Raw genomic sequence first — 288,358 nt, forward strand, 5'->3', positions numbered from 1 at the left:
TTTCCATTTTTTGTTCAGATAGAGTGGGAGGGAGAGAGAGGAACGGAGAGAGAGAGAGAAACATCGATGTGAAAGGAACACATCGAGTGGCTGCCACCCACATGACCGACCAGGGCCGGGGACAAACTGCAACCGAGGTACGCGCCCCTAGGGGGAACTGAACCCGGGTCTCTCAGGACCGCAGGCCAACGCTCTAACTGCTGAGCCAAACCGGCCAGGGCTTATTGTGAATTTTAAAATTAGTCTTACATTAACCATTCAATTCTGATTGGTATTCAGATTTTATATTTTATTTTTACCCTCACCCAAGGACACTTTTGCATTCATCTTCAGTTAGAGCAAGAGGGAGAGAGGGAGGAAGAGAGAGAGAGAAACATCCATGTGAAAGACACACATCAACTGGCTGCCACCCACACAGCCCCAACTGGGGCCAGGGACAAATTGCAACCAAGGTACGTGCCCTTAGCAGGAACCAAACGCGGGGTCTCTGAGGACCATGGGCCGATGCTCTAACTGCTGAGCCAAACCGGCCAGGGCAGATTTTATATTTCTTAATTCATTTTGACATAGTACAAAGATTTATAATACCTTAAGAAAAGTTGTTCCAGAAGGATTATCACATATATCAAGTTTCTTTTGATTTAAAAAATTGTTGATTATTTTAGAGGCTATTCAGTATTTTCCAATGTTGTCAAATGTGTTATGCATAGTAGTCTAAACTTTTTGTGTAAAATGATGAAATACTCATTAAGCAAATCCAGTATAAAAGTACAAGAATTACAAAAAATTAAGAGAAAAGAGAATGTGAGAATGACAAATAATGAATTCCTAATATCCTTAATCCTTTCTGGCCTTGAAATTTGAAATAATAACATAATAAGCCTGAAAGACATCTAAGAAAAATATAAAGCGTTTAAACATGCTTTTCTTTTTATTACTAAGGATTTTAAGAAATATCTAGACAATTCATTTAAATGCAAAAATTATGTAGTGCTCTGATACATATGTACTCTGTCATGCTTTCTGGCTTCCTGACATACTTTCTATTGTTGCATCACTTTGACATTTCCCCACTCGGTAATTTAATTTTGAGGTATAAAAAATTGTTCAAGGTTAGGTGGTTATTTAAGTATGTACTAATTTTCTGACATCTGTATTTTCTGACTGAATAAAATTGTTCTGCTTCATAGTATAGTATACTTGATTACAAACATGATTATAACAGCTGTAAGTAATGGCAGCTAAAAGGGGATTACAAAGTCTTAATTTTTATTCCCATTCTTTTTAGTATTTTGCATTCTTTCCAATCTGAATTCTGTGTAGCGCGCACACACACACACAAAGTATTCTTAATATTAATGTAATTCAATGGTAATTTACTTTAAAGGTTAAATGTTATTGCTCACTGAGTTCTGGAAGTGTCAGGAATCTGTACAGAGAGTGCATAACTAAAAATCAAAGGCATATGCAAGCTTATGATGGATAGGAACTTAGCTTTTGCTTTCAGGTAGCAGAGATGTTTCTCATCTGTCTACAAATGCTGTGGAATTGATTAAAGACTAGTAACAGGCATACATACCTGTATTTGATATCTTTGGTTGGAATTTCCACATTAGAAGAAGCGTGACAAAGGTAGAATATCTACTAAAACCAATTTGTTTACAGGAACTGGGTACATTCCTCTGTGTTATTGAAGTTGTGTGTTTGAATAAAAGCTTTTTTCCTATTTTAAAAAAGGGGGATTCTCATACTAAATGTCAGCTTATTTTATTTTTAATCCTCACCTGAGGACATTTTCGCATTTATCTTCAGATATAGTGGGAGGGAGAGAGGGGGAAGAGAGAGAGAGAGACATGGATGTGAGAGAGACACATCGCTAAATGTCAGCTTCTATAATTGTATTTCCCTTGGCTATAATTATTCCTTACTGTGGGATTGCTTTTATTTATTCATTGATTGATTGATTGATAGTTGATATACAATAGTATATTAGTTATATTAGTTTCAAGTGTACTATATAGTGATTCTACGTTTTTACACCTTACAATGTGATCACCTTGCTAGTTCTAGTAATTATGTCTCACCATGCAAACTTACCACAATATTATTGACCGTATTCCCTTTTACATTTTTCACCTATCCCCCTACCCACTCTCCTCTGGCAACTATCCCTTTGGCCTCCATTTCTTGGAGTCTGTTTTGGTTTTATTTGTTCACTTGTTTTGTATGATGTTTTTGTTTTAGATTTCATATAGAGGTGAAACCATAAAGTGTTTTTCTTTCTCTGTCTAATTTATTTTACTTACATAATACCCTCTAGTTCCATCCATGTTGTCGCAAGTGGCATGATATCATTCTTTTTATTTCTGCATAATATTCAATTCCATATATGTACCACATCTTGTCTATCCATTCATCTATGGATGGACACCTAGGTAGCTTCCATATCTTGACTATTGTAAATAATGCTGCAATGAACATAGGAGTGCATATACCTTTTTGAATTAGTGTTTTTATTTTCTTTGAATAAATACTGAGAGATGGAATTGCTGGGTCATATAGTAGATCTATGTTTAGTTTTTGAGGGATCTCCATACTGTTTTCCCTAGTGACTGCACCAATTTGTAGTTCCAGCAACAGTGCACAGTGTTTCCCATTTCTCCACATTTTCACTAAAACGTTATTTGTTGACATTTTGATAATAGCCATTCTGACTGGTGTGAGGTGCTATATCTTTTAGAGAGTGCCAGTGAAATGTTGAGGATATCAAGGATTTGAAGAATACACCTAAAATAATACAGCCCTTTAAGAAAAAGAAATGGAAAAAAAAGAAAGAAAAAGAAATGGAATGACAGGATTATTTTAATTCACATTTAGGGGCAAGAACAGGCACCTAACAATATCTTTAAAGTGGCAAAGAATAGTGGTAAAGTGTCATGATGTCTAGAGAGATTGAAAGATTTAAAAATTTCAAATTGAAATTAGAGAGTTTTCTTACTATTAGAATAATAACAGCAATAAAGATAAGGGTAACAATAGGAAAACAAAGTATTGAGAAGTAGCTATGAGGATTTACTCAAATAAACATAAACTACAGGATAGGAATTAAAATGGAAAAATGTCCACTTTATAAGTACCCAGAATAAAAACAGAAATAAGATTGGAAAATATTGTCTTAAATTTATTTTTTATTTTTTATCCTCACCCAAGGACATTTTTTTTTTTTGCACTTATCTTCAGATAGAGTGGAAGGGAGAGAGGGATAGAGAGAGAGAGAGAGAGAGAGAGAGAGAGAGAGAGAGAGAGAGAGAGAGAGAGATATCAAGTGGTTGCCACCCACATGACCCCAGCAGGGGCGGGGACAAACTGCAACCCAGGTACATGCCCTTAGCGCGAACCAAGCCTGAAACTCAAAACTCTGGTCCTCCCACTGACGCTCTAACTGCTGAGCCAAACAGGCCAGGGCTTGTCTTAAATTTAGAAAGGATAGTTGAAAAACCAGGGTTCTTGGTGAAAAACTCTAAAAGTCATATGCATAGATGCATATAATCTGCTGAACCTGGTACTTGATTTTCTAGATAGGCCCAAGAAAGCACATTTCCAAAGTGAGGAGGCTAGAAAATAGGTATGAAACATGAAATAATTCACTGATGTTTGCTATAATTATATGGACTAACTGGTCAGCAAATAATGAGACCACGTAAAAATAGAAAACTATAGTATATCTTATATATTATAATAATTATAACTATGTAGTTTAGTTCATCTCATAACCAGGGAAATGAGATCAAGAAGTTTACTGATGCCACTCAGACTAAAAAGTCAAATGAGCCATATCAGTAAGCCTGTTTATTTTCTAACTCGCTGCACAATCTAATATAACTTGGGGAAGTCATTTTATTGGAATCACCTCATATTGGTAACTGCTGTGGGGGCCTGCTTTATTTAGTTGAACAAACATGATTTCAAATTTCATATTATGATAACACATAGCATACAGAATAAAAAAGAAAAAAAAAAAACCTCTGAGTGCCCAAACTTCAAGAGACCCTTAAGATACTCTAATTTAGCCAGTTGCTTATATAATTCAGTGGCCATCACATCCATAATATGGTCAGTAATCTTGTATGACAACAAAACAAAACAAAACTCTGGTCAGTAGTTTTTCATCATTTAATATCCTTGGTAGCCATCTAGTTCTTTCTTCATTTTGTACAATACAGGTTCATTGTTAAAATGGGGATAAAAAAGGGTAGGAAAATAATTCAAGTTGTAGGTTTTCCTGTAGCTCAGCTAATTCAGGATTATGGCATTGTGTGTGTGTGTGTGTGTGTGTGTGTGTGTGTGTAAATATATAATCTGTCTTCCTCATATTAGAGACTATATTTCTTCTGTCAACCAGGAACATGGTTTCAAATTATTTTCTTAATTTTTATCACATTTCTCATTAAAATTATTTTTCTCCAGCCCTGGCTAGATAGCTCAGCTGGTTAGAGCATTGTCCCAATATGCCAAAGTTGTGGGTTCAATCCCTGGTTAGGGCACATGCAAGAGTCAACCAAAGAATGCACAAATAAATATAGTAACAAAAATTGAGATTTCTCTCCCTCCCTCCCTCCCTCCCTCCCTCCCTCCCTCCCTCCCTCCCTCCCTCTCTGTTTCTCTTAAATCAATAAATAAAAAATTTTTGTCCATTGTCCAGCACATTGGTGATCTAGGCACCTAACCACATGGTAAAAGCTCCGTAATGGAAGGAACCCATGTCTGTTTTGTCCACCACTCTATAACAAGTATATAGTATCATGCTTGGCAAGTAGAAGACACTCAATTAATATCTTGAACAGATAATGGAATTTATGGCTAACTGCAATCTGATTTTCTCTTCCACTTCACCAAAATTGATATTTATTATTATTGTTATTTATTTAATTTCCAAGTTTGATGAACATTTTTTAAATGTGTTCTATTACTAAATAACACGATTTCACTTCATATTGTTTATTGCATTTTTCTCTTTGAAACTTTCCACTTTATAGCCTCTTAAACAGTTTTATTGGCTCTCATTGTACATATTTAACTGTACTTTCTCTGTGAATTTCATGGACTCCTCTCCACCCTCTAAATGTAGATGTTCCCAGGATTCTGTTATGCAACTTTTTTTTCTGCTTTTATTCTCTCTCCTTGGGTGAACTAATTTATATTTTATCATCTATTACCTATGTGATGATGACTAGCAAATGTATATGTCTACCTAACATTTCTCTCACTTGAGCTTCAAACCCTATTATCCAACTCTTGCAAGATATTTCTGTCTCACAACACAGGAAAAATAGATCTCATTATTTTTCCCACATAAGAACTCTTCATTCAGTATTTTGAATTTCATTTAGTGGCGCCATTTTCCACCCACTCACTAAAACCAGGATTTGTCTTTTACTTCCTATCCTTTATATTTCACATTTTATCAGTCACTAAGACCTGCTGATTTGATATAAATATCTTTTGAATATTTTTCTTTCTACTACTACTACCATAATCATACTTCAGACTCTTACTATCTTTTGTCTGGACTACTACAGCTTCATTCATTCAGTTATTTTATTCAACAAAATGTTTTCCTTACCTCTATCCTTATTCCTTTCAAATCCATCTAATATACAGCTACCATAAAACTCTATTTAAAGCAGAAGTCTGATTATGCCATACCTCAGCTTAAAGCCCTAAATGTTGCCCCTATATTTGTAGCATAAGACTCAAGATCTTTAACATGGTCACATAAGGTCCTTCATGATTAGACCTCTTTCTATCTCTTTTATTCTGCAATTGTTTGATTTATACATTATTGTACAACAATCCAAAGCTTTGTCTCCAAGTCCATCTGATGCTAGTTATCACCTCTTTGGCTTTGCCTTGGGTATCATTCAACCTGGAATTCCATTTTCTCTTAAATGCCACTAATTCCTATTCTTCATTTAAGATTTGGCTCAGATGTCATCCATAAGAAACTTTTTTTTTTTGCCACCTCCCTACCTCCCTGTATAATTATGTCATTTTTGTACTGGCAGATTGTGTTTATAATTTTCAGTTCGTGTTTCTCACTATATTGAACTTTTTAAAGGTAGATAGTCAATGTATCTTTTATCATCTGTCCCTGTCATAGTGCCTGACACCTAGTAGGTACTTCAAAAATATTTCTTGTAATCAGTTGATTTAAATTGTATGTATATCTTGACCAAAGCTATAAACCTTTGAGCAGTAATTCCCTAAAGAATCAAGAGCTCTCAACTTTTTAGTATTTGGTGTAGGACTGGATGTAGGGCTTGGGAGAAAGAACAGGAGTCCCTTGAGGATGACTTCTTATTTTTGGCCTGTGAACTGAAGGGTTGGAATTTGGACTTGCTGAAATGCAGAAGAGTTTTATAATGAGGGGTATAGGGTTGGGTTTAAAACTAAAGGCCTGGCTGGGGAGCAGGAGCAGGGTGGAGGGGGTCAATGGGGGAATAAGAGGGGGACATCTGTAATACTCTTAACAATAAAGATAATTAAAATGAAAAAAATCAAGAGCTCTGAGTTATTGCAGGTGATCCACATTTTGGAATTGACTGTAATTTAAATAAAATCCTCAAACAATAATTATTTAAAAGTGTTATTGAATTTATCAAAGTTACTGTCATATAGTTATTTAGTCAGTGACACTGAACAGGACTACTGTCATGTGGAGTTCTAGGAATCTTTTGGGTATTAAAATGAGGTCTTCTCACTCAGAAAGCTTAAGAACCATTACCTTATACTGTAAATCATGGAAAGCAGGTACTTATTTTTTCTGTTAACCTTTGTTTTCTTAGAACTCTGGTAACTGGCACTAGTGAAAGATAATAATTAAACAGTATAGCTATGTTATTTCAGTCCGTGTTGATTGAGCTCTTCTTTTTTGCCAGACCACTAGGTGCTGTGAAGGGAACCCAGAGAAATAAAAGGTATGTAGACTTACTCTTGTTTATACACCTAGTAATGATTTTTGCTTCAGTTATCTGATAATATCAGGAAGTGATTTGAGGGCTTGGATTGTTCAAATAGTATCCTATTTTACTTTAATACTATTTCACTTTGTTAGACACATCATAGTCAAGAACCTTAAAAGGGAAGTTTTTCATGATCATTAACATTGTTCATTCTTTATCATAACTAAAAGGAAAGATGTTTCATAGCAAATACAAATGTTCTCAGATATTCAAAATAAAAATACAAATGTTCTCAGATATTCAAAATAAAAATTTAAGGAGAATTCTTAGTATTAAGAATTGTACTTAGATTTTATTTTTTTCTGATAAAACAACATTTTATGTCTAAAATTAAAGGGATTTTGAAAATACATCAGCAAAATATCATGAAAGAAATATGATAAACCCTCTAACATTTGAAATAATGTTATCTAGCATTTAGAAGGTAATTTATATGCCAATTAATAAATTCTAAAGAAAATGGTTTGTGAATACTGGTTTTCCTTAGCAACTAGCATTATGGTTACCTAGAGTACTTTCTCCATAAACATTTATTTAAAATGAAGAATTATTGAATAAAATTAAAATTTAGAAGCAAATAAAAGCTCTTCAAAATTATTTGCATTCAGCTCTGACATGATATATTACAAGTAAAGCTTGAGTTGATGATGAAATTATTATATACTTTTTATTCATTTAAAATACTTTTCTGTTTATAAATGTATATATATACTATATGTTTATGTTATAAAATTTTTAAATGCCAAAAAGTTTTTAAAAATAAAAATATTATCACCAAAAGATAACCTGTTATATTTTATTATTATGTATATCATATTTTTATTATCTGGATCAAAGTACATAAAATTTTGTATCCAATTTTAATATCTTGAACATTTTCTAATACTATTAATTATTTTTAAATTATTTTAAATGTATGCTTAATAGTCTATTACTTCTATTGTATCTCACCTTTACTTTAGATAAAATGTGCCCCAGCTTCTAGAACTTGAGGGTCTAATGAAAGAGGCAGACATGAAAGCAAATGATATGACAATACAATATGAAATGTTAACAATGTGAATATATACATATATATACACATATATTTCTATATATGTATATTATATATAGAAAGTGCTATGGGAACCAGAAGAAGAAGCAACTATAACTCTATATGGAACCAGGTATATAATTCTGGATTGCATTTTCATCAGTGTTAGCATTACCTGGGAAGTTACAAATTATCTGACTGCACTCTAACCTTCACAGTTGGAAATTCTGGGGGTGGGGTCATCAGTCTGCATTTTAAGAAACTTTCCAGGTGATTCTGATGTAGGCTAAACCACTGTTCTAAATAAAACAATTTCTACCACTAGTGCTATCATTCTCCTAGTTACCCGAGCTTGAAATTTCAAAGTCATCAAATCATGGAATTATTTGGATTTGGACTGAACTCTAGAGAATATTCTCATTATAATAGATAAGAACACTGAGGCACAGAAGGTTAAATGATTCAACCAAAGCCACATATCTAGTCCTGTTGGTTAGTCCTTCTCTCCTGATCTCTCATATATATTCATCATCAACTGTGAAATGTTCTCAAGTTATATTTGGCATCTCCCATTCTTCTTTCTGTTTTCCCATTGCTGTTATCATGCTCCCTGGCTTTTGCCTCTTACCCAATTTAATTCACTTTATGTACTGTTTCTCGATTAATCTTCACAAAAATCATCATTTTTTAACATGTTTCTTTAATACTCAGTTTATTGTTTCCCTATGGCCCAATAAACCAATGTTTTACTCTTTGCTTCCCATGTTCATGCCTTGTATATTTAATTTCTTTCCCTTTGTTACTGTTGTCTTTCACATTCTATTTCCACTTTTATTTTTATAGATTTTCTTTCCTAGAATATTCACTTTATCCCTGTTCCTTGTTTGTCAGAATCCTACCAATATTTCAAAATAAAACTTAAGGTCCATACCTAGAAGCCATTTTTCTCATCACATCCAGTCTTTCCCTTTTCTGAATTCTTCTGTTCATTTTTATGTGCAGTTCATTGGGTACTTAATTATACATACAGTTTGCCTTGCTAGTTGACTTTCCAGATGTATATATCTTGTTTTCCTTGCTAAGTTGTAATTTTTTTTATTTTTATTAATCCTCACCTGAGGATATTTTTCCGTTGATTTTTTTAGAGTGGAAGGGAGGGAGAGAGGGAGAGAGAAACATCGATGCAAGAAAGACACATCGATAGTTGCCTACTGCATGGCTCCCACCAGGGCCAGGGATTGAACCTGCATCCCAGGTATGTACCCTTGACTGGGAATCGAACCCAAGACTCTTCAATCCACAGGCCAATGCTCTAACCACTTAGCAACTGGTCAGGGTTAAGTTGTAAATTTTTTTGTAGGGAAGGATGGTGCTTTATATTTTCTTGTGGTCCCTAAAGTGCCTTAATGTAATAGGTGCTCAATTAAGCTGATGATTTGTGATATTTCAGAAATGATAAATTGATAACTTTATAAGTTTTGCTTCATTGAAAAATTTCTAATTGTGCACCAGTTTATAACTATATTTTATACAATTTGTACATGTATATTTTCAGTAACTTTAATTCCAGTGACCTTTTCACCCATTTGTTTTATGATTATATTTATTTTCTACCTCCTTTCTATTTGTTTTCTACTTCCTCTGCACTCATTTCTGCAAGACAAGAGAACACTCTGTGGCCCTGGCCAGTGTGGTTCAGTTGGTCAGAGCATCTTCCTGTACACCAAAAGATTGTGGGTTCGGTTCCCAGTTTGTGGGTTCAATCCCTGGCCCTAGTCGGGGTACATGTGGGAGGCAATGTGGGAGGTAACCAAAAGGAGGTAACCAATCATTGTTTCATTCTCACATCGATGTCTTTGTCTGTCTGTCTGTCTGTCTGTCTGTCTCTCTCTCTAAAAGCAATAAAAGCATGTCCTTGGATGAGGATTAAAAAATGAAGAAAAGAAAGCACTCTGAGAAAAACAGGGTTTTTATGATGTTAGTATATATCATGCTAAGTTTTAGTGAAAACTTATGTGGTAATTCAAGCATAGTATTTCTGAAAAGTAGAAATATTTAATGACAAACAATGTTAAAACTCAAATCTCTAGCTTACAGAGTTCTGACAAAACAGCCCTATTTGTAGAGTACTGGTTTTATTTTTTATTCTCTTAAGAATTTCACTTCCTATTTGCTGATGTTTTGGGTAAAATAGAATACCTGATTGCAATAAAGAAGGCAGCAAATATTATGTGCCATATGTTGCTTACTTCTTATTTGGTAGAAACAGATTTTTATGTCTCTAGATGGTAAATTGAATAACACAACAGTTTTCTGAAATGTTTGCACTGTTGGGCTAGATAACAAATTTGAATATTAATTCCTGGGGTGCAATATATGATAGATCTCTAAGAGAGTTTCATATTTTCCTACTTTAATGATTAAAATTTATAACCTAATTGCTTATCCCATTGGATTTTAAGTTTCCTTTGTTGAAAGAACAAGAGGTAAACAATCTACTCACTGTATTGTAAATCCTATTTTTTGTTAATCTCCATTCATAAGATCAATAAATTGCTGAAAAGTTTCTTGTACCTTTATAGTGTTGGAGTTTTCTCTCTCTCATAATTAGAAAATAGTTGATGCAACAAAAATACATCTGCTAGAAATTAATACAGTCACAGAGTCATTTCTTGTATTTAAACATTAATGGCTGAAATGTATCTTTTTGTTCAACAATTCACCCTTCTTTTTGCATTTTAGTAAGTTTTCATTCTCTTTTTCCAGTTACTCCTGTTTTATCCATCTTTAAGTCAAACATTCTTTTCAGACTGAAAATGTGCAATAGGTTCATGTGTCTCTAAAACCCTATTTTGAAATTAACCATTATCATTGTAGTAAGGTCTCAAGTTTTCGTGTATTGGTTATTTTATGGACAAACTTTCCAGATTTTCACTTTCCCCATCTGTCACCATGTTATCATGTAGGTTTCCCTTCCTGTAGGTATGGCTATCATGTAGGTAGCCAATATGTGCATGCGTATTCAAAAAATATAAATTTATCTTATTATTTTTCCTAATCAGAAGCTTACTTAAACAGGTGAATTTGGTATTAAAATCTATAATACATTATAAGGTCAAACATAGTATTTATTGGGATTATCCATAGTTTTTAATGACCTGTGTCTTTTCACTGTCACTCTAGCACTCATAATCAATAGTTAACAGTTAACTTCCTAGGTAATAACACAAAGGTAATTATAATGGGAAATTCAAGACATGTTAAGAATATAATAAGCAACTATGTCAAGGAGAAGGCACCATTAGTCGGGCTGAAGACCATCATAGGGATTGCTGTGTCCGCTCTGTTTATTTCCCCGGTTTCTCTAAGGGTCAAAACTAGGTATTAGCAAGGATGTTAAAAAGAATATCTTGGCTCTCCAAAGATACTGAATAAATTAATGCCTTTTTTTCCATCATAGCTAAGAAATTGTTTCTTGTCAATAATTGTTTTTTCCTTTATCTGATTTAGTAGAGAACCTGACTTTATCAGCCATGGCTCCAAATAGCATAAAACATTTTTCTCTTTAGCTGTTTCTCCAAGCACAAATACTTATATTTATGTAAAATACATTCCAAAAATTAGTCCCAATACTTTTTTTAAGCTTTATTGAATAATCTATCCCAGCTGTTTGACCTTAAGCAACAAGTTATTTAACTTTCTGAACCTCTTTCTCTGATGTAAATTGAAAAGACTGCCTATTTTTGTACACATATCCATGCCTGCTTTTACACACACACACAAACACACACGCATACACACACAGCTAATGCGATGTTCCAGGGACTATTCTAAAACTATATATATATAACTCGTATAATCCTCAAAATAACCCATAAAGTGCAAATATTGTTCCACTATTTTACAGATATTGAAACTTAATCAGAGGGATGCAAAATAACTACCCTAAGGCCAGACAGCTAGTAAGTGGTAGAACCTGGAAGCAAATCTAATTAGTCAGACTCCACACCCACTTTTACTACTGTGTTACACTACCTCTTCAAAGTTAACTCCACATTTTAAACTTTACATTTGCCATGTATTCTCCCTATCTTTCCTTCCCCTCTTCCTTTCCCTCTCTTTCCTTATTCTCTCTAATCCCCTCTCCTTCACAGGTCTTGCTTTTTCATCTTCTATCTGTAATGTCATCCCCTTTTCTTTTTTTTATCCTCACTAGAGGACATTTTTTTGCATTTATCTTCAGATAGAGCAGGAAGGAAAGAGGGGCTAAGAGAGAGAGAGAGAGAGACATTGATGTGAGAGAGACACATCGACTGGCTGCCACCCACACAACCCCAACCGGGGCCGGGGACAAACTGCAACCGAGGTACGTGCCCTTAGCGGGAACCCAACCCCGGACTCTCTGGTCCGCAGGCCGACATTCTTACTGCTGAGCCAAACTGGCCAGGGCTGTCATCCCCTTTTCTGTCCTTTTATTTGGGTTTCTCACTCCATATAACGCTGGTGTAAAATTCCCATTTTCTAGGAAGTATTCCCTGATGAACATCACCTTATTCTAAACATTCCTTCATGAATATTTATATACTGTTTTAGTACTTTATTACTTGGTTCATTTTTGTTGTTGTTTTTAAATTAGATTTACATCATTGCCAGATGTATTTTTGTCTCATTTGCAATGCACGGTCTTTACTTTCACAAATGTGAAAATAACATTTAGTTAAATTATAATTTAAGTTTACAAAGAAATTCACTAAAGAAACACAATGGGAGAACATTTTCTAATATAATCAACCAATAACTTATTGATTTTTGTAGACATTTGGTTACTTCAGGAAGAGCCAAATTGTATATCATTTGTACCATATTTTGTGTATACAGATATATAAACAGTATTTGGATTCAACTTATGGATTTTTTTTTCTAAAATATAAGTTGTGCTTTTAGTTGGATTTCATATGTTTCATATCTTTTTTGAAGGCAAGTAATAGTCTATTTTTCTCACAAACCATTGGGCATAGAAAATAGGATTAACGCATATAGTAATGGTTCTCACTCTTGGCTGAATATTTGAATCAACTGAGAGCCTTTAGAATTCTCAGTGACCAGGCCGATTTCATCAGAATCTTTTCTGTGGCACTCCAGCATCAGTATATTTTTAACTCCTTAGGGGCTTGTTGCAGCAGTTGCTTAGTGAAAGCTGCTAACAAAGATAACTAGGGTGAAAAGAATAGATTATTATAATCATCAAGAACATTGATATTTGTGTTACCAGGTACTTAGGTTAAATTCCTGGTCTCTATCATTAACTAACTGTTGTCTAGTCAAGTTACTTTTCTGAGTCTTGGTTTGTTCATTGTAAAATTGAAATAGTAGTAGTATCTATTTCATGAGGTTGCTGTTAGATAAATGAGACAATATATGTAAAACACTTAGAATAGTGCCTGCAAATAATAGCTATTCAATACTAAGTTTCTTTTAACGCATAGATGTTTACTTAATGTTAAAAATGAAGTTGGTGCTATCATAATGCTGCTATTAATATCATCATTTTGATGTATTACAAAACACAAGCTGAAGGTAATCTAAGGACAGGATGCCTCATAGATCACGATTGAATCATAGCTGACTGTGTATCATTGAATTATCATACTGTAACTATTTGATTGATAAAGGATTTCATTTTACATATTTGCCAATATATAATCTTTAACACACAGGGCCCAATTCATTGCTGTTTTAAAAACAGAAAATATCTGATCAAACCCAAGGCAAATCTCTTTTCTTAATAACTTTATACAACATCTTGATGCTTATGTGTTGTCAGTATTTGGTGGGCCATATCTTATTACCTCAGGGTCTTCATTTCAGGGTTAGGCTGTAGCATTTGTAGAGCCCTGCTATACAAAGACAAAAACAAACAAACAAAAAAGCCCTGAAAATAATGCATGCATTAAAATTGTTTTGTGAACACTTAAATTATTTCTCCAAAGATATTAAGATAACTATAAATATTTGTTTGAAAAAATCCAGGATGTGTCTTTGAGGAGAACTATTAAAGCTAATTAACTAACTTGTACTCTTTCTGTTTATAAAAGTGGCATCTACTATGTCCTTGTCTTATACAACTGACTCATAAGTAGTTTATATCACAATAAGGACCAGAGTATGAACTAAAGTCAAAGTGAGAAACACAATGACACACTTGTGAGATATATTAATCTCTTTTTGTTCTCAGATTAAATTAACTAGAGTTGTAACTTTTCTGTTCAGAGGGAGATATTTTCTAACAATAAGATCTGATTTCTGGTTTCCTTTTCCTTCTCTAATAGTGACATGGCAATGACCACACATTATGTAAGTGGATGAAGAAAATACACATTTTGGTCATGACCAAATATATTTTACATGGAAATTGGAAACTTGAGGATTGGCTGACTATATTTAATTTATATGTAGTAAATCTTATGGGCAGTGAGATTATTTGTTTTAGTTAATGAAATATGGTGGTTAACTTTAACTTGCCACAGGTACAATTTATGGCTTATCATTTCTTGTAGAAATCAGTTATAATAGAATAGATTTAGCACCATCACTGTTCTAAAATTAATCTTGTATAATTCATAAGACATATGAGAATTTCACAGGATCTCAGTATCATCATTAATGATGGGGTTTAGAATATTTAGCTGAAGCTATACTAACCCTATAACAAACAGATGTTCGCTTTTCTCAGTAAGTCCCCGATATAAAAGTTTTTTGTCATAAACTCACTAGCCTTTCATGAAACAGAATGTACAAAACAGTAATTTCAGTTGCTTTTAAAGATTCTCAATGAGTAGAGCTATACAGATTTTCTTTTTTCTCATCCTAAATACCTTCTATCATTCATCTTATTTATTCACAACATCATATTACCCTTTTAGGGGGATTTTTCCTTATTTTTTATTGAATTTATTGGAGTGACATTGGGCCACAAAACCATACAGGTTTCTAGAGTACAACTCAAAAAATAAACAATCAATAGACCCAGAGACATAGAAAGCAGTAGGGTTCAGACTGACATACCTCAGAGGAGGGAAGAGATAAATCAAATAACTTATATGCATATCTGCATAACCAATGGGCATAAACAATGCTGTGAGGGGTGGTGGATCTGAAAAAGGGTGTCTAGGGGCAAAAAGGAGAAACATCTGTAACAAAAATAAATTAATTAATATTTTTTTAAAAGCCTCTGCACCCCACAATGAGCACCTGTTGCCCCCAAGCAAAGCATCTTTCAGTCCCCATTATCCTTCCCTTTGGCTACTTCCAGCTCCCACCCCTTTCCCTCTGCCTATGACCATGCTGTTGTCTGTGTTTGTGTTATGCATATATGTTCTTTGGCTAATCCATTTAACTTCTTTCATCCAGTCACCCTCTGACAGCTGTCAGTCTGTCCTCTGTATCTATGCTTCTGTTTCTATTTGTTTGTTAAATTATTTTGCTCATTACATATAAATGAGATCATTTGGTATTTGTCTTTCTCTGACTGGTTTATTTCACTTAGAATAATAATCTCCAGGTCCATCCATGCTGTCACAAAAGATAAGATTTACATCTTTTGTATGACCATAGTTTTCCATTGTATAAATGTACCACAGATTTTTTATCCACTCATCTACTCATGAGAACTTGGGCTGTTTCCAGATTTTAGTTATTGTAAATAGTGCTGCTATGAACATGGGGGTACATATATTCTGTCTGATTGGTGTTTCAGGCTTCTTAGGGTATATTCCTAGAAGTGGGATCACTGGGTCAAATGGCAATTCCATTTTTAATTTTTTTAGGAAATACCATACTGTTTTCTGTAGTGGCTGCACCAGTCTGCATTCCCACCAGCAGTGTACTAGAGTCCCCTTTTCTCCACACCCTTGCCAACACTTGTTGTTTGATGATTTGTTGATGGTGGCCATTCTGAAAGGTGTGAGGTGACACCTCATTGTTTTATTTATTTATTTATTTATTTTGCATCTTTTTATTATTAATTAATTAAATTATTTTTGTTACAGATGTTTCTCCTTCTTTCCCACGGATTCCCCCCACCCCCTCCAACCCTGCCCTGACCCCAGCTATGTTGTCCATGTCCGCTGTTTATGCATACATGCATGTAAGTTCTGTGGTTTATCTGTCTCCCATCACCCCCTCTTCTGGGGAGTATCAGTCTGTACCCCTCTTCCAGGTCTCTGGGACTATCCCATTCCTCAGACTGATATGTTCATTATATTCCACAAATAAATGAGATCATATGATACTTGTCTTTCTCTGTTTGGCTTGTTTCGCTTAGGATAATACTTTCCAGTTCCCTCCATTTCATCTCAAAAGATAAGAGATCTTTCTTTCTTACAGCTGCATAGTACTCCATTGTGTATATGTACCACCACTTTTTTATCCATTCATCTACTGATGGGCATTTGAGCTGTTTCCAGATCTTAGCTATTGTAAATAGTGCTGCTTCAAACATGGGTGTAGATATATTCTTTCTGATTGGTGTTTCAGGTTTCTTAGGATATATTCCTAGAAGTGGGATCATTGGGTCAAATGGATGTCAATTTTTAATTTTTTGAAGTAACACCATTTGAAGTTTTCCATAGTGGCTGCACCAGTCTGCATTCCCACCAGCAATGTACTAGAGTCTCCTTTTCTCCACAACCTGGCCAACACTTGTTGTTTGATGATTTGTTGATGGCGGCCATTCTGACAGGTGTGAGGTGATACCTCACTGTTGTTTTAATTTGGACCTCTTTGATGATTAGTGATGTTGAGCATTTGTTCATATGTCTCTTAGCCATTTGTATGTCCTGATTGGAGAAGTCTTTATTTAGCTCCTCTGCCCATTTTTTAATTGGGTTCATTGTCTTCCTTTTGTTGAATTGTATAAGCACTCTATATATATTGGAAATTAACCCTGTATTTGATATATCATTGGCAATTATGCTCTCTCATACACTGGGTTGCCTTTCCATATTGTATCGTTTGCTGTGCAGAAGCTTTTGAGTTTGATGTAGTCCCATGTATTCAATTTCTCCTTGGTTTCTGTTGCCATAGGTGATGTATCAGTGAAAATTCTGTTGCATATGATGTCTGAAATTTTGCTGCCTACATTTTATTCTAGGATTTTTATGGATTCATGAGTCACATTTAAGTCTTTTATCCATTTTGAGTTTATTCTTGTGTAGGGTGTAAATTGATGGTCTAGTTTCATTTTTTTGCATGTAGCTGTCCAATTTTCCCAACACCATTTATTAAAAAGGCTGTCTTTACTCCACTGTATGCTCTTGCCACCTTTGTCAAATATTAATTGAGCAAATGACCTTGGGTCCATTTCTGGGTTCTCTGTTGCGTTCCACTGGTCTATATGCCTGTTCTCATGCCAGTACCAGGCTGTTTTGATTACAGTCGCTTTGTAGTATAACCTGAAATCTGGTAATGTGATCCCTCTTACTTTGTTCTTTTTCAAGATTGCTGTGGCTATTCAAGGTCTTTTTTGGTTCCATGTGAACTTTTGAAGTATTTGTTCTAGTTCTGTGAAGTATGTCATTGGTATTGTGATGCGGATTGCACTGAATCAATAGAGTTCTTTGTGTAGTATGGACATTCTAATGATGATAATTCTTCCAATGCATGAACAAGGTATGTGCTTCCACTTTTTCATATCTTCCTCTATTTCTTTTTTCAATGACCTGTAGTTTTCTGCGAATAGGTCCTTTATTTCTTTGGTTAAGTTTATTCCTAGGTATATTAATTTTTTTTTTCTGCAATGGTAAATGGGATTGTTTTTAGTTTCTCTTTCTGTGAGTTCATAAATGGTGTATAAGAATGCCATGGGCCCTGGCCGGTTTGGCTCAGCGGTTAGAGCGTCGGCCTGCGGTCCTGAGAGACCCGGGTTCGGTTCCCGCTAAGGGCATGTACCTTGGTTGCAGTTTGTCCCCGGCCCTGGTTGGTTGTGCGGGTGGCAGCCACTCGATGTGTTCCTTTCACATCAATGTTTCTCTCTCTCTGTTCCTCTCTCCCCCTCCCACTCTACCTGAACAAAAAATGGAAAAATGTCCTCGGGTGAGCATAAAAAATAATAATAATAAATAAAAAAAAGAATGCCATGGATTTCTTGACGTTAATTTGTATCCTGCTACTTTGCCAAATTCATTTATTAAGTCTAGTAAATTTTTGATGGAATCTTTGGGGTTTTCTACGTGTACTATCATGTCATCTACGAATAATGACAGTTTCACTTCCTCCTTTCCCATTTGGAACCCTTTTATTTCTTCTTCCTGTCTGATTGCTGTGGCTAAGACTTCCAGTACTATGTTAAATAAGAGTGGAGAAAGTGAACATCCCTGTCTTGTTCCTGTTCTTAAGGGAAATGCTTTTAATATTTTCCCATTGAGTATGATGTTAGCTGTAGGTCTTTCATATACGGCCTTTATTATGTCAAGATATGATCCCTCTATTCCCAGATTGCTGAGCATTTTTATCAGAAATGGGTGCTGTATTTTGTCGAATGCTTTTTCAGCGTCTATTAATATGATCATATGATTTTTATCTTTCATTTTGTTTATGTGGTGTATCACATTTATTGATTTGCGAATATTGTACCAGCCTTGCATCCCTGGGATGAATCCCACTTGGTCATGGTGAATAATTTTTTAAATGTATTGCTGGATTCGATTTGATAATATTTTGTTCAGGATTTTGGCATCTATGTTCATCAGGGATATTGGCCTGTAGTTTTCTTTCTTTGTTGTGTCTTTTTCTGGTTTTGGAATTAGAATTATACTGGCCTGAAAAAAACTACTTTGGAAGTCTTCCTTCTTCTTGAATTTTTTGGAATAGTTTGAGGAGAATGGGTATTAGTTCTTCTTTGACTGTTTGGTAAAATTCCTCCATGAAGCCTTCCAGGCCTGGGCTTTTGTTTGCTGGGAATCTTCATTACGTCTTCAATTTCTTCTGTTGTTATTGGTCTGTTCAAGTTTGCTATCTCTTCCTGGTTTAGTTTTGGGAGACTATGTGTTTCTAGAAATGTGTCCATTTCGCTTAGATTGTCTAATTTGTTGCCATATAATTGTTCATAATATTTGTTAACAATCCTTTGTATTTCTGTGGTGTCAGTTATTATTTCTCCTCTTTCATTTCTGATTTTGTGTATTTGGGTTCTCTCTCTTTGTTTCTTGGTGAGTCTAGCTAAGGGTCCATCAATCTTGTTAATCTTTTCAAAGAACCAGCTCTTTGTTTCATTGATCCTTTAAATTATGTTTTTGGTCTCCATGTCATTTATTTCTGCTCTAATCTTTACTATTTCCTTCCTTCTACTTGCTCTGTGGTTTTCTTTTTGTTTGCTTTCTAGTTCTTTAAGTTGGGAGGTTAGATAGTCTACTAGAGATTTTTCTTGCTTCTTGAGGTAGGCCTGTAGTGCTACGAACTTCCCTCTCAGAACTACTTTCGCTGCATCCCATAGATTTTGTGTTGTTGTGTGTTCATTTTCATTGGTTTCCAGGAAGTTTAAAATTTCTTCCTTGATCTACATGGTAACCCATTCATTGTTCAATAACACGCTTTTAGCCTCCATGTTTTCAAATGTCTTTGCATGTTCTTGTTGCAATTGATTTCTAGTGTCATGCCATTGTGATCTGAGAAGATGCTTGATATGATTTCATTCTTCTTGATCTTGTAGAGACTTAGTTTGTGCACTAACACATGGTCTGTCTTTGAGAATGTCCCATGTGCACTTGAGAAGAATGTCAATTCTGCTGTTTTGGGGTGTAATTCTCTGTAGATATCTATTTTTTTTTTTTTACATTTTTAAAAATTAATTAATTAATTTTTGTTACAGAAGTTTCTCCTTTTCCCCCCACTGATTCCCTGCTTCCCCTCCCTCCCTGCCCTGTCCCCAGCGTTGTTGTCCATGTCCATTGTTCATGCATGCATGCATATAAGTTCTGTGGTTTATCTCTCCCCCATACCCCTTCTTCTGGGGATTGTCAGTCTGTACCCCACTTCCACGTCTTTGAAACTACCCTATTCCTCAGACTGTTATGTTCATTATATTTCACCAATAAGTGAGATCATATGATACTTGTCTTTCTCTGTTTGGCTTGTTTCACTTAGGATAATACTTTCCAGGTCCCTCCATGTCATCTCAAAGGATAAGAGATCTTTCTTTCTTACAGTTGCATAGTACTCCATTGTGCATATGTACCACAGCTTTTTTATTCATTCGTCTACTGATGGACGCTTGGGCTGTTTCCAGATCTTAGCTATTGTAAATAGTGCTGCTACAAACATGGGGGTACATATATTCTTTCTAATTGGTGTTTCAGGCTTCTTAGGGTATATTCCTAAATCCATTTGATCTAGCCCTTCATTTAGTCTGTGTTTCCCTGTTACATTTTTATCTAGAAAATCTATCCAGTGATGTGAGCGGTGTATTGAAGCCCCTTGCTATGATTGTATTGCTGTTGATTTCTCCTTTGAAGTCCTCCAGAAGATTGTTAATATATGTTGGTGCTCCTATATTGGGTGCATATATGTTTCCCAAGGTTATATCTTCCTGTTGGATAGATCCTTTCAATATTATGTAGTGGCCTTCTTTGTTTCTAGTTATGGTCTTCATTTTGAAATCTACTTTATCAGATATGAGTATTGCTACCCCAGCTTTTTTTTTTTTTTGCTTTTCGTTTGCTTGAAAGATCTTTTTGCATCCCTTCACTTTCAAACTATGTGCGTCTTTTGTTGTGAGGTGGGTTTCCTGTAAACAACATATATGTGACTCATGCTTTCTTATCCAGTCAGCTACTCTGTGTCTTTCTATCAAGCATTCAAACCACTCACATTTAAGGTGATAATTGATATTTACTTATTTATTGCCATTTTTGTTTAGTTTGGTTCTATTTTTCTTCCTATTTCTTCTACTAATTACAGCAGTCCCTTTAGCATATCTTGCAGTGCTGGTTTGGTGTTAATATATTCCCTTAGCCTTTTTTTTTGTCTGGAAAGCTCTTTATTTGACCTTTTATTTTGAATGATAGCCTTGCTGGATAGAGTAGTCTTGGATTCAGATCCTTGTTTTTCATGACCTTGATGACTTCATGCCACTCCCTTCTGGCCTGTAGTGTTTCTGTTTAGAAGTCAGCTGAGAGCCTTATGGGGTTTCCTTTGTAGGTAACCTGTTGCTTATCTCTTGCTGCTTTTAGGATTCTCTGTTTGTCTTTAATTTTTGGCATTTTAATTACTATGTGTCTTGGTGTGGGTCTGTTTGGGTTCTTCTTACTTGGGGCTCTCTGTGCTTCTTGAACTTGAATGCCTTCTTTCTTCACCAAGTTAGGGAAGTTTTCTGTCACTGTTACTTCAAATATATTCTCTAACCCTTGCCCATTTTCTTCCTCTTCAGGGACTCCTATGATGTGAATGTTATTATGTTTTTAGTGGTCCCACAGTTCTCTAAAGCTATCTGCCTGTTTTTTAATTGTTTTTTCCTTTTAGTTTTCTGATTGATTGATTTTTTCTACCCCGTCTTCTAATTCACTTATCCGGTCCTCAGCTTCCTCTACTCTGCTGGTTAGTCCTTCCAGTGTGTTCTTTATTTCTGCCATGTCATTCTTCATTTCCACTTGGTTGGTTTTCAATATTTCTATATCTTTACTCATGGTGCTGATGTCCTTACTCATGCTGTTGAGCTTCCTCAAGATCATGGCTCTGAACTCTACCTCTGATAATTTGCTTAGCTGCATTTCATTAATCTCATCTTTGATGGAATTCTCTTGTTCTTTCATTTGAGATTTGTTTCTTTGTTTCACCATTTTGCCTATCTCAGTTGGTTTTGGAGCCTGCCAAGTTTTCCCTGTGGGTGTTGGTGTTGTGCTGTTTGTGGCTCCCTCTACTGGGTTTGGATGAGCCTGGGTAGGTCCACGTTGAACACCACTGTCAAGTCTTACTTTCCTGGGTAGATTTGCAAGCCAGGAAAGGTTCAGTTATCCTCTAGCTTTTTCCTGGTGGCTAGTAATCTAAGTTACTCAGTGCCTTGGAATGTAGCTCTGGTGTTCTGCATAAGAGGATTTCCAGAGGGTGGGATAGATGCTGGTTGTTAATGAGCCTCGATTTGCATTTCTTTGCCTCACCTGGGAAAGGCTCAATTTCCCAGGTCGGGTAGCTGCTGCTTTTCCCCACAGCTCTGGGAAGGAGCACACTAGCCACCGTCCTTTGTGGCCACAACTCAGCAAAAACTTGAGTGCCCTCCAAATCCCGGGTGTCCCCACAGAGTTCCAGTCCAGTCTGCCCTCCCTCTGCTGTAGCCCTCAGGTGAGTGGCTCTGGCTATTTTAGTGCTCTGTCCGGGCTCTCTGCTCTGTGGAGCGGGCTTGGTCTTTATTCCCCAATGGCGCTGCTCACAGCTAAGACTGCTGCTATCCCTGGGCTTCCAGCCCGCCACCCTCTCTTTCCTCCACAGATCCTATCAGTATCCCTGGTTATATGGTCCTGTCCTGCTGCTTTTCTGTTGCTTTTTTCCAAGGATTTGTCTTTATTTTAGTTGTAATTCCCGTTTGGTCCTGGGAGATCGTCTGTGTAGCTTCTGTTCACTCCACCTCCATTTTCACATCCTCTAAGCCTATCTTGTGCACAGCTGGGTCACACAGGCCTTTCTGGTGCCCCCGCACCCTGCAGGTCCTGCGGGTAACTGGGTGGCACAGTCCCTGCTGGGTAGCACAGGCCTCTCTGGTGCTTCAGCACCCCACAGGTCCTGTGGGTTATTAGATGGCACAGTCCCTGCTGGATTGCACAGGCCTCTCTGGTGCCCCCTCACCCTGAAGTTCCTGCAGGTGGGCAGCTGGATCATACCAGTCTCTCTAGGGCTCTGGCTTCCCACTGCTCTTGTGGGCTACTGGACTATACAGTCCTCTGTGGAGCCCCAGGTCCAGCAGCTGGCGGCTGGGGCGTGCTGCTGCTCAGTGGGGGCTCAACTCCTGCTCAGCTTTTGCTGTAGTTTTGGGGGATGGGTCTCAGCTGCTGGTCTGTGCTTCTGTTGCCTGGGGATGGATGTCTGCTCACCAGCCTCTGTTGCTGGGGGTATATTTCGACTCTGATAGGGCTTCTACTATGGGGGATGGTGCTGAGCTTCCAGTTGTCTGTGGCTTCTGAGACTGGCAAGTTAGGAGCTCCAGCACTGTGCACAGGTCTGTGTTGACACAGAGTGTCCACTGGTCCAATGGTGCCAGGTGCACAGGTGGGCTAGGTTGCTGGGCCCTAGCCACTCCCACTACCTCCTCCCAGGGAACACCAAGGATCTTCTACAATGTTGGGATCTCCAAGCAGCACAGGGAGAAGTGCCGTGATGGGCCACTTACCTGGGTAGCCAGCTGCTCCAGTCCACAGAATAGGAACCTTCTGCTCCATGGCTCTGCACAGCTCGGGTTTGGTCGTCTACCTTCAAGTCCACTCACACTCTCTCACACACTCACCCTCCCTCTGGTCCTGCCCACCGCCATCTTCGGGCTATTATCCCCTTTAAATTATTCTTCAAATTTTTTATTTTTAGAGAGCAAACGAGGAGAGGGAGAGAGAAAAACATTAATTTGTTGTTCCACTTTTTTATGCATTCATTGGTTGACTCTTGTACGTGCCCTGACCAAAGATTTTTATCTTATAAAAATAAAATTTATTTAAAGTTATCTTTTATAATCTTATAGTTTTTTGTTTATTTATTTTACATTATCATCATACACTGTGAGCTATGATTTTATATTTACTAAATATTTCTGTTCATTTTTTCCCCTCTCTTATAATATGACTTTGCTGCATCCAAGAGACAGTGGTGCGTTATATGGCTCAGAAGTGTAGATGAATTTGGGAATAGAAAATAACTATTAGATTGCAGTACTTCTTTTCTCATAAGAGCAATAACAAAAAAAATTCTATTCAATAAAAGCATTTAATGTTTCTGGTAATGATGGTGGAGTAGGTAAATGCTGTGTTTGCCTCCTCCCAAGATCACTTCAAAATTATCACTGAACTACAGAACAACCATCACTGAGAACTGCCTGAAGTCTAGCTGAACAGAAGGTCAATAACTAAGGATACACAGAGGAAGCCATATCTAGAGTGGTAGGAGAGACAGAGATGTGGAACTGACAAGCCCCACACACACATGTCGTGGTTAAAATTGGGAGGGATATCTTGGCTTTGGAGGTCCCCTTTGAGAAGTGAAAGATTATAGTCCCACAACAGGCTCCCCAGCCCAGGGTTCCAGTGCCAGGAAGAGAAGTTCCCATAACTTCTGGCAGTAAAAACCAGTGGGGCCCTGGCTGGTTTGGCTCAGCGGTTAGAGTGTCGGCCTGCGGTCCAGAGAGACCCGGGTTCGGTTCCCGCTAAGGGCACGTACTTCGGTTGCAGTTTGTCCCCGGCCCTGGTTGGTTGTGCCGGTGGCAGCCACTCGATGTGTCCCTTTCACATCGATGTTTCCCTCTCTCTTCCTCTCTCTCCCTCCCACTCTATCTGTACAAAAAATGGAAAAATGTCCTCGGGTGAGGATAAAAAAAAAAAAAAAAAAACAGTGGGAATTTAAGCTGATTGAGAAAGAGGTCTTTTGGAATCCCAGGCATTCCTTTTAAAGCATTCCCACATAGCTGCACTTGCTGACAGACTTACTCACTGAGGCAGCAGTTCAAAAGTCACCAGGGACATATGGGGAGGAACTGAATTATCTGGTTTCAGCTAGGGCTGAAAGGACAGCTTTCTTCCACATAGAAGCCATTGCTCATTTATTGAGCCCTACCCCCACCCATCCTGCACACACACAGGCAGACACCATATCTTAATTTCCATAAACCTAGCTAACACTGTTCACCCAGCCCTGGTGAATCCCTGAGGCCCTGTCCCACCCAACTTGTGGGTCCACCCAAGCCACTTCCTATGGCTTTTTCATACAAATGGCCTGTTTTTGCTCATGCTGCAGACTTTCCTAAAATCTCTCAAAGGTGCATGAACCAAAAACAAGCAGCATCTGGCCTTGGAGGCCCTATACCTCTTGCTAAGCAGCCCCCAGGCCAGCACAAGGGTCAACTATATTCCTCATACCAAGTATGATGGTTGTCTCCAGGAAAAGTACGTACAAGATTATTTATTTTATGTTATTTTTCTATTACAGTTTACAGTCAGTATTATTTTGTATTAGTTACATATAAGATTGTTTTAATTATAAGTCTTTCCTGGTTGCTTTTCTTCATTGGAAACCATCTTTATTTGAAAGAACTACTGACAAACTATGGTCATTCTAACTTAGGTATTTGGCAAAATTTTTTTTTCAAAAATAAATGAAGTGGCCTGGCTGGTTTTGCTCAGTGGTTAGAGCATCGGCCTGCGGTCCAGAGAGACCCGGGTTTGGTTCCCGCTAAGGACACGTACCTCGGTTGCAGTTTGTCCCCGGGCCTGGTTAGGTCGTGGGGGTAGCAACCACTTGATGTGTCTCTTTCACGTCAATGTTTCTCTCTCTCTCTCTCTTCCTCCCACTCTATCTGAACAAAAAATGGAAAAATGTCCTCCGGTGAGGATTAAAGGAAAAAATTAAAAAATAAATAAAAAATAAATGAAGTGAGTCTCTAACTTCAAGGAATACAATTGACAATATTTATTGCCAATAACAAAATATAACCTTTCTACTGAAAATCAGAACTTGTGGTTTTTATTTTTAAAAATGATCAGTTTTTATTTCTAATGGATAAATATTGATAAATATAAGCCACAGAAACAAAATCACTTGGGTTTTTCAATTCTTAAGAATGTACAAATGTCATGAAGACAAAATGTTTGAGTACTGCTGGTTTACTGCATTAACTACCTTAAGAAGCAGCCAATTTGCCCTTGCCAGTGTGGCTCATTTGGTTGAGTGTTGTCCCATGGACCGAAAGAATCAGCCAATTAAGTATATTTCATAATTGTTTGTTATTTATTTTTCACCTACCACCTCTTATTTTATATTAATCTTGAGCTGTTCATTAAGTACAACTCAGCCAGCTTAGCTGGATTTGCAGACTTACAGGTCCCAGTATCTTTACTTTCTTTCTGTATTTTTTCTCTCTTGAAATACACCTTTAACAGCTTGATATTTTCTTTTGTTTCCTTTTTTGTAAACTAAACACTTTAATTTTCATCACACTTCTGTTTATTAAGCCATTTACACTGCTAACCTAATATATTTTATTATCTTTATCAATGTGTAACATTTTCTAGATGCCTCACAAACTGTTAGAAAGTGGAGCTTTTGGCAATTAGGAGTTTTAAGTTATAAAATTTAATTAAGGCACAACATCCACAGATATAACTTGCTTTACCTTACAAATTAGCAACTATAATTTGTCATCTTATTTGTTTACATTTTTTCCAGTAGCTTTTTCTTAAATATTTTTCACCAATTGAGCACTTTTTCTTTCTTTTTTTTATTCTCACCCGAGGACATTTTTTTTTTTTTTTCATTTTTTGTTCAGATAGAGCGGGAGGGAGAGAGAGAGAAACATCGACGTGAAAGGTACACATCGAGTGGTTGCCACCCGCACGACCCAACCAGGGCCGGGGACAAACTGCAACCGAAGTACATGCCCTTAGCGGGAACCGAACCTGGGCCTCTCTGGACTGTAGGCCGACGCTCTAACCGCTGAGCCAAACTGGTCAGGGCAAGCACTTTTTTTAAATTAGAAGACAGTGGTTACCAACAAGGTCATTATATATAGTCAGATATATAATCAGTATGTTAAAGAGATTTAAAACCAAGAATTGTTAGAGGAAGTAGGATATTTATGTGCCTAGAGGAAAGACAACTCGTGGGAGACTTAACCACTGCCTTCAAATATTTGAAGAACATTCATGGTAATGAAAGATTAAGTTGTTCTCTACCCACTTAAGCAGTAGAACTAGAGCCAATGGGTAAAAGTAACAGGAAGACAGATTTCAGTTCAGTATAAGAACTTTCTGACAGAGCTATCCAAAGCTGGAATGGCATGCTTTAGATAATTGGACTGGATGGATTTTCAGGCTGTTTATATCTCTTAGATTCTATGATTAATTACTTTTCATTTTTATTTCTGAGTCTAGTTTGTTTTAGAAGATAAAACTTAGCAATGAGATATAGCTTGTGGCAAAATTGAAGCATGATGAGGAGCATTGTAGTCTTTAATAATGAGAAGCAGGAGTACTAAATAGTACTGCCTTGTATATGTCTGTACTGTCAAAACTAATTAGAAAATTAATGAATCAGTGTTCTGGTTACATTTTTGTTGCCAGTTTAATTAAATGTGTCTCAAAAGCCAGACACAAACCTGTGTCTTTAAATAAAAGAAGGCATCTCTGGGAGACCATGCACTGGGTACAAAGCACTAAGCACACAGGTGAACCTCCCTTAACCATTTCTTTACAACTTTCTCTCTGGCCTACCCACAATGTTTTGTTTCTTCTATACAATCTGCATTCAGTACTAATCAGTTATACTTGTCGTGCACTACTAAAAGACCCTAATAAAAGAACATTGAACAATGGATGAATAACTGCCGTTTATCCTTATGAATCTATTTCTTCATCTGTGAAATTATGCCATAATGTCTGCCCTTCCTGTTATTCAGACTTATGAACTATATAAACATAGTTTGTAAACACTAAAGAGTTGTTGAAATGTAAGGAATTATAATCAAGATAAGTTAGAGTGATTGATTATAGTCTGAGGTAAAATTTCAACATAATGTGTTGACTGTACATGGGTCCCAACAGTAAAATTCAAATGTAATGAAAACATTCCAATAAATATCTACTTTTGGGCATTTATAGATATAGTCACATAGAAATTGTAAACAAAATTCTGGCTTTGGATAATAGATGTATAAATAGGATTGACTTCCTTAACTGTTTTTCCCTTAGCTAGAGATATTCCCAGTGTTAAATCAATCTTCATATACAGAAACACAGTCCTTATCCACAATTGAAAAAAAAAAAACTTTTAAACCTCTTAAAATAAAAAATGTTTTCATACTTTTAGTGGCAAAACCTGACCTAACATTGGATTGAAGGCAAAGCTAGGAATGTAAGGTGCTAATTATTTTATTTATTTATCCCATTTAGTGTGAACAATCATGTTTCACTGCAGAGAGAGTAATATGTTTGATTACAGGGTGATACCGCAGATCTCAATGGAGGTGTTATGTAATATATACCATATGTCCCCATATTACCTTTTTGAAATATCTTTTTTATTATTCAATTATATTTACATTCAATATTATTTTGTATTAGTTTCAGGTGTATAACATAGTGGTTAGATAATCATAGACTTTACAAAGTGTTTCCCCTTATGTTTCCAGCACCCAACTGGTACCATACATTATTATTACAATATTAACCATATTGCTGTCTTTAAATCTGAAAAATTCTGAAATTCAGAAAGTATCTGCCCTGCTACCCCCAAGCATTTCAGAAGTGTTATAGTAACATTTACATAGTCCTCATCTTTCTCTGCACTCCCAGTGAATATCTAGCTGTTTTAAAAATTAGTAAAGACTATTTTGCTATACAAAGAAATATTAAAGTATAAGGACAAAGCTTTGTACCATATCCAATAACTTTATGTTGTTTTAAAAAAAAAACTAATTTCTTACCAAAGATCTTTTGGTAACTTCAGTTTGTTCTTACTCATTTCTTTTGTCAAACTGATAGTAAATGGATATTGATGTCTAGAGTTTTTATATTAAATTTGCTAAGCAAATGTAATACTTGAGCTTGTTCCACTGAGTATCAGTTTTTAAGGACCAGCCAAATCTGAATCAATGAAACAAAATGGCAAATATATAGATATAGATATAGATAGATATATAGATATAGATAGATATATAGATATAGATATATAGATATAGATATATATGTTTATATACAAATCATACTAAAATTGCCACTCTTGCCCTGGCCAGTTTGGCTCAGTGGTTAGAGCGTCGACCTGTGGTCCAGAGAGACCCGGGTTCGGTTCCCGCTAAGGGCATGTACCTCGGTTGCAGTTTGTCCCCGGCCCTGGTTGGTCGTGCGGGTGGCAGCCACTCGATGTGTCCCTTTCACATCGATGTTTCTCTCTCTCTGTTCCTCTCTCTCCCTCCCACTCTACCTGAACAAAAAAATGGGAAAATGTCCTCGTGTGAGGATAAAAAATAAATAAAAAATAAAAAAAAAGAAATAAAATTGCCACTCTAAAATATAGTATAGCTTTTAAAAATTAGCAACATTTCCACTGGCCAGGTACCTCAGTTGGTTGGAGCATCATCCTGCATACACCAAAAAAGGTGGGGATTTGATTCCTGGTTAAGGCACATTCCCAGGTTGTGGATTCGATCCCTGGTCAGGCCACATACAGTAAGCAACTGATTGATGTTTCTCACATCAATGTTTCTTTTTCTCTCTCAATAAAGAAAATCAATTAAAAAATATATCCTCGGGTGAGGATTAAAAATAAATAAATAAAATAAAATATAGCAAAATATAGCAACATTTTACTGGTAAAATAAAGTGAAAAATCCTAGGCAAACTAATATTTATACTGATAAGTCCATCAGGAGGTAGATGTTAGTGCTGTTTATCTGACTAGCTCATTGCTGATGACAAACCGTTTTCGTTCAAGAGAGATGTCATTGGTCAAGTATGTAGCCATCTATGTACTTCAAATAGTGAGTCAGTTCCATTACTAGCAGTTTATTTTCAGAAACCCATTCAAGGATGCTTTTGCACTGTCTACACCATATTCAGAGTCCATTACCCTAATTTCTGGTCTTCTGGCTCTTCAGAGAACAATTCCTCTAGTACTTTTCTCAGGAGCTCAGTGAAGGATTTGAGTATGTTAGCCTAAAATGGGACAATTTACTCCGCAATTTTTAATATCATTCTTGTCTGAAAAAAAATATCTTTAATGATTTTTTTTTTATCCTCACCTGAGGACATTTTTCCATTTTTTGTTCAGATAGAGTGGGAGGGAGAGAGAAGAAGAGAGAGAGAAACATTGACGTGAAAGGGACACATCGAGTGGCTGCCACCCGCACAACCAACCAGGGCTGGGGACAAACTGCAACCGAGGTACGTGTCCTTAGTGGGAACCGAACCCGGGTCTCTCTGGACCACAGGTCGATGCTCTGACCACTGAGCAAAACCGGCCAGGGCTCTTTAATGATTTTTTTTTTTTTTATCCTCACCCGAGGATATTTTTCCATTTTTTGTACAGATAGAGAGGGAGGGAGAGAGAGAGAGAAACATCGAAGTGAAGGGACACATCGAGTGGCTGCCACCCGCACGACCAACCAGGGCTGGGGACAAACCGCAACCGAAGTACGCGCCCCCAGCGGGAACCGAACCCGGGTCTCTCCAGACCGCAGGCCGACGCTCCAACCACTGAGCCAAACTGGCCAGGGCTCTTTAATGATTTTTTTAAACATTTATCATTTGAGTCTTATATCTCTTTTGAGTTTATTCTTGTGTATGGTATAAGTTGAGAGTCTAGTTTTATTTTTGGCATGTACCTGTTCCCAAGATTATTTTTGAAGAGATTGTCTTGACTCCATTGTGTATTCTTTCCTCCTTTGTCAAATATTAATTGATCATAAAGGTGTGGGTTGATTTCTGGGCTCTCTGTTCCATTGATCTATCTGCCTGTTCTTGTGCCAGTACCAGGCTGTTTTGATTACAGTGCATTTGTAGTATAATCTGACATGTAGTATTGTGATCCCTCCAATTTTGTTCTTCTTTTTTAAGATTGCTGTGGTTATTCGGGGTCTTTTTTGGTTCCATATAAATTTTTGGAATATTTGTTCTAGATCTGTTAAATATGCCATTGGTATTTTAGTAGGGATTAAATTCAATCTATAAATTGCTTTGGGTAGTATGGACATTTTAATGATGTTAAGTCTTCCAATCCGTGAACACAGTATATGCTTCCACTTCTTTGTCTTTTCCTCTATTTCTTTTTTTTTTAATTTATTGATTTTAGAGAGAGAGGAAGGGAGAGGGAGAGATAGAAACATTGATGAGGGAGAACATTGATTTGCTGCCTCCTGCATAGTCCCCACTGGGGATCAGGCCCACAACCTGGGCATGTGCCCAGACCAGGAATCGAACCGGAGACCTCTTGGTGCATAGGTTAACACTCAACCACTGAGTCACACCGGCTGGGCCCTCTGTTTCTTTTTTCAATGTCCTATAGTTTTCTGAGTACAGCTCTTTTACCTCCATGGTTAAATTTATTCCCTGGTACCTTATTTTATCTTTGTTGTAATGGTAAATTGGATTGTTTTCTTAGTTTCTCTGTCTGAGAGTTCATTATTTTTGTATAAAAATGCCACTGATTTCTGAATATTAATTTTGTATTCTACTACTTTGCCAAATTCATATATTAAATCTAGCAGATTTTTGATGTAGTCTTTAGGATTTTCTGTGTGCAATATCATGTCAACTGCAAATAATGACAGTTTTACTTTCCCTTTTCCAATTTGGGTGTCTTTTATTGTTTCTTCTTGTCTTATCGCTGTGGCTAGGACTTCCAGTACTATGTTAAATAGTAGTGAAAGCAGACATAAAAATGAAACCATAAAAATCCTAGAAGAAAAGATAGGCAGTAAAATTTCAGACATCTCAGGTAGTAGTGTTTTTGTCAATACATATCTCAGGGCAAGGGAAACAAAGGAAAAATAACCAAATTGGACTACATCAAACTAAAAAGCTTCTTCACAGCAAAAGAAATCATCAACAAAATGTAAAGGGAACCCACTGTATGAGAGAACATATTTGCCAATGATACATTTGATTAGGGGTGAATTTCAAAAATATATGAAGAACTTATACAGCTCAACACCAGAAAGACAAACAATCCAATTAAAAAATGGGCAAAGGACCTGAATAGACACTTCTCCAAAAGGAGATACACAGATAGGCAATAGACATAGGAAAAAATGCTGAAGGTCACTAATCATCAAAGAGATGCAAATTAAAACTATAATTTGCCAGAATGGCTACCATTAATAAATAAACAAATAAGGGCTGGTGAGGATGTGGAGAAAAGGGAACCCTAGTGCACTGTTGGTGGGAATGCAGACTGGTGCAGCCACTGGTGAAAACAGTGTGGATTTTCCTCAAAAAATTAAAAATGGATGCCTGGCCAGTTTGGCTCAGTGGTTAGAGCATGGGCCTGCAGACCAGAGAGTCCCAGGTTCGGTTCCCGCTAAGGACACATGCCTCGGTTGCAGTTTGTCCCCACCCTGGTTGGGGTCGCGTGGGTGGCAACCAGTCGATGTATCTCTCTCACATCGATGTTTTTCTCTCTCTCTTTCCCCCTCTCTCCCTCCTGCTCTATCTGAAGATAAATGCAAAAAAATGTCCTTGGGTGAGGATTAAAAAAAAATTAAAAATGGAACTACCTTTTGACCCAGCAATCCCACTTCTGGGAATACATTCTAAGAATCCCAAAACATGAATCAGAAAGAATATATGCACTCCTGTGTTCGTAGAAGCATTATTTACAATAGCCAACATCTGGAAACAACCCAAGTGCCTATCAGAAGATGCTTGGATAAAAAAGCTGGTATGTTTTCACAATGGAATGTTATGTGGCTGTAAAAAAGAAGGATCTCTTACCCTTTGCTACAGCATGGATGAACCTGGAGATTATTATTCTAAGTAAAATAAGCCAGTCAGAGAAAGACAAGTATTATATGATCTCATTTATATGTGGAATCTAATGAACAAAATAAACTGACAAACAAAATAGGTCCAGAGGCATGGATGCATGGAACAGACTGATAGATCTCAGAGGGGAGGTGGGTAGGGGGGATGGGAATAGATTAACCAAAGAACTTATATGCATATAGGCATAGCCAATGGACACTGACAATAGTGTAGCCTGGTGGAGGTCTGGGTAGAGGGGAGCAGGGGAGGGGTAGGGGGCATCTGTAACAGTGTCAATTATATATGCATATGTATCATATATATATATATATATATATATATATATATATATATGCATCAAACTGAGTCAAAAGAGATATGGCATTACTAATCAAATTGGGAATTATGACCTTTGGAATGGATGGGGCTGAAATCAGGCATTTGAATCACTAAATAGCTACTTAGTAATAGTTGTCTTTCAACATCTGTTTTTTCTTTTTATTCTCCCAAGACTCCTTTCTGTCTTCTTCCTCACTCTTTCAGGTACTGTCTTTATTTTCTTAGTACATTGTTTTAACTTTTTAAATTCTACTTAAGACCCCTCCCCAACCCTTGGTCTACCTGCCACTTAGTTAATCCTGTGCTATTTTATCTATTCATCTACTCATTATTTGTATAACTTGCTCTTTATTTTTCTCACCTGAATCTTGGACCCTTCTGATTTTCTTTACATTATTTTGAGTAAGAATTAACTTAGTTAATTAAAGAACTTAGTACTTGACACATAATAAGCATTATGTAAGTTTTAGTGTTACCTTTAATTGAATATTTTAAAATTATACACACAACAAATAAAATAAAAAGATCCATATTCAATATTATAATATTATAAAATGTTATGTAATTTATAAGTTTTTATTTTAGAAACGGTACAAGAATATTTTTGTTTTCCAATTAAACTGATTTAACATTCTCTTTTCTATATACATGATTTATACACTTAGATGTTATTCAAAATTATTTATTATTTCTTTCACATATATTATAGTGCCAAAAAATTATTGAGCAGGTATCTTGTTTCATCTTGGCCCTTCCAAAATATACTTAGTGTCTTCTACATTTTTCTGCAGAAGTATATGCACATGGGCTATCTGAAACATATCCCATGGATCATTAACTTTGATAAATAATTTACTGCTTATATCTATTTGCTTGACTATCTTCTCAATTTTTATTAAAAACAGTTATTGGATGATTTCTATAAATTGGACATACTGTAACAAGACATAATATTGGGAAAAGCTCTGTCTTTTAAACTGGTTTTATATTAATTTTGGCATTAAAAACAATTATCAAATGCTAATCAACCACAATACTTTTTAACTGTATAAGGATTTTTAAAAGTGTTAATTTGTGGGATAAAAATTAAATAAATAATATTTCCTCAAAATCTGTATTTCAAATACTACAACTAATTTTGATTTGAATCATAGTTAAAATAAAAATAAATAAATAAAATGAAATAAAATAAATATTTATCTATGTACATTTATATGGATTATGTATGTATCTTTACCATTTTTTATTATAGTCAAAGTAACTTGAGGACTAAATTTTTAATCTTTCATATGTGCAATGTAGCATTGTTTTTCTAGAGATTTGGAACTAGGAATTGCCTAATATAAATTTCTCTTTTTATTAAAGATACTCTTTTTTATTAAATTAATTGGGGTGACATTGGTTAATAAGATTATATAGGTTTCAAGTGTACAATTCTATGATACATAATCTGTATATTGTATTGTGTACCCACCACCCAAAGTAAGATCATCTTCCGTCACCATATATTTGACCCCCTTTACCCTTTAATACCACCACTTACCCCCTTTTCTTTGGTAACCACATTACTTTTGTCTGTGAGTTTTTGTTTATTTGTTTTTCTTGTTTGTTTACTTGTTGCTTTCAGTTTTATATCCCACATATGAGTGAAATCATATGGTTCCTAACTTTTCCTGTCTGACTTTTAATATCCTCAAAGTCCACCCATGTTGTCATAAATGACAGCATTTTATTTTTCTTATGGCTGAGTGGTATTCCACTGTATGTGTGTGTATATATATATATACATACATACATATATATATATATATATATATAAATATATATATATATATATATATATATATCTCACATATTCTTTATCCAGTATTCTGTCAAAGGACACTTGGATTGCTTCCATATCTTGGCCACTTTAAATAATATTGTAATAAACACAGGGGTATCTTTGCAAATAAATGTTTCCAAGTTTTGGGGGTAGATACTCAGAAGAGGGGTTGCTGGGTCATATGGTAACTCCAATCTTAATTTCTTGAGGAGTCTTCATACTGTTCAGGTCCTCTGCCCATTTTTAATTGGATGTTTATTTGTTTGGTGTTGAGTTATGAGTTCTTTATATATTTTGAATATTAACCCCTTGTTGGAGCTGTTGTTTGCAACTATCTTCTCCCATTTAGTTGGTTGCGTTATTTTATTGGCAGTTTCTTTTGCTATGCAGAAGCTTTTTGCCTTGATATCGTTCCATTCATTTATTTCTGCCTTTACTTCCCATGCCTTTATGGTCAAATTTATATCTTCTCTAAGATCAAGGTCCATAAGTTTAGTACCTATGTTTTCTTTTATTTAATTTATTGCTTCAGGTCTTGTATTTGGGTCTTTGATTCTTTTATTTCATTGGAGAGAGAGAGAGAGGGGGAGAGAGAGAGAGGAGAGAGAGAGAGAGAGAGAGAGAGAGAGAGAGAGAGAGAGAAACATCCATCAGTTGCTTCCCACACATACCCTAACTGGGCATTAAACCGGCAACCTGGGTATGTACCCTGACCAGGAATCAAACTCAACACCTTTTGGTGCATGGGACAACACTCCATATAACTGACCCACACTGGCCAGGGCTGATCCATTTTGAGTTAATTTTTGTGCATGGAAAAGTTACAAGATTCAAAATCAATGTACAAAAATCCCACTTCATTTCTATATACTAACAAAATTTTGGAAGAAGAAATGAAATTAACATTTTCTTTTGCAATTGCAAAAAAATAATGAAATACCTAGGACTAAACTTAACAAATAATGTGAAGAATGTATATGTTAAAAACTACAAAATATTATTAATAAAGACTAAAAAAGGCACAATATAATGGAAAGATATTCTGTGATCATAGATTGGAAGAATCAACATACTTTAAATGTCTCTATTACCCACCTGGCCGGTGTAGCTCAGTGATTTGAGCATTGTCCCATGGACTGAGAGATCCCAGTTCAATTCTAAGTTCAGGGCACATGCCCAGGTTGTGGGCTCGATCGCCAGTAGGGGCATGCAGGAGGCAGCTGATTGATGTCTCTCTCATTGATGTTTCTCTCTCTCTCTCTCAAAATAAATAAATAAATAAAAACATGTAAAAATAAATCAATAAATGTCTCTATTACTCAAAGCATTATAGAGATTTAATGCAATACCTACCAAAATCCTAATTAAATTTTTTATTAAAAAAATAGAACAAAAAAAAAAAAAGAATCAGTTTTATATGGAACCACAAAAGACCCCAAATAGCCAAAGCAATCTTGAGAAAAAATAACAAAGTGGGAGGTATCATACTCTCTGACTTCAAATTATACTACACAGCAACAATAATCAAAACAGCATGATATTAGCAGAAAAACAGACACACTGACCAATGGAACAGAATTGAGAGTCCAGAAATAAACCCACATGAATATGGGCAAATAATTTTCGAAAAGGGATCCAAAAATATGCAATTTAAATACTTTTTAACAGCATTAATGATGCAACAATATATTCTTGGTCTCCTGGCAACAGTATCCTTGGTATTGTGGCAAGTGAAGTGCAGAGATTGTGGGACGATCAGTTAATGGGGAACTCTGAAGGCAGTTAGTCTTAAGAGTAGAAATGCTGTTAAATTTAACTGTGATACCAAAAGACACGGTGAGAAATCCCATTGAAAGGGAGTTTTGATACTTTTTCTTTTAGTTTCAACTATGAATAGACATAGAAATTGAGATTGAAATTTTATATTATTAGAAACTTATTTTGTTCAACTAAAATGTATATAATGAATTTCTTATAGTTATTCCATTAATAATTGTGTCTATAATTATGATTGTGGTAAAACTGAACTCAGTTAATGTGCTAAAATGCATCAGAAGTTATTGCAGTCAGGGAGAGAATGCCTCATGATTGAGTTAAGGAAAAAAGACACTAGGAAAATAAGCTATTTGTTTCATATAAAACTGCCTGGGAATGAATTTAAGTTATGTTTATGTTGACAGTGATTGAAGTAGCATGGGAAGGAGGAGTTGTGTGTGAGTGTGTGTGGTGGGGGGAGAGCAGTTGGATGGGTTGGTGTTAAGAAAGACACAGGCCAGATAGTATTTATGGGGATGAGAGGAAATTTGTTTTCTTTGTGAGAAGGGAGGGAAGGTAGTATTCACTAGAGGAAAAAAATACTTTAGTGCAGCACTAAAGAGAAAGGAAAGTAATGGAAAGATTGTCCACCTTGCGTAGGTGGAACCCTTATGACTCAATACTATGGACCACTTTAAATTGTATGGTCAGGTTGCCATGGAAATGATTTATACTACAAAGAGGTGGGCCTGGGAGGAAGGGAAGTCTGTGGAGTCGGTGAATGGGACTAAAGAGGTGTGTTGGGGGAAGTCATTTCAGCACCCAGTTGCCTTTGGACAGCTGCAACTTGGCAGCCTTGGCAGCCTCTGTTGCAAGCATTTGCTCTTTGTGTTCTTTTCCTTTCTTCTCCCCTTTTTCTTTCTTTTTATTTTAATTTATTCATGTTTCTTTCTTTCTCTCTCTTTGACCAACCTCTTTGTTTTCTGTGTACATACCAGATGGCTCCCCCCAGAACCTCACTGTAGCAATACATTCTGCCCCCTTCCAGGTTGTTCCTTGCCTGGAGAGATTCAAAGAGCAGCAGTTGGTAAAGTGATTTCTTATGGCTGAGGGGATTCGGTGAGGGAGTGGGGAAGAGACGCTAACAGCTTAGTGGCTGTTCAATTCCAATAGCTATCAACCTCTACCAGCCACTGTAAGGAGCAGAGGGAAAAAGGAAGGAGGCAGTGATGCTAAGAGCTCACACATTCAGTGCACCCTTTAAACACTTAAAATCAACAAACAACTTGCCCAGCAACACATACAGAAAAACAAAATCAAACACAAGAAAGTATATGTATGTGGGTTGGTGCAGAATGGGAATAAAGTGATAAGATTTCTCTGTAATTAGGGGCTGAAGCTTAGTCTGGGGAAGGCAATTCCTTTTAAGCTTCTGAGCAGCACACTTTTAAACCAAACCTGTTCCTCTTTGAGAAATTTGTATTCTTTTCTCTAGGTGCCTGGTATATTTTTCTTAATTGTTTCAATGCACATTTCACTTGAGTTTTTCAGCCAAAAAATTTTCCTTTAGCATGGCTCTACCCACATATGTATAATAATTTCACAAGCAAGTTATTTCCCTACTCATCAATGACAAGAAACTGGAAATTCATGTCAGTTCTCAGTCAATAAGAACACTGGCTCTTAGAATTGGAAATGTAGCCCTGGCCGGTTTGGCTCAGTGGTTAGAGCGTCGGCCTGCGGTCCGGAGAGACCAGGGTTCGGTTCCCGCTAAGGGCATGTACCTCGGTTGCAGTTTGTCCCCGGCCCTGGTTGGGTCGTGCGGGTGGCAGCCACTCGATGTGTCCCTTTCACATCGATGTTTCTCTCTCTCTCTCTCTTCCTCCCACTCTATCTGTGCAAAAAATGGAAAAATGTCCTCGGGTGAGGATTAAAAAAAAAAAAAAAAAAGAATTGGCAATGTAGTTAACCAGAGTATTAGAAAAGAGATGGTTATAAGTGGAGAGACTGACAAGCCAGGATGTGAAAAACACTGAAATAGAAACCATATGCTTGCCTTTTTGTGGGTCTAAATAGAAACTTCAAACAATTCTCCCATCTTTTGTTACAGGAGAAATTGATGTTCTACTTCCCCTCCCTCCACTGGACCAAGCCTAATTATAATAAGCCCAATAACATATCTGAGCACTTTGCCACTTCTAGTAATTAAAAATAAAACTATTATACTTTAACATAATTAAAAATATTATTTTTAAAATGTTTCCTTATTGATCTTAGAGAGAAGAAGTGAGAGGGAGAAAGAGATAGAAACATCGATGAGAGAGAACATCCATTAGCCGCCTCCTGCATGGCCCCCACTGGGGATCGGGCCCACAACCTGAGCATGTGTCCTGACCAGGAATCTAACTAGTGACCTCTTGGTACATGGATCGATGCTAAACCGCTGAGCCACACCAGCCAGACTATTTTTAAAATTAGAAAAAATTAAAATTAAGCACCCTTTTCTCAAGCTTCACAATTATATAATGTACATTTGTAAGAGGCTATAAATTTGCAAAATAAGCCCATTTGTTTCACTAATAGAATCCTGAACAAGTGAATCTTTGCAATTTAAAAAGTTTTGTGAATTGGCCTAAATTGGAACTTTTATAGCATCAATAGTGATGTGACTCATTCTTCAAAACCAAATTTGAAAATGACTAATGCTAAAAGTGAAATGGTATTGAGAATTCCCTGCAGAGACTTTAAATGCTATAGACTTGTAATAGAAAAATGCATTATGGCATAAGTGATATAGTGTTTTCTGATATAAGTATTGTTCTAGAATGCACTGTGGGGTTAATCATATAATAATTATAAGCAAACACTAATGAAAATTTCACATACACATTCAAATAGCTTATTCTTCCTGTGACTTCCTCATGCTCTTTCAAATGTTAAAATAGCACACATTATTATAATTATGAATTCAAAAATATATAAACAAAATAGCTATTGGAATTTTTACCTAATTTGGAAATGTACAGTTTCTCTTTTAAATGTTTATACTTTTTTATTTAAAACATTCATCTTTTGCCATATTTTAAACTGAAATATATTTTAAGATTACTTTTGAATGTAATGGGCTAACAAAAGTTTACAAGGAGCAATAGACAAATACTTTATTTATAGTCAGCAACATTTACTCAAGATATTAATTTTGGACAAATTATAAAATAGCTGCCTATTTAGAACAACTGATAACACATTGTGATAATGGTGTTTATAAAAAAAATCTTACTATAAGTTGTCCACAGAGCTTAATGTTAAAACTAGTTCTCATAGAGAATTAATTTCCTTTAAAATATTTTGCATTTAGCCCTGGCCGGTTTGGCTCAGCGGTTAGAGCATCGGCCTGTGGTCCAGAGAGACCTGGGTTCGGTTTCTGCCAAGGGCACGTACCTTGGTTGCAGCTTGTCCCCGGCCCTGGTTGGGTCATGTGGGTGGCAGCCACTCGATGTGTCCCTTTCACATCGATGTTTTTCTCTCTCTCTCTCTCCCTCCCACTCTAGTCTGAACAAAAAATGGAAAAATGTCCTCGGGTGAGGATTAAAAAAAGAACTAATGAATCTAATTGAAAGTGGAAAATATGGTTCTTTAGACATTTTCAACTTCCATTTTAACTTATGCACATTTTTAAAACTTCAGACATCTCAATTTCAAATTGTCAGCTATAACAGGCATAATTTAGTGTGGCAGATATAGAAAAAGAGTCTGTCTCAAGATGTTGCAACTGAGAATCTTCATTCAAAGATAGATTAGACTACATGAGGTCAATTTAAGTATATATATAAACATCCTGCTACTAGTTTCACCTGACATGTAATCTAAAATAATCTATGGAGTCATCTCTATCTCTTTGAAGGAATATATATTCTGATTTGATGGGCATTCTAAGCATTGTTTTAGGGTTATGTAGGTCGATGTAGTAGACATTCAGAAAAAAATGCATAATTACTGTGGACTCAAGATATCTGAGATATATAGGTAAATTGTTGATGTGTAAAAATAATTGCAAAATACCCATGGCTTTCAAGGCAAAGTGAGTTAAAAGTGCATTAATATTCAGTTCTGGTCACGTCAATATAATGACTATGAGAAACAGACTTCCACTTTAATTTTGCTTCTCTGTAATCAGGCAACTAAAGCAGTCGTACAGAGATTACTTTTATCCCATTTAAAGCAACTCACTTGCTTTGCCTTTCACTGCTTTCATTATCTCTGACTAAAATTCTTGTTCTTTGTGTTAGCACAGTAAAAAAGCAAGAAAAAAGTTTTCTGCAGTGTTGAAAATTTAAAAAAAAATCAAACCTGTTAAGATAATTTGGTTAAAAAGCTTCTTTATGTCTACATTGCTATTACAATACTTGATTCCTTGTACAGCTAGCCCTCTACTCCCCAGCAATTATTAAATTAAAAGATTATGGTTTGCATAACCAATAATTTGATTGACATCACAACTTCACTTTTGAAAGGAAAAACAACCAAGCAATAGACATCTTAGATTTTTTTAATCACAGAGTCAGATACAGAGCGGTGACTATCATCGGGAGAGGATTTTTTCTGATCTTGGCCTGGTTTATGAGTATATAAGTTCTCTAATTATCCTTAATTTTATCAACTGTTCTTTCATATTTGAGTGAATCAAATATCGTAGGAAGTTTCTCTTAATTCACTCATTGCTTTTGACAAGGTGAAAACATTGAAATACATTTCTGTAAGATTATAACTTTTGTTTCATAGATAGTATTTTTCTTTTTCTTTGGTGCATTGTAATATTAATGTCAGCAAGGGTATTCTAGTGTCTTATTGAATACTACACGGAAACATCATAGAAATATAATTTAGTCATGATAATATTTTCCTCTTGATATAAAAACACTACTTTTTAAAAAAATGGATATCTATATTTTTAAAGGGATGATGATTTGTTGTGAGTAAATCATAGCTTAAGTAAATATTGCATTGTCATTTCTTACCATCTCACAGACATTAACATTTTCTTGGAAACAAATGCAGTATACCAGATAAAATATCCAGTACCTCCCAGTAGGCAAATAAAATTTCATAATTCTTTGGATTAGAAGAATACATTGTGATCAAAATCTGTTTTTGTTGTTGTTGTTTATATGTGAGTATATGTGTGTATGTATATATATATATATATATATATATATATATACACACACACACACACAATCATTTATTATAGATAGTGGTACTAGTTACACTAGTTATATTAGAATCATAATATAAAGTTTTGTTCAGAATACTTGATTTATTTATTTTTATTGTTAAAGTATTAGAGATGCACCCTCTTTTTCCCCCATTGACCCCCTCCTCCCCACTCCTACCCTCCTCCTGCTTTCCCCAAATGATTGTCTGTGTCCATTGGTTGTGCATATATGCATATAAGTTCTTTGGTTTATCTCTTCCCAACCCCCCACCCCTCTTCCTTCTGAGGTTTGTCAGTCTGTTCCCTATTTCCATATCTCTGGATCTATTTTGATTGACAGCTTATTTTGTTCTGTAAGTAAGTGAGATCACATGGTACTTGTCTTTCTCTGACTGGCTTATTTTGCTCAGCATAATACTCTACAGGTCCCTCAATGACATCTCAAAGGGTAAGAGATCTTTCTTTCTTAAAGCTGCATAGTATTCCATTGTGTAAATGTACCACAGCTTTTTTATCCACTCTTCTACTGATGGACACTTGGGTTGTTTCCAGATCTTAGCTATTATAAATAGTGCTGCTATGAGCATATGGGTGCATATATTTCTGATTGGTGTTTCAGGCTTCTTAGGATATATTCCTAGAAGTAGAATCACTGGATCAAATGGCAATTCCATTTTTAATTTTTTGAGGAAACATCATATTGTTTTCCATAGTGACTGCACCAGTCTGTGTTCCCACCAGAAGTATACTAGAGTACCCTTTTCTCTACATCCTTGCTAGCACTTATTGTTTGAAGATTTGTTGATGGCAGGTGTGCAGTGATATCACATAGTAATTTTAATTTTTATCTCTCTGATGATTTAGTGATGTTGAGCATTTTTTCCATATGTCTCCTGGCCACTTGTATGTCCTGTTTGGAGAAGTGTCTATTCAGGTCCTCTGCCCATTTTTAATTTGATTGTTTGTCTTCCTTTTGTTGAGTTGTATGAGTACTCTATATATTTTGGGTATTATCCCCTTATCCAGTGTATCATTGGCAAATATGTTCTCCCAGAGAGTGGGTTCCCTTTTCATTTTGATGCTGATTTCTTTTGCAGTGCAGAAGCTTTTTAGTTTGGTGTAGTCCCATTTATTAAATTTTTCCTTTGTTTATCTTGCATAGATAGTGTATCAGTGAAAATTCCTCTACATGTGATGTCTGAGATTTTTCTGCCGATATTTTCTTTTAGGATTTTTATGGTTTCATGAGCTATATTTAAGTCTTTTATCCATTTTGAGTTTATTCTTGTGTATGATGTAAGCTGGTGGTCTAGTTTCTTTTTTTTTTTTTCTTTTGCATGTACCTGTCCCATTTTCCCAGCACCATTTATTGAAGAGACTTTTTTTCTCTATTGTATGCTCTTGCCCACTTTGTCAAATATTAATTGCACATAATGTCTTGGGTCGATTTCTGGGTTCTCTGTTCTGTTCCATTTATCTATAAGTCTGTTCTTGTGCCAGTACCAGGCTGTTTTGATTCTGATATCTTTGTAGTATAATTTGATATCTGGTATTGTGATCCCTCCCAATTTATTCTTCTTTTTCAAGATTGCTGTGGCTATTCGGGGTCTTTTTTGGTTTGTTTGTTCCATATAAAGTTTTGGAGTATTTATTCTAGATCTGTGAAATATGCTGTTGGTACTTTAATAGGGATTGCACTGAATCTTTAGATTGCTTTGGGTAGTATGGACATTTTAATGATATTGATTCTTCCAATCCATGAACATAATATATGTTTTCATTTTTTTATATCTTACTCTATTTTTTTTTTTTTAATGTCCTGTAACTTTCTGGGAACAAGTCTTTTACCTCCTTGGTTAAGTTTATTCCTAGGTATCTTATTTTTTTTGTTGTTGCAGTGGTAAATGGGATTTTTTTTTTTTTTTTTTTTAGTTTCCCTTTCTGGCTGTTCATTACCTAATATAAACTTTATAGACTTTCTATTAGCTTTAATTTTTAGTGGAGAAAATAATATTGGACTGTTAAAATGTAAAGAAGAAACATTCACTTTGGTTAAAATTATCTGCATTAGTCAATGTAATACTTTAAATTAAATAGAAATAGCCAAATTATGAGGGACTAGGTGATGCTATTGGGGCTATTGTTTCTTTTCTTTCTCGGTTTTTTTTTTTTTAGATTAGTGATTCTTAAAGTGTGGTTCCCTAACTAGCATTATCAGCACCACCTGTGAAGTTGGTATAAGTGCAGATATTCAGGCCCACCTCTGACCTGAATGAGAAGCTCTGGAGGCAGCACCTAAAAATCTGCGTGTTTGCAAGCTTTCTATGCAATCCTGATGTACATTAATATGATTTCTTAATAACATTACATATTAATGTACATTAATATGCACATTAATGATGTGCATTAATATATATTTCTTCCCCCCACCCCTCTCTCTTTCTCTTTGTCTCTTCCCCCCCCCCCCTGTATAATTTGTAGGACTACTGGCCAGGGCTCATCAGCTTACTTGTATATGTGTATATAGTATTTATCAAAGAACTCTGTCGTTGCTTTTTTGCTCCCTGCAGTGTTCCTGGTTGATTTATTATTTTATTTAGTGATAAGAAGAAAATTCTGATCTTCACTGAAGGATTCACTGAAGGATCCACTGAATCATCTCACTAAATCAACTACATCATATCCGTGAAAATAATCCCTCCAATGTAAGTAGTCTTTCTCATTCTCTTTGAAAATACCATTCTAATAGTAATAGAAATATGAAAACAGTAGCTAACTTTTCTTTTTTCTCCCATACTCAGAAGGACTACAGGGTCATAGTAGGGAGAACAATTATACCTTATCATACAAACATCTATTTGCAGTGCTTTGTGAAATCTTGGCAACTCTCTTGTTTTGCCTTGTGTTCCCAATGAATTTATCCAGTTGAATAATGGAAACCACTATGTTTTGATTTCAGTGTTTACTATAGTCACATATATTATAGGCACACTAATATTAGTTAAGCTAGATGGAAAAAATGATAGCTTTAAGGATAAATTGGGAGAAGGCAGGGGGTCAGAACAAGATTTATATGCTCTGCCAAATACTGAACTATTGCTGATGTCTGCCCTGAATTTCAGCTTTCAGTCCATAAAAATATAGCTTCACCCAGCAGGTGTGGCTCAGTGGATTGAGTCATCCTATAAACGAGAAGTCCCAGTTCGATTCCTGATCAGGGCACATGCCTGGGTTGCAGGTTCAATCCCCAGTAGGGGGCGTGCAAGAGGCAGCCAATCAATGCTTTTCTCTCACAAAGATATTTCTATCTCTCTCTTCTCTCTCTAGAAAATCAATAAAAAATATTAAAATATAGCTTCATCCTCAATAAATATATTTTCAGTAACTAAGAACTGTACCATACCAAGATAGAAACATAAGCAATGTGGATGAATTTATTGGAGTCCTCCCACTTTTAATAGGTCATCCAAAGTTTATATTCAGCCATGTTTTTTGGTTCAGCAATTCTTATTAAATTTCTTCATAAGTTTTGTAATTTTTTGTGTTTCATATAGTATGCATTTGATTTGACTTTATGAGGTATAAATTGACCCATAATCCACATATGAAGACAAATCTTATTATTTTAGTTTATTATTATTTTTATTGTTGACATCAATACAGATGTTCTCCATTTCCCCCTCTTTGCCCCCTCCACCCAGATCCTGCCCTCCCCTCCCTCTGGCCCTAACCACATTGTTATCTGTGTCCATGGGCTATACATCTATGTTCTTTGGCTGTTCTCTTCACCTTCTTTCATCCCGTCCACCCCACCTATCTCCTCTCTGGCATCTGTCAGTCTGTACCATCTATCCATGTTTCTGCTTCTGTTTTATTGGTCAACTTAATTTGTTCATTAGATTCCATATATAAGTGAGATATGGTATTCGTCTGTCTCTGACAGGTTTATTTTGCTTAGCATTATAATCTCCAGGTTCATCCATGCTATTGCAAAAGGTAGAGAGTTCCTTCCTTTTTATAGCTGTATAGTATTCCATTGTTTAAATGTACCACAGCTTTTTTAAAATTAAATTTATTGGGGGTGATGTTGCTTCATAGGATCATATGGGTTTCATGTGCAGATTTTGGTGATACAAGAACTGTATATTGCTCTGTGTGCCCACCATCCAAAATCAAATCATTGTCTATCACCATATAGTAGGCCCCCTTCACCCTTGACCCCGCAAACCCTTTCTATCTGGCAACCAACACACTCTTGTTTGTATCTACGAGTTTCAGTTTTATATCCCACATTTGAGTGAAATCATATGTTCTCAGCTTTTTCTGACTGACTTATTTTAGCATAATATTCTCAAGGTCCATCCATCTTGTTGCAAATGGTTGTATTTCATATTTTCTTATGGCTGAGTGGTATTCCATTATGTATATGTGCCACATCTTCTTTATCCAACTCTCTGTCACAGGACACTTTGGTTGTCTCCATGTCCTGGCCACCGTGAATAAAGCTGACCACAGTGGTGCATATATTTTTGCAAATACATGTTATTTAGTTTTTCTGGTATATACCCAGGAGAGGGATTGCTGGCTTATATGGTAACTCTATTCTTAATTTTTTGAGAAATCTACAGACTATTTTCCATAGTGGCTGTACCAGTCTACATCTCCACCAGCAGTGAATGAGGGTTCCCTTTTCTCCACAACCTCTCCAACACTTGTTATTACTTGTCTTGTTGATAATAGCCATTCTAACAGGTGTAAGGTGATATCTCATTGTAGTTATGATTTGCATTTCCCTAACTGCTGGTGAGGTTGAACATCTTTTCATATACTTGTTGGCCACTTGTGTATCTTCTTGGGAGAGGTGTTCAGATCCTCTGCCCATTTTTTAATTGGGTTGTTTGTTGGGTTTTGAGTTTTATGAGTTCTTTATATATTTTGGTAATATCCTTTGTCAGAGCTATTGGTTGCAAATATGGATCATATCCCATTTAGTCAGCTGCCTCGTAGTTTTGTTGGCAGATTCTGTTGCTGTACAGAAGCTTTTTAGTTCTATATAGTCCCATTCATTTATTTTTGCCTTTACTTCCCTTGCCTTTGGGGTCAAGTTCATAAAATTCTGTATGACCAAGATCCATAAGTTTAGTACTTATGTTTTCTTTTATGTAATTATTATTTCAGGTTTTATATGTAGGCCTTTGATCCATTTTGAATTAATTTTTATACATGTGGACAAACTTAAATCTAGTGTCATTCTTTTGCCTGTGGCTTTCCCATTTTCCCAGCACCAATTACTGAAGAGGCTTTCTTTACTTCATGTGTGTTTCTGGCTCCTTTATTGAAAATTATCTGCCCATATACATCTGGTTTTATATCTGGGTTCTCAGTTCTGTTCCATTGATCTGTGTGTCTGTTTTTCTGCCAATACCATGTTGCTTGAATTATCATACCTCTGTGGTATAGTTTGAAGTCAGGTAGTGTGATACCTCTGGCTTCGTTCTTTTTTCTCAGGATTATTTTGGCTATTCAGGGTTTTGTGGTTTCATACAAATCTGATTATTTTGTGTTCTATTTCTTTACAAAACGACATTGGGATTTTAATGGGGATTGCATTAAATCTGTACATTGCTTGGTTATTTTAATTATGTTGATTCTTCCAATCCATGAACACAGGATATATTTTCCATTTTGTTGTGTCTTTTACAATCTCTTTTCATAATGCTTTTTAGTTTTCAGTATATAGGTCTTTCACATCCTTTGTTAAATTTGTTTCTAGGTATTTTATTCTTTTGATTGCATTTACAAAAGGAATTGTGTTTGGTTGTTTTGGGTTTTTTTTCATTTCTTTTTCTGAAATATTGTTGTTAGAATACAGGATGGCAGTGGATTTTTGTATGCTGATTTTGTAGCCTGCAACTTGACTGTGTTTGCTTATTGTTTATTGTTTCTAAAAGTTTTTTGGTGGAGTCCTTAGGGTTTTCTACATATAGAAAAATGTCATCTGCAAAAAGTGACACTTTTACTTCATTGCCAATTTGGATGCCTTTTATTTCTTTCTCTGGCATGATTGCTCTGGCTACAACTTCCAGTACTACGTTGAATAAAAGAGTAGAGAGAATGGATATTCTTTTTCTTCATCCTGATCTTAGAGAAAAAACTTTCAGCTTTTTACCCTTCAGTATGATATTAGCTGAGGGTTTATCATATATGGCCTTTGTTATGTATTTATTTTCTTCTATACCCATTTTATTGAGTGTTTTAATTATAAATGGTTTTTCTGCATCTATTGATAAGATCATATGATTCTTATCATTTCTTTTGTTAATGTGGTATATTATATTAATTTGCATATGTTGAACCATCCTTGTGCCCCTGCAATGGAACCCACCTGATCATGATTTTTTTTTTTAATGTACTGTACTCTATTTGCCGATATTTTGTTTAGGAATTTTGCATCTGTATTCCTCAGAGATATTGGTCTGTAGTTTTCTTTTTCTGTGTTTGTCTTGCCACCTTTTGGTATCAGGATTATATTGGCCTCATAAAATGTGTAAGAAAGTATTGCTTCTTCTTCAATTTTTTGGAAAAGTTTGAGAAGGGTAGGTTTTAAATCTTTGAATGTTTAATAGAATTCACTGGTAAAGCCAAGAATTAATTCACTGGTGAAGCCATCTGGTTTAGGACTGTTATTTTTAGGGAGGATTTTGATGGTTGTTTCAATTTCCTCACTGCTGATAGGTCTATTTAGATTTTCTAATTATTCATGATTTAGTCTAGGAAGCTTATATATTTCTAGGAACTTATCCATATCTTCTAGGTTATTGAAGTTGATGGAAAATAGTCTTTCACAATATTCTGGTATGATCCTTTGTCTATCTATCATGTCCATGGTGACTTCTCTTGCATTTCAGATTGTGTTTATGTTGGTCTTTTCTCTTTTTTCTTTAATGAGTCTAGCCAGGAGTTTGTCAATTTTATTACTCTTTTCAAAGAACCAGCTCTTTTTTGTATTAATTTTTGTTCTCTAATTAAATTCTGCTCTAATTTTTATTATCTCTTTTTTTTCTGCTGACTTTCGGTTGTTTTTGTTAGATGCAATGTTAGGTTGCTTACTAGGTATTTCTCTTGTTTCTTGAGATAGGTCTGTAATGATATAACTTCCTCTTAGTACTTCTTTCACTGCATCACAGAAGTTTTGGTGTGTTGTATTGTCATTCTCAGTTGTCACTATATATTTTTTTATCTCACCTTTTATTTTTTAATTTAATTTAATTTTATATCTTTATTGTTGAATATATTACAGATGTCCCTCATTTATCCCCCACTGACCCCCTCCTCCCCACTCCCACCCCTCTCCCACCTTTTCCCACACTGTTGTTCGTGTCCATTGGTTATGCATATAAGTTCTTTGGTTTGTTTCTTCCCACCCCCTAACTCCCTTCTCTTTGAGGTTTGTCAGTCTAGCAACCAATTTGTTCTTCTTAATCCCTTCACCTTTTTCACCCATTACCCCAACCCACCTCCTATCTGGCAACCAACAAAATGTTCTCTGTATCTATGAGAATGTTTTTGTTCTGCCTGTTCATTTTGTTTGTAGATTCCATCTTCAATAGATATGTATTCATTGCCATTTTGTTTGTTCATATATTTTATCTTTTCTTCAAAAAGACCCTTCAACATTTCATATAGTAACGGTTTGGTGGTGATGAACTCCTTTAACTTTTTCTTGTCTGGGAAACTCTTTATATGACCATCAGTTCTAAATGACAGCTTTGCAGGACAGAGTAATCTTGGTTGTAGGTTCTTGCTTTTCATCACTCAATATTTCTTGCCAGTCCCTTCTGGCCTGCAAAGTTTCTTTTGAGAAATCAGCTGACAGTCTTATGGGAACTCCCTTGTAGGTAACTAACTGCTTTTCTCTTGCTGCTTTTAAGATTCTCTCTTTGTCTTGAACCTTTTGCATTTTGATGATGATGTGTCTTGGTGTGGGACTCTTGGGGTTCATCTTGTTTGGGACTCTCTGTGCTTCCTGGACTTGTATGTCTGTTTCCTTCAACAAGTTAGAGAAGTTTTCTATCATTATTGTTTCAAGTAGGTTTTCGATTTCTTGTTCTCTCTCTTCTCCTTCTGGCACCTCCAAGATGAGAATGTTGGCACGCTTGAAGTTGTCCCGGAGGCTCCTTACACTATCCTCATTTTTTATTATTATTCTTTTTTCTCTTTGCTGTTCTGATTGGGTGTTTTTTGCTTCCTTAGATTCCAAATCAATATTTTGCTTCTTGGCTTTACCTACTCTACTATTGAATCTGTGTAAATTATTGTTTATTTCAGTTAGTGCCTCCTTCATTTCTGACTGTGCATCCTTCATTTCTGACTGGTTCTTTTTAATGTTCTTGAGGCCCTCACTAAGTTCATTGAGCATCCTTATAAGCAGTATTTTGAACTCAGCATCTGTTAGGTTGCTTATCTCTATTTTGCTTAGTTCTTTTCCTGGAGTTTTGTTCTGTTCTTTCATTTGGGATCTGTTTCTTTGTCTCCTCATTTTGGTTACCTCTCTGTGTTTGTTTCTGTGTATTACTTAACAAGAGGTATGGGGCAATCTGAGAGCAGATGCTGCTTGTTTGAAAGAATTTAGGAAAACCTGAAGCAGGATCCAAGACAGGCCAATCCTATGGTTAAGCAACTGGCAACAGCTTGGGTGGGCCTGAAAATTGGGTGGGGCAGGGCCTCAGGGAATTACCAGGGCAGGGCAACCAGTGTGAGCCAGGTTGCTGGAGTCCCAGATATGGCGACTGTCTGCCGCCCCAGGGATGGGCTCACGAAAGGAACAAAGGCCTCTGACAGCACGTTTGTCCAGGAGAAAGCCCCCTCTCCAGCCCTCGCTCCAGTGCCAAACAGCTCAGTTCTCCCCTGTATGTCTCTGGCGCCCCTTGAGCTGCCTCCCCTCCAAGCTTAGAGGGAGAGAGTCCAATAAGTCCATGTGCTGGCCCTTTAAGAGGAGCTGCCTGGGGCTCCAGCCACCTCAGCCTCCCTGAGCCTCAGTTCCCGCTGGCTTTTCAAGCTAGACATTATGGGGACTTTTCTTCCTTGTACTGGAACCCTGAGCTGGGTGCCTGGTGTGGGACAGGGACCCCTCAGTTCTCAGGGAGGACCTTCCCAGCCAAGGTGTCCTCCTGATTTTTGTCCACCACACATGGGTGTGGGACCAGCCCCTCCACCTTCGCCCCTCCTACTAGTCTCCATGTGGCTGCTGCTTTAATTCCGTAGTTGTAGGACTTCCATTCAGCTTGATTTTAGGCGGTTTTGAATAATGTGTTCTGTAGTTTCGTTGTAATTTTGATGTGGTTGTGGGAGGATGCGACACTGCTTTTACCTACCCACCATCTTGACCGGAAGTTCCTTATCTCACCTTTTATTTCTTCTTTGACCCACTCATTTTTAAGTAGTATGTTCTTTAGTCTCCACATATTTGTGGGTTTCTTTATTTTCTTTTTGAATTTGATTTCTAATTTTAAGACATTGTGGTGAGAGAATATGCTTGGTATAATTTTAATCTTCTTAAATTTGTTAAGGCTAGCTTTGTGACCCAACATATTGTCTAACCATGAGAATGTTCCATGTGAACTGGAGAAGAATGTATAATCTGTTGCTCTGGGACAAAAGGCTCCATAAATGTAAATTATGTCCATTTGGTCTAGTGTGTCATTTAAGTTTGATATTTCTTTCTCTTTTTTTATCCTCACCCAAGGACATCTTTTGATATTTTGTTCAGATAGAGTGCGAAGGAGAGAAAAAGAGTGAGAAACATTGACATGAAGGGGACACATAGAGTAGCTGCCACCCACATGACTCAACCAGGGCCGGGGACAAACTGCAACCAAGTCAAGTGCCCTCAGCGGGAACCAAACCTGGGTCTCTCCAGACCAAAGGCCAACCCTCTTACCGCTGAGCCAAACAGGCCAGGCCTGATATTTCTTTCTTTTTAAAAATAATCTTCTTTATTGATTTTAGAGAGAGACAGGAAGGGATAGGGAGAGAAACAGAAACATCGATGAGAGAGAACATCTACTGGCTACCTCCTGCATGGCCCCACTGTGGATTGGGCCCACAACCTGGGCATGTGCCCTGACTGGGAATTGAACCTGAGACCTCTTGGTGCATAGGTCCACGCTCAACCACTGAGCCACACTGGCTGTGCCCTTTGCCCATTTTTTAATTGGACTGTTTGTCTTCCTGGTGTTGAGTTGTATAAATTCTTTATATATTTTGGAAATTAACCCCTTATCAGACATATCATTGGTGAATATGTTCTCCCATACAGTTGGTTCTCTTTTCATTTTATTTATGGTTTCTTTTGCTGTACAGAAGCTATTTAGCTTGATGTAGTCCTGTTTGTTTATCTTTTCCTGAGCTTCCCTTGCCCTCAGAGACATATCAGCAAAAATATTGCTGCAAGAGATGTCTGAGATTTTACTGCCTATTTTCTTTGATTTTTATGTTTTGTTATTTTATTTTATTTTATTTTTTTTACTTACATTGAAGTATTTTATCCATTTCGAGTTCAGTCTTATGTATGGTGTAAGTTGGTGGTATGTGACTGTCCAATTTTCCCAGCACCATTTATTAAAGAGACTCTCTTTACTCCATTGTATGTTCTTGTCTCCTTTGTCAAATATTAATTGACCATAGAGGTGTGGGTTGATTTCTGGGCTCTCTGTTGTGTTCCATTGGTCTATATGCCTGTTCCTATGTCAGCACCAGGCTGTTTTGATTACAATGGCCTTGTAGTATAATTTGATATCAGTAGTGCTATCCCCCCAACTTTTTTCTTCTTTCTCAAGATTGCTATGGCTCTTCATGGCGTTTTTTGGTTTCATATAAATTTTTGGAATATTTGTTCTTGTTCTGTGAAATATGCCATTTGATATTTTAATAGGAATTGCATTGAATCTATAGATTAGTTTAGGTAGTATGGACATTTAAATGATGTTAATTCTTCCAATTCACGAACATGGTATATGCTTTCACTTATTTGTTTCTTCCTTAATTTCTTTCTTCAGTGGCATATAGTTCTCCAAGTAAAAGTCTTCTATCTGCTTAGTTAAATTTATTCCTAGGTACTTTAATTTTTTTGTTGCAATAGTAAATGAGGTTGTTTTCTTAGTTCCTCTTTCTGATTGTTCATTTTTAGTGTACGAAAATGCCATCAATTTCTGGGTGTTGACTTTGTTTCCTGCAATTTAGCCAAATAGATCTATTAGTTTTTTCGGTGAAGGCTTTAGTGTTTTCTATTTATAATATCATGCCATATGCTAATAATGACAATTTTACTTCCTCTTTTCCGATTTGGATGCCTTTTATTTCTTCTTCTTGTCTGATTGCTATGGCTAGGATTTACAGTACTATGTTGAATAAGAGTGTTGAAAGCAGACATCCTTGTCTTGTTCTTGATCTTAAGGGAAACACTTTTAGTTTTTGCCCGTTTAGTACGATGTTGGCTGTAGGTTTGTCACTTTTGTCCTTTATTATGTTGAGGTATGATCCCTCTATTCCCACTTTGTTTTTTTTATTTTATTTTTATCCTCATCTGAGGACATTTTTCCATTTTTTATTCAGATAGAGTGGGAGGGAGAGAGAGAGAGAGAAACATTGATGTGAAAGGGACACATCGAGTGGCTGCCACTCGCACGACCCAAGCAGAGCCCGGGACAAACTGCAACCCAAGTACATGCCCTTAGCGGGCACCGAACCCGGGTCTCTTGAGACCGCAGACCGACGCTCTAACTGCTGAGCCAAACCGGCCAGAGCTCTATTCCCACTTTGCTGAGAGATTTTTTATTATAACTGGGTGCTGGATTTTATCAAATGCTTTTTCTGCATCTATTGGTATGATCATGTGATTTTCATTTTTGTTTTTGTGATGTATCATGTTTATTGATTTGCAAACATTGTACCAACCCTGCATCTCCCAAATAAATCCCACTTGATCATGGTGTATGGCTTTTTTAATGTATTGCTGCATCCAATTTCCTAATATCTTTTCGAGGATTTTGGCATCTACGTTCATCAGAGATACTGGCATATGCTTTTCTTTCTTTATTGTGTCTTTATCTGGTTCTGGTATTAGGATGATGTTGGTCTCATAAAAAGAACATGGAAGTCGTTCCTGCTCTTGAATTTTTTGAAACAGTTTGAAGAGCATAGTTGTTTGTTCTTCTTTGATGTTTTATAAAATTTGCCTGTGAAGCCATCTGGTCCAGGGCTTTTGTTTGCTGGAAGTTTTTAAATTGCTGCTTCAGTTTCATTCATTCTTATTGGTCTATTCAGGTGTTCTGATTTTTCCTGATTTAGTTTTGGAAGATTGTATGTTTTTAGGAATTTGTCCATTTAACCCAGGTTGTCTATTTTGTTGGCTTATTGTTATTCATAATATTTTCTTATAATCATTTGCATTTCTTTGTTATCAATTTTTACCTCTCCCCTTTCATTTTTTATTATATGTATTTGGATCCGTTCTCTTTGTTTCTTGATGAGTCTGGGTAAAGGTTCAGCAATCTTGTTTATCCTTTTGAGGAGCCAGCTTCTGGTTTCACTGATCTTTTATACTGTTTTTTTGTTTGTTTGTTTTTTTAAGTTTCTATGTCATTTATTTCTGCTCTGATATTTATTTATTTCCTTCCTTCTACTTACTCTGGGATTTTCCTGCTATTCTTTTTCCAATTCTTTTTGGTGTAAGGTTAGATTTTTTACTAGAGATTCTTCTTGCTTCTTGACGTAGGCCTGTAACGGTATGAACTTCCCTCTCAGGACTGCTTTTGCTGTGTCCCATAAACTTTGTGTGGTTGTGTGTTCACTTTCATTTGTTTCCAGGAAATTTTTTATTTCTTCCTCGATCTAATTGGTAATCCATGCATTGTCCAACAGCATGCTATTTAGCCTCCATGTGTTTGAATATTTTTTTTATCTTGGTTGATTTCTAGTTTAATGCTGTTGTTGTCAGAAAAGATGCTTGATATGATTTCATTCTTCTTAAATTTATTGAAACTTATTTTGTGTCCTAACATGTGGTCTCTCTTTGAGAATATTTCATGTGCACTTGAGAAGAATGTATATTCTGCTGCTCTTGGATGAAATGATCTGTAGATATCAATTAAATCCATCTGATCTAGTGTAGCATTTAGGTCGCTGTTTCCTTGTTGATATGTTGTCTAGAAGATTTATCCATTGATGACAGTGGGGTGTGAAAGTTCCCTGTTATGACTGTATTGAATACTCTATCTGATAAATTGCTTACCTCCATTTTGTTTAGCTCTTTTTCTGGAGTTTCCTCCTGTTCCTTTCTTTGTGGCCTGTTTTTTGTCTCCCATTTTGGCTGTCTCTTTGTGTTTGTTTCTTTGTTTTAGATAGGACTGCTATGACTCCCAGTCTCGTGGAGGTGGTTTTCTATAGTAGGTGTTTCATGGTTCCCAGTGATGCAGTCTCCTTGATCTCCTGAGCTGTGTGCTCTAGGAATATCTCTTGTGTGAGTTGTTTGGATCCTCCTGTTGTAACTGGGTCTTGACTACTGATGGCCCTTTTATGGTTGGGATCAAACATCAGCCTGGTTGACTATGAGGCTCAACCCCACCCTGATGTGTAAACTGCTATGCAGGTGCAGCCTCAAGTTGTCTTGATGGACTCAATGGCACAATCATTAACCCCTCAGGCTATGTGTAGATAGAGATAAACCTTTATTGCCATGTATGATACACTGTTCAGGGGCTCCCTCCTAAGGTGGAGTTGTTTTCAGCAAGGTCTAGAGCCTGCTGGGGTCCACCTTTGGGTATACCATTTGTCTAGTTGGGTCAAGCTCTGGTGTGGTCTGAGGCCACTACCACTCATTGTTATGGTTCTGGGTCTTTTTGGGTTCTTTTGTGTGGATTTCAGATACAGATCACTGTCAGGCATTGTGTTTATCTGGCTTTGGGTTACCTGTGTGTAGACACCATTCTGTTTGTGCCTGCATCTGATAGACATGTTTTTTCATGGGAGGGACCAATCTGTGTAAATGGGTCATCTTCTTTTAGCTTAGAGCTGGAGACAGATTTATGGTTGGACCGAGGCTCCCTGAGGTCTTCCTCCACTTGTCAGCTACTCCACCTCCCCCCGAGGTTGTCTGGTCTTCCTCCAGAACCTTCCAAAGAGTCTTTAGAGTGGACCCAGGCTAGCATAGCTCAGGCTAGTGGTCCCCCTGCTTAGAAGTTACACAGTCAGGTACTCAATGAGAGGAAATTAGTCTTTGTTTCAATGTTGAACACCTCAGTCTCTACCAGAGACTCTATCTCTAGTTTTCCATCAGGGATTTGCTGCAGGTTCAGGTTGGGTATAGCCTGCAGTCTTCTCTGCAGGAGCTGGTTCAGCTGCCCTGGGTTCAGTGGGATTGATTTTTTTTAAAAAGGTCTCAGATTGAGAATATTTGTGGCCCAGCCCTCAAGAGGGGGCTAAACACTTCCCCCTGGTCCCAGACAGTATCCTCTGAGGGTGTCACACTTGGGATGTTCTGCTCTGAGTCGCTCTTCCATCCCCTACAGAACTGCACCCAGTGAGGGTATCGGGACTTCACAGAGTTGAACCAGTCTCCTGTTGGGTGTGGTGTTGCCAGCCTGTGGGAGAAGGAGACGGGCTCTACCTCTCCTCCGCTGCCTGGGTGAACTCACAGGAAGTTTGGGTCAGCCTCTCTGCAATGCAGTCACAAAACCCAGCATTCACTCATCTGTCTCCCTGATAGAAGCCTTCTTGGGGAGTATAGTCCAAAAATCCCAGCTGTGTGCATAAATGGCACCCTCATGCCACAGGTCCAAGCAGGAGGGGTTACAGAATCAGCCGTGTGCAGGACTCAGATCTGTCCACATGCTGGTCTCAGCAAAGTGGGTCCAAAATTCCCAGCTCCACTCTAACACAGATAATGTGTGTATCAAATATTTATTTTCATAATTATGCTTTTTTCTAAGGCTATTTTTAATCTAATTTTCACTTTCTGTGTAACATATAATGAATTATCCACTGCTTTTGGATTAAAGACATTATAGATTTCTTTTGAACATTATGCTATTCAGTTGGGTCTAACACACAGACATGCTATCTTGATCTCACTTTGAATTCATGAAAATTGACAATTAACCTCAATGATATATTATGATTATCTCATGAACAAAATTTATTACACCAAACAAATACAATCATAATATTTACATGAATAAAAATTGAGAAAGGCCACCATTTTACATGAAAAATAATTATAATTCTAGCAATCCATGAAAATGCCTGTTTGCATGCACTAACAGTTCTAACAGTTTTGGCATAATTAAAATTGGTTTTATTTCCATTATAGATTTAACCACAATTAGATACATTGATAATTTACTTCCTAGTATTAGTTTGATTTATTTTGAGAGCAAGTCTGTTTTTAACTTTTTGATATACTTTTGGTATAACACTGATTTCAAGATGTTAACATTTCCTCTCAATATTTTGCTTGTTTTCTAGTTGACCTACTAACTTCAAAATGTCTGAAATTGGATTCAGCAGTCTCACTTGGGATCAAGTTATAATACTGGACCAAGTGTTAGATGAAGTAATTCCAATTCATGGAAGGGGGAATTTCCCCACACTGGAGGTAAAACCAAAAGATATCATTAATATTGTAAAAGGTCAACTAATAGAGCAAGGAATTATTGTTAAAGATACCCGACTGAATGGTTCCACTGCAAGTTACATACTTGCAAGCCACAATGGAATCAGCTATAAGGATCTGGATGTTATTTTTGGTGTTGAACTACCAAATGATCAAGGATTTCAGATTGTTAGGGATGTAGTTCTAGGTTGTCTACTTGACTTTTTACCAAAAGGTGTAAAAAAAGAAAAGATCACCCTAAAGATCATGAAAGAGGCTTATGTACAGAAAATGGTCAAAGTTTGCAATGAGCACGATCGATGGAGTCTCATCTCTCTTTCAAATAACACTGGGAAGAATGTAGAGCTAAAATTTGTGAATTCACTCAAACGGCAGTTTGAATTCAGTGTAGATTCTTTTCAAATTATTTTGGATCCCATGTTAGAATTCTACAATGATAAAAATGCTAAGCTAACCCAAGAATCCTATCCTGTTGTGGTAGCTGAAAGCCTGTATGGAGACTTTCAAGAAGCAATGACACATTTGCAACACAAGCTTATATCTACCAGAAAACCTGAAGAGATCAGAGGTGGTGGCCTTCTGAAGTACAGCAACTTACTGGTTCACGACTTTAAGCCAGTTTGTGAAGAAGAAATCAAGACCCTGGAACGTTACATGTGTTCTAGATTTTTCATTGATTTTCCTGATGTAGTAGAACAGCAAAAGAAGATTGAATCGTACCTCCAGAACCATTTCATAGGTGAAGAAAAGAGCAAGTATGACTACCTTATGACCTTGCGTGGAATTGTGAGTGAAAGCACGGTTTGCCTCATGGGTCGTGAAAGAAGGCAGACAATCAACATGATTACATTTATGGCTTTAAAAGTACTGGGAGAACATCATGTTCTACCAAATACAGACAGTGTAACTTGCTTTTATCAGCCTACCCCATACTTTGTTTCTGAGGGATGGTACCCTCCTTGTTATATAACTGGACCACCTCCACCACCACCTATTTTCTTTCAGCCATACCACCCAGGGCACTATCATGTGCCAAATGGTATGGTTTAAAAAACACATACAACAGAAACTTTGCTTTAATTAAACACCTCTTAAAAGCAAGTTTCCAAATTCCATAAAATTTAAAATCTGTTTTTATTTGCATGGAGTCACCAATAATTTTTCATCGATTATAACATCAGTGTAAAAATATCATCTGTGAACTGACTACTTCAAATGACTTTCAAATATTGTTGATTCGCTATAATACCTTTCAAATGCAGTGAAACCACTTAAAATGATTTTCAAATCTTACCACTTATGACTTTCAAATTTTCTGTGACAAATACATTAGAGATGCCTGTATCTTTGGCTAAAATATAAAAGAACAGACTCATGATTTAAAATCCAGAGATAAAGACAAATGCCAACATTCAATTAATTCCTTTGTTACAGTCACTTCAGTTTTTTCTAGTGAATGTTATCATCAGTGGATTTTCAATACTTAACAGAAATGACTAATTTCAAAGAGAACAGATGTAGAAGACATTAAAACCCTGGACTTTGCAAACATTTATTTTGTTTCTCAATTAAATTGTGTTAGATACAAAATCTTACTATACTTTGAAGGAATACTGAAAGAACAATACTGGGAAACACTGGGCATTAGTAATCTATCAACTAAGTCAATTTGTGGATTTGAAGAATAATATCATATGGCTGTACAACCAATAATGTGACAAGTTATATAGGTTTCTTCATTTTTCCCCCAAATATGTTGAAAACGATGAAAATGACCAACTCTAAATTTGAACATTTATCATCTATTAAAAAGAGACTTTAAATGACTAACAGCAAAAACCAAGCAGAGAGTTTTAGTTACGGCATTTATCATTTTTATGACCTACCTGAGAAGCATCTTAATATAGCTGAAGACATTCAGTGTTAATAAGTGAAAATATTTTTAATACAACTAAATGAAGCTTTTATTATTTTGCCTTTACCAAAGATCAGTTTCTAACATGCCACTCAAGTGCCTCCATTATGAGTTCTTCCATAACACTAATTCACTCAACAATTGCATATATTTATCAGATACCTGAATATCTACTCAGTACATCAAATATACTGCTATCAAATCTACCAGTGGGAGTAAAACAGTATTTTTTTGTATAATGAAGAAAATGATCCTGGACAAATATTATTTGCTATGACATAATGGGAGCTGTCCTGAATGAATATAGATAAGGCCATCAGAAAACTTCAATATTTTTATTTGCTTCTGATTTCTTTACGAATTTCCTTGTCAGTTTTAATTAGCCATTCTACGTTTTTCCATCACAACAGGCTCTAACAGGCGTATTCTAAGAATCTGTTACTTATAGACTGTGCTTAATCTGTCTTCTCTGTATTACAGTATTGGACACAAGAAGTACACCAAATATGGCACTTTCAAATAACCAATAATTTTCAAATATTTTATAACACAGCACCACTGGCTATCAGTATATTTTTAAAGAATTATATTTTACGGTGTGTGCATATACACACCCATATAAATATATATATATATGTCACACAATGCTGAGGCTTTAAAACATATGGATTTATCTTCTTGCTTGGGACAAATAAAGAATTAATAAATGCTTTATGAAAGAGAAAATTCTGTAATCTATTGACATAGTGTATCAGCTGAAAATGAGTGATCTTTCTGCCCTAACTATACTCTTTAGTGTTTAGTTTGTGAGAGTGCACATACCTAAAACTGAAGGAATGTATGCTATATTGACAGAACCAAAAATTATAGGAAAAATATTTAAGAATAAAATAACTATGGTAGTAATAAGTTATGGGTAAACATTCTATATTTTCCATAGTAGCATTTTATGCTAAATAGCACAATTCTGAAACTTTTGGAAACATCTCATCCTCTATGTGCACCCTTAGTTTCCTTTGGTCCGATGGAGAATTTTTAAAGCTCTTTTAAATTTAATTTTATTTAATTTTATTATGTTTTTCTATCATCATTTATACCCTCTATACCCTCTTCTACCTCCACCGCCACCACCTCACAATCACCAGCACTGTTGTTCATGGTCCTATTGAGAATTTGAACTCCTTTCCTAAAAAGCAAATTCCCTGTGGTATCCCCCTAAAGCTTTAAGTCCTGTTTGGAGAATGGCCTGCTTCCTCCTAAAATTTTAGGAGGAAGCACTGTTGATTAGCGCATGTGTTTCCATTATAATAAAAAAAAAACTTACAATTGGCATGTAAGATTTTCTCAAGAGAAAGAATTCAAACCTGTTGAATGGGAATGGTATTACTAAAGAGGAAGCTATAGCTTTATCTCTCATGGCTTTCTTTGTGTAGATACTATTACTAAGCTAGGTTGTCCTTTGCTCCCAACCAAGCAAGAGGAAAATAAAACCTTTTATATATAGAACATGGCTTCAATCCCAAATTGCAAAGTAATTATTTCTAACATATTTTTTAAATAAAAACTGGTATTGGATAGCTATTAACATTTACAATTTGTTTTAATTTTTTTTTACAAATGTTTACCTCCCTCCAGTAAAATTTGTTAACCCAAACATATATTAGTAGATATTTGAATTAAGAGGTTAGAAAATGATGTTCTTTAAGCCTTATATATGACCTCCATAAACAAAATGATTTCTACATAATTATTTTATGGTTTGGGGAGTTTTGTTAGAGTAGTTTTGAGATACGGTATTAAATGCCTTCAAAAAGCAATTGTTGCTTAGGCAGTGAACTCCAAATAACTGCTGTCTTATTGCAACTCCTCCAGATTTATTATCAGGTAAAATGCTTTCAGGTAGTGCCAGCTAGTTAGGAAGGAGGGAAGGAAGGAAGGAGGGAAGGAAGGAAGGAAGGAGGGAAGGAAGGAAGGAAGGAAGGAAGGAAGGAAGGAAGGAAGGAAGGAAGGAAGGAAGGAAGGAAGGAAGGAAGGAAGGAAGGAAGGAAGGAGAGAGGGAGGGAGGAAATTATAACAGTTTTTAAGGTTGAAAATCTACTTCTTTTAAAAGCACCTAAATACATCTTTAAAGCGAAAGGCATCTCCTTCTTCTAGTTAAACAGTATATATCCTGAAACAGAAACAATGTCATAGAGGTTATCTGCTTTAGAAATATAGAGGACTATATTTAATATGCTGCCAAGATATTTACATGAAATTCAGTGCCTGTTTACTAAGTCAAGGAGTATATCTCTGTAAAAAGGGCATACAAAATGTAATTCTGACAGTTTACAAAAAGAGGGTCAGGTAATTCATTTTTCTAAAAAGCAAATTTTTAATTTCTCCTTTATTTCTTCTCCCTTTTTCTTGTTTGCTAAAATGATACCTCTCTGCTCACAGTGATCAGAGGCAAGAAAGAAATGAAGTCTGGTGACAATGTATTATGGCTTATATTACCAAAAGATAAAATGACACTTTTCCAACTTTAGTTTCTAGTGAAGGGAGAATCTGGCCATGTCAGAATTATTGACTCAGATAATTGTTATCATAGATGGCCCCATTCTAGAGAATAAAGCTTTCATGTATGCATTGTGGCTAATCCAATTTAGGGCCTCTGACTTTTCAAGGTTTCTCTTAACTGGAATACACTAAGAAAACTTTAATTCAAAGGCTATGATTCTAGAGATAAACATTATGTTTTCCATTTTTTAACCCTGAAATTCTAGGCAACTAAATGTGAAATTACTTACATGGCTCACTGTATCACCCGGAGTTCAGACTGGTGTAAAGTATAAGCTAACTTTTTCTTAGTAAGAAATAGAATCACTTTTAAGCATTGTTACGTGATTTGGTATAATTCTTGGAAATTTTTTAAAGTTAGATAAGAAGTTACATTTCAATTTTAATTAGTATATATAAAAAGTTATAAGCCAAACCAATTTGTTTTAAAAAACAAAAGCCACATATCAGTTTAGATTTAATACCTAAAATTATATGTCAAAGTATACAAACTTACACATTTTTAATTTCTATAGAATTAATATCTCATATTTATAATATAAATTACATTGCATTAATATTACAATATAAAACTATTAATATATTATTTACCTTCATTATTTATAATGCAGTATCACATTTATCAAACATTTTTAGTATATTTCACTTAAAAATAGCCTGTAGGAAATAACCTATTAGATTATCTGAATTTTGCAGATCTCAATCCATTCTGATTGCATGATATTGTCCTATGGCTATTTTTTTCAGTTTGTCTTTAAGATATTTAGGTTCCCTATTTACAAATGACTAATGATAAAACATAAAGTGACATAGCAAACTCTTAATTGATCTCTAAATAAACATATTCTGCTGTCTTAAACAAATCTCATATATCTGAACAACACATCTGCTTTATATTCAATCGCTGTTATTAGATTTAATTGAAAAGTAAAGTTCACTTTGACAGCTTGTGGCTAATTGTTTCATTTTACATAATCTCCATTTAGATTGAGTGAAATCAGTGTTTGTAACTTCCTTCTAGTTTATAAAGCATTCTAGAAAGTTCTTTCTTTAAAGTTCTTCTGTATGTTAGATGGAAGACTCAACCTGTAAGGCAAAGAAATAAAGCAATTATTCAAATCATTCTGGCCAGAAATATGTCACTAAGTAATGAAAAAGGAAATGTGAATTTAAATTATTTATGGTCCAAGTCACTGACCATATATATAGGCCAGACCAAAAGTAACTACTGAATATGAAAAAAGTCCTACAATACTATTTTACTAGATATAAAACAATTCATCCAATAAAAATAAATTTAGTTTGAAGATCTGAATTCAAAGCTTAGCAAACAAAACCATAAGTTTTTATCTTAAAAATGTGTTTCAAGTTTTAGTTCATTCAAATCCAATTCTTTAGCATTAAAGAAAATATCGGTAAAAATAATTACAGTCACTGAGTGGGAAATTAAATAGAAACACCTAAATGTAGTTGCCTAGTACCCAGTGAAATTGCTGATATGATTTCCAACACTAAGTCAAGTAGACAGGTCTATGTGCTAACATTAAACAATTCAGTATTTTAGGAAATCTGTGAATATAAATATAGCTTCATAAATGTTTTAGTGCCTTTTTAGGCCTTATAGTTCACATTACCAGTTTTAATCTTTTACTGTGAAATTTTGAAATGTTCTTAAGAACTTACTGTGTTTCTATAAATGAAAACTTTATAAGAGTATTAACGGAGTATCTAAGAGGTGACTAAAATGTCCAGAGTTGAGTGAGATGTGTATCTTTGCTTTAATGTTGCTATATGTGAAACCAGGTAATTGTTCATTATATAGTTTTGAGACATGTATGTACTATTTTAAAAAAATATATTTTACTGTTGACAAAAAAAATGTTATATGAACAGTTTTTTTTGGTGGAAACTATTTTAAAATGGATGATAATGGTACTCTTGTACCTCTTTCATTTGCTTTCTCTCATGCTTTTGTGCACTGTGTGGAAAAAGCATTACAGAGAGACTGTTATTAAATACATTTTTGAAATAAAATCACTGTGAAACTTGCAGCTTTGTGCCAACTGCAAAATGGGTAAATGTCTATTATTTCAAATACCATCAAATTGTTTTCAGTGTGTTCAAAAAGTACTTGTAAAGGAACTACCCTGGAATTTGCACAGAATCCCCACTGAAAATCAATGACAAGGGACTGACTTCCATATTATGGCTCTATATAATTGACTTTTACTATTTATAATAGATTAATCAACATATAACCCATTTGCATAGCCTAATTATATAAATAGTTTGTATTTATTCATTTATTTCCCAAACTTCATTTGATTTTACTTTGGTAAACTTTACTTATTTATCTTCTCCTCTCTCTCAAATAAATGGTGCCTACAATAATTGATGGTGAAATATATAAAGTGGCATTATCACTCAAGTGAGTCAAATGAGTCAAAATGATGAGTCTTGTATTTTCGATCATTGCTCACATTACATGTTGTCCTTCCCAGTTATTTATGTTAATCTCATATCCTGTGTTGTTACATAATCTCCATTTCAAAAATCACAATTAGTTGCCATGGAAAGAATTACATTAAAATGATCATTTGAATAGTATGATCAAAAAACAAATTAGACAAACAAAAAAACTCATAGAAACAGGCAACAGTATGGTGGTTACCAGAGGTAAGGGGGTTGGGGGAGGTAGAAATAGTAAAGGGTGTCAAATGTATGGTAATGGAAGGAGATTGGACTTTGGGTAGTGGGCACACTGTGCAATATACAGATCATGTATCATAGAAATGTAGACTTCAAACCTATGTAATCTTATTAACCAATGTCACACAATACATTTAATAAAAATAATTAAAATACTGAAGAATAAAGGTTCTAACAGAAAAAAAAAACAGCAAAATAAATTGGGTCTCCTCTAGGTATACATATACCTGCTGAATTGACTCCACATTTATTTCAGCTCTTTTTCAGAGCCTCCGTCCCACCACATTCACACATACAATGATACACAAAGGTAGCAGGTACCTAATATACATGTCATGGAGGAAAAATCACCTCTCCAGTTTCAAAGGGAGACTGAAAACTGATACAAATGACAACGGCACCAGGTTCTAGAAAAATATTTGGTTGAGCCCTGGCCAGCTTTGCTCAGTGGTTAGAGCATAGGCCCACAGACCAGAAAAAAAATATGTAGTTGAAATTTATCTTTTTTTTTAAGAATACAAGAGATAGGAATAAAACATTGAGAGACATTAATAACTAACATTAAAAAAAAATTGTTAAAAAAAAGTGCCCTGGGAGTAGCTCTATGGGAAGATAATTATCATATTCTTGTAGGTTTATGATGCCTTCATAGATTATAAAGGAGAATAAAAACTCACCTGAACAACTATTGTCTGGGTATCTTCTTTCAATACTCAAAGACCACGGTCTGGAGTGGTGATTTCCTTAATCTGCCACAATGCCTAAATGAAATAACTTTGAACATCTGTATTGGGGAAGCCCTAAAGGCAATTGTGAGGTATGGCTTTGTTACCACCTTTCAAAGATTCAGGACCCTGTGCATTTGACTGCATCCTAGCACTTCCCTCATCACTTCATCCAGATCATACATGTGTACATTCTGATGTGATGTCCCTTTCATGGGCTGTACTCTATGTCCTTCCATAAAAATGTTAATGCCCGCCCTGGCCGGTTTGGCTCAGCGGTTAGAGCATCGGCCTGCGGTCCGAAAAAGACCCGGGTTCGGTTCCCGCTAAGGGCACGTACTTCGGTTGCAGTTTGTCCCCGGCCCTGGTTGGGTCGTGCGGGTGGCAGCCACTCGATGTGTCCCTTTCACGTCGATGTTTCTCTCTCTCTCTCTTCCTCTCTCTCCATCCCACTCTATCTGAACAAAGAATGGAAAAATGTCCTCGGGTGAGGATGATTAAAAAAAAAAAAAGGTGCAGAAAAATGTTAATGCCCCATGGTATTATTCTCTCTTGCCAAGCGAGTTAATTGTTTTAAATTGTCCTATATCATGTAACATGTCCAGGGTGAGGTCAATAAAAGTGGTGAAGTAAGGAGTTCCAAAAATTCAGTTATTGATAAAATCAATAAAAAATGCAAAATTTGCCAGAATTAACTTTTTCAGAACCCTGGAAATTATCCAGAGGCTTTCAGCAATGTAGGGAGAAAATGGCTGAATCTTAGTAAGAACAGAAGCTTTATGCCTTTTTTTTTTTAATTCTTAATTTTTAGGTTCACTGAAAAATGGAGTAGAAAGTGCAGAAAGCTCCCACATAGCCCCTGCCGTTACATATGCCCAGCCTGCCCCAGCATTAACATCTCGTTCCAGAGTGATACATTTGTTAAACTCAATGTTCCTACATTGGCACATCATCATTACCTAAAGTCATAGTTTATATTAGAGTTCAATATTGATGATGTACATCTATGTGTTTGGAAAAAATTTAAATGACATGTTTCTACCATTATAGTGTCATATATAACAGTTTCACTGCCCTAAAAAAAAAAATCCTCTTTATTCTGCCTATTCATCCATCCCTCTCCCATTCTTTTTACTGTCCATAGTTCTGCCTTTTCCAGAGGGTAATATAGTTGGGATTTTGCAGTATATAGCCTTTTCAAATTGGCTTCTTTCACTTAGTAGTATGTATTCCTTTGTGACTAGATAGCTCATTTCTTATTAACTCTGAGTAATAATATTCCACTGTCTGCATGTGGCACAGTTTACCCTAGTAGAGGACATATCGGTTGCTTCCAGATGTTGGCAGCTATGAATAAAACTGCAATAAACATCTGTGTAGACATACATTTTCAATATATTTGGATAAATACTAAGGGGTGTGTTTGCTTGATTATTTAGGGTTTTTGTTTGTTTGTTTTTAGAAACTGCTACTCAGTCTTCCAAAGTGGCTGTACAGCCCTGGCCGGTTTGGCTCAGCGGTTAGAGCGTCAGCCTGCGGTCCGGAGAGACCCGGGTTTGGTTCCCGCTAAGGGCACGTACCTCGGTTGCAGTTTGTCCCCGGCCCTGGTTGGTCGTGTGGGTGGCAGCCACTCGATGTGTCCCTTCACATCAATGTTTCTCTCTCTCTCTCCCTTCCTCTCTCTCCCTCCCACTCTATCTGTACAAAAAATGGAAAAATATCCTCCGGTGAGGATAAAAAACAAACAAAACAAAAACAAAGTGGCTGTACCATTTTGCATTCCCATCAGCAATGACCGAGAGTTCCTATTGCTTCACATCCTCACCAGCATTTGATGTTGTCAGTCTTTTAGAATTTAGCCATTCTAATTGTTGGGCAATGGAAGCTCATTGTTTTAATTTGAAATTCCCTAATAACATATGATATTGAGTATCTTTTCATTATGGTCAGAAAAAATATTTGATATGATTTCAGTCTTCTTACAATTGTTAACACTTGTTTTGTGATCTGTCCTGAAAAATGTTCTGTATGCATTTGAAAATGTGTGTTTTTCTGCTATTGAATGGAATGTTCTATATATATCTGTTTGGTCCATTTGGCCTAAAGTACATTATTTCTTATTGAGATGTAGTTATTATTTTAGCCTTTTTAAAATCTTCATTAAAATGTAATTTATATACCATACAATTCACCTATTTAAAATGTATAGTTCAATGCTTTTGTTATATTCAGGGTTTTGCAACTATCACCACAAATTATTTTAGAACATTTTCATTATTTTCCAAAGAAATCCAGTATTAATAGTCACTCCCCATTTCATCCCAACCCACTCTCATGAAACCCTACCAGGCCTAGATAAATTCTCGTATGTATAGATTTGCTTATTCTGGACAACTCACGTAAATGGAATCATATAAAATGTGAAGTTTTGTTTCTGGCTTCTTTCATTAACATAATGTTTTCAAGATGCTGTCATGCTGTAGGCAAGCAGCAGTACTTTATCTCTTTTTATTGTCTAATAATATCTCATTTTATATATATGACCACATTTTATTTATCCATTCATTAGATGATAGACATTTGGGTTGTTACCACTTTTGGACTATAATGAATAATGCTGTTATGAACATTCATGTACAAGTTTTGTTAGAACACCTGTTTTTAATATCCTTGGCTATATTCCTAGGAGTAGAATTGCTGGATCATACAGTAACCTTTTGAGGAACTGCCAGCCTACCCACAGCAGTTGCAGTATTTCAAATTTCCAACAGTGATGTGTGAGGATTCCAATTTACTCAGAACCTCACCAACACTTTATTACCTATTTTTTTTTAATTATAGCCATACTAGTGTGTGAAGTGATATCTTCAGATATAACAATCTTCAAATATAACATATTAATCCTGAGACAAATTATGCCATGTATATACCAAGAATACAGTTAGACTATACCAAGAAAATATTGAGAATATCCATATATTTTTGTCACTTTAATTGGCATTTCCCTGATGGATGATAAGGTTAAACATCTTATCATTACTGTTATATCTTTTTTGAAGAAATGTCTATTAAGATCTGTCCAGTTTTTAATTGGGTATTTGTATTGTTATTCTTGACATTAGGAGTTCTTTTATTATTCTAGATACAAGTCTTTTTTCAGATACATGATTTGTCACAATGATCCCTCAATGTGTAAGGTTTTAAAATTATTGATGGAATTCTTTGAGGAACAAAATACTTTAATTTTCCTGATGTCCAATTGATTTATTTTTTTCTTTTGTTGCTTGTGTTTTGGTGTCAGATCTATAAAAACAAAAATAACATTGCCTTGAAGGTCTTGAAGATTTATACCTAAGTTTTCTTCTAAGAGTTTACTAGTTTATATCTTACATTTAGGTTTTTGTTCCATTTTGAGTTAATTTTGTGTATAGGTGTTCAAATTTATTCTTTTGCATGTGTGTACCCATTTCACCCAGCACCAGTTTTTGAAAACAACAGAACAAGCTTATTTTTTCTCCATTCAGTTGCCTTGGCATCCTTGTTGAAAATCAATTGGCTATAAATGTAAGGTTTATTTCTAGATTCTGAGTTCTATATGATTGATCTATGTGCTTACCTTTATAAGAAAACTACATTGTCTTGATTAATTTTTTTTTTATCCTCACCTGAGGACACTTTTGCATTTATTGTCAGACAGAGTGGGAGGGAGAGAGGGAGGAAGAGAGAGAGAGAAACCTTGATGTGAGAGAGACACATTGACTGGTCGCCACCCACACGACCCCAACCAGGACAGGGGACAAATTGCAACCAAGGTACATGCCCTTAACGGGATCCGAACCCGTGACTCTCTGGTCTGCAGGCCGACGCTCTAACCACTGAGCAAAACCGGCTAGGGCTGTTTTTTTTGTTTGTTTGTTTTTTATTAAGTTTTGAACTTTGAAACTGTGAGTATTCCAACTTTCTTATTCATTTTCAAGATCATTTTGGCCATTCTGAGTACATTGAACCTCTGTATAAATTTTAAGACTAGCTTCACAGTTTCTTAGAAGAAGCCAGCAAAGATTTTGAGAGTGATTGTGATGAATCTGTCATCAATTTGGGGAGTATTGCCGTCTAAATGATCTTATTAGTCTAATACTTTTTAGTGGATTCTATAGAACTATCTACATACAAGATTATGTCATCTGCCTTTCCATTCTGGACTCATTTTATTTCATTTTCTTGCCTAATTGCTCTGGCTAGAATGTTCAGTATATGGGCAAATAGAAATGATTAGAGTAGACATTCTTATTTTGTTCTTGAACTAAGGGAGAAAGTATTTGCTCTTTTATCATTAAGTATAATTGAAACTGTACCTTTTTCACAGAGGTCCTTAATCATATTGAGAAAATTTTATTCTGTTTATTGTTTTTGTCATGATGAGGTATTGAATTGTCAAATGCTTTTTCTACATCTATTTAGATTATAATGTGGTTTTTGTCTTTTATTATATTGACAGTGTGCATTACATGATGTGGTGTATGACATATATACATGTATAACCAAATTTGCTTCCTGGTTTAGGTTTGCTAGTGTTTTTTGGGTTTTTTTAAGGTTATTTGCATGTATGTTTGTAAGATACTGTATATTGGTTTGCACTTTTATGTTTTTGTAACATCCTTTGCCTGTGTTGGTATCAAGGTAGAACTGGCCTCACACAGTGAGTTGAAACATATTTCTTCCTTTCTGGTTTTGAAAGAATTTGGGAAAAACTAGTGCTAGTTGTTCTTTTTAAAAATATTTATTTATTTATTTATTTATTTATTTATTTATTTATTTATTTTAAACTTATCTTTATTGTTGAATGTATTACAGATGTCCCTCCTTTTTCCCCCATTGAGACCCTCCTCCTCACTCCCACCCCCCTCCTGCCTTCTTCACACTATTGTCTGTGTCCATTGGTTATGCATATATGCATATAAATTCTTTGGTTTATGTTGTCCCAAACCCCCATCCCCTTCCATTTGAGGTTTGTCAGTCTGACAGCCAATTTGTCCTTTTTAATCCCTTCACCTTTTTCACCCATCCCCTCAATCCTCCCCCATGTGGCAACCAACAAAAAGTTCTCTGTATCTGTGAATCTGTTTCTGTTCTGCTTGTTCATTTTGTTTCTAAGACCAAAGTCCATAAGTTTAGTTCTTATGTTTCCTTCTTGTAATTTATTTTTGCTGGTCTTATATTTAAGTCTTTGATTTATTTTGAGTTAATTTCTGTAGATGGGGACAAACTGTAGTCTAGTTCCAGTCTTTTGCATGTGGCTTTCCGATTTTTCCAGCACCATTTATTAAAGGGGCTTTCTTTTCTCCTTGGTGTGTTTTTGGCTCCTTTTTCTAAAAGTATTTGCCCTTATACATGTGGGTATATTTCTCAGCTTATAATTTCATTCCATTGGTCCACTTAACACTGATTATTAGAAAATACATAACTATTTTCATCAAACCAAAAATATTAAACTAATCTCATTTGCCAAAGATGTACGTAAATTATGTGAACCTGAATTCTTAAAACATTTCTGTGTTTATTCCTATAAGTTTGCTTTTTATTTAATGCATTGAAAATATTGGAAATTCGATGTCCTTATTTTCTGGGAATTTGGGGAATATTTCTTTTATATAAGCACTTATTTATCTCTAAACTACTCAGACTAGATCTTTAAGATTGTTTACAACCTAATTTGGTAATAACATCTAGAGGTAGAAAAATATTACACCCTTAAAACAATGAGAGGTAAAAGCCTTTCTGAATTACAGACACAGAAACAATTACACACAAAGATAAAAACCATATAACTTCAATTCCATTTTAGCCCTGAGTCAAGAGTAAACATGACATTACAATACTTATCAATCTTCATCAAAAGCCATTCTCTTCTCAGTGGGTAAGAGTCTGTAATTGACTTGAGTTCAAAATAGATGAAGAAAAGGGGCCAGATTGGGAGGAGGGTGTCAATGGCGGAAAAGGGAGAAACATCTGTAACAAAAATAAATAAATTAATAAAAAAACATTGATAAAGAACTCTGGCCAGTGTGGCTCAGTTGGTTGAGCATAATCCCATGCACCAAAGGATCACGGGTTCCATTCCCACTCTGGGCTTAGACCCGGGTTTCAATTTTGTTCCTCAATTGGGATGCATGTGGGAGGCAGCTGATCAATATTTCTCACATTGATGTTTGTCTCTCTTTCTCTCCCTCTCCCTTCCTCTCTCTCTAAAAAAGAATCATAAAAATATATTTTTAAAAAATAGGTAAAGAGAAAAGACTAACAAACCAGGTCCCCTGCCATCTTTCACTCAACAGAAATAAGATCACCATTAATCAGTAATCCATTTACAGAGATCAATGAATGGTCTAAAAAATAAAACCAAAAAGTGGCCCAGCCGGTGTGGCTCAGTGGTTGAGCGTCAATCCATGCACCAAGAGGTCACCGGTTCGATTCCTGGTCAGGGCACATGCCCGAATTGTGAGTTCAATCCCCAGCAGGAGGTGAGTGTTCAGAAACAATCAAATACTTACTGAGTTATCAGTGGAAAAGAGTCAGGAACACAGGACCAAGAACTGGACTTGACATACCCAATCACCAGTCGGGAATAGAGCACACAAGGACTCTGAGATGCCTGGTTACCAAGGTGGAATAAACAAGGATCTCTTCTGAGTTAAAGACACTATGCACGCCCTGGCCAGTTTGGCTCAGCGGTTAGAGCGCCGGCCTGTGGTCCGGAGAGACCCGGGTTCGGTTCCCGCTAAGGGCACGTACTTCGGTTGCAGTTTGTCCCCGGCCCTGGATGGTCGTGCGGGTGGCAGCCACTCGATGTGTCCCTTCACGTCGATGTTTCTCTCTCTCTCTCCCTCCCACTCTATCTGTACAAAAAATGGAAAAATATCCTCGGGTGAGGATGATAAAAAAAAAAAAAAAAAAAAAAAAAAAAAAAAAAAAAAAAAAAAAGACACTATGCACTGGACAATTCAGGACATAATATTATTCAGGCTATTGCAATGGGGAGAATATCTCAAAGAAAAGGAAGGGCAGGCTGAGATTTACAGAGCAGATAGAAAAAGGAGACATGAAGAGAGTGGATAGTGAGGCTTAACTGAAGGGTGGAAGCAGTTAGTTCTCAGAAAATACCAAGGTAGAGTGATCCTTCATGGTGAGTTGTTTGGAACACAAAAGGGTGGGATACTTCTCAACTGTCCCTGCTTTCTGGAAGCACCGCGCTTAGATAAAGTTCAACATTGCCACATGACATGTCATCTTTCTCCTTTTTAAAGTGAGGAGAAAAGGCAGTTCAATTTCACAATGCGAGAGAGAGAGAGAGAGAGAGAGAGAGAGAGAGAGAGAGATTCAAAAACAAAAACAAACTTTATATACCCAGCAATGCCAAAGAAACAGGAGGAACTATTTCAATTTTTCAAAATGTGTTACTAATATGTCTTTTCGAAACAACTTCCAGAATTACCTCATAACCTGGAGTGAATGTAAATTTAATTAAAAAATGAAACTTGACAATCATTTTCTCACTCATGCCTCCTCATTTTCTAGGGAATTCACTAGTAAGTCTATAGCCTCTAACTAAGCACATGAATTTCATTATATTTCCTTCAATTAAACCTAACAATGTTCTCTCAAACAGCCAATATGTCATACAACCTTAAAGAATGTAACTAGCTCCAAAGAAAAATGAAGACATTTTTAGTTGATGGCAAATTGTCAATCACACTTCTCAGCTCTGTGCATATGTTTATGCGATCCTCCCATAACATAGTGTGATAACTGGATCCCTTACATTGTCCAAATATCTGTAGGGTAATTAAATTTGTTGAAACAAAATATATAAAAATTTAAACATTTCCCCCAGGCTGGAAGAATTCCCAGAGCATATGACAAAAGAATGTGGACATACAAGAAATTAAACAGATATAATCATTACTTTGGCTTTAAATTCTCTTCTTTTCTTTTTTTTAAAGAACAGTTTTATTTTCATCTCAAATGTGAAACATCATAAAAATAGATCCGGAATGAATGGAAAACATTCGCTCATATGGTTGTATGCCTTGAAAAATCTTGTGGTTTTTTTGGTAACAACAAAAACAGAGAAAAGGAGCAGAGTGCTTTCATAAAGAATACCATTTTATAAACAAAAGCCATATGTAGTCTTTGAGGCATATCAAAATCTGTTTCTTAAAATTTCTACCTTGTATCGTGGCTAGAACAATGCATATACTGTTATGTAGCTGCCTTGTCTTTTTCCCACCAATGCCAGTGCCTTCTACCAGAGTGATCTTTCCTAGACAAGGTAGTTTCACAGAGACTTCAGAAGGATACAAGAGCCTAGAATCTCAGGTCCGGAAATCCTAACCGAACTTTGATTAAAATTTGCCTAACCTTACCAGCTCTTTGACCTACATGCTCTGAGCTAGGTTTAGCATCAAAGAACTTAGGCACAGCAGGTGAATCCCTATTTTTTCCCCCCAGAAAGTGTATTTGTTGACAGAGCCAAATGGTTAAAGAAAAGAAGTTTATGCTAAGCCTTGGACATCATTACACACTAAAGTATTGGCTTGATACAACATAAAGATATATAAATCAGTATAAATAATTGGATTTAGAGCAGCCAGAGCATATTTAATTGTGCTTTGCTGTAAGAGATGATACTGCTCAATATATGGAGAGGAGAAAATCCATATCAAGTGTAGATTCCAATCAGGTAATGATACTTCTCACCCAATAGAGAAGAATAAATGAAATATATAACAATCCCACTTGATTCCAGAATCTCCATCCCCACAGCATTTTATTTATTTATTTATTTATTTTTAAAAATATGTTTTTATAGATTTTTTAGAGAGAGAGGAGGGAGAGAGAGATGTGAGAGAGAAACATCGATTGGCTGGCTCCTGCATGCCCCCTACTGGGGATCAGCCTGCAACCTAGGCATGTGCCCTGACAGGGAATCCAACCCAGACTTTTCAGTCCATGGGGCGACGCTCAGTCCACTAAGCCACGCTGGCCGGGCTCCCCAGAGCATTTTAATAGCAGAGACAAAAGAACACTGAGAGGAACATAAGAAGAGCTACTCATGTTAGAGAGTCTCAGAACCAACAAAGACATGAGCTATATCCTTGATTAACAAAGAAAGGAAGTAAAGATTTTGCAGGAGATAGTAAAAGAAACAAATCTCTTGTGGAAGCCTAGTAATATGAAAACATATGCATAAAGGAAACTTTTAGAAGTTATCTGAGCAGTCTGAAAATAAATTTTAAATTATCTAAGCAACTCTAACACAAATCTTTGAAAAACATGAAATTCAGGGACATAGAAAAGGTTCAGGAACATCAGGGTGAAAAAGATTCCAGACAAGACCAAACAGGTCTTATTCTCTTTGTTATACAGGCTTAGATTTTTACTAGATCCTTAGCCTATCTCAGAACTCCACTCAGTATCTTTATAGTGCATATAATTATACCTATTTAGTCTAATTAGAATAATTGTATCTAATTCTCACTCAAGAGAAAGTTTAAGGCATTCTCTGAATTCTTATTTTGTCTTCATAAAATCCCAAATTGAAAAAAAAAAAAAATCCATCAAGTATTACCATATGTAGGCTCCTACTTAATTATACTACAGTAAAAATTATAGTGCTCAGAATGGACAAAAGCAGGTAACTTAGTCCCTGCTTAGTCATACCCAATGACTATCCACTCTTTCAGAATACACTTTTAAAGGGGCCAATTTCTTGCTACATGTGCTCTGATTGCCCAGGCAGTCTTTATGCTGTGAACATCCTGCTCATAATTTGTTTTCTTACACATTGCTTTCTCCTCTCTCATCATTCAGATTCTGTTTTTGTAAAGTAGTAGTGCGACTCTACTAATGTAGTACACTTGTGAAGAACACTTTCTTTTATGCATGTTCTTTCTCTCCAAAATGAGTCTATGGCCATACCACCCTGAATGCGCCCGATCTCATCTTTCTCTTCAAAATGATCATACACACATTTCACATCTTCTTTTCCCTCTATCTTTAACCTCACGCTTTGATTAACTCCATTTTTTGCCAATACCTGCCCACTTGTTCATATGTTATTGGCTAAATGGCACCAGAATGTTACCAGTGATTGGAACTCAGTTTAGCAACCTCAGAACTTGAGTTCTAGCTAAGAAATAATTCAGAGTCAAGACTCAAATACAAACAAAAGTTTATTAGAAAGTCACAGAGGTAGAAGAAGTGAGCTGGGAAAGAAATGAGCCCGCTGGGCTGCATGGGCTCAGGAAACAAGTAGAGAGACAAACGAAGGGCACTTGGAGCTTAGGAGAAAAAAAGCAAAGAGACACACCTAAAGGAAGAGAGCTCAGGTGGAGAGAGAGACACTAGGTCTTCCATTTTGAGGGTTATTATCCCACTTTCTAAAGGCAGGGACCTTAGGGGAAGTCCCAAGTAATGATCTCAATAGAATATTCATTAGCTTTTACAGGTGTGTCCTTTCAGGGTCATGGTCTTTACTGATTGATTGGCACCAGGGCAGGGGGTCACTGGTCAGTGGTAGGATAGGGGGGTCATTAGTCATCAAAGCTGACCCTGAGGTCAGCTGTGGCATGGCTCCATGAGGCCTTGCTGCTTTTCTCTGCCTAGATCTGAAACAACTGAAGCCTAGGTGTTATCACTTGTTTGACCAAAACTCTCTCTGTGGTCAACAGACCCAAGGCTTTGTCCCTAAGATTATTTGATGAGGGTCAGAAACTCATTCTCCTGAGGGTTGTGCAAGGGCTTATATGGGAGTCTTATGGAGCTATTCTCCAGCTCCCTTATTCCTCCTCTAAGAGACTATCACATGACTAGTGAAATGAGAGGGGAGAAAAGGTCAGGAGAGGGTCTGGAACTGCATGACCAGCAATGTGCTAAGAAAGGAAAGGTCATCCTGTTAGGCAAGATTCTTGTTTTCCCAGTTTTGCCCATTGCTAGGCACCTGGGGCTTTCCACCCTGATGACCTACTGTACCAGGCCCGTCATTCTTACTCTGCTCATGACTAACTAACTCCTACACATGTGAATCCCTTTTATCCACCTAGCATGGTCATAGAGTGGGTGCTTAATAACGTAGCTTCTCTCCCCTTTCTTTCTCTTTTCCAAATTGTTCCACTTACTGTGTTAAGACCATCTTTTTCTCTCTCCCCTTTCCATTGTACTCAGATTTTTAAAAAGACCTGAATAAGAAAAATACAAATTCGTGAGTTTTATAAGTAATGCATAAAGAAAATCTATACATTTTGAAATATAAATAGACATCATGCTTTATTATAAGGCACCTGCAAGTGACTAGAATTTATAAAATAAATTCTATAATTTATATTGTAGAATCTCAACAATAGTATCTCAGGTCTCATGCTCTTCTAATTAAATCTGCTTTTCTTCAACTACCAAAGTTCAAGTTGCCTTTTTTTTTTTTTTTTTTTTTTTTTTTTTTTTTGAGGGGGAAGGAGGTCATAGAGAGGGAGTTTACTGTATACTCTGAGAATTTTGGTTTATATTATTTTTTATTACAAATAACTGTTATTTCAGGTATTTAATGTGATATATCAGCTTTATGGGCTAACAGAAACCTCATCATTATTTGGAACATTATTTCTATAAGGAAATGCATTCCAAAAATATTTAAAGAGCTACTTGAAAGTGAACTTTTTGTAAATTACAGAAGATTAGAATATGCCACCTCAAAATATGCCATTTAGGCATGAGGATTATTTTGCATTGAAGGCAATTCTTTCTTTGCAAAGAAAGAACAAACACAGGAGGAGGTCTTTGCCCTAACCTTATCTACCTAAAAGCAAGGCATAAATTTCCCTTTGTAAAGGTGACATAAATTTCCATTCGTAAATGTGTTTCCCTCTCTCTTATTGTTAGCTACAAAGAACAAAACAAAACAAAATGGCACCAGGTGTTAACCTTGGTTCAGCAAACTCAGTCCTTGAGTTTCGGCTGAGAGAAAAGTTCAAACTATAAGAGAAAGTTTATTTAGAAAGTCACAGAGATAAAAGAAGTGAGGTGTAGAAGAAATGGACTCACGAAACAAGTCCAGAGGCAAAAAGAGGAGACTTGGAGCCTAGGAAAGAGAGAGAGAGAGAGAGAGAGAGAAAGAGAGAGAGAGAGAGAGAGACGCCTTGAGAAACCAAAGAATGAGAGAGGTTTGGGCCTGCTGCAGGGATGCAGGGATGGGGAAAGAATGAGAGTCCTGCCCTGGGGAAAGAGCAGAGTGGGAAAAGGCATGGGCTTTTATCTGATGTCTCAGGGAAGGATCTCAATAGAATATTCATCAGATTTCCTGGCGTGTCTCCTCAGGGTCATGGTCTCCATTGATTGGTCGGTACCAGGGGAGAGGGATTATTAATCATTGCAGCTGGTCCTGATAGCAGCTAGGGCATTGCTTCATCCATGGTGTTGCTCTGGGCCTGGGGCTGAAACACAGCTTAAGTTTAGATGTCATCTCCAAGGTTTCATGCTTAAGGGAGCGGTTGTGCAAGGGCTTGCAGTTTTGCCCATTGCTCGGAGCCTGGGGCTCTCTCTGCTCTGGTGACCCTCAGTACCTGACCTATCATTCCTGTTCTGCTCATGCCTATCTAACTCCCTACTGCATTATCAGGAAGAGAACAACTCTTATCAAAAACAAGTCACTTGAGTCTACATAACAAACCTTACTGAAGAACCCTTATCTACTATACATTTCATAGTTAACTTCTCACAATTTACCACGTTTATAAACCTAAACACCCTTTTTCTTTTGTCTAGTCATTCCTCCACAATTTATCATCCTTTGTTAAAATGATGTATAAGCCCCTGGGTATAACTGCCTCTTGGGTTTTCACTTTTTTTCCCCTTCCATACCCCACCTCCAACCACTCTGCATGCCCCCAGCATGAAAATTGAAAACATTAATAAGCCTTTCTATTGTTAATCTGGGCAGTTTAATCTGCAGATTTCAGATATACACATAGGAGGGTAGAGAAAAAAAATGTTTCTTTCAATATAGTTCAATGGGCTAGCAATTTGCAAATCTACAGGCCCTTGTATAAACCCTCTCTTAAGCATTAATCCCTGGAGATGACATCTAGACCTCAGCTGTATTTCAGCTCCAGACCCAGAGAAGCAGTAAAATCATATGGAGTGATGCAGTGGCTGACATCAGGACCAGTTGCATTGACTCATGACCCCTGCCCTGGCACTGACCAATCGGTGGAGACCATGATCCTAAAAGGTCTCACCTGGAAAGCTGATGAATATTCTATTGATATCCTCCCTTGAGACATCCAGATAAAAGTCCTTAAGGCAGGGACACTGGATGTGCTCTCTTTCTCTCTCTTTATCTGGAGCATGACCTCACCTTTTCTGCCTCTTTCATCTCTCAAGGAGTGTATCTTTCTCTCCTGAGCTTCAAGGGCCCTTCTTTTGCCTCTGTAACTCTTTTTCAGAGCCCATTTCTTCTATAGCTCATTCCTCCTACTTCTGTGACTTTGTAAATAAACGTTCTCTTATAGTTTGAGTCTTGTTTCTGAATTATTTCTTAGCCAGAACTCAAGTACCAAGGTTGCTGAACTGAGGTCTAATACTTGGTGCTGTTTCACCTCCAACATATGGTGCAGTGACTCAAATTGTTCTTTTCACCATTCTTGGTAAGTTGCTTGCTAAAGCACAACTGCACTTTCCTTCTCCAGGAGTGCATTATTCCATTCTTTTCTCAAGCTCTAAGGATCCCCTTGAGACTTGCAACCAGGGAAGCAGTAGGCTGAAGAAGTTTGCCCAGACCAAACCCCTAAGGACTCTCCCTTTGCTTCTGTAACTTGCTTCCAGAGTCCATGACACCCAGTGTGGCTCACTCCTGCCTCCTTATGCTCTCAGTCTCCTTTCTCAGGACCTACAACCAGGGAAGCAGTGAATAGCAGCAGTTCATTAATTTCCTTCTGATAGCCTGAAAAAAAACCTTTCACTTCATGAATGAGAGCCTGAATTTGTTTGACTCCAAAGATACAGGGCACTTTCTCCCTCCAGCTTGAATCTCAGGTATTCTTAGGAAACTAAGAATTTCTGTGGAGGGGTCAGGGGGCATCCTTCACAACAGGCAGGATCCCCATATGGAATTCCAACTCAACTGTAATTAAATAATTGACTCCTCCGGGGACATGCACATAAAGGTTGGTTACCTGGCGCTCCAAGTTCTCATCGCTGTATTATGTAGGGCGAAAAACTGAGACATGTAAGAGGGTTGAGGTGACTCGAGAGGTGACAGCCCCTTGGACTTTAATCCATAAGAAGATACTTCAACCCACTACACAATATTCTTAGAAATTTTGTTCAGACTCTACAGATCTTAAACTAACACTAAAATTAATACAGGAAAGTTTGCCTCCTAAGCTGAAATTTTGCACTAGCTCTCTGATTCTGTCCCTTTTTTATCTGCCATTCTTTTCTGCATGTCCCGGACAATCAACCTTTGGGATCAGGATAAATGCTTGCTACTTTCTCTTTGCACACCTCCAGGCTTCCTCTGACAGTATGAACTTTGGATTCTCCTTGCCTTGTCTGTATCCAGGTATCTTACTATATCTGCTTCACCTCTAGGTACTGCCAACCCCTCACAGCGTCTCCCATGGTCAGGCCCACACCTTCTACTACTCGACCTCCTGAGACCAGTTTTGGCCTACCAGTCTTTTTCTATACCTCGTAGCCTTCAGTTGTCCTCTAAGTGTAGAAGCCCCTGTCTTGGAGCTACCAGTAAGCTGTAATGAGGCAGAGGGAGAGCACAAAGATGGTATGTACCAGCCTACACTCCCTGAGAACACATCTATAAATCTCTGGAAATGTGCCAAACTTGAAGCCTATCCCTCAGGCCAAAGCTACAGGACAAACAGGTCTCTTTCAGAAACACTGGGGGTGGGGTGTATTTTACTCTATTTTCTGTGCAGTGCCCTCAGGGGTGGTATTCTGCAGAGAACTATCTCTATGATTGTTATAGTCTAATGGGACCTAGGAACACAAGTCCCTCCCCCTGGCCACCAGATCCAGGTAATTCAGGGACATTCTCTGGACAACAGCCACAAAATCAGAGCACCAGAACTAAAAACAGCGGCACCAGACATGTGTAAATCTTTTTCACAGGAGGTACGGGTACTTTGGAGCACAACAGAAGGAGAATACAAAGATAACATCTGTTCTCTGATGCTTCTTGGAAAGATTACAATCAGCGCTTGTATGTGTGTTTGATAGAAGGTTGCCCCTCAGGCTGCAGCTATGAAGATAAATTAATAGGCTTCTTGCAAGAGAAGACCTGAGCTCCTGTGTCTGTTGCCTTTTGTGACAACATGGATGGATCTTGAGAATATCACGCTAAGTGAAATAAGTCAGACAGAAAAGTCAAGAACCATATGATTTTACTCATATGTGACGTATAAAATTGAAAGCAACAAATGAATAAACAAAACTAATAAACAAAACCTCATAGACACAGACAATAGTATGGCAGTTACCAGAGAGAAGGGGATGGGGGTAGTAATAATAAAAGGTGTCAAATACATGGTGGTGGAAGATTTTATCTTGGGTGGTAGGCATACAATGCAATATACGCACGATGTGTCAGAATTGTACACTTGAAACCTATATAATCTTATTAACCGCTGTTACCCTAAATAATTTAATAAAACTACTTTCCTCCAGATTTGCTTTTTACTCTGTGTTCCAGAATACATTTCTAACCTGGGCCCACTTTAGCTCCTTTTTTGAGTAGGTGCCATAGCTTCAAATTCAGCTCCCAAGTTTGATGCTAACCCAAAATTAGTCTCCTGATCCATTTAAATGTTGATAATGACTTTTGCCCTCATATTTAAGCCATCTTTCTGCTTGCTTGTGCTATCTGCTCTGGTTTCTACTTATCCTCATTTTAGATTGCAGGGAGGGTGTCTCAAAAACGTCTATTATTTTCTAAGTCCAGCAATACATTAAATGTCTGTTTTATTAAGGATCTAATTGATTTATTGTGAGAAAGCCTCTCAATATATCTAGTCCACTATACTACTGGAAATTAGTTTCCCATTCTTTCTTCAATTGGTTGGAATCTGGCTCTCTGCTCTTACTCTTTAAGTGAAATTGCCATCACTAAGATCAGGTAAGAGATTCATAAAGCCAAATACAACAGATACTTTTTCCTTGTCCCCACTTGACCTTCTATCCACGATTGACTCTCTCTTAGTTTCCTTTGTAAATTCTTCTTACATCACTCATCCATTAACTGTTTATGTTTCTTGGGGTTTTTACTTTAATCCTTTCCTTTTAAACCCACAAGCTTTCTATGCTCAATCTGAAACATTTTTGGGTGATTCCAGCTGTCACATTTATATTGATGACCTCCAACACTGTGTCTCCATCCCAGACAAAACCTATATATCCAACGACCTGCTCTACTTGAATGTCCGTAGTTATATTATAGTCAACATATTTTTAAAATATATTTTTATTGATTTTTAGAGAGAGGGAGAGAGAGATAGAAACATCAATGAGAGAGAAACATTGATCGGCTGCCTCCTGCACACCCCCTACTGTGGATTGATCCTACAACCTGGGCATATGCCCCGACCAGGAATTAAACAAGGACTTCTCAGTCCATGGAACAATGCTCAATCCACTGAGCTACACCTGCTGGGCATATTCAACATATTAAAAACTAAATTTATTATCTTGCTTTTAGAGTCTGAACTACATTGTTCTTCTGCATTCTCTGTCCAAGCTGCACAAGTCAGAAAGTAGGCCATCTTTCACAGTGATTCCCTCTCTCAAAGGTTTCACGTTCAGAGAATCACCAAGCCTGACTGTTTCTACATCTCTGGAGCCATCTACTTTTCTCTAGCTTTATTGACACTGTTCTAGCACAAACAACTCATCTCTTGCTTGGAATATGGTGACAGTCTCTTAACTCATTTCTCTGTCTAACCTCTTGAATTCTCATCTCCCCATCACACAATCCAGCCTCCATACTGTAGTGAGTAATCTTTCTAAAATCTTATCGTGCATTATTTTGCTTTAGCAGTGATTAGGTATTGACTACAGGATACAGTTCAAAATCTTCCAAAGTCTTTTCACATATGGTCTCTGCCTATTGTCCAGGCTCATCTTTCTGCCACACTACATTCCCCTTCCGTGGCTGCCACAATACGTGAGGAATATTGAATTACTTGCATTTTCTAAAAGATGTTCTGTTAACAGAAGTGCCTTTGTACTTTCCTTCTCTCTCTACAGTCCCTTTACTTGCTTTCTCCCATTGCTTGGGTAAGGTGCTTCCATAACACCAAGTGTTTATCTTTAGTAGTTTATATCTTATTGCACTGTACATATCTTCTCTCTTCTTCATTAGTGTGAGCTCCTTGAATATGGCCTATATTTTACTTATCACAAGACTTAAACATACGAGGGATTCAACAATGTTTGCAGGAAGAAAACAGAACAAATCTATCCTGCGGCCTTAGCTTTATTTGTAACATTCTATTGCAAACTGTATTGAGAAAGGGGAAAAGTAAAACAATGTGCAAGCAGTTCAAAGCCCTCTCGCCAACTGTTAACTCTATTTCCAACCTAAATACATAATTTATGTGGTATATATTAATCTCAGTCCATTGATCCTTTCCAACTAGCTACAGAGAGTTCAATTAACCTCTTCCTGGTGTTCCAAGAATAGTAAAAATAGGAGCTATAGACATCATCCAACTTTTATCAGTATTGGAAAGTAGCAGTGTCCCAGAAACTGCTTACTTCAGGGGTTCTGGTCGTGTCTTTTAGTTTCTACTTTAATTTGTTTCTTCTGATTATAAAAGAGAGAGGGGTTATTAAAATAAAATTGCTTAAATGTGAATTTTTACACCTAAAATTTAACCAAATGAATTTGCTAATAATGAATATTGATTTGTTGTGAAGGCAAGGTGATCATTTATACCACGAGGGAAAAAAGGGTCGCCAGTCCCTCCACCCGCTTTCCCCGCTGCTTTTCAATCTTTGTGCTGCTGCCATCTAGTGTTCTATCTGTACTGTTTGCATTTGCTTTTTAGCATTAACTGATATCCCTCTGTATCCCTAAAGACCACTGCAGGAAGGGATGTGGATGTTTGAAGACTTCTCTGTCCAATGTTCTTTCTACTTCACCACATTTGTGAACAAGTGAGATATAATCAGCACAACTGTAGCTCCCATTTGTGATCGTCTTTGAAGTTTACACAGTTCTGTCTCATGCATATCAGCCCACATTGCTCCTAATAGCAGCATTTCAATGATCCAGATATTACAAATTCTCTAAGGCAAATAATCACAGAACGTCACAACTGCAAAGGCTATGACAGCATGGCTAGCCCGGTGGTTTCCAAACCATGTTATTCTCTGTCCTAGGGTTCCTGGGAAGTGATTTGGAGGTAGGGGTCGGAATAATTGGACATCCTCCTCCCACCCTACCCCCACAAGATGCAATTACCTGTTTTATATATAGCCTGTTTGATTGATTTTATATGTTTTATCCTATTTGAGTTATATGTAAGATTTTTTTTCTGTCTGATATTTCTTCCACAGCAAGGATTCTGCTCTTAAAAGTTCAAAATTCACTTTATAGATGAGAAAGTTGAAGCTCAGAGAGGTTCAGTCATGAGTCAAAGATCACATAGCTGTAATTAACAGTAAGAGCAAGGTCTGCCTGATTCCAAGGCCCAACCTGGCTTCTCAGACTATGAAGTTGTTTATGATAAAAGATTAAATCCAGGTAGTTTAAAAAATAAAAGATCAGACAAGAAAACAGAGGGCTTTTAAAAAATTCTAGTAAAAAATGCATAATATAAAATTTATGCCCTAGCTGGTTTGGCTCAGCAGTTAGAACGTGGGCCCATGGACCAAAGAGTTGCGGGTTTGATTCTGGTCAAGGGCACGGACCTTGGTTGCAGTTTGGTCCCTGGCCCTGGTTGGGGTCGTGTAGGAGGCAACAAATCAATGTGTCTATCTCTCCCTCCCTCCCTCTCACTCTGTCTGAAAATAAATGGAAAAATATTCTCGGGTGAGGATTTAAAAAATAAATAAATAAAATAAAATTTACAATGTTAACCACTGAAGTATTCAATTCAGTGTCATTAAATACATTTACAATGTGCATCTACATTGTATTCACTACTGCCTATTTCCAGAACTTCTTTATCATCTCAAAGAGAAACTCTATTCATTAAACCCTACCTCCCTGTTCTCCCCTCTATTCAGTCCCTGGAAACCAATATTTATTCTCTGTGTCTATAAATTTGACTGCTCTAGGTACATCATATAAGTGGAATCATATAATATCTGTCATTTTGTGACTGGCATATTTCACTTAGCATAATGTCTTAAGGTCCATCCTTTCTTTTTAAAGCTGAATAATATCACATTTTGTTTATTCATCCACCAATGAACATTGGGTCATTCCCACCTTTTGACTATTATCAATAATGCTGTTATGAATGTTGGTGTACAAATATCTTTGAATCCCTGCTTTCAATTCTTTTGGGTATTTACCTCACACTGGAACCGCCGAATCATATGACATTTCCATTTCACTCTTTGAGGAACTATCAAACGGCTTTCCACATTGAACTCTTTCTAAAGCACCGAATTATAAATTCAGACAATAGGCTTTCCAGATAATTTATTTGCCATTACCAAAAAAGATGTTCCTTCTATGTTAAAATGCTCTTTTTCATAGATCATTGCTGTCTATAATCAAGAACATCTTACGAGATTTTATCACTGCTTATATTGAAGATTCTATTGCTCTCCATTTCCTTATAATGAGTTGACGTTCTTACTGACAGTTCATGCTGAGACTGTGTTCTCTATTCCAAACGCACATTTCTTTGGAATCTCTTCCTTTTTATTGACGTTTTCTAACTAATTTTGACAAGGCCCTATTCTAATAGTGATTCTAACATTTAAGTACATTTGCTCCCAAGAGGTGGAAGAAGACTAATTTATCATGCTGTTTTCTTTTTTCTTTTTTTATCCTCACCCGAGGACATTTTTCCATTTTTTGTTCAGGTAGAGTGGGAGGGAGAGAGAGGAATAGAGAGAGAGAGAAACATTGACGTGAAAAGGACACATCGAGTGGCTGCCACCCGCACAACCGACCAGGGCCGGGGACAAACTGCAACCGAAGTACGCGCCCTTAGCGGGAACCGAACCCGGGTCTCTCTGGGCCACAGGCCGACGCTCTAACCGCTGAGCCAAACTGGCCAGGGCCATGCTGTTTTCTTGAAGTTGTCCTCTTCTCAGTGTTAAGTCCTCAGCTTTCCCAAAGCAAGATTTTCAATATTTAATTTTTTTCACTTAATTAATTAATACATTGAACTGAATGGTCAAAGTATATTATCATGTCACAATGTCTCTTTTACCTGAAAGACCCTGTAATACAGATAAAATGTCATCTTTATTTTTACCTCCAGCACAGAATGTGAAAAGGATCCAACTGATACATAACATGAAATCAAGGTGACTATGACTGTTCTTTAATTATTGCTTATATCAGTGAGTGTGACCAAAATAAATGTGCTTGAAGGAAGTATTCTTAGATGTATTGGCTTCTAAAACACAATGTTACCAACACATTAACATTTTCAATTTAATTAACCAAATATTACCTGCCAACCTTCTATATACCAACTAATCTTCTGGCTTAATGAGGAAGATCTGTTATTTTCGTGGTGCTATGAGATAAACAAAATACACATAAGCAAAAATTATTTCAAATAATGATGAGTAGTACATGGAAAAGGCTATTCTTTAGATATGGTGGCTAGGAAGGCTCTTCTGACAAAATTATATTTGAGGTGACACCTGAGTGACAAGTAGGAGGCAGCCACATAAAATATGATCCAGGCAGCCCTGGCCAGTTTGGCTCAGTGGTTAGAGCGTCGGCCTGCGGTCCGGAGAGACCCCGGTTTGGTTCCCGCTAAGGGCACGTACTTCGGTTGCAGTTTGTCCCCGGCCCTGGTTGGTCGTGCGGGTGGCAGCCACTCGATGTGTCCCTTTCACGTCGATGTTTCTCTCTCTCTCTCCCTTCCTCTCTCTCCCTCCCACTCTATCTGTACAAAAAATGGAAAAATATCCTCTGGTGAGGATTAAAAAAAAAAAAAAATGATCCAGGCAGAGGGAAAAGAAAGTATAAAAGCATGAAGTAAAAGCGGAGAGGTACTCATATACCAGATGATGTAGAGGTTTGTAAATCACGGTAAAAAGTTTAGATTTTGTCCTTAGCCTAATTTATATCAATACGGTTAATGCACCATGTATAAAGAGTATTAAAGATCAGAGAGATGCAAATTAAAACAACAATGAGGTGTCACCTCACACCTGTCAGAATGGCCGCCATCAACAAATCATCAAACAACAAGCGTTGGCGAGGGTGTGGAGAAAAGGGGACTCTAGTACACTGTTGGTGGGAATGCAGACTGGTGCAGCCACTATGGAAAACAATATGGTGTTACCTCAAAAAATTAAAAATGGAACTTGCATTTAAATCACGGTAAAAAGTTTAGATTTTGTCCTTAGCCTAATTTATATCAATACGGTTAATGCACCATGTATAAAGAGTATTAAAGATCAGAGAGATGCAAATTAAAACAACAATGAGGTGTCACCTCACACCTGTCAGAATGGCCGCCATCAACAAATCATCAAACAACAAGCGTTGGCGAGGGTGTGGAGAAAAGGGGACTCTAGTACACTGTTGGTGGGAATGCAGACTGGTGCAGCCACTATGGAAAACAATATGGTGTTACCTCAAAAAATTAAAAATGGAACTTGCATTTGACCCAGTGATCCCACTTCTAGGAATATACGCTAAGAAGCCTGAAACACCAATCAGAAAGAATATATGTACCCCCATGTTCATAGCATTTACAATAGCTAAGATGTGGAAACAGCCCAAATGTCCATCAGTAGACAAATGGATAACAAAGCTGTGGTACATATACACAATGGAGTACTATGCAGCGGTAAGAAAGAACGATCTCTTATCCTTTGAGACGACATGGAGGGATCTGAAAAGTATTATTCTAAGCGAAACAAGCCAAGCAGAGAAAGACAAATATCACATGGTCTCACTTATTTGTGGAATATAATGAACATAACAGTCTGAGGAATGGGGTAGTCCCAGAGAAGTGGAAGTGAGGTACAGACTGACAATCCCCAGAAGAGGGGGTGGTGGGGGAGAGATAAACCACAGAACTTATATTCATGTGTGCATGAACAATGGACATGGACAACAAAGCTGGGGACAGGTCGGGGAGGGAGGGGGAGGGGGCAATCAGTAGGGGAAAAAGGAGAAACATCTGTAACAAAAATAAATAAATTAAATTTAAAAAAAAAGATTCTAAATCTTGATTCAGAATTTTATAGAATTAAGTAACAAGTCCTTCATTCCTGTAATGGACGACAAGCCATTGGAAGTAAATCTTATTACAAGTCCAATAAGTGATCATAGCTCAGCGCCTTTTTTTTTTTAATCCTCACCTGAGGACATTTTTCAATTTTAATTCAGATAGAGTGGGAGGGAGAGAGAGGAAGAGAGAGAGAACGTGCAAGGAACACATTGACTGGTTGCCTCGTGCACAACCAGGGCCAGGGACAAACCACAACCGAGGTACGTGCCCTTGACCAGAATCGAACCCGAAACTCACTGGTCCGTGGGCTGACGCTCTAACCGCTGAGCAAAACCAGTCAGGGCACTCAGGGCCTTTTTCACTACAATTTTATGGTTGGAATACCTCAGACACTACTGATAAAAAGGAGGGAAAATGGTTCAGTGGTATTCTTGCACTTTTGTGATGCTTTCAAGTGAAGTATGTTGCAATAGCAGAAAACAGGAAATTTGATTTTTAAGAATTTTAAAACCATATGTTTTGTGGTTTTAGGGGTCAAGCCTGAGACATCTTGGGCCAAGGGGAGGTTGTAAACCATTGATGAATTGCAATCCAAACCTAAAGGCCTCACCATGTTCCAGCTAATCCTCATAATTTGGTACAAATAAGGTTTGAAGAAACGGAGTCTGGACAGTCACTGCGGTCTTGTTATTTCTATGGCCACTTCTCAACCCTTCCACCTAAGTCAGCTTCCTGTACTGCTATAGGAGGAAGGATGGAACAATGAGTGTTTGTAGGTCAAAATGCGACCTTAGAAAGGGGCCAGAATTCCTAATAACCAGAGGGATTATGGACGTGTGAAAGGCATGAAGAAATGCCACTTTATCTGCTTTAAGAGGTGCACTAGAAACCTCACATTGCCATATTACATGATGAATAAGGGACCCCTCCCTCAATATTTCCAAAGGGTGGGACACAGGAACGACCCATATAAGGGCTTGGTGCTGTGGCAGGTGATGTCCCTGTTGTATTTCCCAAGGAGGAAGAGATGGAAAGGGTTCTTTTCACCACTCAGGATAACCTCCCACTCACAAGACTAGGCCTGCATCGAACAATTAAATGACGATATCCTTGGGCTAATACCAAACTTTTAGTCATTTTGGCCTGAATTTGAACATGCAGGAATAAGTATCTTTCAGCAGATCATTCGCAGTATCCATGGACTCATTACTATTTTCCACACACTTATTATCTCTGGATACTGCTCTTATTTCTTTCACATTACTGGTGGTTGCCCGGCTAGTGTGGCTCAGTGGATTGAGTGTCCCTACTGGGGATCGAGCCTGCATGAAAACCCGGGTATGTGCCCTGACTGAGGATTGAACTGTGACCTCGCAGTCCACGGGATGATGCTCAGTCCACTGAGTTACACTGATCAGGGTGATTCTATTTTTTTTCAAGTTTAATTTTATTGTTGACATTATTACCAATGCCCCTTATTCCCCCCCACTTTCCTGATCCACCCAGCCCCCACCTCACCCTAGGCTTGGATCACACTATTGTCTGTGTCCTTGGGCTTTGCATATATGCATATAAATTCTTTGGTTAATCTCTTCCTGTTCTCCCCACCTCCCTCCTGAAATCTGTTGGTCTGTTCCATGCATCCATTCCTCTGGACCTGTTTTGTTCGTCAGTTTGTTCTGTTGATTAGATTCTACATATAAGTGAGATCATATGATATTTGTCTTTATCTGACTGGCTTATTTCACTTAGCATAATGGTCTCCAGGTCCATCCATGAAGTAGCAAAGGGTAAGAGATCCTTATCTTTCATTGCCGCATAGTACTCCATTGTGTAAATGTACCAAGCTTTTATTATCCACTCATCTACTAATGGACACTTGGGCTGTTTCCAGATCTTACTATTGTAAATAACACTGCTATGAACGTAGGGGTGCAAATATTCTTTCTTGTTGGTGTTTTGGAATTCTACTATATATTCCCAGAAGTGGGATTACAGGGTCAGATAACAGTTTGATTTTTAATTTTCAGGAAACTCCACCCTGTTTTCTACAGCAATTGACCAGTCTGCATTCCCACCAGCAATGTACTAGGGTTCCTTTCTCTCCACATCCTCACCAGCACTTGTTTGACAATTTATTCATTTGTAAGTAAATCTCACTTTCTTTTTTTAAAAAAAAAAATTATTGTTGAAAGTATTACGAATTACAGATGACACTTTCCCCCCACTCCACTGACCCGGTCCTCCCTGCTCCCCCGACTCCTGGCATCACCACACTACTGTCTGTGTCCACTGGTAATGTGTATGTGCATATAAGTTTGTTGATTTATTGATGGTAGTGATTCTGGCAGGTGTCAGGTGCTACCTCATTGTAACTTTAATTTGTATCTCTCTGATAATTAGTGACATTGAGCATTTTTTCATATGTCTCTTAGCCATTTGTATGTCTTGTTTAGAGAAGTGTCTATTCAGGTCCTCTGCCCATTTTTTAATTGGATTGTCTGTCTTTCTTTTGTTGAGTTGTATGAGTACCTTATATATTTTGGATATTAACCTCTTATTTAATGTATCATTGGCAAATATGTTCTCCCAGAGAGTGGGTTCCCTTTTCATGCTGATGCTGGTTTCTTTTGCTGTGCAGAAGCTTTTTAGTTTGATATAGTCCCATTTGTTTATCTTTTTCCCTTTATTTCTCTTTCCCTTTGCAATGTATTGGTGAAAATTCTGCTATGTGAGATGTCTGAGATTTTGCTGCCTATGTTTTCTTCTAGGATTTTTATGATTTCATGACACATTTAAGTCTTTCATCTATTTTGAGTTTATTCTTGTATATGGTGTAAGTTGGTAGTCTAGTTTCTTTTGGCATGTAACTGTCAAGTTTTCCCAACACCATTTATTGAAGAGACTGTCTTTACTCCTTAATATGCTCAATTCCTTTGTCAAATATGAATTGAGCACACTGTGTTAGGTCAATTTCTGGGTTCTCTGTTCTGTTCCATTAATCTATATGTCTGTTCTTGTGCCAGGACCAGGCTCTTTTGATTACAGTGGCTTTGTAGTATAACCTGATATTTGGTAATGTGATCTCACCTACTTTGTTCTTCTTTTTCATGATTGCTGTGGCTATTCGGGATATTTTTGGTTCCATATAAAGTTTTTGGAATATTTGTATTCTTGTATGTGCCCTGACCAGAGATCAAATCTGCAACTGTGATGTATTGGGATGACACTTCAATCAACTGAGCTACCTGGCCAGGCCTAATTATCTTTTTTAAAATAGTTGTCATCAGTTCCATTGAGAAGTGAACTGGTAGAGATGCTCTCATGTTCTCGCTTGAAATCTAATTACTTTTTTACACTTCCTAAAGTGCATTCACTAAACCTTCCTTTATGAAAATTGAAACTTCCTAAAGTATTTCATATGGGATATTTATCTCCAAATGAATAACTTTAATAGCAGAATACAGGGCTTCTTGTTCTAAGAAAATTAAGCCTCCAATGGAAGTATATTTTAGAGATTCGGAAGATGAATAAAGAAATGATAAGAAATTTTAAAGAATAGAATCATAACTAGCACACAAATTATTTAGTGATCTATTTCAGCCTTTTACAGCTAAAGATAACTGAAACCAAGAGGGAAAGAACTTGGCCAAAGTCGCTTCCTCAAGTCTCTGACAGAGCTAGGACTAGAACTAGCCCAGTTGGGAAGTGGCATGATCTCAGTGTAAAAGCCCTGACATTTATTAGCAGTGTGATCTTGAGCAAGTTTGTTTTTCTATACCTTAGCTATCTCATCTGCGAAATGGGGCTAACAGTATCTTCCTAATAGGGTTGATCTCCCAAGGAAAATAGCCATTATTACTAATACAGCAAATCTGACATTAAAATCTCACCACCACCACCAATTCCTTGTAATTTCCCCTTTCCCTAAAAAGCAAAACTTTTATGGGCCTTTCCCTAACCTGTTTCTGAGGCTGTTGTGCGTGAAGGCACAACACCCAAGCTCTGGAAACTAGGGGATGTCATTCCTCATTAACTCTCCAAACCCCATTCCTCTCTGTCCTCTAGTTAAGATGTATCTTAGAAAGATCTTTAAGTTTCCCCTTAGCTTTCCTTTCTCCCTTTACCCTCCTCCATAACCACACTACCTTACTCCAGTTCAGGCTACTTCCATTTAAATAAAGATGGTCAAGCATACAGGCCAGACACAGAATGGTGTCCAACCACAGCACAAAGCTTCAGTCCATATTTCTAAGTTATATTTTCCAAATACAAACAAAGAGTAGTGTAGGTATAATCAGTTAGCCAAACCTGACTTACTATCTAGCTAGAAAAATAAACTCTTCTGTTTTAAAGGCCAAAATAAAGCAGAACTGATTTACTAGAAATTAGGTAGCAAGAGCAGAGAAAAAAATTATACTCTATTTTCTACTCTCTTTGTATTTGATTTTTACATCAAGAACTCAATAGTCTTATCTGTTAGAAACCAACATTTCTGTTCCTCGGATGATGATCAGAATGAGTGGAAGGTGATTAGAAGAGAAAATATGGCATTGTGAAATATGAATAAGATCAATGTAAGTGCCATGAACCAAATTCAACTTGGGCAGTCCTAATGGCTTTTCAAAGCCCGTCACAAAACCCCATTCTTTAAATAAGGAGAAATACACCTTGTAACAACACAGGAGCCTAGTTAAATTACTTGAAACTTTCCCCCCTAATATCCACATATATTGTAACAGAATTGTTATAAAATTCAAGTTACTAGGGATTCAAATTTTACTATATTTATAGACTTACTCAAACCCTACTAACTACCACACCACCCCAAAGTCTTAATTAGGAAAAAAAATCCAGATTACTAAAATGATACCAAAGAAGGACTGGCATATGAACGTTGAAACAGTAAGTGCTTTCTTTTTGAAGTGATCTTATTTTCCCTGGACATTTTGGATTTGGGGCAATTTTTAAAAATGAGGGTGCAAAAGGAAGAGTGAGAAATTAAATACCAAGTAAAACTAAGAGGTAGTTCAAAGAATGTTTTAAAACTCCCCAAAACAAGAACCCTAAGCTAAATTAAACCGATGGGTTAAGCCAGGAACCTTGCAGCATTCTCTGAGAACTGTACTCAAAACCCATTTAAACTCAGAAGGGAAAAAAAATTCTAGGTTTTGCAACTGGCAAGAGAGCATACATAGCATGTGGAATATACCAATAACTGATAAATTTTGTATCATGCACTGTAAAGCACACTTGTGTACACTTATTAGCAGAATTAATCCTCATAGTATGATAGGAGTAAATTCTCTACATTTTTCTTGGGCATTTACCTTTGTGTCAGTTTGCATTAGAAATATACTTTAAGAGCTCCATTCCTTTTTCTACTTCAAAACTGGATACCTCAAAAATTTCAGCCCCTGACTAGCACCTTCCTAAAGTACTAAGAGGCAAAAAGATCCACATCTCAATATCCTCTTTTTAAATAATCTTAGCCAGAATCAAAAGGAAATGTGATCTTCAAGATATGTATGCATGACTTTGGAGTCCCCATTTCATGGAGAAAGGAAGGTGGAAAATGGAACCAAACAGCATCCCATTAATAAGACATAAAAGCAAAGATGAGAAACCTAGAAGCAGCTATTCTTGATGAATCGAGGCTTTTCTATTTACTAGATGTGTGATATATGGCAAATGACTTGATTTCACTGAAACTCACTTTTCTCATGAAAAATTAAATTTACTGGTAGTATCATTCTGGTGATCTCAAGTATGTGGAGTTTGAGTAGGCCTATAAACTGTAAAGCTCTTTTTAAAATTACAGTGCTTGCCTGGCCGGTATGGCTCAGTGGTCGAGCATCGACCCATGCACCAAGGGGTCGCCGGTTCGATTCCTGGTCAGGGCACATGCCCAGGTTGTGGGCCCGATCCCAGTGAGGGGCATGTGGGAGGTGGCCAATCAATGTTCTCTCTCATCAATGTTTCTATCTGTCTCTTCCTCTCCCTTCCTCTCTCTCTAAAAATCAAGTAAGAAAAAAATTTTTTTTTAATTATAGTGCTTGTCACATAGAAGGGACTTATGTTTAATTGATGAATACACAAAAGTCTGGAAAGAAATAGTCTTCCTTTAGCCATCTCTTATCACTAATATAAAAAACATATATAGGCTACATATTCCTGCTGGAAAATATCTTCTTCTATGAAGGAGATCCCCATATGTATCTAGAAAAAGAACATGACTAATGATCTCAGATCATTCTCTGATAATTTTTGCTGGAGTAATTATAAGCAAAGCAAAAAATATTAGTATTTTTTGTGTTGAAAACTTGTCATTGTATTTACTAGTTTTATACTTTTAAGGCAATTGGAAAGAAAAAGTGTTCTTTAATTATTATTTTGCCTTAATAACCATTTTTCTTTCATGAGAACTACTAACCACAATTATATAAAAAAAAAATGACCAGCAGTCTCCAAAACTGAAAGGATTACTTGGTAATATGACTATAAGAATCTCAAGGGCATATTGTCTGCTCCATAGGATCAGACTGGACAAAATTAACATTTTTATATAAAAGGCTTGCTCTAATTTATAAATTAAAATTTAACAAATGGGAATAATTCAGGACCACCAGCACTTCATTATTAATATTTTAGATGAACAATACCTAAAGATAACAAAATATCCCCCTAAAAATGACCTAGTTTACAATGTGGGCTTCGAATCTCATTTTAACATGATATCCAACATTTTTTTAAAAAGCAAAACAAATACCTTAAGACATTTTTACTGGTGACGGAAGGAGACTTGACTTGGGGTAGTAAACACAAAATACAATACACAGATGATGTATTTTAGCTAACCAATGTCACCTCAATAAATTCAATTTAAAAAGACAGTTTTATTGCCTTAAATTACTTGACTACACAATATTCCTTACATAAATTAACATACTGCTATACAAATTCTACTTAGAACTGCAACATGACAAAAATCAGGTTTTTTGCTTAATTACTTCACCTTTGTCACCCCAATAAATTCAATAATTTTTTTTTTTTTAATTAGCCCTGGCTGATGTGGTTTGGTTGGTTGGGCGTCATCCTGTGCACTAAGGGGTTCCTGGTTGATTCCTGGTAGGGGGCGTGCAGGAGGTGGCCAATCAATGTTCCACTCTCACATTGATGTTTCTCTCTCTCTAAAAAAAAAATCAATCAAAATATTTTTTAAAAAATACAGACACATCCCTAAAATGAATAAATTCCACCAAATAATATCAGTAACCTAAATCAAGCAATTTACACTGTTAGATTTCTTCATATATTTACAAAACATTCTGTGAAGAGAATCATAAAGATGCTAAGGAGGCAAACTGACAATTTAAAGTTTACAAATTAATGAAAGGATAATAGCCTCAGAAAGCTGCTTTTAAAAATTCTCCAATGTCAAATCTGACTGTTAATAACTAATAACTTATTTTTATTTATTTTTGTTACAGAGGTTTCTCCTCCCCCCCCCACTGATTCCCGTCTCCCCATCCCTCCCTGCCCTGTCCCCAGCTTTGTTGTCCATGTCCACTGTTCATGCATACATGCATATAAGTTCTGTGTTTTATCTCACCCCCACCACCCCTCTTCTGGGGATTGTCCGTCTGTACCCTACTTCCACGTCTTTGGGACTATCCCATTCCTCAGACTGTTATGTTCATTATATTCCACAAATAAGTGAGATCATATGATACTTGTCTTTCTCTGTTCAGCATGTTTTGCTTAGGATAATACTTTCCAGGTCCCTCCATGTAGTCTCAAAGGATAAGAGATCTTTCTTTCTTACAGCTGCATAGTACTCCATTGTGTATATGTACCACAGATTTTTTATTCATTCATCTACTGATGGACACCTGGGCTGTTTCCAGATCTTAGCTATTGTAAATAGTGCTGCTATGAACATGGGGGTACATATATAGGAGAGCAAAATTGCCAATGATATATCAGATAAGGGGTTAATTTCCAATATATATAGAGTGCTCATGCAACTCAACAAAAGGAAGGCAAAGAACCCAATTAAAAAATGGGCAGAGGAACTAAATAGACACCTCTCCAAACATGACATACAAATGGCCAAGAGACATATGAAGAAATGCTCAACATCACTAATCATCAGAGAGATGCAAATTAAAACAACAATGAGGTATCACCTCACACCTGTCAGAATGGCCGCCATCAGCAAATCATCAAACAACAAGTGTTGGTGAGGGTGTGGAGAAAAGGGGACTCTAGTACACTGCTGGTGGGAATGCAGACTGGTGCAGCCGCTATGGAAAACAGTATTGTGTTACGTCAAAAAATTAAAAATCGAACTTCCATTTGACCCAGTGATCCCACTTCTAGGAATATACCCTAAGAAGCCTGAAACACCAATCAGGAAGAATATATGTACCCCCATGTTAGTAGCAGCACTATTAATAACTTAATTAAATTATCTATTAAATATTTGTAATTTCCTATTGAGAGATAACTTTACTAAGGCAATTGCCACAACTGGCAAAGGAAAACATACTAGTTACCAAAGAAAGGAAAGAAAAAAAATGTTTCCTGAAAACTTTGGGAAAACATTAACACCATAAAAAGTTCACTTTATTTAATATTATATTTAGTTTGCCAGTAATATGTAGCATAAGAAAAATCCTGTATTTATATAAAAGACCTGAGAGAGCAACGGTAAGTGTATGGGCTTCAATATTCCAAGAAAACTAACTCACAGGCTCAATATACTGGTTTCAATTTTTGTTGTGCATGTTTGGAAAGTAGCTGTAAATTGTCAGGGGCATGTAATTGACAACGAGAGTAGAGAGCACTTTGGTTTTGTTGTTGTTGTTGTTGTTGTTTTTGTGGTATGGTCCGCAGGCCAACACTCAACCACTGAGCCAAACTGGCCAGGGCTAGAGAGCACTTTGTTCTTGCCCTTCTCAGCTAGGTAAATAATGGATCTTCTGAATACTGTTCTAACATCTGTTACAGGAATTATTTACTCATTTTATTTAAAAAACCTAACAGATGAACTCAGAAAACATCAAAACCTTCCTAGAAAGAATTTTAATGTACCCTTTTATATCTTTAAATTTTTTGTCTTTATTGATTTGAAAGGTAAATGGAGAGGGAGAGATAAAAGCATTGGTGAGAGAACATTGACTGGCCGCCTCCTGCATGACCCCCACTGGGGATTGGGCCCACCACCTGGGCCTGGGCCCTGACCAGAAATTGAATGGGTGACCTCCCGGTGCATGGGTCAAGCTCAACCACTGAGCCACACCAGCCAGGCTCCCTTTTATATCTTTAAAGAGGGTTATGCTTAATCAATCACACATCTAACTGCACATACCAAACAGATCCCCACTTCAATCTCCAAATACTGTGAAAATTTGGGCTACTTTTCATAGTCAGAGGATATGCCATAAGACAAAGGTAGTATTTTTTTTCCTAAATACCCCCTTTTTTGGTTCTAAATACACAAAACAGACAATGTATATCTAACACATTGCAGCCCACTCTTTGGCCAATTTACTTACCTTCAACTGAGTGAAGTTCTTGCCATTGTATTCTGGGCAGTTATATAGGCACCTAAATAGGATGAATGTTTAGGGCTTTCAGTTCCTGGATCAAGTTACCTCTCACCTTACTTCTCTCCCTCCTCACTGACGTTCAAGTACCACTTATAAGATAGCTAAGCCTCTGTGGGCAATTATACTATAAATAAAAATGTGAGGGATACATAACTCAGCTGTTAAAACTTGTAAGCTATAAAGACATGAGAAATCTACTCATTTCAAAAAGCTCTACAAAACAAAATGGTGACTAAAGCTTTGAAAGTTATCATTTAATACACCAAGCAGCCCACATTGAAAAAATGTTAACATATTTATTACCTACATGTGACCCAAAATATTTGTAATGACAAAAGAAAAAAAAGGCTTATTTTTCTTTGATAGTAGGAAGTACTTAGTTTCACTTCTCAGATTAAAAAATACTAATAATAAAATATCACATGACAAAGAAACAAGAATGGACCCAAGAGTTACATGTTACAATCTCTGAAGCTGGATAATGAAAAGTTAACTCCGCATTTCTTTCTTCTTGTTAATTTATCTCCAGTACCTGAGTTAAGGCACAAAGCAGCAAGACTGCAACTGATTCCAAACAACTTGGAATTTTATTGTAAACATCCCATAAAGAATGGCAACAAATTAGTCCAGTTTTTTTTGTCTTTGAAGATAATTGCTTATAATGACTTATAACTGCCAAACAAAACATCTTTTATAAACCAAGCCAGTCTAGTTTACCTTTCTTTACTGAATTTTAGTTTAATGGACATTTTGCCCATATACAACATCACATCAACTATTAACTGAATGATTTTCCATCTTAAAACTTATGGATACTAAGAACAAACATAAGGTACAGTTTTGTTAATACTTTGTAAGGGATTACAAAAGACAAGGATGATAAGTTACAGGACAAAGAAATAAATTACTGATTGCCATCACCACAGTATTGTTTAAAGAACTAACATTTGTAGTACTGCCTAATGTGTATCTGGTGACATATGTAAAAACACATTTCCCAACTGGGTTTCTAAATATTTTTTTTTGTATGTGAATTTAAAAGTCAATTATCAATGGCGACTTTAATATGTATCAATAGTCTTATTTTTTAGAAAATACTTATCATGCTTTTATATGTCAAAGTCTCATACTCTAGACTTAATTAAGATAGAAATAACAAATGGGCATACATATAAATAAACAAACACACCTTAACTCTAAACTGCAGGGCCTTTCTACTGTACTTCTCCCATCAATGAATCATAAATTACCAGTCTTTTTGAAGTGTGCTAAATTAGGTAAAGTCTTCATTGAAAAAAGAGAAGTGAGGATAAAAGTAAGCAGGAGAGGAATGATGAAAAAGAAAATAATCAAGGATAAAGCTACATAACAAGAAATTGAGGGCAATCCACATTCCACAAAATACAGCACCATGAAAAAAATTAAACTTTATATTAGAATTTAATCAAAACTTGGTAAAGAAACTTCACTAAGAGGTGAAAAGCAAAAAAAAGCATGAAATATTTTCATACTAATTTTTAAAACAAGCCTTAAAAATGATCTTAGAATATTCTATTTTCAACAAAACTTTCACATAATCTCATGTACCACAAAAATGTTGGGGATGGGATTAACGCTTCATTCCTTTCCCCAGAACTAAAAGGCTAGACATTAAAACATACTGAAAATTATACAGGATTTATCTCCTTTTTATGAATGTGAAAATTCCAACTTTAAAGATAAGTACCAGTTGGTAAATGTGCATAAAATAACTTCCATGATATATAAGCGTGTTTAATATAAGGTGTTTAATTTTTCACTACATGATTATACAAATTTTGAAAAATGCTCAAAAAAGTTTTTATCAAAAAGTGAGAAGTGGCATTCACATCTTTCTCTTTAAATCACTGTTATTGTCTGATGACAACCTATAGGATTACAAAAAAAAAAAAAAAAAAAAAAAAAAACAGCAAGAAGATAAATCACTCAAATTTATTTCAAATTACTGGAAAGCTGAGTTAGATATCTGAGCACACAGTTGTACGAATAAAATTTATGAATTTTTACGCTGGGAGAAACAAAGTGCTATATGGAAGAATTCTAGCACAAGCCTGATCTCTGGTAAGGGAAATAAAAAAAAAAACAAGAAACAAATGAAGGAAGGGCAAATTAAAAGAAAAAATAGGACACACGTACAGAACAAAACCTAGATTGTTTATCTAGAAGGTATACTGAAATGAATGATCAAGCAGTATATATATTTACAGGCTAAGCGCTTTACAACAGAGGCAAAGAATTGGTAGGCAGTGAACACTTCTGTCTTCCATACAAAATATTCTCTTTTTTATGTCTGAGATAAAGTGTGCCAAGTTGGAAAAAAATCTACACACACGCGCGCGCACACACATACACACACGAACAAATTTAGTCACTAGACTAACAGGCTAGTGAATGTTTTGGAGAGCATCCAATTGCTGGAAGAGATACACACAGCAAGCCATAGGAAAAAAACACAATTCAGTTTTCATAAACATATACACATGCTAAGATCTTAAAGCTGGGAATTAAAACATTATTAGCATTCATGAGAAATATTACAGTTCACTGACTATTAATATCTAGCATAGGATTAGGCTTATACGTCTATCTGTATGCTCTCATGAACCTAAATATAACAGTGGTTTTTTTCTTCTTCTTAGCAATGCATTTAAAATTTAGACTTTTCTTCAACATTCTTAGCTCATCTTCTACTTGCTTTGCTATGGCTGAACTCAGATCTTATTTAGGTTTAAAGGGTCTCTAAAAAATTAAAGCGATAAAATATTCAATGTGATACAAATTACATCACATTCACAGGAGGCAGCGTTACAAAAAGAGCAAAGTATAAATGGGGGAGGGGAAGTCCAGATATAAAAGTAAAAATACATCTTCCAAACTTATTTTCACAATTATTAAAATAATTTGCACACAAACAGAAATCATCTGTTTGTCTTGTGATAAATGATAACTATGCTCATCTAACACACCCTGGTGACTAACTCTTTAAATCCTAATAACTGAAATCAACATTACAGCAAAATGCTGTCACTAGTATTTTCACAGTATTTCACTACATATAAAATATGCTTAAAATGTCTTTAGCCTTGTTATTCTAAGTATCTAAACCTAGAAAATCTTGACATTTGGGGGATAAATGTGGCATTTCTATTTTTCAAAATAAATTATAAATAAAGCTTCAGATAGCTAAAATCACAGATGGCAATTCTTCTATTTCAAGAGGTCAGCTCTTCATAGAAGAATGTCAACAAAGAATTTCACACTAAAACGATACACATGATGCTCATTTGGGTATATCCGTGAATTTAAGTAATTGTTACTTTGATTAGGGTATGCCAAAGTGTTACTGATTCCAGGAAAACACTGGCACAAATTTACTCGAAATGCCCAAGAGATGAATAACTAAAATAGCACTTCTTAGCAAAAATTAAATGTAGAGTTTCAAATATGAACATTTTTAAATCTACACTATGGTTAAAAGTGGCAGTCGAGTTACAACCAGAAGTAGTTTTGGTTTAGTGAGAGAGAAAAAATACTACAAACAACAACAAAAAACAGCTTGATCTACTCTCCAGCAACAGAATTTAGTGCCATTAACAACAATTCACAAGAATACTTTCTTAAAGCCTGAACATTTCTACTGCAAGTGAAAATTGCTTAAAGATGTTAGTCCAAGAATAACCCCCACCTGACCCAACCAAAAAAGCAAAGTTATGTGTGTACTCCTTCCTCTGCACTTAAGGATTTTTCAGATGCATGAAATGATTGAAAGCGTGAGACAAACACATTAGTTTAAATATCCTGGGATTACTAGGCGTACATTAAGAAGTTTCGTTTATCCCACAGATCTGATCTAAGCGCAACAAATCTGCTGTTACATAAACAGAGATCAATATATTCCCTCCCACCTCAAAAATCTAAGTATCTAACAAATTCACGAATTTGCAACTTCTCACATTTGAGGAATAAAACTGATCTTGGAACTCAAGCTCACTTATGGAACCATGTGCACTCTACTGCTGTAAACAAGACCATAAGGGTTAAACTTTTCTTTTTTCATCTATAAAATAATAACTCAAAATATCAGTGTGCAGTGCAATGAGGTTCTTTCCTGAAAGATTATGACAAAAGAACCTTTTGGAATGGTATGAATAGAACTTATGTATGTTGATTCAAATTATTAGCTAGCCAAAACATTCCAACTCAAACTAGGTGTTTTGTTACATTTTGAAATTCAAATGAAAACCAGTCACAGCTGTTAAATAGAAAGTGGTAGCAGAGCTATACAAGCGGTCGCCCAAGTCTACTTACATAAATATGTTCTAAGAAAAGTCTAATATAGAGCATACTATACTTATACAAGTTTGTTAATTACAACCATTAATTTGAGAGCCAATATGATTATTAACAACCTCTCAGCTTATAACTTATGAATATTTATTTCCACCAAGCTTGTTCTAGTTCTCTTTAGTCAGTAATGAATAACAGTATCTATTTTCCTTAATGTTTCCAGTAGTTGTAGTTAATAGAGGTAGCTGAGCTACTATTCAAAGAAGTTATTTTTTGTGGATGAGGATTTTTCAGATGTTTAAGTTATTCTTTAAGCTACACGAGTTCTATTAATGCAATAAAATATAATAGGAAAAAGAAAATGGATGCAAGAAACTTTTGCATTTGGCACCTTGTCTAGATTGATACCTCAAGTATTCTTTTTTAATAAAGTTAATGCACACATCAGAACACACCACAAAGATTTGCTACATATTTACAAGGCACCAACCCTTTCTCACCTTTAACATGAATTAAGCAAATCAATGAAAAGCATATCAAGATTCCCCCCACCCCCCAAAAAAACTGTAGTATAAATATATACTTCAGTTCAGTACAATTATTGAAAGTTTGGCCTGGGAAGAGTAAAATAATCCAGATCGTTCTTACAATATAGAAACTGTAAACATTTAATAGCTGCCTTTAGGATTGGTGTATTGTGCAAAAGTTATTATTATTGGGTACAGGAATCAAAATGGCAAAAACAAACTATATAAAACTCTGTAAGAAGGTGCTATACTTCTGTGATACAAAAGCAAAAGAGGGATATTATATTGAGATAAAAATGTCATGCTACTCTTAAGAAGCTGAACGCTCCTTTAATGTAGTAAATCTGTAGTGTGTCTGTGGTGTGTGTGTGTGTATGTGTGTGTGTGTATGTGTGTGTATGCAGATTTTTATTTTTTTTTTAAATTTAAGGCCTAATGAGTAAGGCTTGTTTGAACAAATGAACTATGGAGATCAAAAGTCTTGAAACAAATGTGTACTGGCATAATGGAAAAGCACCAATGTGAAAGGAAGCGTAAGTCCCCACACAACTTGCTTTGTAGATTTCCTGGTAAATTCCCTGCAGTAGAAGGCCATTGAATTTTTTTAAATTATTCTAAATTTCTTAACTGTTAATAATTCCATCCCATGAGATGGCTAACCCTGGCTTTTTCTGTCATTTTACGCACTCTGCCTGATCTGGATGTACCAAGATTCAGAGGATCTTCAGTGGACACAAAATTGTCATTATCTGAATCATCATTATATAAAACAGTCCTCCTGCCTTGGTTTCTTGTTTTAATTCGAGGCAGTCTACTGAAACGTCCTGAAAACATGGTATCAAATTCATCATCTGCAATACGTGCACGTTTGGCTCTGGTGGCTCCTCTAGAAGCACCTCGTCCTCCTCTCCCTCTCCCCCTCCCTCTGGTGCCACCTCCACCTCTTCCTCGACCCCCTCGGCCCCTGCCTCCTCTTCCTCTGCCTCCTCTACTCCATCTCCCCCATCTGCCCCATCTGCCCCTTCCTCCTGTGCCTCTCGTCTTCCAGTTTCTTTTGCCATTAGCATATTGCTTTCTGAGTTTTCTTTTAGGCCTGGTTTGTATGAACTTGCTATAGTCATGGTCTCCATCTACATAATCTTGATCTGTTCTGGAAGTTGATTCAGAATCAGAATCAGAACCGCAGGTACTTTCAGAACTTAAACTGGATCCTAACTCTCCACTCTCTGAGGAGGATAAATGTGATTTCTCTTTTGTTTCTTTTTTCTCTTTGTCTTCTCTTCCCACGCTTTCATCTTCTTCCGATGCACTAAGTAGTTTTCTCTTGATTCCTGTCCGGGGCTCTCTGCCATCACCATTTGTAAGGGGTCCATCAGGGGAGTGATCTAAATCAAGACGAATGATTATTTAAAGTTTGACATTGGCAAGATGGTTATTTAGGTTCAAAAGTAACATAAATAGTCAATAAAAATATATACACCCAAAGACAGATGGGGTAAAATCATAGGGAGTGTTGAAATATACATTTAAATCTGTTGGACATGGAAAAGACTAAAAGTTCTGATTTTGTCTCATTGCTTTTTTTGGGGGGGGGATGTAGAGGGATGATGGGTGGTGAGATAGTTGGGCAGAAATTTTAAGGGTTTGAACTCTAGAAAGAATTATCTGGGAACATGTATCAGAATAATTTAACTCATTCACTGAATAAATATTTACTGATTATCTACTATGGTCCAGGCACTGCTTGGAGCTTGAAATATGGCAATTATGAGACGAAGTCCTTGCTCTCTGAATTTATATTTTAGTGGGGGAAGCTTTCTAGACAATGAAGTGAAGAATGAAATAACATAATTTTAAGTAATAATATGTGCTATAAAAAAGAGGGTAAAAATAGAGTGTGGATATATGTTTGAGGGATATTTTATATAGAAAAGACTTTTCTGCAGAGGTAGTATCTAAGAAAAGAACTGAATGAAGTTCGGATCTGGGGAAAGAACATTCCATCAGAGGATATAGAAACCCAGTGTAACTAGAATGAGAGAGAAAAACAGAGTAGTAGGAGATAACCGCCAATGAATAGGTTTACAGCTGAAGAATGATAGGATCTGGTTTACATTTTAAAAGAGTGCTATGGGCCCTGGCCAGTGTGGCTGTTGGTTGGTTGGTTGCAGCATTGTCCTGTACATCAAAAAGGTGGTGGGTTTGATTCCTGGTCAGGGCATATACCCAGGTTGCGGGTTCAATCCCCAGTTGGGGCATGTGCAGGAGGCAACTGATTGCTATTTGTCTCTTATATGAATGCCTCTCTCTCTCCTCCCCCTTTACACACACTTCCACTTTCTCTAAAGTCAATAAAAATATATCCCCAGGTGAAGATTAAAAAAATAATAATGAAAGAGTACTATGGTTGCCACTATGAAAATCAGTATAAATTAAAAGGCCCCGGCTGGTGTGGCTCAGTGGTTGAGCATTGACCCATGCACCAAGAGGTCGCCGGTTCGATTCCCAGTCAGGGCACATGCCCAGGTTGTGGGCCTGATCCCCAGTGGGGGGCATGCAGGAGGTGGCCAATCAATGTTCTCTCTCATGGATGTTTCTGTCTCTCTCCCTTCCTCTCTAAAAATCAATAAAGAAAAAAATTAAAAAGAGAACTACCATATAATCCAGCAATTCCATTTCTGTGTATATATCTAAAGGAATTTAAATCAGGATCTTGAAAAAATCTGTACTCCTTTGTTCACTGCAGCATTATCCACAATAGCCAAGATATGGAAACAACATAAAATGAACTATTATGCAGCCTTTAAAAAGAAGAAAATCTTGCCATTTGTGTCAATATGGGTGGAGTTGGAAGACATTATGCTAACTAAGCAAAATAAGCAAGACACAGAGAAAGAACTATCGTATGATATCATTTATATGTGTAATCTAAAATACAGTCATGTGCTGTATAACAACGTTTAGTCAGTAACTGACTGCATATATGATGGTGGTCCCATAGGACTGTAATGGAGCTGAAAAATTATCTATTGGCTACTGACGTCGTAGCCATAGTAATGCCATAGTGCAACACATTACTCCCGTGTTTGTGGTGATGCTAGTGTAAGCAAACCTACTGTGCTGCCAGTCATATAAAAGTATAGCCCATACAAATTAAGTACAGTACATAATACTTGATAGTGATGAAAAATGACTGTTACTGGTTTGTGTACTTATCATACTATGCTTTTTATTGTTATTTTATTGTGTACTCTTTTTATTTAAAAAAAAAAGGTTGCTGTAAACCATATGCCATGTTAAGCCAGCAGTAGCCTTATATATCTCACGTTCACTGTGCCTCTTGATTGCATCATTTTCTCTTGTGTCTGATGTAATCTCATGCTGTTTTGTCTGGAAGCATGCCATACAGGCCTGTAGCCTATGCCACATAGCCTAGGTAGGTAGTAGGCTACTGTACCAAAGTTTGTGTAGGTAAACTCTGTGATGTCCACATGATAAAATCAGCTAAAGACACGTTCTAGTAACATATCCCTGTAGTTAAGCTCATAGAAGCAGAGCAGAGAGTAAAATGGTGGTTGCCAGGGGTTTGGGGGGTGGAAATGGGGAGATATTGGTCAAAGGGAATAAAGATTCAGTTATGCAGGATGAATAAGTCCCAGATATCTAATGTATAGCACAGTGACCATAGTTAATAATACTGTACTGCATAGTTGAAATTTGCTAGGAGGAGAGATCTTAAATCTTGTCAACACACAGACATAGAGCAATCATGTAGAGGTGACAAATATGTTAATTAGTTTGATTGTGGTGACCATTTCGCAGTGTATGCATATATTGAAACATCAAGTTGCACCCTTTAAATATGTACGTTTTTATGTCAATGATATTTCATTGAAGCTGCTAAAAATAAACACCTATTCCTTAAGCCACCTGGTCTGTAGTGTCTAATATACCAAGCTGATTAATATACTAGGTGATAGCAACAGAAACTGTAGATAAGTGATTTAAGTGGCATTAAAGACTTGTAGAATTCACAAACTTAGCAACTGACTGGCTATGAAGGGTGAAAGGAGAGTCAAAGAACACTGGCAAGTTTTTAATTGGATGACTAGGGAAGATGGTGGTGCCAGCAACTAAAACAGTGAGAGCAGAAAAAGAAGCAAACTTGAGAATGATCATGAGAAGCACTCAATGGAATTTTTTTTTAGGAAGGACTTGGAAATGAGATATTAGGGCTAGTTTTATGAATTTGGAGAGTCATCAGCATAAAGATGATTGATGTAGCAATTAGATTCTTTTATTTGTAGAAGACAAAAAATAGAAACAAAAAGAAACAGGAAATGTATAGGAGAAACAGAGATATAAGAGAAGCAGTACCACAGGAGCCAGCAGTAGAGTTCCAAAGCAGGCAGTCAATAGCATGCAATGACACAGATAGATCAAGGAGATAGGGATTAAGAAAAGGTTGGTGAAGAATCTGGAGAGGACAACTTTTGTAGAGTGGTGGGGGCAGAAGCTAGACTACAAAGGATAAAGGAATGTTTTGATGGAAAGAAAATGGAGGCAGGAAGTATAAGCTACACTTTCTAAAAGTTTGATAATGAAGGAAAGGGCAAAACGAGAAGAAAATAGCTTAAGTATGCAACATGCAGCTGGAGCAGAAGAGAGAAAAGATAAAAATTGGGGAAAATAAATGCAAGAACTGTCTTAAAGTAATCAGATATGTAACAGTATTTCTCATATAACCAATATAAAATATCTTTAGAAAGTCTGTTTTTGAGTTGACACTTCAATAACAATGGATAAGCTATTTAATCTTTCATTAATGCCCTGGCCAGTTTGGCTCAGCAGTTAGAGCATCGGCCCGCGGACTGGAAAGTCCCGGGTTCAGTTCCCGCTAAGGGCACATACCTCAGTTGCAATTTGTTCCCGGCCCCGATTGGGGTCGTGTGGGTGGCAACCAGTCGATGTTTCTCTCTCTCTCTCTCTCTCTCTCTCTCTCTCTCTCTCTCTCTCTCTCTCTCTCTCTCCCTCCCTCCCATTCTATCTGAAGATAAATGTAAAAATGTCCTTGGGTGAGGATAAAAAAAATTATATACAGTAAAAATGTAAACTCCAATAAAGATATTTATAAAAACATAGTAACTATTCTTCACAAACTTCAAATAGATGAACACATCAGAAGTTTCTTTGAACATGTTCAAGGTCCATAATATAGGGCTAAGTATATGAAGCAAATCTACATAACAACTTTAACAACTATAAATGATGCTCCCTGACATGGTACAAAAAATGCAACTGATAATGAATTATTAGGTAAGTGATTTCTTTTTTAATAATTTAATTTTTTCTACAAATAAAAGTTATATGGAAGCTTAATATGTAAATAATTTGCTCTGGTTGAAAGGAGAAAGATAACCCTGAGAATTCCTGAAGTAGCTCTGTGGATTACAGAGAAAAAGGCAGAAGAGATTCTAAAAACCACTTAATTATTGAGACCACAGACCTTGAGGGAAGAGAATATCTTAGTTATATATAAGTAGAAAACCAGAAATTGGTAGATGTACATGTTCACTAAAAGAAGGCTCATTTGTCAACCAAAACCCTTTTTGTTTTTTATCCTCACCCGAGGACACTTTTGCATTTATCTTCAGATAGAGCAGGAAGGAGAGAGGGAGGAAGAGAGAGAGAGAAACACCCATGTAAGAGAGACGCATCGACTGGTGCCACCCACACAACCCCAACCAGGGCTGGGGACAAACTGCAACTGACGTACATGCCCTTAGCGGGAACCGAACCTGGGACTCTCTGGTCCGCGGGCCGACACTCTAACCACTGAGCCAAAATGGCCAGGGCCAAAACTCTTTTTTAAAATTGGGGTAGGCTTTTAAAAAATGAGCTCTATTTAAAGATGATTTTGGAAAAATTTTTCCCTTTTTTTATTAATATGGTTTAATATATGAAAAATCCTAAATGTGTCTAACAGTCTGTTTTTTATGTGCTTGGGGAAAGAGCTCTTCATTTAGTTTTTCCTCCTTATTAATTTTACATTTAATTTTAAAAGACTAACATATGTTTGGAAATATTATTGGAAATCTGGTAATAGCCTTTTCCTAGTTGTGGATATGAAACCATGTCTGAGTCAAATTTGATAACATTAAAATACTCGTTAACTACAAGGACATGCTAATTTTTGCAAACTAAATACACCAGCTTTAAATAATTCATCTGCCATTATAAAGGAACAAAAAATAAATACCGTGCCGATATTTATTTCCTACCTTGTTTAATTGGCAAAACTCGATTTCGAAATGATTTGGCTTTCCCTGGGTCATGGCTATTTCCACTTCGGCTATATCCACTAAAGCTCGATGAAGAAAATGGTCCATCCACCTCATCATCAAGTAAATATAGTGAAAGCCCTTCAGCAGCATCTGAAACTTATATTTAGAAAGATTGTAATGTTAACATAATTACCATGTGTTCAGTAAAGTTTTAAGACAGGCTGTTTTTAAAACGATCTCCCTTCTTTATTCTATTCTAACATCAAAATTGTGCATTGTTTGAAGGAAATATGAATTATGACAACAAATGTTGTATCACATCATTAAGCTTTTAAGGATGGAATGTCAAAAAAATTTGTCCAAGGAAAACACTTCCACACATAACAAATCCTCTATTCTTACATTGGCAAATATATTATAGACAGTATTCTGAGTTATAAATCATAAAATCACAGAATTATTTTAAAACTGAGAAACTTTAAAATTCATCTAGTTTTAATAACATTTAAAATATAAAGACACTTAATTTTATGGCCTAATGTCCAATCTAGGATCACACAGCTAAAGAAAAGAATTGGGAATAAAACACAACTTTTCTATATCGAAATCCATTGCTCTTTGTACCACAAACTATGTTGCCTTTTCTATATCCTTAATATCAGTATTAAAATGAAATAGACAGCACCAAACTCAGAAGACATATTTACCAGGAGATGAGAAAGGAGAGCTGGTCCTTGCATAAGACACTGAGGTATTCTGGTCATTTTTAGGTTGCAACTTCATTTGTTTCTGTTTCCCTTTTGGACTATAAGTAAAAATATGAAACAATGAGATTTTTTTTTTTCTGTTAACATCATAATATGAGAAACAGTATGATATAAAATGCTTAGGTGGTCAAAAAAGAAATGACCGATATTTTTAAGAGAAAAAATACTTCAAACTGGTAAAGTAACAAGGTGAAATTTAAAGCATTAAAATAAAAAGGTTTTGGAATAACAATGTCCACACGAATAAAGCTTTCGGTTACCACCTCCATGTTTACACAGGTGCAAGATTTCTTATAAAAAAAAAATATATCTTGGGCCCTGGCCCTCAGTGGTTAGAGCATCGGCCTGCGGACCAGGGAGTTCCAGGTTTGATTCTGGCCAAGGGCACATACCTCAGTTGTGGTTCGTCCCCAGCCCCGGTTGGGGTCATGCGGGTGGCAGCCAATAGATGTGTCTCTTTCACATCGATGTTTCTCTCTCTCTCCCCCTCACGCTCTGTCTCAAGATAAATATAAAATATCCTTGGGTCTTGGGATTCCCCTCAGATTATTCAATAAACTTTTAAGAAATGAGGTAATATACAGAAAATGATTTGAAACCATAAAATACCACATCAGTGCAATATACCTAGGAGCTCTGCTACTTGATAATGAACTGCTGCTGCTTCTTAGACGTTTTCTGTACCGTGGCCTTCTCCTCTTCTGACTCTGGATTGCTGACTTATATTCAGAGATGATATTTTTAATATGACTTTCAAATAAGGCAGATAACCGCAGTGTCATACTATAGATCTGAAAAAGTAGAAACAAGTCTGTTTAACATCTACTTCAATTATATAAAACATAAAAGTTGTAAACATGCCTGAACCATTATCAGCATCGTCCTTTCATATAAAATATATGTGCTATTTCATACACTTGAAAAATTCTTCCTGAAGAATTAAAACAGTATACTGTTTAATAAATGTTTTAAAAATTAATAAAGGTTTTTAAAAGATAACATCAAATGTTGGGAATGGTAGAAAAAAAAAGATTCCAATACACTGCCAGTGGGTTTTTTAACTGGAACAATTCTAAAGGACAATCTGTAATAGGTATCAAAAATCTTAAAAGTATACACATCCTTTGGCTAATAATTTCACTTCTGGGAATTTATCCTAAGGAAATATCAGAGAATTACACACACAAAATAATTATGTTCAAAACTGTTAAAGATGTTAGCCAAAGCTTTATTCATGTAAAGTGAAAAACTAGAAATAACCTAAATCTCTAGCACTAGGACACTTGTGAAACAACATAAAAGCACCATATAATAAAATACTATGGAGACATTAAAACTTCTGTTTTCAAAGAGTAATAATGACATGGTAAAAGACTTAAAATATATGTTTTAGAAAGGTTTCAAAGTATAAAATCTGTTTTCTTTTAAATTAATTAATTTATTTTTGTTATAGATGTTTCTCCTTTTTCCCCACAAACACCCTCCTCCCGATCCCGCCCCTGCTCCCAGCATCGTTGTCTATGGCCCTTAGAATATGTAAACATTTGAAAGTGTAAGTGTAGGAGATATTTCAAATGTGAAAAATGTATGCCTATAGAAATCGGTGATAATTCATTTTATATGAGTTGAAAGTGGGCCAGTTATATACCTATTGTACAATTTATTTAAAAGTTAATTACATACCAGTGATCACACAACACAGAAATTATTATTACTACTTTTTTGTTCTTAAGATATTTAAGTTCTGACAAAACAAAGAGAAAGTACTAAATATAAGTATAAATAAACATCTATAACTTCCCAATATGGTTCGCTATTTGTCATAATAAAGGGAACATAAATATTCAGAGCTTATCCAAATATTTTATATCAATTAATACTGTTAACCACTTTTATTTATAAAATTATTTATTGGAAATATTAACGGTTACTTAAATTACGAGTTCTCCATCCCTTGCCCACTCTCTGACAGATATAAAATATTAATAAAGAGTACAGATGAGGCAGGTAGAAGAAAGAAAGAGGTGCTTAATTCCAGAACGACTATGCTAAACGTGTCGTTATGCATGCCGAATAAACTGTCAGAGAAATACTGAGAATCAAACTTCAGTAGCGATGTCAGAATTGCAGTATATACTTTTTTAGCAATTTTTAAAATGGTGAAAGAAAAATTTGTCTGATAATATATATATAACTAAATGCTAGGAGGATTAATCCATCTAATATAGGTTTTACATACCCTTGATTTTTTATTAGAGGTATAAGCTTTGGAATTGCTGAATATTTGGCGAACATCCTTATAAAATTCCAGAGGACTACCATAGTTTCCTGCTTCCAAAGTTTCTTTCACAGTGCTGAAGTCCATAGGAGTGTCTATAACACCTTGATAATCCTATAAAGAAGAATGTGTTATTAAATACATACTACATAATACAATGGCACTGAGATTTGCATCACCAGATCTCCATGAAATAAACAGACTAGTCACTTTTCAATTTGCTAACTGCCTCCCCCCAACGAGGATACATCTAACAGAGCTATTTTGTTGGCTCAGAAAAGCAGCAAGGGGGTATGGGAGGGTTATAACCCTCACAGGGCAATCCATAACCATATGACTCTCTCAAGAACCAAAAATGAAAACCCATAGCCACTGGCTTCATCCCTACAGAGTCCATAATATGAAATTTCATTTCTTCCTTAAAGGCTGAAATAACCCCAATTCCCTGGCAAACTGCTCAATGTAAGTAGAAGATTGGATAATTTGCATATAATTAAATAGTTGCATGTTACAAATGAGCTACATATTTCCAAGACATTCCTGGCTAGGAAGGCATTCTACTTAAGATGTCTTTAGTTAAAGGTCAAAGTCAAATTGGTCACATCTGTGCTTTCTCCTATCATTCTGATTTTAATAAATGTGATAGTTTTGCTTCATATAAGGTCTTCATTTTCATATATTTAGAATTAGTTTGATTTTGATTTAGAGGAAGATTTTATTTTAACCTAAATCTTTCAAATCCAGTAAAGATATTTCTAGGGTTATCCTATGGAAGTGCATCTGAAATGTATATATACCTATATGTACCACAGCCATCAATAAATGAACATATTTGAAAGTAAAAGCCATTGTCAGTGTTAGATCCCTCGTCCTATTTAGAAACATTGAGAATTAAAATCACCACATTTCTCCCGAATGAGCAAAGAACCACAACAAGAGGCAGAGGAAGAATACAAAAAGTGAAAACATGAGAAACCACAACTGCTCTTAGCCTGTCTTAAATTTTTTTTTTTTTTTTGCTTAAATCATAAAAATCAAAAGTATATTCCAACACAGCAGGGCTTATGGAAATAAAAATTTTCATAGAACAAAAATGTTGGAACTTTGTGTAGTATGATGAACCCCAGTGGGAATACTCAGCTGCAATACAGACATAATTATAGTGTGTAATTGATGTTTTCTACTATGCTCCAGTAGCTTTAGATCTATAGAAACAAATATCTACCATATATGCAGATGGTACAAAGGACACCCTCTTGAGAACATGTGCCGATTTAAAAAAAAAAAACAAAAAAAACGGAAAATAAACAACCAGAAAAATCAAACGAAGGTAAAAATGGAGTGAGCAGAGTTGGAAAACAACTTTACAAGTTATAAAACTTTTATTTATAATACGGAGCTTTTAAAAAGTGAAACAATATAAAGATAACCAGCATGGCCCTGGCTTGTGTTTCTCAGTGGTTAGAGTGTCGGACCGTGCACAGAAGGGTCTCGGGTTCAATTCCCAGTCAAGAACACTTACCTGGGCTGCAGGTTCAATCCCTGGCCCTGGTCAGGTGTGCAGGAGGTAACCAATCAATGTGTCTCTCACATTGAAGTTTCTCTCTCTCTCTCTCTCTCTCTCTCTCTCTCTCTCTCTCTCCCCCCCCTTCCTCTCTCTCTAAAAAATAAATGGACAATATCCTTGGGTGAGGATTAACAAATACAAAACAAAACAAAAACAGCACATATCTTTTAAGAGACTACTAGGCCTACCTCCGAAAGAGATGGATCTTGTTGTCTTTCCAGAACAATTGACCCTGAGGGTTCCCCCTCTTGCTCTTGATGGCCCTATTAGGGTAAAGACAATATATTGCATTTCTAGACCACCAAACAAAATATGAAGAATTGCAATACAATTATTACTCAAGGTTCAAAGATCCATAAATAGGAAGAATGTTTTTACTGACTATACTTTAAGATGAAGGAATTCTACAGTCATCATTCTCCTCTGCTATGAAAACAGAAGACTAATTTATTCCACCCAAACTCCCTACAAATGAACAGACAAGCTTTGTTAAACATAATCCTGTTTATTATTGGAATAGTTTGTCCCAACTTAAACCTGTGTAAGTAGAGAATACTAATGTTTACTAATTTCAGAGGATGGTCTGATGTATCTCTGAAAGTTTGTTGTACCTTTTCTCTGAATAAGTTAAAATAGATTAGGTATCTATATTAAAAGGTTATTCAATATATAAACAGATAACACTATTAGAATCCTATAATTGAAGTTCTCATGTTTATATCTTTGATTAAAAGTAATACAGCCCCGGATGGTTTTGCTCAGCGGTTAGAGTATCGGTCTGCGGTCCAGAGAGACCCGGGTTCGGTTCCTGCTAAGGGCATGTACCTCGGTTGCAGTTTGTTCCCGGCCCTGGTTGGTCGTGAGGGTGGCAGCCACTCGATGTGTCCCTTTCACGTCAATGTTTCTCTCTCTTCCTCTCTCTCTCTCCCACTCTATCTGAACAAAAAAGTGGAAAAATGTCCTCGGGTGAGGATAAAAAAAAAAAGTAATACAGTGTGTTGGTAAGTAATCACATTGGATAACAAAGTTAAATTATTAACATAAATCAAACATAAATTATTAACATTTAAGGCTGACGCATGTTACCAGGGGTCTGCCGTGTGTAGTGTGTATTAGAAGTTAGTGAAATATAGTAAACAAATATCCAAACTAAAAGCAGAAGATCTCGCAATGATATTTATTTTTTATTTTTTAATTAAATTTATTGGGATGACATTGGTTAACTATATAGGTGTCAAGTGTACAATTCTATAACACATCATTGGCAAAGATATTTAGATTCAAATTAGGTTTACAAATGTATTATTTACATATAAAGTAAATGACAGGCATTTTAACAAGTCATAAATAATTACACTACCCACTTTCACAATTCAAAGATTCACAAACAAGGAAGGAAGGAGAGAGGGGGAGAGAAGGTAGGAAGGAAGGGAAAAAGGCGCTCTTAACTAGATCTTAGCAGACATTTATGGAAAATTATATATTGGCAGTTATTTAAGCAACTGTACACTTACTGGGTAAGAAAGATGATCAGCTGGCTGTCGAAATGGCTCTGAGTCTTCACGTTCATAAATGAGGCTCAACAGTTCTTTGCATTGTTTTCTCCAAGCATCAGGATTACACTTTAAAGACTGTCTTCTGCCTCGGCATTTAACCTGTAGATTTTAATAGAATTATATCTAACAGCTCTTTCCTTCACTCTTCATTGATTTTCTCCTGTTTTTCGAATGTGAACATATCAATCTAAGATAGAACAGCTGCTATTTAAAAGTTTCTTAATTGAAGTTTTCGTGCTTATATCTTTGATGAAAAAAGTAAGCCTAAGTTTAGATTAGAAATCATTCTCCTTGGAAAAATATAAACAAATAAAAACTAGGTCTTATACTCATGAAAATACCAAGAATTCTACTATTATAAATTTTCATGTTAAGAAATCTGAACCTCAAATAAACACAGGGGAACAAATTATTTTTCTTTCACAAAGCTAAAAACTTTAATGCCTTAGTATCTGCTGGTAGTTAAGTGTACTTGACTATGGCACCATAATCCCATAATCTTCTCAAAATAACACTTGAACTACACACACACAAATAAATAAATCCTTTATGGTCATGATAAATGTTAGCCTTTACTATTTCATGCCTTTTTATATGAGCTCTTTCAGTATTTCAAAGGAAAATTTTCCCTCATTTAAACAAATATTTGTCTAATTATTATAGAGGGAAAGTTTGCAGTACAGAGTTAACATAACCGACCTGACGCTGCTATCTTTAGTATGGCTTGCTTGCAAGGTTGGCCGGTGACTGGCATCTAAGAACTTGGCACCTGAACTCTTTCCAAAATAATAAATGTGGTCTGCTCTATCTACACAGTTTCTACAAACAATGTGATCAGTGTTGAACACCTGGTTTCTGATGCTTTTCCTGTGCTTTCCTGCTTTCTGGGATTCTGGAATCTTGGCATGTGCTAGTCAGATGGTGTCTACACAATCAGCTCTCAATAAATTCTGTAGAGACTGAGTTTCTAATCACACACATGTTGTTACATTTTCAATTTGGGGGGAAGAGTGGGCTCTGTGTGGCCCCTCAAAGGAGGGAGAAAGCATAAAAAAGATTGCACATGGATTCTTTCAGACTTTGCCTGTGTCTTTTCTCCTGTGATTCAGCTGTGTATCTTTACTGAGTTGCTGTAATAAAACTCAGCAATGAATAACAACTATATATACTGAGCACATTGAGTCTGTCTAGAAACTTTTCAAATACATGAGTTGGTCTTAGGGATCCCTCACTCAAGAAGCCTGAAAATTTTTCTTATCATTTATGCACTCACCCTTCGTCCAGATGAAGTACCAGGGCCATCTGAATCTAAATCAACCATTTCTGTATCCTAAAATTAAAAAAGGAAGAGAGGGAGATGTGAAGTTATATTCAAAGTCTTATAAATTAGATGAACACTCACAAAGAAATGACAAGTACAATCACAATTAACTCCCTCATTGAAGCAGGCAGCAGAACAAAGGTTGGAGGGACATTCACTGCATATACTAACTGTATACAAGCTGGAAAATATACTGGGAGAAGAGTAAACAGGGTTTTACTTTCAATCAAAATGGGAAATAAGGGGAAAAGTATAGTGACTGGTATCTGAACATGTACCTAAATGTTAGTATCTAAACAAAACTTGCTTTATATGACATGCTAAATTAATATGAATTACTCATGATTGGTCATTTGATATGTCACGAAATACATTTGTCTTCAGCAGGGAAAATACGAATGTGCATTAAAACCTAAGATTCGGTTAAGTATCTCTCTGAAGGATAATTGTTTAGTACACAGAGGCAAGGCCCACACACCACTGTTCACCTGGTGATGGTAAATGCATAAGTAATGCCTAGAAGGAAAAAAAAAGTAGCACATGAGGTATTGGTAACCTCTTCCAATAAATAAAGTTGCTGAATTACATTTTACTTTAATTTTCTATCATAACTCAAGGAGTGCTCCTCTGAGGAGAGCAATATCCATTTATGATAAAAATTCTCAACAAACTAGGTATAGAGGAGGAAATGTACCTCAAAATAATAAAGGCCATATATAACAAGTCCTCAGCTAACATCATGGTCAACAGTGAAACGGTTAAAGCTTTTCCTCTTAGATCAGAAACACGATAAGGATGCCCACTCTAGACACTTTTATTTAATATAGTATTGGAAGTCCCAGCTAGAGCAATTATGCCAGAAAAGCAAAATGCATCCAAATCAGAAAAGAAAAAGTAAAACTGTCTCTATTAGCAGATGACATGATATTATATTATATAAACCCTAAAGACTATGCCAAGAAACTGTTAGAACTAATAAACAAAATCAGTCAAGATGCAGGATACAAAATTATACAAAGACAAGTTGTGTTTCTAGACACTAACAGCAAAATTAAAAAAACAAAACAATCCAACCTAAAATTTCATCAAAAATAAGAAAATACCTAAAAATAAACCGAAACCAAGATCTGTACACTGAAAAGTATAAAACACTGATGAAAGAAATTGTAAATGGAAAGATACTTTGTGCTCATGGATTATATGAAAAAATATTGTTAAAATGCCCACACTACCCAAAGTAATATGCAGATCCAATGCAACCCCTATGAAATTACAACGGCATTTTTTCACAGAAACAAGAAAAACAAGCACTTCTAAAATTTGTTTGGAACCACCAAAAATTACTCCTAATAGCCAAAGCAATCTTGAGACAGAAAAACAAAGGTGTAGGCGTCATACTTCCTGATTTCAAACTATACTACAAAGCTATAGTAATCAAAACAGTATTGTATTGGCAAAAGAAAAATAGACACATAGATCAGTGGAACAGAATAGAGAGCACAGAAATAAGCCCATGGACATATTATAACAAAGGAACAAAGACTATACAATGGGGAAAGAATAATTCCTTCAAGAAACGATGCTGAGAAAATTCAATATCCATATGCAAAATAACAAAATTAGACCTCTATCTTACACCATACATAAAACTCAACTCAAAATAAATTTAAAAACTTGGGTGTAAGACATAAAACCATAAAACTCCAGAAAGCACAGTGGGTAAAGCTCCTTGACAAAGATCTTGGAAATTATTTTTAGTATTTGACAAAAATCAAGAGGCAACCAAAGCAAGAAAGCAAAAGGACACAAAACGAAAAACAAACAAGTGGGACTACATTAAACTAAAACGTTTTTCAGCAAAGGAAACCATCAACAAAACAAAGAGATTCCAACATTGCTACAAAGGAGTGGAAGCTACACTCACCGTTCCTGGAGCCAAACCGGATTTACAGCTAAATTATAAACCAATGGACCTGAATGACCAACTGAAAGTTAGCTGAACTGAAATACAATAACCAACGATTTACATAAGAAGCCACACCGAAACTGTTAAGAGCAGAGATGTAGAAAGGGCTGGCCCCCACAACCATCTGTGGCAGCTGAGAAGCAGCTGGAGGGATATCACAGCTGTAAAACTCCCTACTCCCAGGAGCATGGGTTCTCAACCCCACACAGGGATACCCAACCCAGAACAACAAAGACAGGAAGATGGGCCTACATAGCATCTGGTGTTGAAAATCACTGTGGATTCAGACCACCTGGGAGAGAAGGGTGTCTGCTGGAGACCCAAGAGCTGCCTTCCCAGGGTCAAGCACTCCTCCTGTTACAGCACCACCCCAGGGAGTGCACTGCCGGTCCTCAAGCTACTGGCAACACCATTCTGCTGTGCTCCAACCCTGCAGAGGGAGTCTGTTGGTTACACGCAGCAAGGGCCTTTGGGGTGCTCGTTTCTGGGGAAGCTCTCGGCAGAGACTCAGACAGTAATTGTACTGTGTAGCTTTGGAAAGGGGACCATTCTTCTCCACCTTGAGCACACAGCCAGCCATCCCCACCCTGTCAAATCATTTGGCCTGCCCTTCAGTCACACAGGGGGATCAGACTACCATGCAGAGCTGAGACATTGGAACAAGTCTCTCAGGGAGGCTTTTTTCCATGAATCAGATGGGTGGGTGCTGCATTGTGTGGCTGTATCACAAAGGGGCCACTCTTATACACCCTGTGAGCTCAGCCTGTGCTATCCCAAGAAGAGGAAGAAGTGCCACCCCTTCTAAAGATTGTTTGGATCTGCCGTCCCAAGTACCACTTACCCGGCCCTGCTGAGTTCAGCTCCACAGGGGGAAAGGAGGGCTGCTTGCACCTGGGGCATTTGGAGTTTGTCTCCCTCGAAGACACACTGGGACCAGGACGGAGTGCTTAGCCCCATCCTGCAGTCCAGCAGAGCACCACCCTCAATGGGAGATACTTTTGTAGCTCCTACTAGTTGAGCTTGCTCCTCCAGAGGGGATGGCTGGGATGCACCAAACTTGAACCTGCAGCACACTCCTTCTGGGGGAGCTAGAGTTGGAGTCTCTGGCAGAGACTGAGTGGTTTGGCTCTGGAATAGGGGCCACTTTCCCCTAACTGACTACATGACTGCACAGCCCCCAAGTAGAGGACCCACTAGCCCCATCATCTGGACCCCGGTCTTTTGGCCCTACTGAGTATGAGTTCACAAGCCATGGAAGTGTCTGTGGGTCATGGCCAGCCTTGGCCCACTCTACAGCCTTTCTTCAGAAGGCTCTAGAGGAAGACCAGGCAACCTCGGGAGAAGGCGGAGGAGCTGACAGGTGAAGACCAACATTGGAGAGCCTCAGACATTTTACAGATCTGCTCCCAACTCTAAACTGGAGGAATCCGACACTTTTACACAGTATGCCTGCTCCCACGCACACACAGGCTCAGTAGATGCAGTCACAAACAATGAATAGTGGGGTAGTTCCAGACAGAGAGCATAAATCAGTCATATACAATAACTGACATCGACCTGTACCTGAACCCTCTCCAAGTGGACCCAGAACAAACAAGTGGTGGGCTTCAGACCATACTAGAGGTCAATCCAACTAGCCACAGAAGTAACACACCCAAAGGAGAATTCCAACAGGCACCAGACCCTGCTGGGAACAATTCTGCCTCAAGGAACAGTTCCTGCACGGTGACTCATACATAATTAGCAAGGTTTACCTTCAAGTAAGCCTGCCTAAAGGGTTCAATGCCAACCGCAAAAAGGCTAGCAGCATTGAAAAGTTAACTAGAACAGGAGCATGCAGTAACAGAAAAGAAATATGCCTGGAGCAAAGAGCCAAAATGACATGGAAGATTGTGCAATTCAGTCCAACACATCAATTTATCCTAAAGCCATCATAACAAGTTTGGCAGTCATAACAGATCTATCTACTACAGACAGACAAAATGGGGAAGACAAAGAAATATTCCCCAAGCAAAAGAACAAGAGAAGTTCTCAGAAAAAGATAAATGGAATGGAAGTAACCAAGATAACAGACGCAGAGATTAAACCAATGGTTATAAGAATGCCCAAGGAGCCCTGGCCAGTTTGGCTCAGAGGTTAGAGCGTCGGCCTGCGGTCCAGACAGAAAGAATGCCCAAGGACCTTAGGGTAAGAATGATCTCAGTGAGAACTAAAACAAAGAAATAGTAAGCATTAAAAAGGTTCTAGAATTCATTTTTAAAAACCATAAAAATTAAGAATAAAATATCTGAAATAAAGAATACACTAGTCCTGACTGGTTTGACTCAGCGGTTAGAGCTTTGGTCTGTAGAATAATGGGTCATGGGTTCAATTCCTGGTCAAGGGCATGTGCCTGGGTTGCAGGTTCGATCCCCGAACCCTCTGGGTCATGCAGGAGGCAACCAACTGATGTTTCTCTCTCCCTCTCCCTTTCTCCCTTCCACTCTATCTGGAAAAAAAAAAATCAATGTAAAACCTCCTTGTGTGAGGATTAACAACAACAAAAAAAAGAATACACTAGCCTGCCTGGTGTGGCTCAATGGATTGAGCATCGTCCCATGCACCGAGAGGTTGCCAGCTAAATTCCCAGTCAGGGCACATGCCCAGGTTGCAGGCTCGATTCCCAGTGAGAGGCATACAGGAGGTGGCCCATCAATGTTTCTGTCTCTCTCTCCCTCCCCCTTCCTCTGTAAAAAAAAAAAAATATGTGTGTGTGTGTGTGTGTATAAAGAATATAATAGAAGGGGTAAATGGCAGGTTAGATGAAGCAGAGGACTGAATCAGCAATTTGAAAGTCAAGGTAGCAGAAAACACATAAGCAGAGCAACAAAAAGAAAAAATAATTTAAAGAATGAGGAAAGCCTACAGGACCTCTGAGACAACATCAAGCATAACAACATTCACATCTTAGGGGTACCAAAATGAGAAGGGAGAAAGCAAGAAATCAAGAACACGCTTAAACAAATAATAAACTGATCTTTAAAAAAAAAAAGAGAAATGATAAGGAAACACTTTCTTAAAATGATAAGAAAAAAGACACACAAGTCCAGAAAACACAGAGAGTCCCAAAAAGATGAACCCAAAGAGGTTCACACCAACACATCATAATTAAAATGGCAAAGGTGAAAGATAAAGAGAGAATATTAAAAGCATCAAGAGAAAGACATATTTACCTACAAGGGAACTCCCATAAGACTGCCAGTTGATTACTCAACAAAAACATTTCAGGCCAGAAGGGATTGGCATGTAATATTCAAAGTGATGAAAAGCAAGGGCTTACAACCAAGACTACTTTACCTAGCAAGGCTATGATTTGAAACTGAAGGAGAAATATAAACCTTCACAGACAAGAAGAAAGCTAAAGGAGTTAACTCCCACCAAACCAGTTCTACAAAAAAATGTTAAAAGGTCTTCTTTAAGAAGAAAACAAAGAAAGAGGGGACCATAGAAATAAAGAATAAAATGCCAATAAATAAATACTTATCAATATAACCCTAGAGATTCACTGCAGCATTATTCACAATAGTCAAGATATGATAACAACCTAAGTGTATGGGAAGAGATGAATGGATAAAGAAGGTGTGATTGATATGTGTATACACACACATATACACACACACAATAGAATATTATTCAGCCTTGAGAAAGAAGGTAATCTTGCCATTTGTGACTACGTGAATGGACCTCAAGGACATTATTTATGCTAAGTGAAATAAGCCAGACAGAGAAAGAAATAGTGCTAAGTGTAGGATAGTAGGGGAAATAGGGAAAGGTTGCTAAAAGGGTGCAAACTTACAGCTATAAGATGAATAAGGTCTAAGACTAAGGATCTAAAATAAAACATGGTGACTATATGGATAACACTGTATTATATAATTAAAACTTGCTAAGACAAAACTTAAATGTTCTCATCAAAAGAATAAAGCTGTTTAATTATATTCTACTTTTATTTTCTATTTTAACCCAAGTGGTGCTTACTCTGAGGAGAAATTCTTGCTACATGAAATCCTGAGTCAAAATGCACTTATGAGAAAGATTAGAGAAAATATCAGGAATAAGAATGATACATTTTTCATTAGTTTTAGGAGGATAATACCTAATTTGCATATTTGTTTTTATTATGTAAATAACAATTAACTTTAATACATTTTCTAGTCAGACACGCTTTCGTTAAAGAGTAAAAAACAATGACAATTTACCATTGTGAAGATTAAGAGTAGAGACAATATAAAAAGGTGACATCTCTGTACAATAGCCACTACAATAGAATTTAACAAATTTGAGTCACTCATCCATGTGATGAATTGTCTTCCACTAAAGATTTCTGAATTATCATTCTCCATTATTGCTTCAGCCTCTTATCTTGGTTTTTGTTTCTCTATCATAGTCTCCAGTCACAAATGGCTTCATGTACATTAGGGACATGACTGGGTGGGGAAATCAGAAGTGAGGGTTTGCTGACAATATTAATTTCATTTCATTAAGAAAAACTGGTTTATGTTAGCAAATTTTCATAAATAAATCAAATAGCAACTCCATGAAACTACTAAAAATGTAGATTTTGAAACTTGAAATTTTAAAATACGTTAATATTTTACATATCTGTGTAGAAAATGAATCCCTATTAAATTTTTCCTCAACTAACCACTTTTAAAATATTTAGTGCTTTAGCTCTGGCCAGTTTGGCTCAGCAGTTAGAGCGTCAGCCCATGAACCAAAGGGTCACCAGTTCGATTCCGGTCAAGGGCATGTACCTCAGTTTTGGTTCGGTTCCTAGCCTGGTCGGGAGGCAATCAATCAGTGTGTCTCTCTCACATTGATGTTTCTGTTTCTCTCTCTCTCTCCGTCCCCCTGCCCACTCTATCTGAAAATAAATGGAAAAATATCCTCGGGCGAGGATAAAAAATGTATATATATTTAGTGCTTTGTCCTGTTTCTAAGGGGTCTAATATGAAGTCTTGATTTCTCATCACTGAAACCCACCAAGTCAACAGGATGACTGGACATCTGTCTCTGACTGAACATTGTAGCACTACTACCTTTTTGATATATGTTATCTAAATACAAATTAAATAGTTTAATATAAAATGATGTAAGTTTTTAGCCAGCTTTTAGCAATCAGCTTCAATGCTTATAAAACCCACATGTAATACTTACTGTACTTCAAATAACAGAAAAGGAATGCATGCCCACCAATGCTGCAATTCTTACCTCTTCTGCATCAGTACTGTTTAGTTCCTCTGCTTTAATTTTATTATAAGTATCCAGTATATCAGTACAGCTCTGGTCCCTAAGAAATATGATAAGTCAAAATACATTTCAATAAATTTTACAAAATCAGAAGTCTGTTCCTATAGAAAATAAAGCTGCTTCTTACCCAATAAATCGAAGTAAGACATCAGTTACAATTTTGGCTGCTTTTACTATAGGACTGTCTGGCTCATTGAAGGTCCTGGCATTATGTTCAATGTAGCGTACTTCCCACATTAATGCTGATATTCTCCTGTGAAATAAAAAATACCTTCTGTGACACGTGAAACTAACATAAAATAATACTGAATGAAAACTATAATTGAAAAAATAATTTAATTTAAAAATACCTTCAGTTGTTCTAGGAATATACAACATAGAACACCTAAGTACCTAATTATCATATGTCAAAGGAGTTCCAATACACACAACTCACATGTGTGTGATAGATATGTACTAATAAACATATACAGTTACAATATTTGAAGCACAGGGAAGAATTTAGAACTATTGGACTGTATATTAAAACTTTGAAAAGAACTGACCCAGGACATTATGGGTAAATAGTCATTTTACCAACTACAAATAAACAAAAACAAACTGTTGAGATAAAGTTAAAAGGCTGTTTAGTTTTCAGGAGAAGAGATAAAAAAAAGAAAGAAAAAAAACAGGTTTTAGAAAAGGACAGATTTTTATCTAGTATTTTTATGATATATATTATTGAATTAAATTATAGGTAATATTATAAAATACACCCAACTCGTTATAACCAGTTCATGAACAACTGTGGTTAGGACACAGAGAAATCTGGGGTGAGAGCGGTACCAAAAGCTTTCCCATAATTACTCCCTTCTGACTAAAACCAAAGGGAAAACAAACAACCAACCAAAAACCCACCTGGCTCTTTTTCTATACACATTTCAGAGCTGGTACTTAAATGTAATAAACTGCTGCTAAATTCCTCAACAGGGGTTTTACACATGCTCAAAGTCTCTGTAGCACCTTACTCATGATGAATCCACAAACCACTTAATCTGTCTTTGATAAACTCAAGTTAACTAGTTTTCATTTCACACATGATTAGTATTACTCATAATTTTCTCCCCATGCCTCATTCCCTTCATACCCCTTCTCACCCTGGAAGACTGAGAATCTACCGAATAAAGGGAAATTAGTGTTTGAAATTTTTAGAATAAATTGTGGAGTGGCTCTTTTGAATGATTATGTATACTATTAAAACACAGATCTCAGTATATCATTACGCAAAAAGAAAAGCAAGACATAAAGCTATGACTTTTATAGTAAATGATAAAACTAAACAGACCTGTAAAAGCGATTTTCAAGTCTCCGCCTGATGGTGTTGAGGTCAGTTGGATATGCAACTACAGTACAATACAAGGGATAGGCACTGAGATCCACTGGAACAGCAAAAGGGCTGGCAAAATCTACAATATTACCAAAATCAAGAAAGGCAGTATTAAAGATCATTAACATTTCATGTCAACAAAGCAAATTCATATATAAACAAGGAGGGGGGGCAAGATACTACACTTATAAAATGGCGGTTCCATTATGCAAATATTAGACCAATATTGTTATAATGTTATTATTTTTATTTGGGCATAGTATCTAAGACTCCTTGATAATATAGTGGTTCAAATCAGGTAAAATTAGACAAAATTAAAGGAGGACTGTGCTTAATTTCAAATTTGTTTTTTTTCTGGATAAATGCCGAATGTCTCAAATGATATGTTTTAGAAAATATAACTAGTTATGTGAGTAACATTGTCTTTATCAAAGAACCCAAAGTCAGGCTCATAAAAGAGCTAGAGAGTCAAATGACTCAAGAAAGTAAAACATACCTTTACCTGCCTTCACTATTATAAGCCACCAGAGAACTGACAGTTTTTCATTACCTTGGCCAAGCATATAAAAATGTTAAAACTAGAATCACTGTGCCTCTTGAGTTAGAAGTGTACAGTGAAAAAAATGCACTTCCTTTGGCAGAACCTAAAATTTTGCTGGTTTTCCCTCCCACCCTCCTAATATTCTTTCATATTCACCATACCTAGGGAAAGAAGGTGGTTGATGCCCTGAATAACCCGTTCACATTCCTCATCTCTGGAATGAGCCCCCCACTCTCCTTCCTGGGGTTTGTATAGCAAAGCAGTCAGTTCCTCCTGGGACACAGGAACACCAGCACCAACTTCATCGGGAAAGGCAGCTATGGATAAGAGGAAAGAGCAGAAACAATTAGTTTCCAGTATCATGCTATTGTCATTTTTCTTTTAGAAGAATTATAATTCATTTTAAAAGCATATTTACTTCCTTCTGGAATTGGCTCCATATCCCAGGGGCTCATCTTTTCTCTCTCATTATTGTCCCAGCTATTAAAAAATAACAAGATACAAGTCAAATTCACATGACACTTTTATATATAGCATAATTTGTATGACTTAATAAACCTCACATAGAGAAAACATGGTCTGCCAGTATGAAACTTAGATAACAGTAAGCTTATTCTTAGTTTTAATTGGCTTTTCTCATTTATTCCAGTCAAGGACATACTCAGTGTTAAGCCAGGATACAGAATAAAAAGCTATCTTTGGAAAATTCCTTTCATGTTAAAAAAAAAAGGGGGGGGGGGGATTCACTTATTTCTGTGAGATAATGTACTTTATCCTAATAGCTTAAGTACTACAACATCTCCAGAATTTTATTATTCCCTTTTGATCTGCAATATGGAGACAAAAGCCAATATTCACAGAATAAACATGTGTTCTTATCGTGCTTGACAAGAAAACTTCAGTAATTAGGAATATATCATGAAGAACTAAAGTAAATGTTGTAAATAAATAACACATCCAAACATAAGACAGTCATTTCCATCTACAATCCACACCATTAAATAAAAACCTACACACTAATATTCATTGCTATATTCCAGCTGTAACAATTACTTTAAACACTAAATTAATTTCAGTATTCCTCATGAAATAATAGTAATTCTTGTCTAAAACAGACTTACTTAAAAGAAAACATGAGCATAAGGGAGGTAGAAGTAAGCCTTCAGTTCCTGCTTTGTTTCAGCAGTAAAATTTACCTGCTTTATCATCAAATTCCTTCCTTATAGGTATCATGATTACTTTCTTACAGATAATAGGTCTGGTAAGACTAGATAAGTCAATAAAATGGTATTATTCCTGGCAGGGTTTATAGAAAGTCTATAGCACTTTAGCATTCTATCAGGCATAAAAGACCATAACTGTACTTACTGAACACTGTAACACTGGAAAGAACTATCAGGATATTCTGGTTGAAAAGGCTGCTGACTCTCCACAGTCCCAAACCACCAGGCATCATCTATTATACTGCGGAATCTATCACCTGTAATGTTTTTAGAAATTCTTACAATGGTGGTCTTAAGAATAATAGCTCTGTTCCCACTCTAAAATGTTATTTTTAAGGTTTTTTTTTAAATCTTCACCCAAAGACCTTTTAGAACTGATTTTAGAGGGATGGGGGGGAGAGAGAGAGAGAGAGAGAGAGAGAGAGAGAGAGAGAGAGAGAGAGACATATGTGTGTGAGACAAACATCAACTGGTTGCCTCCTGTAAGTGCCCTGAGCAGGGATTGAACCTGCAACCTGAGTATGTGTCCTGAATGGGAACTGAACCTGCCACCTTTCAGTGTATGGGACAACGCTCCAACTGAGCCATACTGGACAAGGCTAAATTGCTAATTTTTTTTTTTATTGAATACAGTAGTATTGTAACTAGCACTGTTAAAGGTTTAAATCTGAGTTTTCCAATAAGTGAATTTTATTTACCCTCTTTAAGGATTTTGATTTCTAGGTACTAGTTATCCTTTTGAAATAAATCACATATGTCCATGTTTTTTTAAACAAATGCAACTACATCTATTTTTATCAATTACCTGGAATCATCACTAGGCCTACCACTTCTTGCACTGTACCTATGTACACCATTTGTTTCTTCTCATTTTTGCTTTTTGCCTTTAAAATCACTTCATACAGGTCTTCTATTCTAAATGGCTAAGGATTACAAAACCAAATCACTGTGGACAAAAGCTTTTCTTCCAAATAAGAAAATATAATTTAAAAGTACCAACAGCATGTTTGTAGCAGCACTATTTACAATCGCTAAGATCTGGAAACAGCCCAAGTGTCCATCAGTAGACGAATGGATCAAAAAGCTGTGGTACAGATACACAATGGAGTACTACACAGCTGTAAGAAAGAAAGACCTCTTATCCTTTGAGACGACATGGAGGGACCTGGAAAGTATCATCCTAAGTAAAACAAGCCAAACAGAGAAAGACAAGTTTCATATGATCTCACTTATTTGTGGAATATAATGAACATAACAGTCTGAGGAAGGGGGTAGTCCCAGAGACGCGGAAATGGGATACAGACTGACAATCCCCTAAATAGGGGGGTGGTGGGGAAGAGATAAACCACAGAACTTATATGCATGTATGCATGAACAGTGGACATGGACAACAAACTGGGGAAAGGGTAGGGAGGGAGGGAGAGGGGGGAATCAGTGGGGGGAAAAGGAGAAACATCTGTAACAAAAATTAATTAATAAAAAAAAATGTGGAAAAAAAAAAAGTACCAACAGCAAACATTTGCATAGTGTTTACTCTGTGTCAGGTACCATTTTAAGTGCTTTCTATATATTCACTAATTTATTGCTCACATCAACCTTATAGATGTGGTGTCATGTGATTTCCATTTTAAAGATAATGGAAATGAGGCACAGAGAGATTAAAAGCTTGCCCAAGATCAAACAGCTAAGGAGGGGAAGGGAGGGAGTAGGAGAGGGGAAGAGGAGAAAAGAGGAAAGGGAGGGGTGAGGGAAGGAGGGAGAGAGAGAGAGAGAGAGACAGAGAGAGAGAGAGAAAGAAGACAAGCAAGTGAGCTGTTGTAGGGGGAAGAGAGAAAGAGAAAGAAAGAAAACCACAATCAGTAATGGTCTGTTTAAAAGTACAAATATTAAGTCTTCTATTTTAGGACAACTGACATTTTGATCATTTTCTTTTTAGTTCAGTTTAGTTTAGTTTTAGACTTGTATTCTAACAGATTAGATATTTGCAGAAGGTTTAGAGGTTATGTGACACATGCAATGTGTATAAAATCACCAAACATAACTGAAAAAAAAATTTGAATTTAATTTTCCAAACTGGCTAAGAGCTTTTTCCAGCTACATGTTAAATTAGTTTATTTCTTTTAAATCAGAATTAAAAAGTTACTCTAGCTTAAACTGAATAGCTATTACACGTGAGAATTCTATACTTACCAATCTGCCAGTTCCTTTCTTTGGCTTCATTATAAAACTGATGTAGCACAAGGAAGTCAATGACATCTGGCATGTCATGATACCTGTACAGAAAATTAAGCACCTATGAACCAATATACAGATATAATAGTATATGTCACCTGCTAAACATCCAGGGTATGTTTACAGCGTAGCCATTAAGCAAAACGTTGTAAAACTCAGGTCCCCACTAATGCCTTTACTTAAATTAAACTCCATCTACTTTGATTTGTTTGGGAGTACCCTGTCTACTGCTCTACCTCCTTCGATGATATAAACATGTCCAAGAAGGTTCATAAAGTTTAGTATGAGTTATTTTTACTACGGACTTTTTAAGAAAAGTATGAATTAATGTTATTTCATCTCGTTAGATTTCAAACTTAACTTTAAGAAATGTGCCATTGACTAATTATTCCTGTTTTTAACAAAAATAAAAGCAACTAGCATGTTTCAAGCATACTCTCAGGTACTTACAAAGGTTTTTCTTTTATTCCTCACAACAATCCTGAGGAAGATATTAAAATTTACATTTTTTTTTTGTTAATCTTCACCTGAGGATACTTTTCCCCACTGATTTTTAGAAAGAGTGGACGGGAGGGTGGGGGAAAGGGGGTGGGGGGAGAAACAGGCTGGTTGTGTCCTGCACATGCCCCAACTGGGGGCTGGGGATCAAACCTGCAACCCAAAAATATGAATGCTCCATGAATTTTCGTGTCATCCTTGCCCAGGGTCATGCTAATCTTCTCTGTATCATTCCGATTTTAGTATATGTACCGCCAAAGTGAGTATGACCTTTCCATTTTATAAATGAAGGCATAAATTCAGAAAAGTAACTTACTCATGAACATATATATATACACATACACACATTATGTTAAAATATACATTTCCTATATACACTCACTATAAGATATGGATATATATATATGGCTGTTACGTAAAAACACAAACCAAGAATTAAACATTAAACGTTGTATTTTAAAACTCTAAGCCTATAGTGCTCTAGTATTTTCTCTAATCAAGTCTTATACTCTGCAGAATACAAAATAAGGACTAATACACACACATACACACACACACACACATAGAGAGAGACAGACAGAGAGAGAGACTCACTTAATGGAAAAAGACTCTCCAGTCATTTTGCCTGAAATGGGGTCCAGAAATGCAAGCTTCAAGCAGCATAGTGTAGGTGGTCCAACTTCATATTTGATTCCTACAATCTTGACAAACTCTTGTTCCTATTTATGAGAATACCAATAAACTATTACTTTCAATATAAATAACTTTCTAACATTTACATATTATTTGCTTATTATTGGAACAATTTAAAAATTATCTGAATAAACACCAAATACTAGGAACTCCACTAAGTGTTAAAGGTAATAAGACATGGCTCTGGACCTTTAATAACAGGCTGTAGTTTAGTGTGGGGCTCTAAACCAAGGATACATAGCAAAATCCCCTTGGGAAACTTTTTAAAATTCGTGTTCCTAAATCCTAGTCCTATAGAATAGAATTCGGTAGATCTGGGGTACAGCTCAGTCATATATATATATATATATATATATATATATATATATATATATATATACACACATACATACATACATACATACATATATACTCCCCAGGGGACTATGATACTCTGCCAGGTTAAGAATCACTCCCTTACCAGAAATACAGTATGTAAGTACTGTAGGTGGACATGTACATGTATGTTTGGGGAAATGACACACATTTTTTAACACCTACAGTATTGTTTTACAATACCACCCTTATAGATTGATTATTAGTCACTCTTAGCAGTTGACAAAACAGCCTCATGGGTACAGTGATTTGCTTAAAGTTCTACACTATTAAACAGCAGAACTACGACTGAAATTCAGGTCTTATTCCAAAGCCTAAGCTTTTGCACCACACACATGCTGACTACGCATATAATTTCCTAGAACCACAAGGTTAGAATTTAAAATAAGAAATCGAGTTTTATTCATTCCCCTGATTCTAAAACAAACAACCAAAAAACTCAACTTTCACCTGATTCAGAATAGATGGTAGCATCCCTATCTCCCAGGAGATGATAAAGCTTACTCAATAAGATACTTCAGCATCTCACAACCTTAATACAATTTTTGTAAGTGTTTAAATCTTTATTTCAGTTAATGTGTAGTTTGTATCATTTCTGCTAAGCATCACCACACACCAATTTTTAATTTACCCGGAAAACCACTGTAAAATTGCTCTTTAGTCTCTTGTTTTCCAAGTTAAAAAAACAACAACCCAAAAGAACACCTGTATATAAACCTACACAGAAATGATGGTGTATGTATCCTTATGTCTATTTGTATGTATATATGTATAAATGAATGAACATGTCTTTATAGGCTGAAAATCCTTCTCTAAAATTATACTAAAAATATACATACCTATTTTACTCAATACAATGTAGCCACATATGTACTATATCAAAACAGGTAATCCATAAAGCACCACAAAGTTCTGAGCTTCTTGTGATTTGTGATATTTACTATATCCTAAAAGTGCCAGAACCCCCAGGGTATTTGTAGTCCACACATGTAGTCAGTTTATAAAGCCTCCAGAATGTACACAGCTTTTGAGGAAAATATCCACACCAGGGAACTGTTGCTTTGCTCTAATTATAGAATGGTAAAAATACTACAAGACATGAAGCTTCAAGGAAATTAGGTCAAATAATCAAGATAATAGGTGGCATATAAATTTTGGAACACAAAACATGACCCATAACACTCAGCTATATACGAGTATGATAATCATCTTACCTTGGACACAAAATAAAGTGAGATACACATGAAATTGAGAAAAAATCTACAGGCAAGTACCTTAATTCCAAAGCTATTTCAATTGCATAACTAATTAATTTGGCAAACTTACCCTGAGATCCATTTTATTCCATGGCTGTTTTTGTAAATTAACGCTGTATATTTTTGATTTCCTTACAGCTCGTACATAAGCTTCATGTCCTTGCCTAAAATAGATAAGCTAAAACAAAAAACATATATTAAACAGCGGTGTCCTATTTAACAGCTCTCTATATATCCCAATATATATTTCTACAAATGTCCTCTTCTATTTACAACAAACATAATTATAATTTTGAAAAATCTGTACAATAAATATACTTGTCACCATCAAATAATGTTCATTCAGTACTCATGCCCATGTAGGGTTCTCTACACAATAAAAACTGTACACACAGTCCCTTTCCCCCAGCAGCTTCATAAATTTCTGAACAAACACACTATGACAAATGTACACAAAACCCTTATTTGATTTTAAAATAGTTATTTTAACATTTATTCATATTTCATTTTATAATTTAAAGTACTATACAGTGGAACCTCGGTTCTTGAACTTAATTCATTCCAGAAGGCTGTTCAAGAAGCGGTTTGTTCAAAAATCGAATCATTTTTTACCATTACAAGTAATGTAAATTGAATTAATTCATTCCAGACCCCCAAATGATTCTGTTTTGACCTCTCTTTTATACACAGTGTATTTCTAATGTACTGTTTAATCTATACACAAACACTTCCTTTCTTAAATTTATCGAACCACCCCCACCTAGCCTTAATTTCAGGTCAGCATGCTGCATTTTTGCTTTTTCACATATCACTGCCTCTGAAATGCTGTCACTGGCTAACTGCTTTTTTAAATTTATCTTTATTGTTGAAAGTACTACAGATGTCCCTCGTTTCCCCCACCCTCCTCCCCACTCCTGCCCCCTCAGCCTTCATGGCACTGTCTGTGTCCACTGGTTATGCATATACGCATATAAGTTCTTTGGTTTATCTCTTCCCATCCCCACCCCCTTCCTTCTAAGGTTCGTCAGTCTGTTTCTTGTTTCCATGTCTCTGGATCTGTTTTGTTCATCAATTTAATTAATTCATTAGATTCCACATATAAGTCAAATCATGTGATATTTGTCTTTCTCTGACTAGCTTATTTCGCTTAGCATAATACTCTCCAAGTCTCTACATGTCATTTCAAAGGGTCTCAAAGGGTAAGAGATCTTTCTTTCTTACAGCTACATAGTATATGGAATACTATGCAGCTAACTGCTTTTTGTTTTTCCAAATCAACAACAGTTTTTTCTACCTCTTCACTTGCCTGTGATCATTGTTTCTTTCACACCCTTAGCAACATTAGCACTCCTAATGGCCTCTTTATGTTTTAAAATTGTGCTAATCATCCATTTTGATAGCAATGAAAGAAAAAAAGAAAAAACAAAAACAAAAACAAAACACAAAACAAAAATATTCACAGCACCATTTCCTGAGATGTTAACAACCTGGTAAACTGACTGGCATTCTCTCCTTTATGGCCTGAGAGATGCTTTTTGTCCTGCTGATGTATCAGCATGAAAGGGTCGTGTGTCCACAACCCAAGTTTGTTCAACAAGGGAGACATTTTGTTTCAGTGAACAACTTGGTCAAGAACTAAATTGTTAGTGATGGGAGACATTCAGAGAACCTAGGTTCTACTGTACTTCGAATTGTAATGGACATGCTATCAACATATGAATAGTCAGCCTACACATTTGAGAGGGGGGGGGAGATTGGAGAGGGAAGGGGAGAGAGAGAGACAGAGATTACTAGATAGAGTAATTTTGAGAAAAATTAAAATTTTTCTTTTACAAGAATTAACATCAGAACTGGCATTTAATGGAAGGAACATGAATCTAAGTACTTGGTAAGACCCTTCACATCCTAAGATAGCATTCACTACCGTATTCTGATTCATTAAAAAAAGTTTCTTTCCCATAATAATTTTAAAGAGGTGGTAAAGATAAATACATAGAACATAAAAAAAATCATACTATGAGTTTTCAAAACTACACTGACATACTCTACCAATCAACAATGTTTAAGTCATAATTTCTAACAGCTAAAAATACAAGTAGAAAACTAAAAAGATTTAAATATTAGTATATAAACATAACAGTAGGGGGTAAAAACTCAATAGTAAGCATGTTTTTCAGATATCCTTTATCATGTATTAATTCCTGTACTCAACAAATAGAAAGCAGTCTCAACAGATCATAGAGTATACAGATCCTTATCTTGTTCTATAAAGTCTTCTAAAATTAATTCAAAATTATCCCACCTAAGCCTCCATAAAACAGGCAACAAATACAATAAATCATGATTTTGGAAATGCCCCATGAAAAGCTCTTTAACTTTTTTTTTTTCACTACAGCATTCATCCAAGCACATTCTACTAAAATAACCACACAAACAAGCATTGCTCAAAAATCTAATGGTTACAAGACACACTTATGAAAAATATATTTTAATAGTACCAAAAGATAATTAGCAAGCAACTGCTTATTCATAACACTACTTGATGGCTATCTCTGGTGCAAGATATCAATAACAGGCAATGATAGGAAGATTTGGTTCAATTTCTATCGGTCCCAAGATTTTTAGAAACATATGTAAGATTTTGTTCCTTCTTTTGTTACAATAACATTATATTCCTACTATTAGTCTTAAGTTCAAAAGTGTGTGTAAGCATTTAATACTCAAAAATGATTAGTAAATATCAGACTATACAAGCCAACTAGAGTTCAAATATTATGTTACCATAATTTTCATAAGAAAATGAAAAATAAAATTTCACCAGATAAAATTTAACTCAATTTTTGATGACCAAATCATAAATATGGCTATATTATTCAATCATAGGCCTGGTAAGAAGGCCTTGTTTGTGAAATGATATCTCCCTAATCATCAAAAGGTGTTAATTTTTCTCTAGTATATTTTCTATCAGGTTGAGCATGGACTTCTCTTTAACAAAAAAACCCACAATATTACAACTTGAGTTAAGAGTCAAAACATCACTTAATTCTACTCAGTGGTAATTAAGATAAAAATAGACAATTATTTTCATGACTTCACAAACTAATTTATCTTAATGTTCACAGAGCATCCACTATACTGAAGACTCTGTGCCAGGTCCCACAAAAGATACAAAATTAAGATTCAGTCACTGCCCACAAGAAATATATAATTGAGAATATAAATGCCCTAAGACTGATTAAAGCGAATGCTCTTGAGGTTCTAAGAGAAAAGGGTTATAATAGATAATAACAATTACCTCATCTCCCATTTGTGGGACAAATGGAGATCGTCGTGGAATAGTATCCAAGATCCACTGAGGGGCAAACCATTCTTCATTGGGCTCACCTGCCATAGAAATCAGCCCTCCTTTCTAAAATATAGTTCACAAATATATAAACAATAAATATAGGAATAGTAGTATAAAAATTAACAAGTAGAGAATGTTCAAATATTCGGCTATAATAAAACCTAAAACACACATATTTTAAACATTTTCGTTTGCCAATTAATTATGCACAGCTTGCATACCAATCAAATAATCAAGTGAGATCTTAACATGTTGCTGAATTTTGTCTGACAGAAAATAATAAGACACTATATATTATATAAAAACCACCAATTTTTACTCTTCGTGTCTCTAGAATACCACATGAATTCAAATCAATTCACACAATAACTTTTTACCAATAAAATGGTGACAATCAAAAAGCTAATTCTGTCTACTAAAGGAATAGACTACAAAATGTGTGTATATAATAAACTTTTAAATTAATATTCAAAGAACTATGTATATTAAGTCTTTACATTATTCAAATGAAATTATAGTGGGGAAAAGAAATCATCACTGGGGTAAAATAAAGCCATATAAAAAATTGAAGAGCACAAGCCAGTGTGGCTCAGTTGGTTGGGTGACATCCTGTGCACTGAAAGGTTGCCAGTTTGATTCCAGGACAGGACACATGCCTTGGTTGCAGGCTCCATCCCCAGTAGGAGGTGAGCAGGAGGCAGCATTATCAATGTTTCCCTCTCACATTGGTGTTTCTTTCTGTCTCTGCCTCTCCCTTCCTCTCTCTCTAGAAATCAATACAAAAATGTTTAAAAAAAAATGAAGAGCCCTATAAATTTTATCATGCCCTTTAATTTCACAAGTCAAAAACGTATAGGAAAAAAACTGGTGACATGACAAGAATAAAACCTTTATACTATAGTGGCTTACTATTTAAAACTCTACTACATTTTAACAAATAATTGTGAATGTTTTCATTTAACAACAATTAAAATAATAATGAAGATATTCTAGCCTCTACTTTTTATAAGATATTTTTTTTTAATTCTTTCTATCTTAAACTAATTTAAAGTAATTTTCCTTACTTAGTTTCTCAGATGGAATGTTTTCTTTAGAGAAAAGTCAAGTGTTAATGCTAAATATTTAAGTACCAAAAGTAAAAACCAAAACAAAAACCCTGTAAACTTACAAACCTTCTTTCTAGTCTGCTTAGGTTTCTTTTGCCTTTCTTCTAGTGACTTCAAATTCTCTTCTTCAGAGCTGCTGCATATTTTCCGTGTTGCCTGTCTGGTTTGTCTTTTTGGAGGTTGCAAATTTATTCCAGCATCTGCTGTCCAGTCAGAATATTCACTTGATGAATCACTGTAAATAAATCAAAATTATGAATAAGTCTAGGAAAAAACAGATTTGCCTTAGACTTGAAAGATTATCATTTTATAACCAAACAGCATCATAAATTACTTAGTTTGATTCTGTTCTAACCGGAGAGAAAAAAATATCAATATAGAATTTTGATCGTGATCTTAGTGAAATGCTTCTTGAATAAAATATAATGCCTAGTTTCCCACAACAGAATTTAAACTTAAAAGTTCATGTCCAAACCACAAAAGCTCCTTTAAACAAAGATGCTTCTTTTTGCTGGAAATGATTAAACATACTTGTTTTAAAACTGAAATAAAATACATACAACCTGTCAAGATGTAGAATCTTGGATTTACAAAGGTTCTTATTTTACAGATGAGGGAACCAAAGCTCCTAGTGACATGTCCAAATGGACACTGGCAGAGCCAGGATAAAACAGCAGGTCTCTGGGCTTTCAACCCAGTACTGTACTTTTTCTACTATAAAATACTGTTTTAACTCTAGTTTTACCAAATTCCTACGAGAACATATTACAAGTTAAAATCATCAAATAATTTTGACCAAATCAAAATCCTTATAACTACCTGGAGGAACTTTCACTTTGCCATTCAATAACAGGGTCCTCTGCAGAAGCATCACTTGTGCCAACTGTTTCATCCTCCTGAAACAAACAGCCAGCGATTGAAGTATATGGTTTTTAAACAGCATATTATTAATTAGTACATGCTACCTGTTTTATAACAATTTTATATCCCCCTTAAAAATTTTCTAGTTAAAATATACATAATCATTTTCTGCATATATTTGTAACTTACAACTAAGCCTATTGGGCATTTAAAAATTTCTGGCATCTACTAGCTTAATGATATAAGACATCTTCCAGTATTTGAATAGACTACTTAAGACTGTCAAATATAACCCTCTTAAATGTAAAAACAATTAAAAAATATCTATACTCCTCCAAGTTAATATACTTACTCTCCATAAAAATTAATTTTTTATTATATAAATTTTCAAATTTGTCAGGGTAGAGGGATAGAAAATCCTTCTATACAGTCTGCAGGTTAGACAATAACTCACTGCCTATCTTATTTTATGTATATCCTCAGCAACTGCCTCATATCTCAGGGATTATTTTTAAGTGAATCTAGAGCAAAAAAGCATTTTAACTATAAATATTTATTAAGATTAGGATTCTTTTTAAAAACACAGGCACAATGCCCGGCCAATGTGACTCAGTGGATCGAGTGTCGTTCCATGGATTGAGAGGTACCAGTTCGAATCCTGGTCAGTGCACATGCCGGGATTTCAGGCTCCATCCCCAGAAGGGGCATGCAGGAGGCAGCCGATTGATATTTCTCTCTCACATCAATGTTTCTCTCTCTCTTTCCCTTCTTTTCTCTAAAAAAATCAATAAAAACCTATTTTAAAAAACGACAAGCACAATCGTATTAGTACATAAAAAGGTAACATCAGTTACTTTATATGTGATCATTCTTTTCAGATCATATTTTCATGGGTGGGAGAGAGAGGAACATCATTGATAAGAGTTAAAAAATTGCAAGTAGTGAGAAAAGAATGAGGTATCATACATTGCCAATGTATAATTAAACCATTATTTACTTAACAGCTATAGTTAAGAAAATAAAAAGGAAAGGACTGGAGAAGAGAATAATATGAAGAAAAGAAGTGCTATAGTCTTTATTCAATGAATAAGATAGGTCTGAGAAAAATTATAACTCACTAATGTCCATAATCAGTGAAGTCAACAACAACAGAAAATGTGTACATTCAGTTGATTACAGTCAACCAGTTCTGGGACTGTATAACTAGTATTCACTGTTTATATTCCTCTTCTTTCAATTTCTGGGCAGATTTTATGTCACCTTTTTTTCACTGTTCCAAAGCCAAACTTTTGCGGGCATGTTTGATACCCTCAACCAAGACAGCATCTTAGGTACAAATCAGAAAAGACAGCTAAAAGAATTCAACATAATCTTCAAATCTGCCTATAAAATGCCTTAATGATTAATAATCCTCTTATAAGAAAATTACTAAAATAATTTCATGTTAAAGAAGTGACCCTTCAAAGTAAACCCAAAGTGATGATACTAAAGAAAACAAAAAATTACATTGAGTAAATAATATCAGATATCTAACCTCTGAGGAGCTGTCTGAATCTTCCTGTACACCCGAATTTTGACACGGTGCTTGTGAATTATGCTCTATGTTGGACCGTGTTTGGTAAGTATGCTGACGCTTACGTTGTGTCCTTCGTAAAGACCGTCCACAGCTAGGCTGATAATCATTCTGTAAAGCAGAAGTAAAAGAGATTTTTTAAAAAATGAAAGTCTCAGTGAACATACATAGGTGGACATATATAAAGCAAATCAATTAGGTAGGGGCAGTGTGGGGATAAAGGGAGAGAAATAAATCGCCTAAAAAACCATAAGACATAACCCACCTTTTATTAATATTAATTACTTTCCTATTTTGAAAACGTTGTGATCAACAGTGCTTAAAATCTGAGCTGCAAGAAATTACCCAATCAAAATTTACATATACTATATTATTCACAATTTATTACAGGATGAAATAAGATATCAATGTCGTATCTATGTACAGATATTTTTAATATAATATGTACTTCTTTAGTTCTATAAAAAAACTACATTTAATAAACAGTTCAAATAAAGATTTAATTTTTAACAGGTAAAACGAAAAGTGAAAACTATTTTGTTCTGACCTTTACAACTATAAAATATTACTGATATACCATGTCAAAGCTACAACCCCATTTTGTGAACAGAAGTAAACAATTTTAACAGTCTTATAAATCACTATAAAAGGGCCAGTTTCTTATACTGAAATATTTCTTATTTCTTTTAAAAAATGCTTTAAAGACCCAGCTACCCTATTTATATTAGTCTCAGACAAGTCTGATGTTTTACAAATTAGCTTAGTAAGAAAAAAGAACCTAAATCACGAATCTAAGTCATTCCAAATCTCTAAGAAGATAATCTTATCAGAGAACATCAAATAAGCTAACGAAATCTCAACAGAAATTAAGAAATTGGGCATCAAAATGATCTGAGACTATTTAGAAATATTATCTTTAAATATGTTTTTATTGATTTTAGAGGGGGGGGAAACATTGATGAGAGAGAATATCAATCAGCTGCCTCCTGCATGCCCCCTACTGGGGATGGAGACCCCTGGCACATGCTCTGACCGGGAAGCAAACTAGCAAACTCCAGGTGCGTGGGGTGATGGTCAACCAACCGAGGCCCCTCAGCCAGGGCTAGAGACATTCTTATAATAGTTACCTAAAATTGCATTTATCAATATTGAAGAAAATACATTTAAAATTCACTGTCCATTGCCTAGATGTCTTTAATAAAATTAAAATCATCCTAGACTTCCAAAGCTACAATACTCTTTAGGAGTTATGGTTAGATCCAGGAACAAAACTGTTCTTCCTTATGCCACAAACTACTTCAACCTTGGAGTGCTAGGAAGGGGTACCATGTACCTAACAGAGTACAGGAGTCCTACTCCCTAGTTTACAGTTTTTACTGGGAATATGAATCTTCCCAATGTATAGATCATATTTTACTCCTGTATGATTAGGTAGGCCACCAGTGTGTGTAGGGCAGATGTTAGCAAACTTTTCTGTACAGGGCCAGAGTGTAAATATTTTTGGCTTTTATAAGTGACATGATCTCTGTTGCACCTACTTGACTTTTTATAGTGCAAAAGCAGCCACAGACAATATATAAATGATAAGTATGGCTGTGTTCCAATAAAACTGTATTAACAAGAATAGACAGTAGATCAAATTTAGCATGTGGGCAAGTCATTTGTCAACCTCTGGCCTAGGTAGTACCTGAGCATGTTTTATATTGTGATTAGTGATCAGACAATCATTTTAAGGTTCTTCTTTAACCATATGAAAATTGTACTTTAATACAAATAACCTACACCGCCCTGGCCAGTTTGACTCAGCGGTTAGAGCGTCCGCCTGCAGTCCGGAGAGGCCCGGGTTCGGTTCCCGCTAGGGGCATGTACCTCGGTTGCAGTTTGTCCCCGGCCCTGGTTGGTCGTGCGAGTGGCAGCCACTCGATGTGTCCCTTTCACATCGATGTTTCCCTCTCTCTCTCTTCCTCTCTCTCCCTCCCACTCTGTCTGTACAAAAAATGGAAAAATGTCCTTGGATGAGGATTAAAAAAAACACAAAAAACAAAAAACAAAACAAATAACCTATACCTGCAATGACTACATGTCGTAGATTTTGGGAGACAGTCCTGACTTTGTATAATTTTATATTTATTATAACCATATATCTTGATTTGGGATTCAAAAAATAGGTTATGTATATGCAGACATCTATCAAAACAGATCCTTAAAACATAACTGCACCTTTCAAAAACCTGGTATTTGCAAATATTTGCAAATAGTGTGTCCCAAAGTACTGTCAAACTAAACTCACCCTTTGGGTAGCATAAGATGGCTTTTTCTTCTTTTCAACTGTATAAAGGCTGATTTCTATGTCACCTTTCGCAGTTCTACATTCTTCCTGAACCCTAATAAAAATAAAAATAATTCAAAGGTGAAAATAACAGAAAATCATCTACAAGAAAACTGATAGTTAAAAAAGTCAGATAACAAAAATACTTCTACATGTAAATTCTGCCATTTTAACAATTGTTAGGTGTACAATTCAGTGGTGTTAACGAAATTTACAATGTTGTGTAACCATCAGCACTATTTCCAAAACTTTTTCATCACTCCAGACCTAAACTTTGTAACCATTAAGCAATAACTCTCTAACTTTTCCTTCCTACAGGCCTGTTAACCTCTAATCTACTTTATGTACCTATGAATTTGCCTGTGCTAGGTATTTCATCTAAGTTGAATCATATGCTGTTTGTCCTTTTACGTCTAGCTTATTTCACTTAGCATAATGTCTTCAATGTTGTAGCAGGTGTCAGAACTTCATTCCTTTTTATGGCTGAATAATATTCTACTGTATGTATACTATTACATTTTGCTTATCCATTCATCTGTTGATAGACACTTGAGTTATTTGCACCATTCAGCTATTGTGAATAAATGCTGCAATGAACACTGACATATGGTGTCTATTTGAGTCCCTGCTTTCAATTCCAGTTTTAACATTTTGAGCAAAGAATTATTTCAAATTGCTCTATTGCCAGAGGGTGGCATTCAGTTCATAAATTAGCTATGTCTCCTTTTTTCTTATTAATGCTGAAAAAAAGAAAAGACAAAACCCATTTAATTTTCCTACTTGTTGGCTGAGCTGATAAAAGGCTTGGTTAGGGAGCTAACATGATTAAAATAAATTTATATGTTCTCTGTCAATGTCCTTTCTCTTTTATAAATCTATTTTCAGTTGCTGTGGATTATCTGAAGTTGATATTAAAGCAAATATGTTAGGGTTCACACAATGGATAGATGTTCTTTTATTAAAATTTATATGCAGATTAGTGAAGCCACTGTGGAGAACAGTATAGAGTTTCCTCAGAAAATTAAAACGGAACTGCCTTTTGACCCAGCAATCCCACTTCTGAGAATACATCTGAAGAAACCAGAAACAAGAATATAGGGTGTCCCAAAAAAATGTATACACAACTTTCAATAATTACAAAGCCAGTGTTTATTACAATTTATGTCATGTAATAGAATCTACAAGCACCTTGTATACATTTTGGGGGGCACCCCGTATATGCATCCCTATGTTCACTGCAGCATTATTTACAACAGCCAAAATCTGGAAACAGCCCAACTGCCCATCAGTAGATGAGCTGATAAAAAAGCTATGGTACATATATACAATGGAATATTACTCAGCTGCAAAAAAGAATGAAATCTTACCTTTTGCAATAGCATGGGTGGACCTGGAGAGTATTGTGCTAAGTGAAATAAACTAGTTAGAGAAAGACAAGTACCATATGATTTCACTTACATGTGGAATCTAATGAATATAAAGGATAGGGATTCTAAGTTTGAAATGTATCCTAACAAAATCCTTTCATACTCCAAATAGGATTACTTAAGTAACATTTAAATATTCCCTAAGCACTGGAGTCTACTATATATCTATATTGCATTCCCAAACTATTCCAATATCAAGTTGATAGCCTTCTCAGAACCACTGTTGAATTTTGGATTCATGTATCACTGACACATTTATTCACATAAGGCCTCATGTTTTTACTTAACAGTATTTGTATTCTTATCTTCTAACCTAGACTATAATAAACACGTGGAAGACAAAGTTCTTGATTTTCATTTTTCAGTATTTAACAAAAAGCTAATAAAATTGAAGACAATCATTAAATAGTTGTTATGGAATGAACTAACTGAAATAAAGTGAAAAAACAAACTAATGCACAATTTAGGGAGATTTTAAAAAAATACTTCAGCTATTAGACTAACATAGAACATTTCGATTTACTTACAAAAAAACAAAGCTCTCAATTTTCTTATCACTGTTACCTTATTGACTCACCTACTAACCCCATGATTTAGTTCATTTACCACCACTCTCCTACTCCACGCCATGAGATCTCGTTCAGTGGCCATCTGACTACGAAGAGCATTGTTATGCATTTGTCGGACACCTTCAATTTGACCATTACGCCGGAGTCCAATATTTGGAGAAGAAGATATGTCCATATTTGGACTTCTCAGAGCTAAAAGAAAAACAAAGAAAGATACCACTTTCTGAGCAAAAGCACCAAACTTGTCCAGATCAGATCTCTAAATAAAATAGATTCAAAGTAGTAGTGCTAGACAACACTGATATCCCTTTGTTCTACATTTTCTGTACTGCCTTCATGGTTTTTATAGCATTATGAATGAAGCAGGCATTCAATAAATGTTTAAAGTTTCTACAGCCCTTTCAATTTTTCAAAGCACTTTTACTTCTCTCATCTACTAAATGCTCAGTAAATAGAAATAAAAAGTATATTTAACGTGATTTAGTAGATTCACAAATGTCTATTTGTAACCAGCTCAGAAAGCAGTTTTGTAATCTAAAGTCTATCCTTATTTAGGCCATGTAAAGGACTCTGACAAAGCTTCAAAAAGGCTTTCAAAAATACTAAGAGAAAAAGTATAAACTGAAAAAAAAAATTAATGTTAAAAATTTCATTTTCAAAATTGGTAAGCAATATAAAAGGGAAAAGGTAATAAAAATTTTGCATTTAAAAAAATCCCCTAGAAAGACCCTTGTTAATTTACTTTTGTTATATTTGCAAATAAACTAAAAATAGAAAATGAAATAGTCAACTGTTAAAATAAGCACCAGAAAAAAACTCAAAACAAATGAACACTGCAAACAGAACTAGATGGGGTCTCTTTGATTAATGGCATTTTAAATCTATTCAAATAAACCTAGTACAACAGGTTCCATCTTATTAGCAGTCTCATTTACCCATAGTTAACTGTGGCCTGAAAATATTAAATGGAAAATTCACAAATAAATAATGCATAAGTTTTTAATTGTACTCAATTCTTAGTAGTGTGATGAAATCCTGAACTGTTTGTTCCACTCTGTCCCCGTGGGACGGGAATCACTTTGTCCAATTTATTCATGCTGTATAGGCTATTTGTGACTGTCTAGGTTATTAAATCAGTTATTCAGAGAGAGAAGAAATCACAATCATGTAACTTTTATTATAATGTATAGTTATAATTATTCTATGTTATTATTAATTGTTATTACCAATCTCTTACTATGGCTAATTTATAAATTAAAATTATCATAGGGCCCTGGCCGGTTTGGCTCAGCGGTTAGAGCATTGGCCCATGGACCTGAGAGACCCGGGTTCAGTTCCCATTAAGGGCATGTGCCTCGGTTGCAGTTTGTCCCTGGTCCCGGTTGGGGTCGTGTGGGTGGCAACCAGTCAATGTGTCTCTCACATCAATGTTTCTCTCTCTTCCTCCCTCTCTCCCTCCCACTCTATCTGAAGATAAATGCAAAAATGTCCTTGGTTGAGGATAAAAAAAAAAATTTATCATAGGTCTGTGTGTTCGGTACTATCTGCAGTTTCAGGCATCCACTGGGGATCTTACAACCTATCTTATGCAGATAAGGGGTGGGGGAGTGACTAATGTATATTAAAATAAACCACTCGAATTTCTTAAAGTCATATGAGCCACAATGATAATGAGATTATGTCACTGTTGGTATATCTATTATTACAATTGTAAATTAATAAAAATGTTGTTTTTCTGTAACTAAAAAATATTGAAAATAGCCCCAGCTAGTATGGCTCAGTTAGTTGAGCGTCGTCCCATGCACCAAAAAGGTCACTGTCGATTCCCAGTCAGGGCACATATCCAGGTTGCAGGTTTCTCCCTGGTCAGGGTGTGTACAGGAGGCAACCGATCAATGTTTCTCTCCCACATCAATGTCTCTCTTTCACTCTAAAAAAATCAATAAAAACATATTAAAAATAAGTATCATCCGGCACACACACACTCACAAAACAAAATGTTGTTTTTATTTACAAACCTAAAATGTTTCTCACCTGTAATTACTTGGTATAAGTAAAATAATTAATACATATTTATCAAACATTTACAAAATATATATACACATACTTACCACCATTAGAATATGATCTATTAACTGGAAAATGTGGAACATCTCCTTCATTAATTAGTCTCAGATCTTGTTCTCTCTGTAGCTCCCTGATTATTCCATCAAGAATGCTCTCATCTTGGTCATTGGTTTGTTGCCCAATCACCTGTTCTACCACCTCACCATCACCTTAATGAGACCAAAGATATAAAGCCACTAAGTTACTTAAGTTTTAGTATACCCTAAACAGAGTAAAAACAAGCTTAATACACAAATTTCTAGATAAATAATAAAAAACAGGATTAAAAAGAAAATAAAGCATATATCAAACAAGACACTTTTAAAAGAACTTCAATTTTTTTTGGTCTGTCAACTTGACTTAACCAATATCCCGGACTTAGACATTATTTTGAAGGCTTTCTCATCATAATTAATAATTATTAAATTATTAATTTAAAAATGAATTCTCCCCATGGAATATTCTAAGCTAAAAGTTGGAAGTAGAGGTTTGAATAAGGTTTAAACAAACTCAAACACAGATACCTAAAATGTTTTGCATCTTTCTTTCATAACAATTTCCTTTCTGAAAGAAATCAAATTATGGTCGACACTTTCGAATGTTCTCTCTTTTGATAATACTTCAATATATTGATGAGTAGAGAAATTTTTATGATACACTGAAATTTAATGACTACTTCTGAATAAAAACATTGTTTCTATGATCTTTTTCTTTCTCAGCTACATCTTAGACCAGTTTTTCATCCTATCCTCTAGTCAGATTAAATGGTATCTAATAGAGTAGCCTAGTGATCAGGAAATCTTACAGAAAATCAAGTGTGATGAATTACAGATTATTTTATTCAGATGTGTTCATTTTACCTCCTACTTAATATTCATGCTTTCCCCCTTTGTTTAATAAATAGCATATAATCAAACTAACCATTAACGCATGATAACATCTTTTCATTGTTTTACAAATATTTATAAAGATCATAAAAGGATGTGCAACACTTCACTCTATCAAGGTCAATTCAAGTCTAAATTCCCTAGTAAGAAACCATTTGCAAGTCAGTAACTCACTAGCTCATACCTGGAAGAAAACCTACATGTAACAAAGATATGAAGGCATTCTGGTGTGGGGGTGGGGTGAAAGAGGCAGTGTACATAAGGGGAATGATTTCATGGAGAAAAGTTTATTTCAATGTCTTATTCTACTATCCTCCCATTATGCATCACCACTGTTTCAATATCCTGCAAGTCTGAGCATTACTTAAGCACTTACAATACCCCTCGCCAACATTATACTTTCTTGCTTTCCAAAATGAGTATATGTAAATACCCACTTCCTAGTTTGTGGTTTTTGAAGTGTACTCTTCTCAGCTCCATTAACTGTAGACTCTCAAATTAAAATACCAATACTATGAGCAGTGGAATTTCACCTATTATAAAAGCTTGGCACATTAAAGTTAGCACATGTAATCATTACTAGAAGTTAATCCTATAAACAACATGATCACATATGTGTTCAGGGCACTAAGAAAGCAGGTCATTCTTTGCTAGAGCATATTCTTGTTTGTCCTAATCCATTTATCGGTGTCCAGGTGAGATAAGCAATAGGGTAAGGTAAAAAGTACTATGCAACTGAAATTTAATAGAGGTAAAATATATTATAATCTGCCACAGAATTTCACAGGGGGCACATATCATAGAACAGCAGCAAGTATAACATTTTGCAAAATGTTTTAAATTTAATTTTAGAGTTAACATACCATTAGCCACATATCCCAGCTGTGGTATAAGTTGTTCATCTTTACAATTTTCCCGTCCTGGTACTAGCCTTTGGAATTTTGTGGGATGAGGATTTCCATCAACATCCACCAAGAATGGGGGAGGCATGAGGTGAGGAGCTTGTTGGGTTTGTTCATCTAATACATAGTTGTTGGCATCACGGATAAGAGGTCGATAATCCGTGTGGAAGAACATTTGATCTGGAATCTTTATGACAGATGTTTAGTATTTACGAGCACAGGGAATCTATAAATAAGCACTTATTTTCATTCCTACAGCACACACATTTTTCAAATCAGATTAATTTTTGCATTCTCTTACATTCCTCTATTACCATGTTTCCTCTAAGTAGAAGTGAATTACCTAGATTGTAATCCCATCTTTTCTCCACAAAATCCTGCAATCTGTATTACTTTCTGCCCCTATATCATATTTCTCCAATTAGGATAAGAAGAAGTAAAGCAACAACACAGTATATGAAAGTTGGTATTTTTAGTTAAGTTGCAAAAATCATACAAACCTTTATAACTTTTTTACTTGCTTATTTTTATTCAAATAAAGATAGATGGAGTGCAACATAAACAGTGAAGCAGGTAAATATTAATTGCCTAAAGATACTCAAAGGTGATACAAGTATTGAGATGAACTCAGTGATTCTGAATTCTCTTCCAACTCTAAGATTCTAAAATCTATTTCAAATTCACAGCTAATAAAATATAAGGAACTGATGAAGTCAGTTTCCAAAATATTTAAACAAGAGCAATAATAGGTAAAGTAGCCAAGCAAGAAAATAAACATTCGATCACCAGCTGCTTATCCCCAATTTATGATAAGTAGAGGATGCAATCTGGTAAAGTTGTTCTTCCCTATTATACCTGAACAGTTAGTACAGAGAACACGTTCTAAGTAAAGGGATTTTCTAAAGAATTTTTATATCTACATCACCTTGTATATATCTTAATCACTCTTAAGTCTTATATTCTGGCAGAGACAAAATTTTACCAAGAAAGTTGACTTTGTTATTTTATATCTATTAACACACAATGACCCTTATTAACTGAAGACTTCAAAGAAGTTACAAAAGATACAATCCAAAATTGCAGTCTACAACAAAAATTAAATAAACTAACCTTTTCGTAGTATTTACTGCATCCAAAACCAAAAAGCAGCAAATGCCCATGAGAATCTGTGCAGGCAAAATGGTTTCCATCTGGTGAAAATTTACAATCAAAAACCGCACCATGGCCTTGGCCTTCAATCTGAAATTTTAGAGGAATAATTTTGAATCGCCTTAAAAGTTAATTTTCAAATAGGTAGGCAACAGCTTCTGCTTGCTAATAACTTGAATTCTGTGAAGCATCAACATTCCAATGTATTCTCTGGCTTCTACAGCCAGAACCCTAATGGAACAGTAAGCTCAAAAAGAAATTAGGGAGAATAAAAACGCAATGGGTGGTATCAAACATTACTAGCAATGTCATATTTCAAAAAGTACTAAATGAGCGACTAAGGAGACTAAAAAATATCTAAACACAACCAAGTTGACAAAGTCGAAATATTATCTTCACATCTTAAATTGTAATGCAAGTAAGCCTTAAAATAACCATCCTAAAATTAAAGTACACAAATCAATTTTATTAACAAAAGACAGAGGGTATTATTAATGCTCTGAATCAGTATAAAGCCTATAAAAGGGAGCTCAAAGGACAACAATTTAGAAATGTTTAGTCACAACTCTTCTTCAGAGAGGGGGACTGAATATGTAGGATATGAGCAGTCCCCATCACCACAGGAAGGCGCTCTACTGGGAGAAGAAATAGCTCACCAGATTTTTACTTGATTTGTATGAAATATATATTAAGAGTATTCATACCTCCAATTCCACATTTACCAAACAACTCCCGATTACTAACTAAGCCATATGGGGTTCATCAGAGGCAGATAAAATACAGTCAACTGTTGAGATTCATAAATTAGGGTTATAGTTTAAACATTAGCTTTTTTGTAAGTTTGGTTAGTGTTAGCGCCAAAAGCTTATCAAATTTGAGTTTCTAGAGTTTAGGGTTGGGGATCAGAATTTAAAAAATGCTACCACCACAAAAACAGGGTCACCCTGAAAGGTATACTTCTCTACTGGCCTTATACTCATGTCTTGAGTCATTCTATTACTGTATGGATTTAAACACAGATCAGAAGATGTTCTTTGGCACTACGTATACTTTAATTACCAAGTGGTCATAAGAGAGAAGCCTGTTGTCATATGAACTGAGCACACTTTTTTCTTACCATGTTAAAATAATTCCGAATTTTGGTCCCCCGGTCAAGGTCCCAAATAAAAATGTTCCCATCATGGCCCGCTGAAAGTATGATCCTTTGATCAAAGGGATGTGCTTCCAAAACAAATACTTCATCATCATGTCCCTGTGATAAAGTCAATATTAAACATGAAAAGCAACCCCAAGCATCTAGTTTATTTGGTCAAAAGATTTCCGGAGTGTGCCATCAATCCAATTCAGATTAATTCATGCACACCAATTTAACAGCATTTACGACAGGGCCGCTACAATAACTACATAAGTAAGATTTCCTTGTATGTTTGTGCTGATTTTATAAAGTATTCAATAGAAAGAAGACCTGAAAAGTGTTTAAAACATAGTTCAAAACAGGTACAGCTCATTAATTAACCAAGGCCCTGAAGTGGAATTGGTATTTCTAGGACCCTGCTATTTAAAGGCACAGAAGCCCAGCCGGTGTGGCTCAATGGATTGAGCACTGTCCCATGGACTGAGAGGTCCCGGTTCAATTCCCCATTAGGGCACATGCCTGGGTTTCAGGCTCCATCCCTTGTAGGGGGTGTGCTGGAGGCATCTGATTGATGTTTCTCTCTCACAATGATGCTTCTCTCTTCCTTCCTCTCTAAGAAAATCAATAAGCCTGGCTCACTGGTTGAGCATCGACCCATGTGCCAAGAGGTCACTAGTTCAATTCCAGGTCAGGGCACATGCCCCGGTTATGGGTCCAGTCCCCAGTGGGGGGGCATGCAGGAGGCGGCCAATCGATGTTCTCTCTCGTAGATGTTTCTCTCTCTCTCTCCTTCTCCCTTCCTCTCTAAAATCAATAAAAAGAAAAATATTTACAAAAATTAAATAAAGACATATTTAAAAAATAAATGAAACAAATAAATAAAAGGCCACTGAAAATTTTACAAACAGCATTATTCATTAGGACCCAGTTATGCCATAGGAATAAAAGACAAACCATTGTTCTACATCCAGCAGTCTCTATCACTGGTATTCAAATTGTATTTTATGAGGCCCCAAGATACATTCAAACAACAAAGTATAGTGATCTGCCCTTTATCTACTTTATAGCTGAAGAAGTTTCATTTAATATGCTATCTGAAAAACGGATTGGCTTCTAAAAAAGTTTGAAAACCAATGCTCTATGTATACATTTCATTCTAATAAATCAATGATTATTAGTATATAGAGATCTTTTATCAGGGATCTGCAAACTATAACCTGTAGGCCAAATCCAGCTTCCAAACATTTTTGTACACACAGCCTGTGAGCTAAGAATGATTTTACATTTTTTAAAGTTTGTACAAAAACAGAATATGCAACAAGGATCCTATGTGGCCTGTAAAGCCTAAAATATTTACTACAGAGCCTCTTAAAGAAAAAAAAATTGCCAACATCTGATTTAGATCATTTCTGATTTTCCTTAATTCCTAGTTAGAGAGTACACAATTAAGAACAGGCTACAAATAAATAGAAAAGCATACAAGACATCCTGAAGTTGCGTTTCTCTTAATAAAATATCAGCATATTACACATCAAGAGCCTCTAGAAATGATCGTATTCTGAACCTAAAAAATACATCTTATCCCAAATAATTATATAAAAAACACAATAGAGTATCCTGCCATATTACCATTATGGACAAAAATATACCTTATTAAAAAATAACTGCAGATTGACTCAAAATGTGAAGTGTTAAGATGAGTAGGTAAAATCCCACTACAATAAATACTGTCACAACGGAAAATTTACCAAAACTCCTTTCCCACTGACTAAAATATTTTTCTATGTTATAACAAAAATTTCTTACTCAATAATCAAATCTGATATAGTAAATACTTTCACAGGATCCTAACAAGTAAACAATAAAATTACTTTGTTCAATTCTAATGATACAAGTACTTCAATGTATTATGGAAAAAAGAGGCTTTTAAATAGGGGAGTTTATATTTTGGTCATATGCCTTAGGATAGTTCATTAGTCACCAGATCTTGGGGAACCAAACCTAGTCAAATTCAGTAATGTCTTAAGATTTATCATCTGTCCTATTTTTATTTATTAAGTACACCTCTATTTCTACCACTGCCACACAAATCCAAATTATCATCATGGCCCACCCTACCTTCAACTCCTACAATATACCCAAAGGCATTCTTATCTCCATTCCAATCTATTCTCTCTACTCTGTCGCCAGAATTATACGGTATTTTTTCAAAAGCAATAATTAACATGTGATTCCTTTGCTTTTAAACTCTTTAATGAGTCCCTATTAGTCTTTGGGTAGATCTCACAAGACTTTCAATGGTCTGGCCCCTGTCCATTTATCCAGTCCTATCTAGTGACACTCTGTTTCTGCTTTCTGTGCTCTAGTCAAAAATTGGCTTTCTTTCAACTCCCTTCTACCTTAGGACCTTTGTACATGCTTTTCCCTATTCCCCTAAGGACCTTCCAACCTCTTCACATATGTAATTTATCAAATATTTATTGATCCCCTCCCATGTTGAGAAAGAAAATAAACAAGAAAATATAAGGTAGTGATAAACACTATGATGAAAATAAAGAAGATGAGACCACTCTAGATTGTTTGATCAGGGAAGGCCTTGTCAAGGTGACATTTAGGCTGAGACCTGGGTAATTTCTACCTACCTTTCAAATCTTAACTCAAACTTCACTTCCACAGGAAACTTTCTCTGACCCTCCCAGACCAGGTTTTATCACCCTATTGGAAACTTGCATTTTACTTTACATTTTTCTTTCTTAGTATTTATTTGATAATTTTTTTCTCCTAATATGCTGTAAACTCATTTGTTCCCAACACCTAACTCATTAGTGACTGGCCCACAGGAGATGCTCAATAAGTATTTGCTGAATGGAAGAACTTTATACCCCACTAAGACCCTGATATACAAAGTGCTAACAGAGAGATATAAGCTCTTTACCAAAACTAAGTAAATTTGACTGTTATAAGGACTGAAAGTAGTCTGTTCTAAAATTTCTGCAGGAAAATACACTAAAAGCAGATGACCTATGAGCCCATGAGAAGAGTATAAGTAAACATAACTCTAAATTAAGGTACTTATTAAGACAGAATTTTACATGGATTTGTAAAACCAATGGCTACAATATGGGCTTTGGAATTGTGATTTTTAGAGATATAGACTTGTGCTGTCTAATAATGTAGCTCTAGCCACATGTGGAGATTAAGCATTTGAAATGTGGTTGGTCTGAACTGAGATATTTTCTAAATGTGAAACACATAATAGATTTCAAAGAATTAGGGTGAAAAAAATGCAAAATATTTCATTCATAATTTTATATTAATCACATGTTGAAACACTACTAGTTTGAATATACTAGGTTAAATAAAATATATTATTAAAGTTAATTTCACTTGTACTTTACTTTTTTATTGTGGCTACTAGAAAAATTAATATTACATATGTGGCTCACTGTACTTCTATTAGAGCGTGCTGACACAGACAAACATTTCCTAAAAACAAATCAAACAAACAGTAAAGGATTTTGCACATATATTAACAGAAACTTATATTGGGGAATAGAGAGAGCCAGAACGAGGTAAACATTGGTTCACAGATACAAGGAAGAACTTAATATTCCACTAAACACGGTGTTAGAATTTTATTTAGGAAAGAGGACTTGGGAGGTGTGTGAAAGATAAACTGGAAATCCACCCAAAATTAAACAAATCTTTAGAAAGCTCATAGACGTTAGATAAGATTATCTCAAAAAGGAGCCAAATAAGTATTGAACCATAGTATGCTGCAAAGTAAACTGGGTCATGGGAATTGGTCTCTAGTCCCTCTCACTTGCTTCTGTATAAACCAGCAATGTTCAACCTTTTTCACCTCAAGGAACACATAAACTAATTACTAAAATGCTGTGGCACACCAAAAAAGATACTATATTTTTTTTGCCAATCTGAAAAAAAGGGCATAATTTTGATTCATTCACATCTGATGGCTATTGTTGCGTCGGTTGTTGTCATTTGTTTTATTTGACAATCTGAGGAAAAAGAGGTCAGGGACCCTGACTAAACAGACAGGTATTACATGGTTAAAAATTCTTGCGGCACCAGTGTGCTATGGCACATGGATTGAAAATCGCTGGTATAGCCCTGGCCGGTTTGGCTCAGCGGTTAGAGCGTCGGCCTGCGGTCCGGAGAGACCCGGGTTCGGTTCCCGCTAAGGGCACGTACCTCGGTTGCAGTTTGTCCCCGGCCCTGGTTGGTCGTGTGGGTGGCAGCCACTCGATGTGTCCCTTCACGTCGATGTTTCTCTCTCTCTCTCCCTTCCTCTCTCTCCCTCCCACTCTATCTGTACAAAAAATGGAAAAATATCCTCGGGTGAGGATAAAAAAAAAAAAAAAGAAAATCGCTGGTATAAACCATAGGGCAATCATTTGGCCCTTCCCTTTAAAGTACTTATGAATCAATAATTGAATTAACTTGAAGTCAACCTGTACTATCATAAACTGACAAGCACCAACCACACCATGTAATTTCAGTTATTATTCCTATCAACTTTCACACCACAAATATTGCAGCCTTTTGCTATGACAAATACATTTTTTAAAAGAGGAAGACACCTTTTTCTCCAACATCTTCCTCTTACTTCCACTTCTTGCATAAACAAGTCCATGAAGGAAGACTATAAAAGATACCCTTGTCAAAACAAAGTTAGTTCTACCACCAAAACAGTAACAACAAAAAGTCCCAATTCATGCCAAAAACAAAGTTAACTTATATATCCTTGACTGCATACAATGACATAACAGATAAATGAGTATCAGACCTGGAAAGGATGTTGAAAATTTTCATAACTGCTTTTAGCAGCTCTACCATGTGTCATCACATTTTTTCAGATATGTCAACAGGGGGACCCCGAATAGTTACTTTTCCAAGGGATAGTAAGTTATTAAAAAGTAAACTGGAACTTAAATTTCCTATCTTCTAGAATGCCCTTTGTGACCATTTTAATTATTCTAAAAATAGAATACTTACGGATAATGTATGAAGAAGTTGCCCTGTGACAGAATTCCAAACTTTCAAAAGGAAATTATTCACTGCAGTAATAATTGTGGTGTCATAGCGATCCCAGGCTACCATAGTCACCTTAAGTTTAGTGACCTTATCTTCTCCAGATGGCAAGTTATTCCTAAACAAAATAATTTGCAGTATTCACACACTATAAATTTTTAACAAAAGTGCAACTAAAATAGTAAATTATGTAAAAAACTTCTGCAGGATCATGCAAATATTTGCATATAAAAATCCTAAAATATACTTTTAAGCATTGATGAAATAAAATAATAAAAATGCCTACACAGGGCAGAACCAAGAGCTATTTTGGGGAGGAAGAAAAGAACACAAATGGCAAAAATTCTGCAGTTAGTGACACAAAACAAAACAAAAAGTGAAGTTAGAAAGAAATCTACAAATACCTTAAAAAATAAAACACAAGGTTATGATGGATACAAGAAAAAATGGAAAAAACATATACTGGATACTTTATTTCCTTAAATATTAAATTTTGTGAAACTAATAGGTCCTATACTAGGGCAGAGGATGTTTATGTGGGCATTAGTAGAGCACAGTAATCACAAGAGTCCAGAATTTTAAATGAATCAGCAACGTTTCTATCATCCAGTATGTCGGTCAACAAAGCAAAAGGTAATTTATTTAGAAACTAAGTACAGATGCAAATTTCACATCTATCAATTTACTCTAAACTAATCTGAAAATATATTTTACTTTCATTATTAAGTGTAATTCGATCATATAAGATACTATACCTTCTGAGAACCACTGAAATATCTAACATCAGTCTTACCCAGTCATTTTAGTAGCCATATCTAGCACTATACTCTTCCATTCCTGTTGCTGATATTGCCAAATTCTTGCTGTTCCGTCTCTGCTTCCACTAACAAATCTTAAACTGTAAAGAAACAGTAAAAATACCCTTATTACTTTCCTCCAAAAAGGAAATCACTTTTTTGCTAATTATAAAAGTAATATTTTCATCCACATATATGTTAGAAAACAGTTTGGCGGTTCCTGAAAAGGATAAACAGAGTCACCATATGACCTAGCAATTCCACTCCCAGGTATACGTCCAAAGAAAATGAAAACATACATAAGTCCACACAAAATCCTGTACATAAATCTTAATGGCATTATTCATAATAGGCCAGAAAGTGGTAACAACCCAAATGTCTATCAACTGACAAATGGATAAATTGTGGTATATCCATACATTCAAATAATATTCATCAATAGAAAGAGAAATAATGATACATGCTGCAACATGGATGAATATTGAAAACATTATGCTAAGTGAAAGAAATCAGTCAAAACAAGATTCCACTTATATGAAATGTCTAGAACGGGCAACTCTAGAGACAAAAAGTGAATAATGGTTGTTGCCCAGAGCTGAAGGTGGGGGTGTAAAAAGACTGTGGACTAAGAGCTAAAAGGTAAGAGATTTCCTTTTGAAGTGATGAAAATGTTCTAAAATTGACTGTGTTGAATGTTGCGCAACTCCATGAATATACTAAAAACCATTGAATTTTATGTTATGTGGATAATATCTCAATAAAATTGTTATAAAAATACACTCATTCAGCACTAATTGCATCATTGTTCATACTTTTCTATTCTTTCAGAACTTTATTAAAGACATACATATATAGTTATATATTTCCCCATACATATATAGTTATATATTTCCCCCACAGGAAATAAAATTATACTATATATAATGTTTTACAATGCTTTTCCCTAACTTACGTACATTTTTTAGATATATTTCTACATGTACAAAAATAAAATTACCATCATTTTTAACGTGTTCAACTATATGGATGTACCACAATGTACTGAATCAACACGCTAATGATGAGTATTTATATTATTTCCAGTCCAGTCTCCGTGATCATAAATAATGTAATGAACCTCAATATACATCTTTCTACAAATATATATATATATATATATATATATATATATATTGAATCAAAAGGTAGACACATTTGTAAAGCTTTTGAAACATACTGCCAAATTATGTCCCTGAAAAGCTTTTCTTAAAATAATTTATAACTTCATCAAAATTGTGGAAGAGTATCCCTTTTCCCTAAACCCTTGGCAATAATGAATGATATCATTCTTCATTATCTTGTTGTTTTTTTTATTGTTGAAAGTATTACAAATGTCCCTGCTTCCCCCCCACCATTGACCCTCTCCTCCCTGCTCCTATCCCCCTCCTGCTTTCCACAAACTGTCTGTGTCCATTGGTTGTGCATATATGCATACAAGTTGTTTAGTTTATCTCTTCCCACCCCCCCATCCCCTATCCCTCTGAGGTCTGTCAGTTTGCTCCCTACTTCCATGTCTCTGGGTCTATTTTGATCGACAGCTTATTTTGTTCTGGCTATTCCATAAATAAGTGAGATCATGTGGTACTTGTCTTCGAGTTATTTCATTCAGCATAATACTCTCCAAGTCACTCCATGTTATCACAAAGGGCAAGAGATCTTTCTTTCTTATGGCTGCATAGTAGTCCATTATGTAAATGTACCACGGCTTTTTTATCTACTCCTCTACTGATGGACACTTGGGTTGTTTCCAGATCTTAGCTATTGGAAATAGCGCTGCTATAAACATATGGGTGCATATATTCTTTCTGATTGGCATCTTAAATTGTAGTTCTTTGATTATTAGTAAAATTGTACATCTTTCAATGTATTTACTGACCACATAACTAATTAAGAGGGTTTCTCCTTTAAGAAAAGGGCAATGAATTTAAAAAAATGTAGATTATTCCAGCATGAAAAAGACAAACAAATCTTCAAGTGTGTAACTAAATGTAGTGCAATAAACCAACCTTAAAAATCATTTGTTTTTTTCATTGCTAATACTCTATAGATGTCATTCATGTAGACCACCATTATTTACTCTTGCATTTAACAAAGATGAACAACAAACATCATAGCAATCACATACTGTCCAAAAATAGTTAAAATAAAACGTGGCCACGCACATAAAGTCCATAGAGAAATATACTGATACAAGTTATGCTAAGCGGTTACATTTTTAATCTATTCTAGGTCCATTTTTATTCCAGGAAAGATCATCACCTTTCAGGATCAGATATTTGAGAGGGTACACAAATACCTCTATATAATTTCTGAGTTTTACAGACATTGAAAATACATATCATATGACTAGCAGATATAATCAGTGATACAGATGTTCAGTAGGAGACAAGGTAGCTAACACCTGGAGAAGTCAGGAAAAGTTTCAGGTAGGGCATGAACCTTAAAAGGAATACAAGACTTAGAAAAGAAGAGAGAAGAAGCAGAGGGAAAACAAGAGGTAAGGAGAACAAAAGGAAGGTGGAGGATAAAGGAGGGAAAGAGGAATGAAGTGGAGGTACATGATGACATTTCTGGGTAAGAATGGTGTGAGGTGAAGTATAAGCAAAAGAATGGATGAGAAGATCTATGTAGCATGTAATAAGAACAATGACTAAATGAATTAGGGTGAATTTAAAGATTTATATGGGAATAGGAGATGAATTAAGAATGTAGTCTAAATCCAGCTGTAGAGAGTTCTGAATGCCAGACTAAGACATGAATTCTATTCTGTAGACCAAGAAGTAACACTAAAATTTTCTAAACAGAGCAATGCAGATCTGGCAGAAATGGACAGGATGCATTTAGAAGAAAGAAGAAAACTGATGGTAATGGGTCAAATAATGGAATCCTGACTAAGGTGGGAGATAACATAAATGGGAAAAGCAAAATAAACAAAAAAGAAATAATTCAGAAAGAAAGCACTGATAGCCTATGATGACTACTGAATAGGAGTTTAGAGGGATGGGGTAAGGGTGTAATCAAGGATAGACAAGGGCTTTCAGCCTAAGTGACTGTACAGAAATAAATTATCTAGAGTAGAGGTAGCTACTTCTGAGGGAATGGAGATAAAATATGTCAAACATCTGTTTACAAAGATAGGTACTACATAGTTACCTGTCTCCATTATTACAGAACTGAACAGCAACAACTTTGTCCTAAAGACATAAAACAATATATTTTATTAGAATGAATTTATTTATAAAATGAATAAAACACTCTTCCCCTCAAATTCACATGCAAAAGCATCATGGAGTATATTTTTTAATGCTATAATTTTCTTAAAGAACTCAATTTTTCTTTAAAAGAGTAATGAAGGCTGAAACAATACATTAACTAAGGAGTAGTAATTTGAGACAAACCAGACATAAGCAAACCTGTTTCTAAACCATAATCTCAAAAGACAGATAGTTCTGAATAGGTATTAAGTTTATTATGCTTCTCATAAAACAGCACACTTATCTAAAATACCACCTTAAAAGAACTGATTTAATAGCTGTTGAGTGCAATTTCCCACTTAACTCTTTCAGAAATTTCAGAAAACAAATCAGTCATTTCCTGTTTCTCACATGGTTTATTACAATGGAGTTGTCTGACACTCTTCAGGTTTTATAGTTTAGATACTGCTATTTAAATCTTCTTTTAATATAATATGTACTGTACTGATGAGAAGATTAAAGTAAAAACCAAAACATTTGCCCTGGCCAGTCTGGCTCAGTGGTTAGAGCTTTGGCCTGCAGACCAGAGTCCCGGGTTCAGTTCCCGCTAAGAGCACGTACCTAGGTTGTGGGTGGTGATCAGTTGATGAAACACACAGATATTTCTCTCTCTTCCCCCTCTCTCCCTCCCACTCTATCTGAAGATAAACATAAAAATGTCCTCAGGTGAGGATAAAAAAAAAAAACATTCATTTTTCTTCTCTTTAATCTTTGATAATAAAGCTAAAATGTACCCTTAAATATTGTACACATTTTCAAAAACCACTCACTTGAACTTAATTTTTAAAAGCTCAGATAGTAAATATCTTTGTTATTAATTATTTTTCATTTTTAAAATTATTGGACTGTCTTTCTATGGTCAGATGCATCTATGATTCACACTGTTCCATGGCGTCACTGTAATATTTATCTGACAGAATCTGGATTCTCACTACTTGTTGCAATAATTGATCCAATGATAACAGCCACCACTGATGTCAACAGGGGATGTTTTAAGGTTTCTGACTTTTTCTGAGCTAGGCTCTTGCAAAAACAATTTTTCTTCTTCTTCCCCCCCTTGATTCTTTCTCATTCATTTACTACCTCCTTCCAACATTCTGAAAACAATCATACTAAGACCAATAAGCTTAATTCACTAAAAAGCATTTTTTCCTAAATCGTATTTAATATCTTTTAGTAAGTACATAGACATTAAAGGAACAAATATATAATTTGTTACATATAATTAAATATATCATTTGCTTATACAATTAATAAAATACAGCAGGTGAAAAGATGATTTTCATAAATTTTCACTGTAATATATGTATTTTTCTTTTTCCATATCGTCAAATAGAAATTATATTAAATATTATAACCATACTAAATCCAAAATTTCACTGATCTTCATTACTAAAGGGACATCTTACCATTTGGTTTCAGTACCGATCTATATTAAATTAGAGTAAAGACTAGAAAAGAAATAAAACCAACTCTCCAGGGTTGTTAAAAAAGAAAGCAACACAGTTATGCTTTTCTTTTTTTTTTCTTACCGTATGTGACTCTAACTCAGCAATTTTCTCAGGAATCTCAGAACCCAAATAATATATTCTAATCACATGGTCAGTGCTACCTGTTGTAATGAACATACCACCTGGAGGATTGAAAAACAAACATTGTACCAAAAAACTTAAAAAACCCTCTGGTTGTTTTCTTAGTTACATGCTAAATTAAATTAATGAAAAAGCTTCAAGAAACACAAGGTTATCTTCTAATGGCTACAGATATAGTAACATTTCAGAGAAAAATAAGTAAAATTCAAACAAAGAGAAATATTTAAAACACAACTATATCATTAATCCAATAAAAATCCATCAACTATACACTAAATACAGGACTTTGGATCATAAACACAGCCTCGAGAAATTCTTTATATTTATATTTAATGTAAACATAAAATTATTTATTAAATGACCTATATCTACAATTCTCGTTACAGTGGTGTTGAGTGCAAAAACTAAAACACTTTTCAGATGATGAAAAAATTCTGCAGATAGATGATGATGCACATGTATACAATATAATGTGAATATACTTAATGCCATAGAACTGTACATTTTAAAATGGTTATTAAATTGGTAAATTTTGTTATATTTTACCACCATGAGAAAAAGGTTAACTAGCGAGCAATTCTTAGCAGTAAAAAGCACTGTCTACATATTATAAATGTATCTTCTATATGGAGCCACAGTATATGTTTTCTGAAAAGTCAGGGCAGGATTTTAGTGTGGAATTAGAGGTGGAAAGGCTTTGTTTTTCCAACTAAATTCTGCATTATATAAGAACATATTACTTATAAATGAGAAAAAAACTCAAAAGGTATCACATGTTAGAGTCCGTAAAGGCCCGTCTGTTATAAAATACGGTTCATATTTTTGGCATGATTACATTAACACTTAAGCATATGTATTTTTTTCTCCATAAAATTGAAAAATATATCTTTCATAACTGAATCATTTAATATTTGGGGTATTCAAAACATTCAATTTTCACGCATACCAGAACTGAAAGATGAACAAGATATCTGAACTCCAGGTCTGGATCTCTCAGTAAATTTAACTGGGCGATCTCTAAGAGAAAAGAAAGATGTTTTTATTTTTCCTCATGTTCATTTAATGTGCAAGAACCTTAGCACAGTGGATATTGACTGACTTAGTATTAATATTATAGAAACCACAAAACTGAAGCAGTCAATAAGTACTAGTCTCATCATTCAGATTAAAAATGCACTTAACCTTATAAATATACTTTATGATATTAGTATTATTATTATAGCTTTACAAATTACCATGTTACTACTACCATTACAATTTCAAACTCTTACCAGAATAAGAAAGGAAAAAAATACCCATACACCAAAATTTTGTGTATAAATAAGTATTTTCAACATTAAATTCATAAAAATTTTATTCTAAAATCTCTAACATCTACTTGAAGTAGTATGAATGCATATACACACATGCACACATACATTTATATACTTAAATACATATACTACTAAGAAACTTTCAAGGTAGTAAAGAAAAATTAATGTACTTGACTTTTCACCAAATTTCTAACCCAATTGTAAACTTACCTAAACTTCATTGTTTTTACATGCCATTGCCAGAAACAGATTGTTCCATCAGCACCAGTAGAAGTGAGGTATCTGGTTGTGCCTTTAGTTGATGGACAAAACTAAAAAAAAAAATTCGAATTCAATTAGAAAGTTTTCATATTTAAACTTACTTTAAACATGCATGTTCTAAAATTATAATCACTTTAACAAATTCACTTAAGAATTTCAATTTCTATGTGTAAACAAGGACACAGACAATAATGCTGGGGGGGCAGGACTGGGAGAAGAGTGTCAATGGAGGAAGAAAAGAGAAACATCTGTAATAAAAATAAAGAATTTTTTTTTAAATTTCAATTTCAAGACATTATTTAAATATTTCAGATTAATCAATACCTTACAAAAATGTCAAAAAACTGAAGGAAAAAAATCAGTTATTGAATTTAGGATAAATTATTTTAGTCCTAAAAATAATTATTTTAAAATTATTCAATACCACTCTGTTTATTACTTCAATTCTTTCTTAGTCCTCACCCAAGGATGTATATTTTTCATTGATTTTAGTGAGAAAGAAAGAGAGAGAGAGAGAGAGAGAGAGAGAGAGAGAGACATTGATGTGATAGAGAAACATCAATTGATTGCCTCCTACATGCACCCGGACCTGGGATTGAAACTAAAACCTATGTACATGCCCTGACCAGGAATCGAACCCACAACCTTTAGTGTATGGGTCAACACTTCAACCAATTGACCCACTGGGCCAGGATTACTTCAATACTTTTATTGGAGTAAAAAACTCACAAAGTCATTGCTAGTTAAACTATTACAAATCTGCCAAATATATGCTTATATAGAAATAATTATGGAATGTTTAGTTCCATATGAATAGGGCATCAGAAATAAATCTATAATCAATAATTAGGTAACTAATATCTAAGCATTTGAGTTTTAATATTTTGCTTTAAACTATAACTTCAATGAAACACAGTATCAATGTAGTCCTTTTCGAATTTAAATCATTTCTATTTTAATGGATAATGCAAATTAGGTCAAATTTCTGTTCATATCATTGTGGAAAAAATAGATTAAAACAGTATATTTAAGTTGCCAATTTAAAGTATGATTTCTACCCTAGATGGACCCTGAATGACCTTTATCATGTAGGATTCTCAAGCTCTAATTCTCAGTATTTCACATGTCCTCAGAAAAAAATCAGAAAGAGATGAGCCACTGGGTGATGCCTGGGACAAAGGAAAAAAGGTACAAATCAAACCAGAGTCTCTAGCATACCTGTGAGTTTTTAAAATCTCAAATAGAGATAAATATATACCTTTCACTGAAATGAAGATTAAAGATCAAGATACACAGAATATAAATAAATTCTGAACTCAAATCAAAAGAAAATTACCATTATAGATATTAGAAGTCATATATTAAGCACAGAATTTCAAATGACTCTAGTTTAAACCAAACAAAAAATATCAATTAATATTATCCATTAATAGTTGATGTACAGTATAAGAAGCCAGTACTCAAGTAGTATGCTTATACCCTCACCTCTGAGATAGAGAAGCTTCCATTAAAAAGCTTAATCCACAGCGTATAGCAGGAGTCTACAAATTATAGCCCACACACCAAATCAAGCTTGCTGCCTGCTTCTGTAAATAAACTTTTATTGGAACACATCAACTTACACTGTCTGTGGCTGCTTTTGCACTGCAACAACAGTTAAGTAGTTGCAACAAAGATCATAGGGCGTCCAAAGCCTAAAATATTTACTAACTGGCCAATAAATTTGCTGATCTCTGATATATAGGAATAAGACAAGTAAATATTAAATAGTGTAATTTTATTAAGTTTGAAGAAATACTAAAAATGTTATTATTCCCATTATATTTAAACTGATTTATCACTCAAAAAGGGTGATATAGCTCATTAATGTACCTTAACTGGATTGCTTTTACATGAGAGATCATGTTAGAGATTATACAAATAAAACCCTTATATGTGCATTTCTGAATACAAATCAATACCAAGTTATTAAAGAAAATTTAAGAAATATAGAAAAACAGAATAAAAGCTACTTATTATAATCCCGCCACCCAGAATCAATCACTATTAACATCATACCATTTTATAAAAATTCTTTTTAAAGGAACAGGAACTATAATACACTGTAATGTTATTAAAGACAATTAGCAAAGAATAAATAAAGCATATAGAATGCATGCTAAATGGTGGTCATTAGTATGGACAAAAATTGAATTAAGGGGAGATACCAAATGCTGGTAAGGGGAATAATTTACAATTCTAGAGTAGTAAGGTGGTCAGAGAGGGTCGCACTGACAAAGTAACATTTGCACTAAGTCCTTAGAAATTGAGGGAATAAGCCATGTGAATATCCATGAAAGACTATTCCAGAGCCAAGAAACAGTAAAAGCAAAGGCAGGAATATAGCTAGAGTGGTCTTTAAAAAGCAGAGAAGGTAGCAGCTAAAGCAGAATGAGAAGAGGAAACAAGCAGAAAGAGGTTAGGTAGGGTAGACAGCCAGGGGCTGAGATGGTAAGGTCTTGTGTGTTACTATAAAGACTTTGGCTTTGTGCTTATAATAAAGATAGCAGCATAGTTCAATGTGATACTCACATTCTTCCACAACCACATCAAAATTACAAATAAACTACAAAACAACCATTATTCAGAATTGCCTGAAATCTATCTGAACGGAAGTCCTACAACTAAGGATATAAAGCAGCAGCCACATCAACACTGGTAGAAGGGGTGGAGATGAAGAACAGGCTGGTTCCACAATCATGTATGGTGGATAAAAATCAAGAGGGCCCAGCCGTATGGCTCAGTGGTTGAACATCAACCCATGCACCAAGAGGTCACCAGTTTGATTCCCGGTCAGGGCACATGCCCACGTTGTGGGCCCGATCCCCATTAGGGGGCATGGAGGAGGTGGCCAATCGATGTTCTCTCTCGTCGATGTTTCTATCTCTCTCTCCCTCTCCCTTCCTCTCTCTAAAATCAGTAAAGAAAAATTAAAAAAAAAAATCAAGAGCGATATCTCAGCTGCAGAGGTCCCCCTGAGGAGGAGGGATCTCAGCCACACACCAGGTGCCCCAGCTCAGGGTTCCAGTGCCAGGAAGAGAAGTACCCATAACTTCTGGCTAAAAAAATAAATTCATAGACACAGACAACATTACTGTGCTTACCAGAGGGAAAGGGGTGTGGGGGGAGGTAGAAGAGGGTAAAGGGGGATAAATGGTGATGTAAAGAAACTGGACTTGGGGTGGTAAACACACAATACAACATACAGATGATGTATTCTAGAACTGTATATCTGAAACCTATAATTTTATTAACCAATGTCATCCCAATAAATTCAATAAAAATAATTAAAACAAAAACAAAAATACAGTGTGGATTGTGGTTGAGTGTGAGGAAGGATTTCTGGAGTCGCAGGAAGTTCCTCTTAAAGGGCCCGAGCACAGACTTATTCAGACTCACTCCCTCTGAGCTCCAGCACTGGGCCAGCAGCTTGAAAGGCAGCAGAGACATACAGGAGGAACTGAAGCGTCTGGCATCAGGAGGAGAGCTGGGAGGATGGGGTCAGCGTTCTCCCAGACAGAAGTGCTAGTAGAGGTCATTGTTCCTTTTCTGAGCCCTCCCTCCACAGAGCCAGCAGGCAGCACCATATCTGAATCTCCATCAACCTGGCTATCACTGTCTGCCCCACCCTGGTGATTCCCTGATATCCAGCCCCACCCAACTTGCCAGCCTACTCAAGATGTTTCCAGTAGCTTTTCCATTTGAATAGCCTGCCTTGGCTCATGCTTCAGACTTCCCTAACGTCTCTCAAACAAGTAGCATCTGGCTTTTGCCTGCCCAGTACTTATAATAAAGATAGCAGCATACTGCTGAGTGACCCCAGGCCTAGCACTATCAACAGCAGCCAGCCTTGGTTTGCAGTATGGCCCATCCTGGGCACCTCCAAGTCCAGCACAGTAGCAGCCATCTGCAGATCACTTTGTAGCTCATGTCAAGTACCCCTGGGCAGAACACCTGTACCTGCTGGGATCCCCAGAGCCAGTGTACCTGGTAAACAGTTTTAGACCATGTCAAAGCTCCACCCAACCTCCTCCATAAGAGACATCTTCAAGGGGCAGAATCAGTGAGCACCAGAACCTTACTGATGTAAGTCCTTCTCCATAGGGTGAGACCCTGCCCAGCTGATCTCCAAAGTGGTTGCAGCCAATCCTTGTAGCCAATCAGCCTCATGGTAAATCTCTCCCATTGATGTACCAACAACAATCAAGGCTCAACTACAACTGAAGGGTGTATACAGCTCACTCAGCAGGGGGGTTGTCACACCTGGCATGCCCAGTTTGGGTGAACAGGAAGACTGTGACACTGGACCCTACAGACACCTACTACATCAAACCACTCTACCAAGCCCAAGAGACATAGAAGCTCTACCTAATACATAGAAACAAACACAGGGAGGCAGCCAAAATGAGGAGACAAAGAAACAGGTCCCAAATGAAAGAACAGAATAAAACTCCAGGAAAAGAACTAAACAAAATGGAGACAAGCAATTTACTAGATGCAGATTTCAAAAACTGGTTTAAGGATGTGCAATGAACTTAGGGGAAGATTAGGTGAACTTATTTAGTGAGAACGTCAACAGCATAAAAACAGGACATGGAAACCATAAAAAAGAACCAGTCAGAAATAAAGGATAAACTGAAATGAAGAAAAATCTACAGAGAATCAACAGTAGAGAAGATGAAGCCTAGAATCAAATCAGCAATTTGGTATATAGGTATATAAGGAAGCAAAAAAACACCCAATCAGAACAGCAAAAAAAAAAAAGAAAGAATAAAAAAAAAAAAATGAGGATAGTGTAAGGAGCTTCTGAGACAACTTCAAGTGTACCAACATTCACATTATGAGGGTGCCTGAAGAAGAGAGGGCAAGAAACTGAAAACCTATTTGGAAAAATAATGACAGAAAACTTCCCTAACCTGTTAAAGAAAAGAGTTCCCAACAAGATCAACCCAAACAGGCCCAGCCCAAGACACATCAAAATTAAAATGCAAAAGGTTAAAAACAAAGAGAGAATCTTAGAAACAGCACAAGAAGGGACTGGCAAGAAATATTCAAAGTGATGGAAAAAAAGAACCTATCACAAAGATTACTCTACCCAACAAAGCTATCATTTAGAATCAAAGGATATATCAAGAGCTCCCCAGATAAGAAATAGCTAAAGGAGTTTATCACCACCAAACCATTATTACATGAAATATTAAAGCGTCTTTCTTAAGAAAATAAAAAGATAAAAAATATGAACAATGAAATGACAATAAATACATATCTTTCAATAACCGAATCTAAAAAAACAAAATAAACAGTTGCCAGATGGGAGAGGGTTGAGGGAATGGGTGGAAAAGGTGAAGGAATTAAGCAGTATAAATTGGTAGTTATAGAATAGTCAGGGGGAAGTAAAATACAGCATAGAGGATATAATCAATAATATTTTAAAAACTATGTATGGTATCAGATGGGTATGAGATTTATTGGGATGATCACTTAGTAAGTTATGTAATGTCTAATCACTGGGGTGTACACCTGAAACTAATATAATATTGCATGCAAACTATAACTGAAAAACGAAAAATGATTTTAAAAACAGATTTTCTATGGCTTTAACTCTGAGTTTAAAAGCTATTGAGGGCCCTGGCCAGTTTGGCTCAGCGGTTAGAGCGTCGGCCTGCGGTCCGGAGAGACCCGGGTTCGGTTCCCGCTAAGGGCACGTACTTCGGTTGCAGTTTGTCCCCGGCCCTGGTTGGTCGTGCGGGTGGCAGCCACTCGATGTGTCCCTTCACGTCGATGTTTCTCTCTCTCCCCCTTCCTCTCTCTCCCTCCCACTCTATCTGTACAAAAAATGGAAAAATATCCTCGGGTGAGGATAAAAAAATAAAAAATAAAAATAAATAAATAAATAAAAGCTATTGAGGGTTCTGAACATCAGTCATATGATTTAACTTCCATTTTAAAATCACTCAGTCTAGCCCTGGCCAGTTTTGCTCAATGGTTAGAGCATCGGCCTAGGGACTAGAGTCACGGGTTTGATTCCAGTCAAGGGCACATATCACAGTTGCAGTTCGGTTCCTGGCCCTGGTTGGGGTCATGCAGGAGGCAACCAATCGATGTCTCTCACTCACATTGGTGTTTCTCTCTCTCTCTTTCTCTCTCTCTCTCCCTCCCTCTCTATCTGAAGATAAATGGAAAAATATCCTCGTGTGAGGATTTAAAAAATGAAATCACTCAGTCTAGCCCAGCCAGTGTGGCTCAGTGGCTTGAGCATCATCTCATGGACTGACAGGTCCTAGTTCGATTCTTGGTCAGGGCACATGCCCAGGTTGCTGGCTCGATCCCCAGTGAGGGGCGTGCAGAGGTAGCTGATCGATGTTTCTCTCTCACATTGATGTTTGTATCTCTCTCTCCCTTCCTCTCTCTAAAAAAATATCAATGAAAAACATATTTAAAAAAATAAAATAAATAAAATCACTCAGTCTATTATGCAGAAGCTAGATTGTGGTAAGAGAAAGGGAAGAGAAGAAGTAAGATCAGTGAGAAGTCTATTTCAATCATCTCATCACAGATGATTGAAATACAGTAGTATGATGGAGGTCATGAGAATTTGTCAGATTCTAGATATATTCAGAGGGTAGAGCCAACATGGTTTGCTAACAAGTTAGACGTGGCGTGTAAGAGAAAGAAAATGGTCTGGAATGACTACTCTGAGCAACTGGAAGGATTAAACTGCCATTTGTTTATATGTGGAAAGCTTTGGTAGGGTCAGATATGAAGAAGGAAGACAGAAGTTAATTTTAAATATGTTGACTTTGAGATGCATAGTAAACATTCATGTGATGATGCCAAGTGAGTAGTTGAATATACAAGTATGGAGCTAAATGACAGGTCCCAAGATGGAAATATAAGTTTAAGAGTCATCAGCCTACAGATGAAATTCAAAGCCATGAGACTTGACACAATCACTAAGGAAAAAACGTGATAGAGAAGGTCTCATAGATCTCCAGGGCACTCTCCCATGTAAACAAAATGAGATAGAAACTAGCAAATGAAACTATGAAGGTATCGAACAGTATCATAAACATTTTCAGTATAAACAGTCCTTTTTTTTGTATGTTACATGAGAGTACTTCCAAATTCCAGAAATAACATTCTCATATGGAATGGTGGGACCAAAAGTACCTGGTAATCTCTCAAAACAAAATCCAAGAAATAATTTCAACTGATCAAAAATTTGACATGATTTTTTTTTCTCAAATTCAACATACTACATTGAACCCAATCCTTGCTAGCTCCTCATAAACAGGTAATATATTATTTAAATAATACACCCACAAAATGACCGGTATACTTATAAGCAACTAAAGAACAAAGTAAATGGGAGTAATCATCTCATCCACAGAAGTGGTCTCCTTGACCAAACTATGAAAGACCTTTTCAGACGGATTCCTCTATTTTGCTCTCAACACAGGACAGGACAAAAGTTCAGCTTAGTCTGATTAAATAAAAGTTCTTTTGAGGTATCCAGGATTTCCCCTACCAACATCTGGTAAAAATATTATATGATCAAGTATTTTTAAAAAGTCAATGTACTGTATGTGAAATACCAAGCTGAAACTAAGAATAAAAATTTGCCTAACAAGAAACCTCTCTCTCTCTCTAAATCTGACTGAAAAACATCTGGGATTAAATGTTAACACAAAGTATGCCAATATTCAAGTTAGAACCTGTTAATATCCCGACTAACAGGTATTAGTACTGCTCCTTGAGGCATTTACAATCTTCCCCCTTCTTAATAAATGTGAGTGAAACAAACAAGATGTCTCACACTACATTTGAAAAATCTTTTTACTTATTTCTACAAGGAAGAGATTTATATGAAACAGGAACGTAAAAAAACTCCTGTTACAGGATAGGAACAAAGTTACGAGATCAACATTTTTCTGTTGGCCATTCTTTATAATATTATCAACACAATGAAACAAAAACAAGAGAACTCTCATCCTTATCGCATATGTTAAGGTTATCTTTTCATTGTTCTCACCTGTATGGAAGTAATAGAAGCTGAATGTCCCTGAAGGACTGCAACTGGAGCACAAGTTCGAAGACACCACACTCTTACAACCTTATCACAGCTGCCTGCAGCAATAAGAGTGTTTTCATAGTTAACAGCCATGTCAGAAATTTCAGCAGAGTGCCCTCGAAGTGTAGCAAGGAGGCGTCCATCATCTGTTGCCCAAATTTTCACCAAACAGTCATCTGAACCCTGATGAAAAGACAAGATTTACAATGAAGCAGAAATTTCCCCTTCCCCAAAAAGCCAGAGAGACAAAGGGAAGATTTTATTAAGTTATTTCTAAGCTTTTACTTTTCCGTCTCTTTTCTCCATATAATATGGATCCAGCAGTAAATATAAATGATGTTCAAATGATAGCACTGACAAAGTGTTGTCCAAATTGACAATGGTATTTGTGAAGAGCTCCTCAAAACTGCTACCAATCTCGACAATTAAAAAAAAAAAATTAGCGCCCTGGCCGGTTTGGCTCAGTGGTTAGAGTGTCGGCCTGCGGTCCAGAGAGACCCAGGTTCGGTTCCCGCTAAGGGCACGTACCTCGGTTGCAGTTTGTCCCCGGCCCTGGTTGGGTCGTGTGGGTGGCAGCCACTCGATGTGTCCCTTTCACGTCGATGTTTCTCTCTGTCTCTCTCCCTCCCACTCTATCTGAACAAAATATCAAAAAAAAAAAAAAAGTCTTCAGGTGAGGATTAAAAAAAAAAAATTAGCTCACTTGTGCGTGATTTTGCATTAAATATCTCTGCCATTCTTTCTTTCCTTAGGCCTAACAACCCTTATTTCTTAATTGCTTGAATATGTTTTCTACAAATACTTAAAAATTTAACCTAAAGTCTACATGCATTTCTTGGTAAGCATGGGGCTTTTTCTTGATAATCTGTGGTGTAAATATTTTGAACTTCCTATTGAGAATTTCAAAAGAACTTTAAAAATAGTAAAAAGCAATTCTCCATTATGAAAAATAAGTTATTTAATAATTATCTGTTTATAGCAAGATGCGAATCTTCCTCATTGTGATCATCAATAAACAAATACTTGTGTGATGCATTTGGAGTCAGTCATGAAAATGTCAATGGAAGAGTCTGTAATGAACTCCAAGGGGTTTTAACTTCTCAAAATACGAACCACTTCCTTAGTTGTAGCATGGAAATTTAAAAATAAGATTAGGCCATTATCTACACTTTTATGTTAACTTAGTACTGAAGTAATGAGACTTATAAACCTTTTCTTGGAAATATTAGTGTGCTACAATTTTGTACTCAAAATCACACAGTATGATCTGGTTAATGAAAACCCAATTTTCAAAATAACTACTACTAAAATCAAAGAAAGATATATGGAATAACTGTAATCATTACTAAGTGTGTAGTAGAGTTCAACTATTCGACCATAAGGATGATGTGATCATTAACTAAGCAGAACTGACACCAATTACACTAAGTGACAAATGGAAAATGCGTATTAATAAATGTTTGCTAAAATGTGAATGAAATTGACTAGATAAAACTTGTTTCACATAAATTTACCACCTCTAGATTATAAGCCCTTCTGAAAATTTATCAAACTAGATTTCCCTAAAGATAGAGGACATTATAGTTCACACTCATTTACTTATACAGAATGATAAAAGATTTTCAATTTCCATTCATCTTTCCTTATATTCATGTGTCCAAAAGGATAAATTGCAAAAAAAAAGCATGATTCAATGTCATGAAGTCTAGCTTCCATTGCTTCAATCCCTAATATGGCACAGTATTACAAATTTTAAACTCACTGTAAAAATTCTTCTCCCACTTCGGTCAAATGCTACACAGTAGACAGATGACAAGTGCCCCAGAATTCTCTTATGCATCTTAATGTGCTGGTAAGCAGATGAAGGAAAAATATGGCTGAAGCGACTGCATCCCGTTAATTGCCTGGCAGAGGTGATGTTCACTGGAAAACATAAAATAAGAGATTCATTTCTTAGAACCTAAAAGTGAAACCTACATCATGAAGTTAAACCATGAATACTAAGATGAGATAAAACAAGGTGCACATACCACAGCAATTCTACCTTGTGAGAAGTCTAAATTTCATTATATATTTCATGATTTTGTGAACTCACGTTCACTACCGCAAAGCATTAAGAATACTCTTCTCTTAAATCCCAGAAACCTGATTTCGTGTTTGTCTTACTATGGTTTCCCAAGTACATTCCCATTTTGCCTTTCATGGTACACAATAGCCGAAGAAATTGTCATTTTAAATATAAATGGTAAATCTTAGAAGAAATTTTAGAATAAAAACTATATTTGGTTAAGTATAATAAAGCTTAAAAACTATATAGAGAATTTTTCATGTCCTCACACCCATTCACCCCATCTACATCTTTCCCTAAAAATTCAACAGTAACATAAGAGGATTTATATAGTGAAAAGAGAAAGGAAGCTATGATACCATATAGTTTCTCAGTAACAAACAATTTTTTCTAGGCTTGTTTATAGGTCCTTGCCTTTTTGGTTTCTGAAACTGTAAGGTCTCCCTTTAGTTACCAATGAACTCTGAGGCTTCATCTTCTATGAGGTCATCTTAGATCCTGTCTCCATTTTGTTTGTTTTTTGCCTTGTAGTTAATTTTCTTAAGGAGCCAGAATAAAACACAAGTCTGCACAATTCTCTTTCAAATACCACCTATATTCTCTTCACTTCCCTCAAATGTTTCAATCCCCATGTAAGAATTTATAAGCACTCACTTGCTCTGATTCCTCCAGTATTCCCTTATACACTGAAAATATTTAACATCCGATACATTATACTTTATTTTTATTTATTTTATTTATGTATTTATTGTTAAGACCCCTGTAAGTTCAAAGTCACCTTGAAGAAAGGTGACATTTTGTCATAGTACATAAATAATATAGTACAAATGATAATAGCTTTATGTTGAAGACAAAATTAAGGCAAGAATTGAGTTGTAGCTGGATTAGTACCATCAGAACTATGCCACAATAAAAATATGAAACCTTTCAATGTCTCAATCTTAAGAGAAATGAAGTATTTTTCCAGGCAAAGGTAGATCCATTGGCCATTTTAAACTGACAAAATGACCCAAAAAATGAACGATAAATAAGAAAATCAACAAAACTTGGAATGTAAATCATAAGAATTAGAGATCTGAGTATTTATGTAACACTAAGAGGGGTAGGAAACCCATAAGCATCAGTACCAGGTAAAAGAATTTTTTTTTTTTTGATAGCTGGTCCCATCCCAAGCTCTAAAAATTTCCATAATTCTAAACTGGAAAGAGCATGCACCATAACTTTGGGACTTTATTAATCTTCCTTCTTCAATCAAACATGTCTTACTGCCTTGAGTTCCTTGAAACAATTAACCATTAATTACTTCTGCTTTGCTTTTCTCTATACATACTCGGCAAGTAGATAGAGGAAAAGACATGCTACTTTAACGCAGGGTTTCTCAACTTCAGACCTACTGGCACCTTGGGCCTGATGATTCTTCATGACCAAAAACTATCTCTCTATTTTAGTGTTCAGCAGCATCCCTGGCCTCAACCCAATAGTTGCAAGTAACAAACCACCACCACCAAGTTGTGACAAAGCAAGTGTATCTCCAGACATTGCCAAACGACTACTAGAGAGGAGAGGGAACTGTCTCTGGTTGAAAACCACTGCTTGAAGTATAAAAATAAAAACAACATCAACAGAAAAAAAAATTAAAAAGCAACTTTAAGAAGAGGAGCAGAGATAGAAAGAGAAAGAGAGGTAAATACCTACCAGAAATCCAGTCATTCATCCAATAAATACCCGAGTTTCTAAATGGCCAAATAAACACAATCATATAAACAAAATATACTTGACCCCATTAAGAGTTAATATCTCAGGCCCAAACTGTTAATTCAGAAACAGTTAGTAAAAATTTTATGTATCTTTATAGTATACAAAAATTAGATTTCAGTTTGTTCATTAAATTCCACATATGAGTGAAATCATATGCTAGCTGTGTTTTTCTGACTGGCTTATTTAAGTTAGAATAGGGTATAGGTGGATAAATGATGATGGAAAAATAAAATAAAGAGAAAAAATTAGACTTCACTTTTAAAGAATCCTTTAGAGAGAAAACTAATAATTACTTCAAAAGAAAAAATGGAAAAAATTTACAACAAATATGATAAAGTCTTAATATTTTAAAACACACATAAAACTAACCATCCATAAGAACACCATCAAGATCTAATAGATTAGTGGATTAAGGAAATTAACAAATAACTCAAAATATAGAAAATACAAATAATAAATTTAGTCACTGAAAACATTCAATTTAAAAATATTTGTATTGTTTTTTTAAGAGAGACTAAGGGAGAGGAAGAGAGAAGCATCGATGTGTGAGTATAACATAGATCAGCTACCTCCTGTACACCCCCTACCAGGGTTCAAGCCCACAACCCAGGTATGTGCCCTGACTGGGAATTGAACCCGCAACCTTTCAGTGCACGGGATGATGCCCAACCAACTGAACCACACTGACCAGGACAACATTCAATTTTTTGCCATGTATTAAAATAAATTTCAATGAAAATAGCAAGACACAATTTTAAAACTCAATAATCTGGCATTGTAAAATTCTAAAACCTTATGCCAGCAATCACTGCTTGAAACTGGTGTACACCTACATTTCTAGATGCACTAGAAAGTGACATGATCCATATGGAAAATAATGTTGGCAACAGACTTCAAGATTCATGAAAATGAGCATACCCATTGCCTGACTCCTAGGAATCTCTCTTAGGGACATGACTGATTAGCAAAAAAGACTTACATATACAAAGTGTTTAACAGAATGCTATTTTTTTTTAGAGAGATAGTAAGAGAAAGGGAGAGAGAGATAGAACCATCGATGAGAGAGAACATCAACTGGCTGCCTCCTTCATGCCTCTCACTGGGAATTGGGCCCACAACCCAGGCATGTGCCCTGACCAGGAATTAAATCGGTGACCTCTTGGTGCATGGGTCAATGCTCAACCGCTGAGCCACACCAGCAGGGCTAACAGAGTGCTATTTATAATTAAAACCTAAGTCCAACAACAGGGGAATGGCTAATTAAATTATAGAGTATGTGATGGACTACTCTGTAGGAATTATTAATTCAAATATAAAAACAAGAGCAGCAAAGAAAAATTAGGAACTGCAAAGCAAAAAAATAAAATACAAACTTGTAACTATACTTTGATATAAATTATGTAAAATATGCATGCATACATGAGTACAGACTAGAAAAAGAGAAATGAAACCAACTGTTTTGTGATAAAAGTATAGGTAGAGTTTTAAAATTTCACTTAATGCTCAACAATACATTTTTATCTTAAACACGTTTTTTTCAAAGTCCTTTCTAGTCATCACTAACAGCTATTCCAAAAAATTTTAATATAAGGTCATGTTGCATATTTGACAGCATAATCATCAAATATTCCTTCTTTCTCATCTCAGTGATTTATTGTTTATTTATCCAGCACATGAGGTGATAATACATTTTTCTTAGTCATTTGGTAATGTTAACAGGCCTAAGGCTCTATACACTAAGGAGTCTGTCAACACTGTCTTTTCCATGTATTCTCCATTTAGACACTATTTTTCAGTACTTCTCCTTCTTGCTTTTGTTACAAATCTACAGAGCACTTTATCAGGAACATTTTCCTCAGCTGTCAACGACTGATAACTGACTCTAAAGATACAATAAAAAAAAAAAAAAGTTCACATTTTACTAACCTTTGAGTATTTCACTAAAAAAAGTAGATATTGTTCTTCTCAAATAATTATTATATAGCTCCTTTGGGGGAGGGAAATGCTCAAATCATTCTTTTTCTCAAAAGTAACAATAAAATAAAGGGAAACACACAATTATCATTGTGTTGTATCTGAAAGTCTCTATCAAATGTACTATTTGATTGCATTTTTCTTCTATTATAAGCATAATGCAAGTTTAGAGATAACCAATGTACCTTTCACCCTAACAAAGTAGAATGAAGTATTAATGAGAAATAACAAATAAAATAACTACCACAATCCTATGCTGACATATCCACTATAATGTCATTATTGCATTGCCACTAGTAAGCCTTATAAAATTTAGAGTGCTTAAAAGGTATGTGATAAGTTTTAGTATATATAATTATCTTGATTAATTATATACTTAAGTATCAAAAAAAAACAACACTATAATAGGTAAGCAATGTTATCTCAGCCTCATTTACTAAGGAATTTAGCCCCACAAAGTCACAAAAAGTGAAATGGCACTACAACTCTCAAGACACCAGTTAAAACAGGGCAACCAATGAACATATTTTTAGTCACAACAAAATGCCTGCTTCTTTATTCACTGTGGTTAAGGACTTAACAACCTTGAAAAACAGTTATGACACCTTTCTATCTGGGGAGCTGAGATGGTCTGGTTCCAATAATCAATTATAGAACCTTTTCATTTAATATTGATGTGAACATGCCAACTTTGTCTTGAAATATTTTAAGAACTTTACTTTTGAGACAAAGATCTTTGATGTCATGATACACTAACTTTAGTATGTTAACTAATTCAACTAGTAGATAAATTAGTGAAATGTATATATGTACAAAATATATTTAATACAAAATATTCTATTCACAATCCATGTCTCATAAATATTTTTCTTTAAAATTTTGTAGGATAAGCTTCTACACTGTCCTCTAACAAAAGGTAAAAAATATTAAAAACTCAGCAATAGACCAAAATGCTTAAAGAATAAAGTAAAAACAGGATATAGCTTATTGTGTGGACTTTACAAATTTATTGTCATAGAGATCAATACACAGCTATCAGTAGAATAAATGACCACCCACTATGAGCTAATCACTGTCACTGTCACTGACACTGGAAATACAGCTTATAAACAAGTCAAACAAGATCTCCATCTTCATGGAATATACATTCCAAAGGGTAAAGCTTTCACCATTTACCCAATTGCAGAAATGATTAAGATACTTTAATGTGGAAAATAATCTACAGAAATATACACAGCTCTTAAAATGTGTTTTTCTAATAAGCTCTGCCGATGATCTTGATACAGTGCCAAGTTTGAGAACTATGGATTCTTGTCCAACCTTCCTTCCCCCCAAATCATCCTTTCTATGACTTACCTGGCAACAGGCCATTCAGCCTCTGCCTAAAGACTTCTAGTAAAGAGAAGATTATTATTTTTCAAAAATGGCGAATTCATATGTTGAGCTGCTCTAATTTTGGGTAGACTCTACTTTTAACTGGGCTAAATCTCTCCCTGTAACTTCCAGAGTCATATGGGTTCTGCCTTGGCAGCTACTAAAAACAAAACAAAACAAAACAAAACAAAACAAACAAACAAAAAACCACCACCAACAACAAAAAAACACAAACACACACACACAAAAAAAATCAGTCAAATCACTGTGCTATATGGTAACCCATGGAATATTTAAAGATAGTTATCATTTGTGCCTCAAATCTTCTCTCAACATGTGAGGTCCCCTCTATATTGCTCACAACTATAATTTACAAACACTTCTTTTCCCTACCATCCCCCATAGAAAAACACCCTTTCACCATAAACACTACTGTGGGTTGATTTTTTTTTTTTCTCTGTAAAGTCATTAGTTCACCAATGTCTGAGCCTCTTAAAATAACAAGAATTGAGAAAAATATTCCAATGGTCTGATCAAAACAGAGTATAGTGGATTATTTCCAGCTACATTTTTTCAGTGCAATTTAAGATTGCAAAGAATACATTAGTTTTCTAAAACAGCTGCCTTATATTACCCATTATATTATCTAAGAGAAAATAAAGTTTGTTGGCATTATTTCTTTGTAAACATATCCAAGTTCCCAGTGATCACCTCCTTCTTTTCTAAGAATACACAAAACACCTGTTCAATAAACCTGTCTAAACTTCTGCCTGGGGTTAAAGCTAAATTCACTAATCCATACTTTCTAGGATCTATTCTTTGTTCTCTTTTGTATACTTGTCATTGGGTTATTTTTCATTTCTCCTGTCCACTCTGATTTCAAAAAAATACCTCCCAGTGAGAACTATTTCAGTATACCAGGATTTAATTAATTTGGGCCTCTGTTAGCAGCAAGGTACTCTTGCATCTTGGGTTTTCTTTTCCTTGACCATACTTACTCCACCCTTTACAGTTCATTCTCTTTGAGAGAGAATAAAACAAAACATATTTATCTCTAGCTTTCACACTATAGCTATGAATTTATACCATCAATTCCTATTCAGTAAATCTATAGGTTCCTTTCCCATATGCTAATTAGAACTTCAAAGGTGTTTTTGAGTATTCCCGTATGGGTGGAAGCACATGAAATTGTTGACATTCGCCAATTTTCCACATACAAAACTAGTAACTTTAAATGCTTCAACATAATGGCTATAATGGGAATTAAGAAGGAATGGGGTTAATGGCAGGTTATTTTTTTTTTAATCAGAGTGGACAGGAAAAATGGAAATGATCCAATGGAAAAGTATACAAAAAGGATAGATTGCTGAACTTAGCTTTAACCCAGGCATTGATTTGATCTAGATATCCTGTTCTTTAGCTCTCGTTAGGAAAGCACCATCCATACTCTCCATTCTGGTGTATAATCCCATAGACGCTTCTCACTCCTTTTATCTTTACCTACTGTTTTTCATATTATAAACACATTTTGGTCTATGGATTTCTTTTTTTTTTTTTATCCTCACCCAAGGATATTTTTCCATTTTTTTGTACAGATAGAGTGGGAGGGAGAGAGAGAGAGAGAAACATCGACGTGAAGGGACACATCGAGTGGCTGCCACCCGCACGACCAACTAGGGCCGGGGACAAACTGCAACCGAGGTACGTGCCCTTAGCGGGAACCGAACCCGGGTCTCTCCGGATCGCAGGCCGACGCTCTAACCGCTGAGCCAAACTGGCCAGGGCTGGTCTATGGATTTCTAAATACATTTAATATTAACATGCACCATTACTCTCCTCGTGTTCCTATTAGTTTGATTTATTTAGGACCAACTATATCTACTCATCTCATTTTAAGCACTAAAATTTATTATACCTAATATTTATAAATATTCTGCCTAATCTAAATGTTTCCCCTTGTGAATTATTGGTCCCTTCCTCACTTATGGATTTCTCCCTATGTTATAAGTGCTATACTTCAGTATACCATTTTTTTTAAAGCTGGGTAATTTTACCAGTGTCTCTAACAAACAGTAAAATTAACTTATTTTCTTTAATTTCCCATGCTTTCTAGAAATCATTTAGAAGTGCTAAAGAACAACAAAAGGTAGAGAATATAAGGTCCCAGCTATCACATAAGAAGCCTCAAATGTTATCAAGAATATATTAAAGAATTAATGAAAGCTGAATAGAAAGGTTCTCCTAAGTTTTGTTATGGTTTTTAATAACATTTTAAATGCTACTGAATTACCCTCAGAAATCAAGAATAATTGGTCTTTGAAAAAAGGCATATAAAAGTATCAATTTTTCCTGGCCAGTGTGGCTCTGTCAGTTGGAGTGAACCATGCACTAAAGGTTTGCAGGTTTAATTCCTGGTCAGGGCACATACCCAGGTTGTGAGGTCCGATCCCCAGTGGGAGGCATGCAGGAGGCAGCCAATCGATGTTCTCTCTCATTGATATTTCTATCTCTCTCTCCCTCCCACTTCCTCTCTCTGAAATCAATAAAGAAAAAAAAATTTAGAAATATGTATTATAATATATGTTGGATATTAACATACCATTTCCATTACGCAAATTCTATTTTTCAAAATTACAATATCGGACACTCTAACCCAAATTACTAAAGTGCAAATTACTGTAGTTTTGTTCATATAGTCTCCAATAGCTTTGCCTTCATCACTCTGAATTTATTATAAGGATGTACGTATTTTCTTATGTTACTTCTTCATTATCCTCTCCATTAGTGATCCATCCCATCATTTTATAGAAAAGAAACTACCAATAATCTGCTAAAAATCCTAGTGTTAGAAAAGTGTCTTTGTTAAAAAATTTGTTAAGTATGGTACAAGATGTTTACTCTCTTGACTTAAAAGCTTAGTACTAGACCCTCAAATATAAAATGGTGATAAAACCTAAAAAAATATTCAAGACTCAATAACAAGAACACTTAACAATAAATTCAAATCAACAATGTATTACAGGGTTGTTGTACTAAGAAAACTATTAGTATATAAGCTTATTCCTGCAATATTTCAACACCAATCAGTTTGTTCCCATAAATTCAATCATAAAAAAACCTAGGTCAGTAAGCAACAAGAAATAGAAGGATCACCACAAATGCATAACTTCTGTGAAAAATACTTCAAAGCACATTCCCTTCTATTTTCTTCATACATAAAAGCTAGAACATTATTTGACAAAAAATATATATCTAAGGAAACCTATACTGAAACAAATGGAAACAATTACATAACTTTGAGAAGACAAAATTGTAAAGTAGTAAAGAATTTGAAAATTGGGGAAAGTAGAAAACCAGTAATAAGGTTTAAAATATTTGTTATTTTATACTAAATTTAAGGTTTTATACTTCATATGCTTAATAAAGAAAAAATTGAATTAGATTTCTAAAGTATTTTAATGCTCCTAGTTTGTTAATCTATTTGAAAGTGCTTCCATTTTAGAATTAAAATGAGTATTTCTTTTCGACTCTTATACTCCACATAATTTCTTGCTAGGACACAACCATCAACAGCAAAATCCAAATTTGAAGTGTATTGGGGGAGTGACATCAGTGTCATGGCGATGAGTCCTTTTTCTCATGTCTTTAATTAACAACAAAATAAACACAGCTAAACAAAAGTGAATCTGCACATTACAACAGGACATCTGTGAGGTTTCTACCCACCTGTACGTCCAAATGTGGGCAGATAGGACTTCAGTGGGGGCTTCAGATCCAAGGGAGAGAGTGAGCCAGCCCCACCTTACTCCCTGCGATGGTGGGGTAGGGGGTAAGGGATCCTTAGAGAGTGTAAAACTAAGTAGACACCCACAGTTAGTAGAAAATTTATGGAGGCCCAGCTTGCCTAAGGGGAGAATCCAGTATGCCATCAGAATGGGAAAGAGATGAATTTAGACTTAGAGGAAAGGGAGGAAGGAACCCATCAAGGCAGCACCACTCCCCAGGGCAACACTATAAGGGGCTGGGTTTTTGGAAGCTGCATCAGTGCCCTCATCAACAGAGAAAATGGAAAACAGAAACCTCTACCATGGAAGAAATATAAATCGAAAGTGTTGAATGCCTGCCTGGCTGCCCCAACTGTGCAGGATGTGGCTGGAGGGGACTGTTTCTCTTAAGCAGCATCCCGATTTCTGAGGATAGACCTCCTTCATTGAGAGAAGGGAGAGAAAAGGAAGGAGGCAGATAAAAATATCCAACAGCACTGAATGAACAGGAACAGGATTCCTGCTTTCTGCTTTGGAAATTCAGCAAGAGATCCACCCATAGATCTCTGGGAGTTCCCCACTAGAGGATCTCCCCACTGGCCAGTGGGTACCCCCGCCAAAGCCCCAAGTGCTAAGCCCACCCCGTACACTCTGCTGCCAGTTCCTTGTGCACACTCCCAGTGCATCTGGGAGAGCCAGCTCCAGAAGAAGAAACTACACATAAGAAACCATACTTGAGCTATTGTGCCACCTTTTGGAATACAAAAGGAAGGTTTCTAATAGCCAGCCTATTGAATCATAAGAACCAAAGATGACACAAAGCCTTAATAAAGAAGGTATCTGATACTTCTAATGCCTTCAAACACTAGGGAAAAATAAGGAAATATGGTTGCAAAAAATGATAATTCTCCAGTAACTGAACTCAAAGGCACAGGATACTGCAGTCAAACTGATAACTCAAAATTGCCGTTATTGCACTGGCCGGTTTGGCTTAGTGGTTAGAGCATCGGCCCGCAGACCAGAGAGACCCTGGTTCAGTTCCCGTTAAGGGCACGTACCTCAGTTGCAGTTTGTCCCTGACCCTGGACGGGATTGTGTGGGTGGCAACCAGTGGTTGTGTCTCTCTCACGTCGATGTTTCTCTCTCTTCCTCCCTCGCTCCCGCCCTCTCTATCTGAAAATAAAAATAAATAAATAAATAAAAATAGCCATTTTGAAGAAACTCAACAAGCTACAAAAACCATCAAGAAGATAATTCACTGGACTCAGGAATAAAATTAATGAATAGGAATAATTCTTTAACAAAGAGATAGAGATTATAAGAAAGAAACAATTTCTGGAGCTGAAAAATTAGATGAAGGAGATTGAAAAATGCAATAAAAGCACTGGTAACAGGACAGAGCAGATGAAGAAAGAATACATGACTTGGAGGATAGGAATATATAAATAATTCAATATAAAAGAAGAAAGAATTAAGAATTTAAAAGTGAAAAGACCCTAGCAGAGCTATTAAATTTGATCAGAAAGGCAAATATAAGAATAATTGGTGTACCAGAAGGAAAAGAGAGGAAAAAGGGGGTAGAGAGTTTATTTAAAGCCATAATGGCTGAGAACTTCCCAATCCCAGGAAAGGACTTGGACATACCAGTCCACAAAGCTAATAGAACATCTTATATCAATTCAAAAAGATCTGCTGCAAGACACAATATAACAAAAATGGCAAAAAAAAAAAAAAAAAAAAATGACAAAAGAAAGAACATTAAAGGCAGCAAAGAAAAAAAAGTAACCTACAAAGAAACCCCATTAGGCTACCAGCAGATTTCTCAGCAGAAACTCTCTATGCCAAGAGAGTATAGAGTGACATATAAAATGTGTTGGAAGATTTAAAAATTGCCAACCAAGAATACTTTATTCACCAAAATCATCCTTTAAATACAAAGGAAAAATAAGGCTTTTCCAGACAAACAAAAGCTGAGGGAGTTCACCATCACTAAACCTGCCTTACAAGAAATACTGGAAGTTCTTCAAGCTGAATTTAAAAGATCTTAATAAGCTACATAAAATATGAAAGTACACCACACCTTGGTAAAGGTGAAAACAGAGAATAAGGAAATTATAACTCAATGGTATTTTAACCTACAGTCTATACATTCAATACAATCCCTACTAAAATTCCAATGGCATAATTCACAGAAATAGAAAAAATAATCCTAAATTTGTATGGAACTAGAAAAGACAACAAATAGCCAAAACGATCCTGAGAAAGAACAAAGCCTGAGGTTATCATGCTTCCTGATTTTAAACTATAAAGCTCTAATAATAAAAACAGTATGGTACTGTATAAAGAGAGACACATAGGCCAAATAAAATATATTGATGGGTCTAAAGCTGTGAACTCCCCCCCCTTGTTTTTGTGGGCACCAAGTTGTTATTCGATACAAAAGGGTAAACCATGGGGACATGTGATTTGGTGGAGGGAGTGGGGACAAAAGACATAATACATAATAATCCTGAGTGAAAACCAGAGAGCCAGGCAAATAAATAGCTCAATAGGTGCTAGAAGAGTTGGCTCTGGCTTTACCAATTCCCCCTACTTTGACAAAATAACAATAAAAAGGCAACATAGCCCTGGCCGGTTTGGCTCAACAGTTAGAGCGTCGGCCTGCGGTCCGGAGAGACCCGGGTTCGGTTCCCGCTAAGGGCACGTACCTCGGTTGCAGTTTGTCCCCAGCCCTGGTTCGGTCGTGTGGGTGGCAACCACTCGATGTGTCGCTTTCACGTCGATGTTTCTCTCTCTCTCTCTCTCACTCTCACTCTATCTGAACAAAATATCGAAAAATGTCCTCAGGTGAGGATTAAAAAAAAAAAAAAAAGGCAACATAGTATTGAGGAAAAAAATGACCTAGCTTCTTCCTTATCTATAAAATCTATAAAATAGGCATAATACTCACTTGAGGATCAAGTGAAGTCAATTTTACAGATCATTTGGCACTGTAGCTTAGTTCCTGTGAAACTTAGTTCCTATTTCTCTTTCCTTTCCTCTCCTCTCTAGCATCTCAATACTCTTACATCCCAAAATGGGTGGGGTGAGGGAAAGGGAAAAAACTTTCATATTAAATTGGACTCTGATGGATACTGATCACTATGTTAAAGAAAATGATTAAACACAAATGGAAATATCGCATGCTTTGCTGACCAGAGTTGACAAAAAAATCCCTTGTTATATAATAAACCAACATTTATTTAACACTTTTTGTGCCAGGCACTGTGCTAACCACTTCATATGTTTAACTTATTTAATCCTATGAAGTGAGTATTATTAGTATCCCCTTTTTATAGACATGGAAACTGAGGCATAGAGGGGTTAAATAATTTATACAAGACCCCAAGCCAGTATTCAAGCCCAGACAATTTGGTTTCAGAAGCTAATCTCTTAACCAATATTCCAGAATAGCATTTCTCAAAATGAGAAAAATAAAAACTATAGAATGTCATCCCAATACACCAAGGTTGTGGGAGGTTGATCCACAGTCAGGGAACAAAGAAGCAGCCACCAATGAATGCATAAATAAGTGGAACAACAAATCGATGTTGTTTTCTTCTCTCTCTCTCTCCCTTCCCCTCTCTCTATAATCAATAAATAAAAATATATAATTCGTCTCAATAGGTAAACTACACTCTAGTGACTACAAGTTTCACCCCAATCCTTAAATGCTACTAGCCCATAACAACCCAGAACCTAATTAGATATGCCAAATCATCCAATTCCAAGACTATAATAAAAACAGGATGGAATATGTTTAAAAAAGAGGTTTAAAACTGCTAGAAATTATAGGTGAGCTCAGCAAGGTCACAGGAAATAAGATCAATATGCATAAATCAATTGCATCTGCATACACTAATAATGAACATGCAGAAACCAATATTAAAAATAATTGAATTCTTGGATATACACTTAACATATACAATATCTGTATGTTGTAATTATAAAATGCTGATGAAAGAAATCAAAGACCTCAATAAATGGAGATATACCATGTTCATGGATTAGAAGGCCTGACATAGTAAACATGTCAATTCTCCCAAATTGATTTATAGGCCCAATGAAAGTCCTTTCAAAAGGCTTTTGCAGACACTGACAAGCTTATTCTAAAATTTATATGAAAAGGAACTGGCCCTAGAAAACGGAAAACAATCTTGACAAAGAATAGAGTGGGAGGGATTGCTCTTACCAAAGTTAAGGCTTACTATGTAACTACAGTGTTCAAAACAATGTGGTACAGGTAAGGAGATAAACACAAAGATCAATTGAACAAAAGAGAGGAAATAATGAACCTCAAAAAACAATAATTAACCTCCACCTAAACTTCATATACTATATAGTTTAACTCAATATAGATCATAGAAATAAATATAAAACTAACAAGCTTTTAGAAAAAAAGGCACAGGAGAAAACCTTCAGGATCTGGGGCTAGGCAAAAAATTCTAAGGCTTCACAAAAAAAAAAAAGGGAAAACTGATATACTGGATGCTATCAAAATTAAAAACCTCTGTTTTGTGAAAGCCTAAAGAGAATGAAAAGACAAATCTCAGATGGGGAGAAAATATTTGCAAATGATATACCCAACAAAGGGATGGTATCGAAAATATATAAACAACTTTTAAAGCTCAACAATAAAATAATCTAATTAGAAAATGGGTGAAAGTGAACAGACATTTCATCAAAGAGGGTATACACATAGTAAAGATGATCAACTTAAGTAGCCATCAGGGAAATGCAAATTAAAACCACAATGATATATCATACTATACCCCTATGGAAAAAGCTAAAATAAAATACCATGACAATACAAACTGCTGGTGAAGATATAGAAAAACTGGATCACTTATACATTACTATGGGAATGTAAATGTTATAACCACTCTGGAAAAACAGTCTGGCAGTTTCTAAAAACAACTAAACATGCAATTACCATACAATCCACCATTGTACTCTTGAGCTTTCATCCTGCAGACATGAAAGCTTCTGTTCACACACACCAAGAAAAGGAGGGAGATGGAAAGGGAGAGGGAAGGGGAAAAGGGAGAAGGGAGAGGGAGGATGGTCAAACAAATTGTGGTATATCCTTACCATAGAATACCACTCAGCAATAAAAGGGAATTAATAATGATAAATGCAACAACTTAGATGAATGCCCAGTGAATTATGTTAAATGAAAAAAATATATATACTGTATGATTCCATTTATATAACATTCTCGATTATAGATTTGTGGTTGACAAGACTGGGGGTAGGTCAGGCAGGAGGTAATAGGGTGTGGTTATAAAAGGGCAACATGAGGAATCCTTGTGATAAAACTCTTCATTATCTTAACTGAGGACGTGGATATACAAATGGTAAAATTGTACAAAACCTAGTAACCACATATTCACACTCCAATGAGTAGCAGTAGAACTGAGAACATCTGATAAAACTATAGGCAATATCCTGTCTTATATTTAAACCAAACTTCTCTGTTTACCACACTGGAACCTTTGTTTATGCTATTCCTTTAGCTTTATGCCTACCTCTGACATTCCAGCCTACCACTATCTTTCTTATCTTTGAATGTATAGCCTAAAACCACCTCCTTTTCCACGAAATCTTTCTCAATCATTTGTCATAAAAGAACTATCCTGCTTGTCAAGGTCCTTTTATTCATTGTACATATCTCTGATCTAGGATTATAAACACTTTAAGGATAGAGCTTAGTGTCTAATGCATCATGCACCAACCCAGCTTAATCCCTTGGAAGCAAAAAATATTCAGGTATTTGTTTAATTAATCTGGCCCCACCTTTCCCAAAATATCCAGCCATAATTCTTACTCCCCCAAGGCCTAAATATCCTACTTGAAATAAGACAAGCCTTCTTTTCTGTCCTACGCAGATATCCTCTCACCTGGAATGTTCCACCCTTCAACTTATATTCAATCCTTAAAAGTTCATCTCAAAGGTTATTTAGTCCTTAAAATATTTCCTTGTTTCTCTTAATCAGTTTCATCTCTCCTTTCTGAATGTTCATTAAACTTTGTATTTCACTTAAATCACTTAGTTTATGTCTGTTACAGATTAAATGTTTGTGCCCACCCCTAATTTATATGTTGAAAACCTCATGCCCAATGTAATGGTATTAGCAGGTGGTGCCTTTGGGAAGTGATTAAGTTATGAGGGCAGAGAGCCCTCATGAATGGAATTAGTACCCTTATAAAAGAGGCCTGAGAAACTCCTTTGCCCCTTCCTCCATGTGAAATTGCAGCAAGAAGACACTATAAACCAGAAAGCATGCCCTCACCAACACCAAAGTTGCTGGGGCCTTTGACTTCTCAAGACCCCAGAACTGTGAAATAAATGTTTGTTGTTTATAATCCACCCAGTCTATGGTATTTTGTTACAGCAGCCCAAAACGACTGAGAGAATTCACTACACTATCATCATATTCCATCTGTCTAAACCGCCCCAGAAGAATAAAATCCTTGACAGCAAAATGCCTGAAGACTTGGAAAAGGCTTTGCATATATTTGATGTTCAAGTATTTGCTGAATTTAATAAAAGTTATTTCTAGAAAGTTAAGTAATTTGTATTGTATTGTATTGTATTCAACCTTTCAAAACCACGGAAAATATAAATTTCATAAAATTAGATTTTATAGTGAGTATTGATCAAATCTGAAAAATTGATCAAATTTTCTTATGATTTACAAGCTATCATTTCTGATTCATCCCTTGACTTTTTTTTTCAATGATTTAATAAACTATTTCTTGGAACAGTTTTAGGTTCATAGCAAAATGTGGCAGAAAGTAGAGTTACTATATAGCCAGCCTCTGTTCCCAACAAACAGAGCCTCCCCCATCATCAGCACCCATCATGCATTTGTTATAACATACACTGACATGTCATCATCACCTGAAGTCCACGCATGTTGTTGTATACGGTGGATTTCCATTATAGTATCATATAGAGTAGTTTCATTCCCCTAAAAATCTTCTGTGCTCCTCCCTGCCTTTCTGAACCTTGCCCTCTTAGGTTTTTATTTTTTCTACTCTGACTTACCCTTGATGGAATGCTGATAATTCATTCAAATTCTGTCCAGAGCTCTCTTCTCTGTCTTCATGCTATCCCTGCAATCTTACCTACCCACATATGAAATGTTGCCAATCTTTATCTCTAACCTTTTACCTTTTACTCACACTCATCATCTCCTGTTTACATATATAGTAATAGTATTTCCTCTGACTTCTCTGTGTGCCTCTTCCAGTCTCTCTCCTCTCTAATTTACTTACTTACACTTTGCAACCTGAGTTATCTTTCAAAATAAAAATTCAATTAAATAATTTTTCTATTCAAAAGCATCCAATGGCTTATACTAAACTCATTAGTATAGTATAAAACAGGGGTTAGAAAAGTAAAGTCCATGGGCCAAATTCAGCCCATCACATGTTTTTGTACATACATTTTTACTGGAAAACAACCATGCTCATTCATTTACATAATACCTGTGGATGCTTTTTCTTATTGAGTTTACCGGGGTGACATTAGTTCACAAAACCACACAGGTTTCAAGTATACAACTCAAGAAAACAACATCTGCACACAGTATCATGCACCCATCTCTGGCTGCTTTTATACTATCACAGAGTAGTTCCAACAGAGACCAAATGAGCCAGAAAGTCAAAAACTTTTACTATCTAATCATTCATCCAAAAAAATCCATACTGTTAGCCAGGAGGGTTCAGAATAATTGGTCTGCAACCTCCCTTTCCAGTCTTACCTGCTACCATAAACTCTGGGCTTTTATTATAGCAAACAGGTAATTCTCTTCTGAATAAAACCACTATTTATTTTTCAAGAGACTGTACTTGATACAGCTGGACCTCAAAGGATATTGAATAAAATAGCAGCTTTTACCAATTCCCACTTTATTATCTCACGTCTTATTTAAAACACACACAACAATGTGAAAACTATGATTCTAAACATAAGTCAGAGGCCGAAAACTATTTGGGAAAGTAATAGTAAATATGAGTATTATAAATACCCCCAGAGCACCTACAATGGCTAACAAAATGTTCTATTATGGCAAGTAGGAAATATATATTATTTAGTTTGCTGAGAACTTTGTGGGAGGAGCCCTGGATTTGAAGTCAAATGATAGATCTGAGACTTAAGTTTAGATATGCAACCTCAATGGCTGCATGTGAGTTATATAAACTTTTCATGATAACTCAAATACAAGATCTTTATGAGTCATTATCAGTATCTGTGACCCAATATCATACTTACAGATTACATTTGTGTAACATTTTAAAACTTATAAAGTAATTTCACAGACTTTTCATTTGAGTTTACAGTAATCCTGTGAGATCTGAAGGCAAGCGTTTTCTTCAATTTGTAAATGAAGAAATTAAGGTCCAGAGAAACTAAGTGTCTTGCCTAACATAATAGAGCCAATAAAGGGCAGAGCCTAGGTTGCATCTAGGTCTCCTGATTATTTCAAGTCTTCCCACTTCTCAATGCTGTCTAATTAATGACATTATAGAAAATACAATCTGTTAAGAGCCTGAAATAGTAAATAATTTTAAAAGCAAAAAAAATCTACACATATCCCTCCATCTTTCTTTTACCTGCAAGACATTGAACAAAGTCAGTAGAGACTCTGGGTTTTACTGCAAAGTTCACAAAGATTTAAAGAGTATTCTAAAATGGCCACATCTGAATTGTTAGACAACTAGTTTATTCCATTCATTCTCTATTTACAGTGGGGGGGGGGGGGATCTGTTTGCATCAGAAGTATTTTACTCTGGCCCAGCCAGTGTGGCTCAGTAGTTAAGTGTTGACCTATGCACCAAGAGGTCACCGGTTTGATTCCTAGTCAGGGCATATGCCCAGGTTGTGGGCAAAATCCCAATGGGGGGCATGCAGGACGTGGCCAATCGATGTTCTCTCTCATGGATGTTTCTATATCTCTCTCCCTCTCACTTCCTCTCTCTCTCTAAAAACCAATAAAGAAAAATAAAATAAATGTATTTTACTCTGGCATGGAACTTTGAACTGGTGTCAGAGAATGTTTCGAGGCTAAAATAAAACAGACTAAACATCCAGAAAAGCCCTTATATACAATTAATAACAAATTGCAGTATGTTAACCATGTGCTTTTAAAAGATTTATAAAACCACACGTTGAAAGAATCAAAATCTATCCGGGACTGAAATAGTGAATATCAGCCAGGACTGAAAAAGACAAAAAGCAGCCCAGCAATTAATCAGGCTGGGAGGACAGACAAGATAAAGCTAGCTCTAAAGTTAACGGGAAACACTGTTTTTCCCAAGGTCATGTAGCAGTTGTAAAATATCATAACTACAACTGTCTTTGAGTGATTACTGCTTTCTTACCAGCAATGCCCCCAGACTTGCTTTGCTATTTTCATTTATTACTGGAGGAAGATACCCAATTCCTAAACCTCTCTACTTCATACCAACACCCAATCTCTAGTTAAACCACACTTTTCTCAATCTGCTTCAGAAGCAACCAACAATTCAAAACGAATCCTGGCTTCTTTCAAACCCTCCTAGGAATTCTTCAGTGGGAAACTAAAACTTACACTGCTTTATCAAGAGGATGGACATTAAAAACAACAACGACAAATTTTCCCACCACTGCTGTATGAATATAATGCTCTAAAATTAGCAGAAAGTATAATTCAGAAATATGAATTAGTGGAACTTAACATAATCATTTGTCATGCGTGCTAATAATTATTTCTCTATATCTTAACTGAATGTCTTTCAATAAATATGAAGTTATCATTTAAAAAAAAAGACACTTCCCTCCTTCCTCTTATCCAGAGGCCTTCCAAGGTTCCTCAAGAGTGTACTCCCTCACTATGAGTCAATAAATCTGATTTTTGTCAGACTACAAGCTTATTCCTGGTGGTCTCTGCTTGATTAGGCTTTAACAAGGTAACTTATTTTAAATCACCCTATAGACCCAGCAGTTTAATACTGACAAAAGCCCCCTACCCCCAAAAAAGAAACAACCTCTGAGCCTAAACCATAAAATCACTAAACAAGTGACTTTCACTGCTAAGACAGATGAACAACTCACAGACGTCTACTGACTATATCACTGGAAACATCTGATCAATGATGTTAAAAGATATAGTATTTATGCCCTGGCTGGTTTGGCTCAGGGGTTAGAGCGTCCACCCATGGACCAATGAGTCGCAGGTTTGATTCCAGCCAAGGGCACATACCTCAGTTGTGGCAGTTCCCCAGCCCTGGGCAACCAGTCACTGTCTCCCTTTATCTCCCTCTCTCTCCCTCCTGCTCTATCTGAAGATAAACAGAAAAATATCCTTGGGTGAGGGTTAAAAATAATAAATAAATAAAAGATATAGTATTTAACCAAAGCCAGGGAACTACCACACTTGCGGGGAGAAAGATTATAACATCAACTTGCATCAAGCTCCAGATAAAATGAGAAGTGCACAAATTGGTGATATTATCTGATTTTTGATAAAAATAAACTCTTGAACAATTTAATCTGTTGCCTATAACCTAATTATATTCCATACATACATACTGTTCATGGAATCCTTGTGTAATTTTCCAACTTTTAATTTTTTAACTTTAATATAGATTATATAAAAGTAGAATAGTTCCAATTCTGTCCGGCCAGTGTGGCTCAGTAGTTGAGTGTCGACCCAAGCATCAAGAGGTCACCAACAATTCAAGAGGTCACCAGTTTGGCCCTGGCCAGTTTGGCTCAGCGGTTAGAGCGTCGGTCTGTGGTCCGGAGAGACCCGGGTTCGGTTCCCGCTAAGGGCACGTACTTCGGTTGCAGTTTGTCCCCGGCCCTGGTTGGTCATGTGGGTGGCAGCCACTCGATGTGTCCCTTCACGTCGATGTTTCTCACTCTCTCTCCCTTCCTCTCTCTCCCTCCCACCCTATCTGTAATCTGTACAAAAAAATGGAAAAAAAAAAATATCCTTGAGTGAGGATAAAAAAAAAAAAAAAAAAAAAAAGAGGTCACTGGTTCAATTCCCGGTCAGGGCACATGCCCAGGTTGTGGGCCCGATCCCCAGTGGGGGGAATGCAGGAGGTGGCCAATCGATGTTCTCTCTCATCAATGTTTCTATATCTCTCTCTCTTTCCCTTCCTCTCTCTCTGAAATCAATAAAGACAAAAAAAAATAATCCCAATTCTTCTGTAAATGGCATTGAAAGATAAAATGAATTGCAACCTCAACCCACTTGACTAGGCCAGCCTTATAAATGGAATGAAGGGCAAAGGGCCTTATTAGTAAAATCATGTTCCAATATGATGCCTATAGGATCAATAAGAAATGTTTTAAAATCCACTAAACAACTTCAAAATAATAAAATAAAGTTTTCAACTTCTAAGAAGCAGTAGCTAAACCCCTACCTTAAAGATAAACTTCGGAATGTGGGGGTAGGATGAAGAATGAAGCAGGAAGAGGAGTGCTTTCAGCCAGAGCTTAAGATTGAATCAAAAGTAGTATCAGGCCCTGGCCAGTTAGGCTCAGCGGTTAGAGCGTCAGCCTGCGGTCCAGAGAGACCCAGGTTCGGTTCCCGCTAAGGGCATGTACCTCGGTTGCAGTTTGTTCCCAGCTCTGGTTGGTCGTGTGGGTGGCAGCCACTTGATGTGTCCCTTTCACGTCGATGTTTCTCTCTCTCTCTCTCTGTTCCTCTCTCTTCCTCCCACTCTATCTGAACAAAAAAAAATGGAAAAATGTCCTCGGGTGAGGATGAAAAAAAAAAAAAGTAGTTGCTAACAAAATAACAGTCTTAAGGCTTTATACACACAAGGCAGAAAAGACTATTGTCCATGGATCGGGCTTCTTATACCACACCCATCATCATCAATATCATTTTCAAATACAAAGTTTTTCAGAAAACAAGCTGTATTTAAAGAGGGCTAAAATAATCTTGGATTAGTCTTTTCTCTTTTACAAAAAAGTCACTTCATCAACATTTACAGATTTTTTTTTTTTACTTTAAGCAGCAAATAGACTAGCATATATGCAAGCTTCTGATTCACTAAAATGCAGCTGTCCTGTAAGTAGAGGACAATAATAGACTAAGAAAATTCTCTGTCAAGAACACTAGAAAGTGATTCGTGAAATTCAGGGTCAATTTCAGATTTACAATGATTAGCAGTGTTTTCTGTGTCAAGCTTGGTTCAGGGTTTCCCAAAAAAAGTTCTAACAACTAAACAAATTAATATAAAGTCTTGAAAGAAGCCAGAAAGAGCAGAAATGCATTTTAATAAAACCTGAAAATTGTAATAAAAGCACAAGACAACAGAATTACTTATTTCATAGATTTGACTATTACGGATCAAAATATGTCTCTGAAACGGTAACTACACAGAGCAACAGTTTTACAGTGTATAAGAGGCTGATACCATTCCCACCCCATAACACCCATCCACAGTACAATTTAAGTTACAGTATTAAGTCCTACAGGCTACCGATATTCATAATCAATGAATGCCTTTTTGCTACGGATAATATTAAATAAGATGGCAAAAAACCCCACAATATTCCTAATTCCATTCAGCCTTTCAGGAAGGTTCACTTAATATAATTTGAGAATAAATATCCCAAATCTTTATTTTCCTATCATCTTCTGTCATTTAACTTGATTTGATTTGATTATTATACACATTTTAGATTGCCTTTCCTTACAACTAGACAAATCTAGAGCTGTTTCGCAGCTTCCTTTTGTAAACTGTAAATATAAACTTCTATTTCTATAAGATACAGAGTAAAATATATAGAACAAATACTAAAATATTCTTTTAGAATACTTTTGAGTATGTTTAAATCAAAAGCTAAAGGAATGACAAAGAATAATGAGGAAAGAGAAAATAATGTTCATAATAGGATTAAACAGAAATTCTTCATTATGTTTTACATGATGATACTGATTCATAATAAAATCAGTTTTCTTTAAAATTGATAAACTAAAATTATTAATCCTAACATTAATACAATATTGGTCACAGAAATAGGGGTTAGAAATTCATAAGCTGTATAAAACCATATAAATGCCTTTAAAAGGGATGCTTCGGCCCTGGCTAGTTTGCCCGGTGGTTAGAGTGTCAGCCCTAAGACCAAAGGGCCGCAGGTTCAATTCCCGGTCAAGGGCATGTACCTGGATTGCAAGTTCGATCCCCTGCCCAGGTTGGGGTCGTGCAGAAGGCAATCAATTGATGTGTGTGTCTCTCTCTCATTGATGTTTCTCTCTCTCTTTCCCGCTCCCTCCTTTCCACTACATCTAAAAATTAATGGAAAAATATCTTTGGGTGAGGATTACCAACAACAACAAAAAAGAGAGAGATACTTCAGTTTCCACATAGCAGCAATTATAGCACTTCCATTCATTTAATATTTAGTGAGCTCTCACAGTGTACCACATACAAAAGATTCTGAGTTTATATTCCAGTTCTAATTACTTGCAGGTGTGACAAGAATCCCTTGCTCCTCTACAAATACATAAAAGTAATGGCTGTAGATGCAACTTGTTTCATGAACAATTATGTGAATACAAAAAGGAGGAAGGTGGTAAGTAGAGGGAAGCAGGCAATACAAATTAAGCCCTTGAAACACTGTGATCCATGGGCAAAAGATAAGAACTACATAGAATTAGAGAGGGAGGATGACAAATAGTCCTGGAAAAAACCCAGTCACCTCAACCAAACACAAAGTTTAAATTAGATTACTTTTTTTTCAATTTGCATTTGCATACTAACAAGAGGCAGATTTCCCACCTCCAAGTGAATTCTGGATTTAAGTGTGATATATAACCACACAATGGTCAGTAAGCCAAGAGTCAATCAATGCTAAATGGAAGTTTACGGCAACAAATAAATATTAATTTGGCTACAGAGGCAATGCAAGCCTCCTAAGCAGTATACAGTGTTAATTATAGGCCTACAATGTAAATTACAGTACATTGCTATATGTCAAATATACTAAAGATATAGGGAAAACTTTATTTTATTTATTTATTTATTTTAACCTCACCTGAGGACATTTGTCCATTTTTTGTTCAGATAGAGTGGGAGGAAGAGAGAGGGAGGGGGAGAGAGAGAGAGAGAGAGAGAGAGAGAGAGAGAGAGAGAAACATCGACTGAAAGGGACACATCAAGTGGCTGCCACCCACACGACCCACCCAGGGCCGGGGACAAAAGGCAACTGAGGTACATGCCCTTAGCGGGAACCGAACCCAGGTCTGTCTGGACCGCAGACTGACACTCCAACCGCTGAGCCAAACCGGCCAGGGCGATACAGGGAAAACTTTAAAAACAGAGTCTTCTTATTAAGACTTGACTCAGTTTAGAAAAACAAGCGTGTACATTTGTTCCTTGGGTGTAATGTCAGTCCCAAACTAAAATGAACAAGCCATCATGCAGCCATTCCTTTAAATACTTTCATGAAAATTATTCAGAATATAATTAGGACACTTCTGTCATGATGGATAATAACTATAATACTAGTTCTTGCAAATATGCATTTTAAACAGACCTGAAACAGTTTGAAAATTACTTCTGTAGTAACAGACTAGCTCAGGAGAAGAGTCATGTCTGTGTGAAATTTTATTTTCAAATTGTACTGTAACTACTACAAAAATTCCAAAACAAATACTAATATTTAAAGGGATAAAGAAATAACAATACTTAGTGATTATACTGCAAGATCTCAAACAATACTACAAATATTAATTACACATGCTCCAGGATTTCTTTGAGTGGCATTAAGTATTAATACTGTTTTGAATTTAGTTCATTTTCTTCCTCTGATTTAATTTTGGCACGGTGCAAAACCAATTTGATTAGTCAAGCATACAGCTAATGAAATGGCATGACTGGAGCTTAGACCTGTAATAATGTTAATAGACATCTTTGCTCCTACCCTACAGGAATTTGGAAATTCAACCTTGAAAACCTTAAATACACATATATTTAAAGTATTACGGTAGTTGGTCTGAAGAATGTAATCTGGGAATTAACTCCCAAATTCCATCCCCATGCTCCCTCACCTCCATTTCATTAAATTGCTAAAAAACACTGTTAATTAACTGCACAAAGGATGGGAACATTTGAATAAATAGTCTAATATAGTGGAGAGTCCAGATAAGGTCAGAATTTTATCGTTTTTGACCAAAGGCAATTGTAAAACTTTCACTGGAAGGAGTGGCACAATGTGATCTCTAAAATGAGTTACAAAATCAAAATAGAAAAATCTAAAGGCTGTTTCTAAGTATAAAAATTAGAAACAGTCAAAGTTAAATTTGTAAAATGAATCATTAGTCAACAGATTATTACCAAATTAAACACCTATCCAAAAAGCTGCTTTCTGGTTCCTGTATTGTTCTAGATTTGCACTGTCCAGTACAGTACCCATTAACCATATGTGGTTACTGCATATCAAATTACTCAAACGTCCAAAAATTTTTAATTTAGTTCCTCAGCTACAATTGCCACATGTGGCTAGAGGCTACCGTTTTTTATGTCATATCAGAGGATATAACATCTCCATTATCACAAAGTTCTATTGGGTAGCACTATTCTACATAAAATACAGTTAAAATGAGCCCCAAGAAATAACTGGTATAATTCAAAATAGACAATAAATGAGACATATCTATTTATGTTTTACATAACTGATGCAAAGTAGGAATAGAAGGAAACATTCTCAAACTGACAAAGGACATCTAGAGTTATAATGAATGGTGAAAGACTGTCCGCTTTCCCCACAAGATCAGGAACAAGGCAAGGATGTCCAGTCTCACCACTTCAAATCACCATTGTAAAAAAAAAATCACCATTGTACTTGAGGCACTAGCACTTCAATAGTACAAGTATACTTGAAACCTATAGCCTCATTATCCAATGTCACTCCAATAAATTTAATAAAAAGAAAAACAATTAGGCCCCAGTCACCGATCGACTGCTGAGGATCAGCAACATCCCTCATGAGTCCCCGTCATTTCCCAGTGCTCTGTGCCCACAGCCTTCTGCAGGCCATTTCGGTCCAGGAAAAAGAATCAATGTATGTCCACTATCCACAACCTCCACTCTTTCGATCCCTCTGCTGATGCCAGTAAGGGTGATGACCGGCTTCCTGCTGGCACTGAGGATTACATATATCCATATAAGAATTCAACAGAAAAATGACAGGAAGACCATAAGACTGTGTGTAAGGTAAGCTGTATAACTTATGCCAGTCATGTATGTCTCTGAGCTTTGGGTTTTTCTGCTGTAAATAAGGGTTTACAACTCGGCTTCCCAAATCTGTGCCCCGAACTTTCAGAATGTTACAGGTATTCTTGGAAAAGGGTTTCCAAGTCAGGTTATGCTCCCCATAAGGTGCTTCACAATGCCATATTACCATATGAAAAGCTCTGAGCAGACCTACATACATATATCTTTTTAACTCAGTGTCTCCCACATTTATTTGACCAAGGAACCCTTTTATCAAGAAACAGTGTCCTTAAAGTTCTTTCAAGCTCTAAGATTCTTTGATAAACTTCTAAGATTTAGCTTCATGATTAAATTTTATTTACATTGGAAAACTATATGACTGACTGATTTTAAAGCAGCTGTGGAGAACTGTGCCCCACAATGAGAAAATTGTCTCAAATCAAAATATGAAAAGATTTCATATTTATCTTGCTAACTTTCTTAGTCAACTCCACTGAGTATTCATCATATTCTACACTCTGAATATCCTAAATTCAAGAATCTTGGCTAATACACAGTAGTCCCCCCTTCATCTGCAGTTTTGCTTTCTATGGGTTTATTACCTGCAATCAACCACGGTCTGAGAATACCGAATGGAAAATTCCAGAAAGAAACAATTCCCAAGTTTAAAATTGAGTGATGTTTGAGTAGCGTGATAAAATCTCTCACCATCCTGTCCCATCCTGCCCAGGACATGAATCATTGCATTGTCCAGTGTATATACACTGTATACGTTCCCTTGCCCCTTAGTCATTTAGTAGCCATCTAGGTTATCAGATCGACTGTCCTGGCATCACAGTACTCCTGTTCAAGTAACCCTTATTTTACTTAATAATGGTCCCAAAGCACAAGAGTTGTGATGCTAACAATTCAGATACGCCAAAGAGAAACCATAAAGTGCTTCCTTTAATTGAAAAACTATGTATAGAGGAAAAAACACAGTGTATATATAGGGTTCAATACTATCTGCAGTTCCAGGCTTTTATTGGAGTCTTGGAACATATCTCTCATGAACAATGGACTACTGAACTACATGAAAATACATCTTGAGTGAATTATCTCTATTGTAATAGCTCCTCCCCAAATAACATGGTACATTTAAGATTATAAAAGTATCAAGGCCAGGGACACTAAATTCCTTAGTGATTACTGCAGGAATAACAAAGTGACCTAAGTCAGAATGTAAAATGTTTACTCTATAAAACCAGAAGTTTGAATGTATATGAGTAGCTAAAAGAATTTTCAAAAAGGAAAGGAAAGAAAGAAGAAACATTGAAAGCCTAAGTAAAGGCTGCTCTTCAGTGCCTTATATGTGACCACTAAAGTAAATATAAAGCGTCACAAATAATGTTGATAGTGTAGCTAAAAATATAACTTTTTAACATAAATAACTGCATGAATAATAAAATATGTTCCAACTAAATTTAACCAATTAATTATGAATAAATATTTAAGGAAAAGTGAATACTGGAAAACAATGGAGGGTAAAAAAACTACCCCTGAAAATGGAAACAAAAAGTTTAATACACAATGTCCAATTATCCCTATCTGCCTGAAATTCCACCACTCATTTTAATTCCTTTGGGTCTTGCAACTTTTCAGGAGGCCTTGATTAAAATGCAAATACTTGTCTGAAAAAAAAAAAATTGGTCTAAATAAATTTTAAAATTATCTCTACCCTAATTTTATTTAATCTCTTAGGGTAAGTTCTACAAGCTGATACTTCTTTTAAAAAGTATTCTTATTTTTTTCAATTTTAATTTAAGGGATATTCTCTAGGCACTGTATAAAATAATTATTTTAAAAAGAGTGATAAAATAGCCTGGCCAGTATGGCTCAGTAGATTGAGTGCCGCCCCATGGGCTGAGAGGTCCCAGTTCGATTCCTGGTCAGGGCACATGCCCGGGTTGCGGGCTTGATCCCCAGTAGGGAGTGTGCAGACGGCAGCTGATAGATGTCTGACTCTCACATCAATGTTTTCATCTCTCTCTCTCCCTAAAAAAAAAAAATCAATAAAAACATTTTAAAAGTAAATAAATAAATGAGTGATAAAATAGAGTAGAAGAGTGAGTTACTCATCCAGCTGCTTAGTTTTACACATTCTTTAAGAGTCAACTTTATTATAAATGGTTCTGTAGCTAGATTTCTTTGGGAACCACTGCTAATATTTCTTCAGAGTAGTAACCAGAAAAAACTCAGAAATATTCCAAACAGGACATGTGAATTTCCGGAAAGTTTTGTTTCCTTCTGAACTGTATTTACAGATCCCAGTAAAATCTTTGAGCTCAGCACACAGATATGTAAATAGATATCCATATGGCTAAAAACACATGTAGTATATTAAAATGCTTCTGCTAAGAAGGAAGGAAGGAAAGAGGGAAGGAAGGAAACACAAGGTCATCTTTTACTATGATTAAATTTGCTAATTTGCTTTAGGTAAAAATGCTTTTAAAAATCTGAGCCCACCATGAAACACCTCAAGAATGTAAGCAGTTTGTTTATACTTCAAATTTAATTCTCGAAACTATTATTAGCTTTATAATGAGTTAAGGAAGGAACAAACCAAGAATATGTTTATAACTCACATGGACATTACTCACCCACATTTGGAGGTTTCACATAATTTACAGGTAGTTCTGGAGGTCTGCCTCTATGTAGAGCTGCAAAAGCAGACCCATTCCATAGTGTACTCTTACAGTCTATACAAAAAGATTAAAACATTAGTCAAGGAGTAGAACAGTGTTTTTTTTATTTGTTTGTTTGTAATGTCTAATTTCAATTTCATTTGTTTAAATACATTTTTAACTACTAAAACCACAATAAAAATAAAATGCATTTACCTAAACATGTTATAAACTACATACATCATGACTGGTAAACACCAATATCTTAATATATCATCAGAATATTTTAATTCTATGCTGTTCTAGAACTTAAAATTTTTATTATACATATATTTGAATCTCATGTAAATGTAATGGATTATTAAGGTTTTAAGTTTACATTGGTCCTTCTTGATCTTAGGCTTATACACATCTACTAACACAAAACTATATAAGCAAGGATACAACTACATACATGTATGGTAGATAAAATTCATAAATATTTATTCTCAGTGGATGCTCATGTTATGTAGTGTCTTCCAGTTGTGCCATAACAGGTAGCATTACATATCAGATGATAATTAATTATAAATCATTGTAGTTTTTTCTGCCTTTATGTTTATGTCAAAAGATTCAAGCACATAAGAAATATTCCTAATTCACTTTGAAACAAAAATATTCTACTACTCTCTTAAAAGCTTCCAAATTAACTGAATTGAATAATTTCCTTAAACTATAAAATAAGATGTTTAAGCACTGATATCATTTATGCAACTATTGATACTTGTCAATTAAGATTTTTAAAAACATTATGCTAATAAAAAACATAAAAAAAATTGGTTACTAGGCCTGAAGTATTTATTACACTAAGAGGAATCCTTGACACCTAATTTCACAATTCTATGTTCATAAAATAATATTTTAGTATTTTATATATTAGGGTTCCATGTAAAAATTTAGGAAGATTGAAAAACAGTAGAGGAGAGAAACTGTTATTGAATAGTTACTGATGGGTTTATATTTTTGTTTAAATATATTTTAAAAATATACTGCAATTTTTTCTGTCAAATTATTTTTTGGTTAATCCTCACCCAAGGTTATTCTTTTCCATTTACTATTTTTTTTAGAGAGTGGAAAGGAGGAAGGGAGGGAGAGAGAGAAACATCAATGAGAGAGAGACACATTGATTGGTTGCCTCCCAGATACTTGCCCATGGTGACTGAGAATCAAACTCCGCAACCCTTCAGTCTGTGGGCTGACACTCTAACCACTGGCCAGGGCAATATGTCAATTTTTTATACCTCAATAAAGCTGAGGAGTAAAAATGCTTAAACCCTCTAGCACTTTTGTGGTCATTTAAGCAATTACTAGCCCTGGCTAGGTAGCTCAGCTGGTTAGAGCATCATCTCAATTCGCCAAGATTGTGGGTTCGAGCTCAGTGGGTACATACAAGAATCAACCAATTGTTGTGCGGGAGGTTGCCGCTCGATGTGTCCCTTTCACATCGATGTTTCTCTCTCTCTCTCTTCCTCCCACTCTATCTGAACAAAAAATGAAAAAATGTCCTCGGGTGAGGATAAAAAAATAATCTATCAATGAATACATAAATAATTAGAACAATAAATTGATTTCCCCCCCCCATTTCCTCTCTTTTTCTAAAATCAATGAATATTATATTTGAAGTATATAGATATTTATCATCTCTGAGAAAATAAAAACAACCAAATATGAAAAAAATTGATGAGCAATTAACAAAACAAGGGACCTTCAGAAAAGAACCACTAAAACTCAAAAATAATTTTAAAAGCCTCCCTGGCCAGTGTGGTGGTGTGGCTTAGTTGGTTGGGCACTGTCCTGTGCACTGAAAGGCTGCCAGTTCAATTCCTGGTCAGGGCATATGCCAGGGCTCTATCTCCAGTAGGGGGTGGGCAGGAGGCTGCAGATTGAAGTTTCACTTTCACATTGGTGTTCCTCTCTCTCCCTCTCCCTTCTTCTCTAATTATCAATTAAAAATCTTTTTAAAAAGAGTAATTATTATTAAAAAATAAATATTTTATTATAATTTTACATATTATAATTTTCATTTTCTTGTGATAAAATATTCTATGTGATTAGGATGATATCAAGAATCATACAGATTAAGGCCCTGGCTGGTTTGGCTCAGCAGTTAGTGTTGGCCTGCGGACCAGAGAGACCTGGGTTCGGTTTCCGCTAAGGGCACATACCTCGGTTGCAGTTTGTCCTTGGCCCTGGTTGGGTTGTGCGAGAGGCAGCCATTCAATGTGTCCCTTTCATGTCGATCTTTCTCTCTCTCTCTCTCTCTCTCTCGCTCTCGCTCTCTCTCTCTTCCTCTCTCCCACTCCCACTCTATCTGAACAAAAACTGGAGAAATGTCCTCGGGTGAGGATGAAAAAAAAAGAATAATAAAGATTAAGAACATTAAAATGTAATTTATACTGTACTAATCAGAGCAGTAATCTTTTGAGATCTTTATTCCACAGGATTACAGAGATTTCATATCCTTTACCTCTATGATATTCATTGTTTTACAAAAAAGGACTCCTTTTAGGCCTCGAAAAATTTATTTGTACACTAAGAAAATGAAAACAAGATTGGCAAGATTTTAAAAAAACTAGAAAAAAACAGAATTTAGCAAAGCATAGGAGCATTTTTTACTTAACATAAAATATGCTGCTCTCCACTCATTCCTTGAAAAACGGAAAATCTTACCTTTGGCATCCCGCAACAGAGACTGCCGACCAACACCGAGCAATGTCTGTACCCCAGGAACACTCTGAGGGATCTCCTTATCAAGTAAGGGACCAATCCGCTCACAAATTTTAAGGAGGTAGTCTGGAGGAATGTGTGCATTGGCTGCCACCTAAAAAAATATAAATTAGACACAGGAAAACAAATTTTTTTAAAAAACATTACCAAACTGTTCCATCATGAAGCAAAGTAAATTTTTAAATATTTAAATACTTGAAATATTTTAAATACTTAATACATCAACCAAATTTAAGAAACAGCTACAAAAATTTAAATCATATAGCATATTTAAATATAACATTTAAAGGACATGGCACTCTAACTTATGTACCTTGATTAAATATTTTGCTTAGCTGTTAATCTTATGAAATCAGTTCTACAAAACAGCAAAAGTGAAGTATAAAGATGGGTAAAATCCACTAGAACTTGATTTATTCAGTAGTAATGAACTGATCAAGAATCACAGGATCTAGATTCTATCTAAATTATAAGAATGCAAACAAAAAGTATTACCTACACCAAACTTTTTGTTTTTTATCCTCACCCCAGGACATTTTTTGATATTTTGTTCAGATAGAGTGGGAGGGAGAGAGAAAGAGAGAGAAACATTGATGCAAAAGGGGCACATAGAGTGGTTGCCACCCACACGACCCAACCAGGGCCAGGGGAAAAACTGCAACCAAGGTAGGTGCCCTTAGCGGGAACCAAACCTGGTCTCTCCAGATTGCAGGCCAACGCTCTAACCACTGTGCAAAACCGGCCAGGGCTACACCAAACTCTTAAATTAATCTCTTTAGAATTAACAAAACACACTCCCTTAATAAAGCAGAACTTTTTTTTCTTAAAAAGCTAACTAGTTTCCAAAAGAGCATCCAATTAATGATTTTAAAAATACCATGCTCGGCCCTGGCCGGTTTGGCTCAGCGGTTGGAGCGTCGGCCTGCGGTCCAGAGGGACCCGGGTTCGGTTCCCACTAAGGGCGTGTACCTCGGTTGCAGTTTGTCCCCGGCCCTGGTTGGTCGTGCGGGCGGGTGGCAGCCACTCGATGTGTCCTTTTCACATCGATGTTTCTCTCTCCCTCTTCCTCTCTCTCCCTCCCAGTCTACCTGAACAAAAACTGAAAAATGTCCTGGGGTGAGGGAAAAAAAAAATCCCATGCTCGCCTGGCTGGTGTGGCTCAGTGTTTGAGCATCAACCCATGCACCAAGAAGTCATCAGTTCAATTCCCGGTAAGGGCACATGCCTCGGTTGTGGGCTCGATCCCCAGTATGGGACATGAAGGAGGCAGCCAATTGATGTTTTTCTCTCACATCAATGTTTCTATCTCTCTCTCTCCTTTTCCCTCTCTCTAAAAAAATCAATAAAAACATATTTAAAAAAATAAATAACATTAAATAAAATAAAATATTCTATGAAATTTATGGCTTAATATTATAAGCAACTCTTCTCTATTAAAGCTCAAATATTCTAATTTCAGTTATTTAATCACATTTCTCTCTCTGGCCTATAATGTACAACAAGTAACACAATAAGTGCTTTGAGATCTGCAGAAAAAACGAATTCTCTAAAAACAAAATTCAAGAGTAAAATACAAATGTCTGTATTATTTTGTAAAACAGCTCTAAGGAGTTAAATTACAGAATCTTTGAATTTGGAAGTATCCTTTTACATATCAAACTAACTCCACATCTTACAGTAGGAAAAACAGATCCAGAGAAGTGAAGTCCAATGGTCACAATGAGTGGACAGGACTCTGGTCTGCCTGCCTGCTGCTCTTTCTATCACTGTCCTATTAAGGCAGTTGAAAAATTATGAAGTAACACAAAGACTGTAAAAAATTAAAACTATAAATTTCAATAAACTAAAAGAAATTAAATGAAGCCTAAATTATAAACCTTGTAGGTAGGAAGATTGCCTGACCTAAAGAACATACCTAACAACTGAACTACGACCCTTCAGAAACATTATGACAACTGAGAAGAGCAGAGATCTCACTAAGATGATCCTCTTCATCATATTTAGTTAACAGGAATCCAGCTGGGCATTGAATAAATGCAAATGGTACCTATCTAATACCTGGGGGCCAGGCCTGTACCAAAAGCTGCACTTGAAATACTAATTTTCAGTTGGTAATGATATTTTATATCGGCTTTTAGAAATAATAGGATCAGACCAACAACTCTAAAAAACAAATAAAACAGAACTGTGTGTTTTATTTTCTAAGATCATGACTACACAGGTAAAATGAAGAATCTAATTGGGACCATATGCTGAAAAAAATAAAATGCAACATTCATCTGAGATTGTAATTCTGAGGGGGGTGTAGAAGAGGTAAAAATTAATCACATGCTTTTTTATATTTAGGAACAGAAAACAGAACAGATTTTGAAAAATACAGCAAGGCTTTAAATATATCAATAAAAGTACATTAGCATGGCACTTTGAAGTCTGAGAACCTGGATTATTCAGTTTCTAAAATGTACTAGCTGTTTTTCCTCCGGCACTGTGGTACAGTAGGAAGGACTCACTGAATTATTCCAGCATCCCCATTTCCTACTTATGTGACCTGTAAGATTACTCAGTCTCTGAGCTTGAGCTTCCTCATCTGTAAAACAGGGAGTAATGATGACCACCCTCACATAATCTGGTATAAACAAAAACAGAATCATTTACTCATGCACTCATTTATTCAGTCATTTAAAGCATAGGGATGCAAAGGAAAGATTCAACTGCTGCCCTAAGGGAACACACAGTCACAGTGGGGGAAACAAACTAGCAAATAGAAACAAATCAAAGTAACAAGTGCCCAGAAGTTAGCACCCAGGGCTAAGGAAGCAAAAAAGCACAGTGATAATTTTGGCCTAGGGGTAGGGGCTAGTTCAAGTCTAATTTCACAATTGAAGGCTAAGTAAATGTGTACAAGACAGACAAATGGAAGAGAGGGCATTTCAGGCATAAAAATGCACCCCCAACCAGTACACTCACTGAATGGTGACTAGCACATACTACCTCCTCAATGTTTTAGATGCTCTTCCACAATGTTAAGTTAAAAAAAATGCAAGACCCTGACCAGGTAGCTCAGTTGGTTAGAGTCGTACCCATATGCCAAGGTTTGCAGATTCAATCCCTGGTCAGGGTACATACAAGAAGCAAACAATGGCCCTGGATGGTTTGGCTCAGCGGTTGGCTCAGGCCTGTGGTTCAGAGAGACCCCGGTTCGGTTCCCACTAAGGGCATGTACCTCGATTACAGTTTGTCCCCGGCCCTGATTGGTTGTGCGGGTGGCAGCCACTCGATGTGTCCGATGTGTCCCTTTCACGTCAATGTTTCTCTCTCTCTCTCTTCCTCTTTCTCCCTCCCACTCTGTCTGAACAAAAAATGGAAAAATGTCCTCGGGTGAGGATTAAAAGAAAAAGAAGCAAACAATGAATGCATAAATAAATAAAACGACAAATCAATGTTTTTTTCTCTCTCCCTCTCCCTTCCTCTCTAAAATCAATAAATAAAAGAATTTTTAAAAAGCAATAAAAACTCTCTCCAGCAGCTCTCTTTATGGAGCACGCCCTCACCTTTCCCCATACCCTTCCCCAGGTGCCTTTTCCTTGCCTTTCTCTTTCTCCTAAGCTCCAAGTACCTCTGTAACTTGTTTCCTGAACCCATTTCTTCTACAACTCACTTTTTCTACCTCTGTGACTTTCTAAATAAACTTCCTCTGATAGTTTGAGTCTTGGCTCTGAATTCGTTCTTAGCCAAAACTCAAGTACCCAAGTTGCTGAAGCAAGGTCCAGTTAAATAACAAAAAAACAAAAACAAAACACCTCTGTCCAGAAGATCATCTGATTTTGATAATACTTGCACACACACACACACACACACAAAAACACACACACAGACTGGACGAAAACATTAAATAATATTTTCTTCTTGATTCTTTTCAGTCAAATATAAATATCTGCAACAATCTGATACTATATTTTTATAATATAAGTGTTGAGTTTTATTGTTGGCTGAATTTGAAGGAGGAGAGGGGAAATGGGTAGAAAAGGCAAGAAAACACCTAGGTCTTTCTATTATAGTGGTTAGCAGGGTGGGATACAAAGTGTTAAGATTTCCTATCACTTTCCTTTGAAAACGTTAATCATTGCCTACAGCACTTCTTATTCCTGTTAAGATATCCTCAGGAATGAGAACACCAGATCCATGACTAGGCTCAAGTATTCTCTGAGTTACAGGGCCTCAATAAAAAGCACTACAAGTCTGGCCTGTGTGGGCAAGTTAGCTGAGCGTCATCCCATGCACCAAGAGGTCATAGGTTCAATTCCCAGTCAGGGCACATGCCTGGGGTGCCGATTCAATTGCTGGTGTGGGGTATGCAGGAGGCAGTCAATTTCTCTCTTATTGATATTTCTATCTCTCTCTCCCTCTCCCTTCCTCTGTCTATAAAACAATCAATAAAAACATATTTTTAAACAGTATTTTAAAAAGCACTACAGGTACTTTAACCTAGCTAGCAGATTAGAAAAGCCTTAAAATACATGTGTGTGTGTGAGATGAAATGCTTCTTAAAAAAGTTAAGAAAACTGATCAAATAATAACAGAGGGCCAGTGAATTATATAAAACACCATAGTCAATACTAAAGGGCATGAAAAAAAATCTTCAACAATGTAATTTAAAATACAAGAAATTAATGATCAATAATGTATAGAAAGTAACAGGATAAAAAAGAGATCAATCAGAAGGACTGAAAATCCCTACCAAAAGACAATGGTAAGACATACCTCCCACTTCTTAAAAAAAAAAAGAGTGAATACTAGACCAATACTGAATCACTTTTCTAATTTGTAAAAACACAAATAACACTAAATATCTTTTGGCCTAATGGCAATTTCTTATTTAACACAGATGCACCTCAAAACACTCATCTGGGGTTCAGTTCTGACACTCACTTTTTAAATACTATTTTTAATGGCATGTTTTATATGTCCTTCACCTTATAAAAATATTAGGAAAATTAGATGGTAATAATTACCTAGCTAAAAAACATATATAAATTCCAGGGTCATAGTTCTCCAGATTTCTATGCTAGCAATTCAAACTCTCTGTCTTGTTTATAAAATGTAGTAACCAATTCATTTGTACAGTGTTTCCAATTAACAAAATGCATTCTTCCATATTTAACTCTTTTGGCTCGCACATGTAAAATAGGTATTGGTTTTTATTTTATAAATAAGAAAATTGAATCCCCAAGAGGTTAAATAACTTTCCTAGGATCATTCAGCAAGTAAAGGTTATCTTCCACACTAAATCTTATGATCTTTTCATCTTACCAACAAAATGATATGTGAGAAATGTCAAACAAGGTCATCTCTAAAATATGACACAAACAAAAAAATAAAATAAAATGACACTGTCACTAAATTGCCTTTAAATTACTATTTTTCTCTCTACTAAAATCATTTATTAATCAATCAGTAGTCAATATCAGTAAAACAAGAACAAAGACACACACACCATACTAATTTCAAATTTGGCACAGGTTCTTTAAGGACAAAATTTCATAAGGGAGCACTCCCCCTAACAGTAACTCTCATCACTTTCTTAATACCATCTCATTTGTACTGAGATACCAGTTTTCCTAAACCTAATGATAAATCTCCAAAAGGATTTTAATCATCCAAAGTATGTTACTAGAGCCCGCATGTGAAAAAAAGCCAAAGATGAATCCAGACAAATTGCTAAAGCCAACATATTACAGAAAGCAAGAATGAACATATGGCTCAAGTAAATCAGTAGTGAAGAATACTAGTTTTCAGACATTCATTGCTCTCTGCCACAATGTCTATGAGTTAGCATTATATCCACACTGGGGTTGAGTAGCACAAGCTTTCTGCTTTCCCAAGATGTACGTCCTAACCATAGCTGTGTGTCCATGCAGGAGTTAATAAATCACACATGCTTAAATTGTTTCCACACTGAAGGATTGCAATAACTATGCTACCAGCACTCAAAGGTACTTACTGTTCAAACAGACAATTTAAGCTATTACTAGTAATTAGAGAAAAAGAGCTGGGTAAGGTAAGAAAAAAATACAGGTATGTCCGGAATTCAAATGAGGTGTTTTAAAGTAGTTGGTGAGAATCAAATGAGATGTGAAAACACTTTTAAATTTGTATGTTATATGCAGATGCAAGTTCTTATAATGACATATCATCATAGATACATGAATTATTTTTAAAGATAGAGAACATACAGTCTTGATAAAAGATTTTTAAAGAGCATAAAATTGCTTCATGTCTTTTGTATATAAAATGAAATTAATTTAGCCCTGGCCAGGTAGCTCAGTTGGTTTGAGCATTGTACCAATATGCCAACGTTGAGGATTCGATCTTGGGTCAGGGCACATACAAGAATCAATCAATGAATGTATAAATAAGTGGAACAATAAATCAGTGTTTCTCTCTCTCTCTCCCTCTCTCCCTTCTTCTCTCTCTAAAATCAGTAAATAAAAAAAGGTAATACAATCGCTGTCATTCCAAATTTAAACATTAATTGGTGCTTTGAAATCTATGGATGGAAATATTCAATAAATGTAAAAATATATACCACACCTAAAGACAATTGCCTTGGGTTCAGTATTATATGAGTCCACTTAACATGATTCAAAAATGTTAAAATTGCCTTTGAAAAAGTTTCCAAGTCACCATTTCAATATATGAAATATGTACATTAACAAAAACTGCTCATTTAAACACACACTGACTGCCCCTTCATTACTATGTTCATGGTCCCCAGTACAGCCCCATGGAGGAAGCAATAAAATAGCCAACAATTCAAAAGGGTCACCACAAATGAAAGAACATCTGTAACTATTTGAATTACCTACCTTAATATGAATATAAGAAGCAAATCTAACTCTATTATGTTTTAAATAAGTCAAGAAGATATAAAAGAAAAAGGCACAGATCAAACTTCAGAAATAATCACCATCACTTCAAAATTCTCCCTCTATCATTACTTAACATTCTGAAAATTAATTTAGAAGGTTTTACTTTGAATGCCATATTCAAACACCGTACATTTCAACATAAACTGACAAACATTTCATGTACAGACATTTTTGTAAAGACACTTCAGATCTGGATATGTCAATACTTGCCTGCCAGTAGCTTTAACAAAAAAGCACCTACCATTATGATCCAAATTTTAATTAAAACATTAAATGAGATTTAAAAAATAAAAAGGAGGGATTTCTAGAATATGTAATAGTAACAGTAGTAATCAACTTCTTTATATTAATATTCTTCTGAATAAATCAAGTTAAGCAGTACAGACAATTTAAGCAAAAGTATACATAAGGACAGAACGGCAGGGTTTTTTCCCTAACCTACAGTATATACATGGCTATGCAACACCAATTCAGTATTTTGATTCTTCTGTTTATAGTCTTTTATCTCTTCATTATGCATTTGTATTATTTCCTTTTTATACCCCAGAATATATTAAATTTGAAGTGTTATATAATTAACATACCAGACTATACTACTTATTAATATAAATACATAAGATTATACTACTTTTTAATACTTTGCCCTAAATGCCAATCCAAAACATGTAGCTAAATCAAACATCACACTGTATAAAGCAGTGGTTCTCAACCTTACTACTGCCATGACCCTTTAATACAGTGCTCATGTTGTGGTTACCCCCAACCATAAAATTATTTTCGTTGCTACTTCATAACTGTAATTTTTCTACTGTTATGTCTTAGGCGACCCCTGTGAAAGGGTCGTTCGACCCCCAAAGGGTTCACGACCCACAGGTTGAGAACTGCTGGATAAAGCCACTGCTCTAATAGCACTTTAAAAAATACCTACCCCAAAGACCATGAGACCTTGCTTCCCAGCATACATTATCAGATTGGTTCAAATAAAAATTCTCAAAAAAAAGCCCACCCCCAAGGAAAAAATCCATCTCTTCTACAATGAAGCCACTCAAAATCAGAGGTCAAATGTGTAATAATTTAGATCAACAATACAACTGCTGAATCTAACACTGCCCACTCAGTTCTCAGCCACTACACTTCTTTTCCTCTTGTTCAAACTGCCACTCAGCTCTGTCCCCTTTCCCCTTACAAAGAAATCTATAGGTGGAGAGCAGACATTTGACTTAAAATAAGACCATACTATCAAAATGTAAGATCCCTAGAAAAACTGGATCCCAGTGTGCAAAAATAAAAACCTAAGTGTAAAGTATAAAAATTAAATTAAAACAAAAAAGACAGACTATCTAAACTTTAGATAATGTTCAAACAATAGAAATTGTGTATATATAAAAATAAAAATATATGTAAATTTATAAAAACAAATTAAAAAGATACAAGTGAAACTCAAGCATGTATAGGGGTAAACAAATGGATTAACAATATTAAAAATTAACTGGTTAAAGTTTAAGCTTCACTAACAATGGAAAAAAGAGCTAATTAAATCAACTGGGGACCACTATGACCAATTAAGGCCACCAAAAGATATAAAGAAATATTTAAAAACTCATTCTAAGTATCTAGGGATGGTGACACTATAAATTAGTACAATCTTCTGGAAAGCAAAATATACAACAATAACTATAAAACTAATGAGACTCTTTGACCTGATAACTCCACTTTAGGAATATAACCCATGAAAAGAAGTAAAAGAAAAAAACAGAAAGACTACTTAACTATGCAAAGACATTAATGAAAAACTTAAAGTAACTCATATGCTTTACTTGAAGTTCTAATCATAGTAGCTCAAATACAACTAAATCTTTTCTTACCGTTAAAATAACAGTGAATATTCAAATACAAATAAGCATATGTATAAGTGTTAAGTAAGAAAATATAAAGCATAAAATGGACATGGATTACAATTACTAAAAAACATGCCTTTACAATATGAGAAAAGGAAGCTTAGTTGGCTGCATCTTGTGTATGTGTGGTTAGGAGACTGTAGTTTTAATTATTTTGGTGTTCATTTACTTTGTATTTCTGTCAAGTTAAATGTTTAAACAGCTTTTTCCTTTTAAGTCTTTCCTACTTACTTAAAATGGTCCACTTAGTGACAAAAGTAAAAGAAAAACCTCAGTAAAAAGCTCTATCTTCAAATCCACACTAGTCATAAAGTATTAAAATATACATTGGTAGGCACTGTTGCTTTGCCCCTTTTTTTTGGTGGGACTTAAGTTCAACAAAATGTCTGCCTACTAATTAAATGAACTGATAATATATGCATTTTTCAAAAATAATTTTTATCCACCTGAGAATTCTTTACCATTAATGGTACAGGTGGTGGAGTTTATCCTTATCACAATCCTTAAAACATTTTCTGTGATTTGCAAAAAATAAGAAAAGTAGTAGACTTGGTGATAATTTATATGGCCTCATTATTGTAATTTAATACAAAGAGAAATATCAAATGAACACCAAAGCAATTTAAATATTCTTATTGCAAGCAATTTTTAAATCATTTTATTTATTTTTAGAGTCTACCATACCCCTCCAACTTTTTAAAACTTTGTCCGATTTTTCTCCATTTGGATTTTATTTCAAAGATGCCTCAATTTAGATTTTAGTAACATCAACCTTTCTTTTTTCATTTCCCTTCAATTCACTGTGCCAGTGGCTAATGCAACGGAACCGTCTTCCCAAAATAAAAAGGATCACTTTTTTGTGCGTATCAATGCTAAACAGAAGATACAGTTACACCATGAATTATATTTGTAGCAGAAACGACGGTCAATCTAATGCCTTTGGTCCTTCACTAAAGTACATTCTATTTTAGACTATGGCCATTGTTGTCTCCTTGTAAACCCCAAATCGTGTTTCATCAATTCTTAAAAAGGTCATAGTCCATAGTTGTTATTTAAGAATGTGCACAAATTCGATTTACTAATGATTTGATGAGCTATTTTCTAAAATCTGAGATATACAACGATCATGCTTTTATTCGGTACTCGAAATTTTGGAATTCGCTCGATGCTCCCTATTTTTAATTGTCGTTTTTCTCAATCCGGGTCCATCAACTCCCCTCCAGAGCTCCCTCCCTCGTCCCCCACCCCAAAAAAAGACTGAGCCTTGCCTCAGTTCCCGTATTTCAAGCCAGGACCAACCAGAAACCAGTTTTCTTCCACTAATCCGGAACTACGGGCTGTTACCAATGCTGCCATTGGCCAGCGTCAGTCCATGGTACGTGCCCCAAGATAACCCCCTGGTTTCTCTCCCTTTTCCTCCTACAATGGGTCTTTCCCGATGTTTGTAACATTCATTATCCACAATACGGCATCTCTGATAACCAACTCACATTCTTCAAAGTTTTCTGGTGGGAACAAGCGAGACCAAGGGGAGGGCACCGTACCCTTTCTCCGCTCGGGAGGGGGGAAGGGGCAAACGTTCTTCGCCTCAACACAGAGCTCAGGAGCCTCGTAGGCTGAGGGGTTGGGGAGGCGGGCTGGGGGAAACAAGGTGGGGAGGGAGCAGAGAAAGAGTTGGGGTAAGTTGAAATGAAAACTTTACTCACCAGATCCTCAAAGCTTCTTCGATGCTCCTTCCCCTCCCAGTCTAAGCGACGCGGAATCAGCTGGGGGCCGGAGAAAAGAGGGAGGTGGGGGAGGGCAAACGATAAAGGCCAAGCCCCTGCTCCCCGACAGCCCAAACCAGCCTGGGTCCCAGTCCTCGACCCTTTGGCGTCTTTATTTCTCAAGGCCCTGTAGCTGTTGCCCCAAAGCTAGAGACTGTTGGGGGGGGGGCGAAGGAGAGGAAATCCTGAAAAACCACCTCCCACAAGCAGAAAGAGGGGGCGAGTTGAGACCCCAGCGATATACGCCCCTTTTGAGGGAAGAAGCCGGTTCACCCCTGTGACAACAGCTGAGTGCCCAGATCCAAGCCTCCCTCCGGGCCTCAGCCCTTCGCCCCTGGCCGGCCCTCCCTCCCTCCCGTCTCACCCCAACCCTCCCCACCTCTTCCCGAGGGGGCTCCGTACCTGATGCTCCTCGAGCTCCTGTACTAGCACCTGAGCAAAAGGGAAACACGGTTATGAGAAGCTTGGGCCATCAACCCATTCCTCCCTCCTCACTTCGAACACAGCCGCTGACGGTAGGACTAGTCAAGGCCGGCCATTCCCTCGGCAGAACCGCGCACCCCGCTGCCTCGACTTCCCATTTAGGACCATTCCCCACGACTCCCGGACCTCCTTCTCCCTCTCACCTGAGCGGATTTGTTGCAGGGTCCGGACTGCAAGAATCTAGCGATCAGGTAATACAGCTCTAAGAAAGAGAGGTAAAAGAGGTTGAGAGGAGGCAAAGAAGAGAAATAGAAGCTTTTATAAAAGAAACTGACATCCGTCGCGCTAAAGCCCCATCCCCTTGGCCCCCAGACACAGCTACCCACCGGCTTCGATCTGGGTAGGTGCCGCCGCCATCCTTTTCACGAGGGGGTTTGGGGGCTTCGATCCGGAGGGGCTAGCGGCGGCGGGTGAGGGCGCTGCCTCTATTGTGGTGAAGCCCCCATGCCCTGGAGTCCCGCCGTTTCCGCCGCACTCCTCGTCCCAGTTTCGGTCTCTCTCGGATTCATCGCATCACGTTTCGACCCATAGATATTCTAGCCCTAGAGCTGAGGAGGCGGAGGAGGAAGGAGATGGAGCGAGAGAAGAAGAGGGAGGAGTCGAAGTGGCGGACGGGTGGGCGGGGGCAAAGGGGGTGGAGAGATGGGAAGGTAAAAACTGTGAGAGAGGCCTGCATTACTGGTTGTTGCCGCCAGAGGCACTACGGCTGCAGCCGGGCCTTCTACTCTCCCAGACGGTCAGATGGTTGCCTAGCTACTGCTCCCGGAAAAGGGGGGAGGTGCTATGCTAACTAGGGCCGACGCTCTGGCAGCTTCTGTGGAACTCGATGGTGGCGTTCTCGGCCACGGTCTCTATAGTCGGTTTTCCTTCCTGTGAGGGCTGTCAGACCCTTTCCGGTGGAGGTGCCGTCTCTCTGGCGTGATCGTGAGAAACTTGTGAGGCGCTGACTTGACTCAGCTCCTTTTTTCTTTTTCCTCCCGGAACTGATGAGGCTTTGTGTTTTGTTTGTTTGTTTGTTTTATTTTGTTTTGTCTCTTCTCCACGGAAAGGAGGCTAGCCACTAACGATCTTGTGAAAAGGAGCCCCTACTTTTGCCTCGTCATTTGGTTCTCTTAAAAACGATTTTTGTACCAGATGAAAATGCTGTATTTATCGGTCCAGGATGTAGGGCTCACATTGTTACAGAGGAAGACCTGTTCTGAAATGTCCCTCGATTCTAACAAATATTGCGGAAGGAGTTAGCTGTCAGACACGAAGTATTTAATTTTATCCCTTAATGAAAGTTTCACATGTGCTATCTCTCTCCCATTCCTATATAATTTTCAATTGTGTCTTCGAATACTGCCAGAGCATTTTACATTAACCATGGATTTTTATGTATGCAACGTTTGTTAATATATAACCCCAAACTCTTAGTGCAGTACCAACTTGAAGTGTTTGTTTTACTGAAATCTTAAAGTGATCGAAGGATTTGTACAGTAATTGGCGTACATAGTAAACTGGGTCCCCTTTCCTAGTTTCCCTTAATCTGTTCCCATCTCAAGCCTTGTCCAAAAGAAGTAATTAATAGAAGTTGAACCTGATGATACCAGAAATTCTGTTTAAGCTGCATATACTACTTACATTGAAATATTCAAATCTGACCATAGTGAATCTAGAATTGCATTGTGCTGACATAAACCTAACATAGGTGGATTAGTTCTCACTCTGGTCACGTTTTTAACCCTCAGAAAGAAATAACCACGCAAGGTAATTGTGATCTGATAAGTGTATATTTGGTCATTCTGCTTGATAAAATAAATGCCATCAACTGAAAAAATTAGATCTTGAAAAGATACAAAATCCCTAGACAATTCATTATAAGCAGTTTAGCAGCACACCAAACTGAACATTTTTTTACAGTTCAAGCGTAATATATATAACGTTTAAAATCAAGCCATGGCCGGTTAGGCTCAGCGGTTAGAGTGTGGCCTGCAGACCAATGAGTCATGGGTTCGATTCCGGTTAAGGACATGTGCCTCAGTTGCGATTCATCCTCAGCCCTGGTTGGGACACTCCATGTGTTCCTTTCCAGTCAACATTTCTCTCTCTCTTTCTCTCTCTCCCTCCCACTCTATCTGAACAAAAATGGGTGAGGATAAAAATATTTATAAATAAATAAAACAGTCATTTGAAAATATATCTAATAATATAAAACACGGTTTCTTTGGGCTTTAAAAAAATAAGATCAAGCCATTGCCATTTACTAAGCACTTTACATAGTTTAACTCATTCAGTCTTTATAATGACCCCAGGAGGTAGGTTCTATTGTTATTCCTCATCTATAAAATGTGAATTATACTACTTGCCATGCCTACTCCACAGGAATTGCTGTAAAAGTCATGTGAATATATTTGTGTCATATATCAGACTCTATAGGTCATTGTTATTCCAGGGATCACTTCAGTATCAGTCTGAGTGCAATCAAGAGAGAAAAGGCACACAGTAATTTGAATAGGGAAAGTTTAAGATACGGAATGATTAATGATAACAGGATATTGAAGTAATGAGGGATTACCTACTGAGGAGTAAAGAGAAGTCTAAAGAATACAGGAATAGCAGATATGATATGTGATATATAGCAGATATAATAACCACTACCGGTAGAACTGAGATATTCTCAGCTTCTACTCCCCACTCATGGCTAAGATCCAGACTTGGTTGGAGAGGGCAGAACCAGCTGAAATTCATTCAATGGTGAGAAAGATGCCTTGCTACTTTGAAGATAGAATGCTAGATCACTCCCCTCTGGAACTTTACAGAAACCTACCCTCTGGAATCAGACTTCTAGGGTGCCTGGGAAATATATTCACAGTACAGTTTTTCACCAGAGGAAGTTTGTTACAAAACCACCAGAGAGAGGGTGCTAGGGGAAGCTGCTAGGTTCTGACAAAACCAACCATGTACCACAGGAGCTGGGCACTAGAGACAGTGGCACATGCTGTATGAGCAGCCTACCCAGTAAGCACACCACAAGCAAGAAGCAAACCCTTTATTCCTGCACTGTCTTTCCTGTTACCTCTGCTGACAAAGTGTCAGTTCTAGATGACAAAAGAAAAAATATTTAATGACCCAGATCCATTTTTCATAGAGCAGTCAATAAGGAAGAATTTGGTGCTGATAAGCAACATCAATAAACTGGCACAACTTTCCTGCTGTTTTCTTGACTCTAATGACTAGGTTGATAAAAGAAAAGTTATTAAAATGTGTAAGTTGCCCTGGCCGGTTTGGCTCAGCGGTTAGAGCGTCGGCCTGCGGTCCTGAGAGACCCGGGTTCGGTTCCCGCTAAGGGCGCGTACCTCGGTTGCAGTTTGTCCCCGGCCCTGGTCGGTTGTGCGGGTGGCAACCACTCGATGTGTCCCTTCACATCGATGTTTCTCTCTCTCTGCTCCTCTCTCTCCCTCCCACTCTACCTGAACAAAAAATGGAAAAATGTCCTCGGGTGGGGATTAAAAAAAAAAAAAAAAAAAAAAAAAAAAAAATGTGTAAGTTAACATAAAAAGCATTCATTTGTTGTTCAGGATAAGCTTAATGCTTTGAATGAATTGTTTTGCTGCAACTGAAATCACCGGTCTTAATCCTGTGGCCAAGGGCTTAATTGGGAGAGGAAGAAAAATTCATAAAATAAAGCAAATATGGATTTACACAAAAAAAAAACTAGAATGTTTAACTGATAGGTATATTAGCTTCCTAGGACTACCATAACAAATTGCCACAAACTGGGTGACTTAAAACAACAGAAATTTGTTCTGTCACAGTTCTGGAGGCCAGAAGTCTGAAATCAAAATGTTGCCAGGGCCATACTCCCTCCAAAATCTCTAGTGGAGAATTCTTTATCTATTTCAGTTTCTGGTGGTTCCTGGCATTTTCTGGCTTCTGGTATCATGGCTCACATCTCTGCCTCTATTTTCACATGACCTTCTTCCTTGCGTGTCCCTGTGTTAAATCCTCTCTCCTTTTTCTTAGAAGGACACTAGTCATTGGATTTCAGGCCCACCCTAAATCCAGGACAATCTCATCTTGAGAACCTTAACTAGTTACATCTGCAAAGACCCTACATTCAAATAAGGTCATATTCACAGATACTATAGGATTAGGACATGAACGTATGTTTTGGAAAGGACACAAATCAAACCACTAAATCATTTATTTTATTCTGGCTTCTTTAAAATTACATTGTAGCCCAGCCGGTGTGGCTCAGTGGCTGAGCATCGACCCATGCACCAAGAGGTCACCGGTTCTATTCCTGATCAGGGCACATGCCCAGGTTGTGGGCCTGATCCCCAGTGGGAACCATGCAGGAGGCGGTCCATCAATGTTCTCTCTCATCGATGTTTCTATCTCTCTCTACGTCTCCCTTCCTATCTCTAAAATTAATAAAGAAAAAAATAAATAAATAAAATTACATTTTAATGCAAGATCAAGGTTGAAAATTTAACAGTTCTCCTTAAGTTGAGAAAAAAGAAAGAAAAAGTAGGGAATCCTGAAATGGAGGAACAGAAATGATAAATAAGATTAATATAACAAGTTGTATTAATAATTTATTTTCCTATTTCAGTTTCATAAGAAAAACAAAATTATATAATGTAATAAAATAATGTATTTATTGGTTTTAAACATATTACATAGATATGTCAAAATGTTTTAACATATTACATAGGTGTAATATGAATAACAAAAATTGGGAAAAACAAAGCAAGAGGGAATATAACTATACAGGAGTAATATTTAATATCTCACAATAACTAAGTTAGTATAAAAGTGAACTAGATCCTGTTAAGAGATAATATGGTAAATGCTAGAGGAACCACTAGAGGAATAAATAAAAACTAGTGAAAAAATTATTTTAAAAATGTAGAAGTTTCACTAGAAAATACTTAATGCAAAAGAAATCAAGAAAAGAGGAATAGAACAAAAAAGACATGAGATATATAGAAAACAAAATTAAAACGGCAGACATAAATCTGCATCAACAATAATATTACATGTGAATAAGTTCCACTTTCAGCATGACAGCAGGAAGAGCTTTATTTGACCAGCTCCCCAGTGAAACTAGTGAAAATTATAAAATAAAAACAACTGTTTAAAATTAGATGTGGAGCCCTGGCCGGTTTGGCTCAGCGGTTGGAGCGTCAGCCTGCGGTCCCGAGAGACCCGGGTTCGGTTATGTGCCTTGGTTGCAGTTTGTCCCCGGCCCTGGTCGGTTGTGCGGGTGGCAGCCACTCGATGTGTCCCTTTCACGTCGATGTTTCTCTCTCTCTCTCTCTTCCTCGCTCTCCCTCCCACTCTACCTGAACAAAAAATGTCCTCGGTGAGGAAAATAAAATATAAAATAAAATAAAATAATAAAATAAAATAAAATAATAAAATAAAATATTAAATAAAATTAAATAAAAAATATAAAATAAAATATAAATAAAATTAGATGTGGAGCCCTGGCCAGTTTGGCTCAGCGGTTGGAGCATCAGCCTGTGGACCAGAGAGTCCTGGGTTAGATTCCCGTTAGGGGCACGTACCAAAAACAAATAAATAAATAAATAAAGTCAGATGTGGAGAGGTAGGAGAGCATATAGGGGGGATAAATGGCGATGGACAGAGACTTGACTTGGGGTAGTGAACACACAACACAGTGTACAGATGACATGTACAGATGAAAGATGTATAATTTTGTTAACCACTGTCACCCCAATAAATTCTATAAAAAGGAAAAAATAAAGTCTCTGGAAATGGTCCTAATGGCATAAAACAAATGAAAAACAAACAAACAAACAAACACGTATTCAAGAAAATCTACTAAAACTTTAAGAAGAGTAAAAGGCTATGATATTTGAACCAAGACCCACCCCCACACTCCTCCCCCCACCTAAGCTTATCAATATAGAAACTGCAGTGCTGAATAGTATAACCAAGAATACAGGGTTCCCTCTTCCCCTAGTTCTCAGTTGAAAGGCTATCTTCTTGGGTGGGACAAGGGCGTGTTTCTCATACTTCCCTCAACTACCTATTCTGAGGCTGAGTTCTGATTCAGTGCAACTAAAGAGGTGGGAACTTCCTTTTTTCACCCAACTTCCACTTATAGGACAAGGCTAAATCTTAGACATGATGGCACTGGGAATACTGGAGCCTCGATCACCCTTATACCAGATTGAGGCACAGGAGAGACATACTAAGAGAAGTAAGGTAAAGAGACCTAGCCTGCTGTCCCACTCTTCACCAAGCACTCATCTGCAATATCAAAGATGTCAGAGAGGTGTTCCATTGTCCTGACCCACAATGCCAGAGCTGTAGCTCAGGGATTTTGCTCTAGAGGAGAGGCAGGGCTTAGAAGAGAGAGCTCTGAATCCCCAAAAGGAACTGACTTTATTTTCAACAGAGTGTGGAGAAATCTAAGCCTAAGAGCACTCTGAAAAACAATGAAGGTTGTGAGGAAAAGCTGTTAGAAGGACATTAGTACATTCATTGAAATTATAGGCTAAACCTTAGGTTGCTTAGTTTGCTGGAAGGAAACAGAAAAAAAGATAACTGAAAAGAGCCCTCCTGAGGTCAGAGAAAATCTCAAAAACGTGCCCCTAACTTCTCAAAGGAGTCGAAACTTGACTGGATAAAACTGTGAAACAATTATGTCCCATTGCATTTTTTAAAACGACAGAGCAAACAGCGGGCAACTGGTAAAACTTCAATGTTAAGAGTGGTCAAGGCCCTGGCCGGTTTGGCTCAGCAGTTAGAGCGTCGGCCTGCGGACCAGAGAGTCCTGAGTTCAGTTCCCCCTAAGGGCACATACCTGAGTTGCAGTTTGTTCCTGGCCCTGGTTGGGGTCATGTGGGTGACAACCAGTTGATGTGTCTCCCTCACATCAATGTTTCCCTCTCTTTCTTCCTCCCTCACTCCCTCTGGCTCTATCTGAAAGCTGAATGTAAAAAATGTCCTTGGGTGAGGATTTAAAAAAATAAATAAGAGTGTTCAAGAAAAGAGACAAACAGAGCCCTGCCAAAATTAGTGTCATCCCAGGGTGATTGTACATACTCAAGGCTGCACACTCTGAGGGGCAACATCAGGGGCTTCACATGGTGAAGTAAACAAGCACATAAGACTTGGAATAAGGGGCAACAAGTCTCCAAGGTTGCTAAAATATATTATCTAAAATGTCTGGCTTCCAACAAAAGTTGAAACATACAAAGAAGAGGGAATTATGAACCACACATCAAAAATGGGGGCAACAGAAACTGTGAAAAATGACCAAATGTTAGGTTTAATAGATGAAGGCTTCAAAGTTGCCATTATAAATATGTTCAAAGAACCAAAGGAAAGTATAATACCAATGTTACATCAAATAGGGAATATAAATAGAGAAAAATTATTTTTTAAAAAGAACCAAATGGAGATTCTTAGGTTCAAATGTACAGTAACTGAAGTTAAAGAAAAACTCCCTAGAGGGAACAAAATTAGATTTGAACTGGCAGAATAAAGAATTAACAAGCTAAAGTAAAAATAAGCAAGTGGGACCACATTAAACTATAAAAAGCTTGTACATGGCAAGAAACTATCAAAAACAAAAAATGAAAAGGCAACCTACTGAATGAAAGAAAATATTTGTAAATAACATCTGATAAGGGATTAATATCCAAAACACATAAAGAACTCATATAACTAAATAGCAAAAAAAAAAAAAAAATCAATTTTTAAATGGGCAGAGGATCTGAATAGACATTTTTCCAAAGAAGACATCCAGATGGCTGATAGGTACATGAAAAGATGTTCAACATCACTCATCAGGAAAATGTAAATCAAAACCACAATGTGCCCGGCCAGTGTGGCTCAGTGGTTGAGCATCGACCCATGCACCAAGAGGTCACCTGTTTGATTCCCGGTCAGGGCACATGTCCAGGTTGTTGGCCCAATCCCCAGTGGGGGGCATGCAGAAGGCGGCCAATCAATGTTCTTTCTCATCAATGCTTCTGTCTCTCTCTCCCTCTTCCTTCCTCTCTCTCTGGAATCAATAAAGAAGGAAAAAAACACAATGAGTTATAACCTCAGAACTGTCAGAATGGCTATTATCAAAAAGGTAAAAAATAACAGGTGTTGGCAAGAATGTGGAGAAAAGTGAACCCTTATGCATTCTTGGTGGCGTTGTAAATTGGTACAGTCACTATGGAAAACATTATGGAGGTTCCAAAAAAAAAAAAAATTAAATAGCCCTGGCTGGTGTTGCTCAGTTGCTTGAGCATCGGCATGTGCACCAAAGGGTTGCCAGTTTGGTTCCTGGTCAGGGCACATGCCAGAGTTTCTGTCTCAGAACCTGGTAGGGGGCCTACAGGGGGCAGCCAATGCTCACATTGATGTTTCTCTCTCCCTCTCTCTTCCTCTCAAAAAATCAATAAAAATATATTTTTAAAACATTTTTAAATAGTCCATGACCAGGTAGCTCAGTTGATTAGAGCATCATTCTGATACATCAAAGTTGTGGTGTATCAATCCCCAGTCAGGGCACATTCAAGAAACAACCAATGCATGCACAAATAAGTAGAACAACAAATCAATGTTTCTCTCTCTTCCTTCTTCTCTCTCTAAAATTAATAAATAAATAAAATTTTAATTAAGAATAGAACTTCTCTTTGATCTAGAAATCTCACTTATTGATATTTATCCAAAGAAAACTAAAAAAAAAAAAGTAATTCAAAAAGGTATCTGCACTCCCATGTTCATTGCAGCGTTAATTATAATAACCAAGACATGGAAACAACCTAAGTGTCCACCAATGGAAGAATTGATAAAGAAAATATGTTGTATGCTTTTTTGATGGTGTATTATTCAGCCATTAAAAGTGAAATATTGCCACTTGTGACAAGATAGATGGACCTTGAGGACATTATGCTAAGGAAAATAAATCAGGCAAAGAAAGACAAATATCATATGATCTCACTTATATGTGGAACCTAAAAAATAATAAAACAAAAAAATCAGCTCATCAGTGTAGAGAATAGATTGTGGGGTTGCCAGAAGTGGGGGCTGCAGAATGGGTAAAATGGGTGACGGGGGTCAAAAGGTACAAAGTTCCAGTTATAAAATAACTAAGTCATGGGGATATAATGTATAGCATATTTACCATAGTTATACTGTATTACATATATAAAAGTGGCTAAGAGAGTAAATCTTAAAACCTCTCATCAGAAGAAAAAAATTGTTTCCATGTATGGTTATGGCTATTCACTACACTTTTTTTTTTTCTTTATATTTTACATTGTACAATTTCCTTTGCTATGACTTTGAGGTCATTAGTCTTTTATTTTCTATTCTATATAGTGTAGTTCTTTTGTGTTTGTTTGTTGTGTTTGTGCTTCATTATATTTTCTACTTATTGACTGAGACATTCTATATCTCCATTCATTTCAAGAGGGTTTCCCTTATTTCTTTCATTGAGACAAGTTAGTAAGTCAGGACAAGTGGAATAAAGAAAGATAGTTAAATGGCAAAGCAGTTTACAACCATCTAGTAAACTGCTCTTCACTACACTTATGAGGTGATCATTTCACAATGTGCACAAATATGGAGTCATTACATAGTACACATGAAATAAATATAATGTATGTCAATTATACCTCAACTTAAAAAAATTAACAAACTTGAAAAACTGAGAGAAATTATTAACTCTGAAGAACAAAGAAAAATAATGAAGAAAACCTCAGAGAAATGTGGGACAATATTAAGAGTACCAATATCTTTGTAATGGGGTTATTAGAAGGAAGGAAGAGTGAGAAAGGAGAGCAGGAAAAAATATTAGAAGAAATGATAGCTAAAAACTTCCCAAATTTATTGAAAAACATTAAATATGCAGGAAGCTCTGTGACTGCAAATGAGAAAAAAGCAAAGTGATTCACAAATAGTCATATTATTGTAATATTTCTGAAAGCCAATGACAAAGAGAATATCTTGAAAACAGCAAAAGAAAGAGAATTTCTACCTTACAAAGGAAGAATAAAAGCTGATTTCTTAACAGAAACAATGGAGGCCAGAAGGCAGTGGGATAACATATTCAGTGTGCTCAAAGAAGAAGAAAAAAAAACATCAAATGAGAATGCTATGTCCAAGAAAGCTATCCTTTGAAAAGACGGTGAAATAAAGACATTGCTAGATAAACAAAAATGAGCCAATTTGTAGCTAGCAGACCCACATTACAAGAAATATTAGAGGAAGTTATTCAAGCTTAAAGCAACTAAATCCAGACATTAATTCAAATCCACACAACAAAGAACAATGGTAAAGATAATTACGTAATTATAAAAGACAGTAAAAATACATATTTCTTTTCCTGTCTTAATTTTTTTAATTGTACAAAACAATATGTATATAATGTATTATTTGGCCTATAACATAGAAATGTACCTGACAATAAAAGCAAAAAGAAGGTGAATGGGAACAAAGCTGAACTAGGCTAAGGATGTGATACCATATGATAACATAAATCCACAGGGACAAATGCAGAGAACAAGAAGTGACAAATAATCAGGTTAATATAACAAAATCTATTACTAGCCCTGGCCGGTTTGGCTCCGCAGTTATAATGTTGGCCCACAGACCAGAGAGGCCCGGGTTCAGTTCCCGCTAAGGGCATATGCCTTGGTTGCAATTTGTCCCTGGCCCCGGTTGGGGTTGTGTGGGTGGCGACCACTGGATGTGTCTCTCTCACATCGATGTCTCTCTCTCTCTCTTCCTCCCTCTCTGCGTCCCGCTCTATCTCAAGATAAATGCAAAAATGTCCTCGGGTGAGGATAAAAAAAAATCTATTACTATATACTAGCTTTTATTTCTTCTCCTAGCTTCTTAAAAACATTAAATTATATAAAGTAATGATTATGATATATTGTTTGATTGAAACATTCATAGATCATTTATAGAGGTAATATATTTAATACATCACAGAAAAAGGGGAATGGAGTATAATTATAGATGTATAACTATACACACACACATACACACACACATGCATACGTGTGTGTGTGTATATATATATATATATAACACTATACTCCATTTCTATATCTCAGCAGAATTAAATTAGTACAAATTTTAAGCTGATTCTGATGAGTTACAATGTACATAGTAAGCTCTAGAACAACCACTAAAGAAACAACTCACAACCTGACTGGGTAGCTCAATTGGTTGGAACATCATGCCGATATACCAAGGTTGCAGCTTCAATGCCATCAGGGAATATAAAAGAATCAACCAATGAATGCATAAATAAGTGGAACAACAAATCAAACTCTCTCTCTCTCTCTCAAGAATCAATAAGTAAAATTAGCATTTAAAAATTAAAATAAAAAGCCAAACTCATAAAAACAGAGAGTAAAAAGGTGGTTGCCAAGGGTGGAGGAGTGGGGGAAATGGGAACATGTTGGTCAAAGGGTTATCAATTTCTAGTTTTAAGAGAAATAAGTTCTGGGAATCTAATAGTTGTTACTTCGTTAAATTATTATTTATTAAGTAGAGCTCCAGGATGTTGGATGGTGAGCCTTCGTTCAACAAATGTCTATGAGGAAATTGAAAGAGAGAAGTTTTTACTACTCAAAAGTCCTGGAGGAAGTGCACAGCATGCTTCAAGGGGCAATGTGGGAAGGTCAAGGTAGTGTGCAGGCAGAGAGAGAGAGCAGAAGGTCCTGAAACAAATGCCTTTATTAGGGTCCAAGTGTCGAGTGCATTGGGGTTCCTGGGCTAAAGCTGGATTAGTCAATTCAAACCAAAAAGAGCAGGTGTTTGGTCAACTTTGCAGGGATTTTGTCTAAGGGGGAAGCCCTGGGAGGCAGTGGGGACTCAATCACAAAAGCACTTGATTATATTCCAAAAATAAGTGAGATCATGTGGTATTTGTCTTTTTCTGCTTGGCTTGATTTGCTTAGGATAATACTTTCCAGGTCCCTCCATGTCGTCTCAAAGGATAAGAGATCTTTCTTTCTTACAGCTGCATAGTACTCCATTGTGTATATGTACCACAGCTTTTTTATCCATTTGTCTACTGATGGACATTTGGGCAGTTTCCAGATCTTAGCTATCGTAAACAGTGCTGCTATGAACATGGGGGTACATATATTCTTTCTGATTGGTGTTTCAGGCTTCTTAGGGTATATTCCTAGAAGTGGGATCACTGGGTCAAATGGCGGATCAATTTTTAATTTTTTGAGTTAACACCATATTATTTTCCACAGTGGCTGCACCAGTCTGCATTCCCACCAGCAGTGTACTAGGGTGCCCTTTTCTCCACACCCTTGTCAACACTTGTTTGATGATTTGTTGATGGCGGCCATTCTGATAGGTATGAGGTGATACCTCATTGTTGTTTTAATTTGCATCTCTCTGATGATTAGTGATGTTGAGCATTTCTACATATGTCTCTTGGCCATATGTATGACCTGTTTGCATTAAAAAATGGGCAGAGGAACTAAATAGACACCTCTCCAAACAGGACATACAAATGTCCAAGAGACATGAAGAAATGCTCAACATCACCAATCACAAGAGACATGCAAATTAAAACAACAATGAGGTATCACCTCACACCTGTCAGAATGGCCGCCATCAGCAAATCATCAAACAAGTGTTGACAAGGGTGTGGAGAAAAAGGGACTCTAGTCTGAGGAATGGGGTAGTCCCAGAGATGTGGAAGTGGGGTACAGACTGACAATCCCCAGAAGAGGGGGTATGGGGAGAGATAAACCGCAGAACTTAAATGCATGTATGCATGAACAATGGACATGGACAACAAAGCTGGGGATAGGGAGGGAGGTAAAGGGAGGGGGGAATCACTGGGGGGAAAAGGAGAAACATATGTAACAAAAAATAAATAAAAATAATAATAAAAAATGTACTTGAAGGAGTCATATTAGGGCCTTACATTTATTTGTGATTCTTCAGCCTGTTATTTAGGGCATAGGGTCCTGGGAGGAGCTAATGTCAGATCAAGGGCATTGCAGGTCACTTGGCCATTCAAAATGGATGCCAAGACAGCACAATTATGGAGTAGTTTAGCTAAATTTTCAACACTAATGTACAACGTGGTGATTATAGTTGAGACAATAATGTATTGTATACTCGAAAGTTGCTGATAGAGTACATCTTAAATGTTTTTAACATAACAAAATAGTAACTATGTGAGGTAAAGAATGTGTTAACTAACTTTGTATGACAATCATTTCACAATATATTTTTGTATCAAATAGTCATATTGTATATCTTAAACTTACATAATGTTATGTGTCAATTATATCTCAAATCTGGGGGGAAAGTAAAATAACATGTGAATTCAGATATATCAACAATACCATTAAATACGAATGGGTAAAACAATCCAGTGGGGGGAAAATATCCAACTACATATAGCTTATAGATGAAACACTTTTTTTATTTTCAATCCTTATCTGAGGATATGTATTTTCAAAATTGGTTTGAGAGCCCTGACCAATTTGGCGCAGCAATTAGAGCATCAGCCCTTGGAACAGAGAGACCCAGGTTCAGTCCCCGCTAAGGGCACATATCTCAGCTGCAGTTTGTCCCCGGCCCTGGTTGGGGTCGTGTGGGTGACAGCCAGTTGATGTGTCTCTCTCACATCAATGTTTCTCCCTCTCTCTTCCTCCCTCTCTCCCTTTCCCTCTGTCTGAAGATGAATGCAAAAGTGTCCTCGGGTGAGAATAAATAATTTTTTTAAAAAAATGGTTTGAGAGAGAAAGAAAGAAAGAAACATCGATGTGAGAGAGAAACATCAATCAGTTGTCTCCCATACTTGCCCCGACTGGGAATTGATCCCACAACACAGGTTGTGCTCTGACCAGGAATCAAATCCACAACCTTTTGATGTAAGGGGCGATGCTCCAATGAACTAAGCCACCAGCCCAGGGCTAGGTGAAACACTTTTGATTCAAATAGATAAGTAGATTAAAATTAAATTGATGAAAAAAAATATATATCATGCAAAAACTACAAGGAAGCTGAAGTATCTCCACTAATAGTAAGAGAAATAAAATTTAAAACAAAAATGTTAATAGAGATAAAAATGCACATTTTATGATAGAAATTTCAGTACTTCAGGAAGAGATATAACAATTATAAGCATATATGTACTTAACAGCAGAGTACCAAAATACATGAAGCAAAACTGACAGAAATAAAGGTAGAAATAGGCAATTCAATGACAATAGCTGGGAAATTCAATATCCTATTTTTAGTAATAGATGAAACAACTGGGAAAACATCAATAAGGAAATAGAAGACTTGAAGAGTGCTATAATAAAACTAGACCAAATGAACATCTGTAGACATTCCACCCGATAACAGCAGAGTATACATTCTTCTTGAGTACACATGGAACATTCCCCATGATAGACCATATTCTAGGACAAAACAAACCTTGATAATTTTATTTTATTTTTTTTGCATTTATCTTCAGATAGAGCAGGAAGGAGAGAGTAACATCGATGTGAGAGAGACACACTGAGTGGTTGCCACCCACATGACCCCAACAGGGCCGGGGAAAAACTGCAGCTGAGGTACATGTCCTTAGCGGGAACCGAACCCAGGTCTCTCTGGTCCACAGGCCAACGCTCCAACTGCTGAACCAAACCGGCGAGGGCAAACCTTGATAATTTTAAAAAGATATAAAATATTCAAATTATGTTTTCTGACCACAAAGGAATGAAATTAGAAGTCAATAACAAAGAAAATTGGGAAACTTACAAATATGTGGAAATTAAACAGCACACTCCTGAATAACCAAAGAAGAAATAAAAGGAATAACATTTAAAAATACTTTTAGATGAATTACAATGAATACAGAACATAACACTTATGAGATGCATCTAAACAGTGCTTAGAGGGAAATATAAAGATATAATTGCCTATACTAAAATAAAGAAAGAGCCAAAATTGATAACCTAACCTTTCACCATAATGCACTAGAAAAATATGAGCAAATGAGGCAGCTCTGCCTGTGGAGTAGCTACTCTGTCTCACTCCTTCAATAATAAACTATCTTTCACTTTAAAGTCTAAAACAAACAAACAAACAAACAAACAAAAATAAGAGCAAATGAAATGGGAAACACACAGAAGGAAGAAAATAATTAAAATTAAAGAAAAAAATAAATGAAATAGAGAAAAGAAATCAGTGAAAGCAAAAGCTGATAATGTAAAGCAATCAACAAAATTAACAACTAGATAGGCTCACCAAGAAAAAAAAGAGAGAATACTCAAGTTACTGAAATCAGGAATAAAAGATAAGACATTACTGCTGTGCTCACAAAAACAAAAAGTAATATATAAATTTCAGGTCCAGGAGGTTTTACTGGTAAATTCTAGCAAATATTTAAAGATTTAATGGCAATGCCTTACAAACTCCTCCAAAAAATAGAAAATAACACTTTAACTCATTTACAGTGGAACCTTGGTTCTTGAACTTAATTCGTTCTGGAAGGCTGTACAAGAAGCAATTTGTTCAAAAACCGAATCATTTTTTCCCATTAGAAGTAATGTAGCCCTGGCCAGTTTGGCTCAGCGGTTAGAGCGTCGGCCTGCGGTCCGGAGAGACCCGGGTTCGGTTCCCGCTAAGGGCACGTACTTCGGTTGCAGTTTGTCCCCGGCCCTGGTTGGTCGTGCGGGTGGCAGCCACTCGATGTGTCCCTTCACGTCGATGTTTCTCTCTCTCCCTCCCTTCCTCTCTCTCCCTCCCACTCTATCTGTACAAAAAATGGAAAAATATCCTCGGGTGAGGATAAATAAAAAAATAAATAAATAAATAAATAAATAAATAAATAAATAAATAAAAAGAAGTAATGTAAATTGAATTAATTCATTCCAGACCCCTAAATGATTCCCTGTTTTAATTTATATACAGTACATGTCTAATGTACTATTTAATCTATAAACAAATACTTTTCTTTTTTATTTTTTTTTTATTTATTTTATTTTATTTATTTTTTATTTTATTTTATTTTTGGTACGTGCCCCTAGCGGGGACCAAACCCGGGACTCTCTGGTCCACAGGCTGGTTCCCCAACCGCTGAGCCAAACCGGCCAGGGCTACTTTTCTTTTTTTTTAAAGATAGCAAGTTTTTTTTCTTTATTGATTTTAGAGAGGAAATGAGAGGGAGAGAGAGCTAGGAACATAGATGAGAGAGAACATTGATTGGCCGCCCCCTGCATGCTCCCCCGCCCGTAGGGATTAGGCCCACAACCTGGGCATGTGCCCTGACTGGGAATCAAACCAGTGACCTCTTGGTGCATGGGTCAACGCTCAACCACTGAGCCACACTGGCCCAGGCAAATGTTTCTTTTCTTTAATTGATAGAACTAACCCCTACTGGTCTTGAAAGAATCACTTTCAGAGGTGTCTTTCAGGAAGTCAGTATAAGGCATCTTCATTTTTTCACATATTACTGCTCCAAAATGCTATCACTGGCTAACTGCTTTTTGTTTTTCCAAATCAACAACAGTTTTCCTACCTCTTCAATTGCATCATTGTTTCTTTCACACACTTAGCAACATTAGCACTCTTGATGGCCTCTTTATGCTTTAAAAGTGTGCTAATCATCCATATTCACAGCACAGATTTAGCAGTATTTGAGGTTTTGTTCAATGACTGAGGCATTTTTTTCTGTGAACAATTGGTCAAGAACCAAATTGTTCGCGATGGGAGATGTTAAAAAACTGAGGCTTTACTGTATTGGGGTATTATCCTGATACCAAAAGCAAACAAACATATCACAAGAAAATTATAGACAATATCTCTTATGAATATTGTGATGATTAAATTTACATGTCAACTTGACTGTCCATAAATGTCCAGATTAAACACTATTTCTGAGTGTGTCTGTGAGGCTGTTTTTGGATGAGATTAACATTTGAATTGGTCACTAGATTGCCCTCCCCATTGTGTATAGGCATCATCCAATTTAGGGGCTGAAAAGAATAAAAGACAAAGGAAGGAAAAAAATTTGCCCTTTCCCCCCTATTTTACTGCTTGTGCTCATCTCATCTTCTCATTTTATCTTCTCCTGATCTTAAACTGGGTTTGGTTTTTTTTTTTTTTTTTTTTATCCTCACCTGAGGACATTTTTTCCATTTTTTCTTCAAATAGAGTGGGAAGGAGAGAGAGAGAGAGAAACATCGACATGAAAGGGACACATCGACTGGTTGCCACCCGCACGACCCAACCAGGGCCGGGGACAAACTGCAACCGAGGTACGTGCCCTTAGTGGGAACCGAACCTGGGTCTCTCTGGACCGCAGGCCGACACTAACCCCTGAGCCAAACTGGCCATGGCTTGAACTGGGTTTTATTACATTGTTTGCTTCCCTGGTTCTCAGGGCCTCAGACTTATAGTGAATTACACCACTAACATTTCTGGGTTTCTAGCTTGGAGACAGCAGATCATGGGATTTTTATCCTTGCCTGAGGACATTTTTCCATTTTTGTTCAGAGAGAGAGAAAGAAACATCAACGTGAAAGGGACACATTGAGTGGCGGCTTCCCACACAACCCCAACCAGGGCCTGGGAAGAATCACAACCGAGGTATGTGTGTGCCCTTGACCAGAATCAAACCTGTGCTTCATTTGTCCCTGGGCTAATGCTCTAATCGCTGAGCCAAACCGGCCAGGGCAGTTATTGACTGTTCTTAACTGGTTCTGGGTTTTGGGGAACTGGCTCTCTTATATGATTAGATTCAAAGATGTTCATGAGCAAGGAGCTGGGTAACTTTATATAATATTTTCCACCATTTTTAGAAAACTAACAGATAAAATGATGTTGATTTCTTGCTTCTAATGTCATTGGACAAAATGGTGAAAGGAAAGGATGAGCTCAGGGATTTGAATTCACAGCTCAAAAGCCACATAAATGACCTAAGAGCTTCTATGTATGCCTTGAAGGAGACCCTATCTTATAGCTACAGTGCTAAAATTGCTGAGAATTAAATGCAGAACTTCATCCTGTGATTTCTTAAATTACAATGCAAGTTGAACTCTGGGCTTTTTTTTTTTTTCTTTCTAAATATCCTCATGTGAGGATTTTTTTTTTTTTATCCTCACCCAAGGACATTTTTCCATTTTTTATTCAGATAGAGTGGGAGGGAGAGAGAGGAAGAGAGAGAGAAAAACATCGACGTGAAAGGGACACATCGAGTGGCTGCCACCCGCATGACCAACCAGGGCCGGGGACAAACTGCAACCGAGGTACGTGCCCTTAGCAGGAACTGAACCCAGATCTCTCTGGACCGCAGGCCAACACTCTAACCACTGAGCAAAACTGGCCAGGGCTGAACTCTGGGCTTTAAAGGTGTCTAGTATTAAAGTGAGGGCATGGATTGTGAAAGAATGAGATCCAGGAAATCGGGATACGGACATGTGGAAAGACCTTGATGAAGCTGAGGATATTAGGCCCCTCAATTCTCATTAATCTTCTTTATCAAAAGAGACCTCCTCACCACCAGTGGAAAGTAGTCTCCTCAACTTCAGCAGAATTGACCACCCAACCCGAAGGGAAAATGGCCTTCTCAACCCCCCTTCTCCCCCCACCCCGTGAAAACAGCTTCCCCATTTTACCTCGCCTCAACATCTCCACCCTGATCCTTAACCCCCACCTACTCCAGTATCAGCTTTTCTACCCATCTAAGAGGATTAACCATGCATTGCCCAAGGAAATTGTAAAGGCCTCCCTTGAGTTAGTTGCCATGCAAGACAATGCTGATTCCCCTTAGGACCCACCCCTATCCTAACTCTTTGCTTCTAAATCTATAACTATACTCAAGTCCCAGCAGGCCCCTAAAGCTGAGATATAATGTGTGCCCCATGAGAAGGTGTATGTATGTACTCCAAAAGAAGAACTCGAGTTTTCTAATTTATACAAACTGAAGTCCAGGGAACATGTGTGGGAGTGGATACAAAAGGTATGGATAATGATGGAAGGAACATAAGGTTGGATCAGGTCAAAAAAAATTTTACTATGTTTTTATTGATTTTTTTAAATTAATTTATTTTTGTTACAGATGTTTCTCCTTTTCCCCCCATTGATTCCCCCCTCCCCCTCCCTCCCTGCCCTGTCCCCAGCTTTGTTGTCCATGTCCATTGTTCATGCATACATGCATATAAGTTCTGTGGTTTATCTCTCCCCCACCACCCTTTCTTCTGGGGATTGTCAGTCGGTACCCCACTTCCACGTCTCTGGGACTATCCCATTCCTCAGACTGTTATGTTCATTATATTCCACCAATAAGTGAGATCATATGATACTTGTCTTTCTCTGTTTGGCTTGTTTCGCCAAGAATAATACTTTCCAGGTCCCTCCATGTCATCTCAAAAGATAAGAGATCTTTCTTTCTTACAGCTGCATAGTACTCCATTGTGTATATGTACCACAGCTTTTTTATCCATTCGTTTACTGATGGATTTTTTTTTTTTACAGAGAGAGGAAGGAAACATTGATGTGAGAAACAAATATTGATTGGCTGCCTGCTGCACTCCCCCCACTGAGGATCAAGCCCAAAACCTGCACATGTGCCCTGACCAGGAATCGAACCAGGACCTCTCAGTCCATGGGACGACAATCCACTGAGCCACACTGGCCGGGCACATTGATGCATTGATGTTTTCTTGTTCTCTCTCTCTCTCTCTCTCTCTCTCATTTTTTAAAAAACCAACAACACATTCTTGGAGACATTATACACACACACACACACACACACACACACACACACGAGAATAGTGCCATCATCAAGGAATTGAAAACTGTAGAGGTAGTACTGTCCACTACATCCCCATTGAACTCTTCTATTTGGCTTGTGTAGAAGACAGTGAGATCTTGGAGAATGACAATGAATAATTATAAGCTTAATCAGGTGGCAACTCCAATTGAAGCTGCTATACCAGATACAGTTTTGTTGCTTAAGCAAATTAAAAAATCGTCCTGGCCAGTTTGGCTCAGCAGTTAGAGCGTCGGCCTGCGGTCCGGAGAGACCCGGGTTCGGTTCCCGCTAAGGGCACGTAGCTTGGTTGCAGTTTGTCCCCGGCCCTGGTTGGTCGTGTGGGTGGCAGCCACTCAATGTGTCCCTTCACATTGATGTTTCTCTCTCTCTTTCTTCCTCTCTCTCCCTCCCGCTCTATCTGAACAAAAAATGGAAAAATGTCCTCAGGTGAGGATAAAAAAAAAAAAATCCCCTAGTATTTGGTATGCAGCTATTGATCTGGCAGTGCCTTTTTCTCTACCCTTGTTCATAAGGTCCAAAAGAAGCATTTTTCTTTCAGCTGACAAGGCCAGAAATACACTTGTGCTTTTCTACTTCAGGAATATATCAACTCTCTAACCATTGTCATTATTTAGTTCCCAGGAATCTTGATCAGTTTTCCCTTCTAGATGATACCACATTGTTCCATTACATTGATGACACTATGCTGACTGGACCTAGTGAGCAAGAAGTAGCAATTACTCTAGACTTGTTGGGAAGATATTTGCATGTCAGAGGGTGGGTAATACATCTGACTGAAACTCCGGTGAGTTCTGCTTTAGGAAAATTTCTAGGGGTCCTGTGATGTAGGACATATTGAGATATCACTTCTAAGGTGAAGAATAAGTTGTTGCATCTGACCCTTCCTACAACCAAGGAAGAGGCACAACACCTGGTGGGCCTTTTAGCTTGTTGAGGGAACATTTCTCATTTGGTGTGTTTCTCTGGACCTTTTACTGAGTGACCTCCAAATATGCTAGTTTTTAGTGGGACCAAGGAAAAGAGAAGGCTTTGCAACTGGTTCAGACTGCTGTGCAAATTTCTCTGCCACTTGGACATGTGATTCTGCATATTAAAGGGTGCATAAAGTATCAGTAGAAGTAGGAGTGCTGTTTAGCGCCTTTGGGAATCCTCTATAGGTGAATCATAGCATAGACCTATAGGATTTAGGAGCAAGATTCTGCCACCATCTGCAGATAGCTTCTCTCCATTTGAGGAATAGCTCTTGGCCTGCTACTGGGCCTTGGTAAAGAGGAATGCTTTACTATGGGCCACTAAGTTACCACGTGATCTGAGCTGTCCATCGTGAACTGGGTGTTATCTGACCTACCAAACTATAAAGTTAGGCATGCAGCCCTGGCTGGTTTGGCTCAGCGGTTAGAGGGTCGGCCTGCGGTCCGGAGAGACCCGGGTTCGGTTCCCGTTAAGGGCACGTACTTCGGTTGCAGTTTGTCCCCAGCCCTGGTTGGGGTCGTGTGGGTGGCAACCACTCAATGTGTCTCTTTCACATCGATGTTTCTCTCTCTCTTCCTCCCTTTCTCCCTCCCACTCTGTCTGAAGATAAATGCAAAAATGGCCTTGGGTAAGGATTAAATAAATAAATAAATAAATAAATAAATAAATAAATAAATAAAGTTAGGCATGCACACCAACACACTATCATCAAATGGAAGTGGTTTGCAGCAGGTCCTTGAAAAATATTTTTTCCTTCAACATCATTTTCATATAAAGTTGATGAGATACCCTAGGAAATAAACTCTTGTTTATATCAATTAGTCTATGTTAAAGTTGATCTCATTATATATGTCATTTCAACACATTTCTATTGATGTTGTTAAGTGACGACTTACTGTGTACATGACCAGGTCCGAGCAGGTCTTGAAGGTACAAGTATGTGACATGAAGAAGTGGCCCAAATGCCCATGGTCTCCACTCCTCTTACAATATCTTCTCTCTTCCAGCCTGCACCTTATGGCCTCATGGGGAGTTCTATATGATCAGTTGACAGGAAAAAAAGGAAACTCGGGTCTGGTTTACTAGTGTTTGTGCACAAAATAAAAGCATCACCTAAAAGTGGACAGCTGCAGCATTACAAGCCCCTTCTGAGATATGTCTGAAGCACAGTGGTAAAAGGAATTTCTCTAAGTGTGCAGAATGCAGAACTTTGAGCGGTGCACCGGGTTGTTCTCTTTGCTTAGGAGTAAGGCCAAGTGTGTGATTAGTAACAATTGATGAGCTGTAGCCAATGATTTGGCTGGGTGGTCTGCAACTTGGAAGGAACATGATTGGAAAATCGGCGACAAAGGAATTTGGGAAAGAAGTATGTAGCTATTTCTCTCTAAATGGGTGGTGGAATATGAACACATTTGTTTCTCATGTGAATGCTCACCAAAAGGTGACCTCAGCAGAACAAGATTTTAATAATCAAGTGAATCAGATGGCCCATATCCTCTGTACCAGTCATCCTCTTCCCCTAGCCACACTTGTCATTGCCCAATGAGCTCATAAAAAAAGTGGCCATGGTGGAAGGGATAGAGGTTCTGCGTGGGCTCCACAAAATAGATTTCTACTCATCAAAGCCAATAAGACTATTGCCATAACTGAGTTGCCCAATCTGACAGCAACAGAGAACAACACTCAGCCTCTAAGATGAGGCCCTTACCTGGGGTGATCAGCCAGCTACCAGGTGGTAGATGGATTACACTGGACCACACCTATCATAGAAGGGACAGCATTTTGTACTTATTGGAATAACCACTTACTCTGGATATAAATTGTCCTTCCCTGCATGCAGTGCTTCTGTCAAAACTACATCCTTGAACCTACAGAATTCTTTATCCACCATCATGGTATACTGTGCAACATTGCTTCTGATCAAGGAACTCACTTCACAGCAAAAGAAGTGTGGCAATGAACCCATGCTTGTGGAATTCACTGGTTATACCATGTTCCCTGCTATTCTGAAGCAGCTAGCTTGACAGAAAGGTGGAATGACTTTCAAAGACTCAGTTACAGGGCTAGCTAGGTGGCAATATCTTACAGAGCTAAGGTAATATTCCCCTGAAGGACAATTATGCTCTGTTTCAGTGCCCAGTGTTTAGTGCTGTTTTTTCCATAGTTAGTATTAATGAATCCAAAAATCAAGGAGTGAAAATGAGAGTGTTACCACTCACTATTACCCCTGTTCCAGATTTAAGAATGATTCCACCCATAAAAACAAGGATTCCATTGAACAAGAAGATAAGACTGCCACCCAGCCATTTTAGGCTACTCATACCTCTGAATCAACAGGCAAACAAGGGAATTACAGGCTTGTCTAGGGTGTTTGATCCTGAATGCAAGGGGAACTTGAACTACTATTTTACAATGAAGTTCGGGAAAAGTGTGCCTGGAATGCAGGAGACCTCTTAGGACATTTCTGTTTACCATGCTCTGTGATTTAGACCAATGGAAAACTACAATAAAACAATCCCAACAGGATTAATCATGGCCCAGACCTTTCAGAAAAGAAGGCTCGAACAACCCCCCACCCCCAGGTAAAGAACCATAAGAACAATGACCAGCTGAGCTACTGGCTGAAGACAAAGGGAATATAGAACGAGTAGCAGAAAACTGTAGATCTAAATACCAGCTATGACCACTAACCAATGACAGAAACCAGAATGGTAATTCTCATGATTATTTTCTCTTCACTTTGCTATTAATACATTTTTTTGTTTGTTTATATATGTAAGATGTATTGATTTCATATCACAGTGCAGTAAACTCTCGACTTTTCAGACCTCAATTTAATGAACTTTGGATTTACCTAATAAAATTTCCGTTTCGTATGTAATATGTGTAAAATAACACCCTGTTAGTTTAAAAATATTTTTAACCGGCCCTGGCCAGTTTGGCTCAGAGGTTAGAGCTTCGGCCCGTGGACTAATGAGTTGCATGTTGGATTCTGGCCAAGGGCACATACCTCGATTGCGATTCATACCCAGCCTTGGTGGGGGTCCAGCAGCCACTCGATGTGTCTCTTTCACGTTTATGTTTCTCTCTCTTTCTTCCTCCCTCGCTCCCTCCCACTCTATCTGAACTAAAATAAAAAAAATGTCCTCGGGTGAGGATAAAAAAAAAATTAAATAAATAAATTTAAAAAAATGCTTTTAACCAATATTTGCTTATAATTAGATTGACATTTTTTTGTTATTAATTCACTGTTATTTTTTAAATTATTTATTTATGTATTTATTTATTTATTTATTTATTTTAAAATCTTTATTGTTGAATGTATTACAGAAGTTCCTCATTTTTCCCTCATTGACCCCTCCTCCCCACTCCTGACCCTCTCCTGCCTTTTCCCACATTGTTGTCTGTGTCCATTGGTTATGCATATATGTATATGAGTACTTTGGTTTATTTCTTCCCACCCCCCAAACGCCCTTCCCTTTGAGGTTTGTCAGTCTAGCAACCAATTTGTTCTTCTTAATCCCTTCACCTTTTTCACGCATTCCTCCAATCCCCCTTCCATCTGGCAACCAACAAAATATTCTGTTTCTATGAGAATGTTTCTGTTCTGCCTGTTCATTTTGTTTGTAGATTCCATTGTCGATAGAAATGTATTCATTGCCATTTTGTTTGTTCATAGATTTTATCTTTTTCTTCAAAAAGATCCTTCAACATTTCATATAATAACGGTTTGGTGGTGATGAACTCCTTTAACATTTTCTTGTTTGGGAAACTCTTTATATGGCCATCGATTCTAAATGCCAGCTTTGCAGGATAGAGTAATCTTGGTTGTAGGTTCTTGCTTTTCATCACTGAATATTTCTTGCCACTCCCTTCTGGCCTGCAAACTTTCTTTTGAGAAATCAGCTGACAGCCTTATGGGAACTCCCTTGTAGGTAACTAACTGCTTTTTCTCTTGCTGCTTTTAAGATTCTCTCTTTGTCTTGAACCTTTTGCATTTTGATGATGATGTGTCTTGGTGTGGGCCTCTTGGGGTTCATCTTGTTTGGGACTCTCTGTGCTTCCTGGACTTGTATGTCTGTTTCCTTCACCAAGTTAGGGAAATTTTCTGCCATTATTATCTCAAACAGGTTTTTGATTTCTTGTCCTCTCTCTTCTCCTTCTGGCACCCCCAAGATGTGAATGTTGGCATGCGTGAAGCTGTCCCAGAGGCTCCTTACACTATCCTCATTTTTTGGATTCTTTTTTCTTTTTGCTCTTCTGATTGGGTGTTTTTTGCTTCCTTATATTCCAAATCGATGGTTTGCTTCTTGGATTTACGTACTCTACTATTGAATCTGTGTAAATTATTCTTTATTTCAGTTAGTGCCTCCTTCATTTCTGACTGGTCCCTTTTTATGCTCTTGAGGCCCTCACTAAGTTCACTGAGGTTCTCACTGAGTTCATTGAGTATCCTTATAAGCAGTATTTTGAACTCAGCATCTGTTAGGTTGCTTATCTCCATTTCACTTAGTTCTTTTCCTGGAGAGTTTTTCTGTTCTTTCATTTGGGACCTGTTTCTTTGTCTCCTCATTTTGGCTGCCTCCCTGTGTTTGTTTCTATGTATTAAGTAATGGGAGGTATGGGGCTAGCTGAGACCAGATGCTGCTCATTTGAAAGAATTTAGGAAAACCTGAAGCAGGATCCAAGACAGGCCAATTCTATGGTTAAGCAACTGGCAAAAGTTGGGTGGGCCTGAAAGTTGGGTGGGGCGGGGCCTCAGGGAGTCACCAGGGCGGGGCTACCAGTGTGAGCCAGGTTGCTGGGGTCCCAGATATGGCGGCTGTCTGCCGCCCTAGGGAAGGGCTCACCAAAGGAACAAAGGCCTCTGACAGCACGTTTGTCCTGCAGAAATCCCCTCTCCAGCCCTTTCTCCAATGCCAAACAGCTCAGTTCTTCCCTGTGTGTCTCTGGCGCCCCTTGAGCTTCCTCCCCTCCAAGCATAGAGGGAGAGAGTCCGAGAAGTCCGTGCGCGGGCTTTTTAAGGAGCTGCCTGGGGCTCCAGCTGCCTCAGCCTCCCTGAGCCTCAGTTCCCGCTGATATTTCCAGCCAGAAGTTATGGGGATTCTCTTCCTTGCACTGGAACCCTGAGCAGGGCGCCTGGTGTGGGACGGGGACCCCTCAGTCCTCAGGGAGGACCTTCCCAGCCCAGGTGTCCTCCTGATTTTTATTCACCACACGTGGGTGTGGGACCAGCCCGTCTGCCTCAGCCCTCCTACCAGTCTGGATGTGGCTGCTTCTTTAATTCCGTAGTTGTAGAACTTCCATTCAGCTTGATTTCAGGTGGTTTTGAATGATGGTTGTTCTGTAGTTTAGTTGTAACTTTGATGTGGTTGTGGGAGGACACGATACCGCGTTTACCTATGCTGCCATTTTGACTGGAAGTCTATTTTTAAAAAATGTATCTTTATTGTTAAAAGTATTACAGACGTCCCCCCTACCGTCCTCCATTAACTCCCTCCTCCCCACTCCCACCCTCTTCTTGCCTTCCCCACACTATTGTATGTGTCTATTGGTTATGCATATATGCATATACGTTATTTGGTTTATCTCATCTCTTCCTGCAGCCTCCTTCCTTCACTCTGAGGTTTGTCAACCTAACAGCCAATCTGTACTTCTTAATTCCAACCCCCCAACACCCCTCCCATCTGGCAACCATCAAAAAGTTCTCTGTATCTATGAGTCTGTTTCTGTTCTGCTTGTTCATTTGGTTTGTAAATTCAGTTGTAAATTTATTGCCATTTTATTGTTCATATTTTTTATACTTTTCTTCTTAAAGAAGACCCGTCAACATTTCATATAATATTGGTTTGGTGGTGATTAACTCTTTAAGCTTTTTCTTGTCTAGGAAGCTCTTTATATATGCATTGATTCTAAATGGTAGCTTGGCAGGGTAGAATAATCTAATTTGTAGGTACTTGCTTTTCATCACTTTGAATATTTCTTGCCCCTCTCTTCTGGTCTGCAAAGTTTCTTTTGAGAAATTGGCTGACAGTCTAATGGGAGCTCCCTTGTAGGTAACTTAATGCATTTGTCTCACTGCTTTTAAGATTCTCTCTTTGTCTTTAAACTATTGCATTTTAATTATGATGTATCTTGGTGTGGACATCTTGGGGTTCATCTTGTTTGGGATTCTGTGTGCTTCCTGGACTTGTATATCTATTTCCTTAACCAATTAGGGAAGTTTTCTGTCACTATTTTTTCAGATAGATTTTCAATTTTGTGCTTTCTTTATTCTTCTGGCACCCCCGTGATGTGAATGTTGGTACACTTGAAGTTGTCCCAGAGGCTCCTTACACTATCTTCGTTTTTTTTTTTTTTTTCTTTTTTCTCTTTTTTGTTCTGATTGGATGTTTCTTGCTTTCTTATATTCCATCCAAATGGATGGTTTATGTCTTGGCTTTACCTACTCTACTATTAATTCCCTGTAAATTATTCTTTATTTCAGTTAATGCATCCTTCATTTCTGACTGGTTCTTTATTATGCTCTTGAGGTCCTCACTAAGTTTCTTGAGCATATTTATAAACAGTGTTTTGAAGTCTGCATCTGTTAGATTGCTTATCTCCATTTCATTTAGTTCTTTTTCTGAAGTTATGTTCTTTTTTTCATTTAGGACATGTTTCTTTGTCTCTTCATGTTGGCTGCCTCCAGGTATTTGTTTCTATGTATTAGGTAGAATTGCTATGTCTCTAGGTTTGGCAGGGTGGCCTATGGCAGTAAGTGCCCTGTAGGGGCCAGTGGTACATCCTCTCTGATCACCCCAGCTGGGCACTTGTGGTGCACCCCTTGTGTGAACGGTACAGCCCTCTGTAGTAATTGAGTCTTTTTTTTTTTTTTTAAATTACTTGTATTGATTTTAGAGGAGAGAAAAATTAATGTGAGAGAGAAGCATCAATTGGTTGCCTTCTGTATGCACCCTGACCAGGGTTTGAACTTGAAACCTGAGTATGTTTTCTGACTGGGAATTGAACCCACCACCTTTTGGTGTATGGGACACTGCTCCAACCAACTGAGCCACACCAGCAGGGCTGTAGTTATTGAGTCTTGATTGCTCTGGCATGTCAATGGGAGGGATTTGCTCAGGCTGATCAGCTGCCTGGACTGACTATGCCCACTGACCACTGACCTCTGACCACCTTGGAGGATCTGCTGTGCAGAGGCCCATCAAACAGAGAAAGACTTACTTCAGCAGTGCTCTGGTACCCACTGAGTCCACCCCTTGAGTGTGTCACTTGTGGAGGGGGTTGGGTCATGGTGCTTTGATGTGGTCTGAAGCTGTCCCTTGGGTGTGCTGGCTCTGGGGCCTCCTGGGAGGTACAGGCTAACCTCAACCATAGCCTGTGTTCTATTCAGGGCTACCAGGCATAAGCTACGAAGCAATCTGAAGATGGGTGCTTCTTATGCTGGGCTTGGTGTCCAGGAATGGCTGAGCTGTGAACCAAGGCCAGCTGATGCTAGTTGTGGTTCTGGGACCACTTAACTAGAGGTATGGGGCTTACTGAGGCCAGATGCTTCCCATTTGAGATATTTTAAGAAAATCCAAAGCCTGAGCCAAGGCAGGCCATTCCTATGGTAAAGCCACTGGAAAAAGTCTCACTGGCCCAAAAGTTGGGTGGGGTAGGACTTCGGGAAATCACCAGGGTAGGGCACACAGTGTGAGCCAGGTTGCTGGAGTCCCAGATATGGTGCCCATCTGCTGGCCCTGTGGGGAAGGGCTCACCAAAGGAACAATGGCCTCTGCCAGCACATCTGCCTGGGAGAAAGCTGCCTCTCCAGCTCTCACCCCAATGCCAAACAATTCAGTTCTTCTCTGTATGTCCCTGGTGCCTTTCAAGCTGCCTCCCCTGCACTGGAACCCAGAAGGAGATAGGCTGAGTAAGTCTGTGTGCAGACCCTTTAAGAGGAACTGCTGAGACTCTAGGAGCTCAGCCTCCCTCAGCCTCAATCCCTGGTGGCTTTTCCAGCCAGGAGTGATGGGGACTTCTCTTCCTGTCCCTGGAACCCTGAGCTGGTGGCCTGGTGTGGGATGGGGACCCCTCGCTCCTCAGGGAGGACCTTCACAGCTGAGGTATCCTCCTGATTTTTATTCGCCACACGTGGGTGTGGGACCAGCCCGTCTGCGCCTCTGCCCCTCCTATCAGTCTCCATGTGGCCTCTTTAATTTCGTAGTTGTGGGACTTCCATTCAGCTTGATATCAGGTGGTTCTGATTGATGGCTGTTCTGTAGTTGAGTTGTAATTTTGATGTAGTTGTGGGAGGAGTCAGGTACTGAGTTTACCTACGCCACCATCTTGACCAGAAACCTCACTGTTATTTTAAACAAATTTTATCGATTAGGCCATATGTTGGAAAAAATACTTGCAGTTATTTTGGTGACATAAATAAATATTACATATATACAACTATAGACTACATATTTAAATCCAAGAGTTACCACTCATAAACAAGTTCAGCTAATGATTAGCGTGTGATTACACCACATCACACATGGTAATTTGTTCTGTTGCCACATGGTGTGACTTCCTGAAGCAGTTTTACCCCTAGCTGCTGAAGTTCTGATATGTGCTAAGCCACACCCCAGCCCTAAGCATTTGTTTACTCACGGTGACTGGTGAATGTATGTATTTACTAGACCTATTTGGTATAAACTTAAAATTACTGTAATACATATAGAAAACTTTTCTGTGAAATTAAATTTTTAAAACATACTTAATTTTAATTACACAAAGATGTCTGCATAAGTAAAAACAGGTAAAATAACTAATTTGTCCATTTTTTGTTTTTATTGACTTTTTAGAGAGAAAGAAAGGGGGAGAGAGAGAGAAATAGAAACATCAGTGAGAGAGAAACATTGATTAGCTGCCTCCTGCACGCCCCCTACAGGGGATCAAGTCCTCAACCCAGGCATGTGCCCTATCCAGGAACTGAACTGGGACCTCTCAGTCCATGGAATGACACTCAATACATTGAGCCACACCGGCTGGGCTAATTTGTCAATTTTTTAATATACACATTTGGGTAACCTACTTTGTTATATAATAGATTTTCAGCTTTAACAGACACCCCTTTGACCAAATTAATCCATTATATCGATATTTTACTATATTTAAGTACAGTAATTGGCCCTTGTCCAGGTTTTCCTTTCTATTGTTACCTGCAGTCAACCACAGTCTGAAATTATGAAATGGAAAATTTCAGAAATAAGCAATTCATAAGTATTAAATTATGTACTGTTCTGAGTAGGATGATGAAATCTTTCCTGATTTGTGAATCATTCCTTTGTCCAGTGCATGCGTGCCTTATATGCTACTCGCCCACTAGTTACTTAGTAGCCCTCTCAGTTAACAGATTAACTGCAGGTGTATCATAGTGCTTGTGTTCAAGTAATCCTTGTTTTACTTAATAATGACCCCTAAACTCAAGAGTAATAATGGTAAAAATTTGGATATATCAAATAGAAGTTGTAAAGTGATTCCTTTAAATGAAAAAGTGAGTACAGTACAATGAGATATTTGAGAGCAAAAGAAATCGCATTCACATAAGTCTTTTTTTTTTTTTTTTAATCCTCACCCGAGGACATTTTTCCATTTTTTGTTCAGATAGAGTGGGAGGGAGAGAGAGGTAGAGAGAGAGAAAAACATCGATGTGAAGGGACACATCGAGTGGCTGCCACCCGCACGACCAACCAAGGCCGGGGACAAACTGCATCCGAGGTACGCGGGAACCGAACCCGGGTCTCTCTGTACCACAGGCCGACGCTCCAACCGCTGAGCCAAACCGGCCAGGGCGCATTCACATAAGTCTTTATTACAGTACAGGGTGGGGAACAAGTAGGTTTACAATTTTGAGTATGTGAAACACAGTGTTTATTGTTGTATTATTATTTTCTAATTACTGTATTTCCATACAAAAAACTGTAAACCTACTTTTGCTCACCCCTGTATATGGTTGTACTTTTTCTATTTTATTGCTAGTTATTATTCTTAATCTATAACAGTGCCTATTTTAGCCCTGGCCGGTTTGGCTCAGTGGTTAGATCATCGGCCTGCAGTCCAGAGAGACCCGGGTTCGGTTCCCGCTAAGGGCATGTACCTCAGTTACAGTTTGTCCCCGGCCCTGGTTGGGTCTTGTGGGTGGCAGCCACTCGATGTGTCCCTTTCACGTCGATGTCTCTCTCTCTCTCTCTCTCTCTCTCTCTCTCTCTCTCTCTCTCTCTCTCTCTCCCTCCCACTCGATCTGAACAAAATATTGAAAAATGTCCTCGGGTGAGGATTTTAAAAAAACCCAAAAACAGTGCCTATTTTATAAACTAAATTTTATTATAGATATGTATAGGAAAAATATAACATATACAGGGTTCAGTATTATCCGTGATTTCAGGCATCATTGGGGGTCTTAGAATGTGTATCACATAGATAAGAAGGGACTACTGTATTATTAATTCATTTATTTTTAACTTTATTTTTATTGTTGACCCTATTACAGATGCCCCCACCCCCCACCCCTTTGCCCAGCTTCCTCTGGCCATCACCACACTGTTGTCTGTGTTTATGGGTTATGTATATATATTCTTTAGCTAATTCCTTCACCTTCTTTCAACCAGTCCCCACTTTCCCCTCCCCTCTGATAGCTGTCAGTCTGTTCCATGTATCCATGCCTCTGTTTCTATTTTGTTCCTGTTTATTTTGTTCACTAGATCCCATATATAACTGAGATCATATAGTATTTGTCTTTCTCTGTCTGGCTTATTTCACTTAGCATAATACTCTCCAAGTCTATCCGTGCTGTCACAAAAGGTAAGAGTCCCTTCCATTTTACGTCCATGTAGTATTCCGTTGTGTAATGTACCACAACTTTTATATCCACTCATCTACTGATGGGCATTTGGACTGTTTCCAGATCTTGGCTATTGTAAATAACACTGCTATGAACATAGAGGTGAATATATTCTTTTGAATTAGTGTTTCTAGATTCTTAGGATAAATTCCCAGAAGTGGAATTGCTGAGTCAAGAGGCAGTTTTATTTTTAATTTTTTGAGGAAACTGCATACTGTTTTTATAGTGGCTGCACCAGTCTGCATTCCCACCAACGGTGCACTAGGGTACCATTTTTTCCACATCCTTGCCAGCACTCGTTTGTTAATTTGTTGATGGTAACCATTCTGGCAAGTATAAGGTAATATCTCATTGTGGTTTTAATTTGCATCTCTGTAATGATTAGTAACACTGAGCATTTTTTCATGTGTGTATTGGCCATCTGTATGTCCTCTTTGAAGAAGTGCCTATTCAGGTCTTTTACCCATTTTCTAATTGGATTGTTTGTCTTCCTGGTGTTGAGTTGTATGTGTATTCTAACCTCTTATAAGATGTATCACTGGCAAATATATTCTCCTATACAGTGGGTTTCCTTTTCATTTTGTTGATGGCTACTTTTACTCTGCAGAAGATTTTAGTTTGATGTAGTCTCATTTGTTTATTTCTTCCTTTGTTTCCTTTGCCCTAGGTGACATATCAGCAAAAATATGGCTGCAAAGAATGTTTGAGATTTTACTGCTTATGTTTTCTTCTAGGATATTTATGGTTTCACAACTTACATTCAAATATTTTATCCATTTTGAGTTTATTTTTGTGGTTTAATTTCATTTTCTTGCATGTACCTGTCAAATTTTCCTAACACCATTTAGTGAAGAGACTGTCTTTTTTTTTTTTTTTTTTTTTTTTTTGTACGTGCCCCTAGTGGGAACCGAACCCGGGACTCTCTGGTGCGCAGGCCAAACCAGCCAGGGCAAGAGACTGTCTTTACTCCATTGTATGCTCTTCCTGCAATAGAGTGAAGCTGCGAAAGTCAAAGCGCGAAGTGGTGAGGGACGACTGTGTATAAATAAAGAATCCTACTTTGCAGAAATTCATTTATCGTGGTAGAGTCTGGAACTGATTAACCGCAATAAACGAGGGCCAACTGTAACCATTTACTGAAGAGATTGACTTTACTTTGTTGTATGCTCTTGTCTCCTTTGTCAAATATTAATTGACTATATAGGTGTGGATTGATTTCTGGGCTTTCTGTTCTGTTTCATTGATCTATATACCTGTTTTGAGTACAGTGGCTTTGTAGTATAGTTTAATATCAGATATTGTGATACCGCCTACTTTGTTCTTCTTTCTCAAGATTGCTGAGGCTATTCGGGGTCTTTTTTCCTTCCATATACATTTTTGGAATATTTATTCTAGATCTGTGAAATACGTCACTGGTATTTTAATAGAAATTGTGTTGAATCTGTAGATTGTTTTGGGTCGTTACTGTAATCAAGACAGTGTGTTATTGGCATAAGGGTAGACATAAATCAATAAAAAAGAATTGAGAGTCAATTAAAAATCCCTCATTGTTTTAGTCAATTATTTTCCAACAAAGGCCAAGAGAATTCAATGGGGGAAAGAATAGTCTCTTCAACAAATGGTCCTTGGACAACTGAACATCTACATGGAAAAGTATAACTTTGGAACCATATCTTACACCATATACAATAATTAACTAAAAATAAACAAAGATATAAATATGAGGTAAAACTATAAAACCATTCGGAAAAAATGCACATACATTTTTGTGATTTTGGATTTGGCAATGGGTTCTTACATATGTCACCAAAAGTTCAAGGAACAAAATATAAATATATAAATTAAATTTTATCAACATTCAAAACTTTTGTGCATCAAAACACAAAACAAATAAAATGGAAATAAAATGTACATAATGGAAGAAAATAATTGCAAATCACATAACTGATATTAGGGGCTTGAATGAATAAAGAACTCTTAGAACTCTATAGTAGGAAGACAAATAGCTCAATTGGAAAATAGTCAAAGGACTTGAATAAACACATGGAAAGATCCTCACCATTTTTATCCAAAATGGAAATACAAATACAAATACAAACCATTTTATGTTCACTAGGATAAATTATCATTAATACACAGATCATAATAAGTATTAGTGAGGATGTGGAGAAATTGGAGTTCTCATACACTGCTGGTGGGAACATAAAATGGTCCAGCTGTTTTGAAAAATTGCTTGACAGTTGCTCAATAATCTAAATATAGAACTAACCAACAATTCTCCCGAATATGTAATCCTCCAAATTGAAAATATATGTCCACTCAAAAAATTGTACTTGAGCCAGGCCCAAGTGGTTCAGTTGGTTGAGCTTCATCCCATGCACTGAAAGATTGCCAGTTAAATTCCTGGTCAGGGCACATATCTGGGTTGATCCCCAGTCAGGGAGCTTATAGAAGGCAACTCATCGATATTTCTCTTTCTCTCCGTGTCTCTGTGTGTGTGTCTCTCTCCCCCTTCCTCTCTCTCAACATGTCCTCAAGTGAGGATTAAAACATATTATTCTTGAATATATATGTCATCATTAATCATAACAGCCCCAAAATGGAAATAACCGAAGTGTCTATAATCTGATGAAAGGATAAACAAAATGTAATATATCCATATAATACAATTTGCTCAGCGGTTAGAGCATTGGCCTGTGGACCAATGAGTCATGGGTTCGATTCTGGTCAAGAGCATGTACCTTGGTTTCGGTTCATCCAGGTCTGGGTTGTGCGGGAGGGAACCATTCGGTGTCTCTCTTTTACATCGATGTTTCTGTCTCTCTCCCTCCCTCCCACTCTATCTGAACAAAAATGGAAAAATATCCTCAGGTGAGGATTCAAAAAACAAACAAACAGGAATAAGTACTGATACATGCTACAACATAGATAAAACTTGAAAACATTATGCTAACTGGGAGGATCCATTCACAAAACACCACATGTATAATCCCATTGATATGAAATGTTCATCTGTTGAGACAGAAAATAGATTAGTGGTTGCCTAGTAACAGGGGACTTAAGAGAAAAGGGGGAGTGACAGCTACTGGTGTGGAGTTTTGGGGGAGTGATAAAAAATTCTAAAATTGATTGTGGTTATGGTTGTATAACTCTGAGACTACAGTAAAAAACATTGAATTGTATACTTTAAGTGGGTAAAATGTATGGTATCAAATTATAACTCAGTAAAAATTAAAAATGAATAGGTATTACTCTGTTATTCCCTGTTCTTTAGATCCCATTCTCTGGTAATTTTTTCTAGTTTGTTCCACTAGTCTAAACATACTTGACCAGATCATTCATCATCATAGAGTATGTGATGCAAAGACTATGTAATCTTACAACTCTCCACCTCCACACACCTGAGGGGGAAAAAGTTTTTATTTAGGAACATCTTTGCTAATTGGCCCTACTGAATAAAGTTTCTATTTCAGTCTTTTATTGCTGTAATGATTTATAAGGGAATGTGCAAGTTGAAATTATTTTTTAATAACATTTTAACTACTTTTTAAAGTATATTCATCTTTCTATAGACTCACTGTAGTTTGTTTCTTTCTGGCATTGTACTACCTATAGCTCTACTAATGAATCCTAATGTTAAGTGAAGCAGAATATTTTAAAACCAATCAACTACTCCATGAATGTTAGCATTACTATCACCCTAACAAATTAAAAGATTGAAGATGTTCAAATGGCATTTGAGCACAAAGTAGTGGCAGTATAGTGGGATTATTCATAGATTAACTATGTTCTCTAAGTGGTTTGGCTCTTACCAAAAACCTCCATGGTATTTGTGAAGTCCTATAGGAAAACACAGGGAGTAACCTTACTCCACTGCATCTTTACTCTAATCGTGTTGAAAGTCTTTGAGAAATCTGTATGCTTTGTAGTTTACTCACAAACACATTCTTTCATTAGGCCATTCCAAGTCTCTATGTTTTCAGATTAGGGGACCCATCTTGTTTATGATTGTGTCCCTGTATTTATTTAGTGAGTAACAGAGGCTCCAGTTCCGTCAGATTCCTTCAGATAACTTGGGCAAGTGTACATGGGAAGTAGACATTTCCTTTCCCTGCTGTCTCTGGCAGAAACAAGCCATGGTGAATTTCTTTCTTTTTTTTTTTAACATGCAAATGGGTTTATATTTTTATTTATTTATTGTTTGCAATTTCATTTTTTATTAATTTATTTTTGTTACAGATATTTCTCCATTTTTTTCACGACACCCTCCTGCCCTTCCCTGCCCCCACCCCATTCCCAGCTTTGGTGTCTATGTTCATCGGTTATGCATACATGCATATAAATTCTGTAGTTTATCTTTTCCCTCCCCCATTCACCCCATCTTCTCAGTGTTGTCAGTCTGTACCCTACTTCCATGTCTCTGGGTCTACCCTGTTACTCAGACTGTTATGTTCATTTCTTAAACCCAATCCTAAAAACGATCGCTGTTCAGTGATATACCTTGAGTTAATTGCATTCAGAGATAATTCATTCTCTATTTGACTTTGAAAGATTTATCTTTTACTTAATTAATTTTGTATATCTGAAAAGTGGGATACTAAGACCCTGCGTCTACTCAGTTTAGCTTTATAATGATAAAAAGAAGTTAGTGTTAAAGTGGAACCCTCAATAAAGTATGCTATCATGTTTACCTTCTGTAGACATGAACATTTTAGAGAAGTAGATTAGAGTAACACTATTTGTGCCTCTCATCTTCACCCATCCACTAGAACACAATGGAGTTAGAAGGATGTATTCTGCTTTTTTTTTTTTTACATGGATCTGCACTATTTTCTTTCATTCTCTCTTGTGAACCTTCCATTGCTGCTCCCAAGGACAACAGCACAGAAACATGTTAAACTTGTTTATGGACTTTTTTTTTGACAGGAACACTATATCATGGAATGTCAATTCCTCAAAGAAGATATTGAAATTTTTAACTGAACTATATAGACTTCAACTAAATACCAGGTATCTAGTGGCTTTTTAACTATTACTAAAAATTAGCCCTGGCCGGTTTGGCTCAGCGGTTGGAGCGTCGGCCTGCGGTCCTGAGAGACCCAGGTTCGGTTCCCGCTAAGGGCACATACCTCGGTTGCAGTTTTTCCCCGGCCCTGGTTGGGTTGTGTGGGTGGCAGCCACTCGATGTGTCCCTTTTACATCGATGTTTCTCTCTCTGTCTCTGTTCCTCTCTCTCCCTCCCACTCTACCTGAACAAAAAATGGAAAAATATCCTCAGGTGAGGATAAAAAAAAAAATTATTAGGTCCTGAGGATGTTTACTAATTACCTGTTGTCACTTCTTAAGGACAGCAGTCCAGTGAAGATTGCTGAGGTGAACAGATGCACAAAAAACTTAAAGAGTCTAGTGCCCTCTGTTCACTGGAAGCTTTGGATGTTTGCCCACTTGTAATAAGAAAAACACAAGCTAAAAAAAGGCCAAAAAAAAATCGAAACCAGAATAGGGAGTGACAAAGGAAGCCCCCTGAAGATGCCTCCTTCATCTGAAAGTTTTTGAATTGCTATTTTATTTTTTAAAATATTCCATTATTTCAAGTTTTTTTATTTTTTATTTTGAGAGTTAATTTATTAAAGCTGAAGACAGTGAAACAAAGGAAGGGCTTAGGGTAGAAGAAGAAACAGAAGAGAGCCTATGTGGTGCTTTGCTTTGGCTTTCTATAAATGTTACAGGAAAGAAGTGGGCCATGCTGGGCTGCGTGGACTCACTGAGAAGTAAAAGTCACAGTGACAGAAGTGAGCCAAGGCAGGACTAATTTTAGCTCACTGAAAAGTCTAGGACAGAAGTAACAGGAAAGAGCCTGGGCAGTACTCTCCTTTGGCTCTCTAGAAGCATTATAGTAAAGAAGTAAGTCAAGGTGGGGCTGCTGTTAACCCACTGAAAAGTCAGAGAAAAGGAGCCTTGGAGACAGATTCAGGGGGTAAGCCTGAGACATGCTGCTGTTGTCTGTTGCTCCCCTGGTTGCAAGTCTCAGGAAGTCCTTAGAGTTCAGGAGAGAAAAGTAAAGATGCATGCCTGAGAGGGAAGGAAGGCTCCAGATGGAATCTGGGCTGGGTCTTTGTCTTGAGGGTTCTTATCTGTTTTCTAAAAGCAGGGATTTTAGGGGAGGTTTTAGGAGAGGATTTCAATGAAATATTCATCAGCTTTATGCTGATGTGCCATAATGAGATTTAGTCCCCTGACTTCATCTATCTTTGGGTATGGCTGGCAAATGTCACTAATTGGATTTCTGTTATCTATCTCTCTGAGTTTGGTTGGGGAGAAGTGTAAACCATTTACTCTTAAGTGTCCTTGGTTAGAAAAGATATACTTTTACGATTTACTAGATTGGTATAAACTTGGCTGTTAGAATATTCTGTTTCAGTTTTCTTATTCCACTTGTCCTGGCTTACTAACCTGTCTCAACTTAGTGAGAATTATTTCCAAAATAAAATATCTCTTTAATAGCTAACTCTTTTTTTAAAAAAAATCTTTATTGTTGAATGTAGAATGTATTACAGATATTCCACATTTTTCCCCCATTGACCCCCTCCTCCCCACTCCCGCCCCGCTCCCGCCTTTTCCCACACTATTGTCTGTGTCCATTGGTTATGCATATAAGTTCTTTGGTTTATTTCTTCCCACCCCCCCCCAACCCCTTTCCCTTTGAGGTTTGTCAGTCTAGCAGTGAATTTGTACTTCTTAATCCCTTCACCTTTTTCACCCATTTTCCCAACCCCCTCCCATCTGGCAACCAACAAAATGTTCTCTGTATCTATAAGAATGTTTCTGATCTACCGGTTCATTTTGTTTGTAGATTCCATTGTCGATAGATATGTATTCATTGCCATTTTGTTTGTTCATATATTTTATCTTCTTCTTCAAAAGGACCCTTCATCATTTCATATAATAACGGTTTGGTGGTGATGAACTCCTTTAACTTTTTCTTGTCTGGGAAACTCTTTATATGGCCATCGATTCTAAATGACAGCTTTGCAGGATAGAGTAATCTTGGTTGTAGGTTCTTGCCTTTCATCACTCTGAATATTTCTTGCCACTCCCTTCTGGCCTGCAAAGTTTCTTTTGAGAAATCAGCTGACAACGTTATGGGTACTCCCTTGTAGGTAACTAACTGCTTTTCTCTAGCTGCTTTTAAGATTCTCTCTTTGTCTTGAACCTTTTGCATTTTGATGATGATGTGTCTTGGTGTGGGCCTCTTGGGGTTCATCTTGTTTGGGACTCTCTGTGCTTCCTGGACTTGTATGTCTGTTTCCTTCACCAAGTTAGGGAAGTTTTCTGCCATTATTGTTTCAAACAGGTTTTCGATTTCTTGTTCTCGCTCTTCTCCTTCTGGCACCCCCAAGATGCAAATGTTGGCACGCTTGAAGTTGTCCTAGAGGCTCCTTACACTATCCTCATTTTTTGGATTCTTTTTTCTTTTTGCTGTTCTGATTGGGTGTTTTTTGCTTCCTTATATTCTAAATCGATGGTTTGCTTCTTGGATTTACATACTCTACTATCGAAGCTGTGTAAATTATTCTTTATTTCAGTTAATGCCTCCTTCATTTCTGACTGGTCCTTTCTTATGCTCTTGAGGCCCTCACTAAGTTCACTGAGGTTCTCACTGAGTTCATTGAGTATCCTTATAAGCAGTATTTTGAACTCAGCATCTGTTAGGTTGCTTATCTCCATTTCACTTAGTTCTTTTCTTGGGGTTTTGTTCTGTTCTTTCATTTGGGACCTGTTTCTTTGTCTCCTCATTTTGGCTGCCTCCCTGTGTTTGTTTCTGTGTATTACTTAACGAGCGGTATGGGGCTAGCTGAGACCAGATGCTGCTCGTTTGAAAGAATTTAGGAGAAACCTGAAGCAGGATCCAAGACAGGCCAATCCTATGGTTAAGCAACTGGCAACAGTTGGGTGGGCCTGAAAGTTGGGTGGGGCGGGGTGGGGCCTCAGGGAGTCACCAGGGTGGGGCTACCAGTGTGAGCCAGGTTGCTGGAGTTCCAGATATGGTGGCTGTCTGCTGCCCCAGGGAAGGGCTCACCAAAGGAACAAAGGCCTCTGACAGCACGTTTGTCCTGGAGAATTTAATGGCTAACTCTTGAAATCAGTTTGCTTTTAATGTTATTTGGCTTTGACTTTCCATTTATCTTCCTGCAACAGAAGTTGTTTTGTTTTAGTAAAAACTACATTTTGAAAACTTGAACTTTATTAGTTGTTGCATTCCATTTTCATACCATTGCTGAAATTTAACCTTTGTTTATATTAGAAAATTGAAAGCATTTTAAAATATACTTTTTTGATATTTAAAAATTTTTAATGCGTTTTTATTGATTTTTAAATTTTTTTTTGGAAATCAAGAGGGAGAGTAAGAGAGAGAGAGAGAGAGAGAGAGAGAGAAAATAGATGAGAGACAAGTATCAATCGGCTGCCTCCTGCACACCTCCTACTGGGGATCTAGCCAGAAATCTGGGCATGTGCCCTGACTGGGAATTGAACCAGCAATCTCTTGGTGCATGGGAAGACACTCAAACAACTGAGTCACACTGGCCAGGGCACTTTTAAAATATTTTAGTGTTTGCCATATTGCTCCTCAATGCATTTCTTTTGATGCAGTATATTCAATGTACAATGTATTGTGTGTTTTTATATAATTTTCCATAATTTATGAGTATAGTCAAGTTAAACTAGTGGACATGGAAAAGAAGAGGGTGTTTATATTCTCAGTTAAGTGCTTTGGTTCAAAACTGGCTGATTTGAATATATTAATACCATCAGGTTAAACTCCTAAAAATAGGTGAGTAAACTAGTACCATTGTCTATGTTTTCTAGAATAAATCAGAAAATAAATTTATAAATGAATGAATGTGTAATGCAAGTTTTGGAATGAGTCAGAAATATATTAAAATACATTAAATTTTTATTCATTTTAGAAATAGTTTATTGATATTTCAAATAAATAATAGTAATTATCAAAATGCAAGTTTAAACTTAAGAAATAATAGTAAATTAAGTCTGACCAGTGGGCAGTTTGTGAATGAGTTTTAAAAGGAAGACCTCAATTTAGGTGTTAATTACTGTATATTAAGCCAGGCCCAGCTTAACTGAAATGGTCTTTAAAATACACAAAATGACAAAATCTGTTCTATTGTTTGTGTTCATCTCTACTGGCAAGGACAAATATCCCTTAGAAGTCTAAATTAATAGGGATATTCCATGATTCAAAAAAGCAAAACTGGAATGTATTATAAAACATTTATGATGGGTTTTGTGATTCAGCCAGCCAGCCAGCCAGTCAGGTACATATATGCTCACAATGACAAATATTTCCTCTGTAACTTTTACTCTCTCTCTGCCACATTGGCCCTTTGCTACTATTGTTGCTTTAGGCCTCAACTGAATAATGAAAGAAATGAGGCAAGGGGAAACAAACAGAATGGGTAAGAACACAGAGTTTATTAAAATTAGATTACTTAAAAACTATATTCTTTTTTGTGTGGTTGTTAATCCTCACCTGAGGCTATTTTTCCATTGATTTTTACATAGAGTGGAAGGGTGTGGGAGGGAGAGAGGGGGAGCGGGAGGGGGAGAGAAAGAGAAAGAAAGAGAGAGAAACATTGATGTGAGGGAGACACATCAATTGGCTGCCTCCTGAACATACCCCCACCAGGGCTGGGGATCAAACCAGAAACCCAGGTATGTGCCCTTGACTGGGAATCAAATGCGAGACCCTTCCGTCCGTAGGTCAGTGCTCCAACTGCTGAGCCACACCGGCCAGGGGTCCACTAGTTTTTTAAATAGTTCATTGGGTTTTAGAAAAAGAGGAATGGAGAGGGAGAGAGAAACATCAATGTGAGAATGTAACATGAATCAGCTGCCTCTCACGCCCCCTGCAGGGATCGAGCCTGCAACTGGGACTCGAACTGGCAACCACCTTGTGCACAGGATGACACCCAACTAACTGAGCCACACTGGCCACGGCTCTACTAGTTTTATTTTTTATAAATCTATTTTTTTACATATAACTACTGTGTATGAAAAGGGGGCTTCTGCCCTGGCCGGTTTGGTTCAGTGGTTAGAGCGTCGGCCTGCAGTCCAGAGAGACCCGGGTTCGGTTCCCGCTAAGGGCACGTACCTCGGTGGCAGCTTGTCCCCGGCCCTGGTTTGTCATGCGGGTGGCAGCCACTCGATGTGTCCCTTTCACGTTGATATTTCTCTCTCTCTCTCTTCCTCTCTCTCCTTCCCACTCTATCTGAACAAAAAATGGAAAAATATCCTCAGGTGAGGATAAAAAAACAAAAAAGGAAAAGGGCTTCTATGGAAAGTAATCTCACAGTCGGATCTGATCACAGATTCCTAACTGGGGAGGTCAAGGTGAATAGTTATGCTGCAGGCACACACCTTTTTTAGTAATAGGTTTATCTTTGCTTTAAGCAAGCCCTGTCCACTGTGTCTGGTTAACACACCTTTGAAATAAGCCTAACCACCCTCAAGAGAACATATAATCTTGTTAATTATCCTGTAATCCAGTCCTCATCTTGCTTTCCCCAACCTCCATGTTATCTTCCTTAAATTTCCTTCTTAATCTCAAATGCATAAAAGAAACTGCAGAACTGTTACTCTCTGGCAATATTTGAGATCTTGCTCCCTGGCAAATGTAATCAGCTTGGCTCAAATAAACTCATAAACGTTCTTTTCAGGTTTGGATATTTTCTTATGTCAATGCTCCTTTTTTTCCCCAACTGGAATTTATTTTTTATTGTGTGAGAGGATTGTTTACAAAACACATTACCAGTAGTTTTAGTACTATTTATTGAATATATTTACTTTCACAATTGTATCATACTACCTTCATCATCTATTAAAGTCCTATAATAAAGACTATTTCCTTGTTATTTGTTCTGCTCTATTGATTTGTCTTTTCATTCTTGTGCCAGTATCAAGCTGAGAAGATGGTTCCAGATGCTGCAGCTATGAAGGAGGTTGGAGAGTGTTTGGAAATGGAAAGGTGTGTTCCTTGCAGACACTTGAGCCTAGAGTAGACCCAAGAACTTCTTGGTGTGCAGTGCCTAAATATTTTTTAATTCCAACCTATTTATTAATTCTGAGGCAGTATAGTATAGTATTTGATACAGAGTCAAGCTATCTTGAATCAAGCTGCATTTAGATTTAAACTCAGATTCATATTACATGATCTAGAAGCAAGTTATTTAATCTGTGGCTTTCAATTCCTTCATCTATGTATTCAGAATACTGATAGTATCTACTTTATAGAATTGTGAGGACTAAGTGAGATGAGGTATACAGTAGTATTAAGGGTAGTACTTGGCACATGGTAAGCACTAACAAAATGTTATTCACTAATATTGGTATTGTTTTCTTAAATATGTTTTTATTGACTTTTAGAGAGAGGAAGGGAGGGGAAGAAACATCGATTGGCTGCTTCCTGCATGCCCTTCATGGAATCAAACTGGCAACCCCTCAGTGCACAGGACAATGCCCAAGCAACTGAGCCACAGTGGCCAGGGCTGCTACCTCCTTTAAAATACAGACATTCATTTAATACATCCTTACCCTACTCCATTTTCCTCTCAATTCTACATTTTTCTCTGTTTTTTTTTTTTTTTTTAAATCCTCACCTGGGGATATTTTTTTCATTTATCTTCAGATAGAGTGGGAGGGAAGGGGAGAGAGAGAGAGCAAGAGCTAGAGAGAGAGAAACATTGAAATGAGAGAGACACATCAGTTGGTTGCTTCCTGCACAACCCCGACCAGGACCAGGGACAAAGCACAACCCTGACTCATTGGTCCTCGGGCTGAGACTCTAACCGCAGAGCCAAACCAGCCAGGGTCATTTTTCTTTTTTTCTTACTGCTAGTGTACGTTGTGGAGGCCCTGATCCTTGTAGGCAAATTCCACCTTATTTTAACATTTTTTTAATCCTCACCCGTGTACATTTTTGCATTTATCTTCAGACGGAGCGGGAGGAAGAGAGATTATCATCCATGTGAGAGCGACACATTGAGTGGTTGGCACACACACGACCCCTACTGGGGCTGGGGACAAACTGCAACTGAGGTACATGCCCTTATGGGGAATTGAACCTGGGACTCTGGTCCGCAGGCCAATGCTGTAACTGCTGAACCAAACCAGCCAGGGCCATTTTTCTCTTTTTCTTACTGCTAAGGTACATTGTGGAGGCCCTGATGCTTGTAGGCAAATTCCACTTTATTTTAAAACCTGTTTATCAGCTCCCAAAATTTTAGTTATCACATAAGGACATAAGTTTCTCTCTGGTCTTCCTCACTGGAGATTTTCCCCTATGGACTCATGCAGTGCATGTGGCTTCCCCAGTGCCCAGCTTCTGATTCAGGGAGAGCTTCCTCAGAGCTTGGCTACACAGGTCGCCTCCCAAGTAACTAGTTCCTGCAGCAAGGATGGCTTCTCCAGTGTTCAGTTCCCACAGCTTCCCTACACTTCTTCCCCCTTGGGCATTTTTCTAGCAGGTACTTCCACATGATTCGCTTCCCTAGGTACCCCTAGAGCAGTGGTTCTCAACCTTCCTAATGCCGTGACCCTTTAATACAGTTCCTCATGTTGTGGTGACCCCCAACCATAAAATTCTTTTTGTTGCTACTTCATAACTATAATTTTACTACGGTTATGAGTCACCATTGGAAATATGTGCTTTCCGATGGTCCTAGGCAATCCCTGTGAAAGGGGCGTTCAGGCCCTGGCCGGTTTGGCTCAGCGGTTAGAGCACCGGCCTGCGGTTCAGAGAGACCGGGGTTCAGTTCCCACTAAGGGCATGTACCTCGGTTGCAGTTTGTCCCTGGCCCTGGTTGGTCGTGCGATGGCAGCCACTCGATGTGTCCCTTTCACGTTGCTGTTTCTCTCTCTCTCTCTCTTCCTCTCTCTCCCTCCCACTCTATCTGTACAAAAAATGGAAAAATGTCCTCAGGTGAGGATAAAAAAAAGAAAGGGGCGTTCAGACCCCCAAAAGGGTCGCGACCCACAGGTTGAGAATCACTGCTCTAGAGGGTATTTTTCTGCTAATCCCTGGTGGACAAATTTCCACCAAGTTCCACCAGCATGACACCACAGTGACTTCTCTTTCATAATAGTGCCTACTCAAATAAGGTCTGGATCTCTGCCCTGGGCAGAGTGTGGTGTGGGAATGCTCTTCTTTGAATGCTCTCTCAGCCCTAAAAGTAGTAATCATTTTTATTTATGTTAGTCTTGTGTTATTTAAAAGTCTTCTGAATTCTTACAAGCTAATCCCTTGTTATTCTTATTCACTATTATAGTTAATAACTCTATCTCAAACTTTTCCTATTCCAATTACTGTGTGGTTTCTTTCTCCTAATTGGGATCAGACTGATACAAATGATTATATTTCTTTGTAGCTTAATTCTTTGCAACCAGGCTTCTATTACTACTGATACTGAAAAGAATTGTAAAATCCAACCATCTTTCTCCATCGTGCCTTTTTGCTGCTTGGGGTGGAAAATTCTTGAAACTTGAAACTTTTACCTAGGCTTCCATAATATTATACAATTCCAGTTGTCTTCCCAAATCTCCTATTGTTCCTATGCATTTATTTTATTAACTTTAATTTATCTTCATACTTCTTAACTGTTACTACCAAAGTCTGAGTATTTAGATTTTGACTTTCTGTTTATTTATCTTCCTTAGATAACTCATGTTCTTATGACTTCAGATACCACCTCTTATCTAAATACTTCCAATCTATATCTGTAGTCCTCTAATTTCTACCAACTTTAATTCTATATCATTTGCTGGGTTATTCAACAAATATTTACTGAGTTTCTACTAAGTTGTAGGCAGAGTAGACACTGGAAATACAAAATGAACAAGACAATTTTCCTGCACAAAATAGGTTTATTGACTGGTGGTGAACACTAACAAGTAAACAGAATATTACTATACAGTGTGGTAAGTGCTGCAGTTGAAGTAAAGAGTACTATGGGAGTATAAAAGAACACCTAACCTAATCTTAGAGGAGGTCAGGGAGGATTTCCAGGATGTGGTATGTAATTAGAGACCTGAAGGATGAGTAGGAGTTAACCAAGTGAAGGAGCTTGAAGGGGAGAAAGAGGTTTGAAAGACAGCTCCAGGCAAAGGGAGTAGTCAGAAATATTGCAAGGTAAGTTCCAGACCACTGCTACAAAGTAAATATTGCAAAAAAGCAAGTCACACAATATTTTTGTTGTTTTTTTTTATCCTCACCTGAGGACATTTTTCGATATTTTGTTCAGATAGAGTGGGATGGAGAAAGAGAGAGAGAAACATCAACGTAAAAGGAACACATCGAGTGGCTGCCACCCACATGACCCAACCAGGGCCGGGGACAAACTGCAACCGAGGTACGTGCCCTTATTGGGAACCAAACCCGGGTCTCTCTAGACCACAGGCCAATGCTCTAACTGCTGAGCCAAACTGGCCAGGGCTATTTTTGGTTTCTGAGTGCATATAAAATTTTGTTTATGCTATACTATAATAATTTAAGTGTGTAATACCATTATGTCTAAAAATATCTCATACCTTAATTTAAAAAATATTTATTGCTAAAAATGCTAATCATCATCTGAGTCTTCAGCGAGTGGTAATATTTTTTGCTGGTGAAGGTCTTGCCTTGATGTTGATGGCTGAAATTTCATTGTTAGTATATAGGAATGCAGTGAATTTGTGTACATTAATTTTGCATCCTGAAACTTGACTGTATTTGTTTGTTTCTAACAGTTTTTTGGTGGAGTCTTTAGGGTTTTCTATATATAGAAACATGTCATCTGTAAAAAGTGACACTTTTACTTCTTCATTCCCAATTTGGATGCCTTTTATTTCTTTGTCTGGCATGATTGCTCTGGCTACGACTTCCAGTACTATGTTAAAACAAAGAGTGGTGAGAATGGATATTCTTGACTTGTTCCTGATCTTAGAGAAACAGCTTTCAGATTTTCACCATTGAGTATGACATTAGCTCAATGAGGGTTTGTCTTATACGGCCTTTATTATGTTAAGGTACATTCTTCTATACCCATTCTTTTGAGTGTTTTAGTCATAAATGGATGTTGTAGCTTATCAAATGCTTTTTCTGTGTCCATTGATAAAGAACCTTTTTTCAAATTTCCTCTAGATGGTGCTCCATAGCCAAAAATAACTTTTTAGTCTAGAAAGTATTAAGAATTATTCTGTCAATAAGACACACCCCTTTGTCTCTAAATTGTTATTATATTTTACCTATGTCACAATTTATAGTATATTGACACTATAAAGTATAAATACATTTCCCTAAGTTTTAAAAATGTATTTGATATAGTAAAAAGCAGCATCTGTATGTAATAATACTGTCTGTTACACTGTATGCCAATTGCATTTCTCATATCTGTGTTATGGCAACCAGCCATTAATTGGCATTAGACATTTAGTATACTGTTGACATGCTAGGCAGAAGGTACATTATTTATTTATTTATTTATTTATTTATTTATTTATTTATTTATTTTTTATTCTCATCCCAGGACACTTTTCGATATTTGGTTCAGATAGAATGGGAGGGGGAGAGAGAGAGAGAAACATCGATGTGAAAGGGACACATCGAGTGGTTGCCACCCCCACAACCCAACCAGGGCTGGAACAAACTGCAACTGAGGTACATGCCCTTAGCGGGAACCGAATCAGGGTCTCTCCGGACTGCAGGCTGATGCTCTAACTGCTGAGCCAACCCGGCCAGGGCAAGAAGGTACATAATTTATAAAATGAAGCTTTTAAAAACATAGGACATCTTGCCAGGCTGGTGTGGCTCAGTGGATTGAGTGTCATTCCTTGGACTGAGAGGTCACGGTTTGATTCCTGGTCAGGACACATGCCCAGGTTGTGGGCTCGATCCCCACTGGGGAGCATGCAGGAGGTGGCCAGTTGATGTTTCTCTCTCACATTGATGTTTCTATCGCTCTCTCCCTTCCTCTCTCTCTAAAAACAAAAATCAATAAAAATATATAAAAGATAAATAAAATCTCATAAGAAAATCATAAGACATCTCAAGTTAAATGTTCTTTATACATATTCCAAAGATATATAATAAATATTGTCAAGGCTATATTTTAGTTATATGTTGCTTTTCTTGTTATGGTATTTATTATTTCACAGAAGTATTAACACTTCAATTAATACATAGGAAATATCCTAGACCAAATTATTTTGATTTGTACTTTAAAAAAAATTATAAATGTCTTTAACTTTTTAAAAGACTGTTGCATTTAATCTCTTTATTTATTTTTATTTTTAATATGTTTTTATTAATTTTTTAGAGAGCAAAAGGATGGGAGAGAGAGATAGAAACATCCATTGGCAACCTCCTACATGCCCCCTACTGGGGATTGAGCCTGCAACCTGGGCATGTGCCCTAATCAGGAATCAAACCAGGACCTCTCAGGCCATGAGACAACACTCAATCCACTGAGCCACACTGGCTGGGCTCTTTATTCTTAACTATTCTACCATTCTTTAGTTCTCTAGTCTCTTTAAGGAACTAATTATTTCTGCATCTTTAATCCCCTACTATTTTTCTGCTCCTGACTTTAATCCTGAAGGTCAATGTTGCCAATTCCTTTATATCTCAATATATTGAGTGTACCAACTTGAAAGATAAGTTGAGCTGTCTTTGAAGATTTTGTGAATGGGTTTTATCAGATACAATTAGTATTTAGCTGTCATTTAAAAAATGTTGCTCTCCCTGGCCGGTTTGGCTCAGCGGTTAGAGCGTCCACCTGCAGTCTGGAGAGACCCAGGTTCGGTTCCCGCTAAGGGCATGTACCTCAGTTGCAGTTAGTCCCCGGCCCTGGTTGGTCGTGCGGGTGGCAGCCACTCGATGTGTCCCTTTCACATCGATGTTTCCCTCTCTCTCTCTTCCTCTCTCTCCCTCCCACTCTGTCTGTACAAAAAATGGAAAAATGTCCTCGGATGAGGATTAAAAAATGTTGCTCACTGCCCAGCTGGTGGGCTCAGTGTTTGAGTGTCGATCCATGCACCAAGAAGTCGCTGGTTTGATTCCCGGTCAGGGCACATGCCCAGGTTGTGGGCCCAGTCCCTATTGGGAGGCATACAGGAGGCAGCCAATCGATGTTCTCTCTCATCGATGCTTCTATCTCTTTCTCCTTCCCTCTCTCTCTAGAAATCAATAAAGAAAAAATATTTTTTAAAAAATGTTGCTCACTAAGCAAATGTTTAGAGGTAACCAATATTTAATATTTTATTTTTTGTGTGCATCAATTGTTAGTACTAAGAATTTTAAACATAATGTAACTAATTTCTTAATAGCAAACCACAGAATATATATTTTTATTATTTTTTTAAATTTTATTTATTTATTTATCTTTTGGTGGTACGTGCCCCTAACAGGAACCGAACCCAGGACTCTCTGGTCCGCAGGCCGACGCTCAACCGCTGAGCCACACTGGCCAGGGCCAGAATATATATTTTTAAAAATATATGACCCATCTCACCAATGGGCAAATATCAGAAATAAATTTGGCATAAGTTAAAGTTTAGCATTTGATATTTCTGAGGCTCTTTTTATTCTAAAATGTTGCTTAGTTTATGGTAACATTTAAAAATTTTATACTGTACATTTTATATTTTGAGTTAGAAACATATATGTGAGAAAAATTAATAAATTAGGTACTTAAAAAACATATATGTGCCCTGGCCAGTTTGGCTCAGCGGTTAGAGCGTCGGCCTGCGGTCCGGAGAGACCCGGGTTCGGTTCCCGCTAAGGGCCCGTACCTCGGTTGCAGTTTGTCCCCGGCCCTGGTTGGTCGTGCGGGTGGCAGCCACTCGATGTGTCCCTTTCACATCGATGTTTCCCTCTCTCTCTCTTCCTCTCTCTCCCTCCCACTCTGTCTGTACAAAAAATGGAAAAATGTCCTCGGATGAGGATTAAAAAAAATAAAAAACATATATGTGAGAGAATGAATTTGACAATTAAAAATAGCCAATATACAGATGATGTATTATAGAATTGTATACTTAAAACCTATATAATTTTAACTAAGGTTACCCCAATAAATTCAACAAAAAAATAGCCAATATCTAAACTACAGACTTTTCTAATTGTTATCTCACAATATCGTCTAACCAAAGGACACCCTTTAATTTGTGATGTTGTGATGTCACTTTGGGGGGAGCCACCAAGGCATCAGAATTTTATCATTCTCAGAATATTAGAAGGCAATTTGGGGTCAGTTATAGCATAGACTGATTTTAAAATTAGACCTACTTTTTTTGACTTTTATACATTATTTTATTAAACTTGGCAAAACCATTGATGCTTCATTCCTGAGTTATGGCCATTTAAATTGACTACCATCTTGTATATATTGGAATTGGATTTTCTTTTTTAAAAATTATAGCATAATGATTCAAATGTTTAAAAAATATTCAACCATGATTTTATATTAGCAATTTGTTTGATGGACTTGTTATCCCTTCCTAGAAGATAATACTATTTTTATTTTTATTTTATTTTATTTTTTTTTATCCTCACCCGAGGATATTTTTCCATTTTTTGTACAGATAGAGTGGGAGGGAGAGAGAGGAAGGGAGAGAGAGTGAGAAACATCGACGTGAAGGGACACATCGAGTGGCTGCCACCCGCACGACCAACCAGGGCCGGGGACAAACTGCAACCGAAGTACGTGCTCTTAGCGGGAACCGAACCCGGGTCTCTCCGGACCGCAGGCCGACACTCTAACCACTGAGCCAAACTGGCCAGGGCAAGATAATACTATTTTTAAAACATAAAGAGCTTCACAATAATAAAATGTCACTGAACTAGGAATCTAGAGACAAATTCAGGACTTGGTTCAGGTCTACATGTTTGGTCATTGCTGTGTACCCATAGGCAATTGATCTAATCCCTTTATTTGACGTTGCTTGAACAACCACAAAGCATAAAACAGTAAACAAATGCAAGATAGTGTTATTATAGAAACATATTCACCCTAATTATCCCCTCATATACACAAAGTATGCAAAAATGAACCTACTGTAAGCACCACAAGCAGAAAACCTCTTTCTCATTACAAACTCCTGCTTAAATTGTGCTTTTGCCCAATCTGAGTAGGAAACCTCTCAGCAGGATTTGACACATTTTTAGGTTTCTCTGGCAGTTGCCACATTTAACACCGAAGGGTAACAGCTATACACTTAGGAAACTACCTAAGCACTGATGCTTCTGGCCTCCCATCTCCCAAAAGGAGTAGTGTAGTTCCATTTTCATTTATGTTGTACATATTCATTGTCTTACTTGCTAACAAGCAGAGAACAGGAGAAGGAGGAAGAGGAAAACATGACCAAAAGACTGTTTTTTATAGACTCATAGAATTTCACATTGGAAGGGACTTTAAATGTCATCTTGTATGATCACTCATTCTCTTTCTTCATTATTTCAGCATGTGAAGACCTAAGGAGATTTCCCCCCTACATTTTATAAATTGCATAAAGATCAAAAAGGAAACGTATGTGTGACTTCACTGTTATAAGTGAAAAAAGATACTGTGCATGGACTTTCTAATTTGTGCAGCCATACCATGAATTAATGCTAGAAGCTTAAAATATAAAAAAAACCCACACAATTAAAATGACATTATAATTCATAAAAACAAATTAGTAAAATATGGAAGTAAATAAAAAACAAAAACAAAGTAAAGTCTGGACCCCAGAGAATCACTGCAGTTGGTGTATTATTAATTTTAGTAGCTGTTTTAGTTATCTATTTCTATAACAAACCCTAAAACTTAGAGCCTTAAATAAAAAAAAAAACATTTGTCTCTCAGTTTCTGTGGGTATGGATTCTGGGCACAGTTTAGCTGGGTGTCTCTGGATCAGTGACAAGACTGCATTAAAAATGTTGGTTGGGGCTGCTGTCAGCTTAAGACTAGACTGGGGGAGGATTTTCTTTTCATCTCACGTGATTTTTGGCAGGCTTCAAGTTCTTACTGGCTGTTGGTTAGAGATTTCAGTTTATTGCCATGTGAGCATCTCCTCAGGGCTGCTCACAAAATGATAGGTGGCTTCTGTTAGAATAAGTGAACTAGACCAAAGAGAGGGTACACAAGATAGAAGGCACAGTTTTGTTGTGACCTAATTTTGTAATTGACATTCCATCTCTTTTTCTGTATCTTGTTTGTTAGAAGCAAGTTATTAAATTCAGCCTACACTCAAGGCCAGGAGAATACACACAAGGACATTGATACCAGATAATGGGGATGATTGAGGGCCTTCTTAGAAGCTGCCTACAAGTGTAGCTTTTGGAATTATTTTATTTTAAATGAGGAAGACAAACACTTTGAAAATATTTTAGTATAACTAATTCAGCCAGTATATCCACAATATTGGAAGCGAGTATATTCCAAATAATTAACTACATATTTATAGTTTTCTGTTCCCAGATAGTTCATATACATTTTTAAACTTAAAATGTTTAGACTCCCAGTTCTAGCTAAGATGGAGTCACTCCACTCTTCACCAGACCTCCCTCTTACAATGAAAAAACTTGATCATAGCACAAAAAACCCTTATGAAAGGTGAAATAAGTCAGACTGGTTAGGGAACTTTGCACTTAAGGAATGACAGGTGGTGAGTTAATGAGGTGGTACAAGTCAGTGTTAGTGGACACCCTGCTCTCTTCTCCCATGTCACCAGGACCCAGTGTACAGCTGAATTTCCAGCTTCCACCTAGCAGCAACAGGTGATATAAATCAGTGCTCTGCTTTTGCCAGACAGGTGTCAGCAAAGCTGAACAGGAAGCTGAACTTTTACTTCCAGCTGGACTTGCGGACTACATTCAACAAAGAAGATAAATAAAATTCAGAGTCTCATAACATAATCGCCAAAATGAAGAATCAAGACCATTACAACGTGAATAGGATTATATACATACATGCATAGCCCATGGACATAGACAGTAGGGTGGGGAAGGCCTGGGATGGGGCAGGAGCTGGGTGGAGGGGGGCAATGAGGGAAAAATGGGGGACATCTTTATTTATTTAATTTTTTTTTTTTATCCTCATCCGAGGACATTTTTCGATATTTTGTTCAGATAGAGTGGGAGGGAGAGAGAGAGAGAGAAACATCGACGTGAAAGTGACACATCGAGTGGTTGCCACCCACACGACCCAACCAGGGCCGGGGACAAACTGCAACCAAGGTACACGCCCTTAGCGGGAACCAAACCCGGGTCTCTCTGGACCGCAGGCCGATGCTCTAACCGCTGAGCCAAACTGGCCAGGGCGGGGGACATCTTTAATAATCTCTATAATAAAGATAAATTTAAAAAAGAAAGACAAAAAATACCAATACCAAGATGACACAAAAATATCTAACAAGGATTTAAAAACCATTGAAAAATGCTTCAGTGAGCTATTACAGTTGATCCCTGAACAACATGAGTTTTAACAAGCGGGTCCACTTATATGAGGATTTTTTCAATAAATATGCAGTAGACCCTCCAGATCTCTGGGTTTTGCATTCATGGATTCAACCAATAGTGGATATAGAGGGCCGATTCTATGCATTGTTGTAGGCCACAGGGATCCTAGAACTAATCCCCCATAAATACCAAGGGATGACTTAAGTTTTTGGGGAGTCAAAAGCTATCAGTGGATTTTTGTCTACCTAGGGGTTGGTGTCCCTAACCCCCACGTTGTTCAAGGGTAAAAATACATTTGAAACAAATGAAAAGTTGAAAGTCACACCAGAGAAATAGAAGATATAAAGCACCAAATTGACATGTTAGAACTGAAAAATACAATAACTAAACTAAAAAACTGTGCAGCCTCAATAGAAGAATGAATATGACAGAAGAAGGAATTGGTCACGTTAAAGACAGAACAATAGAAATTACCCAATTTGAACAACATAGAGAAAATAGACTAAAAGAAGTGAAAGCAGCCTCAGGGACCTATGGGAAAAACACAAAAGATATGATATTTGTATCATTGGAGTCCCAGAAAAAGAGAAGTGTATGGAATAGAAAACTACTAAAGGAATCATAGAAATGAAGAAAGATCAGAGGTTGTCAGGAATTAGGGATGCAGGGAGGAACAAATTGGGGTTGGTGTGAATATAAAAGAAGTATCTTTGTAGTGAGAGAATAATTTTGTATCCCAGTCATGATGATGACTATACACATCTACACATGATGAAATTGTGCACACACATGAGCATGTATAAAACTGGTGCATCTAAATAAGTTTTGTGGAGTATACAAACATCAATTTCCTGGTTTTGATCATACTATAATTATCTTGGGGGAAACTGATTGAAGGGTGAATTGGATGTCTCTATATTCATTTTGCAACTTCCTGTGAATCTAATTACTTAAAATTTAAAAGTTAAGAACAATCCATTTAGTATACTAGAACTAACTTGTGATTAGAACAAAAAAAAAATTTTTTTTAATTAAGGAGAAAGTTTTTTAGGAAGGAAACTCATGCAAGGCTGTTTAGCAAAAGAAAATGTGTGAGCCTGCCTGAACAAAAACTAATTATGACATTATTAGAAACCTGATTCTTAAATTCCTATTTGATTTTTCTTTATTTTTTATTTTCTGTGTATGTATTTCAATGAATATTTTTGCCACATGCTACGTATGTGACATTGGGCATACTACTGAAACTCGAAACATCGCAGCATCTTGGCATTCTTATCAATAAAATGGCAATGACAAAATAGTACTTATCTCACAGTTACTATGAGTATTAAATAAGATAATTCACATGAATTATAATGCTTTCAGAGAGCTATAGTCAGATAAAACATTCAACAAATTTAAGTAAAATTAAAAGTAAGTATTAAGATAACATCCTGTTTTGTTTCCTAGCATTGGTTGCCAAGAATTATGGAATGAAATTTGATGCAAATTTTGAAGAATTAAATACAATAAAACACAGTATTAAAACATTTTAATAAACATGTTGAGGTTATTCTAGTTCTTTAGGATGGTTATATGATCACTAGACATCATTATAGAATATAGAAATTTGGTTTTTTTTCCTGAACTGACACTCTCCCCCTTGTTTCCTCTCACTCTAAAATAATAATAATAATAATAAAAAGTATAACTCTGGTGTGATATTGTTTGCTGGTATGTCTCTTTTTATGTAACTAGTACATGAGGCAATTTCTATTTAATTAAGCCTACCAGTAATTTGATTTGAATAAACACATTTATTCTATCACTGCAATTTCCTCTTTATTCTCTTTCCATTATAAGCAAGCATTTAATTGGTGATGTTGAAAAGTCAAATTATTATAATTTGAGATATGAAATCCAATATTATATCTTTTGATAGCCATTATACATTTCGTTCAGATAAATGCTCTGTTAAGTATAAGTGGGAAATAATATCTTATTTGCAAAAAAATTAAGAATACAGTAATATTTTACTATCTTAATATATGTATTTATATTTTATTGAAGATGCCTTCAATTATCAAAAATATAGTTATCGCCCTGGCCGGTTTGGCTCAGTGGTTAGAGCATCAGCCTGCGGTCCCGAGAGACCCGGGTTCGGTTCCCACTAAGGGCATGTACTTCACTTGCAGTTTGTCCCCGGCTCTGGTTGGTTGTGCGGGTGGCAGCCACTCGATGTTTCCCTTTCATGTCAATGTTTCTCTCTCTTAAACTGGAAGAGATAACTATAATATATATAGTTATCTACTGGTCCATGACTTAATTGCAGGTCAGTAAGTTTATTGTGAATAATGATATAGAAAAATCCACTTGTGAAAATAGTTATAGAAGCTTTGTGTTGTATTAGAATTTTATTTTAAAAAGTGCCTATCACTTTTTCAAACTACCATATACCAAATGTTTACCATGTACCAAACCCTAGTAAAGTCTTTAAATGCATTATCTCATTAAATCTTCACATTGCCACCATATACGTTAAGACCAATTTCTTTTCCTGTTTACTGATGAAGATATTGCAACTAGTAAAGATGGTAGAGCCAGAATTCAAACTAGGTCTTTCTGATTTCTGCTCTAAACCACCATATACTAGTGATTTTTACATTAATATAAATGATTGTCTACATTGTGGAGTACTCCAACTCTACTTGGGTTGTTTCTGTAATAGATATTTGCCATACTACTCATGCCTTGGCAATGGTATGGCTAGTGGTTTGTTTGCTTGTTTGTTTAATTGCTCAATTTGTGTTTGGTTACATCTTGCATAACTTTCCCAGTATTCATGCCTACTCTCTAGCAGGGTTTCTTTTTTCTTAAAATAGAATTGAATGCCTAGAGTTCATATGAGAATTTCCCTCCAAGTATATTTATTTTTTCTATATTCATAAAAGTCCAAATTCCATGTAACAGCCAAAATTAATATAAAAACTGGAAAAAAAACTTTGAAAACTCTGGATGTTCTTAAACATCTAGAAATTTGATGTTGTTTAGCCAAACATCTGGAGGTTTGATTGAATTATTCAGCTTTCAACCAGATGCCTGGCAATATGCATACAAAGCCTGAGGCTGATCAGGTTTAGAACTTTTTAATAAGGCTTACTTTAGTACCATCTGCTCTCATCCAATTTTAGGCTGAAAGTCTAAATGAGAATAAATCAAATCTTGTCATTTCTTTTTTTTCCCCATTGATTTTTAGAGAGAGTAGAAGGAGGGAAGGGAGGAGAGAGAGAGAGATACAGCGATGTGAGAGAGACACATTGATTGGTTGTCTCTTGCATGATCCTGACTGAGTTGGGGGATCGAACCTGCAACCCAGGTACATGCCATTAATAGAATCCACGACCCTTCAATGCACAAGCCAATGCTCTAACCGCTGAGCAACTTTGGCCAGGGCAGAATTTTGCCATTTCTATTTGCAGGATTTTGGTGCTTTTCCTGTAAAAATTAAATGAAAATAATTATCACTCTGATTTTTGTTATTCTGTTATAATCTCCTGTGGACATAACATACCTATTCTCTGAATAACCAATTTACTTCAGCTGCTTTGATACAGTTTAATTAGAAATAAACCCTTCTTCACAAGTTAGCATGAATTTTATAATTGCTAAAGTAAAATATGAGTACCAAAACTTTAGATATTTATCAATACAACACCAAATTTAAATTATTTATTTATTTTTAAAAATGGAATTTATTTGGGTTACATTGGTTAATAAAATAATATAGTTTTCAAGAGAAAATTGTATAATACATCATCTGTATATTGTATTGTGTGTTCACCATCTAAAATCTGATCTCCTTGCATCAACATTTTCCTCCTGTTTACTCTCTATTACCTGCCCCAACCCACTTTCCTTCTGGTAATCACCATACTTTTGTCTGTGTCTATGAGGGTTTTTTTGTTTGTTTGTTTTGTTTTTCGCTTAATCCTTTCACCTATTTCACCCAGCCCACCAACCCCTCTCCTATGACAGCTGTCAATCTGCTTTCTGTGTCTATGAGTCTGTTTGTATTTTGTTTGCTTATTTTGCTCATTAGACTCCACATATAAGTGAAATCATATGATTTTGTCTTTCTCTGACTAGCTTATTTCACTTAGAATAATATCCTCTAGGTCCATCCATGCTGTCACAAAGGGTAAGATTTCCTTCATTTTTAAGGCTGAGTAATATTCAATTGTGTAAATATTCCACAGTTTTTTTTTTTAAATCAATTCTTCTACTGATGGGCATTTGGGCAGTTTCCAGATCTTGGCTATTGTAAATAACACTGCAATGAATGTAGGGGTGCAAGTATTCTTTTTTTGTTGTTAATCCTCACCTGAGGATATTTTTCTCCATTGAAGTTTAGAGAGTGGAAGGGAGAGAGAGGGAGAGAAACATGGATGTAAAAAAGACACATGGATTGGTTGCCTCCCACATGTACCCGATTGGGGCCAAGGATCAAACCTGCAACCCAGTACATATCCTTGACTGGGAATCAAACCCGTGACCCTTTGGTGTGTGGGCCAACACTCTAACCACTGAGCCACACTGGCCAGGGCTATTCTTTCTTTTTATGTAATTTTTCTCCTCTTTATTACATTAATTGGCATGACAGTGGTTAACAAAATTATACAGGTTTCAGGTACACAATTGTAGAACACACCATCTGTATACTGTATTGTGTGTTCACAACCCCAAGTCAAGTCTGTCCATCACCATTTATTTCCTCTATATCCTCCTCTACCTTCCCCCATCCCATGTGTCCTTGGCAATCACCACACTGTTTTCTGTGTCCAGAGGTTTTTCTCTTTTTTCTTTTCTGCTCTATCCCTCCACGTGCCCCCCACCAATTAGCACGCTCCCCTCCGAGAGCCGTCAGCCTTCTCTCTATCTATTACTTTATTTTGCTTATTGGTTCACTTTGTTCATTAGATTCCACACATGACTGAAATCATATGGTACTTGTCTTTCTCTGACTATCTCACTTAACACAATGCTCTTTGAGTTTATCCATACTTTTGCAAAGGTTAAAATTTCCTTCTTTTTTTACCGCTGAGTAGTATTCTATTATGTAAATTACCACAGCTTTTTTTGAAATTTATTTCATTGTTGAGAGTATTACAGATGTCCCCCATTTTCCGTTGTGCAAATGTGCCACCACTTTTTTATACACTCATCCACTTATGGAAATGGACTTCTTTCAAATCTTGGCTATTGTACATAATGCTGTAATCAACTTAGGGGTCATACTTTCAAATTAATGTTCCAGGTTTCTCTGGATAAATCCCTAGAAATGGAATTTCTTGGTCATAAGAAATTTCCATTTTAAAATTTTGAGGTAACTCCATATTGTTTTTCATGGCAGCTGCATTAATCTGCATTCCCACCAACAGCACACAAGGATTCCTTTTTCTCTACATCCTCGCCAACACTTGTTGTTTGTTGATTTATTGAGGATAGCCATTCTGACAGGTGTGAGGTGATATCTCATTGTGGTTTTAATTTGTCTTTTTATTGCAGCATTTGAATCATTTACATTTAAAGTGATTATTGATAGGTACATATTTATTGTCATTTTATTCTTTTAACAATGTTCCTCTGTCTTCCTCCTCTTCCTCCTCCTTTTCCTTCCTCATTCTCCTCCTCTTCCTCCATCTCCACCATCTCCTCCTCCTCCTTCTTCTTAAAGCAGGTCCTTTAAAATTTCTTATAATACTGGTTTGGTTGTAACTAATTTTTTAAGTTTTTTTTCTTGTCTGGGAAGCTTTATTTTTATCCTCACCGGAGGACATTTTCCCATTTTTTGTTCAGACAGAGTGGGAGGGAGAGAGAGAGAGAGAGAGAGAGAGAGAGAAGAGAGAGAGAGAGAGAGAGAGAGAGAGAAACATCGACGGAAAAGGGACACATCAAGTGGCTGCCACCCACACAACCAACCAGGGCCAGGGACAAACTGCAACTGAGGTACGTGCCCTTAGTGGGAACCGAACCCAGGTCTCTCTGGACCACAGGCCGATGCTCTAACCGCGGAGCCAAACCAGCCAGGGCTTGTCTGGGAAGCTTTTTATTTCTTCTTCAGTTTTAAATGATAGCCTTTCTGGGTAAAGTAGTCTTGGATTAAAGGTTTTTTCTTTTCACTACTTTGAATATTTCATACCAATCCTTTCTGGTGTGAAATGGTGCTGTTGAGAAATCAGCCGACAGTTTTATGAGAGCTCTCTTGTAGGTAACTAACTGTCTTTCTCTCACTGCTTTTAACATTCTTTCTTTGTCTTTAACTTTTGCGATTTTAATTACGATGTGGGCCTCTTTGGGTCCATCTTTTGGAATCTCTGCTTCCTGGATGTATGTGTCTTTATCCTTCATCAGGTTAGGAATGTTTTGGTCATTATTTCTTCAGATATGTTCTTGATCCCTTGCTCTCTCTCTTCTCTTTGTTGTACCCCTATGATACAGATGTTGTTAAGCTTTATGTTGTCTCTAAAATTTCTTAAACTATCTTCATTTTATTTAATTTTTTTTTTTTTTGCTAGTCTGATTGGTTTTTTTTCTACCTTGTCTTCCAAATGGCTTATTTGATCCAACTTACTGTTTCATCCAACTTACTGTTTATTCCTTCCAGTGTATTCATTTCAGATATTGTATTTTTTATTTCTGACTCATCTTTTTTTATGGTTTCTATGTCATTTGTATGCTGTTGAGCATCTTTTTTTTTTTTTTTTTTATCCTCACCCGAGGACATTTTTCCATTTTTTGCACAGATAGAGTGGGAGGGAGAGAGAGGAAGAGAGAGAGAGAGAGAGAGAGAGAGAGAGAGAGGGAAACATCGATGTGAAAGGGACACATCGAGTGGCTGCCACCCGCACGACCAACCAGGGCCGGGGACAAACTGCAACCGAGGTACATGCCCTTAGCGGGAACTGAACCCGGGTCTCTCCGGACCGCAGGTGGATGTGTTGAGCATCTTTATAATAACCATTACATTGAACTCTATATCTGATAAGTTGCTTGTCTCCATTTCATCTAGTATTTTTTTTCTGGAAATTTCTCCTGTATTTTTGGGGATGGCCTATTTCTTTGTTTTCTGATTTTGGCTGTCTTTTTGTGTTTGTTTCTATGTATTAGACAGCTCTGCTATGACTCCCAGTCTTGGTAGGGTGGCCTTATACAGTTGATGTTCTGTTGGGTCCAATGGTACAGTCTCCTTGATCACCTAAGCTGGCTGCTCCAGGAATATCCCTTGAATGTGTGATGTGGGCCCTCCTTTTGTAATTGAGTCTTGACTGCTATTGAGGCATTTGTGTGTTGGACTGACCCTCAGGTTGGTTGACTATAAGGCTAAATTCCTACCATTGCATGCAAGCTGCTGTGCAGGTGCTGACCACACAAAATGGAATTTGCCTCAGCAGGTTTTGGTGCCTAACAATATCTCTTTTTTAATATGCTGCTTGTGAAACTTATTGGATCCTGCTCTGATGTTGTCTGAAGCTGGCCACAGGGTGTATTGGTTCTGAGCCTCTTGGGAGGGACTCTGGTATAGGTCAATGTAAGATGCTTCCTGTGACTGGCCCTCAGCAACCTGTTTGGAGAAGTCTCATTATACTTTCTTCTGTAAATCCTTGGTTATAAGACTTCTCTTCAGCCAGTCTTCAGTTGGTTATTCAGGTTGATTCTTGTGTAATTTACTTGAAATTTCAGTTTGGTCCTGGGAGCAAGTAAGTGTAGCTTCCACCTACTCCACTGCAATCTTGGATGTTTTCCAGAGATGAATCTTGATATGATTTCAACCTTCTTAAATTTATTGAGACGTGTTTTGTGTCAATAAGCATGTCATCTATTTTGGAAAATGTTCAACGTGCATTTGAAAAACTGTGTATTCTGATTCTATTGGGTAAAATCCTCAAAAAAATATCAATTAAATTTATCTGGTCTAGCGTGTTATATAAGACCACTGTTTTCTTGTTGATTTTCTGTCTGGAAGATTTATCTGTTGATGTCAATGGGGTTTTAAATTTTTCTACTATGCCTGTATTACTATCAATCACTCCCTTTATATCTATCAATATTTGCTTTACATATTTAGATGCTTCTCTGTTGGGTACATAAATGTTTACAAGGGTTATATCCTTTTGTTGAATTCATCCTTTTGTTCTTATGTAGTGTCCTTGTCTTTTATTATAGTCTTTTTATAAAGTATACTTTGGCCCTGGCACGTTTGTCTCAGTGGTTAGAGCATCGGCCGCCTGTGGTCCAGAGAGACCCGGGTTTGGTTCCCGCTAAGGGCACATACCTCGGTTGCAGTTTGTCCCCGGCCACGGTTGGTCGTGTGGGTGGCAGCCACTCGATGTGTCCCTTTCACGTCGATGTTTCTCCCTCTCTCTCTGCCTCTCTCTCCCTCCCACTCTATCTGAACAAAAAATGAAAAAAAAATGTCCTCAGGTGAAGGTAAAAAAAAAGTATACTTCGATATAAGTATTTCTACTTCAGTTTTATTTTCACTTCCATTAACATGAGATATTTTTCTTTCACTCTACTTAGAATCTGTGTTTCTTTCTTTTTTTTTTTTATCCTCACCTGAGGACATTTTTCCATTTTTTGTTCAGATATAGTGGGAGGGAGGGAAGGAGGGAGAGAGAGAGAGAGAGAGAGAGAGAGAGAGAGAGAGACATGGATGTGAAAGGGACACACTGAGTGGCTGCCTCCCGCACGACCCAACCAGGGCTGGGGACAAAAGTTTTATTGCAGCGTTCCGGGTGAGGTCCCGGGTGAGGTTCACTGGTCCATGTGGCGGGGCCCAGGGAAGTCGCTTTGTCTGGGAAACTCTTTATATGGTCAATGATTCTAAATGACAGCTTCACAGGATAGAGTAATCTTGGTTGTAGGTCCTTGCTTTTCTTCACTTTAAATATTTCTTGCCACTCCCTTCTGGCCTGCAAAGTTTCATTTGAGAAATCGGCTGACAGTCTTATGGGAGCTCCATTGTAGGTAACTAACTGTGTTGCTCTTGCTGCTTTTAAGATTCTCTCTTTATCTTTAATCTTTTGCATCTTGATGATGATGTGTCTTGGTGCAGACCTCTTTGGGTTCTTCTTATTTGGGACTCTGTGCTTCCTGGACTTGTATGTCTGTTTCCTTCACCAAGTTAGGGAAGTTTTCTGTTATTATTGTTTCAAATAGATTTTCATTTTCTGCTCTCTCTCTTCTCTTTCTGGCACTCTCATGATGCAAATGTTGGTATGCTTAAACTTGTCCCACAGGCTCCTTATAGTATCCTCACTTTTGGGGATTCTTTGAACTGCAGGCTGATGCTCTAACCACTGAGTCAAACTGGCCAGGGCTGGGGATTCTTTTTTTTTTTTTTTTTTGCTGTTCTGATTGGGTGTTTTTTTGCTTCCTTATATTCCAAATTGATGGTTTGCTTCTTGGTTTCACCAACTCTATTATTGATTCCCTGTTAATTAGTCTTTATTTCAGTTAGTGCATCCTTCATTTCTGACAGGTCCATTTTTATGCTTTTGAGGTCCTCACTAAGTCCCTTGACATTCTCACTAAGTTATAAGCAGTGTTTTGAACTCTGCACATGTTAGATTCCTTATCTCTGTCTCATTTAGTTCTTTTCCTGGAGTTTTATTCTATTCTTCATTTGGGACATGTTTCTTTTTCTCCTCATTTTGTCTGTCTTCCTGTGTTGATTTCTCTGTATTAGGTAGAGTGCTATGTCTCCTAGGCTTCCTAGGGTAGCATATTGTAGGTGTCCTGTAGGGTCCAGTGGCACAGCCTCCCTAGTCACCCACCTGGACTACCTCAAGGTGCACACCTATTGTGGACTTTACACCCTTCTGTTGTAATTGAGCCTTGATTGCTGTTGGCATGTCAATGGGAGGGAATTACTCAGGCTGATCATCTGCAAGAACTGGATGTGACCACTGACCACTGACTTCTGACTACATTAGACAATCATCTGTGCAGGAGCCCACCACACACAGCAAGAGTTACCTCAGCAGGGCTATGGTACTCACTGAATCCACTCCTTGAGTGTGTCACTTGTGGAGGTAGTGGGTGGTGGTGCTTTGATGAGGTCTGAAGCTGTCCACTGGGTGTGGTGTCTCTGGGGCAAGGCCAGCCATTGCCTGTGTTCTACCTGGGGCTACCAGGTATATGCTACAAAGCGGTCTGCCAATGGCTGCTTCTTGTGTTGCGCTTGGAGGTGCCCAGGCAAAACTAAGCTGTGAACGAAGGCTGGCTGCTTCTAGTGCCAGGCCTGGGGCTGCTTAATGAGAGGTATGGGGCTTGCTGGGGCCAGATACTGCTTGTTTGAGAGTATTTAGAAAAATCTGAAGCAGGAGCCAAAACAGGCCAATCCTTATGGTAAAGCCACTGGAAACAGCTTGGGTGGGCCCAAGAGTTGGGTCAGGCAGGGCCTCAGGTAATCACCAGGGTGGGGCAAACAGTGTGAGCCAGGTTCCTGGAGTCCCAGATATGGCACCCATCTGCCGGCCTCATAGGGGAAGGGCTCACCAAAGGAACAATGGCCTCTGTCAGCCCTTGCCCCAATGTGAAACAATTCAGTTTTTCCCCCTATGTCTCTGGTGCCTTTCAAGCTGCCTCCCCTCTGTGTTGAGCTCAAAGGGAACAAGTCCAAGTAAGTCCATGTGCAGGACCTTTAAGAGGACCTGCCTGTGGTTCCAGCAGCCTCAACCTCTCTCAGCCTCAATTCCCACTGTTTTTTTTTTTTTTTTTTTTTCAGCCAGAAGTTACGGGAACTTTTCTTCCTGGCATTGGAACCCTGAGCGCGGCACCTGGTGTGGAATGGGAACCTTTTGCTCTTCAGGGAGGACCTTCACAGTGGAGGTATCCCTCCTGATTTTATCTACCACATGTGGGTGTGGGATTAGCCCGTCCATGCCTCCACTCCTCCTACCAATCTTGATGTAGCCTCTTCTCTAATTTCGTAGTTGTAGGACTTCTATTCATCTCAATTTCAGATGGATTTGAAGGATGTTTGTTCTGTAGTTTAGTTGTTATTTGGATGTGGTTGTGGGAGGAGGTGAGTACCACATTTACCTATGCCACCATCTTGACCAGAAGTCCTCTGTTTAAAGTATTTAATTCATTTACATTTACAATTTTTTTTTTTATCCTCACCCAAGGACATTTTCGCATTTATCTCCAGACAGAGCAGGAGAGAGCAGGAAGAAGAGAGAGAGAGAAACATCGATGTGAGAGAGACACATCAAGTGGTTGCCACCCACACAACCCCAACTGGAGCCAGAGACAAACTGCAACCGAGGTACGTGCCCTTCGTGGGAACCAAACCTGGGCCTCTTTGGTCCTCGGGCTAATGCTCTAACTGCTGAGCCAAACTGGCCAGGACTTGAAATGATTTTTGATAGGTACATATTCAGTATTATTTTATTACACACATTTATGTCTCTTTATCTTTCCTTTAATTTTTTTTAAATTAATTAATTTTTTGTTACAGATCTTTCTTCTTTTTCCCCCATTGACACCCTCCTCCTGATTCCCCCCCCCCACACACACACTCGTCCCCAGCATTGTTGTGTATGTCCACTGGTTACGCATGCATGTATATAAAAGTTCTGTGGTTTATCTCTTTCCTTCCTCTGCACTTCCTCTTCTGAGGTTTGTCAGTCTGTACACTACTTCTGTTCTCTGAGTTTATTTTGTTCATCAGTTTGTTTAGTTCATTATATTCCACAAATAAGTGAGATCATGTGATATTTGTCTTTCTCTGCTTGGATTGTTTTGCATAGGATAATACTCTCCAGGTCCCTTCATGTCTTCTCAAAGAATACGAGATCTTTCTTACAGCTGCATAGTGTTCCATTGTGTATATGTACCACAGCATGTTTTTTTGTTCGATAACACGTTCATTCCTTTATTTCTTCAAAAATACTTATCATTACTCTTATAGACCATTACTTGCTCTTTTTAATTTGTTGTATAGTTGCAGGTTTTTTATTTATTAATTTGTTTTTGTTACAGATATTTCTTATTTTTCTCCTATTGACACCCTCCCCCCCCATTCCCAGCTTTGTTGTCTATGTTCATTAGTCATGCATACATGCATATAAGTTCTGTGGTTTATTTCTCCCCCCCAACTTCTCCTCCTCTGAGGCTTGTCAGTCTGTACCCCACCTCTATGTCTCTGGATTAATTTTGTTCATCAGTTCGTTTAGTTCATTATATTCCACAAATAAGTGAGATCATGTGATATTTGTCTTTCTCTGTTTGGTTTGTTTCGCATAGCATAATACTCTCCAGGTCCTTCCATGCCATCACAAAGGATAAGGGATCTTTCTTTCCCACAGTTGTATAGTATTCCACCGTGTGCATGTACCACGGCTTTTTATCCACTCATCTACTTATGAACACTTGGGATGTTTCCAGATCTTAGCTATTGTAACTAGTGCTGCTATGAACATAGGGTGTACCACAGCATTTTAAACACTCATCCATTGATGGACACTTGGGCTGTGTCCAGATCTTAGTGATTGTAAATAGTGCTGCTATGAATATAGGGGTACATATATTCTTTCTGATTGGTGTTTCAGGTTTCTTGGGGTATATTCCTAGAATTGGGATCACTGGGTCAAATGGCAGTTCAATTTTTAGCTTTTTTTTTTTTTTTTTTTTTTTTTTTTTTTTTTTTTAATCCTCACCCGAGGACATTTCTCCATTTTTTGTACAGATAGAGTGGGAGGGAGAGAGAGAGAGAGAAACATCGATGTGAAAGGGACACATCGAGTGGCTGCCACCCGCACAACCAACCAGGGCCGGGGACAAACTGCAACCGAGGTACATGCCCTTAGCGGGAACCGAACCCGGGTCTCTCAGGACCGCAGGCCGACGCTCTAACCACTGAGCCAAACTGGCCAGGGCCAATTTTTAGCTTTTTGAGGTAACACCATAGTGTTCTCCTTAGTGGCTGCACCAGTCTGCATTCCCACCAGCGGTGTACTAGAGTCCCCTTTTCTCCACACCCTCACCAGCCAGCACTTGTTTGATGATTTGTTTATGGCAGCCATTCTGACAGGTGTGAGGTGAAACCTCATTGTTGTTTTAATTTACATTTCTCTGATGATTAGTGATGTTGAGCATTTCTTTATATGTCTCTTGGCCATTTGTATGTCCATTTGTATGTCCTGTTTGGAGAGGTGCCTCTATAGGTCCTCTGCCCATTTTTTAATTGGGTGCTTTGTCTTTCTTTTGTTGAGTTGTATGAGTACCCTATATATTTTGGAAATTAACCCCTTATCTGATGTATTGTTGGCAATTATGCTCTCCCATATACTGGGTTCCCTTTCCATTTTGATGGTTGTTTCTTTTGCTGTGCAGAGCTTTTCAGTTTGATGGAATCCCATATGTTCATTTTTTCCTTTGTTTCTCTTGCCTTAGGTGTTTTATCAGTGAAAGTTCTATTGCATGTGATGTCTGAAATTTTTTTGCCGACATTTTCTTCTAGGATTTCTATGGATAGATGAGTCACATTTAAATCTTTTATCCATTTTGAGTTTATTTTTGTGTATGGTGTAAGTTGGTGGTCTAGCTTAATTTTTTTTTTTTTGCACATAGCTGTCCAATTTCCCAACACCATTTATTGTATGCTCTTGCCACTTTTGTCAAATATTAATTGAGCATATTGTCTAGGGTCAATTTCTGGGTTCTCTGTTCTATTCCATTGATCTATATACCAATTCTTGTGCCAGTACCAGGCTGTTTTGATTATAGTGGCTTTGTAGTATAACCTGATATCTGGTATTGTGGACCCTTCTACTTTGTTATTCTTTTTCAAAATTGCTGTGGCTATTCTTGTTTGTTTGTTTCTTTGTTTCCACATAAACTTTTGGAGTATTTGTTCTAGTTCTGTGAAATATGTCATTGGTATTTTGATGGGGATTGCATTTAATCTATAGATTGCTTTGGGTAGAATGGACATTTTAATAATGTTAATTCTTCCAATCCATGAACAAGGTATGTGCCTCCACTTTTTAATACCTTCCTCTATTTTTTTTTTTTTCCAATGACCTGTAGTTTTCTGTGAAGAGGTCCTTTACTTCTTTGGCTAAGTTTATTCCTACGTGTCCTTTTTTTTTTTTTCTGCAGTGGTAAATGGGATTGCTTTTTAGTTTCTCTTTTTGTGAGTTCATCATTGGTGTATAAGAATGCCATCAATTTCTTGACATTAATTTTGTATCCTACTACTTTTCCAAATTAATTTATTAAGTCTAGTAAATTTTTGTTTTTTGTTTTTTTTCCTCACCCGAGGATATTTTTCCATTTTTTGTACAGATGGAGTGGAAGGGAGAGAGAGGAAGGGAGAGAGAGAGAAACATCGACGTGAAGGGACACATCGAGTGGCTGCCACCTGCACGACCAACCAGGGCCGGGGACAAACTGCAACTGAAGTACGTGTCCTTAGCGGGAACTGAACCCGGGTCTCTCCGGACCGCAGGCCGACACTCTAACCGCTGAGCCAAACTGGCCAGGGCAAGTCTAGTAAATTTTTGATGGTGTCTTTAGGGTTTTCTATGTACAATATCATGTCATCTACAAATAATGACAGTTTCACTTCCTCCTTTCCAACTTGTATCTCTTTTATTTTTTCTTCTTGTCTAATTGCTGTGGCTGAGACTTCTAGTACTATGTTAAATAAAAGTGGGGAAAGTGGGCATCCCTATCTTGTTCCTGTTCTTAAGGGAAATGATTGTAGTTTTTGCCCATTGAGTATGATGTTGGCTGTAGGTTTTTCATATATGGCCTTTATTATGTCAAGATATGATCCATCTATTCTTACATTGTTGAGCATTTTTATAAAAAAATAGGTGCTGGATTTTGTGGAATGCTTTTTTACAGCATCTGTTGATATAATCATATGGTTTATATCCTTCATTTTGTTTATGTGGTGTATCACATTTATTGATTTGCGAATATTGTACCAGCCTTGCATCTCTGGGATGAATACCACTTGGTCATGATGAATAATTTGTTTGATGTATCGCTGGATCTGATTTGCTAATATTTTGTTAAGGACTTTGGCATCTGTGTTCATAAGAGATATTGGCCTGTAGTTTTCTTTCCTTGTAATGTCTTTATCTGGTTTTGGAATTAAGATTATGCTGGGCTTATAAAATGACTTTGGGAGTCTTTTGTTTTCTTGGATTTTTTGGAATCATTTGAGGAGAATGGGTGTTAGGTCTTCTTTGAATGTTCTATAAAACTCCCCTGCAAAGCCTTCCAGGCCTGGACTTTGTTTGCTGGGAGTTTTTTTTTTAAATTATTATTATTACATCTTCAATTTCCTTAGTTGTTATTGATCTGTTAAAGTTTTCTATCTCTTCCTGGTTCAGTTTCGGGAGACTGTGTGTTTCTAAGAATTTGCCAATTTCGCCTAGATTGTCCAATTTGTTGGCATATAATTGTTCATAGTATGTTTTAATGATCCTTTGTATTTCTGGGGTGTCGTTTGTTATGGCTCCTTTTTCATTTCTTGTTGTGTTTATTTGGGTCCTCTCTTTTTGTTTCTTGGTGAGTGGCTAAGGGTATATCAATCTTGTTTATCTCTTCAAAAAATCAGTTCTTTGTGTCATTGATCTTTTGAAAATTTTTTTTAACTTCTATGTCATTTATTTCTGCTCTGACCTTTATTATTTCTTTTCTTCTACTTGCTCTGGGTTTTTGTTTTTGTTTACTTTCTAGTTCTTTAAGTGGTAGGGTTAGAAAGTCAATTAGGATTTTTTTTCTCGTTTCTTGAGGTAGGCCTGTATTGCTATGAACTTCCCTCTCAGGACTGCTTCCGCTGTGTCCCATAGATTTTGTGTTGTTGCGTGTTCATTTTCATTGGTTTCTAGGAAGTTTTTAATTTCTTCCTTGATCTCCAGGTTAACCTATTCGTTGTTTAATAACATGCCATTTAGCCTCTAAGTATTTGAATGTTTTTGTGTGTTCTTGTTTTAATTGATTTCTAGTTTCATGCCATTGTGATCTGAGAAGATTCTTGATATGATTTCAATTTTCTTGAATTTGTAGATACTTACTTTGTGTTTTAACATGTGGTCTATCTTCGAGAATGTCCTGTGTGTACTGGAGAAGAATGCATGTACTGCAGCTTTGGGGTGAAATGTTCTCTAAATATTAATTGAGTTCAACTGATCTAGTTCATCATTTAACGACTCTGTGTCCTTGTTAATTTTTTGTCTAGAAGATCTATCCAGTGGTGTCAGTGGGGGTATTAAAGTCACCCACTATGATTGTATTGTTTTTTGGGTTTTTTAAAAAATCCTCACCCCAGGATAGTTTTACATTTATCTTCAACAGTGCAGGAGGGGGGGGGGCATCGATGCAAGAGAGACACATCGATTGGATGCCACCTGCACGACCCCAACCAGGGCCAGAAACAAACTGCAACTAAAGTATGTGCCCTTGGCTGGAATCCAACCTGGGACTCTTTGGTCCGCAGGCCAACGCTCTAACCACTGAGCAAAATTGGCCTGAGCAATTGTATTGCTATTGCTCTCTCCCTTGAAGTTCTCCAGATGTTTTTAAATATATTTTAGTGCTCCTGTATTTGGTGGGTATATGTTTACCAGGGTTATATCCTTTTGTTAGATTGATCCTTTTAATATTATGTAGTGATCTTCTTTATCTCTTATTTTGGACCTCATTTTGAAGTCTATCTTATCAGTTATGAGTATTGCTACACCAGCTTTTGTTTTTCATTTTTATTTTCTTGGAAAATTTTTTCATCCCTTCACTTTCATCCTGTGTGAGTCTTTTGTTGTGAGGTGGGCCTCTTGTAGACAGCATACATATGGGTTGTGTTTTCTTATCCAGTCAGCTACTCTATGTCTTTTGATTGGAGCATTTAAGCCATTTACATTGAAGGTTATTATTCATAGATACTTATTAGTTGCCATTTTTATTTTATGCCTGTGTTTTGCTCCCTCTTTCTCTCTCTGTTTCTTCTTCTTCTTCTTCTTCTTCTTCTTCTTCTTCTTCTTCTTCTTCTTCTTCTTCTTCTTCTTCTTCTTCTTCTTTTTTACAACAGTCCGTCAGCATTTCTTGCAGTGCTGGTTTGGTGGTGGTAAATTCCTTTAGCTTTTTTTATTTTCTGTGAAGCTCTTTATTTCTGTTTTAATTTTGAATGATAGCCTTGCTGGATAGAGTAGTCTTGAATTCAGACCCTTGCCTTTCATTACTTTGTATACTTCATGCCACTCCCTTCTGGCCTGCAGTATTTCTATGGAGAAATCAGCTGACAGTCTAATGGGAGCTCCCTTGTAGGTAACTTTCTGTCTCTCTCTTGCTTCCTTTAAGATTCTTTCTTTGTCTTTAATGTTTGCTATTTTAATTATGATGTGTATAGCTGTGGGTCTTTTTGGGTTCATCTTGCTTGGGACTGTCTGTGTTTCCTGGACTTGTGTGACTTTTTCTTTCACCAATTTAGGGAAATTCTCTGTCATTATTTCTTCAGACAGGTTCTCTATTCCTTTCTCTGATTCTTCTCCTTCTGATACCCCTATGATGTGAACGTTGTTATGTTTTGTATTGTCCCAAAGCTCCCTTAAACTCTCCTCCTGCTTTTTAATTTTTTCCCCTAATTTGCTGCTCTATTTGGGTGTCTTTTTCTACCTTGTCTTCTAACTCACTGATTTGGTCTTCAGCTTCTTCTAATTTACTATTGAATTTTTCTAAGGTGTTTTTCATAACAGGTATGTCATTCTTTATTTCCTCTTGATTTTTGTTCATTGCTTCTACCTCTTTTTTAAGCTGATGTAGTTTTCACTGAGCTCTTTATAATTCTTATTAAGTTGCTTGTAGTTGTCACTAAATTTTTGAGCATCCTTAAAATCATTGCTTTGAATTATTTATCTGACAAATTGCTTTCTTCCATTTCCTGTAGTCCCTTTTCTTGTGGTTTCCTCTTTTCTTTTATTTGGGTGTTGTTTTTTTGTCTCACCATTTTAGCAGTCTGGTAGTTCTAGGCCTGGTGAGGGGTGTTAGAATGTGTAGGTAGATTGGTGTGTATCAAATAAAGCTGCTGTGCCTCCCATACTATTTTGGTGTATGGTGCCTCTGGCCTGCCGTGGGTCCTGGAGGATTGACAACTGGTGGCTGGTATTGGTCTGTAGTGCAGGTCTCAGCTCCCCAAGTCTTGCTGCTACTTGGGCTGGGGCACCACTCCTGATTAGCCTCTGCTGATGCTGCTGGGGATGGGTTTCAGCTGCCGATCTGTGCTGCTGCTGCCTGGGGTGCGTGGGTCCTGTTGGTGCCCTGCTGGGGTACATGGGTCCCACTTGCATGCCGCTGTGGTATGTGGGTCCTGCTCGTATGGCGCTGGTGTGGGTAGATTCCACTGGTAATCTTCTGGGGTGTGTGGGTCCAGCTGGTGCACTACTGGGGTGTGTGGGTCCTGCTGGTGAGCTACTGGGGTATTTTGCTGCCTAGTGGGGCTCAGCTCCTGATCAGTCACTGCTAGGGGTGAGTGTCAGCTCCTGGTTTGTGCTGCTACTGCTACTGCTGTTGCCAGGGGGTGCTCTGCTCCCAATCCTCTGCTTCTGTTGGGGGCTGAGTATGCTCTGTTCCTGGGATTTTACTGCTACTGGGGGAGGGGCTCTACTCCAAATCTACTGCTGCAGTTGACAGGGGCAGGTCACAGCTGCCCAAGTCTTGCTGTGACTTGGGCTGGGGCACTGCTCCTGCTAAGCCTCTGCTGATACTGCTGGAGATGGGTCTCAGCTGCCGATCTGTGATGCTGCTGCTTGGGATGGATGTCCGCTCCAGAGCCTCTGCTCAAGATTTCTAGAACTCTAGTTGACACTGCTTACCTAACATCCAGAGGAATAAGAATTAACTACCTAGTACTGAATGATGTGTTGAAAGATGATTGTAAATTATTAGAAATGCAATGTGGAGAATGAGAAAGAATGCTGAATAGATAAATATGAAAGAATTCTTCAATTTTTAGGGGTCACAAGTAACACTTTTGTAGTAGCACAGATTTCCCTGATTATTTTAGTTGGTCTAATTGTTCTGTGGGTAGGACCTAGGAAAGACAATAGTTGAATTGATCCTAGATTAGCTTTTGATCGCAGTAGCTTTAGAAGAAAGATAAAGAGAAAATGATATTGAAAAAGTTGGTAAGAGTGTCTAACTTCATGTTTTATCTATTCCCCACCTTCATACCCACCTCTGATTACTTCAAAGCAAATCTCAGAACCATATATCACCCATAAATAAATATTTTATTATTTCTCTTTAAAGGATAAGAAATATATCTAACATATCAAACTACCATTGTCTCACCTAAAAATAAGTTATTTATTGAAATATGAAATATCCAGTGTCAAATTTTCAATGCTCTTATACGTATTATAATACACTTTTAGCAGCTATTGGTTTGAATCAGGATCTAAACAAGGTCCACACGTTGGGATTGCTTGATATATCTCTTGCCTCTTTTATTTATTATTTTTTTACACTATAAAATATTTATATTTAGAATTAGTCAGCTGAACTCAGTGTAGATGATCCCAATTTTGTTGGCAACATCGAAAGCATCATAGTTGGGAGTCAGTCAAACATATGCCTTCTTCTCTCCCTCAGGCCTGGTCAGGGTGTTGACCTTGGCCACATCAACGTCAGAGCTTCTTTACAGCCTGATTAATTTGGTTCTTGTTGACCTTGACATCCACAGTGAACACAAGTGTGTTGTCTTTTATCTTCTTCACAGCTGACTCAGTCGTCAGGGGGAACTTGATGATGGCATAGTGGTCAAGCTTGATTCTCCTGTGGGCCTACTTCTGAGGATATGTAGGCTGCTTTCAGAGCTACAGTATCTTCAGTGTCAGAAGGTGGGCAATGTGTGGATCTTGTGTGTGTGTGTGTGGCTGTGGATGCCTTTCAGCACTGTGATCTTTCCTTCAAAGCCTTTGCATTGGCTTCGGCTTCGGCTTTGGGAGGGGCAGAGGCTTCCTTCTTCTTTTTCTCTGCCATCTTCTTGCAAAGAGCTATCTCTTGTCTCTCACTCTTTTTAAAAATATGTTTTTATTGATTTCAGAGAGAGGGAGAGAGAGATAGAAACGTTAATGAGAGAGAAACATTGATTGGCTGCCTCCTGCACACCGCCTACTGGGGATCGAGCCTGCAACCCAGACATGTGCCCAGACCGACCTCCTGGTGCATGAGACAATGCTCAACCAACTGAGCCACACTGGCCAGGGTCTTGTCTCTTTTAAGTGGTAGATTTCTGCTCAATTTTATTTTCTCTTGCAATTTATTTATATAAAGAAACTAGGTCAGTTGTCTCATAGGATTTCCTAAGGTCTGGATTTGGATGACTGCATTCCAGAGGTATCATTTAATATGTACCTCTGCTTTTTGTATTTCCAGTAAATAGATAGTTAGGTCTAAAGGGAAGCTTCACCCCATCTATGTGGTTACTCTGAGATGGATTTTATTTAGGAGAGGCAGAAAAATATTGATTCTTTTTATTTACCAACTTTCAAATTGGATTTGTTTATAAGCAGCTTCTACTGGTGACCAATTCATTTCTTAAACTTTCAGTATGATCCAACTGAATAAGTTTCAATCTATGACAATTATTATCCTTATGGGTGATTAAATTATCCCTCTTTGACCTATGGAAGTCTGTTCAAGTTGGCTCATGAGTTTTTTTAACACAGCCCCCAGAAGTCTAAAAATAGCTTCCTTATTTCTGGTATGACAAGATGTTCCAGGCTCATCTTGTACATTTCCTGCCCCAAACCTTGAATTTCTCCAAGTAACACTGCATCATTTTAGAGACAATGTTTTTTGTTTTTTTTTCCTGAAGACCACAATCTGGGTACTAGGAGTGCTCGTTGTTCCTGAGTTGGTCATTATTTCTAGGTATTTTTAGTGGACAGAGCTAGGAATTTATCTTAAAGATTGAATATTTTATGAGTTCATACTGATACTTAAAATTCAAATCCCAGACCACAGGTTTTAAATTAACCTCTTTGATCTTACATTTGTATTTGTTCTCTTCAATGTTGAAAATCCCAATTATCAGTCACTAGAAATAAAAGAATTAAAAGCTGTGTTTCTTTTTCTGTGAATTGACTGTTCATTTTTCTAGTCTATTTTTAAAGGTTGGTTGGTTTCTTCTCTAATTTTAAAGGCTACATGTATGTATGTGTATATGAAACAGGATCTAATATATATTAGAATATATATACACCCTTTGTTGGTGATATAAGTTGAAAGTATTCTTAATTTTGTCATTTGCCTTTTTTCTTTCTTTATGGAGTGTTTTTTTTTATCATGCTAAATCCAAAAAATGCATAATAAAATCTATTTTTTTGCTTATTGCCTCTGGATCTTAAGTCATAGTTAAGAAAGATTTCTTGATTCCCAGACTGTAATATAATTTACCCATATTTTCTTCTAGTACATGTGTGGATTCATTTCTTTACATTTAAATTTCTGATTTTTATACATTTTGTCCTATTGTATAGTTTGAAGACTAGATGCAATGTTTTCTTTACTCCATATGGCTTTCCAGTTACCCTTATGACACTCATTATGAAGTCCATCTTTTCTATTTACTTGAACTCTACCTGAAGCAGAAACTGTTGGTGCCCTGTCTATATACCCTTGCACTTACCACTTTAGTGCATGGCAAAAGGACTTCCAATTACCATCAACTGCCTTTCTTTACCTGTGGGTTTTCTCTGGCCATCAGAACCTAGTTTTACTATACCCTGCAGGCTGAAAGTACCTGGGCATTAACATTCCTCAAAAGCCACCTACAATCAATGACTAATAAGAGTTGCTGAAAAAATAAGCTTCATGAGAGATACCCCAAGGCACATGTTCTTCCCAAAATTACAAAGCAAAAATTAGCTATAAGTATCCACAGAAGTAATTTTCTGATAACACACCTTTTATTGACTGCTTTTTCTTTTTTTTTTAAATTCTCACCTGAGGACATTTTTTTTATTTATCTTCAGATAGAGTGGAAGGGAGGGGGAGAGAGAGGGAGAGAGAGAGAGAAACATCTATGTGAGAGGGACAAATCAATTGGTTGCCTCCAGCACGACCCTGACCAGG

General features: G+C 36.8%; 2 protein-coding genes and 1 non-coding gene across 3 annotated transcripts; 1 reads left to right on the forward strand and 2 right to left on the reverse strand.

Moving 5' to 3' along the window:
• Positions 1–57,412: 57,412 nt before the first annotated feature.
• Positions 57,413–58,604, forward strand: TENT5D (terminal nucleotidyltransferase 5D). The gene has a single exon (XM_036271555.1). It carries the CDS (start codon positions 57,426–57,428, stop codon positions 58,602–58,604), a length of 1,179 nt encoding a protein of 392 aa, XP_036127448.1. The 5' UTR covers positions 57,413–57,425.
• A 40,886-nt stretch (positions 58,605–99,490) lies between these two features.
• BRWD3 (bromodomain and WD repeat domain containing 3) lies at positions 99,491–213,665 on the reverse strand. Its single transcript, XM_036270318.1, has 41 exons — positions 213,433–213,665; positions 213,250–213,308; positions 213,026–213,055; positions 212,564–212,623; positions 201,974–202,124; positions 199,241–199,339; positions 171,160–171,320; positions 169,359–169,580; positions 161,237–161,337; positions 160,660–160,730; positions 159,654–159,754; positions 158,021–158,061; positions 154,825–154,929; positions 153,996–154,149; positions 148,962–149,096; positions 147,806–147,934; positions 146,657–146,882; positions 144,912–145,076; positions 142,809–142,992; positions 140,766–140,859; positions 138,437–138,586; positions 136,861–136,937; positions 136,108–136,276; positions 134,885–134,998; positions 131,660–131,767; positions 129,860–129,984; positions 128,726–128,808; positions 126,681–126,792; positions 125,731–125,792; positions 125,474–125,629; positions 124,730–124,850; positions 123,533–123,658; positions 123,367–123,445; positions 116,103–116,159; positions 114,788–114,928; positions 113,462–113,536; positions 111,668–111,820; positions 110,056–110,219; positions 109,369–109,466; positions 108,659–108,817; positions 99,491–103,762 (listed from the first exon to the last, which is right to left on the reverse strand). Exons 1-41 carry the CDS (start codon positions 213,461–213,463, stop codon positions 103,008–103,010), a joined length of 5,403 nt encoding a protein of 1,800 aa, XP_036126211.1. The 5' UTR covers positions 213,464–213,665; the 3' UTR covers positions 99,491–103,007.
• Positions 129,427–129,532, reverse strand: LOC118636779. Its single transcript, XR_004960762.1, has one exon. It is a non-coding gene; the product is annotated as a U6 spliceosomal RNA (small nuclear RNA).
• Positions 213,666–288,358: the final 74,693 nt, after the last annotated feature.

Source organism: Molossus molossus, unplaced genomic scaffold (genome assembly GCF_014108415.1).
Source record: "Molossus molossus isolate mMolMol1 unplaced genomic scaffold, mMolMol1.p scaffold_m16_p_2, whole genome shotgun sequence".
NCBI classification, from domain to species: Eukaryota; Metazoa; Chordata; class Mammalia; order Chiroptera; family Molossidae; genus Molossus; species Molossus molossus.

What these genes read in the sequence shown, in the direction of transcription:
- BRWD3 (XM_036270318.1), bottom strand. Translation starts at nt 213,463, where the DNA reads ATGGCGGCGGCACCTACCCAGATCGAAGCCG. An exon ending in TTCCAGTGTTACAGTGTTCA is followed by an intron (nt 125,793 to 126,680) that starts GTAAGTACAGTT and finishes ATTTTTTAATAG; the next exon opens with CTGGGACAATAATGAGAGAG. An exon ending in CCTCTAATAAAAAATCAAGG is followed by an intron (nt 110,220 to 111,667) that starts GTATGTAAAACC and finishes CTACTTTTTCAG; the next exon opens with ATCTATAGTATGACACTGCG.
- TENT5D (XM_036271555.1), top strand. Translation starts at nt 57,426, where the DNA reads ATGTCTGAAATTGGATTCAGCAGTCTCACTTGGGATCAAGTTATAATA.